At 43.5% G+C, this 207,497-nt stretch overlaps 8 protein-coding genes and 1 pseudogene across 19 annotated transcripts; 3 read left to right on the forward strand and 6 right to left on the reverse strand.

The window, feature by feature from the left end:
- The first annotated feature begins 3,588 nt into the window (after positions 1-3,588).
- On the forward strand, positions 3,589-7,981 carry GHRL (ghrelin and obestatin prepropeptide). Of its 3 annotated transcripts, XM_079122568.1 has the most exons (5): positions 3,589-3,832; positions 4,004-4,138; positions 4,298-4,465; positions 7,045-7,153; positions 7,850-7,981. In XM_079122568.1, exons 2-5 carry the CDS (start codon positions 4,031-4,033, stop codon positions 7,867-7,869), a joined length of 405 nt encoding a protein of 134 aa, XP_078978694.1. In that variant the 5' UTR covers positions 3,589-3,832; positions 4,004-4,030; the 3' UTR covers positions 7,870-7,981. The 3 variants fall into 3 exon arrangements, with proteins under 3 accessions (XP_078978694.1, XP_078978693.1, XP_078978695.1); XM_079122567.1 differs by having other exon boundaries at positions 3,589-4,138; XM_079122569.1 differs by having other exon boundaries at positions 3,589-4,138; positions 4,349-4,465.
- Positions 7,982-13,247: 5,266 nt separating this feature from the next.
- TATDN2 (TatD DNase domain containing 2) lies at positions 13,248-39,373 on the reverse strand. 2 transcript variants are annotated; one of them, XM_079122562.1, is made up of 8 exons: positions 38,898-39,369; positions 38,375-38,791; positions 30,771-31,259; positions 19,656-20,534; positions 16,054-16,181; positions 14,337-14,520; positions 13,744-13,919; positions 13,248-13,590 (listed from the first exon to the last, which is right to left on the reverse strand). In XM_079122562.1, exons 2-7 carry the CDS (start codon positions 38,783-38,785, stop codon positions 13,779-13,781), a joined length of 2,232 nt encoding a protein of 743 aa, XP_078978688.1. In that variant the 5' UTR covers positions 38,786-38,791; positions 38,898-39,369; the 3' UTR covers positions 13,248-13,590; positions 13,744-13,778. The 2 variants fall into 2 exon arrangements, 1 of the variants encoding a protein (XP_078978688.1); XR_013760953.1 differs by lacking the exon at positions 13,248-13,590 and adding an exon at positions 14,043-14,139 and having other exon boundaries at positions 13,784-13,919; positions 38,898-39,373.
- LOC306650537 (heterogeneous nuclear ribonucleoprotein A3-like) lies at positions 23,550-25,132 on the reverse strand (annotated as a pseudogene). Its single transcript has one exon. The product of its transcript is annotated as a heterogeneous nuclear ribonucleoprotein A3-like (transcript).
- Positions 39,374-40,870: 1,497 nt separating the features above from the next.
- Positions 40,871-95,610, reverse strand: IRAK2 (interleukin 1 receptor associated kinase 2). Of its 4 annotated transcripts, none has more exons than XM_079122564.1 (13): positions 95,431-95,610; positions 86,247-86,429; positions 70,591-70,698; positions 65,645-65,751; positions 63,238-63,432; positions 63,091-63,155; positions 59,801-59,915; positions 57,809-57,918; positions 56,146-56,341; positions 52,447-52,509; positions 44,890-45,090; positions 43,258-43,522; positions 40,871-42,038 (listed from the first exon to the last, which is right to left on the reverse strand). In XM_079122564.1, exons 1-13 carry the CDS (start codon positions 95,522-95,524, stop codon positions 41,926-41,928), a joined length of 1,815 nt encoding a protein of 604 aa, XP_078978690.1. In that variant the 5' UTR covers positions 95,525-95,610; the 3' UTR covers positions 40,871-41,925. The 4 variants fall into 4 exon arrangements, with proteins under 4 accessions (XP_078978690.1, XP_078978689.1, XP_078978692.1 ...); XM_079122563.1 differs by having other exon boundaries at positions 70,591-70,734; positions 95,431-95,609; XM_079122566.1 differs by lacking the exon at positions 70,591-70,698.
- Positions 95,611-101,207: 5,597 nt separating this feature from the next.
- Positions 101,208-107,979, reverse strand: VHL (von Hippel-Lindau tumor suppressor). 2 transcript variants are annotated; one of them, XM_079122607.1, is made up of 3 exons: positions 106,616-107,974; positions 104,465-104,587; positions 101,209-102,725 (listed from the first exon to the last, which is right to left on the reverse strand). In XM_079122607.1, the coding sequence occupies exons 1-3, from the start codon at positions 106,953-106,955 to the stop codon at positions 102,550-102,552; spliced, it is 639 nt and encodes a 212-aa protein (XP_078978733.1). In that variant the 5' UTR covers positions 106,956-107,974; the 3' UTR covers positions 101,209-102,549. The 2 variants fall into 2 exon arrangements, with proteins under 2 accessions (XP_078978734.1, XP_078978733.1); XM_079122608.1 differs by lacking the exon at positions 104,465-104,587 and having other exon boundaries at positions 101,208-102,725; positions 106,616-107,979.
- A 6,393-nt stretch (positions 107,980-114,372) lies between these two features.
- On the reverse strand, positions 114,373-123,091 carry BRK1 (BRICK1 subunit of SCAR/WAVE actin nucleating complex). The gene is made up of 3 exons (XM_079122609.1): positions 122,933-123,091; positions 115,811-115,893; positions 114,373-115,564 (listed from the first exon to the last, which is right to left on the reverse strand). The coding sequence occupies exons 1-3, from the start codon at positions 123,048-123,050 to the stop codon at positions 115,538-115,540; spliced, it is 228 nt and encodes a 75-aa protein (XP_078978735.1). The 5' UTR covers positions 123,051-123,091; the 3' UTR covers positions 114,373-115,537.
- Positions 123,092-126,235: 3,144 nt separating this feature from the next.
- Positions 126,236-128,860, forward strand: FANCD2OS (FANCD2 opposite strand; the record flags this gene model as incomplete). Its single annotated transcript, XM_079122519.1, has 2 exons — positions 126,236-126,335; positions 128,316-128,860. Exon 2 carries the CDS (start codon positions 128,324-128,326, stop codon positions 128,858-128,860), a length of 537 nt encoding a protein of 178 aa, XP_078978645.1. The 5' UTR covers positions 126,236-126,335; positions 128,316-128,323.
- A 1,078-nt stretch (positions 128,861-129,938) lies between these two features.
- On the reverse strand, positions 129,939-186,142 carry FANCD2 (FA complementation group D2). Of its 4 annotated transcripts, none has more exons than XM_079122329.1 (44): positions 186,007-186,142; positions 184,372-184,464; positions 182,382-182,522; positions 181,793-181,860; positions 181,525-181,628; positions 180,823-180,883; positions 179,925-179,977; positions 175,948-176,026; positions 174,951-175,075; positions 173,298-173,385; positions 172,480-172,584; positions 170,952-171,052; positions 170,465-170,573; positions 170,143-170,178; positions 167,689-167,832; positions 166,263-166,397; positions 164,901-165,032; positions 161,790-161,900; positions 159,793-159,902; positions 157,920-157,977; positions 156,537-156,656; positions 156,032-156,105; positions 155,594-155,740; positions 154,965-155,065; positions 154,263-154,378; positions 152,626-152,734; positions 151,169-151,279; positions 150,790-150,902; positions 149,645-149,788; positions 148,246-148,362; positions 146,934-147,062; positions 146,700-146,818; positions 142,981-143,091; positions 141,009-141,139; positions 139,600-139,693; positions 138,843-138,965; positions 137,830-137,923; positions 137,163-137,234; positions 136,370-136,408; positions 135,418-135,492; positions 134,689-134,763; positions 133,195-133,341; positions 132,179-132,274; positions 129,939-130,374 (listed from the first exon to the last, which is right to left on the reverse strand). In XM_079122329.1, exons 2-44 carry the CDS (start codon positions 184,433-184,435, stop codon positions 130,303-130,305), a joined length of 4,353 nt encoding a protein of 1,450 aa, XP_078978455.1. In that variant the 5' UTR covers positions 184,436-184,464; positions 186,007-186,142; the 3' UTR covers positions 129,939-130,302. The 4 variants fall into 4 exon arrangements, with proteins under 4 accessions (XP_078978455.1, XP_078978456.1, XP_078978457.1 ...); XM_079122330.1 differs by having other exon boundaries at positions 157,920-157,974; positions 185,859-186,039; XM_079122331.1 differs by having other exon boundaries at positions 150,790-150,899; positions 185,859-186,039.
- EMC3 (ER membrane protein complex subunit 3) lies at positions 186,106-205,787 on the forward strand. Its single transcript, XM_079122362.1, has 8 exons — positions 186,106-186,424; positions 193,608-193,665; positions 194,005-194,098; positions 196,264-196,368; positions 197,105-197,186; positions 198,696-198,775; positions 199,541-199,623; positions 204,613-205,787. The coding sequence occupies exons 1-8, from the start codon at positions 186,270-186,272 to the stop codon at positions 204,739-204,741; spliced, it is 786 nt and encodes a 261-aa protein (XP_078978488.1). The 5' UTR covers positions 186,106-186,269; the 3' UTR covers positions 204,742-205,787.
- Positions 205,788-207,497: the final 1,710 nt, after the last annotated feature.

The raw sequence follows: 207,497 nt of genomic DNA on the forward strand, positions 1-207,497 counted from the left end.
AGCGCTTTCCTTGCATGTGTGAGGCTCTGGGTTCAATTCTCAGCACCACATAAAATAAATTAAATAAAGGTATTGTGTCCATTTGCAATTTAAAAAATAATAATTACCTGGGATACTTCTTAAAATCAGTTCTGGGGCCCACTCCAGACCTACTGGATCCAAATCTAAGAATGAGATCTTACAAATCTGGCTTCTTACAAGCCCTCCCCTGAACCCAGTGTGTTCCAACACAGGTCTGCACCAGGTGAGAGGACATGGCCTCAGGGGGTCCCTGGCCTGGTGTGGATCACCAGCAACTCTGTGAGGACAACTTCAATACAGTGATGGGAAGAAGAGACAGGTGACAGGGCGAGGGGCCAGAAGTGGCCAGAGGGAAAGGAAAGGATGCTTGGAGTGGTGATGTGAGGAAGGTGGGGTGAAATTAGACTTCCAAGAGAGGGGACCTGACATATTTTAAGGCTGAGGGCACAGACTACTGGCAAGAAAGAGACTAAAGACAGGACAGAAGCAAATTATTAGGGCTACAATCCCAAGACAGCCTGAGCAGGGAAGTCCAGTGGGAGGCTCGGCTTGGACAGGAAGGACAAGCACTGCCCTGCACAAGAGCCAGGAGCTACGTGCAGCCACTGACCATGGGAAATGTGGCTACTCTGAAAGAAATGTGCCTGAAAAATAAAATGCCCACTGGACTTCAAAGAGTAGTATTTTAAAAGGTCAAACTACCTTAACAAATGTGTTTCATTGAGTCAGGCACAGCAGCGCATGCCTGTAATCCTAGTGGCTCAGGAGGCTAAGACAGGAGGATCACAAGTTCAAGGCCAGCCTCAGCAATTTAGTGAGGCCTTAAGCAACTCAGTGAGATCCTGCCTCAAAATAATTTTTAAAAAGGGCTGAGATGTGGCTCAGCAGTTAAGTGTCCTAGATTCAATCCCAAGTACCAAAAAATTAACTAAATGAATTTGTTGCTCTGATTATACCTTGAAGTGATAATATTTCGTATAGAGTGGTTAAATAAAATATAGTATTGAAATTCGTTTCACTTGTTTCTTTTTTGCATTTTTTAATGTGGCCCTATTTGAGGATAGCATTATGTTTCTATTAGAAAATGCCAATCTAGAAGTCATAGGAGACTTCTAGGAGAAAAGGAAAACTCCACCAAAAACACCTAACTCAAAGAATAAAAATCCTATAACCCCAAAAAATCAGCCTCAAGCAGACTGTACTTTGACCAAATTGGTTAAAAAACAAATGCTTGCTAAACCAAGTCCTCATCAGAGCAGAAGACACTGCCGTGAGGGGTGGGCACAGTAACTTGTTCTCAAAGGCAGCCACGCACAGCAGCTGGCTCCCAGAGGACAGGTTCCAGGGAGCACCCGCGAGGAGGACACCAGCAAACGCCAACCCTACGAAGTTCCAGAGGAAGAGCAGGTCGGGTTCCCACCCTCAGGGAGCTGTCCCGCCGCGCTTGGTTATTATCCAAACTTGAAAGAGCAGAAAAATAAGCCATGTGTCCCCCCCCCCCATCACACGGTCTTCCCCAGATCCTCTGGGTCAGATCTGCATTCCCCAGCCCACCTCCGTCCCCACACCTACAACTGCTTCCTGGGCCTCTCCCTCCATGTTCCCTCAACTCTTCCCTCCTCCTGAGTCTTCTCGGGACCCTGTGGTATGTGTGGATTTCAACCCCTGCCGCCCCGAGTGCCCCAAAGATAAGACAGCAGCAGGGGGTGTTTGCTCGGGGGTGGCCTTATCTAAGATCAACACAGTGAGGCGGCTCATGTCCCTGCGGGTGCCCAGGTCACCATAGTCAGGTGCTGCCTGTTCTGAAGGATTTGGGAGGTTGGGACTCGCTCTGGAAAACCTGCAGGCCCCCTCCGAGGGCTCCAGAGTTCTCTGCATCTCCACCTCAGGCCCCTCTGGGCTCAGGTCAAGGCTGTGAAGGCACAGGCATTGCTGGGACACATGGAGACACATGGAGACATAGGCCACCACTGGATCTCCCAGGAGGTCCTAGACCCCCACATTTCTCCTAAGGACACAGCCCAGCCTGTGACCCCTAGCTCAGTCTCTACAAGGGCCCAATCCCAGCAGAAAGTCATCTCTTAAGTCAGGGTGGACCTTGGCAATCATCTGTTCTTCTGTCCTCATCCTCCCAAAAGCATGGCCTGCCCCAGTCCTGCTCAGAGAAGTCCACCTTCCTGAACACCACGGTCACCATGGAAGGAGATGGCTATCAGAAAGAGCTGCATGGCGAGGAGGAGTCCTGTCTTTGTCCCAGACCTGCACGGCTTTGGGCAAACTGTGGCCTGTTCCCTTCCATTTTTTTTTTCCCCCAGTAAAATAAAGGGCTCAGGCTCCGGGGACTTTCCAGTCTTTTCAACTCTTTCACCCACGCTAGGGTTCAAGAGCCTTCAAGGCTGCCCTCCCACAAAGCTCAAACTTCTCCCACTGGCCGTTTTCAAGGCCGTCCACAACCCAGCCCCCAGCCACCGGCCAGCCCTTGATCACTAACCCCTGCTGCCACTGTCCTCCCAGCTGCACAGCCCTGTCCTTGCTGCCCCGCCCATTCTGCACCTTCTCACACAGCCTGCTGCAACGCCCTAACCCTCTCTCCCAGGCAGCCCCCGGCCACCAGGAAGGCTTCCCACAACCCCGCGACATCCCGGCCAACCCCAGGCTGAAGCGAGTCCTTCCTCTGATCAGCGAGGCTGCTGCACAGACAACTGGCCCAGCCCTTGGGAGCCACTGCAGCATCTGGATGAAGCACTGGGAGTGAGGAATTCCTGGAGCTGATGGTGCCCGAGGCAATGGCCTTGGCCCCTGCTTGAAGTCTTGTGGGCCTGGTTCAGAATAGTGGCCACTGCAGGAGGCTTTACGGGTTTTATGAGGCTTTCCCACCATGTCACCATCTGCCTGTGGCCAAAGAGCTCACGAGGAACCACACCAGAATTGGGTTGGGAACTTCCCTAGGTCCATTCTCCCTCCCTCCCAGAACAGGCGCCCATCGCCCCCAGGGAAAGGCGAGCTGCAGCTGGCCGTTTCTGGATGCTGGAGGCCCAGGGTCCATCCCAGAACCACCAATGAAACACAGAACAAAAGGAGCGCCAAGGCCAAGCCCAGGGCCGCTCGCACTACCAGCAAAACACCAAGTGCGGTGCCAATGAAGCCGCCCTACACCTGCTCCTCCCAGAGCTGCGAGCGCCTGAGGCCCAGCCCTTTCCTCATCTGTGCGATGGGACCCTTGCTCACTGGGGAGGATTCCGTGACCCTGGCTCCCACTGTGCTCCCGGGGTTGATGGAAGCTTTTGCTGAGAAAACAGAGCACCAGGACCAGTCCAAGCCCAGGCCACTTGGGGTGGCTGGAGCAGACCCACCTGGGCCAACCCTGCAATCTCGCAGGGCAGGTGACCACTGTTGATTCCACCCAGAGGACAGGAGCATTTCTAGTTCCCCAGGAATGTCCATCAGCCCACACAGAAGCCAGCTGCCTCTGAATCGAGGTCGCTGGATTAAAACAAACACCAGGCTTGCTATATAAGGACCAGAGGGGCCCGGGCACCCCTCACCAGGAATCCAGGTAGGCTCTGCGTCTCTGTGCGTTTTCAGGTCTGCCTTACCACGTGCCCGCTGGCCATTCACTTAACCTCTCTGGGTTCGGCAGACCCATCTCTACAAAGGGGAGGGTGGACAACCAAGGTCACTGTGCCAGCTAGGGGACACAGTTTGGTTTAACAGCTGGTCCAATCCCAGGAGACCCTGCTGGTTCAGCTTTATCATCAGGGCCTGGGACAACCAGCACTGGGGTGACACCCCAAGCCTCCACCCCATCAAGGTTCACAGCACCTTCAGTTCTCCCCACCCTGGGAGGGAAACCCTCCAGGCTCCAGTCACCTCTTAGGTCCTTGAGTGTCCTCACCTGTCCAGTGGGCTCCTTCCCAAGTGATTCTGAGGATCAGAATCAAGGGGATGAAGGCATATGGCCTGAGACCCTCTCCCCACCCAGGGCCACCTGTCCCAGCCAGCTGAGGCCATGCTCTCTGCGGGGACCATCTGCAGCCTGCTGCTCCTCAGTGTGCTCTGGGTGGACGTGGCCATGGCAGGCTCCAGCTTCCTGAGCCCTGAACATCAGAAAGCCCAGGTGAGCCCCTCTTCCACAAAGCCCCACAACCTGACTTGGAGGGAGGAGGGGTCTTGCCCCACTCAGGAACCAGCCACATGACCTGGGGCAGTGGCTGTGCCTCTTGAGAAGGCACAAGCTCAAAGGAGGACTCTGGATCTGGCCTTATTCTGTTTCTAGAAGTATACAGGGGCAGGGGCTTGGGACTCAACAGAACTCCCTCCTCTCCAGCAAAGAAAGGAGTCTAAGAAGCCACCAGCCAAACTGCAGCCCAGAGCTATCGAAGGCTGGCTCCACCCAGAGGACAGAGACCAGGCGGACGGGGCAGAGGAGGAGCTGGAGATCCGGGTTGGTATCTCTGCACTTTATGCATTTGTGGCCCTGAAGCAGGGGTAAGGGGTCTGGGCAGGGAGAGGGGCTTAAGAATTATAAACTATAATTAGAGATCAACACCAAAACACTTGAACTCTGCACTGGGCTCTACAAGGTGTTTTGGTCAAAGAGAAAATTGTCTCAAGGTAACTTTGCTACAAGAGCGTGGGAACCTGAGGAGCCCCTGGCAGAGGGAAGGTGCTGGCGGTTTGCAGGTGACTGCAGAGGCAACTGGTGGGCATGGAGCAGACACCAGGAGTAAGAGCTGTGGCCAGGGTGTGCTCTGGACAGAACCTTGGACCGGTGAGCTGCCTGCCTGCCTGCCTGCCTGCCTGCCTGCCTGCCTGCCGGCCCAGGATCTGGATGACCTCACCTGCAGAAGGGAGGAAGCAGGGCGGCGGCTGGTCTTTGCTCTCACAAGTCTTGCACAGGGCAAGGACGGTTCCAGACGAGGAGGGAGAAGGGGATTTTACAGGGTGGGTCTGTGCAACCTCTTCGCTGGCTAGGGGTCGGTGGGCACCTCTGGAGCTACCCCAGGATTCCCCTAGGGGTGCTACCTGTACAGCTTGCCTGGGAGCCCCAATTTCCTTCACAAATGGTTCTACCCTTGTTTTTTGTAGTGATAGGATCCAACCCAGGGCCCCAGGCGTGGTCTCCCTCATTCCATGCCATTTCATCTCCACACATCTGTGGAGTAAGCAAGGTGACACTAAAATCCACTGTGCAGACAGGAAGTTCAGACAGGTGAACTCACTTGTCCAAAGGGGCCAGGGCCACAGTGGCAGAGATGGGGCCACACAGTGAACACAGTGGCCTAGAAGTGGCCTCGGCTGCCCAAGAAACACAGACGCACATCCTCCCCTCAGCCTCCTTTCCCTGTTCCCACGCTTCTCTCTGGTCAAGGGCCAATGGCAACCTCGAGCTCCCAAAACCCGGCTCTGCTCCTCACCAGGACCCAGGCGTGTTCTCAGCCCCGTCCGCCACACACTGAGGCCCCCCAGCCCAGGAGGCTCCTACAGGAATGGCATGCATCCTCAGGCCAAGCCCAGGACCATTCCTGTGGGCCAGTCAACCCCAGCCGCAGGGCACCACCCAGCCAGCAGAGCATTCTGCCTTGGTGCAGATGGGGACGAGGTCTGGGATAATGGGAAGCTTCCAGTTCCTGTGAACACTGGTCTTGGAAGGAAGGACCCACATCGCCTCAACTGGAGCCCCAGCCTGGAACGCCCAGAAGAGGGCAGCACAGAGCAGCCACCAGCCCTGGGTGGACGACCAACCCTCCCTCAGGGCGCTCCTCCCTTAGACGAAGCCCCCCACCTCCACTGAACAGATGGGCAACCCAGACCAACCCCAGGGCTTTCTCAGGTCTCATGCAGCCAGTCCACCTCTCACCTGCCCCCACTGCACTGTCCTGATGTCCTAGCATCCTGGCAGTCCCCACAATCAGCGCCCCTTGCTTCCCAAGAGGACTGCCAGGTGACCTGACCACATGCTGTGGCCACAGGAGTAGGGGAAAAAACGGTGTTTATCAACCGGAGGGACGGCGGGTGGGGATGGGGGGCACTGAAGGCTCCAGTCCCTAAAGAAACCAACCCACTCCCCACTCGGTTTTGCAGCGAGACCGAGCCAGCAGTGGGAAGCGGTGGCCACTCCCCGCAGCCACCCCCAGAGCCTCTTTCCACATGGGACCTGACAGGGCCAGTCCTGCTTCCCAGGGCACTGAGGTCTGGGACACTGAGGTCTCAGCCCACCAGTGTGGACCTCAACGTCTGTCTGGGCCCCTGCTGTGAGGACAGGAAAGGACCAGACTAGCTTGGGCTCCCAGCACTAAGATTTCACCCCCCACCCATTAAGACACTGGGTGACCACCACGGTCAGGCACCAAGGTGACCACTGGCAGAAGAGGGAGAAAGGTATAGTGCCTGCTCTCCAGAAAGACCTACCATGCAGCCACTAAAGCAGGTCACTCCCGCTTACCAAGTGTAAGCCCCAGGAAGCCATCCCAGAGGACGCCTAAGAACAGGGAAGGGGGACACTCTCCCCAGAGCAGGAGAACCGGAGGCAAAGAAAAGACCTGGCTTGGAGTATCTTTCTGAAAAAAAGCTTCCGGTTTGCTTTCCTGTGTCTAGGAGAGGAGCAGCTGGGGAAGGAGCAGGAGGCAGCAGAAAGGAGAAAGGTGGGGCCAGAACCGCGGCCAGGCTAGTGTCCTGCACGCCTGGACTCACTGCCCCCAATAGCTCCCCACGGGCCTGAAATGCGACCACCATCAGTGAATCAATCCTTCCAAAACTGTGCAGGGGGTGGGAACCTAGTCTAGGAGACCCCACAGCTGTTATCAGCAACCCCAAGGATAAGGCCAGGTCACATGAAAGAGGCCAGTGACCATCCTCAAGATGGCAGCAGAGAGACAGGGGCCTGAGAAGGCAGAGTAAGAAAAGCCACCCTGAACCCCCAGGGGAGCGCGCAACCCCCCACAGCCTCCTCCAGTGAGAGGGCGTGGGGGGAGGGGCAGGGCTGAGACAGACCCTGAGGTCCGGCGCCCTGCTCCACCACAGCTCAACGCGCCCTTTGATGTGGGGCTCAAGCTGTCCGGGGCTCAGTACCAGCAGCACAGCCGGGCCCTGGGGAAGTTTCTTCAGGACATCCTTTGGGAAGAGACCAAAGGTGAGTCTTTTCCTGGGTCAGGTTTATCCCTTTGCCATTAAATCCCAAATGGGAGCTGAGCCCGCCTGACAAGTGACACAGGACATTTCCTTCCTCAACTATTCCCCTCAGAAAGACCTCCTGATTCCTCTTCCCCAAATCCCTGCAGGAAGCCGCCAGGCCGGTCCTGGCGAGCCACAAGGAGGGGGGTGAGCTCCAAGCCTCTGTCAAAGCACACCTCGTTCCAAGCACTGGCACCTTGGCTAGCTCTGGGCGCCAGGTGGGCCCCAGCTTCCTTAGTGGCGCCAGCCCCATCACGAGTACACACGGCTGCCTGGGGTGACAGCGCCCTGCCCATATGACTTCACATCAAAGGGAGTCGGTGCCACAGCTGCATTCAGAAGAGGTCCACAGCCAGACAAGCCAAGGATTTCCAGTTTGCTTCTTGTCCCTGACCGAGGTGGCAGAAGCACCACCCTTCAGAGGAGCACAGGACAACCCACCAAGCTCCTTCCTCACACACGACCCCCATGTGAGGCAGGCGGGGTGGCACTCACCCTGCTGCACAGACCAGATCACCAAGAGGGGACTTGCCCCAGGGCCACAGTCCACACTCCGATGCCACCTCCCAGCTTCAATGCCACCTCCCACATCACTACTGTGGAAGGCCAGCAGGATGGTGGACTTGGAGTGGTGACCCAACCTCTTGCTTTTCAGAGGCCCCGGCTGACCAGTGACCACTGCAGGATTGGCCTGCTCTTCCCTTTCCTCCCAATCTGGCGTTTGGATTGCTTCTGCAACGCCCCCGGTGCCCCCACGCTAGCTTGAGTGAATAAATGTCAAAACTTATGCCAAATGCTCAAAAGGGGGATTTATTTCACAAAAAAGGAAAAAAAAAAAAAAAAAAAAAGAAAATTTTTAATCCATGGTCAATGGGAAGAGAAAAGAACACCCGACTGCCCACAAAACCAAATGAAGCCTGCCCACTCAAGCAGGCAAACTGGGTGGAGCGTGTGACGGGGTCCTGGAGGTGGGAGGGGTGAAGGGAGGAGGGAGCCTGGCCCGGGCTCCACACCAGCACTTCCTCGGGGCTTCAGAGCTGCATGGGCGCTCGTCCACAACCAGCATCCACCCATGAACAAAGAAACCCGAGGTGACAGCAGGAGTCACTCCCATTCAAGGTCAGTCACGGGGGATTAAAACAGGACAATGAGAAAGTTCCAGAATAAACCTGAAGTCAGACACCAGGAAGCGCTTAACAACTGCTCTCAGCCATCCCAGACAGGGCTGGACTGACGATGCTCTTCCTCCTCACCCTCGGGCCAAGGCCTGGGCAGGGCTGGACATCACCTGGTTTATGTCACCGGCACCAGCTAGCTCTGCCAAACACTCCCCAGCTCCAGCTCGCAGCAGAGATAAGCCCTGACCTCAGTTCCACTCTGCATTCCAGTTAAGACCCTACTCTCCCGGGAGGAAAGTCACCATCAGTCACGTACACCTTAGTGTGAGTCCAAGGGCTGATTTCCCAGTGCTGGCGACAATACATGGGCCACATAAGGGGAGGGGGAGCCCAAAGACTGGCCCCTTCCAAACTCCCAACACAGACGAATAAGCATGAGGACACCCTGCCAGGACCAGGTCGGGTAGAAGCACAGCCTGGAGAACCCCGCCCGACTCCAGGAAGACCCGGCCACCCCCTCACACTACAGTCCAACCGCCACCCCCGTTGAGGAACTGTGTGGTCCATGCATCCTCATCCCCATCTGAGACCGCCTCAGAAACCAGACCCCGGGGCTCCACCACCTCCACCACCTCCCAGCCCATCCAAGAGCTTACCCAACACAGCCTAGAGGCAAGTGGGCCCTGTCCTCAAGCTCAGCACAGCACAGCGCCAGGCACCTACTCACACGGGGCAGCAGTGATCATGGACACACCCCTGGCCTGCAGGCCCATGACAATGCTGGGAACACACACAAGGTGTCCTGTTTCCACCTCCCCCATCTCTCCCGCCCTAGTCCCGGAGTCAGCCCCGTCTGTCCCCTCGGTAGACAACACACACACACTCTCCATCTCTAGGACAAATACCTAGTGACAGGTACATCCAGTGGCTTACTTCACTGTCCCTGCCTCCAAAAGCATCTGTCTCGGCCTCAGTAGCAACCACAGGGGAGAAGGTTTTGTCACGAGTAAAGCAGCTGAAGGGACTGGGGCATCGGTGAAGTGGCGAGAGGGCAGGTCGGGAGAGGGCCTTCCCCACCCCAGGACTCTTGAGCACCCACGCAGAGAGCCACACCTGTCCCTGCACTCTGCCACCGACCCTGCCCACAGCCCTCCACTCCAGGGCAGAGGAAGGATGTGGCCACAGTATGATCCAAGCAGCCCAGGAAACTAGGTGACCTGAAGAAAACAGTGCAGTGCCTGGGCTTGAAGGAGGTGGGACCTGGCCCTGGGGGCACTGCTGGTCACCTGATGCTCCCCGACAAAGACAAGAACTTGCCCCTGCCTCTCCCACTTGCTGGGTTCCTCATTCAAGCAGTGGCACCCGGACTCAACCCTCTTGGCGGGGCCAGAGGCCCTGTGTGGTGCAAAACTGGGGGCTTTGGACTCAGCCAGAACAGGAGCACTAGCCCCAAGATCCAGACCCAGACACTGAATGTCACAGGGCTGGCAAGGGTTTGGCACACAGCAGGTGACAGCAACAGCCACCGCTCACTCGTCCTGCCCTGCACCAGGCACCATTCTAAATATCTGCACAGATGAGCAAAATCTCAGTTCACCGTAACAGCAAGCCTTCTTAGGAGGGAGAAATCGACAGTTCAGAGAAGGCAGTAAGCTTCCCAGGGCCACACAGCACAGACAGCAGCCTCTCAGGTGCAAGTTTCTTCCATCTTATTCCTCCAACTCCCAATCAGCATTGCTTCCTGGCACTGCTGCTGGGGCCCGAGGAAATTTCATTTTCTGTCGTTTCCCAGGGTTGGGATTCTTAGGTAAGCCTGCCACCACTGAGCAACAGCCCCACTTCTGTTTTTATTTTTCATTTTCCCTCAATATGTAGGGTGAACTTGGTGGTAAGCTGAGGGTGATTTTAAGTTAAGTAGCAGAAATGAAATTTACCGAAGGAATGGTTAGGGGACACACTCGTAAAAACCTATCACTCTAAGCATGTTCCTATGTTAGTTTTCTTAAACATACCTTGTGCCCTTTTCTAAAATGCTGAGACAGGCTGGCCTTGAACTTCAGATCCTCCTACCCCAGTCTCCAGACTCACTGGGAATACAGGTGTGTGCCACCATGCCCAGATCTTCATGTATTATTTAATGATACCATCAACCTAAGGGTCTCTGAAGTGGGGTATAAGTACCCCTGGGGTGAGCAAGATTATGTGCTAAAGGAAAAAAAAACAGTCCTGGTGAAAAAATTTCTTGCCAGGTGTGGTGGCACATGCCTGTAATCCCAGAAACTGGGAGGTTGATGCAGGAGGATCACAAGTTCAAGGCCGGCCTCAGCAACTTAGCAAGACCCACTCTGTCTCAAAAGAAAAAATAAAAAAGGGCTGGAGATGAGGCTCAGTGGTTAAGTAACCCTGGGTTCAACCCTGGTACAAAAAAATAAAAAAAGATTTCTTGTTTTATGTTCAGTATAATAGTGCAGCATGTATGTAACTTTAACTGATCACACACTTAGAGGTATGTGCTCAGAAACTCTTAAAACTGTGCACCAACAGCAGAGGTCAGGCGCCCACACTAAGCTGAACCCATATATATAAACTCCACTGAGGAGCACTGATAGGGACCAGTGGGGCTGGCGACCACGGAGCACCGTCTGACAGAGTCTGGTGTCCCATCGCTGCACAACCCCATGGCCATTTGCCCTTATTTAATAAAAATGAATGATGGGGAAAGCAAAGTGCCAACTGTACATGATCAGCATCAACCCCAAACTCACCACAGAAAGAAAGATGGAGACACCAGGAGAGCCGCAGGCAGATCACCAGCTCTATGCAGACCAGCACTGACTGGACAGCGGCTGTGTCGGACAGGGAAGGAACAGGCTCAAAGTCACAGAACTTGCCGAGAACACATGACCACGTGTGAGGCGAGCTGCAGCACAGGCCCAGCCCATGTGGCGCTGCTGTGGAGCCTTTCTCTGCACATGCAGGCTTCCCCTCCAGCCACGAGCTGTGCCCGGGAGCACCGTAAAACAGGGCTGGGGTTGGTTCCAGGCCCTGGGCCAATCAAGCACCCAAACAATGAAGCCTACCAGCAATACCTTCATCCCAAATTAGACAACTGCCTGCAAACAGTGAGAGAGGACTTCCTCCAGCGTTCACCCAGAAGCATGGAGATCACAGCCAAACCCACAAGCAAACTAACTCATCACATCCAAGTCCTGGAGTCTCCCTCCCAGTGCTCTCCAGGTGGGGAAAGTCACTGATGTCCTCCTCACAGCTAGGAAGCAGCGGCACATCCGCGTTCCCAGGCCGCACTGAGCGATAATGCTCCCAGGCAGCACTTCTAGGAAGGCACAACCTGTTCTCGCATCCGGTTTGATTTGACAGCAAGGCGCACATGTACTTAGAGTCTCCCAACATCAGATGCCAGGTCACATAGCTGGCCAACACTGGGCTGACCTGCTGTGACACTCAGAGAACTCTGGACAGACATGGAGGCACAGGACTCAGCGAGAGAAACCACTTTATTCTCAGAGATGGCAGAAGTCGGGGAGAGGCACAGAGGCACCCTGGCAGCAAGTGAGAGCAATCAAGTCAGCTACCCAACAACAGAACGGAACCTGAGGCCAAGCCAACGTCAGCCCCACGTAGGCAAGGTCTCACTGTGTGACCAACATACATGACAATCCTAAGTCCTGAGGGAAAGTGGGTGGACAACACCCTGTGCTCTTTCTCAGCAGGGGACTGAGCTTGGAGATGTCACAGTCTGTCTCACAAGCAGGCAATGTGACTTACGGGGGTTGTCCCTCAAGAACAAGGCTATGCTACGGTTCACCTGGGTGACAGTAAAGCACTGATGGACTTGGCAGCCTGCCAAATCTTTCCATCAGATGATCAAGTCCCCCTGACTCCTCACACTGGCACCTTTGAGGCACAAAAGGCAACTGACCTGTGGGAGATGGATAGACACCAAGGCCGGCCTCCCAGGCCAGCAGGGGCATGGTGCAAATTCCACACAGAAATATAAAGTCCATCCCATTTTAGCTTACAGGTTCAGATGTGCTTCCAGAAACACCTAGAGGAATCCACAGTAAGGGGCGGATTGTACAATGTAAGCCTTCAATAAACAGGGGACTCCAGGTGACCTGTCTCATTGCAGATTAGGGTGAGGACCTTCTTGGACAAAGCTCAGGAGTCTGCTCACACTTGACCTTTGGCCATCATAAACTCTGGGGCCTGGGAGGCACACACCTTTCCAAGGCACAGCAGAGAGCAGAGCAGAGCTCTGAACTTGAGATGATTCAGCTGCTGTAAGTCCAAGGAGAGGCTCTCTTCTAAAACAGAGAGCAGAGAGGAGGCAAAGGCAAGGACGCCAGGAGAGGCAGAGGGGGATTTCGCACGTTAAGACACAGGCCTGCTCATGCTGCAACGCCCCGGGAGCCCCCAGAACTGTGTGGATTGAGCTGCCAACCTGGGTAGGGCACTCGAGGAGTGGCTACATGGCCAAGCAGTCCAGTAGGGGTACACACACGAAGCAGGGGCAGCTGGGCTCCTGGTCCCCAGCTGGCAGGGACCCTGTACTACAGACTTGACCCTAACCCTTTAACACACCAAGCAGCAGCCTTGGGGCTTCCATCAGTGAGGACACTTCTTCAGTGCCCCCGTCTGTCCTGCACCTCCACCAGCCAGGACTTCCTGAGGACGACAAGCACCCTCTGCAGCCCTCCACATGTGCAGTGGAACCAGAGCACGACTGCAGTCCTCCCACTTGTGCTGACACTAGAGTTGACAAGGGTACAGTGACAGGCAAACCCAGAGCTATCCAGGGAAGGGGGCAGCCTCGCTGGTTCCCAGAAACAAACCTCAGAGACAGAACTCCAGCGAGCTTCCAAGACATTTCCCATGAGAAGCAGGGACCCGGTTACACGCCCACATGTGCTTAGGTGGGTAGGAGGGTGACTTTATTCACAGACTGCTTAAAAATCACAGGCTGCAGAGAACAGGGACTTGGACTGGCACATTCTGGTACCCTCAGGTCACTCTCCTCTTGCTGACTGCCCTGGAGCACCCTGGCTGGCAGGCAGAGCCCGATGCTGTTCCCGCAGCACCTACCCTCCACGGCCACCCATCTGCCAGCCAGAAGCTGAAGCCTTGAGGCAGTCTCGGGCAACCAGCCTGTCCTGGCTGCCTCTGTCCCAGTGGGCTCCGCAAACATCCTTGACCCAGGACACAGGTGGGGCTGGAGCGCAGCCTACGTTCTGAGGGACTGCTGGTCGCCCTGCAGGATCTAGAAGAGAGAAGGAAGACAGTCCAAGCCGAGTTCATTAAGGGCAAGTCAGGCATCATGCTCACAGGTGTTCACATTCTCTGTTTTAAGAAAATGCAGCCAAAGATCTGCTGGTTCTGATTTTTACAGAGCACATCATGTGAATTCCATGACCTTTCCTGGGAGACTCCTGAGGGCTCCCTCCTTGCTCAGAGGTTGTAGAGGCGGCTGGTGTTCTCACGCAAGGCGGCCAGCGTGCGGGAGAGTGGCTCATCTTTGACCCTGGCAATCTCTCGGACCGTGTGCAGGGCCAGGCCCGGGTGGGCATACTGGCAAAGGCTCTTGGGAACCTGGAAGACACCAAACATTCAGAACATCGCTGTGCTTTCTGTGCACAGCAGGAATGCAGGACTCCCCCCCGTCCCTTCCCCAGCAAGGACCTCTTCGGGGCTGCCCTGCAGAGACCCCTTTACCTGCAGGTGCAGGGAGAGTCCTAGTCAGGGGGGCTCTGGGTGAGCAGGGTCCCACGCTTCCGTGGACTGCCCTCTACAGGGTAGGGCTTTGCACTGCCTGGAAGAGAGCGGTTACCCTTCAGCTTCTCAGCCCCCTTGACTTTCGGTTCTGCAGAGCAACAAGGAGACATCTACACAGCCCAGGGTAGGGCCTGGAAGTCACTGGGGCTCTGGCCCTGCCAACCTTCACGGGTGACCGCCGCCCTCCCCACCCTCTTTCCTCAGTGCCTCGACTCAGCCTGAAGACACCCCTACCTGGCGAGGCAGGAAGTAGGGGGCATCCGTTTCCACAATGATTCTCTCCAATGGGATCTGTTTCAGAGCATCCCGGGCCTCCCAGGCGGAGGAGTAGGTCAGGACTGCCGTGAAGCCCACGGACATGTTGGGAAAGTACTTCAACAAGGGCTCGATGACCGGGTAGCTGCCAGTGAAGCAATGCCTGTGGGGAGAGCTCCGGGTCAGGCTTGCCCCCAGTCCCCTCTGCAGAAGCCCCAAGGTTGGTATCCCCTTCAAGGAGTCCAGAATTGGAGAGGCCGCATCCAAAGGAAGGATGCCACAGTAAGAACACACACAAGACCCAAGATGCCACCAGGGGAGCCATGCTCACAGCCCCTCTCCCACAGCACCACACGGTACAGCCACTTAAAACCACCACCTAAAGAACACCCGGCAGAGCACAAATGAGTAGAGAATTAAAAACCAGTCCTCCCAAGAGTGGAACAATGACAACTCGTAGTAAGATACACTGGGAAAAAATAAAAACACTGGAGAATTTTCTTCCCTAAACGTGCAGCTGCTCTTGTTCCTACTGCAACACATGCTATCGACCCACATAGAAACTCAGGGCTTCCTCCAGCACCACCTCACTGGTCTGCCTGCCACCACTTGAGTTCTCTTAAAGTCAGCCCAAAAGGACGCAATGAAAATCCAACCCGCCCACAAGAGCTGAGGGCCTGTGTCCCTCTTCTGGGGTGCACCCCTGCTCTGTCTGCTTAGGCATCCAAAAGGCAGCAGCAGAGGCTTGAAATTCCCACCCCTCTTCTGCTCCAGCAAGGCCTGGTCTGGGCTCTGGACTTGATTAGTCTGGGCTCGGATTAGTTTTTGACTAACCCTTCTTGCACATCATTAGGAAGCCAGCCCAGAAGCAGGAGGATCCCAAGTTCAAAGCTAGCCTCAGGAACTTAGCAAGGCCCTAAGCAAACAGCAACACCATGCCTCAAAATAAAATATATAAAAGGGCTGGGGATGTGGCTCAGTGGTTAAGAACCCCTGGTTTCAATCCCCAGTACCAAAAAAAGCCAGCTCAGGCATCACCCGCAGCCACAGCAAAATAAAGGCCCAGCCATGGCTCCCTCAGCACCTCTGCCACACTCAACATACACAAAAGCCACCAACTGACCCAGGTGTGTCTGGGAAGCTCCTCCAGGACATCCCTGAACCAGGTCACCACAGTACACAGATGTAGTAGGAGTTCAAGGGAGTTTACCAAACTGAGCTAAAGAACTTAAGATGCCATTCAGACAAAACACATCCTGAACTTTAATGCTAACTGGGGGAAAAAAGGGCTTTCAAATTCAAAACAGGAAAGAAACATCCATTCTGATGCCCCAGAATGCTGTGCTGGACCCCACCACAGCCTCTCCTGGAGTCAATGGTCCTCATTGCTGAGAACCGAAAGTCCCTTCCTGCTCACTGGCAACTTACGGGTATTAGCCCAAACCATAGGCCAAAGTCATCATTTATAAGTAAGTTTCTCAAGCATCAAAAGCTTCACATGGTTCAACTCAGTACTTGACTCCCCAGAAAAGATGCTTCATAAAGACATATATGGGTTCAGATCCCAAAGGGGCCTCAAAAAAAGAGAAGAAAAGACACATGACTACTGTTTTCCTTATTAAGCTCTCCTCTTTTTCAACTAACGTCCCAGACAGGGAAGAGTCTCGTATGCCCGCTGAAGCAGCAACCTCCTGACCTATGGATCTTGTAGTCGGAGGGTACAAATTTTTTCATGATGTCCAACAGATCTTCATCAGCTTCTCGACAGTGGATGACCAAGGGCTTCTTAAGAGACACAGCCAGTTGCAGTTGTCTCTCAAATACCTGGGAGGAGACAAAGGGACAACGGCTGCTTAGTGGCACTTCAGAAGCCCAATGCCTCTGCAACCCCCGTGGTTCCCAATTCTTTATTTTCAAATGACATACAATGACAATCAGACACGTACTAGGTTTTTCTACAGAGCTGGAGAGTGCTCCAAGCACCTGTAGTGTGCACAAGCTACTACAGGAGGCGCTGCAGGGGCCCAGCAGGCGGGGAAGGCAAGTGACAGGCAGCTAGAAGCTGTAGGGCCAGGGGCCAACAGGGAGGCGGGCACCCAGTCACTGCTCACAAGGCTTACTTGGGGTGCAGTGGCAGGACAAGGATGGAGAATATAAAGGACAGTTAATGACCTCCACCTGGCTATGCCCACCTCCACTCTCAGGAAGGAACCAAATTCTGGACCTTTCCCTGCGCAACAGAGCCGTAAGCCCATGACCCTCCAGCACAATGCCTGGTTCTCAACAGGTGCTCAAATGTTTACTGAAAGAAACAAACACTGTATTTACAACAGCTTGCCTTCTCTGCTTGATCCACACTGGACACACCCTTCTAGGTCAGTACCTACACAGCACTCCACTCTTTTCAACTCCAGCCACTTTTTAAATCCTCGCTAGTAAAATACACAAGTTGCTAATAATGTAATGTTCTGTCCTATAACAAAGCCAGGTTTATTAAGAACACAAGTATTAATTATGAGCAAATTCTCATGTCTGGAATCTAATGCTTCCATGAGCAATTTTTTCAATTGTGGAATATAATTCATGTTTTAGAATTTTAGCAGCAAATAAGAAAAATTTTTGGTAATGTAGTCCAGTGATATCCACCTGAGAATGACATTTACAATGCCACTTCTTCCTACAATAGCAACACTAGCCAATACCAACTCTGATGTACCTTTAGTTTAACCTATGTTTTCAACTAAAGGAAAATAACCACTAACACCAAAATTATACAATGCTCACTTGGTGCTTTAAAGGGCAGGTAGAAACTACAGGTGGGGCTCGCATCCCTCCCAGATGCTTCTGCTACCTGCTCATCTGCCCCTCCCTGAACCATTTAGAGGCAGGTTTCAAGAGATTCCAATTCCACCTTCTAATTGTTTGTTGCCTCTAAAAACTTATTCCATAGAGTAGTTACACAAGCTATGATAGCCTTGTGGTGGAATATTACAGAGTTGTCAAAAAGTATATTTTTCAAAGCATAGTCAATGAAATGGGAAGACTTAAAACTTGAAAAAATTTAAAACTATTCTTTTTGTAATTTTTTTTTAAAAAAAGCTCATATATGTGCCAGGTGTGGTAGCACACACCTGTAATCCCAGCAGCTCAGGAGGCTCAGGCAGGAGGATCACGAGTTCAAAGCCAGCAACTTAGCAAGTCCTTGTCTTTAAATAAAATATAAAAAGGACCACCAATTGTCCACCAACTTTCCAAGGGACGATAACATTACATGTATAATGTTTCATAAAACATCCCAATTTTGCCCCGTAGAGTGGCACACACCTGTAATTCCAGCAACTCAAAAGGCAGAGGCAAGATAATCACAAATTTGAGACCAGCCTCAGCAACTTAGTGAGACTCTGTCTCAAAATAAAAAGGGCTGTGGGTGTAGATCAGTGGTAAAGCATCCCTAGGATCAACCCCTAGTACCAAAAAAGAAAAATCCAAATATGTTAAAGATGGAAGAAGATTTCTCTAGCATAGCAGGAACTTATTGGCTGGATTAGAGCTATTTTACAAGCATTTTCTTCACCAGTTGAAAAAAGGAGTTCATGAAGGGCAGGTGAGTTATTTACCCAGCCTGGACTCTGCTTCCAACTAAGCCACTATTTCCAGGGATCCAGAGTTAACCCATCTCTCCTAGGGGGAGCCCCAGGAGTGCACCGCATGCACACTTGCTACCTCCACAATTAATTTCAGTCAAGAGAAGTGGAGGCAGATGCATCCAGGCAGGGGAAGAAAGCTCTGGTCTGGCTTTTGAAACAAAGAATTCTTATGATCCTATTGGCTGATGTGTGCAACATACAAGCTAGACATCAACTGTCTGGGATCTAACCTTGAGGGTTAGATAGATAAATCTGAGAATACAGATACACAAGGGAAAAGTTACCAGTGGTTAGCTCTGGTTAGCAAAATAACTACCCATTTTAACTTCAATTCTTTTGCATTTGTCCCTCCCTCCCTCTCCCCACCCCCTCCTAATCCTTCCAGAAAATATTAGTATTTTGTTTTTGGTTTTTTGTGGGGGTACCCACAGGGCATTGAACCCAGGTGCTCTACCACTGAGCTTCACCCCCAGTCCTTTTTATTTTTTGAGACATGGTCTTGCTCAATTGCTGAGGCTGGCCTTGAACATGTGATCCTCCTCCCTCAGCCTCCTGAGTCACTGGGATCACAGGCATTCACCACCACACTCACTGATTCTCATAATTCAAGAAGAAGAATTACCATGAAATACTTAGCACATTTCCTGGCACCAAGTAAGCACCCCCTGGGCATGAGTTACACCATTAAGTACAATGTTCCTCTGAGTATTTGTTTGAACTGGTGCTCTTTCCATACCATTCCTACCCTGAACCATAAACACCAGTTGGGAAAGCAGAGTATCAAATATTTGTCTCACTTTCCTAAAAACCTATTTTCCCCTTGTGTTCACCTTTAACTGTTTTACTCTTCACTTCCGGCTAATAAATTACACTTCAAGTCAGATGTGAGACAGCATTGAAGGAAAAGCAGACGAGTGAAATTCTGCACAGGGGAACCCATGCACCTTCCACCCCAGGCCTGGAGCCTGCTGGCACCCGGACCAACCCCAGCAGGCCTCCGTACAGCTCTGGGACAGTGGCAATGTCCAGCTACAAACTCCACCTGGGGGCCCAGGTAGGACCAGGGGAGACAGTCTTTCTCCTCCTCAATCAGAAACTTCCACTGAAATGCTTCAAGGACTCTTACCCCCACAACACCATGCTCAAAAAGCACTGGGAGGAAAAGAACATCCCGATGGCAAGTCAAAATCTTAGGGTGAATGAGAATGATCTTCACACATTTTTTGGTGTTTTTTGTTTGTTTGTTTTTGCATTTTTCAAATATTCTGCAATGGGCCTATTTCACTTTAAAAAACAAAAACAAAACCCAAAATTGGTTGCCTCCCAAGAAGGAAAGAGTCATGCTGACGTTAGCATGAGAAGTCACAAGACACCTCTCCTCCCAGGCCCCCAAGCACGTTGGTGAGCGGGGGTGCAGCTCCATGCCTGGATCCATCCCTAGTACCGCAAAACAAAACAAACAAAAAAGGCTGAAAGTTAATAAATGGCTTGTGAAGCACTGGACCAATAACACCCACAGATCTGAGCAGGAGCTCGGAAACTTTCAGGAATTACAAATTCATTAGTTCTAGAAAAGAGAAACCTCAGTGTTAGGGCTCAACAACCAAAGGCAGAGAGACGCGACGAGCTGACCACAAGAGAGCCTGGTTACCTTGTGCTGCTCTGGGATGGGCGTGGTGCACTTGTAAGAGTAATCCAAGCCCATTTCCCCGAAGGCCACAGCCTTGGGGTGCCGCAAGGCCTGCAACAGATTTCTCTCTTGACTCTCACTATAGTAACGTGCAAAATGGGGGTGACAGCCAAAGGCCCCCCAGACCAGGTCCTCCTTCAGCAGCTCCTCCCACAGGCAGTCCGTCAGCGTCCGAGGGTCACAGAAGTCAGAGATGCAGCCCTGGAATTCCTTGGGGAAGGAGCTGCTGTAAATTTTTCTGAACTTTGTAAAGGTCCCCTTGAAAGACAACTTGGAGTACAGCATGTCCAAGTGGCAGTGGGTGTCAATGAAGCCCTCCTCCAGGCTGGGCTCCCGGTGGCTCCGTGGCAGGGAGCTGGATGCCTGTCCACCACAGGGACGAGGTGGCGTCTCCTCCCGGAATGTTCTTTTCTCCTTCACTTCCTCTCCAGAGCTTCTGGAGAAGCGCAGGGAACGGGAATTCTGGGATCTGCCTTCGTCTGCAGCCTCCACGTCTCTGGAGGTGCTCTGGGAGCTCACTGCGGAGCTGGGGGGATAATCACTTAGGAGGCTGTGGTTGCTTGTCCCAGCCGGCGCTGTGTCCTGGCTGCTGCCCACAGAGGGGTGGCCAGGAGTCTTGGGGCCACTGGCCCAGTAGCTGGCATAGTCGCACCAAGGACTACTGTACAAGTGGGGGGGGTACATGACGTAGTCAGTGGGGAAGGAAGAAGGCTCTGGAACTGCCGAGTACTGCAGTGAGACAGGCTCCTCCTGAGAGAATCTGACTGTGGAGACCTCGTCCACGTCAGACCAGTCGCTTCCTGAGGAGGGCTGCTCAATCACCACCTCCCTATCTTGATGCTACAGAAAAGAGAAGAAAAGCAACAGGTAAGCCTTCCCACAGGAACACAACTTCCGCCCTCAATGCTGGGGGTGCACGGGCAGCCACTGTTACTGTCGGGGTGCAGCCTTCGGCAGGTGGCTGGGATTAGGTGAGGTCTTCAGGGTGAGTCCCCACAATGGAGGAATGGTGGCTTCATCAGAGGGGAGAGATCAGAAGACATGGCTCCCCATCTCTTACCACCTGACTGTGATGTCCTGCCCCACCTCAGGACTCTGCCAGCAAGGCCAATGTCAGACATGGCCCCTTGATCCTGAACCAGAAGACTGAGCCAAAAGAAGCCTCGTTATAACTTACTCGGGCTGTGGCCCTGTGCTATTAGCAGCAGCGAACAGACTCATACATGCAGGCACCAGAACACCAACTCTGGCTCCTTCCTAGGACCACCGGAGGCCTTGCAATGGCTCAGCAGCTCACGACTCTCAGAAGTGGGCCAGGCTGCAGCTGCAACACACACATAAGGCTCGGGGAATAAACTGTGACCATGGTGTCATAATGCCATCCTGAAGGAGATGCTCCACCTGTGCTCCCTGTCCTAATGATTCCTTCTTGAGAAACACTGCTCTCCACAACACCCAACATGTTGGGGACCTGAGAGAAAAGTAGTGAAGCACCAAAAGACAGCTCCAATACTTTTAAGATACAAATCCACAACCACTGAAGCCGTCTAAAATGGACCCCCAATTATCTGACACTACCCCTCATTGGGAGGCAGGGTCTGTGACCCTTCCCCTTGGGTTATTAGTGACTCGCTTGAAACCACTAGAATGAATGCAAAAAGAGAAGTTGTATACCTCCATGGGGCTCCCACCTGGTGCTTTCCACTTGCTCCTCAGAGAAGCCAGCACCATGAAGAAGTAACACCATCCTACGAGCTACGAGGACCCTGCCAGAAAGCCTGCACACAGTGTTGGAGGGCAGCCTACAACCGGGCTGAGCCTGAATGAGTACTCTGGACATTCAGCATGAGTAAGCCAGAGGCTGCAGCCCCTGAAACACAAGAAAGACACCACCCCCCGCCATGAGATCTGCCCAGTCCAGACTGTCCTTAATTCCTTACCCACAAAACTGAAAGTAAAATAAAACTGTCACTTAAAGCCACTAACCAGGAAGTTACCCAACCAACAATAGCTTGCATTAAATCAATTTAGCCCTAATAGAACACAGACTCCACAAGGTCAGAAATTTTAATTTTCTTTACTGATGCCTCCCAAGCACCTGGAACAGGGCAGGGCAAGCAGGAAATGCCCATAAATATCCACAGAACTAATCTGTCAAATAAATGTTGCAGTGGTTCCAGAGCTAAGCTTCACACCCCCACCAACAGCAGAGAATCATTTTTTTCCTTTTTGGCATTGCTTGGGATGGAACCCAGCGCCTCCTGCATGCTAGGCAAGTGCTCTGCCACTAAGCTACACTGCCAGCCCAACAGAGACATCTTAAAAATAGATCAACACCCACTCCTCCCTGAGACTCTGTGATTCAAAAGGTCTAGAGGAGGCAAAGGAGTCTGTGTTTAATTCTCCAATAATTTTGATGCAGACAAGGCTTTAAGAAATATACTAAGCAAACATATCAACTCATGCAAAAAGTACTTTACTTCAGTGCCAAAGTTTCTTCTTAACAAAGCCATACACAACCCCAGTGCCATATAACTTGAGCAAGAGCCTTTCCTTTAATATTTCTATAAGTAAATATAACACATAAAATAAATTTAGCTGGGCACAATGACACACACCTGTAACCCAAGCTACTCAGGAGGCTGAGGCAGGAGGATCACAAGTTCAAGGCAACTCAGCAAGACAGTATCAAAATAAAAAATAAATAAAAAGGGCCAAGGACTGTAGCTCAGTGTTAACGCACCCCTGGGTTCAATACCCAGCACTCCACCAAAAAAAAAAAAAAAAAAAATCACTACTAAAGGAGCATTTGAGATAAATTGACTTAAAACAGAAAAGCAAGTTTCTATGGTCTAAACTAATTCTCAGTATCTTTATACTCAAAAAAGAAATCCATATTGGCAACAAAAATTAATGAATTATAAATTTCCCATTCTATACTTTTCAGCTCTCTTCCTGCTATTGCCTTCTTGAATAACAGAAATGTCAAAACTAGAATCTTTTCTAAAATGGAAGAAGGGCTGAGGGTTTAGCTCAGTGGCAGAGCACATGTTTATCAGCATTCGAGAAGCCTTGGATTCAATCCTCAGGGGAAAAAAAAAAAAAAAAAAACGAGATACCTTGAATTGCAGCATGTTTAAACTTTAAACTGATTTCCTGAAGGTGGGTGATAGATACCTGGGGATTCAATACACTATTCTATTTACTTTGAATATGTTTGACATTTTCCATAACGAGTTTTAAAAATTAAACTCCTGCCTGTAATCCCATTTATTTGAGAGGCTGAGACAGGAAGCTCACAAATCCCAGGCTACCTGGGCAGCTTAGCAAGACCCTGACTCAAAATAAAATAAAATAAAATGGGCTGGTGGTGTAGCTTTAGTGGTACAGCACTTGCCTGACAAGCACAAGGCCCTGGTTCCAACCCCAGCTCTGCCAAATGAAAAAACAAACAAAATTTTTTTTTTTAAATTAATCTACATATGAAAAAAATCCTTCAAAGTCTAGGTTGCTATAATGAAAAATTTCCATCAACCTAGATAATGAAATGCTGCAATCTTGCCTAAGCTTAACAAATTTTGGAGTATTGCTTTGCTTTTCCTAAATGTTCCGTAAAGAGACACTGGCATCATGGGAATCGTCACTCTGCTTTAGCACATGTGAACCTAGAAGGTGCGTCTCATATGGGCTCCCACAGTTAGTATCACTGCAATCCAGCTCCTTATTGATGTATAGATACAGGCAAATCATATAATATACATTTTATCACTTATAAACTAATCTTAACATCTTAGAAATCTTATATATTAAGACAGTTTACCTTTTTTTTTTAAGTTAAAAATTCCTTAATTTTTTATTCCTGGTACCACTATCACAATTTACAGGGCAATATACCTGATGTAATGAAAAGAAAAAGACAAAGCTACAACAGATAAAAGATCTCAGGAATGTACATCTAATTGACACTTCATTGCATTAATCAATAGCTGCACTTTTTGCAAACTGTGGCTACAACAGTCCTAAACAAGAAGGGTTTCCTGTTTAAGCTACAGTAACTTTTCTGACTATGGATCATAGTTTCTTCTGTGGCAGATTATTACAGTTCCTCTAATGCATTTGGGACTACTGTCTCAAAGTAACCTGCAGCTTTCCTGACAACTCCTTGCTCTCTCTCCTGCTAAGAACTGTAGCACTTTTCTGCTGTTTTTAAAACCTTCTGCTACCGTATCCACCACTTCCACCACCAGATCCATAACCACCACCATAGGGACTGCCAGAGCTTCTTCCACCAAAACTGCCCCCCTTCATGGGTCCATAATTTGATTGCCGTTGTCCACTGTAATTTCCAAAATCATTATAGTTCCACCACCACCATAGTTACCACCAGCAAAATTTCCTCCTCCATTGTAACCATCATATCCTCCTCCTCCACCACCATATCCACCACCTTGGTTTCCAAATCCTGGTCCATCACCACCATAGCCTCCTCTACTACTATAACCAGGACCACCGCCATAGTTGCCACCATCACCTCCTCCATAACTACCTCTGCTGCCACCACCTCCACCACCACAGCCTCCTCTTCCACCAAAGTTTCCACCACAGCCAAAGTTACCTCCACCACCTCCAAAGTTTCCTCCACGACCCATAAAGTTGCCAGATCCACCACCACGACCTCTTTGTGATCCAGCAGACTGCATCACTTGTTTAGAAAGGGCCTTTTTCACTTCACAATTATGCCCATTAATAGTGTGGTATTTCTGAACAACGATTTTGTCAACTGTATCATGATCATAACTTCTATGGTTTCAATCTTGCCATACTTTTCAAAGTAACCTCTCAAATTATATTCTTCTGTATCTTCTTTAATACCACCAACAAAAATTTTCTTCACTGTTAGATGGGCACCAGGCTTTACAGAATCCTCTCTAGAAAAAGCTCTCTTTGGTTCCACCATACGCCCATCAACCTTGTGTGGCCGAGCACACACTGCTGCATCCTCCGCTTCAACACAAGAGTACGTCACAAAACCAAAGCCCCTGGAACGTTTTGTCTGGGGGTCTCTCATTACCACATAATCTGTGAGTGTACCCCATTTCTCAAAATGTTCTCTTAAACTATCATCTGTAGTTTCAAAGCTCAGACCACCAACAAACAGCTTCCTCAATTGCTCTGGTTCCTTTGGATCATGGCACTCCATTTTGAGACCAGACTCGCCTCTTCCAACTCAAGTTCCGACATTTTACATTTTTTTTTTTTTTTTTTCAACAAAATGTGATTAGAATGACCAAAAATACAAAAGTTTTGTCAGATTTTACCCCAAAACTTATAACTCTAGAGAGTAAGGCATGGGCTGGGGTTGCAGCTCAGTGGTAGAGCATTTGCCTCACCTCACACATGAGACACCAGGTTCAATCCTCAGCACCACATAAAAATAAAATAAAAAATAAAATAAAGGTATTATGTCCATCTACAACTAAAAATATGAAAGAGAGAGCAAGAGAGAGAGAATAAGGCATGACTTTAATTTCAGATCCTTCTGAAGTCTCTGGTACACCAACATGTCCTCTTTTATTCAAGAAAGACAAAGACCCTAAACAGACCTTAATCAAATCTATTTGATTAAGAGATTTAATCTATTTGATTAAATCTATTTGACAGAGATTCCCTATACTGGTTTTCTTTTTTTTTAGTTTAATTTTTTTTTGGTACCAGAGATAGAAACTAGGGTTATTGAGCTACATCCCCTGCCCTTTTTTAATTTTTTGAGACAGTCTAAGGTGCTGAGGGCCTCCCTAAGTTGCAGAGGCTGGTCTCAAACTTGTGATCCTCCTATCTCAGCCTCCCGAGTTGATGGGATTAGAAGCATGCACCAGAGTGCCCAGCAAGCATCACTTTTCAAAGCACAAAGATACACTAGCAAAATCCTCGAACTTTTAACAGTGGTTACCCAGGAAGAGGAAAACAAAACAAAGTTAGAAACCTCCTTTTCACTAAATTCTTTCTACTTTTGAACCACAGGAATATATTCACTCAAAACAATGTGGGCTAGGGGTATAGCTCAGTGGTAGAGCACTTGCTCAGCATGCACAAGGCTCTGGGTTTTACCCCAACACCAAAAGAAAGGCAGGGGGTGGGGGGAAAGTAACCTGAAAACCAACTGGAGGTGCTGTTGTGAAAATCCCAAAAATACCTCCAGGAAGAAGGAAAATCAGTCTGCCTGCAACGTGATGGGAACAGCTATCAGCAACAGGGAGTAAAATTTCCAGGAACAGCACCATATGCAGATTCTAAAAATGCTACATCTCATCAGCAAAAATCTCAGCTACAGGAAACTCTGCATGACAAATGACCCTGCTGTTTACAACAAACAAATCAGAATATGTTGGGACAGGGAGAAGGGAGAATCTAGAGATACTAAATTCTTGCCATATTTAGAAATTGCTACATATGGCTCTTATTTGGATCCTGTTTCAAACAAACTGAAACAAAATGGGATATTTAATCACTGACTGGGTGATTGATCGTTCAAGGACTGTGTATCTGTATGATAAGCCTGTGAGTGTGCTTTGGGTTTTTCTTTTTTAAAAAGATCCTTTAGCCCAGAGCGATGGTGGATGCTTATAATCCCAGCAGCACAGAAGACTGAGGCAGGAGGATCAAGAGTTCAAAGCCAGTCTCAGCAACTTAGTGAGGCACTTAGCAACTCAGCAAGACCCTGTCTCTAGTAAAATATTAAAAAAGGACTGGGGATGTGGCTTAGTGGTTAAGCACCCCTGGGTTTAATCCCCAGTACCCAAAAAAAAAAAAAAAACTTTATCTTTTAGAAATACATACCGAAATATTTATAGATGAAAGGACATGAGAAATAGGATCGCTTTAAAATATTTGTGAAAAGGGATATGGTATTGCAAAACTAGAAGGAGTTCCACTGCAGATGAGCAATGGGTGTGTAGCTATACTTCATAAATATTTTAAATTTTCCAGGAAAAGGTTTAAAAATGTAAAAGTTAAAGATCAAATTCTAGGCTGGGGATATAGCTCAGTTGGTGGAGTGCTTGCCTTGCAAGTATAAGACCTTGGGTTCAATCCCCAGCACCTCAAAAAAAAAAAAAAAAAAAAAATCAAATCAAATTCCAAGGAAGACGGTGGGGAGGGAACAGGGAAGTACTGGGAAATGATACTGGTCAAATTACACTACTAAGCTGTCAGCATGTAAGAAAGTAACAGCGAATCCCACTGTTATGTACATAATATACCAATTTAAAAAATGGAAAAAAAAATTGCAGCTGGGCATGGTGACACATGCCTGTGGTCCCAGATATTTAGGAAGCAAAGGGAGGATTGCTTGAGCCCAGGAATTTGAGGCCAGCCTGGACAACACAGCGAGACCCTCTGTCAAAAAACATAAATAAAGAGGGCTGGGGTTGTGGTTCAGTCATGGAGCGTCCGCCCAGCATGTGTGGGGCACTGGGTTCAATCCTCAGCACCACATAAAAATAAAGATACTGTGTCCATCCACAACTAAAAAATATTTTAAAAAAATAAAGAGACTGAGGGTTTGCCTAGCATGCAGGAGGCTCTAGGTTCTATCCCACAAAAACAAATGAAAAATAAATTTGCAACTCAAATTGAAGGGAAGATGGTATCTTCTGACTGTATCCCAAATTTCTCTATCATTCAGGGGTATCCATTTAAAAGAAACATTTCCAGATCCCATCCAAGACCGTCTGAGTCAGAATCTCTCCTTCTCTCAAGGAAGTTCAGGAAATCACATTAAATAATTCAAAAAGTAACTCTAGTGACTACAAAGACACGTCAAAGACATGTGAAAAGGTTTGATGAAGTTTTTAAGGAAATGTAAAAATGGGGAAAATGACACAGTGGGGGGAAAAGTGATTTTAAAACCACAATCTGACTAAAAGCATATATCGCAAACTTATCACGTCATCTAAACCGCTGAAAGACTGATATAGTCAAGTACACCAAGAAAAAGTATTTGGATTTGGGGAGGAGAAAAATAAGAGACTGCCTGTATTTAAGATGGCCTTAGGATCAAGCCCATATGGCAATATTTATTAGGACAGTCAGACCATTCACTTACACATTATCTTTGACTGTTTTCATGCCGAGCTGAAGAGCTACCACAGCTCACAGAACCTAAAATATTTACTATATGACCCTTCAGAGAAAAAACATGCTGACCCCTTTTTATTTTTAACTGTGATCACATCTGAAGAACTATCCTTTTTGACAAAGGAAGAAACCAGGGCTCAAAAAGGGTGAGTGATTTTCTCATTATCACAATTCAAGCAGCAGGGCCAAGATCTGATTCCAAATGCTTTGATCCCTATCCTGACACTCATGCATGTGCTAACCCACCCTATACCCAAGGAAGACCACCCAAATACCCACTGGACAAATAGAGAAGTGTGGTTATAACTTTGGAAATTCTCATCCATATGACGAGACCATAGGCAACCAAAGACAAAGATCTACAGGACAGAAAATACAGCCACCATGTACATGTAGTGGGAAAATTGGCTTACAGAACCTTCAATGTGAGGATTTCCAATTATATACAGCACATGTGGTTTTTGTCTTTCCCACCCAAAAACTTTTAAAATCACAGGAAATGCATTTGAAAAGGCTTGATAAAGCTATATGGAGAAAGCAGAAAGAGTAGCAGCAAACTAAACAAAAACTGGATGCTAGAAAGCAGGTACATTAATGGTTCCTGGCTTAGCAGATCACAGATGGCCGAAATCTAAGAATAGAGTGAGAAAATCCAGAAAGGGTACAGGACTCCAGGAAGACTAAGAAGGTACCAGACCTGAAAAATAAGGTAAAGATGGAAAATTGGTCGGTGGAGTTAGACCCCCAATTACCTGATCCTCCCCAAGCAGATGTGTCTGCCCTTTCTCCACACAAGTAAGATTAGAGTAAGGTTCACACTTGGGAAAGATGACCAAGGGGACCATGCAACAGTCAGAGAAAAGACACACCTGCTGGACAGTGAAACTCATGCACAGCCCTCAGCCTGACTCCCAGAACACCAGCAGCCACGCTGGGTCTCCAGGACTTCCTGGCAGACAGGCAGACCTCACCACAAACGACAGAAACCGCAAGTCACAGTGGTGCTCGCCTGTAACCCTAGCCAGTCAGGAGGCTGAGGCAGGAGAATTGAAAATTAGGGGACAGCCTGCACAACCCAGTAAGACCCTGTCTCAAAATAAAACATAAAAAAGGTCTAGTGATGTAGCTCAATGGTAGAGCACCACTGGGTACAATCCCCCAATACTGCAAAAAACACACACACAGAAACAATGCCATGGAGATGCTGCAGTGTGGGTGCTGAAGGAGGCAGAAAACTAAATTCCCATGGCCCTGAGGGGGACATCCAGATTTCTAAAACTGAAAAAATCAGTAAACAGAGAATATTATTTAGAAATATGAGGCAACTCTAAAACAGAGCTGGAAGAGCTGATAAGGGCTGTTATGGTTCAGTCATGAGGAGTCCCCAAAAGGTCATGCATGAGACAATGCAAGAAAATTCAGGTGAAATGATTGGGTTAGGAGAGCCTTAACCTAATCAGTGCATTAATCCTCATGGGGATTAACTGTGTGGTGACTGCAGGCAGGTAGGGTGTGGCTGGAGGTGGTGGCTCACAGGGGTATCTCTGGGGTTCACTTTGTCCCTGGTGAGTGGGGGCTATCTCTGTTTCCTGGCTGCCACGTTCTGGGCTCCCTTCCGCCACACACTTCCCCCATGATGGAGTCAGTCATCCAAGGACTGAGACCTCCAAAACCATGAGTCAAATAAACTTTTTCTTCTCTAACTGTTCTCATCAGGCCTTTTGGTCATAGCGGTGAGAAAGCTAACTGAAACAGGCTGCCACCAAGAAGCAGCAGTGAAGAATGGGCAGAAATGGGGACAACAGAGGAATGCTCCGTCCCCCCACATAAGCTATGTTAGAAATCACTAGCTTCCCTCCAGTATCATTCTTCCCTTCTTTTATAGCCACAGAAGCTGATCTGGGTGTGACTCTGCCCTGAGGAAGATCATTTTTTAGCCTTTCTTGCAGTTAGGTGTTAGCCAAGTTTCCAGCTCTTCTCAATAGGTCTGAGCAGATGTGACACAAAACATCTTTGCTTCCCGCCCCCCCGCCGCCGTATCAGGGATTATGCCCAGAGGTACTTGAGCACTGAGCCATATTCCCAACACTTTTTATTTTTATTTTGAGACAGGGTCTAAGTTACTTAGGGCCTTGCTAAATTGCTGAGGCTGGCCTCAAACTTTCTGTCCTCACCTCCGGAGCCATGCTCTTAAAAGGGAGGAAGGGCTGGGTGCAGTGGCGAACACCTGTAATCCCAGTGGCTCGGGAGGCTTAGGTAGGAAATCATGAGTTCAAAGTCACCCTCAGAAATTTAGACCCTGTTTCTAAATAAAATATAAAAAGTATTAGGGATGTGGCTCAGAGGTTAAGTACCCCTGGATTCAATCCCTGGTACCAAAAAAAAAAAAAAAGAGGGATGAAGTACTCTTCTCTTCCTACTGGCTGAGTGTTCATGTCTTACACTCTGAGCCCTATCAGAGAAGCCATCTCACACCAAAAGATGGGACAATGTGGCAGGATGGCAGCAGAAGCTACAATGCTGGGGAACCATCACTCTTAAGTCAAACCTCTACAATTAAAGCCACTTCTATTTTGGGCTTTGCTGTAGCAGAAAAACTCATATTCTAACAAACACATAAATGGGGGCAGGGGGAGCAGTGAATTGAGGTTTATTATTAACTCTGAAAGGAATGTTGCAAGACAACCACCACCTTGCTTCCTGGCATCCTGGTTAAGTCAAGTTCTGCTTTTAATTAATAACATTTAAGGGGCTGGGGACATAGTTCAGAGTACAGTGCTTGCCTAGCATGCCGGAAGTCCTAGAATTGATCCCCAGCACCACAAAAAATAAATAAATAAAAATTTTAAAATATCATGCAGGATCAAACTAGAAAAAACAAATTCATTTATTCCAGATCTTCAAACCCAGATGCTTGGTGCACACTTTACCTATACTTACCTTTTGGATTTCTAAATGAGTGTCGGAGTCATCCAAAAATTCTAGCGGGGGAGAGGGCTTGTCAATGACTGTCCTTCGATCACCAAGTGGCTCCTCAGCAGGCTTCTCCTGAGGGTCCACAATCACTCTCCTGTCACAGAAGCTGCTCCTGTCAAGCTGATCCTCCTCCACTCTGACCTCCGGGGGCGACTCTTTCTCTTTCTGAGGAGGAGTGACCGAGACACTCCTGGCTGGTCCTTCAGCACAGCTGGGACGCACTCCTGGGCTCGGTTTCACCCTAGGGGTGGCAGCTTCTTTCCTCCTGGGCATGGATTTCCCCAGGATGCCCTGTAGTGCCTTCAGGTAGATCACCGTGGAGCCCTGGTCCCCAAGCCTATTCCTCTTCCTTTTCTGGACCTTGTTTGGTTCTTCCATCCCATCATTCTGACCCTCAGCTTCAGCTGCAAATTCAGAGTTCATGGAGTTACGAGAATTATCTTTGGAATCAACCTGGGGGGAGAAAGCGACACACAAAGACTTAGAAAAGGTGATCCCAAGAGCATTTCATACACAAAGCAGTTGGCAAATGGCACATCAGTAGTGGTTCTACCGGTCAAAGAGAAAGTAAGCATCACTAAGACAGGACACTCTCAGGAGGGTGGTTTTGTCCCACCCTGTGAGAAGTGCCACTGTAAAAGGAACTGAACTGCAGGATGACTATTCTATCCACCTCTTCAACTCATCAGATGATCCCCTCTTACTGCTGCGGGAAGGAACAAGCTGAGATGAATAGTCAAATTGTACAGGACTGCAGCTCCTGGAAGCCCAAGACCAGCACACACTTCACAACAGACAGACTGCAGATCATAGGATCCCCACTGAAAGAGTTCTAGAAACCAGTCTGCCCAGTCCACATGCAAGATCCAAGGAAACCTGAGAACCCAGAGAGCTTCCAGAAGAGCTGCTCCAAGAAACTCCACCTTCTCACAGACTCCAGGCTCTGGAGTCCTCACTGAGTCTTCCCACCATACCCCAAGCCTCCTTAAAGCCCTGCATCACCTTCCCCCAAACCAAAACCTTGGTGCTGGAAGGAGGACCACTCTCTCAAGACCCTCCCGGCCCACGTCCTTAGAGACTTAAGTGAAACCTCAGCCTCAGGCCTCACTCGTTCCAGAAGCCATAAGGAAAGCTGGCCTGGCGTGGTGGTGCAGGCCTGTAATCCCCAAAACTCAGGAGGCTAAGGCAGGAGGATGGCAAGATCTAGGCCAGCCTTAGCAACTTCATGAGATCCTGCCTCAAAATAAAAAATAACAAAAGCTGGGGATGTAGCTCGGTGGTAAAGCACCCCTGGGATCCATCCCTAGTACCAAGAAACAAACAAAAAAACTACACTATCTGTAATATTAATCTGCTGTGAAACCCAGATCCAGTCTAATCCCAGCTTGACATTAGAACTCCATAGGCAGACCTGATGGTGCACACCTTTAATACCAGCAGCTCAGGAGGCTGACACAGGAGCATCGTGAGTTCAAAGACAGCCTTAGCAACTTAGCAAGGGCCTAAGTAATTTAGCTAGTAATTTAGCTGTCTCTAAATAAAATATAAAAGGGCCAAGGATGTGGTTTAGTATTTAAGTGCCCCTGGGTTCAATCCCCAGTACAAAAAATTTTAAAAAACACTCTATAAAAATCTCCCCCAAAGAACCATTCCAACAGGGTAGAACTCCAAATCTTCCTAGTTATGACCTGGACTTAACCATTATTCCAATGCATTTTACAGCCCCTATGATCTGCAGTTCTAACTCTCATTAAATTCCTCTCAATTTTTTTCTAAAGAGCAAACACTCTTTAAAAAAAAAGGAACCCTATACTTTAATTACTAATCTTTCCCCTCTAACTACGGAAAAGGGGAATCTATTCCAAGGGATGTCCATCAATACAGAATTGGCTAAATAAGTAGACATTACAAAATACCAGGTTTTTTTTTGTTTTGTTTTGTTGTTTTTTTAAATGAGGTTGCAAGCTGAGGTGTGTGGCTCACCCCTGGCATGCACAAGGCCCTAGGCTCGTCACAGCACTGCCAAAAAAAAAAAAGAAAAAGAAAAATCATGAGACTGCTCTGATGCCAATGCTATAATAAATGCAAAAGCAGCAGCCCTGGGCTGGGGCTACAGCTCAAAGGTAGAAGTGTGGCATGCACGAGGCCCTGGGTTCCATTCAGGGCATTGTTAAAAAAAAAAAAAAAAAAAAAAAAAGATGAAATGAAAATCTAATACTAAAAATAAACTTGATGACCTCTGGGCCTGCTGTACAGCCAACTTCCACGTCTGCTTCTGCAGTACCTGCATCTCTCACCATCACCAGCTCCCTGCCACCCTTGGCTCATCACAGCCTCTTAGACACTGTCACTGGGATGCCTATTCCACTGAGGTCAACATCCTTGCTCCAGTCCCATTTTATGTTTGATAAACTCCTACTCATCCTTTAAAGCCCCCGTCCTGTCACTGGCTGCTTCTTCTGCCTTCTTCCTCCCCACAGGACAGTGCAAGGCAATATAGAAGGTGAGGTCTTTGGCAGGCTGGAGGGGACCCGTCAAGGGGCAGCTGCTCTTCACCTCAAGTCAACTGTGGCCATTTGGGAGAACTCATGCAGAGTTATGGATTTGGGTTTTTCCAATCAAAACCAGTGATGCCTAATGTACTTCTCAGTCATTCAGCAAACACTCAGCACTAACTGTCACCAGCAGGCACTGTTCCAGAGCTAAGGGGGTTAGCATTCAATAACAGACACAAAATTGCCAGCTTCCTGGAGCTTATTGCAGTTGGTGAGGGAAGGAAAAACCAGAGTACTGGCAAGACAAACAAGTGAAACCTGTAGTGCTCAGTGGGCTGCCCGGCGGGCAGATATGGCGCCGCAGGTCCAAAGCGGCTGACGTAGCTCTCTGCCCATGTGAACCAGCAGGTGTCGGCTTGCTACCACAGGCAGCAGTCTGGCTCCCACTTTGGGCCGCCCAAGACCAGCAAACCCTACGACCTTGTGGCGCTTCTTCCTAGGTGGCCGGGTGCAAGACACGCCTGAGAGGAAAGACAAGGAGGCATGACAGCAACCCAGCTGTCTGCCATCCTAGTCAGCCATTGGTCCACCTGTCAGCCTGTGCTCAGCAGCCATCGGCTAACCCGCAGCCCGCGAATTCTAACTGTTCAGTGATTGGCCAGATCATACTGAGCCCAGGAAATTCAACTATTTAAGTGAAGCTCCCCCACCATGTTCTCTCCCGCGTGCTAGCTCTCTCTTCAGGGCAGACACTGTTCGTCTGCTGAATAAAATCTCTTATGTGAGTTCCGGTCCGGAATGGTTTGTCTGGGCGCCTTTTCACTTTTCAAAACCTATGTCAGAGGGTGACAAGTGCTAAGAAGAAAAATTAAAAAGGTGCAGCTAGGCGGTAGAGCGCCTGCCTAGCACATGCAAGGCTCTGGGCTCCATTTCCCTGACTCCAGCAAAAACAAAACATATACTATGTGCACATATATACATGTATACATACTAGAGGGGGAGCATTATCCAAGTTTTAAGTTCCAGGTCTGGTGGTTCTCTGTGGTGCTGGGGACTGAACCCAGGGCCTCCACATGCTAAGCACACTTTCTACTACTGAGCCACACCCCTATTCCAGAATAATAAATGTGTGTTTTGCGTTGCAGGGGATGGAACACAGGGCCTCCTGCATGCCAGGCAAGCTCTCTACCACTGAGCTACACCTCAGCCCAGATTTAAATTTTTAAAGTAAGTCTTCCAAAATTTTAAATACAGAGAGGACATAGTAGGCTACCTTCAATCTATGCACCAGCTGTTGGCCAACTCTAGGTATAAAGATCAAGACTATAGTTGGGGGAAAAAGAAAAAGTAGGAATATGCTAATTCCTAGTTAGCATATGGATTTATAATGAACAGAGCTGCCACGGCTGCCACCCCTCTTTTATAGAGAGGGAAATTGCCACATGGCTTGTAGGTGGCAGAAACGGGATTCAAACTCAAGTTCTCCTAACACTCTGGAAGTCAAGGAGAAAAACAGTCAGAGTGAGATACCCTAACAAAGGCTGCAGAGGCAAGAGGTAAGGAGAACCAAATGAGGGTCACTGGGCAAGTTCAACAGGTGACAGAAACCCATGAAGGTTAGGATAAGGCAGACCCTGGGCAGGAAGTGCAAAAAAGGAGATTACCTGGCATCAAAAAGGAGCAATTCCTGTTTTTCCTGGCAGCATGCATGGTGAATTGAGAGTCTCCAAAGACAGGAAGCAAGATGACTGGAGACATGGCTACCACGCTCCTGACCTAGAACAATCTCCATGCTTCCTAACCAGCTCCCTTCTTGCTCCCTCCAGCATGGCAGAAGCTCTGCACAGCAGATCCCACAATGTCTTGCCTCTGCTCACAACCCTTCGATGGCACTGCATTTGTTTATAGGAATAAATCCCAAACTTCTCAGCATCATCTTCCACATTTCTTCCAATTCCCCAGCATCCAGGGCATAAAGAGAGGTACTGACTAACAACTGTGTATTTCCAAGTGGCTAGCAAAGAGGATTTTTACTACCCAGGACCTTGCACATGCTGAGTATGTGTTCTATCACTCAGTAACACCTATTTACTTTACATTCTATGACTGATAAACTTAAATTCAATATGTAAGGTCTACAATTCTTTTTTTCCTTTTTTTTTTTTTTTTTTTTTTTGCCAATGCTAGGCATTGAACACAGGTAAAGCAAGCACTCAACCACTGAGCCACATCTCCAGTCCAGAAAGAGGAAATGATAAATGTTTGCAGCAATGGATGTCATTTGCCCAGATCTGATCATTTTATATTATATACATGCACTGAAATATTACAATTGTCCCATAAATATGCCAATTTTTTTTTTTTTTTTAAAGAACTAAGATTATGAACATTAGAATTTGAGAAAACTTCTCAATTGTCCTAGAGCCAACAAAGGAACAAAGTGAGGCTTGGGCATCAGGAATCTCTAGTGATTCTGAAATGCCCAGGAGCTGAGTTTTGGCTCAGTGCCAGTAGAGCACCTATCAGTTATGATGCCATGTGTTCAATGCCCAGCACCGCTAAAAATATTCAAACTTTGTCCCTTCTGAATGTTCCATGTCCTGGCACTCAAAGCCAAATATGTACCCCTTGAAGTTTACAGAACAGACACAGGAGAACAGGTGGGCAGGTAGAGACAGGACAGTGGCAAGGTGATCTTGGAAGGGCATGTGTTTTTTCCATCAGTGCCTCTCAGGTGTGCTTGCTCAGAAACCTTAGACTTAATAGACAAACGAGTTCCCACAGGACCTCAGTGCAAGACAAAATGTGTGGACAGAGGAGACAGGTACCAGAGGAATAAACACAACTCTACAGAGACCTCAGCAGTGCGAGAAATGGACAATTAGATTGATAATATGTTCCCTCAACATGACAATCTTTCTACAATGTCAATTTGCCTTTCCTCTGTACAGAACCCTACAGGAACTCTTTAATGGCTTAGAATACAATCCAAATTTGCTTAGAATAAGATCCAAATTCCCTTGGCTACTAAAATCTTGCAGCAATCTGCCCTGCCTAGCTCTCCAGCATCCATCCTGGGCTCTCTGCCCCATCACACCACACTGTGGGATAGTCACATGACCTCATCTCCAATCCTTCCACCACAGTGTGATCAGAGTTCAGGGATCCAATGGCACCTGACAAACAATTACCCTCGGGTGCTTACTGAAACTATTGAACTGGGTTCTGCCATCAAGAGTCTTTTAACTTTTCTTTCTTTTTTTTTGTTTTTTAACAGCAATAGGGTTTGAACCCACAAGCACTCTACCACTGAGCTACAATCCCAGTCCTTTTTATTTTGAAATAGGATCTAAGTTGCCCAGGCTGCAGGTCTCGTATTTGCAATCCTCCTGCCTCACTGTTCAGTCTCCAGGATTAGAGGTGTGCCCTACATGGCTAAAACTCCTTTGACTTTAATAAGAAAAAGGTGGATTCACCCTAGGATCAGACCCATCCAGATCAAAGGCCACACCCTCAACTTTTTTTACCCCTGTATTATGAATCGAACCCGGGGCACTCAACCACGGAGTTAAACCCCCAGCCCTTTCTAGTTTTTATTTTGAGACAGGGTAAATTGCTCGCCTTAAACTTGAAATCCTCCTACCTCTGCCTCCAGAGTAGCTGGGATTACAGGTGTGCACTTCCAACCCTGGCCACACTCTCCAGTCTTAAATACCAATCAGGACAGCCTCAGCCCAGGATACAGCACACCTGAAACTAAGTAAGATAAATTCCTGCCCCACACCAGTTTCCTGTCAGCACACCTGACAAGACTTAAATTTCTCCACCTGACATGAGGCTTGTCAGTAATCAACTATTTGAAAATATGCCCCCAAGTCCACTTGGAGGAATTAATGGCAAGTGGTATGAGCAAAGCCCCATATTTACCTGATTTACATTTAAATCATATTTCACATTCTTATGCCAAAGACAGCTTTTCAACTCATTAACTGGTGAATTAAAAAAAAAATCCACATGCTGAGTTCAGATAAAACTTGGTACTTGGGCAAAGGGCCCCCCAAGATTAACAGCCAAATACGGTCTCATTTCTCAGCCCCTCATAACAAACTCCCCTATAAGTCTTCTGCGGGGTGGGAGGGGGACCCTAATTTCCTTAGGGGCTATTATTGTTTCTGTATAACAACTTTCTCCAGGGGAAATCCATTTCACCCCAGAAAGACTTTTTCTGCTCTGCCACATGCAAAGTCCTCCCTCTTTCAAGCCTGAAGATCCAAAACTTAAAATGCAAACTGGAGACTGGTCTTTGTTACAGGAGACTCCCACACACCTAAGACACTGCACCACACAAACTAGGCCCTCCATAAATACCTGTTCAAAGTCTGTTTCAAGCACTCATTGGGCCTCAAGCACATGTGAAACCCTCTTGTGTATTTCCCCTGGGGAACTAGACTCCAGTTCCTCCCCCAAAAGAGGGAAGGAAAAAAAAAAAAAAATAGCACATGTGAGGCCCTGGGTTCAACCCTGGGCACCACACATAAATAAACAAATGAAGTAATAGTATTGAGTCTATCTATAACATTAAAAAAAAATTTAAATTTAAAAAAATTTAAAAATTAAAAAAAAAAAAAACCACCTTCAAGCAAAACCCCCAAATGCTGGAAACCACGACTCTGTTGCAGATTCATCTGCCTCTTGAGCATGCAATTCACTTCCTACTGCAGTGATTCTTCAGCCACATTTACAATTATCTAAGGAGCAGGTAAAAAATGTGGAAGCCCAGAACCATCTCGGTCTAGTGAAATCTCTTTCTTTGGGGTGGGAAGCAAGCACAAGTATTTTAAAGCTTTCCAAGTAGTTCCACGAGGCTACCAAGTTTGAAAAGTACCTCTTTGCGGAACTTCAGGCCACCCCTGGCAGACTCTTTGGTATTCCGCATTCGGGTGGAGTAAGGAAGACCCAAAGACCTTGAAGGGCAAGAGCCTTCTCAGTCTCCTCCCACCGAAGTTCCCATTCCCAACCTCTCGAGCCACGTGGAAGCAGCTTTGCCGACTGCACAGCGTGGCAGCCACCTACCTTAAGGCTGCAGGCTTCCTCCTCTAGAGAAGCCATTTCTTCTAGAGAGGGGTTGGTAGGGCGCATAGAGGATCCCCTCGACGAAAGGAACGCCCGAGCGCTCCGAATCAGGCAGCCTTTGGAGGCGGCCCCGCCCACACCTGGGCCAGAGGAATGGGAGGAGGAGGAGGAGGAGGAATGTCTGCGGCGGGATGAGCTCCTGGATAACCTAGGCGAGCAGGCCACATCGTCCTCCTTGCAAGCTTTCAGGCGCTTGGAGCTGCTGCCCCCTCGTGAACGCGACGCAGAGCTGTGGGCTGGCCGGCTGGAGGGGGCCACATCACTGGGCTCCCGGAGGCAGCTGCGCTTGCTGGGACACCCTTCCGAAGTGCTGCTCCAGTGGTACTTGACCTTGCGCCGCTCCGACGCCATGGGCACCTGCAAGGCAAAGGGGACCTGGATTCCAACACCAGCCCTCCCGCCACCCCCGACTCTCTGGGTAAGGCAAGCCAGAAGGTCAAGGCCAGGGGCTGGCCTCACTGACCTTTCCCTCTTCTTTCCACTGCCCATCACAGTTCTCAAGGTTTCAGAGATGCCAAAGCGCTTCGGAGAAGTCCCAACGATTCGAGATTGACTAAAGGCTTCGGTTTGGCTCCCAAAACCACAACGTGCTTCCGTGATCACCAAGCGCTTCTGTTTGCACCGCGCTACTTCGGAGACCTCAAAGCGCTTCCGGGACTGCTAAGCGCTTCAATTTAGTTTGCAATACAAAGCCCTTCACAGATGTCAAAGCGCTTCCAAAGACGCTTTAAGGTCCACACATGGCGGCCGGAACCGCAGCCCGCGAGCCGGGCGCGCGGCCCGGAGGCCCTGGCGGCCGAGGGCGGGCCGGAGGGCAGGGCCCGACCCCGCGCGACAGCCCGCCCTGCTCCAGCGGCCCCGACGACCCGCCCCGAGCCGAAAGGGGCCCCTGCCGCCGCCGCTCGGCAGCCGGCGGCGCCCCCGTCCGCCGCCTCAGGTCAGACCCCTACCCCACCCGGCCGCCTAGCCGTCCCTGCCGCCGCGGCTCAGACGCCAGCCCGGCCGCGCCGCCCGGGCGCCCACTCGCCCCCCACCCTGGTCCTGCGGCCAGGCCCGGCCTCCGCCCGCGCTGCGACCACTCCGGCCGCCGCGGCGCCCGCCCCCCGGAACGAGCCCTGCGGCCCGCGGCCCGGCAAGCGGCGGGGGAGGGGCCTGCGCCGAACGGAGAGAGCCCATTGCTCGAATCGGCCAGGGGCGGGACTCCGAGCAAGACCGAGCGCTCCTCTTGGCCAAGCGGCGCGGAGGCGGGACCTTACGCCTTACGAAGCTCGCGCACTGGTCCTAAGCCAGACGGGGCGGGGCCGCTCACGTGGGCCCGGAAAGCGCGAAGCTGAGGCCGGGCCGCAGTTCCTCAGGCCAGCCCTCTGCGGATAGGGGGCGTCCGCGAACCCGCGTCCCCGCGTCTCAGCGCTGGCCCCCTTGGCTGGCTGCTTTCACATCCGGATTCGCACATCGAACCCACATCAAGCCCTAAGCATCATCTCCCACTTTACAGAAGCAGGAAGCTGGCTCAGAGAGATCAAGTGACACACACAGAAGGTGACAGAATTGGGATTAGAAGTAAGAAATCTCAAACAAAGAGAGAGGGGGGCTACACAAAAATGTGGAATATCCGCCTGGCACAAAAATCTCAAAAGGAGGGGCAAATTTAGAAACAGATTTGCATCATATTACCAAAGGCTGATATTCACACTAGATAGAAATACTCCCCATAAGATAACCAATGATTAAATTAGGAGCAGCTTTTTAAACATGAGAAGATGGCTCAACTTCAGTCATTTAAAAACTACAAATAAGCCCGGCATAGTGGTGCACACCTATCCAACGATTCGGGGCTTAGTCAGGAAGATGGCAAATTTGAGGCCAGCCTGGGCAAGACCCTGTCTCAAAATAAAACATTTAAAAGTGAGGGCTGGGGTTGTGGCTCAGTGGTAGAAGACTTGCCTAGCATGTGTGAAGCACACTGGGTTTGACTCTCAGCACTGCATATAAATAAGTAAGTAAAATAAAAGTCCAAAAACTTTTTTAAAAATATTTGAATAAATAAATAAAAGGAATTGGGGGCACTGTAGCTCAGTGATAGGGTACTCAGGGTTCAATCCCCAGTACCATAATAAATATTATGGATAAAATTACAATTTTCCACCCATTAGACTGGCAGGGATCAAAGCATGATATGCTTTAGAGCTGAGATGTGGGGGAATGCACTCCCTCCCTTACAGAGCTGATAGATGTGTATATTAGTACAAGATCCTTGGAAGGTAACACAAGCAGCAAGATTAAAACAACCTTAATATCCACTGAGGAATTGGTTATATAAATATTCCTTGACTTATGGTGAGGTTTACATCCGATTAAACCCAAGGTAAATTGAAAATATTAAGGCAAGCACCTTAAATTCATCCAGACACAAAAACAACTATAAGATATATGTTGTTTTTACAAATATTTTTTATTTTACAAAAAAAAATAGAACTATTTTAAATATGACATTTTTCCTAGTGCATTAAAAATAGCATTTGTTTCCTGGACAGATTTGCAACATGATTTTTCAAAAATATACCCAATGCATAAACATTGGAGACATGGCAGAAATATACACTTAATACTTTATTTATTTTATAAAATAGGACAAGTGCATTTTCAAAGTGCTTCTATAGCCATTGCATCTGTTCCTCCCTACAACTGAGGCAGGGAGAATGAACACGTGGTATCTTACTTACAAAGAAACTGAGGTCCCAGAAACTGACTTCCATAGCAGCAGAATCAAATATGAGGTTACTTCTCCTGATTCTTCATCCAGCCATAAATAACACAAAGACTCAGAATAAAAGCTCCATTAAAAACACAAACATTAGGAAGATGGGGAGAGTACAGGTGCTGAGCTGGCACTTAATAAATATCTGCGAGTTGCAACATTACTGGGAGGAAGTAGAAAGCCCAGAGAGTCCTTTGCCAAGTGCCTGGCATTTGTAACATCTGAGACCTTGAGAGTGAGTCAAGAACTTCATTGGGACACAAGCTGAATACCTTTCAGGGTATGGAAGTTTGCAGGTGATTGTTGGCAAATTTGACACACAGGTCTGGAAATCAATATCAGCATTGCAGAATTGCTCTGGCAGTTGCCAAGCACTAAGACCTGCTGGGGTGACAGCTTTTACTGGTGTGGATATCGTCATGGGCTCCCCAGAACCACAAAATCACCCACATCCTGGGCCCATGTACCAGGCCTCAGCTTCCATCTCTTTTGATACCCAGCTCTGACTAACAAATCCCAGACAGGAAGAACACTTTGTGGATTTTTGTGTCTGTAAAAGCTGAGGTCCCTGGTCTTCTCACTCACTCTAGTGAAATGGAAGTTTCCTTCCCTTCCATAATGGAAAGTTAACGTTTGCCTCTTGGCAGAACTTGGAGTCTGCCTCAGACCTTTTCCTTGATTGGTCACTTCTCTTTCCAATTGAGGACAAGGGTCCTCCGCTGTGTTCCAGTCATCAAGGTCCAAAAAGTTCAGTGCTGTCCAGTTTTTCCTCATTGTAAAGCAGGATGTTCTCCATCAATTTCCTTTTGGCCTCATTGATCTCAACTTTCCAAGAAGTCTCTGTAGCTACAGATCAATGGAAAGTTAAAAAAGAGCAACCTGAACAAAAGTTGTTATAATTCTTTGAAAGTGAGATTTAATCACAATCTGCCTTAAATCAGGTTTTTCAGTCAGGTCTCAGATAACGAGCATGCTCATGGCTTCTTCCTTAGCCGGGAAGCCCACCTTTCCAGACAGGAGGGGACTCCTGTGCTCCTCTCCACAGTGGAAGGTTTGGAGTCCACAACACTACAGCTTCTCTCTCCCCACTGTGGGAAGAGCAGCAGGAGGAGTGGTCCACACCTAGGTATTCAAGGGGACCAGGCCACTTCATAGAAAAGGTCTTCTCAATTTTTATTTCAGAAGGAAGCCTGGGGTATTTGGACTCAAGTGGCAGGGATGGAAGCTCTTTTTAGAGGTGGCTGGTAAGGATGAAGAGATAGGCACGGAGAGGCCACACAGGACCCTGATGGTCCTGGGGAAGAGTTCTGACTGGGTCTCTGAGATAGGGACTTTAAACAAGGGTGTGTCGTGAGCACTTTGTTTTTAAAAACCACTCTAAGGGCCAGCGCTGTAATTCTAGTGTCTCTGGAGGCTGAGACAGGAGGATCACAAGTTTAAGGCTAGCTTCAGCAACGTAGCAAGGCCTTGAGAAACTTATGAGACCTTGTCTCCCAATGAAAAATAAAAAGAGCTAGGAATATAGCTCACTGGTCAAGCACCCCTGGGTTCAATTCCCTCGTACCAAACAAACAAACAAAATAAAAAACCATTCTAGGGCTGGGGGTGTAGCTCAGTGGAGCACTTGCCTAGCATATGTGAGGCCCTGGATTCCATTCCCAACCCCACAGAAATAAATGCATGGATAAATAAACATAGAAACCACCGTAGTTGGCTTCTAGAGAAAGAACTGGTAAAGGCGGGACCAGACTGGATAAAGGAAGATGAGGGTAGGCTGTGCAGTCCCAGAAAAAGGACAGAAGTTTAGACTGTGGAGGGGGAATGGGGAGATGGAGATGAGAGAGGTTCAGGAAGCAAGTGGACAGGACTGGGTGACTGGCTGGAGGAGGGCACAGGGAAGAGAGGGAAGCATCAGGATAACTCCTGGGTTTCTCTTCGTGCACCTGGCTGGTTGGTGAATGGGTAGATAACTAAATGAAGGAGTGAAAGAGGGCAACAGAGGAAGAAATGCTGGGTGGAAGTCAGAGACACACCAGTGACGGTGCGCAAGACCTTCCCTGCTTACCGTCCTCAGGAGCCCAGGGGCCAGCGCAGGCCTCAGGGGAGTCCGCCTCCACTCCCCCGGTGTCCTGCAGCCTTCCTTCTCCATTCTCTGCAGGGACAGGGGAGGCCCTCACAGAGGAGGGGGCATCAAGGCTGCCATCATCCACGTCATCTGTTTCCTCAGGGGTGTTGGAGGAAGCACCTGTGCCCTCAGAGAACCCACTCCAAGGGATGGAGGCCTCCTGACCTCGGAACCACTCTTCCACTGCAGCCACAGAGTCACGTGCCTTGGGGAGGAGGGAGAAGAGCACTTGTCAAGAGCCCTTTCTAAAATCGAAAGCCAAAAACCTTGTCTCCCAGGCCTCGGGAGGGAGACAGTCAGCCATCAAATGGCTGTTGTTTTATTGGAAGAACAGCATCCTGCCTTTGAAAAAATCTGAACTTGACTCCCACACCCCACAGCCATGAATGAAAGATAGCACATGGGCCCAGATGGGCCAGTCATGGAACCCCATTCCTCTGGCCATCTGACTGTCCAGCTTTGGGCACATGACCCAAACCGACTGACTGGACCCCTCCCTTGGGATTTTCCACCTAGAGCTGGAAAAACTGCCCTTTGCTTTCTAGTGGCACAACCAGAGTCCCCACCAAACACAGGAAATCCATTTACAGAAAGACAACACGAAGCCACAACAGAGAGCAGAGCAGAGGCAAGAGATGGAGACAGGGCCAGAGACACAGCCTTGACAGTGACACACCAGAGGTCTAACTGCCCTGAAAGCAGAGCAAGACTGGTCGTCTCTGCTGTTTGGTAAAGTGAACCACTAAATTCATTAATTGCAATCTTTTGCACACATGCATGCTCATGTGTGTACATGCACACACCCACAAAGGGTGTGAAGATCTTTTTTTTTTTTTTTTTTGAGAGGGGTACACTCAGCCATGCAGACTGCTAATGATAGTAACAAATCACATTTCCTCAGTGCCTTGTAAAAGTTGAATGTGTGGTCAGGGTGCAGTGGCACACACCTGTAACCCCAGTAACTCAGGAAGCTGAGGCAGGAGAATCAAAGATCCAGGACAGCTTCAGTAACTGAGGAAGGCCTTCAGCAACTTAGCAAGACCCTGTCTCAAAATAATATATGTATATATATGTGTGTGTATGTATATATATATATATATAGACAGAGAGAGAGAGATAGAGATATAGATATATAGATATACTCATTGTGTGTTGTATTGAAATCTATAAATTCATATAAATATAAAAAATATAAATATATATATATGTTCAGGTATGAATTTACAGATTTCACATACAACACACAGGAGTTTTCATGTAGGCCTCCAGATCCAGCTACATGCCACCCTCACAAAGAGGACGGACGGAAAGAGAAAGGGGGACCCAGAGAGGGAGAGGGGATGAAGCACCTTTGGAGAAAGCAGAGTTTGGTAAGCATCAGGGAGTCTGGTCCAGCAACACACCTGCTCTCAGGCTCCCCAACTGTCGGTGCGCTGCCCCTTTTTGCCTGTGAGGGCTCCAGTAGTTTCTATGGTTTATAAGCTCATGCCCTGGTGAGCCCCGGCAAGGCCGACCCAGGCAGCAGACTCAGGCAGCCCCGGGAAGTGGGGCCCAGCTGAGGGCAAGGCTCACCTCTGCTAGGCTGGCGTTGCGCCTCCGCAGGCAGAGGCAGACGGCTGCGCCCAGGGCCTCCGCACAGTGCTGCGGCAGCACCCCCGCCCTTTTCTCCAGGTACTTCTGGCAGATCTCCTTTGCCACTGCCTTCTCCACACCCATCTTCCTGGAGCAGAGTGAGGAGGTGCTGCTGGGAATCTCGCTGAGGAGTAAATCCTTCTGTGGGAAGAAGGGTGGAAAGGTCCCTGTGAGCTGCAGGCTGTGGCAGCCACCCACGTGCCCCGCCCACCTGCAGGACTGCCCTTGAGCCCCAAAGCCCTCTCAGACCCCCACAGGACATTTAAAAATAAGTGCCCAAGCCTGGCACAGTGGCACATGCCCATAATCCCAGGAACTCGGAAGCTGAGACAGGAGGTTCCCAAGTTTGAGGCCAGCCTCAGCAACTTAGTAAGACCCTTTATCAACATAAAAAACAAAAAGGGTTGGGGAAGTAGCTCAAGGATAAAGTGCCCCTGGGTTCAATCTCCAGTACAAAAAAAATAAATAAATAAAATACAATGCCCGGATTGTGGAACCAACCTAGATGTCCTTCAACTGATGAATGGATAAAGAAACTATGGTATATATATATATATACAATGGAATATTACTCAGCCATAAAGAATAATAAAATTACGGCATTTGCAGGCAAATGGATGAAACTGGAGCATATAATGCTAAGTGAGATAAGCCAATCTCAAAAAACCAAAGGACGAATGATCTCACTGATAAGTGGATGATGACACATAATAGGGGGTGGGAGGGGGGCAAGAATGGAGGAAGGAGGGACTGTATAGAGGGAAAAGAGTGGGGGAAGGGTGGGTAGGAGGAAAAAATAACAGAATGAATCAAACACCATTACCCTATGTAAATGTATGATTACACAAATGGTATGCCTCTACTTCATGTACAAACAGAAACAACATGTATCCCATTTGTCTATAATAAAAATAAATTTAAAAAAAGAAAGAAAAGAAAAAAAAAAAAATACAATGCCCGGCTCCCAGACACCAGAGAAACACCCAGGAACTGGAGAATCTAAATTCCCTACACACCTACGGCATCCCATAGTGCACTCATCCTGCAGCCACTAGGGCCTGACCTTTCTAGGCCTCAGTTGCTTCGGCAGGAAATTAGAGTAACAAAAATACCTTACTCCTAGTATACAAACAGTAACAAGATAATGTACCTATAGCACAGAGGGAACCTGATGCAGAATCAATATTCAATAGCCCATTGGTGGTAAACTCCAGTGACAACTATCATTTGCACACCACTTACTGTCGGCTGAGCGCTTGATTCACATTCTTGACTTAAGCCTTGTTAACAATGACCTGGGCTCTTTCTGCCTCCATGGCCACCAAGGTCTCCATGAAAAATCTTGTGATCAAAGTCAGGGGTAGGAAGCAGCAGGCTCGGAAGTTTACCCTTGCCTGTGCTTACCCTGCGGAAGACGGAATCCTGGGCACTGCCATCACCACCAGGTTCTCCAAGAGAGAATCGAAATGAATGGAAAAGCTGGGAATTTCAGTACAGAGGCTGTAACCATCAAAGGAAACAAGAGTGCTGGTGGGGAGTGTCAGGGCACTGTGCTGCACAACTGTGATCCCAGTGACATAGGAAGCTGAGGCAGGAGGATTGCAAGTTCAAAGCCAGCCCCAGCAACTTAGCAAGACCCTAAGCAATTAGCAAGACCCTGTCTCTAAATAAAATATAAAAAGGGTCAGGGATGTGGCCCAGTGGTTAAGCACCCCTAGGTTCAATCCCTGGTATAAAAACAAACAAACTAAAGAAACCACAACAAATACATTTACAATTCAGAAAAAATAACTCTGAAAGATTATCTGCCATGGGTTGTGATGCTTACTTCAAAATAAACAAAGTAAACACCACTCGGCTACAGTCTCCCCATCCAGGCAATGGGTGTGTGAGGATCTAAGGAACAGCCATAGGATCAATACCTGGGGAGAAATCTATAGTGGGCAAGGGGTGCGTTTGCACAATTCCCTTGTGTGAGCTCTGCTTTTTAAATGTTTATCTTTTTAAAAAGTGGGCCTGGGGGTGTTGTTCAGTGGTAGAGCACTTGCCTAGCACGGGCAAAGTCCTGAGTTCCATCCCCAGCACCACAAAATTAAATAAATAACTGAATACAGGATGGTGTCCATAGGCGACACATGAATAAGCAATAGTCAAACTTATGATTGACAGGCACGTAGGTTACAACCATCTGGAAAGGAACCAGAAACTGCATGTAGGTTACAACCAACTGGAAAGGAACCAGTGGTTGCACTGAAAGATTGATAGGCGTAGCAGCCCTGGTGGAAAGACAGATCTTATCTAGTCACCCTCCGCAGGAGGTGCTGAGAACAGGTTGTGACAGGATGATGGAACTTCACAACTGAGGAGTCAGCACTAATATCAGCGCTCAGTAGGACCCAGGGCAAGCCCAGGGCACCTGGAGGAAGTGCACTGACATGAACCTCCACCAACTCTGAAGCACCAGCCGCCAGGGCAAAGGAAATGTGGGGAACAGAGGAACAAGTGAAAGAGACCCCAAGGACACAGTGAGCAAGACCAGAGCAGCAGCAGTCTACTGCTGACTCACTTTATGCAAAAATGCAATGATGGTACAAAAGGCACAGGCAGGAGGGGCCCTGAGAGAACATAATAGCACTGAGGACTTTCTTCAGGTCTGTGGGGCTGCAGGTGCAGCTCAGTGGCAGAGTGCTGGCCTAGCCTGTGTGAGGCCCTGGATCCATCCCCAGCAGTGCAGAAAAATAAAGCTTTTGAGACAATTTGGGAAATCTTAATAAGGATGGCTATTAAATCATATCAAGGAATTAAGAAAATAACTATTTTATGGGTGTAGTCACATAAGATCTGGGATTTGCTTTCAAACTGTCCGTGATCACAAGGGGCTTGGAAAAGTGACCATCCCTGCAGCAGGAAGGGATGATGGGGAAGAAGACTGGAGTCCCTGTGCTGCTGGGTTCTCTAAGCCAAGTGTGGAATGACTGAAATAAAAAAAAACTGCTGCTTAAGTAGAAATCATTACTACCAGAAGCAGTATCATTGTTACAAGAAGTTTTTGTTAAAAATTAAAATACGACAGGGGTTAAGGTATAGCTCAGTGGTAAAGTACATGGTCAGTACTTAAGAGGCCCTGGGTTCAATCCCCAGCACCAAAAAGAAAAAAAGTGGTTAAATTTTGGGGTTGAAAGTTAACTTGTCCCCTCATTTCCCCTTTCCAAATACAATCTCTATGAATATTTTGCATTAAATTACTTTCTGCTATGCAGCTTCTATCATTTTATCATATTTTTATTTATAACAAGGGCGAGCAATAGCCTAAGAGCCATCAAAACAATAGCTAACATAAATTTGTGCTTATCACATTGTAGTCATTCTTTTATACGTTTCACACAAAAAATATAACTATAATATACCTATATATAATATATCTATCAGGTAGGTTCTTCTTTTTTTTTTTTTTTTTTTTTTTTTTGTGGTGCTGGGGATTGAACCCAGGGCCTTGTGCTTGCGACAAGCAACTGAGCTATATCCCTAGCACCAGGTAGGTCCTATTTTTATCCCAAATTTGCAATTAAGAAAATACATGACAAGCCAGGCACAGTGGTGCACACCTGTAATCCCAGGAGCTTGGGAGGCTGAGGCAGGAGGAGTGTGAGTTCAAAGTCAGCCTTAGCAACAGTGAGGCGCTAAGCAACTCAGTGAGATCCTGTCTCTAAATAAAATACAAAATAGGGCTGGGGATGTGGCTCAGTGGTGAGAGACTGTGAGTTCAATTCCCGGTATCCCCCCAAAAAAGAAAATATATGACACAATGTTATCATTATTTTTTACCAAAAATGGGATTATAATACTGTTCTGAACTTGCTTTTTTGCATGTGGGGATAGCTCTCTGTCCAAACATACATCTTGCTCATGTTTATTATTTGTGTTTTAGTTTTTATTTATTCATTTCTGTCTTTCTTGTGTGTGTTTGTGTGTGTGTGTATGTGTGTGTGTGTGTGCATATGTGCACACTAGGAAAGGAACCCAAGCTTCATGCACACTAGGCAAATATGCTACCAAAGCATTACAGCCCCAGCCCTATTTATTTATTTATTTATTGGTACAAGGACTGAACCCAGAGATGCCTTACCACTGAGCCACATCCCCGGCCCTTATTATATTTTGAGACAGGGTCCCACTAAGTTGCTTAAGGCCTCACTAAGTTGCTGAGGCTGGCCTTGAACTTGTGATCCTTCTGCCTCAGCCTCCTGCATCGCTGGGATTATAAGTGTGGGTCACCCTGTCCTGTTTCTTCTTATTCTTCCTTTTTTTTTTTTTTAAAGGTCAAACCCTGGACCTCTCATATGCCAAGCTTCCACTAGTTACATCCCTAGACCTTCATGTTCTCTTTTGGTTTTTAATGACAATGCTTTTATCAGCTTTATTCAAAATCACCACAACCTGGAAACAACTCAGATGTCCAACTATTGTTAAATGGATGGGGGAAAAAAAAAAAACAAAAAACTCCCACATCCATACACTCCTCACCAATCAAAAGGGATGAACCCCTGACACATGCACCATGAAGATGAATCTCAAAGGCATTGTGCCAAGCCAAAGATGCCAGACATGAGTTGGAACCTGGCTATGGTTCCATCTGTATGATACCCTGAAACAAGACAGACCTGTATGAACAGAAGTTAGACTGGTATTCGCCAGGGCTGTAAGAGGGGTGAGGAATCAGCTACAAAGAGGCCTGAGGTAATTTTCTGGAGCAATGGACACATTCCCTATCTTGATCATGTGGTGGTCACATGTTTGTATATATTCATCAAAACTCATACAATTTTGTCCACCTTGGAAGTATGAATTGACCCTCGAAAGAAATACCTACACAGAGACCTACACACAAACAGATCTGGCACCTTTATTTGCAGGGGTAAAAAACTGGAAACACTCCAAATGCCCATCAATAAATGAATGGACAAACTGACATGTCCGTCTAGTAACACTGCTCAGTCACAAACTCAGTGCACAACAGGCACACAGAGCACAGGTGAGGCTCAAACAACTCTGCCAAGCAAGGAAAAGATGACAAACTAGGAGCACAAGCATGTGATTTATTTATACAGAACTGCAAAATTCCAAACCTCTGTGTGTTGACACAAAGCGGGTCTCTGGCTGCCAAGGATGGCAGCAGGACAGAAAGGAGGACAGAAATGGATATGTCCATCATCTTGATTTGGTGTTGCCCTTTCAGGTATTCATTTGTATATCAAAATGTATCATATCAGGACTGGGTGTGGTGGCACACACCTGTAATCCCAGTAACTCAGGAGGCTGAGGCAGGAGGATGGTGAGTTCAAGGGTAGCCTCAACAATTGAGCAAGACCCTGTTTCAAAATAAAAAATAAAAAGGGCTGGGGACATAGCTCAGTGCTAGAGTACCCCTGGGTTCAATCCCCAGTACCACCACCAAAAAAAAAAATCATATTTGGGCTACGGGTCTAGTGCAGCTCAGTAGTAGAGTGCATGTTAAGCATACATGAGGCTGGGTTCCATCCCCAGCACAGAAAAATAAAATCGTATTCTTTATTCTCATTATAAATATTTATAAATTTATTGTTTAAAGTTATATATAAATAACTTCATAGTACTCCGTGGTATATATGACTGCATCATAATTTCTTTAAACAATTCCCCATTATTATTTCACTAGCCTGCAGTGCCTTACTATATAAAACACAGCTACAACAAATGTCCCTGTCGTATGTCTTTCCTCAAACGTGTGCATGTCCCTCTTGAGTACAAATTCAATTGTTACATCAAAGGATACACACTTTTATTTTTCCTTCTGGTGGTCCCGAAGGTGGAACCTGGGGCCTCCACAAGCAAGGCAAGCGCTCCATCAACCACAGAGCTATTACCCCAGCCCAAAACGTACATTTTAAATTGTTATGGAAACCAACCCCAAATACCCTCTGGATACTAAGGTGTCTAACGCCCCATTGAGCCACTGAGCAACTGAGCAAGGCCCGTGAGAGGCCGTCTCCTCCCACCATAGATAGTGTCAGGGAGTCTCACTCTGACTGAATCTCAGTTACCCATTGGCTTCCATGTACCATCCCTGGGACATGAGTGGAGCCCATACTTGGTCTACAGAGGAGAAAGAAATTATGTTTTTGAAACTACTTTTATTTTTTCAGTACCAGAAACTGAACCCAGGGGCACGTGACCACTGAGCCACATCCCCAGTCCTTTTTTGTATTTTATGTAAAGACAGAGTCTCACTGAGTTGCTTAGGGCCTTGCTAAGTTGCTGAGGCTGACTCTGAACTTGCAATTCTCCTGCTTCAGTCTCCTGAGTCACTGGGATTATAGGTGTGTGCCACCATGCCTGGCTGAAACTATATTTTTTAAAAGATGATATCCTCCATAATAGCTCCCTCCTCATATGAAATTCTCCAGGGAGTCCCAGAGGACTGCTAGGGACTATGTCTTTAGAAAAGTCAGGAAAGAACGAATCACCCCTAAAGGGCCCCAAACCACAATCCATGTCAAAGCTGTGCCCTCTTTGTAGCATCCGGGATCCAGAGCCCAAAGGGGCGGAGCCCACAGAGTTCAGCAAAGGGACAAGGAGTGATTTTCTGTATAGAAAGGGAGGTCTGCAGGCTACCCACCCCAGATCTCAGCGGGTGTTTTGGGGTCTCACACACACACACAGTTGGTTTTCTAATCATCTCAATGTCTGGGCAGGGAAGGAGCCCCAGGTTGGTGCAGCACCTGAACAATGCCGTGGAAGGCAGGACTCAAATCTCAGCCCTGCCATGACCTCTGTGGGGCACCACACCTTGGCCTCAGCTTTCTCAGCAGTAAGATGGGGATGGTAATGGCAAGTTTGGGTGGGTGGACTGTCACCAGAATTAAACAATCGGCCAAGGGTCACGGTCAAGAGCTTAAGATCTGGAGCACAGAGGACCCAACTCAGGACTGTGGCGTTGACATGTAGGACTCCGAGGTCCCAGGTAGATCTCAGTGCCCACATTCCTCATCCATAGACCAACATCATGACCCCATCGTGGGGATTTTGAGATGATTCTGAAAGCTTACGCATGTAAAGTGCCTAGCAGAGAGCAGAGTCACACTGTGCCGGCACTTTTTTGGAATGACAGTGTGTTTGTGTGTCTCTGTGTGATCTTCAACGTATAAAAAGTATTGCTTTTATTATAGGAACCTGCTTAAAGGGGCAGAAATTAACTTTGACCAAGTTGAGGATAAACCCTATCTAACCGCCTGGTAGGTGGAGAAGAAATGGGCCTTTCCTAACCATTCTAAATGCAACCGTGAGAAAGCAATTGTTTGGCTGGTGGGGGTGGGCACTGAAAGCTATTTTGCACAAATGCAAATCAAACCCTGGATTGAGGCCTCATCAGTGGGTATAAAAAGGACCCAGACCTCTGTACACACAGCAGTGAGGCCCATAGGTACCAGCCTGCTAGCCAGAAGTGACTGTGTCCCTTACCAGGTAAACTGGGCTACGGTCCTTATCCACCGCAGGGATGCCAGTGAGGATCTCAGCCAGCACCTGCAAAGAGCAGAACAGGGAGTTACCACGGTTCAGCTCTGACACTCATGCACGAGGTCAGCAGGAGAATCTGGCCATAACAGAAGCTTCTCTGTAGTGGAGTCTGAGCCAGCAGCATCTTACTCAGAGTCTGGGACGTGGGAATATCACTGAATACTCCTCCAACTAAAGACGTCACCCAGCTGCTAGCAGTCTCACTTACAGCAAAACAGGGAGGATGAAATTCAAAGTCAAGTGTGTGTGTGTGTGTGTGTGTGTGTGTTATTATTTGGCAGATAGCATCTTGCTATCTTGCCCAGGCTACCTCCAACTCTCGATCCTCCTGCCTCAGCCTCCCAACGAGCTGAGATTACAGGTGTATGATGCTGTGCCCATCTCAAATACACCTTTTTTTTTTTTTTTTTTTTTTTGTACTGGGATTGAACTCAGGGGCACTTTGCCACTGAGCTAAATCCCAACCCTTTTTAACTTTGAGAGAGGGTCTCACTAAGTTGCTGAGGTTGGCCTCAAACGTGAGATCCTCCTGCCTCAGCCTCACGAGTCGCTCATTACAGGCATGCGCCACTTTGCCTGGCTTCCAGCTTGCTATTGTTAAAGATCACTTCATTCTGTGGTATACATACACGATGGAGTTTTATTCAGCCATAACAAAAAACGAAATTATGTCATCTGCAGGAAAATGGATGGAACTTGAGACCATTACGTTAAGCAAAATAAGCCAAATTTAGAACGTCAAGAATCTATACGTTTTCTCTCATATGTAGAAGTTAGAGAAGAAAAAGGAAAAGAAAGGGAGTTGTCTCATGAAAACTGAAGGGAGATCAGTAGAGCAGAGGAAAGGGACCAGGGGAAGGAGGAAGGGAGAGAAAGGGAAAATATTGGGGAATGGTATTGCCCAAATTATTATACTGTGTGCATGTATGACATGTAATTACAAATCCCACCATTATGTACAGTTATAAATGCACCAATAAAAAAACAGTACCATAAAAAAATATGCCATCAGCACCAAAGCACAATGGCACACACCCATAATCCCCATGACTCGGGAGGCTGAGGCATGTGGATTACAATTTTGAGGCCAGCCTGGGCAAGTTAGTGATGACCCTGTCCTTAAAATATAAAAAATAAAAAGGGCTTGGAGGTAACTCAGTGGTAGTGCATCCTTGGGTTCAATCCCCAGAACCCTCAAAAAAGCAAAAAACAAAAAACCTCACCAGAAATGGCCAGTCGACATTGCTGTGTCAATCTCAGGGAGAGAAGGAATCCAGGTACAGGTGTCTGCTCTACACAGAAAGTCTTAGGGACATATCTCTTCCATGGAACTTACTACCATTATTTATTCACTAATGCATCTACTTGCAAACAAGCTCAGCCCTGTGCCAGTATGAGCTACCACAAAACTGATAAACTGTGGCAAGTGTCTTAATAAACAGGAAACCTCTGAACAAGAATTTGCAGCAGAGATAAGTGTGGTGGTAAAGGGCTCTAAGGTCAGACAGGCCTGAGTTCAAACTCTGTGACAGTTCCTCACATGCTCAGGTGATCTTTGGACAATTAAAATCTGAGCCTCGGTGTCCTCATTGTGAAAAGGGGATCAAGCATATGTGAATGTTACAGGAATGAACATTCGACCCTCGGGGTCAAATCTTTCTCCCAAAACCCTTCTCCAGTCAAGGTGGAATGGGGTCCCATTTACTGGCAGAATGACCCAGGGCCAGAGGGTTAAAAGCAGACTGGAAGTGGCCAGGGGCGGGGGTGCAGAAGAGGCCACCACCACAGCAAGTGGGACTGGAGTCAATTGAAAGTCCAGGTCCTTCCAGGAAGAGAGAATAAGGGGAAATTAATAAGCAAACATTTCCTCTGCCTCTTTCACAGATGTAATGGATGAGCCCTTTCCAGCAGTCATTTGGTGCTCAACAAAAAATGCTGAGAGCAGGCCCCAGTGGCACAGCTACTTGGGAGACTGAGGCAGAAGGATTGCAAGATGGAGGCCAGCCTGGACCTTGAGAGGACTGGGGATGTAGCTCAGTGTGTCCCTGGGTTCTGGGTTCAATCCCCAGTACCACATTAAAAAAAAAAAAAAAAAAAAAGGAAAGAAACAACAATGAAGAGGGCTTGAAGTGCAGCTCAATGGTACAGCACTTACCTATCATGCACAAGGTCCCTAGTTCCATCCCCAGCATAAATAAATAAATGAATGAATAAATAAACAAATACCTTGATGAATGCAGAGTACTGTGCTAACCAGTTTATGTATATAATTCCATGACTTTCCATATGTACCATTACCCCCATTTTACAGAAGACAAAACTGAGGCCCAGAAATAAGGGTGATGTAATCTAGGCCACAGGACTGAAAGTAACAGCTAGTCTAGGTACTTGGCAGTTAGGAGTCCGGTCTTACAGGTTCTTTTTTTACTTTTTTTTTGTAATTTTTAAATTTTTTTTTACAGGAACAAGGATTTAATGCAGGGGTGCTCTACCACTGAGCTCTATCCCCCACACCCACCCCACTCTTCATTTTTTGACACAGGGTCTCACTAAGTTGCCCAGGCTGGCCTTGGATTTGCAGTCCTCCCACCTCAGCCTCCTGAGTAGCTGGGATTACAGGTATGCGTCACCATGCCAGGCCCACTGGTTCTTAAAGGAGCAGGAAAACTCCAAATGGGCCAAGGGAGGGAAGGAAGTCAGCAGAGCTGGACAAGCTGAAGGCAGAAGGAAGCTGCACCTGGCACACAGAGGCTCGGATGAGGGCTCTTGTGGTAGATGCGACTGGGTAAGACACCATGATCAGAGACAGGAAATGCAGACTTCAAGACTGGAGTAGAAGAGAGGGCAAGGCCCAAGGTCTGTGTTTGGCTGAGGTCAAATGGGCTGCCGCTTTTCTAGTCGGTGTTTACCAGACTGGGTTCCATGGAATACTGATGCTGACAGATAACTCTGAGAAAACAAGGTCCAGTGAACTCGGGAAATCCCGTACCCCTTTCTCTGATGAATTCACAATGATAAAGAAACTTGCTTGACTTTGTTTAACCCAGTATATTCCAAACATGATTGGCTACAAAACCCTGTTCACACATGGATTCTATAGAGATCTCAAGGAACTCAGGTGTGTTCTACAGAGATATACCTTGGGGATTGCTGTATTTCCTGGGGGAGGAAATGTGTTGTAGTTATATTATACTTCACAGGCCTGCCACACAGTCAGGAAGAGGAAGGCTGGAGGTGATGGCAGGGAGGGATGCTAGGTGGGTAAATGGACACTGAATGACTGCTGAACAAATGGCTGCTGGACACAGGATAGAAGATTGCACAGTGGACAAGCAAATGAGGGAAAACCCACAGACAATTGGATGAATAACGTAGAATTAGGGAAGTCAGGAGATAATGTCTGTAGCCTCCTAGAACCCCGACAATCAGGAATGCCTTTACTTCAAGGGTTGGCAAATATTTTTCTAACAGGCCACAGAGGGAATATTTGAGCCTTTTAGGACCACATACAGTCTGTCACATAGGTTCCCGCCCCCCCGCCCCATGCCAGGGGTAGATCCCACTATGTCCTGGGCTTACAAAGGAGCTGTGGGAAGACAAATGAGTACAGGCCCAAGTCTGAGCAGAGAGGCAAGTTCTTACTATTCCACAGCTGAAGATGTCAACTCTCTTCGTCAGCTGCCCCACCCTGATGAAATCCTCTGGCAGATAAGCCACGGAGGCCTGGAAAAGGTGGGTCTTCATCATGGTGTATTTTGACCTTTGATTGACAGGACACAGGTGAGCCACTGGATGAGCCAACTTGGGGGTGAAATTTTGGTCCAGCAAAACATTGGAGCTGTGAAAAAGCAGAGAGACTCTTCTCATTCTGACCTGGAGGGGTTGCCATGGAAGATGACTTAGTGGTAGGCAATGTCAGCCCCTGCAAGTGGGGGGTCACTGAAGACCCTCAACACAGAGCTCCTGAGCCAGATCAGTCAGGCAAAGGCGGGGTGCTGGGAACCCACTTCCTCTAGCAAATGGGGATGGAGCTAAGAATTAGTCTTGTTGCCCCAGGAAAGTGGCCACAAAGGTGGAGCCTGTCAACTCTGATCAGTTCAGCTTGCCAAGCCCGCAGTATACCAATTTGGTCCCTTCCAAACCTCTTCTGACCCCAGTTCTGCCTGGCTGATGCAAGTCAAAATATCAGCATCCCTTGGGACTGAACACACCCAGATCCTAAGGGAATAAAAAGGGCATTGGTGGGAAATAACTCAAAGAATTTGAAAGAGGGGAGATAAGTTAGGCTATGTATATATTTTCAAATCTTCCCTTCAACAGAAGATTAAGTAGTCACTAAAACCAGGACGATACTCAATGTAGGGAAATATTCACCATGTTTAAATAAAGAGGGGGAACAGCAGATGAACTGGCAACCAGGCAACTGTAACCCTACAGCTAAGGATCTATGCAGGAAGGGATTAAACTAAAAAATGGCTGGGCTGGGCATGCAGCTTAGTGGTAGAACATTTGCCCAGCATGTGCTAGGGTCTGGGCTCCATTCCCAGCACTGCAAAAAGAAAGAAAAGAAACAAAGACCACAGGCCCACTAATGAGTCAGGGTAGTACGCCAGTGATGACCTCTAGCCTTTCCGGTTCCTTCCTTAATAATACAATTGTTAATGCAATGCCATAAAAATCAGGGGAGAGAAAAGAGGAAAGGGCTTCCACATTTGCATGTCTCAAATGGAAAGAAACCTTTGAGGAACTGTGAGGTCTGTGGTTCCAGAGCTGGTACTGTCAGATTTTCTGAAATCACACCCATGATGAAACTCGTACTGTGATCTCTTATTCTTGGACACATGATCCTGAAATGCTGGGGTGCAGGAAGTTCTCCTGACAAGATGTCATCAATCACCATGATACACAAGCAGCAGGGCATGGGTCTCCAAGAAGAGACTGATCAGGGAACTCAAAATTCCAGAGGGGTTGGCAGACATGGCCCAAAGCTCAAGGATGGGGTCCACACTGGCTGCTGAGTGGAGAGAGAAATGAACCGAGGTGCAGAGGGCTTTCTGGGAAAAGAGCAGCTCAGAAAGACAAACATGGAGACAGGCAGGCATGCGTGCAGAGGGCAACCAGCGGGCACAGCCCAGAAGCAATGGTCTTTGAGGGTATAACAAGGAGAAAGAAGACACCCGGGGGAGAAAAGGTGGGGAGAGAAAAGCAAAGAGAAGAGAGGCAGAGAGAGGAAGGGGAACCCGAGAACAGGAGCTAGGCCCAGCCTTGCGGCCCAGGCCCTTGGCAGGTCCAGCCTGACTCTCACCTCTTGATGTTGCTGTGGATGATCTCCAGGCCATGCAGGTGCTCAACAGCACGGAGCAGCCCCAAGCAGACGCTGATGCGCTGGGGCCAGGGGAGGGGCTCCGAGCCACCCTAAAAGGAAGAAGAGAAGTAGAAACAGTCATGCCTGCCCCTTCCTAAGATCCTGATGGCCTGATCCTGGTCTCCTCTCTCCCCTAGTCCTTCACGTCTATCCTCACGACAGGGCTCAGCCATGTGATCCACTGACATGAAATTATGACACCTGACATCAGACAGACCTGTGTGTAATCCCACTGCAGACACACACTAGCTGTGCAACTTTGGAAAAGACATTTAATGCTTCCGAGGCTGTTTCCTTGGGTAAAAATAGAAATGTCAGGCTGGGGGTATAGCTTAGTGATAGGGTGCTCACCTAGTATGTGTGTAAAGTCCTGGGTTCAAATGGAAGGAAGGAAGGAAGGAGGGAAGGGAGGGAGGGAAGGAAGGAGGGAAGGAAGCAGGGAAGGAAGGAGGGAGGGAAGGAAGGAAGGAAGGAAGGAAGGAAGGAAGGAAGGAAGGAAGGAAGGAAGGAAGGAAGGAACGAAGTGAGTGAAGGAAGGAGGGAAGGAGGGAGGGAGGGAGGGAAGGAGGGAGGGAGGGAGGGAGGGAGGGAGGGAAGGAAGGAAGGAAGGAGGGAAGGAGGGGGGAAAAGGAGGGAGAGAGAAAGACAGAGAGAAGGGAGGGAAAGAGGAAGAAAGGAAGGGAAAGGAAAAGCAAAGAAAAAGAAAAATATGGAAAGGTTTACCCGCTTTAGGACCATTTTAAGGATTCAAAGGACTGCAAGGCCTGCCTTACAATAGGTGCTCAATCAAGAGCAGTCATTTTTATGATGACAGGGATAGCACTCAGATTTCCCTCTTGCAAGAGAAGCTAGGGTGTTTGCAAGCCACGCACATGGGCCTTACGCCCATCTCGTGTGTACTTCACAAGCACCGAGAGGAGTGGAGAGTGGGCTGAAGCCTCCCACTTGCTCCCAGATGCTGCCACTGCCACTCTGAGACTGAGTCTCCCAGGTGAAATCACCACGTGTTTTTCAATCACTGTTTTGGCTTCCACGTCCCCTAATAACTGGCCTAGCATCCCCTGCTAGGAGATTTCTTTTCAAAAACACTGAAGCCAGATGAACCCAATCGAAAACCCCGGTTCTGATACCTAGTAGATGTGCCTCTTCAGGCAAGTCACTTTGTACCTGTGCCAGAGACCCCTCTTTTGGAAAATGGGGGCAAGGGGGGACCTCTTTGGTTGTAGCAAGGCCAAAAAGAAATGACACGTCTGGCAAACAGTGAGAGCTCAGAACAGTTGGCGACCCTTTGTACACCATGATTAATGGTTTCATCTGGTTCCTGCTAAGGGAAGCAACAACTGGGTTGTGGAGGAACTCCCTAACCTGTCTGAGGATTTTATAAGCAAGGGATTAAAAAACTATAAATTTTAGCTGGTGTTACATTCACATGACGTAATAGGTATTAAAAGGAAGATGGTGTAAGTTTTCCTTCCATTCTGTGTCCCAGCTACTTAGTTATCCTACCCAGAGTCAGACCAGTTTCTTACATCTTTTCAGGGACAATCCATTAAAACATAAGCAAAAAGGTATATAGTGGATGAACATTTGTAATAAAAATTCACCTCCACTTTTCCATACTCTTTCTTCTTAATTATTTTTCTTATCCTGCTGCATTGGCTAATACCTCCAGAACAATGATGAACATAATTAGTACCATGGGATACCTCTGGCTTGCTCTTGACTTGCCTCTTGTCAGATAATTTTTACACAGGTTTTTCCTGAAGATATTTACTCAGATCTTCTCTCCCTTGACCCATCTTCTCCTCTTGAAGTCCTCCCTGGTCTTCCATGAGTGACCTTTTCCCCTCTGGCCTTCTGTAAGTCTTTAAACTTGATTCCCTAACTGGGTGCTACCTGTTCCTGATCTCTTTTTGTGACCCAGTCCCTTACCCGATCCTGGAGTCTGTCCTGTAGAGAACCATTTGCCATGTAGGGGTAGATCAGGCTGTGAAACTGTCTTCCAGAGCAGTAGCCCAGTAGAAGTAAGATGTTGGGGTGGCAACTTCTAAAATCAGGCATCAGCACAGGGTGACGAGTCAGACAGCAAGAAGAGTCAAAGACGGATCCCCACCGCCAGCCCTCTCTGCCCTCTTCACCCACAAGGACACCAGCAAACGCCCAGGGGCCTTACACTCACCCCTAAGGGCCTCGCCTTGCTGCACTGCTCTGCAGTGTGACACCTTCACCACCCACTCTCCAGGAACAGGGGCCTCGAGGTTAGGGAACGTGTCAAGGCCACAGCCAGCAAGCCATGAAGCCAGGCCCCAGGTCCATGTCAGTTTGACTTTGGAACTGGGGTTCTTCCCCATAAACCTTTCCCCCTGGGTCTCAGTCACCATTCCCTCCTGAATCTCCTCCTTCCTCTCTGGCTACTCTTTCTTGGCCTTTTTTACTAAGACCTTCCTCTTTTGCCTTTCTCTGAAATAAGGATCTATTGCAGTTGAGCGCCTCCATTTGCTGCTATTAGGAACAATCCCAAACCCCTTAACTCATGGCCCCATCTTCAGCTCCACACCTGAATGTCTAACTGTATCCTGATGCTCAAGTCAATGTCATCATAGTCTCAGTAGGTCCCAAACCTGTTTCTCCACCTTTATTTATTATGTCTGCAGTGGGCATACCACCCATCCAACTTCCTGGATGCTCCCTTACATCCTGCATCTAATGCGTCACCATTCGCCACCAGCAGTTTTCAGAATGCCCCCTTCATTCCCCTCTCCTCTGCCTTGGGTCACACCCCTTCCTATCCCATCGCCTCCCAGCTTCCCCGCAGCCTGATCTCTCCACCCTCCTCTATTTCCTGTCCACAATTGTCATGACCTTTAGTTATTTACAGGTCAGTCCCCCACTGGACCATTAACTTCTCCAAGGCAGGGACTGACAGCTTCAAGTCTGCACGCCCTGGAGCCCAGGAAAGGGCTGGACAGCTCCCATTATCTCAATCAGTGAATGAGGAGTGACTGCCAACTCCACTGAGGCACTCTGCCAAAGTGGAAGCAGAATTATATTTACAGTTTTGATGAAGTGTGTGTGTACAGATGTGTATGTGCATGTGTGCACTCACATCCATAAATGAAAAGAGAAAGAATGAAAGATATATTAAAATAATCCAGGGCATAGCAGTACCTGCCTATAATTCCAGTGACCTGGGAGACTGAGGCAGGAGGATCACAAGTTTGAGGTCAATCTAGGCAACTGAGCAAGACCCTCTCTCAAAATAAAAATTTTTAGAAAGCTTGGGGGTGCAGGTCAGTGATGCAGTACCTGCCTAGTATGTGCAAGGCCCTGGGTTCTATCCCCAGCACTGCAAACAAAAAAAGATGTTGAGCACAGTGGTGTACACCTATAATCCTACTAAGAAGGCTGAGGCAGGAGGATCATGAGTTCCAAGGTCAGTCTGGGTAATGTAGCAAGACCCTAACTTGAAAATGAAATAAAAGGACTGGAGATGTGGCTCAGTAGTACAGTGACCCTGGGTTCAATCCGCACTATCACAAACAAAAAAAATAAAATGTTAATGCATGTACTTTATATTTTCTTATTTATAAATTTTCTTCTAGTACTAAGGATAGAACCTATGGAAAGACTCATGCATGCTAGGCAAGTGCTCTACCATGGAGCTACACACCCAGTACTCAAAATTATATTTCTTAAACTATGCCATTGTAATCATGCATTGCGTGGCCAGCATGTGATAGGGGGTCAATATGCATTTAAATTCATCGATTCATGAAGGGAGAGCCAGGACAAAGTTCCCAGGACTGTGAACAAGCTTTCCCAGTCCCCAACCAGCTCTGGAATTGGAAGGCCCATTTCACGTCTCTGGCCAAGTTTACCCATTGGCAAAATGAGCAGATTTGAAAATAACTTTTGTTTTTGTAGTACTGGGGATTGAATCCAGGGTGCTCTACCACCGAGCTACATCTCCAGCCCTTTTTGTTTTTTATGTTGAGACAGAATCTCACTAAGTTGCTAAGGCTGGCCTCAAACCTGCAATTCTCCTGCCTCAATCTCCCAAGTAGCTGGGGTTACATGCATGAACTATTGCACCCAGCTGAAAATAACTATTTTGTTGTTGTTGTTGTTGTTGTTGTTGTTGTTTTTTCTTTTTTTGGGTGCTGGGGATCGAACCCAGGGCCTTGTGCTTGCAAGGCAAGCACTCTACCGACTAAGCTATCTCCCCAGCCCCTGAAAATAACTTTTGAAGACCTTTATTACTTTTCACTGGGGTTCAGTAAATCTGTTTTTTTTTTTTTTTTTCTTCAGTCTCACACATGCACTACCACTGTACTACCCAGTCCCTCAGAAGACTTTTCCAGCAAAGGACTGGTTAGTAAATAGGTTAGACTTTGTAGGTCATACGGTCTCTGTTCCAACTACTCAGCTGTACCCTGTAGTACAAAAATAGGTACAGATAATCTAGGCATAAGTAAGCATGGATATGTTCCCAATAAAACTTTATTATAGGCACGACAATTTGAATTTTATATAATACTCCTGTGTCATAGAATATTTTTTCCCAACCATTTAAAATTGTAAAGTCCATTCTTAGCTCTTCTGGGCTACAACTTTAAGATGGATTTATCAGAGTTGTAATTCATAACTCTCTGCCTATCTCAAAGGATGGGATAGAAACATATTTCTTCCCATATGAAAAGAAGGGTATGGAGTGAGCCAGGTTTCCTCTATAATTCTAACCTATGCTCATACTTGCTACATAGGAAAAGCATGGACTCTGGACACAGACCATGTAGGTTCAAATCCTGGTTCTACCACTTATTAGCTTTGTGATTGTGGACCAGACACCTAACCTCTCTGGGCCTCCACTGACCTATCTATAAAACAAAATGATAACAGTAGCTATGTTATAGTGTTCTTGCAAAGACTGAATGAGTTTATATGCTGATTTAAATGTGTCCCCCAAAGTTCATGTGTTTGAAACTTAATCCCCAAATTCCACATGGTAATGGTATTTGAAGGTAGGCCCTTTGAGAGGTAATTAGGACTAGATGAGGTCGGGAGGGTGCCCACCCCCACCCCCATGATGGCATTAGTGGCTTTATAAGAGGAAGAGAGAAAACAGAGTGCTTCCCACCACACCTGCCTGGCACATAGGAAGCACTATATAGGGACTGCCAGTTATTATAACTGAACAAAGTATTTTCCAAAGGGGAACTTACCTAAGACAAAGTTGCACCTCTGCCTGGAAGAACCTCTCCACTGACCCTGGACTTGAGCAGGTTGTCTGTGGAGAAAGATGCGGGAACATGAAGACCTAGCCTCCCCTGTGCAGCCTCCACCCCTCTCTAGAAACTCATCAGGCTCACCTCTCTGAGCTTCTTGAAGGCTAAGGGCATCCCATGCCTTTGCCCTCTGTAGACATCAGCAAAGGTGCCTTCACTGATTCTGTGGCTTTGGTCAAAGTCATCGGTTGCCTGGACTACATCTTCCTCACTCCAGAAAAGGCTTTCTTCAGTCATGCTCGAACATTTTTCCTGCTGTGGAACGGAGGTGCTGAAGTCCTAAGAATTCAGAGAGAAGAGAATGAGATTACCATGGAAGCTGGCTTTCCCTGCTACCTTCAGGGACCCTGGAAACCAGAGCTGAGGGGGTGGAATGGTTATCTTATTCAGGAGGAAGTGGTAAAAAGGACACAGATGGGCCTGAGCTCATACCCCAACTGCACCTTGAACTTGCTCTGTGAACTTGAAAGAATTACTCAACCCCTCTGAGCCTCAATTTCCTCACTGGCAAAAAGGAAGCTAATAATAGTACCCCAGAGGGTCATTTTGAAGATTCACTATAAGATATCAGTGTCAGAGAGTCAAAGAACTAAAGTGAGGTCACACATCCAGTCAACAGCCACACGTGGTGCTCTCAGTCCTAAACATAATATGATGCTGGGCCTCCAGACCTCTGGAAGTGGGAAATGAATTCATAAAGCCAAGCACAATTCTTTAATTAGAGTCTCAGAGTCTTGGTGCACATGGAAGCCTATAAAAAGATGCTCTGCTTTAGTACCTCCACTTTTTAAAATAAGGTACATATAAATTGAAATTTGATAAAGTTACACATGCTCTTATTAACAGTTTTAGAAAATTAGGGGCACAATATTCTCCATAAACCCATTATCTATTTAATTGCTATTAAAGTTTAGTGTATTTCCTGCCAGATAAATACACAGGATTTATTTAGCAAAAACGGGACTTGGCTGCACACAAATATAGCTTGGATTTCTGGTGGGGGGGTTGTTGTTTTTTTATTAAAATCTTTTATTTTTACAGACTGAATTTTAATTCATGATATACAAATGGAGTACAACTTTTCGTGTCTATGGTTGTGCACGATGTAGATTCACACCATTCATGTAATCATACATATACATAGGGTAATACTGTCTGTTTCATTCTACTCTTTCTGTCCCCCATCCTCTCCCACCCCATTTTCCTCTACACTATTCAAAGTTCCTATTTCTGGTTTTTTTCTCTTGATATTATATCATGATCATTCTCCTGAGGGATTAGATCATCTTGGAAAACTTTTTTTTGTGGGGGGTGTGCCGGGACACTGAACCATTAAGCCACACCCCCAGTCTCTTTTTATTTTTTATTTTGAGACAGGGTCTTGCTAAGTTGAGGCTGGCCTCTAACTTGTGATGCTTCTGCCTCAGTCTCCCGAGTCATTAGGATTACAGGCATCACCACTGCACCAGGCTTAAAAACAGTTTTAAAAATGAAAAACCTGCTTAGAAGAGTTCATTATGGAAGAGATTCATTAGCCAGATCCACACAGCTGTCTCCTACCCAAGACACTGGGCCTGTAATACTTTCAAGGACCATGAAAACATTTTAATTTCTTTTATTTATTTATTTATTTATTTTTTTGCGGTACTGGGGGATCGAACTCAGGACCTTGTGCTTGCAAGGCAAGCACTCTACAAGCTGAGCTATCTCCCCAGCCCTAATTTCTTTTAAATTAGAAGAAAATAAATTTATAGTCAGAATTTTTAAAAATTGTTTCATTTTGTTTTGTTTGCAGAGCTGGGATGGAACTCAAAGCCTCAGGCGTAAGAATGCACTCTACCACTGAGCCATATGCCCAGCCCAATGTTTTCACTAATCCAATGTGGATTAATATTTATCTGAATATAAATGTTGTTAGAAAAAGCAATTTGGGTTCTTTGTTTTTGTTTTAACAAAGGAAGGGGCTCAAAAAGGTAAAAGTCCTTGAGACCCACCCAAGTCAGTGCATCCTAAAATCCAAATCATTCAAAATACAGGCTAGTTCAGACTGAGTTACTCAACCCAGGACAACTGAGTTGAAAAAGGCAGGGGCAAGGGTTTATAAGCAAATGACTGCAGTGTCCACACATCTGGAGGGGGAAGGATGCCAATGAGCAACTCAGCTCACTCAGACACAAATGATGGGAAAATCCATTAAAAACATGTATTGGGGCTGGGGTAGCTCAGTGTGCAGCGCTTGTCCAGCATGTGTGAGGGGCTGAGATCCATCCCAGCAATTCACAAAGAGAAAAGAAAAGAAAAACACACTCCGCAAAGAGCACTCATCTTCACCCTACAGGTTCTGTCGCCCACCTATGACAGTAGTCTTGGAGGCCACAAGTAATTTGATGGGTTGATGGGACTCCCTTCTCCTCCCCACTCCCAAACTGGTCTCTGGATAAAGAAATGAACTGGGCGATGCAGGCCGAGGTAGAAGCAGAAGGGGATTTACCTTTGAATCCAGGGAGGTGGGGAGGTGAGGTCGTAAGGAATGAGGGACAGCCTCTTTAGAAGAAAGCGGGACAGAGGCCTGCTGCTGGTCTCTGGCTGGATCGGACCCTGGAAAGGAAGGACTTAGGGTCAGGACTGGCCTGGAGCAGGAGGAGCTGAAGGGTAGGCTCCCATCTAGTCCCCAGACCAAGCCCAGAGCTCTCTCAGTGCTGTCACTTCCTGCCACTCACCACATGACAGCCAACATACCTCATTTAAGCCATGTGACAACTTGTGACACAGGTGCTATTTACCCTTCCACTTGACAGGTGGAGACACGGAAGCACTAGAGGTGGGGACACACCTAGGACCACACGGTTGGTGTGTGGTGGAGCTGGAAATCCCCCTGCCCTGTGCCAGCGCCCACTCAGGCTAACGAGCTGCCAAGCATGCCTTCCAGAAACCTCCATAGCAGCTCACAAGGCAGTGAGCAACCTCTGAGGACAAAGCCCATGGGAGAGTGCTGTCAGAGGCTGAAGAGACCACAGAGGGCTGGGAGAAAGGAGGGCTTCAGGGGGGAAGAAGCATTCGACCTGACCTTAAAAGATGGGAAACTTTATATTATGGGGTGGCAGAGATTGCTGGGGATGAACCCAGGGGTGCTCTACCACTGAGTTATGGCCCTAGCCCCAAGAACAACAATCTTCAGGGTCTCACAAGTTGCCCAGGCTGGGATTCTCCTGCCTCGGCCTCCCAAGTTGCTCCGAATACCCCATGGGGAAATGTTTTTGGTAAGTGGATGTGGGGTGGGAGGGACTGAGGCGGTGGATCCACCGAGCAGAGGTGGGGCAGCAGGCGGGCTCAGCACAGTGGATCCACCAGGCCCTGTTCTAAATGCTTCACATGTGCAATTCATCTCCTGACTTGGGTGGATCACTGAGGTCTGTCCCCACGCCAAGAGGGCTACTAGCTGGGGGAGAGGCTGCCTCTATCTGGGTGATTCTGGGAAAAGGCAATGGGGTTCGGGTCAACACCACAACAGGTGAGTTAGACAAGGAGCGCTAGCTCTCAGCCCGCATCTATCCTTGCTCTCCCCTCACCTCCTCTGGGATTTAGTCTTAGCTCCTCACAGGGGTGACTGTGGTAGAAGAAATGGAACAAGGGATGGAACCTAGGACCTGGCATGTGCTAAGCACACATTCAACCACTGAGCTACACTCCCAGCCCCCAGAATGGTCATCTACAAAGACCCCCCCCCCCCCTCTATGTCTACAGAGCAGGGAGAAGAGGAGGAGAAGGGATTCTCCTGTCAATAGGGTCGGGTTGGAAGCGCAGAGGGACCTCCATGCCTGTGGGTTCTGCACCAATGTAGTCAATCAAGCTCAGATGGAAAATAGTGTAACACCTATATAATATAGCACTTACATTGTATTAGGTATTACAAGTAATCTGGAGATGACTGAAAGGAGGAGGACCTGCACAAGTTATCTGCAAACACTACTGTAATTGTCCACAATTTTGGCAGCCATGGAGGTCCTAGAACCAAGCCCATGATAATTAAGGGACAACTGTAATCAGAAGTTTCATCATCCGTTAATCACCACTGAGTGAGCTGATGGGGACAGGAAGGGTCATTAAACTCTGCTTTTTCAGTGTTTGGAATTTCCCATATGAAAATGCTTTAAGCCAGGTAGAGTGGCACACACCCATAATTCCAGTGACTCAAAAGGCTGAGGCATGTGGATGGCAAGGTGGAGGCCAGCCTGGGAAACTTTGCAAGACCTTGTCTCAAAATCAAAATCAAAAGGGCTGGGGATGTGGTTCAGTGGTAAAGCATCCCTGGGTTCAATTCCCAATACTTGGAGAAAAAAAAGACTTTGCAAATAATTATCTAAGGAAAAGTAGAAAAAGAGGTCAAAATAGCAGACATGCCAGATGGGCCATGGGTGACCTGTGGGTAGGTGATAGGTATGGGATTTGGGGGGTGGGAGGTTTTGTTGTGCTGCTTTAATGGAATTTGTAAATGTTGAAGATCTTCTGCAAGAAAAGCAACGTATGTGCCTGTGTATGTGCACACACGCTATGGCTGTGGGCTGGGGAGCAGGGCTGGTATGTGTATGTGCACACACGCTGTGGCTGTGGGTTGGGGAGCAGGGCTGGTGTGTGCCATAGCTAGTAAGCAACTGGCATCTGCTGTGAGCTTCACAGAGGACCTGGAAGGCCTGAGGACCAGAATGTATTTCTGTGCCTCATTTATCCAGCAAGGTCAGGGGAGGCACCATCTACGTGAAGTGAAGTGTCTCCAAAACACTGAGAGTTCACCCTCTGAGAACTGTTCACAAAAAAAAAAAAAAAAAAAAAAAAACCAGCAGACACTTCTTTCAGAACTCTTTCTAGAATACCTGCTTTTGAGGGTGGAATGCAGGTTCCCCTGCTGTCGGTGTAAGCAGGGTGGCGCAAGTTCTGTGCTAGGTCCTGACGTGGCTGTTCTGATGTGAAACCTTGGGGTTTTTCCCAAGGCAGGCTTTGATCTGATGCCATGAGTGATTACTCACCCATTTTCAGTTTGGGCAAACAGACCATCAACTTCCTGTCTCACAATGCAGTGATCACCTGGTCCTGCCCAGGCACATCTGCTCCCCGGGCCATGCAAGAAAGTAAACATTGCAAAGGCTGGTAGTGAAGGTGACCAGGTGACGTTTGCTTTTATAGTAACTCAGATAATGATTCCTGAAAGGAACTGCTGTATCTATTTACCTGCTCCATCCTGATGGGTGCTCCCCTAGAATTCCCCTATCTTATTGCTATTTTTCCCTTTGGCCACTGGACTGGTTCCCTTATGTTTAATTGCTGGTCAAAGGTCTGCACTTTTTTCCTCTTTCTTTTCTTTTGTGTGTGTATATGTGGGGCGGCACAGATACTGGGGATCAAACCCAGGGCTGTGCCCATACTAGGCAAATGCTCTACCACTGAACTGAAGCCCCAGTCCTTTTTATTTTATTTTGAGACAGAGTCTTGCCAAGTTGCTGAGGGTCTTGCACAGTTACTAAGGCTGGCCTCGAATTTGTGATCCTCCTGCCTCAACCTCCTAAATTGCTAGGAACACAGGTGCCACCACACCTAGATGTACTTTAAAAATATATGTGTTTAGCTACAGGAAATTATCCAGACTCAGTGGTCTGGAATTAACTTCCCATATTCAACCTAGCTAGAATGTCTGGAATGTTTCTAGTATCTGCTAACATTTAGTGAGCACTACTGATTTAGGTGACAACACTGAAATGTATGATCCTTTGACAGTATGGAATAGGTTCTGTTATTTTTACAGAAGAAACTTTGGTATAAGGAGGCTGAGTCATTCTCCTGCTAGAAAGTGATACAAGAGGATTCAAATACTAGTCTGCCTCATGCCCCAAACCTGCTCCTCTTGGCCAGTGCGTTCTTTGGCCTCAGTAAACTGAGATTTTATGGATTTGGGATCTCTGGAGTGCCACTCAGAAGGTCACATGAGAGAGAGGAGGTGAGCTTCAGCTCCAGGGGTGAGAGGGAGACCAAGAGGCCAAGTATGGGTTTCCCTTTCCTTTTCCTCATTTGGCAAACTGTCCCCCAGCCCCTGTCTGGACACGAAGGGATGGAGACGAATCTGAAGTGGTCTGCCAGGCTCTGGGACAGCAGTATGTGCAGGAGTTAGGGACATGTGTGACCAGATCCCATGACTCCATCACCTCTTCCTACTCACGTGCCCTTGAGGGAGTCACTCTTCTTCAGTCTCAGGGACTTCAAGACAAAGCAGCAGAACTGTGACTAACAGAGGGGAGGGGTTGGGGAGTGGCACCCCACCTCTTCCCACAGCTGGGCTGTGAAAGCTGGGCTCTGGACGAAAACAGGATCAGGTACCCTGCCCACGGCCCGCATGCAGAGGCAACCCGTGCCAATGACTGGGAAGGCCACCAGTAAAACACGGCAGCAACTGACCTTGGCTAGGCGGTGCTTCAAAGCCTCATCCGTGGAGGTAAGAACAATACCTAACTCACACCACTGGCCGAGGAGTAAATAAGTCATAATCTTACAACAACAGGGCCTGGCACACAGAAGATCCTCAATTACTGAGCTGTTATTTTTTTGACAAAGATGATAACAAACAAGAGCTGGGATGTAGCTCAGCGGTAGAGTGCCTGCCTCACCTGTTTGAGGCCCTGGCGCATCCCCAGCACCACGTAATAATAAGGGAGCGAATTCTATATGCCCTTTTGGATTATTTATTTATTCAGGTGCTAGGGATGGAACCCAGGGCCTCACACATGCTAAGCACATGCTTTACCACTGACTTACACCACCAGTCCATCTATACATGTGTATATTTTTGTTGTTGTCGTGTTGTTACCGATTTATTGCACTTTTTGTTTCTTATTTGTTCGTTTGGGGTTTGGTTTTTGTTAAGATAGAGTCTCCCTGTGTTGCCCAGGCTAGTTTGGAACTCCCAGGGCTCAAGCAATCCTTCGGTCTCGCCTCCCCAAGTGCTGAGACTACAGCTTTTTTTTTTCAATTTTTTTTTAATTTTATTTTTTATTTTTTGGTACCAGGGATTGAACCCAAAGGGACTTACTGAACCACATCCCCAGCCCTTTTTATTTTGAGACAGGGTCTCGTTAAGTTGCTTAGGGCCCTGCTAAGCTGCTGAGGCTGGCTTTGAACTCGAGTTCCTCTCGTCTCAGCCTCCGAGTGGCTGGGATGACAGGCGTGGCTTTTTTCCCACTTTTAACTCGTCACATGTGACCGCGGCTCCTTGTGTATACACCTGTCTACGTCATCGTGAACCGTACTTTATCACTGTGACAGTCTGTCAGTTTTCTATCCCCCACTGCTAAAGTTCTGGTCTGACAGGCTGAGTTGAATATCCTTCTAGATACACCTTCATTTCCTTAAACAAATTTGCTTTGTTAAAAATTCAAATTAAATTGAGGATACCTGGGCCTGGGAAGGTGGCAGGCCTCATGGGTTGCCCCCTTTCCTGCTCATCCTGGGTGTTTCTCACAGAAGCTGCCACAGGTCCTGGCTTCACCACCTCTGGGGAGGCTGGGAGAGAAGGTCTGATTTCAGGAACTGGTTTCCCTGAAAACAAGGTGGAAAGAAGGTCATTTTCGTTTCCTGACGTAGGATAGCCATGTAGACGCTGGTTCTGCCCTACAGTCACAGAGGGCCTGGGGAGAAGGGTCTTCCTCTCTCTGGACCACGTCTATGCACGAAGTTACCTGGTGATGCGCTGCTTTGACATTCTGTGTTTCACACACCTGGTTTCTGACCATGCCAGATGTATGACCTCAGACAAGTCACTTTCCATCCCTGAGGCCCTGCTTCCTTACCTATAAAAGGGAAATCATGATGATGATGATATCCACTTGCCTCCCTTGCAGGGCTTTTGTAAGCAAGAAAAGGAGAACACAGGCTTTGAAGACTAGCCACTTCCCCTGAACACATGAGCAACTTAAAGATACCCATTCCCAGGCTGTGGATGTAGCTCAGTGGTAGAGCACTTGCCTTGCATGCACAGGGCGCTGAGTTCCATGCCAGCACTTAAAAAAAAAAAAAAAAAACTGTCCCTGTAAGTTGCTCCTTACACCCAGAGGCATAAAAGTTCTTGCTGTCCTACAGCTTCCCTTCCACAGTTCATGCAACACATGTATCCTTCCCCAGTTCGCAGATGGGAGTCTATACTACTATACTACTCAGCAGCATGTCTACAGAGCACCAACCATGCCAGGTCCAGGCCCAGCATCAGAGACATTAAATCCTCATGTCTTTGCATTTCATCCCTGTTAAATATGGTGGGCCTGGGCAGGTAAGTGTTTGCCCATGATCACACAGCCAGAGGCGGGCAGGGCTGGCTGCAGAAGCCTCCTGCCTTCTCACGAGCAATCACTTCCCATTGGCATGGATTTGGGAAACCCCAAAGGTGCTGTGAGGGGGTGCTGACGCAGTCACAGAAGTAAGAATGAAACCCACCAAATCAGTTACAAGGAATAGGGCAAGGGCTGACAAGCACCAGGCAGAAAATACTAGAAGCTTCGTGGGCCTCTAATGGTTTCTCCTGCAACTACTTTCCTCTGCCATCAAAGCAACAAGAGCAACCATGGCACTATGTAAATTAATCAGTGTTCCAATAAAACTTTATTTATAAAAACAAGAGGCAGGCCAGATTTGGAATATGGGTGATTGTTCACTGAACTCTGGATAATAATAAGTTAAAAGACGTATGACTGTATCCGTTGACATGAAAGGTGCCAAGAACATACTGTTGAATAAAAAGAGTAAAAGCAACAGAAAAGCATATGTCATATGTTAGTAGTTTGGGGTAAAATATGTGTAAAAGTATAGAAGAAATCTATATATGAAGAGAAAAGGAGCAGGCATGGTGGCCACACCTGTAATCCCTGCCACTCTAGAGGCTAGGCAGGAGGATTATGAGTTAGAGGCTAGCCTTAGCAATTCAGCAAAACCCTGCCTAAAAATAAAAATAAATAAAAAGGGCTGCGGATGTGATTTAGTGGTGGAGCACTTGCCTAGCATATATGCAAGGCCCTCGATTCAAACCCCAGTACCTCAAAAAATAAAAATAAATAAATAAAATAAAGAGAAAAGAAGAAGAGGAGCCTGAAGAATACACACCAAAATATTGTACCAGTGATTATTTCTGGGTGGAGAGAGTAGCAGAGATTTCATATTGTATGTTTTCTTTTCCTTTTAGTTTTATTCATATCACAGAATTTTTCAACAATGATCATGCATTATTAGCATAGTAAAGAATATTTGTTAAGAAAAAACTAGTGAGCAAGTGAGTTCACATAATGACTAGGATGGATCTTCCACACTGCAGTGAGCAGCCTGCCCTGGGGACGCTGCTGGCCCAGTTCCTAAGCCAGAGAGCTCGTGAGTCAGCCCTCAGTGACTCCAATCTGACTAACTTGTACCTTCACCTCTCCAAGTATGTTCTATTTTTCGCTCCAAGTACCCCCCCACACACTAAGCTGACGTCTGATGTAAGGAAACAATCGGGGAAGTCACGAGAGCAGACCAGGGACACAGCAAGGAAGAGGCCCTGAGTCAGGAAAGTGGGCCCCCCAGAATAGGGTGGGCAGCAGCACGTCATCCTTCCCCTGGGGTCCTCACACACTGCAGAGGGGACTCTAGCAGCAGCTCCTTCCCGGCAGGCACCTGGCCCCGCGTTCTCTGCCCTGGGGAACATTCTGCCTTCCGCAGGCCTGGACGGGGAACAACGGGTCCCCAAACAGGGAAACAAAGAATAGGACTCCAGAGCGGGTCTGCAACAGAGCTGCCCGCCCCCGCCTCATGCTGCTCCAAGGCCTCTTCTTTCCCAGCCTCGGCTCTCTCTCCAGGGACACTGCCTCTCTCCTGTCAACTGCCATCCACAGACCATGCCAGCTGGGAATGTCATGTTCCTCCAACGGCCACATTGGTGGCATCCTTGGGACCTTGTGTGTGAAGCCCAAGGGCAGAGGTGGCTCCCGGATGCTGGCTGAGGAAGGGTCCCAACAATGACCTGCAGAGGCCAGGCCCACAGTATGCGATGCTCCCAAAGGGTCATATCTGCACTGGGCACAGCCCTGGCCGCCACAGACGAGGTACCTGGCCCTGTCTGTATGAGCCTTGATTTCCACTGGGGGAAGGAGACCATCCAGCCTCACTTATCTTCGGTGTCCCACCCCCTGATGACGGCTTTGCTCAGTACAAACCTTTGCCTCTATCAAGTCATAATCGGCAGGAACATCAAAGCCACCAGACCCTTTGGTGACCTCTGAGGGCTCCACCCGTGTGGAACACAGGAAGCTCCCTTCTCTATGTTTTCATCCTAGGGAGAGTCCAGCTCTTCTTTTTTTCTTCTTCTTTCCTCAGTGACACACAGCAGCCTACACCTGGCACTCTGGGTCACACCGAAGGGCACAGAGGTAGGGACACACGTGGGGAGGAGTTGCATTGGCAGGGCCTCAGCCTTCAAGGGAACCTGGTGGCTCGCTTGGGATGACAGCCATCCTCCCACACAGGAGGCACCTAGTCACACTTGGAGGACCACACCCAGCCACAGACATCAGCTGACAGCCAACGTCAGGCCCCATGAGAAGTTTCAGTTTCTCAAAACCCCTGCCTCAGTGTGCTCTGGGATTAGATGTCTTTTTTTTTTTTTTCTGCAATACTGGGGACTGATCCCATGGCCTCATACATGCTAGTAAGGTACAACACTACCACTGAGCTCCATCCCCAGCCCTTCTTATTTTATTTTGAGACAGAACTTGCTAACCTGTCCAGGCTGGCCTTGAACCTGCAATTCTCCTGCCTCCGCCTCTGGAGAAACTGGGATTACAAGCATGAATTATGAGGCCTGGCTAAATGTCTTTTAAATGCAAACAATAAATAATATGAATAAACATCAAACAACTTGGGCTGGGGTGTGGCTCAGCAAGCAACAAGGCCCTGGATTTCATCCCCAGCACCACAAAAAAAGAAAACAAAGCAAAATTTATTAAACACCTTCATTTCTGCCCTGGAGTTGCTGATATATGTCTGAATTGGAAGAGGCAGGATCAAAGCTGCAGGACAGCCGGGCGTGGTGGCACACGCCTATAATCCCAATGGCTTGGGGGGGGGGGGGGCGGGACTGAGGAAGGAGGATCACAAGTAAGAGGCCAGTCTCAGCAATGTGGTGAGGCCATGTCTCAAAAGAAATAAAAAGGGCTGGGAATGTAGCTCAGTGGTTTAGCACCCCTGGGTTCAATCCCTGGTACCAAAAAAAAAAAAAAAAAAAAAAAAAAAAAAAAACCACAAGACAGAGAAAATGTGGCCTCTCTGTCCTTGTTCTCTGGAAACTTGCTCTCTGATTGCTAAGCAGATACAACACCCACTCTTACAAGCTGCCACCCCAGGATGCTGGTAATATAAAAATAGAACAGCAACGGCAGAATGAGGCAAAGGAAGCAGGCTGGTGAGAGTTTTCATCCCTAACACATAGGACAGCCTCACACTTCTAGAAGTACACTTTTTTTCCTCTCAAGGAGTAAGTGAGGGGCTGGGGCTGGGGCTCAGTGGTAGAGAGCTTGCCTGGCACGTGTGAGGCACTGGGTTCGAGCCTCAGCACCACATAAAAATAAATAAATAAATAGAGGTATTGTGTCCATTTACAACTAAAAACAAAGGAGCAAGTGGTGAAGCTTTTGTTGCAGACTGAGCCACCTTAGCCTCTATGGCTGCAGCTGAATGTCTGCAGCCAAGTTTCCTAACCCCCCCGAGCTTCCTGCCAGCTTCAGAGGAGCTGGAATAAATGATAACCCACTTCCTCCAGGGCCCATCCTGGGGCTCAGTGTGATAAGAAATGTAAAGACAGCAGCCATGGATTGTCCCTTCTCACTACCTGAAACAGACCTCTGGCTCCCAGCTAGGGTCTCTAAGGCAGGCATGGAAGAGAGAAGAGTTTTCCACATTTTAAATCCTCTCCTAGAAACTGAATCCAGGTGGGCAGCAACTCGGTGGGTGGCCCCAGAGGTAGTGGCCATGGGGACAAAGTGACATAGGAGTCAGGCAGGGACCTGCTCCCCCCTGCCTGTGCCCTTGTAGTCAGTCTTGTGGCACTCAGGTCGTCAGGCCATTTGGGGACCCCTAAGTAAGGGGGATGCTGGTGGCAGTGAGCAGGAAGGGGTTGACAACTTGGTTCTTAGACAATCAGATTAGATCCGGGTGCTTTGGACAGCTGAGGCTGAGCAGCAGACCTAACCCAGAGCAGCAGTGGAGTCACGGGCAGCAGGAAAACAGAGGGTGGAGGGAGCAACGCTTCTTGGTGTCCCAGTCACAGCTCACAATGGCTGGTTGATGGGTGTTAATCCTCTCTCCTTAGTATTTTGGGAATGTCCCACATTCTCTCTCTCTCTAATGAGCATAAATCAATTACTGAGTTACTGGCCTCCCAGCCTTCTGGCATGTAGTCTGCAGCTGGGCTTGCTCAAGGTGGCCTCTCCCAGTCTCGGCTCCCTCCTCTGACAATCAGACAAGGAACTGGACCCTCCTCCAAGTGAGATCTGCCATGAGATGAATAAATGCTCAAGAGATACAAGCTAAGTTGGACGCGGTGACACACGAGTTTTATCCCAGCGGCTCAGGAGGCTGAGGCAGGAGGATCTCGAGTTCAAAGGCAGCCTCAGCAAAAGCAAGGCGCTAAGCAGCTCAGTGAGACCCTGTCTCTAAATAAAATACAAACTAGGGCTAGGGATGTGGCTCAGTGGTCATGTGCCCCTGAGTTAAAAAAAAAAAAAAAAAAAAAAAATAGAGACACTGTAACAGACGTTCACTTGATGCTTTGACCATATCCCTTATTGCTTTGAAACTTACATTTTTTTTCTTTTTCCCAACATTTTCCCTGATCTTCTCCCTGATCTTTTTTCCCTAAACTTCTCCCTGATCTTTTTTTCCCTAAACTTCTCCCTGATATTCTTTTCCCTGATCTTCTTCCTGATCTCTCCTCCCTAATCTCATTTTCTCTGAATCACTTTTAAAAATCGCTGTTCCCCATGATGGGCAGAATCACAGCGTTTGGGACTGCAGTCCCCTGTGTGTCTCCTTTGCAAGCAAAGCGTCTTCTTCCTTTTTCTCAACACTATGTCCTCATTATTGGATTGGCATGGGGACAGGACAGTTTTTAGCAACCATAGGAGCTATTATTATTTACTGCAGTTAAAATTATCATAGGCCCTCCCCAACTAGGTGGGCCTTCTTTTCTTATGCACGTTCCCCTAAGTGTGGCCTTCTTAATTCAGATGGTAGCTCTGGGGCAAAGGTCTGTCTTTTACTCCATGAAAGCGGAAGCTAGAATGGTATATATTCCCACTTCCCTCAGTAGAAAGGAATGAAGGAGGTTTATGCATGTTGAGGCCTTAGCTGACCCCAGGGCCCCCACTTGCTGCTGGGGACACTTAGGACAATGGCAAATCCAGGCCCCCTCACTGAGGCAGAGGGGGCTCAGTAGGTTACAAGGTCCTTCTCTGGTGAGCACACTCGGGGGAAATCCCCCACCCTTCACCCTCGAGCTAGATAGTGATGCAATACCTCTGTATTTGTTTTTAATCCTGAAGTTGATGCCTGGCTGGAATGGATCCCTCCAAGCACACAGCTTAACCTGGGGGAGGAGGGGGGGGGCAGCTGCCCATGTCAGGCAGCTTTCTGGGTCCTTGCTTTTCCCTCCCTTCTGCATCTCCAGTCTCCATCCTCCTGGGTATCCACAGTCTATTGCACACGGCACACAACCCCCAACTCCCAGCTCAAGCCAGACACAAAATCAGGCAAATATGAGGGCAGGATCTGTCTTCCTGGATTGCTCTCGCCCTAATTCTCCAGAGACTCTCATTCACGGCCAAGGTGACCAAGGTGCCTCGCTCATTCGCTGTTAGGGACTGGGGATGCCACCCTTTATCAAAATGGACAGAGTCTACATTAAGCTTGCTAAATAAAAGCTCTCTAGGGGCTCGGGCATAGTTCAGTGGTAGAAGACTTCAGGGAGGGTGGTGTGGTAGGCCTACTTCTATAGGGTGGCCAGGGAAAACTTTAGTGAGGAGGTACCATTTAAGCAGAGACCCAGATGAAGAAAACCAGTCACAGGTAGAATGCAGAAGAGGTGGGGAGAGACCAGGGTTCAAAGGAGCAGGAGCAGCATGTGCAAAGGTCCTATTTTCTGAGACAGAAAACAGTCTGGCACATCTCCTTGAATACAGACCTTAGAGCTGAAGAAGTTGAGGGGAAGAAGGGCAAGAGTTAGACCCAGGGGACCTTGTCCCAGGCAGGACTTTCTCATAAACCCCCTTGCAGTGAGATAACCTGCGGCTGAGACAATGCTTACCAAACACCCACTCATTTCCCTCTCACATCATTCAAGCCTCCCCTTGCAATTAGACTGGAGCCACATAATTGGTCTGGCCAGTGGGCCTTAAGTGAAGATGCTGTCACTTACACAACAAAGCAGGGGGTGGCCTGACCCATACCAGACCACAGGAGTAAGAGGTCATTCTTTATTGTGTTGAACAACTGAGATTTCTAGGGTTGTGTTATTGCAGCATAACCTAGCCTGCCCTGATTAATGCATAATCTGTGTCCAAAACTTGCAACACAGAGGAGCCCAGTCAGGCAGCTTAGTGTACAGCAGTTCAATAAGTGACAGCTGGGCTGGGCATTTGGCTCAGTGGCAGAGTGCCAGCTTAGCATGCGGGAGGTCCTGGGTTCAATTTCCAGGGCTGCAAAAAACATAAAATAAATAAATGGCTGCTCACCTTACCCTCCCTGTGAAAACTTGGGAACCAGTTTGAATGCAATGCACATGTCCCTCTGTTCATTATCACACCACTCCCAAGAAACCAATAATGATTAAAACTTTTTTTTTTTTTTTTTTTTTTTTTTTTTTTTTTTGCAGTACTGGGGATTTAAACCCAGGGCCTTGTGCTTTCGAGGCAAGCACTCAACCAACTGAGCTATATCCCCAGCCCTATTATTAAAACTTTCCCCCCCCCATGGAAGAACTAATACAAGGAAGAAAAGTCAGGTGATCTGTCCTGAGTGTCAAGACAATAACTAAAAAAAAATCTTACTATCTTTTTTAAAAATATTTTTAGTTGTAGATGGACACAATGCTTTTACTTTATTTATTATTTTTATGTGGTGCTGAGGATTGAACCCAGTGCCTCACATGTGCTTAGGCCAGCAGTCTGCCACTGAGCCACAATCTTGGCCCCAGACCTTACTATCTTTTGCCAGTGTGAAGCTTTCTGGTTTACAAGCAAAGTAAACCGGGAAATGTCTGTACCCATTTTTCAGAAGGGAAAAGTGAATCATGTCATCTAGTAACATACTCAAATATGGGTTAAGGTCAAGCAGACTTCATTTCCCATCACAGGCCCATTTCTTATAAGATATGTGGTTTGGGGCAAGGTCCTTGTCTCTCAGTCTCAGTTTCCAAAACTTTAAATAAAGCTAACAAGAAAAGATGCTTGCTGGCATACATTAGGTGCTAAATACAAGTTACTTCTAGAATCTAGAGACCCTGGAGTCCTTGCCTGCTGAGTCTTGGCCCAACTCAGTTCCAGCTCTAGTAGCAAGGACCTGGTAGCCCAGGGTCAGAATCTGTTCCCCATTTTGTTGTTCCCTAGAGGCTGGAAAGAGGTGGATGTGCAGACCTTATAGGAGACCAAACCCAGGAACCCCGTCTGGACCTTGCAACAGCCCAGCCTCTTTGGAAAACAGAGGCACCATTTTCCTGTTTCATTTCAGCAGCCGCCCAAAATTCCCCTCTCAAAAAAGAGCCCGGAGCCAGGAAGGAAATGACATTGGCAGAGACACCAAACCCAAGTCTAAAACCGTCAGGATTGCACAACCAACAACAGACTGTGTGAAAATTGCAAAACTCTCAGGAAGATGGTAACCACAGATGGAAGATAAAAAGCTGATCACCTCCCAAGTCCCTTTAGCAACCCGAGCATCAGAAACCTAACAGTCACACAGTGGTATTGAATTTTCATATCATAGTTTTGCATGTGTATATACACAGTGCTAAGGAGGAAACCCAGGGTCTTGCACATTCTAGGCAAGTGCTCGACCACTGAGTTACACCCCAGCCCTTTCTGAGACAGGGTCCTCCTAAATTGTTGAGGCTGCCTCAAACTTGCAATCCTCCTGCAGTGGTCTCCTGAGTCACTGGGAACAGGTGTGCACCACTGTGCCCAGCCTTAAACAATCTCAAATGGCTTCATTTCGGGTTCTAGAATTAGACAATACTCTATTTTATAAAAAAAGAATAGGGCTAGGGAGATAGCTCAGTTGGTAGAGTGCTTGGCTTGCAAGCACAGGGCCCTGGGTTTGATCCCCGGTACCATAAATAAATAAATAAATAAATAAGTGTTGGGGCTGGGGTTGTGGCTCAGTGGTAATGAACTCACCGAGCACATGTGAGGCAGTGGGTTTGATCCTAGGCACCACACAAAAATAAATGAGCACTGATTCCATCTACAACTAAAAAATATTAAAAAAAAAAAAAAAAAAAGAAGAAGTGTTCTGAGGGTCCAAGTAAAGGAGTTTGGTTTTATAGCCAGAGAAGGCATTGAAGAAAGCAGAAAAAAAAACAAAAAGCAGGTTAGCTATTTCAAAGTTAGAAAGCAAATTCTTGACTGAGGCCTGCTTGGAGGACCTTCTACGAGAGCAAACCCAGGAACCCTCTGGACCTTGCAACAGCCCAGCCTCTTTGGAAAATGGAGGGATCATTCTGTTTCATTTCATCAGCAGCCCAGAATTCCCCTCTCAAAGGCAGCCCTGCACCAGGAAGGAAATGACCTTGGTGGAGATGCCGAACTTACACTGGCCCTGCCCTCTGCCCAGCCTCGGCATCACACTCCCTACTGTCCTCTGCCAGAGGCATCCAGTCTCCCTTGGTTCTCAAACATGCCTCCTGCCACCACCAGGCCTGTGCACATCCTGTGCCGCTGCCTAAACATAAATGTCTGTGGTGCCCCTGTTCAGCAGGCCCACTCAGCCTTCAGCTGGAGGCTCGAGTCCCACTTTCTTGGGGAAGTGTCCCCTGACAGATCAAGTCCTCCAGTCTCCCTCTGTTCTGCCTACCCAAACCACTCTCTGTACACTTCTTTGAGTCCTTACACTGTGGCTGCTTGAGTGCATCTTTGTGATTATTGTATCTGTCTCTCTTACCAGACAAAAGCTGCCTGAGGCCTGGGACCCTGTCTCTGGTTTCATGGCTGTGTCCCCAGTAAGCACTGGTAAGTATTTTGCTACTTCAGCATTAACTCTCCATTTAGGCTTCCAAGATTTAACTCCCTGCAGGAGACATGATGGAGAAGGTCACCTCGCGATAGGTATAGCTGGTTCTCAGCATTCACCTTCACAACCAGAACCACTGTCCACTTCCATCCACAGGCTCAGCTTCTAGGCCGGTGGTACCACCTCCTTTGGTGGCAGTCAATCACCTGGAGCTCTGCATTGATCATTGTGAATTCTCCTTTCACTGGAAGCCACTGTGGGATACCATGGCCTCTGCCCCAATTCTTGCTCTTAAGCTTCCAAGATATTGTTCATAGGCTTAGAGCCACCTCATAGTCATCATCTAGGCCTGGGAACCTGATAAAGTCCTGTCAGGAGCAGGACCATCTTTTTTTTTTTTTTTTTTTGTACCAAGGATTAAACCCAGGGGTGCTTAACCACTGAGCCACATCCTCAGCCCTTTCTGTTTTTTATTTTGAGACAGGGTCTCACGAAGTTGCTTAGGGCCTCACTAAGTTGCCGAGTCTGGCTTTGAACTCTCGATCCTCCTGCTTCAGCCTCCCAAGCTGCTGGGATTACAGTCATGTGCTATCACACATGGCAGGACCATCATCTTTTGAATCCCAGGTTAACACCCAAGGCTGCCTGTCCCCTAGGCTCTCCCATCATAGGGCTCCCCTGAGACACCCAATCATTTCGCCATGGTCTCCATTTCCCCACCGTCAGAATTTCCAAAATATATTGTTAGTTTCATGAATATATTAATAAGAATCAAATGAAAAGGGGTTCTGTGGTTTACCATAAGTGGAAAACAATGGCCTAAACAGTTTTCGTTGCTGCAGAACTTATCAGAGCTTTGATGTGCTGGTATGCACAGTGAATCTCCAAAGGCAGGGTGCAGTGACAAAGCAGGCTGAGTTTCCCACATTTTCTTACACATGAACCTTTTGTTTGCAGGTGGGGACACCTCTCCTTTAGAGAGCATGGTCTGAGAAATTCTACCCTACCCTGAACATGATGGCGCACGCCTGTAATCCCAGCAACTTGGGAAGCTGAAGCAGGAGGACTCCAAGTCTGAGGCCAGCCTTGGTAACTTAGTGAGACCATGTCTCAAAACAAAAATAAAAAAGAGCTGAGGATGTAACTCTGGTGGAATGCTTGTCTAGCACACACAAGGCCCTGGGTTCCATCCCCAGTACTAGGGGGAAAAAAAATTCTTGTTCTGCCCAGAGTTCATGCCTGCAGAGAACATGCTCCACTGCTGAGCCACACCCCCAGCTCCCTGTTTCTTTTGCTCAGCTTTGTCTGTCTTCAAGTCCAACCTCCTCCGCTATCCTCATTGGTATATTTATGCTATTACAGAGAGTAAATGGTGTCCAACTCTAGAATCAAAAATTAAGTCAGGTAAATCTTTAAATTACGCTTTTTGTCCTCTGACACTTTCCATCCAACTGTTTTGGGTGGCAACAAGGGAGGCTCCTGGTAAGTGCTTTAAATTAGGACAGCAGACAAGCTGAGCCCAGAAGCCAGTGCGGGAAAGACAAAGGGTGTCAGGGTTTAGTACTAAGATATGTCTAAACTGGATCTTTGGCTGCGATAACCGCAGTATAAGTGATTAGAAACCAAGAGACTGGAAGCTTCTAGTTTCCGTGAGAACTGTATTACCAAAGAAACCACAGGCTTGTTCTGATAAAGGCTTGTGATTAACAACCAGGCTCAGTGGCACACGCCTGTTTTCCGGGTCTCTTGGGAGATGAGGTAAGAGGATCCAAGTTCAAGGTCAGCCTCAGCAACTTAGCAAGACCCTGTCTCAAAAAATAAAAATATAAAAAGGGCTGAGGATATATATCTCAGTGATAAAGGACCCTGGGTTCAATCCCCAGTACCTCAAAAAAAAGAAAAAAACCTTGTGATTATTTGGCCCCTGCAGCCCCTTTGAGCCCCTCAAAGTCACACCTGCAGGAAATGGAAGTGAAAGTCAAGGAGTCCTCAGTAACAACATATGCTCTCTGGCTCCACTTCAGACAGCTATAGGAAGTAAAGAATAAGGAAGTTTCACTCTTGCTGCCCACTGAGGTGAAGTCAGAAACCACAAAACCAGGTATCTGAGATGTCCTTAAACTATAAGGAGCAACAGAATCCCGGGAGGTCCAGTGGGGATAGATGGCTACTCCTGTCATCCCAGCTGCTTGGGAGGCTGAGGCAAGAAGATGGCAAGTTCCAAGCCAGCCTCAACAACTTAGCTTAACCCTGCCTCATAACAAAAAAGACAAAGCGCTGGTGATGTAGCTGAGTGGTAGGGTGCTTGCCTAGCATATGTGAGTTCCTGGATTCAATCTCCAATACCACAAAAAAAAAAAAAAAAAACTCTGAGCCATGCAGGGCCTTCTTGGTTCCTGGGGCAGAGAAGGGATCCTGAGACCCTCCAGGGTACTGGAGGGAGCCAAGTACCCCAAAGAGGACCAGGCACCTCGAGAATGCTCTTGAGTGTGAGCTTTTTGCTGGTGGGGGGATGTGCCAGGGACTAAACTCAGGGGCACTTGACCACTTATAGCCACATCCCCAGTCTTATTTTGTATTTTATTTAGAGACAGGCCTCACTTTGCTGAGGCTGGCTTTGAACTCAATCCTCCTGCTTCAGCTCCTGAGCCACTGGGATTAAAGGGTGTTTCCCCCACTGGGACTGGCTCTGAGTGTTAGCTTAAGTGTCCTGGTGACATAAGTGTGCTTTCCCTAAATCTTGTGCTGTGCTGTTGTTTGACCTCAAATGGTTAAGAATCTGTTCAGATTAGTCAGTAGCCAGGCTCTGACATCCATGAGGGGGTGTCCAGTAGGGACGTGCATCTCAGTTCACAGAGAACTGCCTTCACACAAAGGACACCCTGGGACACCTCAGCCCACTCCTGGAGGCAACAGAGGGGTCTGCGCAGGCCTCACCTCACTGGCCCCCTCCCCAAAGTCCAATGCCTGGCCTCCAGCCCCGCGCGCCTGACCACACGTGAGCCCGCAGCTCTTCCTGTCGTCTCCCATGGCCCTCTCCTTGCCTCCTTCAGATTTCCTCAGAGTTTGTCATTCATTCTCTCCAAATGTGGAAAGCACTTCAGGGCTCATCCAGTCCATGATCACTTCTCAGTATCTGCCACATGCCAGGTCTGGGAACACAGAGAAGCTAGTGCTGGGGGCGGGTCCCCAGTGCTGGTCACGCTGAAATGCCATTTTGGCACCAGTGGTAATGGGGGCCAGGCCACCAGGAGCCATGCGGGGGTTCTGCACGTCATCCAGCCCAGCCGCCTCACTGGAAAAAGGTGTGGGGCCGAGGCTCTGGGGAAGGAAGCACGGCCAGCCCAGTGTCACCAGAGAGCAAACGGCTGCCTCGGCACTGGTCACAAAGCACCTGAGCCTCTCTGGTTGAGCCGGCACATGGTCGAAGCCCCAGAACAGGGCAGGGAGGGGCTTCAGGTGGGTTCCAGACGGTGGGCAGGCTGTGTGCTGATCAGCTCACTTCCCAAGCTGAGGAACGACGCTTGGCAAGGTGGCCAGGCAGAAGCCTGGGGAAGAGCACTAGCCTGATTTACAGATGGCAGGCCTGTGCAGAAACAAGCCTGGCTGGAGTCTCTCAGGCTGGGGTGCCACACCCACTGGAAGCAGGATTGTCCCCATTTCTGACAGGAAGTCTTGGTGTGTGAAAGCTCTGGGTCCCCCCCAGCACGCTACATCCTGGGAAGTCCCCTGGCAGCTGAAGGGTAGTGACAATCCTGCAGCCCTGCCAGGCCTCCCCACCCAGCATGGTCAGCTCGTGGTAGCCCTGAAAGTCCCAAGTGGGCTGCAGCCCTAGATGCCCCCAGTTTACCTGAAGTTGGTGCTCTAAGCCCCCAGCCCTTGGTCCCCTGCTCTAAGTCCCTCCTTCTGGAAGCCCTCCCTGATTCCAGAAGGGTCTCAGAGACATTCAGACAAGTGCTGAACCTGGGTGTATTGGTCCAGCCAGGTTATCCCCAGCTCAGGAACCCCATGTGAGACGGCTCCATCTCCTTCCACAGCCCAGGCTTCTGGGGCCTTTGTACAAACTGGTCCCTCTCCCTGGGCTCTCTTACCCCCAACTCCACGTGACTGTCCTCCTTCCACTCCTGCAGTTTCATCTCAGCAGTAGGCCCTCCTTGACCACTTGTCCTAGGAGGCTCCCCTACCTAGTCACTCTGTCCTCTTGGCCTCTTTCTTCATGGTATATCTACTTTTACTTCTTTTCTTATTAACTGCCTCCTCAGAAGACAATGCTCTCAGAGGGCAGAGGACCAACTGCGTCACCTATGCAGTATTTCCAGAAACTAAAGACAGCACTAGATACCAGGCAGGGGGCTCATACTGGCTCCCTGGCCCACATGGAAGGGGTGTCCCTGGGTACAAAGAGGGGTGCAAGTAACCAGGCCCCCCATCCCTACTGCCTTCTGCTCAACACCAGACACCTGTCACATTATACCCTTCGATTCCATAGCTACCCTTCAAAACAGGGAGGTATCATTACTGCTAAATATGTCCCACCATGATTATAGCCTCTTGCAGGAGAACAATTTAGTAATACTGATATCAATAGCAAATTAAATATGCAAAGCTCCAACCCAGCTACCCTGATGCTAGAAAGTCATTCTAAAGCTACACTCAAAACGTGTGCAAAACACAGTTATTTACATCCAGGGATGTGCATCACAATGCTGGATAGAAAAGGAAAAGGCTAGAAGCAAACCAAACACTTAACTGTTAAAAAGAATAAGTCACGGGGCTGGGAAGATAGCTCAGTCGGTAGAGTGCTTACCTTGTAAGCACAAGGCCCTGGGTTCCATCCCTAGCACCCAGCAACCAAAAAAAAGAATAAGTCAAGGCCGGGGATGTGGCTCAGTGAGAGAAGGCTTGCTTAACATGTGCAAGGCCCTGGGTTCCATCCCTAGCACCACAAAAGATAAATAAATTAAAAATCAAATAAAAGAATAATATGTCAGGGGCTGGGGATATAGCTCAGCAAGCACAAGGTCCTGGGCTTAATCCTCAGCACTAAAAAAAAAAAAAAAAAAGAAGAATATACAAAAGACTCTTCAGCATGGAACATTCTCCAAAATCCAGCACTAAGTTGAAATATCGGTGCACAACCGTGTTAAAAGGGACGGTCCAGACAGACAGTCAGTTTATACCATCATAGACGAGAAGCTTTAACAGTGATTACCACTTAGGATGTAAAACAGGGAAACAGGACAATGTGAATCACTTTTACTCTATGCCTTTTTTTCAAATTTTTGTGTAACAGCTATTGAACCTTTTTCTACCTACCTACCTACCTACCTACCTACCTTCCGGGAATTGAACTCGGGCACTCAGCCACGGAGCCACATCCCTAGCCCTACTTTGTATTTTATTTAGAGACAGGGTCTCACTGAGTCGCTTAGCACCTCACTTTCGATGAGACTAGCTTTGAACTCGCAATCATCCTGCCTCCACATCCTGAGCCCCTGGGATTACAGGCATGTGTCACCGTGCCCAGTATTTGTTTTTAAAATAGATAACCCATCTTTCTCTCTTTCTCTCGTTGCAGTACTGATGCTAGAACCCAGGATCTCATGTATGCTAGACAAGCACTCTACTGCTAAGCTCTCAATTTTTTTAATCACGAAAGGTTTAAAGGCTGAGCTAATGGTGAAGTGCTTACCTAGCATGCACAAGGCTTGGGGTTCTATTCCCAGGACCAAGGGTTGCAGGGGAGCTTATAAAGGGTCTAAGGCCAGAGTGCAGCCATGCCGAAACTCCACAGAAGCCACCTGGTTACTCACAGCTCAGGACGATCTGGGCAGCGCGGTAGAGCTCCAGACGACACAGGAGGTCCACCAGCTGCTGGACGGTGGCCTGACGCATGCCCCACCACCATAGCAGCTCACGGGTGATGCTCACGCCCTGCACCCGCTCCATGGACTTGATCTTCCGCAGCTGGGTCAGGTCTGGGATCACTTTGGAAGCTGGAGGGCAAGAGAGGATTCTGCTTAAAGTCTGAGCAGCAATTCCTCCCAAGGGGTCCCCACGATAGCGTAGCCACTCCCACCATGCAGAGTACTGCCCCACCTGCCACTCTCCACGCTGATCCTGCTGAATACCCAAGGGCACTGGCACATGGGCACTTGCACATAAATATCAGTGTGGCTGCTGCCCAAGGCAGGAGAAAGATCGCAGGACGAGAGGCAGGTAGACAGGAGTCTTGAATGCTTGCTGCTTCTTTGCTAGGGACTGTCACTTCACCCTCTGGAACCTCAGTGGGGAACACAACTCCTTCCACGTTCCCTTCTAGAATGGACGCCCCATTCATCCTATTTACTGTACAGAGGACACTGCCTGGCAGAGTTGGGCAGAGTCAGCATGAGGTGGGGCAAGGGAGGTCCCTGAGGTGGCCCTGGCTCTCAGGACTCATCCTGCACTTGCAGGACCCTGAGAGTAAGTGCCTCCTTAAATTCCAAAGTACCATACAAAATCTGTAGGAAGCCACCATTAGCTAGTAACGGTAAATTTTTCATATAATTCACAGTTGAAAACTAAAGAAAATATGGAAAATGCAGGGGGATGGGCAAGACACACAGCATCCTACCACCCTCCCCAAGGGCCACTCGGGTACTCTCTTCCTTTCCAAAAATCACCCCGGGCTACTTAGGCATAGCGCTAAGCATAGTTTTTGTCAGACTGTAGGCAAGATTTTGAATCCTGCTTTTTTTCTTTTTCTTAGCTTTTTCCAGTATTTTTTTTTTTTTTTAGTTGTCAATGGACATTTACTTATTTTTCTGTGGTGCTGAGACTCAAACCCAATGCCCCACACGTGCTAGACAAACACTCTACCACTGAGCCAGGACCCCGGACCTGAATCCTGCTCTTATTAACCAGCATGGCATAAACTTTTGGCAAGTTGTTACTACTGCTCTTCATAAATGGCATTTTTAATTGTAAAACCCACTATTCCATTAAACTTACTGACATGAAAGAGGCACTTTTTAAAACAAGAATAAAATGGCCTGGGGGGTGGCTAACTGGTAGAGTGCTGACCTAGTATGTACAAGGCCAACATGTGATCCCTAACACAAGCCGAACAAACAAAAAACTGAGGGATAGAAACACTAAAGCTTCAGTTTCAGGATTTCAGAAATCATTGGAGCAAAAATCTATGTGAACATCGAGTCGTTCACTCATTCAATAAAATATCATTGAGCCTGTGCCGTATACTAGGTCTGTGACAAACCTAGAATATTGTAGTGAGTAAACTGAAACCCCATGGAGCTTTTCTGCTTGGAAATATAAAATCAGTCCCTGCACATTGGCTCACACCTGTAATCCCAGAGACTCGGGAGGCTGAGGCAGGAGGATTGCAAGTTTTGAGGCCAGCCTCTGCAATTTAGAAAAAACCTCAGTAACTTAGCAAGACCCTGTCTCAAAATAAAAAATAAAAAGGGCTGAGGATGTAGCTCAGTGGTTAAGTTGCCCCGGACTCAATCCCAGTACCAAAAAAGAAAATAGAGCCTTGGGTGATCATGGAAAATCTCAAAGTCAGGAAGTAAACACGATTAGATTATAATTCTCTCCTCTCTGGAAGATGAGGAAGAACTCTGAGACAGCCTCCCACAGGAAGAAAGCCACCCAGAAGAAGTGCCCTGCTAGACAACGGAAAGTTTTGGAGTTACGACTTTAGTCACTGGAAACCCAGGCCAGAATCCTGTTGTGAGAAAGTGAGGTCAGCGGGGACAGAGGCTGCTTCCAGCCTACAGAGAAAAGAGTAGAGGGAAGAGGAAGGGACCGCGCTCTAGCACCCTGTCCTCACACAAAGCTACCTGATCACCTCCCACCCTGGGGGGGTGCCCCAAGTCATGGGAAGACAAACCCACACTGCGCCTGCCAGCTGCCAGCTGTGGGAACTCGTGCTCCCCCCAACACACACCACACACACTCACATGTGCTAATCAGGAGAAATAGGAATTAAAACTCTGGGGTTCTTCCAACTTGAACTTTTTTTTTTCTTTTTCTTTCCTTTTGTTCTTTTGCAGTGTTGGGGATGGAAACCAGGGCCTTGCATGTGCTGAGTGAGGGCTGCACTGTCCCAGTCCTCAGCTTGGACATTTAAGTTTCCAAGAACGTGACACATCTTAAGGTACTGGCCCATTAGCCTCTATCAACACCCTTGAAACGGGGTCAGGTCAGGGCAGAAATCTAGAGGGGATGAGTCACTGAGGCCTCTGCTAAATCACAGGTTTTTTCTCAGCATGAGCAAGTAACACCTGGTCACTGGGACATTAGGAAAACAGAAGAAATCAAAGTACCCACAATCAAACCACCTGGAAGACCCCCAAGAAAACCCACTGGTTACATTTTAGCATCGCATCTTCTAGACTTCTAGACCTTTATAGGTAAAAAGGATAGTGCTATAGTCTGTAAGTGTGTCTCAAGACCTGGTCACAGGCTAAGCATCAAGATGTGCTGCCTGGGACTCAAAGAAATGAGGCCAACCGACCGTGGACTGCAATCTCTTAAAACATGAGTTAAAATAAGTTTTTCTACTTCTAAGTGAATGATTGCAGGCATTGCCACAGGAATTGAAGCTGTCTGACACTGAGGGTCAGCAGGACAGTACCGAGACAGTGCAGAGGCCAAACCCTGGTTCCAAGGCCAGGTGTGAACCCCAGCTGTGCATCTGGGGAAGGCCCTTCACCTCCCCCTGGCCTCGGCTTCCTCATCTGCTGAACAAGCACTGGATGAGCTCTAAGAACAGAAGCGCCTGGTGCTCGCTCCGGCAGCGCATATACTAAAATTGAAACGATACAGAGAAGATTAGCATGGCCCCTGCGCAAGGATGACATGCAAATTCGTGAAGCGTTCCATATTTTTCAAGAATGGAGGAAGGAGGGACTTTATAGAGGGAAAAGAGGGGTGAGAGGGATGGGGGGAAAGAAAAATAACAGAATGAATCAAACACCATTACCCTATGTAAATGTATGATTAAACAAATGATATGCCTCCATGTACAACCAGAGAAACAAGTTGTATCCCATTCGTTTACAATAATAATAATAATAATAAAAAGAACAGAAGCACCTGAAATAAAGATGACACCTACATCAGCTCTCAGTGTTTAAACCACCCAGGCTCTGGGAAGGCCTGTCATCGAGCCAATGAGGAATTCCTCGTGGACCATTACACTGTCCTTTCATGTCCGAGGTCCTGAATCTGATGGAAACCCTGCCCTTCCTCAAAGGCCTCAACAGGGATGTCACAGCCTCCTGAAATGGCCTGTCCTAGAGTCAAATGCCCCCTGCTCCAGACCAACCAGACCTCCCTGGGGAGCGGGAGGGGAAGCCCCAAGGGCCTCTGCAACCATGGCGACCCTCCACCTCTCCAGGACTCTGTGAGGGCGGCATTACAGAGGAGGAAGTAAGGGCTCAGAGAGGCCTGAAGTCACCCAGCTGGGTGAGGCAGAGCAGGCTGTGCAAAGGCTGTCACAGCAAACAGGGCAGAGGGCGGTCCAATAAATGGCCCCCTGCACACACCCTCGGGGGTGAAGCTGCAAGATGCCCACTTTACACGGGCTCACGCTCCAGCATTTATTTCTCCAAGAGCAAAAAGGGCCACAGCTGCAATCACAGAAAAATGACCAAGAGGCAACGAGTGTTGAATCCAGAAGAGCAAGCATATTTATGGCTGTGGGATTTTTGGCTTCACTCTAGCGTTCTTCCCACGCCCCCACACCCTCCTTCCAGGACCACAGTCATCTCAGAGGGACTGTCTCTTTCTAAAATGACTCACAGCAGCAAAGACTTTTTAGGACTAGAGGGACTTCTTGTTTTGCTAATGAGGAAAACAGAGTCTGGAGACCCAGAGAGAGCACAACTGACTGGGCTGCTCAGCCCGTGCCCAACCAGTGACTTCTGACCCAAGACAAACAGCCAGCCATGGGCTCAAAGCAGTCTCTGCAGAGTGAGAAGCAGACATGCCCTGTGTCCTGATCAATACCTATGTTCTTCAGGTCACCATTTACTCAAGCAGTCACTGGGTACCTGCTCACTTGCCAGATGTTGTCCTGGGCTCTGGGGATATGGGAGTGAAATAAACAGGCAAGGTCCCTGCCCTGGTGGCACTTTTACCTCACAGGGACAGACAGATGTAAACATATCAGGAGCAAGGTAATGCACAGCTCACTGAGAGGAATGGAGGAAATGAAACCACAATGGGATAAAGAGCTTATGTGGGGGGTGGGGGCAGGAAAGGCTTCTCTAAGTGAGCTAACCCACAGGGCACCGGCTGGCAGAAAAATGCCCACTCCAAAGACATCAATGTCCTAAACCCCCAGACCTGTGTGAATGTGGTACCCAGTGTGGCAAAAGGAAACTCTGTAGATGAAGTGAGGATTTAGAGATGTGAAGGTCATCCTGGATGACCCAGATCAGCCCAGTGTAATTCCCAGTATAAGAGGTGGGAAAAAGCATGTAAGATTCAGAGAAGTGATGACAAAAGCAGAAGTTGGAAAGAGATCTAAAGATACTGCATTGCTGGCTTTGAAGATTGAAGGGAGGGGCTGTGAAAAACATGACTCCAGAATTATCAGATAATAAATTTGTGCAGTTTTGAGTTACCATTCAATTGTGGTGACTTGTTATAGCAGCAAGAGGAAACTCATACAGACTAGAATGCCAGGTATAGAGAAGGCAGGGAGGGAGAAGTTCCAAGCAGAGAGACAGCAAGTGCAAGGCCCTGAGTAGTCTAGACAGAGGAAGCCAGTGAGGCTGAGGCAGGGAAGAAAGAGCAGGGAGTGGTCAGAGGGGCCAGAGCTGGCAGGTCAAGTGAGGAAGGTGAACTATATCCTTAATTCCTGTGGAAATTCTGGTATCTCCAGGGACTGCAAACCCAGAGGTATTCTCCAAAGAAGATAAATGAATGGCTGATAAGCAGGGATTTGCATTTGATTTGAAATGCAAATCAAAATCACAAGTGAGATGCCACCTCATACCTGCTCAGATGGTGAGAACAAGAGGGGACCATAACAGGTTGACAAAGGACATGGAGAAATCCAACCCTCTTCCACTGCTGGTGGGAATGTGAAACAGCTTAGCCACTTTGGAGACAATCTGGCAGTTCCTCAAATGGTTCAAAAGAGTCAACATGTGACTCAACAATTCCACTTCTAGGTACATTACTGCACAGACACAGGAAATGAAAAAGTGCGTCCACACTGATACTTACGTGAACGTTCACAGCACATTTTTCATGATTGCCAAAAAGTGGAAAGAACCCCAAATGTCCATCATCTGGTAAAGGGATAAATTAAATGTGGAACTTTCATAAATGGACTACCACTCGGTTGGTACTATTATTACCATCATTATTATTAGGTGCTAGGGATTGAACCCAGAGGCACTTAACCACTGAGCTTCAGTCATTTTTTTCTTTTTTTATTTTGAGACAGGGTGTCACTAAGTTGCCGAGGCTGGCCTCAAACCTGCCATTCTCCTGCCTTATCCTCCTGAGTTGCTGGGATTATAGACATGCACCCCTGTATCCCCACATCATTTAGTGATCGTTTTTGTGGGTGTTTGTTTGTTGTTTGTTTGTTTTTGATACCAGGAATTGAACCTAAGGGCACACTAAGCCACATCCTAGTCATGGTTTTTCTTTTTTTTTTTTTAATATTTTTTAGATGTCAGTAGACCTTATTTTATTCATTTATTTATACATGGCGCTGAGAATCGAACCCCAGTGCCTCACGTATGCCAGGCGAGGTGCTCTACCACTGAGCCACAACCCCAACCCTCTTTTTTTTTTAATTTATTTTTATTGTAAACAAATGGGATACATCTTGTTTCTCTGTTTGTACATGAAGTAGAGGCATACCAATTTGTGTAATCATACATTTACATAGGGTACTGGTGTTTGGTTCATTCTGTCATTTTTTTTCCTTTCCCCCACCACTCCCTTTTTTGTTTTGAGACAGGGTCTCACTAAGTTGCTTAAGGCCTTGCTAAATTGCTGAGGCTGGCTTTTAACTTGTGATCCTCCTGCTTCAGCCTTCCAAGTCCACTGGGATTACAGATATGTGCCTTGCCTGGCAACATTATTTGGTTTTAAAAAGAAATTGAGGGTGTAGCTCTGGGGCACAGTGCTTGCTTAGCATATGCAAGACCCTGGATTCTATCCCCAGCATTGCAATAAAAAAAAAAAGGTAAAAAGTAAAGGAATTCTGCACTAATGCATGCTACAACATGGATAAACCTTTAAAACACACTAAATGAAAGAAGTCAATCACAAAGGACAATAAATATTATATGATTCCATTTATATGAAATATCCAGAATAGGCATACTGGGAAAAAACGAGGGAGGGGTTTGGAGTGACATTTAAGGGGTACAGGGTTTCTTCTGCAGTAATAAAAACGTTCTAAGACTGTAGAGATAGTCACTGACCTGTACCCCTATACTCTTTAAATGGGTGAATTATACGGAATGTAATTATGCCTTCTTATTTATTTATTTTTGCTTTTGGTACTGGGACTTGAATCCAGGAACCTCACATAGGCAAAGTACATGCTCTATTTAAGTTGTGCTTTCAGCTCTGTGAATTGTATGGTGGTTTTTTTGGTTTTGTTTTGTTTTTGTTTTTTGTTTTTGGTACTGGAGATTGAACCTAGGGGTTGCTGTACGCTAAGCTACAGGGTCTTGCTAAGTTGCTTAATGCCTCACTAAGTTGCTAAGGCTGGCCTCAAACTTGTGATCCTCCTGCCTCACCCTTCCAATTGCTGGGTTACAGGTGTGAACCACTGCTCCTGGCTTGTGAATTTTATCATAATAAAGCTTTTCTTTCTTTTTTTTTCTTAAGTCATACAGGTGCCTTCTAAATTAACTTCCTAGGAAGAAAAGTTGTTCTAATGCTTGCAATTAAGAGTTGGACTAACAAGGAAGAAATAAGAAGTCCGACCTATAGCTGGTCACTGACCAGTAAACATTCAAATAAAGTCACCCAAGAAATGGGACACTGAGTCACCTAGAAAATTAGGTGCAAGATATTCTCACAGGTGCCCTCAGCCTTAGGCAGAGCCTTCAAGGGAGGGAAGCAGGAGAAACGGAGGCGAAAGACACCTCCCCATCCTACGTGTGGTACCCTCATCATTTAACCTTATGCATTTTCTGCTTTTCAACTAATAATAGCTAAATAAAAATACATGCTGCAAATAAAAACCTACATCCACATTGCTCTAGATTATTGCCTGGCAAGGAGAAATGAGTGTGGTACATTTTAAGTGGGGGAGGAAAAAAAGTCTAGCACATGTAATGAATGCACAAAGTGGAGATTTTAAAAAATACAAACATATATATAAATATGTTTACAAAATGACCAGGTTTAACATCCCTAGCAGTCTGCTGGCACACAGTAAGAAGCCAAGAAAACTTAGCTGCTATTTGTGACTACCTGCACCAAATACTTTGGGTGGTTATCCCTGAGTCTGAGCTAATATTTTTGTCGCTTGTTTCCCACAGTATTTTGCAAGGGGTGCGTATTGGTTTTTACTGAGTTAGAACAGGGTTCCTGAACCTCAGCACCATGGATGCTTTGGGCTGGAATGTTGGGAGACACCAACATTCCCAGTGTCTACCCACTGCACTCACCAAGTTGTGACAAACCCAAGTGTCTCCAGACATCAGCAATGTCCCCTAGGGTGCAAAAGTGATTCTAATTGAGAACCACTAGGTTCTAATACAAGTTATTTCTTTTGGTTGTTGTTTTTATGTTTTACTGAGGATGGAACCCAGGGCCTTGCATTTCTAGGCAAGTGCTCTACCACTGACCTGCATGCCCCAGCCCTAAAATATACAATTTGTTCAATCTGAATGGATAACACATTTATTTATTCATTTTATTATTATTTTGATGTGTGTGTGTGTGTGTGTGTGTGTGTAGTACATATGCACTATATACTTTTTTGGATAAATGGTGTATTTTATTAAATAAAAATTTTAATTAAAAATACATAACTATATTTTAAGCAAAGGGAGATCAGTAGATGAAAGGGACCAAGGGGTAGAAGTAGGGGAAGGTGGGGGGGAACGGATGGGGAGGGATATTAACCAAACTACATTGTTATATTGTGCGCATATACAAATATGTAACACCAAATCCCATCATTATGTACAACTATAATGCACCAATAAAAATTTTGGAAAGAAAAAAATGACTATTTTAAAAATTAGGTGCCACTGTACACTGGTTTAAATCATACAGCCAAGAATAACAACTGCTCTTTTCACTTCCTTATAAGAATACCACTAAGGTGCTGGGTGCTTTCTACACAGTATTTCAGTATTTTCTTCCCTTATAACAACTTTACAAAGAAGCCGTAATTATCATCTCCGTTTACAGATTAAGAAGCCGAGACTCTGAGAGGTTCAACAACTAGCTCGAGGTCACCCAGCTGACAAGTGATGGAGCCTGGAAGCTGAGATGACCACACAGGTATCCTCTTCCTAGCTGCCAGGACCCTCTCAGCCAATCAAAAGCCGCAAACAACAAGCAAAACACAACAAGGATTTACAAGGTAGTGAGCCCTGGCTCCCAATCCCACGCACTCTGCCACTCAGCCACGGCACCCCTAGGCAAGTTGCTCCACCTCATCTGTAACTCCGGGTAAGAAGGACGCACTTCATCGGCGGTGTGGGGATTAAATGAGATAATAGCGCCTGTCCCAAAGTAAGCACTCGGGAACTGTTTTACTGTAAACTGTAGGCGATGACTACCTAACGACAAGTCTTCAAAGGCCACACCACCTTCCAGAAGCCTAAAAGGAGGTCCGGGGCGGGGGCGGGGGACCTGCCTGGGGCCACCCGGCGAGGCCCGGGTGCAGGAATCTCAGCCCTCGGGCCGGAGCCCGGGAGTGCGCTAGGCGGAGGCTCACAGCGGGCAGGCTAGAGGGGCCGGTGGCCGCGGCCCTCCTGGAGCCTCACTCACCGAACTGCATCCAGTCCCAGTCGCTGAGCGTGTCCATGTTGCGGCACAGGTCGTCCAGCACCCAGGCGGGCAGCTGGTAGATGTAGCAGGCCATGTCCGGCCGGCGGGCGGGCACGGGACGGACTGTGCCCGGAGCAGCGGACGCCGCGTCTCTAGAGCTGCGCGGGCAGGCGGCGCGGGAAGTGGGCGGGGCGCGCCGGCCGCCAGCACCCCCCAGCGGCCGCCAGCGGCACAGCGCGTCCTTGCTCAGGCCGACGCAGGTGCTGACACCGGGGAAACTGAGGCCAGCCGCGAGAAGGAACACGTTTAAGGCCACGTGGGCATTCCGTGCCAGTCGCGGGAAGCCTTGTGACTCCACTTCCAGGGCTTTGGGCACTACACCACCTCATGCATTCATCCAGTACTCATATGGCACACACCTGTCACTCCAGATGCTCAGGAGGCTGAGATAGGAGAATCGCAAGTCGGAGGCCAGTGTCAGCAATTTAGCAAGACCCTGTCTCAAAGTGAAAATTTAAAAAAAAGATGTAGCTCAGTGTAGAGTGTCCCCAGTTCAATCCCCATACTAAAAATTTATTAAAATGAACAGAGTAGGAGGAATGGAATTTATACTAATAATTGTTAGTACTCATTGAGCACTTACTAATACAGACTGCACCCAGATTATTTTACTTACTCCTTACAATGCCTCTATGCAGGTATGATGATTAACCCCCATCCTACAAATAAGGGAACTGAGACACAGTTTAAATAAGGTGCCTAAAATCACACATACACAAGTGACCAAGCTGGGATTTAATAATATGCCTAAAATCATGTAAGTACAAAGTGACTGAAATGGGATGTGAATTCAAGCAGTCTAGTCCCAGAATCTTCATCCCCACTAGCTACAAACTGCCTGTTACCATAACTTCTGTTTCTTTATTTCTACAATGAGATTTCCCTGAATGATCTTAGGTAATTCTCACAAGCCTACATTATATTCTTTCTGATTGCTGAGCTAGGGACTCACTCTATTGCCCAGGCTGGTCTTGTACTCCTGGACTTAAGTAATCCTCCTGCTTCAGCCTCCCTAGTAGCTGGAACTACAGGTATGCACCACCACACCCAACTTATTATTCCCATTTTATACCAAGTAAAATAGGTTCCAAGAGGTTAGGCAACTGCAGAGGATAACCTGTAGCTGTAAACACCAGCTTGGGAGAATGGCTGCCATCAATGGAAACTAAAGTCAAAGTGAGAAGACCTGGGACCAAATCCCAGTTCTATCACCAACAGGCTTTGTGACCTTGAACAGCTTACTTTGACATGGTCAGGGATTCCTTAGAATGAATACCTTTCAGGGGAAATAGAGCCAAACTAGCAGTCTTATGGGATTGACGCTCATTCCAGAAAATGAGTAGTTAAAAGGTGGACAAGTCTTTAAGGTTATGGAAATGAGGTGACAGCCCAGAAGATGGGAGGCTGAGAAAGTGGGCTCAGGCTTCTGAGACCACGTGGTCAGCAGTTATGCCACTCCAAGACAGGCAAAGCAGGGTCTACACTAGGCTGAAAATAAGAGAATTCCTCAGAGGATGAGAGACAAATGCACCGGTAGAATAGTTATCATCAAAGTAAACCGTTACCTTTATCTTATTAGCATAATAAACCACCCCCACCCCCATGGAGACTGAAGAGGGGAATGAAACGTGCAAAGATATAACTGCAGTGCCACCTATATGCACAATGACATCAAGTGGCCCAGCTCTGCGTGCCCCACAGATGCCGGAAAAGCTCTTTTCTCCAGGGATCTCTGTCCCCCAAAAGCTATCTCCCTTCTGGCGAGAAGTCCTTAAACCCCTGCCTGTTTAAATTCTTTCAGGGTCCTTTGTTTATTTCTACAACTCTGGGTCCAAGAGGACTAGGTCAGTAACAGTTTCATTGATCAAGCCTTGTTTTTCAAAGTGGATTAATCCTTCCCCTACTGCTTTGAGTTGTGAGTGAAAGAAGCCCATGAGTTGTGAGTGAAAGAAGCCCTACAGAGACCAACTAAAATAAGCTGGGCACAATGATGCATGTGCATAACTCCAGTGATTCAGGAGGCTGAGGAAGGAGGTTTGAAAGTTCAAGACCAGTCTGGACAACTTAGCAAGACCTTGTCTTGAAAATAAATTAAAAAACAGGCATAGTGGCAAACACCTGTAATCCTGGCCTCTCAGGAGGCTGAGGCAGGAGGATGGCAAATTCAAGGCCAGCCTCAGCAATTTAGCAAGGCCTTAAGCAACTTACCAAGAACCTATCTCAAAATTTAAAAAAAAATTTTTAAATGGCTGGGGATGTGACTCAGAGGTTGAGCATCTGTGGGTTCAATCCCCAATAACATCAAAAAGCAAACAAAAAAACAAATGGGGGACTGGGGAGATAGTTCAGTTGGCAGAGTGCTCACCTCGCAAGGACAAGGCCCTGGGTTCGATCCCCAGCACCGCAAAAAAAATAAATAAATAGGAAAACCTAAGACTTTCTTGTATAGTGAATGTGCTAAATAAATGGTAATTGCCATTGATGTTCTTCTTGTTTGTCTCATTTATCTTTTTTTTTTTAATGCTGTGCATTGTTTTCTTATTTGTTTGTTTTGTGGTACTGGGGACCCAAGCGCTCTACCAGCTGAGCTATCTCCCCAGCCCTTCTTGTTTGTTTTTGTACTGAGGATTGAACCAGGAACAATTAACCCTGAGCTGAAACTGAGCATGTCGTTGATATTCTTGAAGAGGGAGCCCACTGGCCTTGGACTCCTACTAAGATTTCAGTGATAGTGCACACCTGTAATCCTAGACACTCTGGGAGGTTGAGGCAGGAGAATCTCAAATTCAAAGACAATCTGGGCAACTTAGTGAGACTCTGTCTCAAAATAAAAAAATTAAAAAGGGGAAAAGAAAACAAAGGGAGATCCATAGAGGAATGGAACAGGGGAGGGAAGAAGGGAGGGGGGAAATGCTAGGGAGTGATACTGGGCAAATTGTATTGTTATATTGTGTGCACAGATGAATATGTAACAACAAATCCCACCATTATGTACCGATTAAAAATGTGGAAAGAGCCAGGTGCAGCGACACATCTGAAATCCCAGCAGCAGGAGGATCAGGAGTTCAAAGTCAGCCTCTGCAACTTAGCGAGACACGTTTCTAATAAAATATAAAAAAGGGCTGGGGATGTATCTCAGTGGTTAAGCACCCTTGGGTTCAATCCCCTGTAGCAAAAGAAAAAAAAAATTGTGGAAATACATAAATTAAAAAGGGCCAGGGGTATAGAGACATGTTTCTAATAAAATATAAAAAAGGGCTGGGGATGTATCTCAGTGGTTAAGCACCCTTGGGTTCAATCCCCTGTAGCAAAAGAAAAAAAAAATTGTGGAGATACATAAATTAAAAAGGGCCAGGGGTATAGCTTAGTGGTAGCACCCCTGGTTTCAATCCCTAAAACCAGGACATTTCAATCCTAGCTGTCCCTCGTGGGCTCTAGTCCTTGAGCAAACTCTTGGCTTTTTTTTCTTTTATAAATCTGGTATCCTACCCCACCACTCGGAAGGATTGGTGTGAGGCTTCAGTGGACCCCAAAATGGTGGAGATGACTGGAAGGTCCCAGACCAGGAAAGGATCACTCAGGAGTTCATTCCTTGAGGCAAAAAGTGGGGTATGTCTCAGTGTGCTGAGATGCCCTTCTAGGGTGTTCAGCAGGGTGAACTCCAAGGGGGCAGATGAGGATGTTCTGACAGGATGAACGGGAAAGCACCTACAACCCAGCACAAGGGGACAAAGGAGAACCAAGGCCCTCATCTTTCTCCTTTTCTCTATGTGCAGCGTCTCCCTGTTTATCCCTCTTTTTCCTACTTATTTACTTATTTATTCAGTGATACTAGGCATTCAACCAGGGGCTCTACCACTGAGCTATACTCCCAGTCCTTTATTTTTTTAATTTTGAAACAGGGTTCCACTAAGTTGCCAAGGCTGGCTTCAAACTTGCAAACCTCTTGCCTCCGCCACCTGAGCCGCTGGGATTACAGGTGTGCCACCTCACCTTGCTTATCCCAGCCTTTTATTATTTCTTTGGTGGTACCGGGAATTGAATCTGGGGCACCTCTGGCCCTCTTAATTTATTTTTTTATTTTGAGACAGCATCCAAGTTGCCCAGGCTGGCCTCGAACTTGGAATACGCCTGCCTCAGCCTCCCAAGTATCTGGAATTACAAGCATGAGCTACCATATCCAACTATTTTATTTATTTATTTATTTGTTTGTTTGTTTATTTATGCTTGGGATGGAAGCCAGAGTCTCCTGCACATTAAGAAAGCACTCTTACCACTGAGCTACACCTCCAGCCCAAGATTTAGAAATATAATGTCAAAAAATCTAAAAGGTGCAGATTGGTGTTCATGAATGAAGACCGCAAGGCATTGATTTCTATTTTCTATCTTTTGTGTATTGCTGGGCATGGATTCCAGGGCCCCTCCTGTGCTAGGCAAGTGCTTCCCCACTCAGCTATTTGTACAGCCCCGGTCCTACTTCCTTTCTTATCAGTGCACTAATTTCTAGCCCAGCTCCCTCTCCTTTGATTCTCAATGTAGCTGCTGGTGAAAATATTAACTACTTAGCTTTCTGGGTCCTGTTTTCATGGGGGGAAAGAACAACTGTTTCCAGTGTCCCTTTTAAAAATTTTCTGCAATGCTTAATTTTGTTTTTTACAGTGGTATCTCATTCTAATAAGAAAAATAAGGCTAGAAGAAGCAATGTTAAATAAATACATATGTAATCTAGGGTAGGAATAGGAGACTTGAATGAGGTTAGTTGCTTGTTTGCTTCCCCCTCCACCCTAAGCCATTAAGCAAACAGCTTTCAAAACTCACAGAGAAGAATCAGGTTAAAATAATACGCCCTACCTGTTTCCTCCATTTAAAAAAAAAAAAAAAAAAAGTCAAAATAGAAAACATCACAGTCTCTTAAGAACAATACGTTTAATACATTCACAGGATTCCAAGTGAAAAACATACATGACTCATGCTACACATTTTCAATCTTGGACAACACAAAAACACAGTACTCAATCTGTGTGTTCTCATGAGAGGAATGTGAAAGCCATTTTGACCAAAGTCAGGTTTAAAAAAATAAAACCAACGTTGAACTACTGTGGCACTGGCCAACTTCCTTCAATCTCCACTCAGTCCAACTCCACACCACCCACAGCTGCACAGGGAACTCTCCCCCTCCACATGTGTTTCCTTACCCCCACATTTCAACAAAAAATTAAATATTTAGAGGTGTGCCACTGAATGAAAACAACATGCTAAAAAGTCAATTTATTTGTTGAAAGTTGAAAGAGGGGACTAAGATTAGGTGACACTTAAAGGACACAGGGAAACTATTCCCATTTGTTTCACTCTGGTTTTAGAACATAGGATTGTGCCCAAAGGGACTAATGATGCTAAGAAATACCCCTAACATTAATTATAAAGAAAGACTATACTAATGTGTATGAAAAGCTTATAATGTGGAAAAATATTTATTATGAAGTTAAATGAAAAAGTAGGATAAAAAACTGTATATACCATACGATCTCAACTATGTCAAAAGCAACCAACCCAAATACGCCCTGTAAGAGGCTGAAGAAAAATAGGTGAAAAGGTCAATGGTGGTTGTATTTAAGTAGTGTTTCTACAGTGATCTTTCTTTTTCTTTTTGTTTTGTTTGTTTGTTTCACTTTTCTGTCTTTTCTAAATTTTCTCTCCTGGGAGGATTTTTTTTAAAAAACTATTACAAAGACATAAGTCTGAATTAAGTTTTGAATTGGAGTTCTGAGTTGAAATCCAGTCTATAAAGTAGGATGTGAACATTCATAAAACTATAAAACATTCCAGGCTACTCCAATGATCCCACTGTCGGGAGTAACTGGCCTGAGAATGGAGGGCTTTGGCCTCTCCACAGTCCAGGGAAAAGTGTGACCAGGTCCTGCTGATGCGAATGCTGAACCAAACAGAAATGTCATGGATTTACAGAAAGGAACAGATGTCCATGCCTGGCAACAACTTATTTATAGTATAGGAGCTCTTCCATACTAGAATTAAACATGAGGAGGGCTCTTTTCTGCTATTTTCTAGATACATGACAAGTTACAAAAACACTATTATCAGCCAGACATAGTGGCATATGCCTGTAATCCCAGCAATTTGAGAGGCTGAGGCAGGATTCTAAGTTCGAGGGTAGCCTTGGCAATTTAGCAAAACCTTCAGCAACTTAAGAAGATCCTGTCTCAAAATAAAAAACAAAATGGGCTGGGGATGTGGCTCAGTGGTAGAGTGCCCCTGGGTTAAATTCCCAGTACCAAAAACAAAACAAACAAAACCAAAAAGCACAAACACTATTATCACAGTGGCTGTGGAAAGTCAATCCTGGTTTAGAAACATTAATAAAACAGTATTACAACAAGAGTGGACAAAGAAAAGTGCAACACTTAGAAAATTAGAAAAAGTGCTTTCTATAGAAATGATTCCCTTTAAGATGTTTGTTTACTGCACACACTTTAAGGCCTCTCTCCCTTCCCCCCAACAAGAGAAGAGGCCGACCGTCCAAAAGCTTTCTTCCAAAGCATCCACCAGTTTGTTCAAGCAACAAACACGGTCAGGCGCACAGTGTGCGAGGCACTGGGGTCTCAAAGAGAAGAAAACCTGTCCCTGTCTCAAGGACATCAGTCTTGCGAAGTGGGAGGTGGTCACATCCCCAATCACATGTCCCTTAAAAGCAGACACTGCCATTTTCTTACAATTAAAGGACATGCTGCAATTCCCACTGGATTACTTATACAAACATCCTTACACTGAAACTTTCCTGACTTACTAGGAGGCAAAAATGCAAGTATTTTCTCCTGGTAAGTATTTCTCAAAAGAGCAGGTATTAAGTGACACTTCCAACATTTGTACCCAAGCATCACAATGCCTAGTGAAGTCAGTTAACGTGCTTTTAGGCAATGGGAGCTTATTTTACTCCAAAAACTGAGGGTAATGACCAGTCCTATATCTAGATCAAGCCTCATCAGTATGATCAAAAGCTGAGATGCAGGAATGCTAACTTCAATTAAATTCTTCAGTCTCCTACTATTCCAATCGCTGATTTTCAATGTGCTCCTGTGTTAGCCGTTCCAGGTCTTTCTGCACATTTGGGTGGTCTTCCAGATCTTCATAGAGGGACCTGACGATGTCCAGTCTCCTGTAGTTCTCAGGCTTGACTAGGCTTCGGACAACCTGCAGGCATCGCTCTTTCAGGGTATACACTGTAAGGCAGGAAACCAAATCCTCAGTGGCAGGTTTAGGCCTCAGAAAAAGGGATGGGCAAGAAGCTCTGCCAACTCTAACAAGTACATTTACTAAAGGTGGACCTCACATTAGGTTATAAAAAAAAGAAGAGGGTGAACACATGTACTGTGGTAGTGTGACATTAATGGATGCTTCACAGGTTTCATACCCTCATATAGTAACTTCCCCTTGAAAGTGGGACTGTGATTTGCTTAAACAAAGGCAGATGAAGCAATGCTGGCATCTCTGAGCCTAAGCCTTAAGAAGGCCTAGTGACTTCTGCTTTTACACTCTTGGGAGCCCTGAGCTTTACTACTGAAGAGAGCACACCGGAGGGACAATCCCTGATACCACCCGGAAGAGAGGCCCAGCAGAAGACATGGATACTACCAGTCAGCAAAATAAACACCAAGCTGAACTCAGTATAGACTGCAGAACTGTACAAATGTTCTTTTTTTTTATAAAAGTTTTGGGGGTGGTTGCCACATGGCAATAGATATCAAAACCAGTGTGTAACAGATTTGGGGGTAAGTCAATTTCTATATTAATCTTACTGGAGAACTAACTCTTTAAAGGTATCATATGAGGTGAAGTTCAACTTAACTGCTCATTTTATACACCCCCCCCCCCCCCCATTTTTTTTAGCACCAGGGACACTTAACCACTCAGCTACATTCCCCAGTCTTTATTTTTTGAGGGGAAGGGTGTGAAGACCAGGGATTGAACTTGAGCACTCGACCACTGAGCCACATCCCCAGCCCTATTTTGTATTTTATTTAGAGACAGGGTCTCACTGAGTTGCTTAGGGCCTCGCTAAGTTGCCAAGGCTGATTGTGAACTTTCAATCTTCCTGCCTCAACCTCCTGAGCCGCTGGGATTATAGGCATGCACCACTGAGCCTGGCCCCACTTCTTTGAAACAGTATATATACATACATTTTAGTTTTAACCCAGTGAACCCATAGGTATTTGGGTTTTTTTTCCTGAAGAACTTGTTTCATAGGGTTCAACCTAATAAAATATTTTGAGCTTTAAACAAATAGTGAACTATGATGTTAATCTTCAATTCATTGATTTATCAATCCCTGGTTGATACTGTGAGTTTAACTGGATTAAATTAAAAATATAACACCAGAAGTCAACAAATAAGCCATGATATCTTATTCTTGTATTCTTCTGGGACTGTAGGGGACAAGCGTGCTCCAAAAGGCATCCATAATTCTACAATCAGATATTCAGTTTAGCCCATCTTTTAAGAGCCCAAAGTACTTTTAAGATACCACAGCATCTTTGTTCAATATAGATGCTATTGAACAGGCACAGTGGTGCATACCTGTAATCCTGGCAATTAAGGATGCTGAGGCAGAAGGATCACAAATTGGTGGCCAACCTCAGCAACTTTGTCAGATCCTGTCTCAAAATAAAAAATATAAAGGACTGGGGATGTGGCCCTGGATTTAATACCCGGTACCAACATATATATATATATATACACACACACACACACACACATATATATATGTATATAGATATATACACGCACATATATCATATGGAAAAAATTACATTTACGGTAGAGAACAAAGCATAAAAAGACTGAATGAAAAGGCTCGCCTACCTCTAGCAAAAAACAGAAAGAAATGGTACTTCAAGTAACCTATCCTCTACTTGTTCCAATGAACAAACGAATCTTTCTTTAAAGGATTGAGCATCAGTACCTGGCAGAGTGATGTTGGCAAAAATAGGCTGTCCATCAACATTGAGAGATGGCACAAATAGTTCAGTTTGGTTAACCAGAAGCCCATCGTATGTGCCTGCATCTCTGAAGAGCCAAAGGTGACCTGTTAACACAAGGAGAGGCTGTTAAGGAGCCACACTGGTCTGAGCTGACGTACCTGTTCTATCTCTCCCCTGATATACATGAAGTGCTTGCCTCTTGCTCTACCTACAAGTCACAAAATCTTTCCACCAGCATTACAACAGCAATCCTTACAAAGGATCTACTTACAGATAAGAAATCTGGTTAAAGAAGGCAATAACTTGCTCTAGGCAACAGAGACAGAAAGCAGAACATGTACCTGGAGCTCCAAGTCTACAATTTGGTCAGAAAAGCAAAACCAAGGAAGTAATAAACTGCAAGTCACACCAAACATTGGAAATAGTAAAATAATAGGCCACTGGCTCTTCACATTGTTTCTCAACAAGGAGGTACAAAAAGAGCATGTTGTGAGATATGAGACAGAAAAGGGTGCATTCTGTATGAACAGGCAAAATTAATGTATGGAATTAATGTATGGAAAATGGAAAAAAAAAGTTGGGGGGGGCACACAGGGAAGGAGGCAAACCTTGACAACTAAGATTCCGTTTAAGGAAGGAACCTCAGAATAAATATCACACTCCTTCCTTGGGCATAAGCCTACTTGATAATTTGGGTTGGAAATTTTAAGAACTCTAAACTGGTAATTTTTTTTTACTGCGGCAAAATATACACACCATAAAATTTAACACTATTTTAAGTGTACAATTCAGTGGCATTAAGTACATCCACGTTTTTTTAAAAAATTTTGTATTAAGTCCAGCAAATCTGGAAGAATACAAAATTCACACAATTTCTTATATAAAATAAGTTGTACAGAAATGTTGATCCCTGGAAGCACTGTGTTCTTCCTCTTCACACATTAGTTTGGTGTAAAACGCCAAGACACAACTAATAATGGTAATACAGCAAGAAGGCTGTCACCAGATACAAAGCAGATGTGGCCCCTTGACTGAGGATTTCTCAGCCTGTAACTATAAGAAATACGTTTCTTTTCTATATAAATTTAGAAAAGGAGAAAGATGGCTGGGAATGTAGCTCAGTGGTACAGTGCTTGCCTAGCATGCATGAGGCCCTGGATTCAAACCCAAGTACCACAAAAAATATAAAAATAAATGAGAAACATTATCTTATTAACTATGCCACCCTAAAAGAAGAAAAGATTCATCAGGATGAGCACAGGAAAGTTAGGAAAATTAATCCAGACAAGGACTACTCTCTGCCTGAGGCGAGGGGAAGATTATTGACTCCACCTTAGGTAAAGACTGGCTCACCAGAGTTTCTACAACAGCTTCCTAACTGGTACACCAGTAGTTTTCCCTCTCTAGCCCCTCTGCAACCTGAGTGAGCTTCTCAGTATGTGAATCTGACTATGTCAAATGGCCCTATTTCACCAGGGGTACTTCTGAGCTTCTTTTCCCACCATTCCATACCTGCCGTCCCTTCTGGCAAGGCCCCAGTCTTGGCACAAGTGGTTCCCTCTGTCTACAACTCATATATCTTGGGTTGGCTGACTTCTATTCACCCTGCTCTCTTAGGGATGTGCTTCTTAACTGAAACCGCAATCCCTTCCCACGCTCCCACAACTCCCTGAGCTCCGTTCCTATCACAGCAATTATGACACTGGCTTATTCTTGCCTATTCATGAATCTCTCCTTGACGGGACTATGGTCTCCACGATGGCTGGGACCCTATTCAAAACTGGACCACTGAAACTGAAGCACTGGGATATCAGGGCTGAACGGACAGGCCTTAGAGATCAAGTACATTTTTAGGAATAAATGCACTTGAAAGGGGGAAAAGCCACCTTCGAATGTAAATCATCCAGTGTAACAAAGAAGAAGGTTCTTCCACCTGCAGCATCAGCTTGGATCTGTCACTACCTCTCTGGGGCTTCTGCTCCTCAACCTTGGAATAGGAAAAACAGTAATTTCGCCTGTTTTCCAGGATGGGGGAGGGACTGAGTAGCACAGCGTTACCGCTCAGCATCAGCACCCGCGAGGGCTCGCCTCGCACCCCGGGACGGAGCGGGCGGCGCTGCCCGGCCAGGTACCTCGGTAGCTGTGGATGCGGCGGCCCGTGCCCGGCGGCAGCGTCGGATAGGGCTGCGGCTCGCCGTCGAAGTTGAGCCACACAGGCAGCACGACGCGCGGGCTGCGGTTGCAGAAGATGACCTGGGAGGGCTCGCGCGAGTTCACCGAGCGCAGCACCGGCCGCGGCCGCCCAGCCTCCATCTCCTCCTCAGCTCCCGACTCCTCCCGGTCCGACTCCTCCGGACCGGATTCCTCGGCGCCCGACTCCTCCCGGCCGTACTCCTCAGGGCCGTACTCTTCGGCGCCCGCCTCTTCGGCGGCCTCCTCGGCCTCTTCCCGGTTCCCCGCCTTCCGGGGCATTACCTCCGCCGCCTAGACAACCCGAGCCCAGTCGCCTCGGGATTCGCGGGCCGGACGCGGGGCGGGGCGTGCGTGCGCGCCCCCGGGCAGGCCTGCGCACTCTGAGCGCGCTCTGGGTCAGGGATAGAACACGCAGCCGCAGAAATGGCCCAGTTGAGACTATGCGCGTGCGCAGGTGGATCTTGGAGCCGGGGGCGGTGTTCCTTCATCGCGTTTCCACCGCGAATCCCTCTCTTAATCTTCTTTCGCTCTTAAAATTTTCGAGGTATTTGCCCTGTTTTCCTTACAATCTGCGATATAATTTAAAGTGTGTGTTTTTTTTTTTTTTTAAACTCATCGTTTGTTTGTTTTGTCTCTGCTTTGGGTTACAGAATTTAACATGTGCAACAGCGTACCAAAGGGAAAAAATTTCCCTCCCAGATTTGTACCCCCAGTCACCTGAAAGAGTTCCTGGAAACAAGAGGTATTACCGGTTTCTGTTGCTTTTGGCACCAAGGATTGAACCCAGGAGTGTTTAACCAACAAGCCACTCCCCAACCCATTTTTATGTTTTATTTTGAGATCACTAAATGGCTTAGGGCCTTGCTAAATTGCTAAAGCTGGCTTTGAACTTGTGATTCTCCTGCCTCAGCCTCCTGAGCCACTTGGGATTACAGGCATGCTTTCCTTTCAAAGATACTTAAGCATATGAAAGCAATTAAACTAAACAAGTTTAATAAGTTTTTTTTTTTTTTTTTTGCGCGTAAGTAAATAGGATCATAGGTGTGCACCAGCACACCCAGAGCATATCTTGGTTATTGTAATACTACTGCAAATGTATAACAGTGGTCCACTTCACCTTTTGAATATAACTGAGGCTTATTTTTAAAAGGGACGGTTTCTCTTTTCTTTTTTCCCTCTCCTCCTCCCTAATCTGGGGGTGGGAACAAGATTACCTTGAGTTGTCTGTGCTCCACAGGAAGGAGATACCTGCCAGAGAATCTAGGAAGTGAATATCTTCCTTATTAACAAGTGAATGTTTAACACACCATCAGGGCGCCCTAGTCAGGTTAAAAGTTCCCTGTTCCGGGTTGGGGTTGTGGCTCAGTGGTAGAGTACTTGCCTAGCATGTGTGAGGCACTCAGTAGGTCTGATTCTCAGCACCACATATAAATAAACGAATAAAATAAAGGTCTATCAATGTGAAAAAAAAAGAAGCCCCCTGTTCCTCCTGATGGGCAGAATCAGTCTCTAGGACAGAAGTCCCCCATAAAACTTCTTTATCCTGTTCTCAAAACCATGTCCTCGTTAATAATTGGCACTGACAAGGAGTACAGATATCTCTTCCACATACTGATTTCATTTCCTTTGTATATCAAATACTCCTTCACTTGTGCCCAGGATTATACCTTGATAAACTTTTCAAAGTTGAAAATATTTCAATTGAAATTTAATTATTTAATCATATTTATCCTATCAAATATCACAGCTGGCAGGCATGGTAGCACACCCCTGTAATCCCAGCAATTTGGGAGACTGAGGCAGGATGATTGCGGCCCACAATCTTCACTACAGCTAGTGAACTACTAGCAGCCTGCAAGTACATTAGTGAGATCCTGTCTCAAATAATAAAAAGGGCTAGGGATGTAGCTAAGTGGTAGAGTGTCCCTGGGTTCATTCCCCACTACAGGAAACACACACACAAAGTTTAGCAATACAGTGCACTGCAAAGGTTGTTTATCCTCCTGACTGCATGGTTGACTGGAAGCTGCAGCTCAGTGCTGCCACCCAGCACCATGAGAGCATATTACTGCATATAACTAGCCCAGAAATCATCAAAATTCAAACCTTGAAATGTAATTTCCACTGAAAAGTCTATTGTTCTTGCAACATTGTAAAGTTGAAAAATAGTACGTAAAACTGAAGCCAGAATTGGGGACAGGCAGTTAGTGTAGAAATAGGGGATCGGGTCAAGTGGAGGAAATGAAGGCCATGAAAGCCATCTGCCTCTGGAAGTTGGAGACTGCCCCTGGGAGAATGGAATGTCAAAGATCTCCGGTGCCAATTGATTTCCAAATTTATCTGCCTTTATCAAGGAGCTACTAATTAATGCTCCTTGGGCCCTTGCCTGTCTGAATGACTTTGGCCCTCCCCTGCCCCATCCACTTCTCCCTTTAACATCTCACTTCTCCCTTTATACATCTCACCTGCAAAACCAGGCCTAGTCACTAGATAGGAAGGAGAGATAATGGGGGAGACAACTGGAGAACAAAAGAGACCTTAAGGTATAAAAGATGTAGGGTGCCCTCACTTCTGAGGACTTTAGAACATCAGCCATGGCCCCCTTCTCCCTCCTGGGAGAAGTCTGTATTATTTACCCTTAAATAAAACCTGCTTAATATGCTTGCCTTGGTGTGCTTCTCTAGTGTTCAAACCTAAACATTAGAGGGAGCAGAATTCACCAGTAAACGTTGGTATCAAAACCATACTAAGTCATGGACCATCTACATAACAAGTGAGACTTCTGGATCGCATGGTAGTTCTATTTTTAAATTTTTGAGGAACCTCCATGCTATTTTACATATTGACCATACTAATTTACATTCCCAATAATGTACAAAATGTCCCTTTTCCTCACATCCTTGCCTACACTTATCTTTTGGTCTTGCCAAGTTGCGTAGGGCCTAGCTAAAAAACTGCTGAGGCTGGCTTCAAATTTGTGATTCTCCTGCCTCAACCTCCTGACTCGCTAGGATTACACATGTATACCACCATGCCTGGCCCATGTTCACTGTGAATAGAAACACATTGAATGAGTTCAGATTGAGGATAATCTCAATTCAAAACTGTTTTGTGATGAATACAGATATTCTTTGTGCTGTTCTTGCAACTTTTCTTTAAGTCTGAAAAATGTTTCACAATAAAATTACTTTTTAAAATAGATTATGGTTGGGAGATGCAGAGTGAGACACAATACCAACCTCCCCTTAATCTCTATAAGCCCAAAGGTGCCAAAGGTAAACTTGTTCTAGATACCTTCAAATGCAAATGCCTATGCCAATGGATACCACTTGGCTAAATGCCATGGATAACTGCCCTTTTTCTCTCAAGTGGTCAGTGAGATCCAGGGAGAGGCTCATAGATGACCAGCATGGTACAGAAAACTCACTTGTGACATGAGTGACTCAGCGCTGACCTTGGGAATAAGGACAGTGTTCTAGTTTTGGCTTTGCCATTGCAGTGGGTTTGTTACTTGGCCTATCTGGGTTTGCTTTTTTCATAGAAACAAAAATTATCTTGAAGTTACTCTTTCCTGCCATAATGTTCTAATTGTAGCTAACACTAAACTTTGACAACTTAGTCTGCAAGCAGCTGTTATGGTTTAGATATTAGGTGTCCCCCAAAAGCTCATATAATGGAAGAAAGTTCAAAGTGAAATGATTGTGTTCTGAAAGTATTGACCTAATCAGTGTTTAGTAACTGCGGGCAGATGGGGTGTTGCTGGAGGAGGTAAGTCACTGGGGGTCTCCTTTTGGGTTTTGTATTTTGTCCTTGATGAGAGGAGCTCTCCCTGTGTTGCTCTTTTTTTCTTTGTTTGTATTTAGTTGTAGATGGACACGATATGTTTATTCATTTATTTTCATGTGGTGCCTCACATGAAACGCTACAGCCCCAGTCCGTGTTGCTTTTGGTGACTGTCCTAAGCCACTTTCTTCTACCACAATGCTCCTGTGATGTCCTGCCTTATCTTGGGTGAAGAGCAATGGAGCCAGGCATCCCTGGACTGCTGAAACTGAGCACCAAATAAAACTTTTCCTGCTCTAAAATTGTTCGTCAGGTCTTTTGGTCACACTGATGGAAAGGCTGACTGTAACAGTAGCTCTTCTATTGTTTCTTACGTGGTGTTGGGGATGGAACCCAAAACCTTAAGCATTCTAGGCAAGTGCTCTACCATTGAACTACACCTTCAGACCAGCCATTTTTATAGTTACTAATGGCAGCAACCGTATACAAACTGCCAGAACAAGTTTCCTCTATCATTCTCCAGAGACAAGTGGGGGCAAACTTTTTTTTTTTGCAGGCAACTGCTTGAAATGGAATACAAATGTGTGGAAGGAGCTTAGAGATAAACAGACTTTCTACCCCATTTAGTATGACTTACAGTATACCATACATAGGATAAAAATTACATGTGTATGTATATATATATATTTTGGGTGGAGGGGCTTTACTAGGGATTGAACCCAGTAGCACTCTACCATTGCGCTACATCCCTAGTCCTTTTTCTTTTTTAAAACAGTCTCGCTAAGTTGCTGAGGCTGGCCTTGAACTTGTGATCCTCCTGGCCTGAACCTCCCAAGTCACTGGGATGACAGGTGTGTGCTATGGCAGCTGGCTCCTATATATACTTCTTTGATGCAAGGTATAAAGGCTTGAGTAACAAGAGAGAGCAGAGAAGTAGATACTTCCTCTAATGCCAAATGATCAGTTCCTCTTTTCCTGCTTTCTAAAATCTAGTTCAAACTTTTTTTTTTTTTTTTTTTGGTACTGGGGATTGATCCTAGAGGTGCTCCACTCCTGAGCTATATCCCATCTCCTGTTTTAAGACAGAGTTTTGCTAAGTTGCTGAAACTCTCACTAAATTGCTGAGATTGAACTCAGACTGGCAATCCTTTTGCCTCAGCCTTCTGAATTGCTAAGATTACAGGCATGGGCCGCCAAGTCCAGCTTTTCATCTGTTACTGGAGATTGAACCCAGAGGTCCTTTACCACTGAGTTATATCCCCAGCTCTTTCTATTTTTTATTTTGAGATAGGGTCTTGCCAAGTTGCTTAGGGCCTCGGTAAATTGTTGAAGCTGGCCTTGAACTTGCAATCCTCCTGCTGTAGCCTCCCGAGTCGCTGGCATTACAGGCATGTGCTACTGCACCCAACCAGATGGCTGATTTTATATATTTAGCTCATTTCTCATTTAATAGCAGAAAGCAGTAGTCTTTTAGCATCTTTTTCTTCAGAGAGCACTAAGGTTTTGTGATGAAAGAGGCATAATGTGGGTCACTTCTCTATATTGTCTGACCTAGAAAAATGAAACTCAATCCAATTTTCCATTATGATGAAGCTACGGAGAATAACAGAATTCAGAATCTCTCTAGACACTTTAACCCCTGAAACTCAGTCTCCTTTAGTTTAAAATAACCATCTTATCAACATCTTAGCTTTGCTATAAGGATTAGATATAATAATGTTTAAAAAGAGAGAAAAAGGAACAGTTCAACAAACCTAGATTAAAATGTAAAAAGCAATTTTATTGTCCTCAGTGAGGGTGAGATGTTAGTATTCTAGAACCATGCCTGCAGAAACTGATTAGTGACATACTGGGGACAAAAATAAATGGTGGTTTAGCATAACACTATTTATGAACTGCAACAAGCTGGGAACAAAGATGTGACTTGTGAGTAAAATCCCAGTTCCTGGAGCCCAACCAAATATTGCTGCTGCTTTTTGCTCCAGAAGCATCTGTAACTCAGAGATAGCTACAGAAGTGCTGGAATGGATTAAATTCCCTAGGCAAGAATTTCAGAAAACACAACACAGTGAGATGGGGCTATAGCTCAGAGGTAGAGCACTTTCCTGGCATGGGCGAGGCCCTGGGTTCTATCCCTAACACCAAAAAGAAAAAGACAGCATACGGTTACACCTCTAGAAAAAGAAAGCTGGCAGAAGTGAAACTAGACCACCAGTGCAAGCAGTATTACAGATTCTGCAAGGAAAATTCATGAAACCTTCTTCACAAAATGAATGAGGGTAGGCAGGGGTGGCTCAGGTTGAGCACATGCTTAGCATGCTGAGGCCTGAGTTTCATCCCAAACCAAATAAAAGAATGACAGTGTGGAGGTTAATAATACTTGCATGGATGTGTGACTGCTTTAAGTATCTGAGTATAGTGAAAAAGCACTGGACTAGGAATGAGAAAATCAGTTTCAGATCTGGTTAGAGAAGTTTACTTATTTTTTGTGATACCAGGAATTGAACTCAGGAGCACTTAACCACTGAGCCATATCCCCAGCCCTTTTTAACATTTTGTTCAGAGACAAGGTCTCACTGAGTTGCCTAGGGCCTTGCTAAGTTGCTGAGGCTGGCTTTGAACTCTCGATCTTCCTGCCTCAGCCTCTCAAGCTGCTGGGATTACAGGCATTCATCACCATTCCAGGACACTCATTACTGTAATACCAGTAAATTAACTGATTAGCATCCATAAGGCCATAAAACATGAGCATTTTCATATATAATCCTATGAAAAGAGCCTTTCTGCATACATGGGTCACCCCTACTTTTCCTCTATTACCATCTTTTTTGTTTGGGTATTGGGGATTGAACTCAGGGACACTAGGCCATTGAGTCACATCCCCAGCCCTATTTTGTATTTTATTTAAAGACAGGGTCTCACTGAGTTGCTTAGCACCTTTGCTTTTGCTGAGGCTGGCTTTGAACTTGAGCCTCCTGAGCTGCTGAGATTACAGGTATGCACCACTGCACCCAGCTCCCCTATTACCATCTCATGTTATAGTCCCTAGCAGGAGCCAATGTCTGTTGGACTACAGAGCAAAGATAACCTAATATTTGGCTTTTAGATGTGCTTTTTTATCCTGGAAAGGTGAACTATTATGAATAACAAACTCAAGTGATTCTTTAAAAATACATATGAACTCAATAATGTTGAAAAGAGAGACCTCACAGTAAAGGATGTCAGGTGTCTCCATTATAAGATGCTATTTTTAAATTGAAGTACAGGTTAAATATGTACTTATGTAAAATGCCTTATGTAAAATGTCCAGGATCAGAAAAGTCTTTCAACTTTTAGATTTTTTTGGATTTTAAAATATTTGCACATACATAAGATAATCTGGGGATGGAACCCAGGTCTAAATATATTATGTTTATGTTTCATATACATCTTATACACATAGAACAGCATGAAGTTAATCTTATACGTGTAGGTCGCCTGTGTTGACTGCAGCCCACATGAAGTCAGGTATGGAACTTTGCACGTGTGGTGTCATGTTGGTGCTCAGAAAGTATTGGATTTTGGAGAATTTCACATTTTGAGATGAGGGCTGCTCAGCCAGTACTGTGAAAAATGGTCTTCCAGGGGTTCTAAAAAGACATGAGTGCAACACAGCTTGAATTCTTCAAGTCAGTTTAATTGGTGTTTACTGACTACACACCTTCCTCGAGGCATCCAGCTGGGCAGTACAGGGAAAAGGGCATGGGATGCATACACTGAATCAGAGAATGACTCACAACAAGATCAAATCCAGAGCTGAAGTGTAGTGTTAGCACAAGAGACAGGAGGAACAAAGAAAAAGAATAGGGAGAGTACTGAATGGAAAAGTAAAGTCTGTGGGAACTTTCTGGAGGAAGTTTGATTTGAGCTAGACTTTGTATGGCAAATATGATTTGTGTAGGGGGAAATTAGTTGTGAAGAGTACAGTGAATTCCATGTGATGAAAATGGAGACCTGATTTTAGAGAAATCAACCTTCAGAAGCAGGTTGGCCCAAATTTATAGAAAGTTCTACAAACCAGGATGAACCATTTTTGGCTCTTCTGTTTGAACTCCAGTGTTTGCTTTTCAAAGGAAGTAGACATTTAGCTTGAATCCTGTAAAACTGATAGTCTGCCTTGGATTGTGTTTAAATTTTGTGGATGCTCGTATTTTGACAGAATGAAATCATCATGTCTGATTCAATGCTTTCTTTTATTGGTATATAATGTGCCTACATAATAATACTTGGTAACCTGCTGAATGACCAAACAATACCCAGGATGAATTAGCCAGCTGAAGTCCAAAAACCAGGGCTCAGGCTGGTAAGCTACCTAGGCTTTGAATCAAACAGCTACATCTGAAAGTTTTAAGTTAGAATAATAATCCTACATATCATGCTCTGTGAACTAGATAAAACCATCTCTAGTTCCTCTCCCCACCATAATCAACGCAGCCAGATAAAGTTGAGGAGTTTATTAAGGAAATATGAGAGGCACAGACATCCCAAGTGACAGAAAGAAAACTCTGAAGATGTCCCTTCAAGCCAAGTGGGGGCCTGGCCTTGATCTCCCCCAAAAAGGAAATCATGGGTTAGCAACAACATTCTCTGGCAGCCACTGCCAGGGCACAAGTATCTCAATCAGGACTGCCCCCACCTCCCATCCGAGGTGGGGAGGAGACAAAGACTGTCCACAAAATCAGTGCAGAGGCAAAGAGGAAAGTCTGAGAGAAAAACAGTGAGAGGTGGAAGTACCTTAAAGAATCTCAGACTTTTGGCTTTGAACACCTCAAATACATCAACAAGTAGTTCCATAAAATGTTATGAAAAGGTAAAATGTCTAATGTTGTTTCCAAGAGTTCCCATGGACTTCTCCCCCATGCCACATCACACTCTCAAGATGTACATGGCAGAGCCCAAAGGCCACACTTTTGAAAAAAAGGAAAACAAGAAAAAGCCCTGTTGTTCTTTAAGGAGATAAGGAGCTGAAGGCTGCTGGGGCCTTTCCCACGTGGCCTGTGTTCTGTAAAGCAACTTCCCAGCAGCAGGATGGCATAGTTCTAGGTGAGTGTCTCACCTTTTGTCACCTGTCAAAGGAAAATTGACATTCAGATAAATTCAAAAGGACTAAGGGAGCCAAAAAAAAAAAAAAAAAAAAATCTTAATTTTACATCATAGGCAGTGAAAAATGGCAGAAAAGATAAAAAGTCAGAGATACCTAAATCCAGGCAAGGTACTTCACTCCTCTAAGTCTGTTTTTGCTTTCAGTTTTATCTCCATGGTAAGTGGAAACGTGCATTCTCTCTGGGATAGCCCTTGCCCATCATACTCACCCGTGCTTCAATGTACTCTATTCTCCGTTCAAGGGCTGTCAATTTCTCATTTAGTGTTGCGAGTCTTGAACGACAAGACATATCTGGTAAAAAGAGACCAATGTTAAGGATTAATGTCACTCCAAACACCACAAGCACATGCACCCATACACAGCACAGAGAAACACATACACCCTGTGCTGAAGAAAAGGAATAATACATCATGCAGAGAATACATGGGAACTGAGTGGACAAGGTGAGAAGGGTCTTAGAAGCACAGTTGTTCAGGTGCTGCTGAACATCCTATGAAGGGTAGAAGGGATAGGAGAGTGACCCCCAAAGCATGTTTATGCCCTAATACCTGGAACCTGTAAATATGTATCATACAAGTCCATAAATATAGATAACAAAGGTAGAGGAGTCAGAGATGAGATGGAAGAGATGGGATTTAAAACGTGAAAAAGACTCAACCTGTCACTGCTGCTTTTGAAATGGCAAGGAGGCCATCAGCCAAAGGATGCAAGAGATCTTTGGAAAATGGGGATAGCCTCCATTGACAGCCAACAAGGAAATAGAAATCTCAGTCCCACAACCACAAGAAAGTAAACTCTGACAACAATCCAACAAGAAAAGAAATGGATCCTCTCAGAATCTCCAGGAGGGACACTTTGATTTCAGCCCAGTGATCAGTGTTGGATTTCTGACCTACACAATGGTAAAATAAATCTATCTAGTTTTAGGTTCCTAATCTGTGGAAATTTATTATGGCAGCAATAGAAAACACAACACACCGAGGATGTACAGAAGGCCACTGTTAACCAAGAGAGGAGACATATACTGTGTGCATGTGCAAACACATAACAAATCCTTTCATTATGTACAACTATAATGCACCAATAAAAAATGTGGGAGAAAAAAGAAGTGACAAGCAAAGAAAATAGACACTTAAGATGGGTTATGGCCAATAAACCTGCAAGAATTTGACAGGCTAGGAATGGCTCCGTGTTGCTGTGTTGGTGTTGGGGATTGAACCCAAGGTTGCTTTACCACTGAGCTACATCCCCAGCCCTTTGTAATTTTTTATTTTGAGACAGGGTCTCACTAAAGTTGCTTAGAGCCTTGCTAAGCTGCCCAGGATGTGCTCAAACTGGTGATTCTCCTACCTCAGCCTTTTGAGTCACTGGGAATACAGGTGTGTCCCACCATGACCAGCTTTTTGTTTGGTTTTGTTTTGATGGAACTGGGAATTGAACCCAAGGCCTCAAGCATGCTAGGCAACCACTCTACCACTGGGCTATATCTCAGCCCTTATCTTTGGTTGAGCACTTGCCTAGCGTGTGCAAGGCCCTGAGCTGGATCCTCAGCATGGGGGGAAATGAAGTATGGTTTTTACTGCATGTATATTTCTTTCACACCATGGTGAAATTGAAACTCTAAAGTCGAACCATCAAAAGTGAGGGATGTAATGTCTGTAATGTCAAGAAAGAAAAGCAGAGGCCAAGAAACCAGGAGATACTAAGGAGAGGAAACAAGATGTCAGTTTTTGAGCTTTTGGAAACCATACCATTACCACAATCCTAGAAGGGTTCTTAATCTTTCATCTCTCTCTGCACAGACCTATCAGAACTAGAGAAAACTTAAGGAGAATATCAAGATCCCTGTGGAAACCACACTCCATCTGTGAAAAACAACCCAAATCCCTTCTCTTCTTCTACCTCTTCCAACCTCCTTTCACTGCACCCAAAGTGAAACCTAGATTTCCCCTAAAATACCTTTTCCACTGCAAACTCCTCTCACCAAAACAGCTTGACCTCTCTTCTTCAAATTGCTCTTGACATACAACAGAAAGGCATAAAAGCATGGTGATTATTTCCCACTAGCCCCTCCAATACCATTGCTCAGACATCTCTCAAAAACCTTTACTTTTTATATCTAAAATATCTACTCCCTGAGAGTCTCCCACACAATGATTCAACACCAAGCTAACACTTTCCTTTTCATCTCTTCCTTGGCTGTTTTGCAAAAGCGCTTCAGCACATTTTGACAAATCTGCCTACACTCTGATCTTGCCTCAACTTTCATTTCATCCTGTCCAAATCTTACTCATCCTGCCTGCCTAAGCATCTTTCATCAAGACCCAGTTCAAATCCCATCTGGGAGGTCTTACTAGAACATAATCAACTTTTTCTTAATCTATCTAAACACTTGTGGTTGAACTTCTAATCTGTTAAGTTATTAGTGTATTTGGTCTTTGGTTATTACTTTCCTTTTACATGAAGATTTAACAAACAAGAATGTTCTCATCGTTGTTACTTATGATGATGAAAAAACAAAAACATGCCCAGCATTAGAGGAAAGGTCTGATAAAATATAACAATCTGTGAAGGACTATTAAAACAACCAATAGGGGCTGGGAATGTAGCTCAGTGGTAGAGCACCCGCCTAGCAAGAATGAGGCTTGGGTTCAATCCTTGGTACAAAAAAACAGTCACTGGCTGGGGAGATAGCTCAGTTGGTAAAGTGCTTGCCTTACAAGCACAGGGCCCTGGGTTCGATCCCCAATACCGGCAAAAAAAAAAAAAAAAAATAGTCATTAAAAGTTACAGAACCTATGGAGCTATAATTTATTCCCCACACCTGCAAACCTCTTAAAATTTGCTTACAGCCCAGCTCTTCCACTTTCTATTCATATTTCTTACCGTTTTTATGCTATTCTTTCTCACAACTCACCAATTTTCATTGCTATTCTTATTTTTAAAAACAGCTTTGATATGTAATTTACATATCAAAAAATTCACTTGCATAAAGTATCCAATTCAATGGTTTCTAGTATTATTTGCAAAGATGTCCAGTCATTACCAGAGTTTAATTTTAGAACATTTTCATCATCCCTTTTGAAAACTATTAGTACTTTCAGTCTTCATGGTACCTCCCCCTCATCCTCTAGAAACCACTAATCTTTGTTTCTACAGATGTGCCTTTTCTGAACATTCTTCATTTTTCTTTTTAATCTTTTTTTCTTCTTTTTCAGTGTTGGGATTGGAAACCTTTCCCATTGAGCTATATCCCTGACCCCCTTTTTTTGTAGTGGAGGTGCTTTACTGGGCATTGAACTGAGGGGTGCTCTACCACCAAGCTATACCACCAGCCCCTTTTATTTTGAGACAGGGCCTTGCTAAGTTGTGGAGGCTGCCTTCACAATAGTGGTCCTCCTGCCTCAGCCTCCCAAGTTGCTAGGGTTACAGGCGTGTGCCACTATAGCTGTCATCTTTTCAATCTTGTTTTCTATCTGCTAGAGCTGCTTCCAATTCCCAGATCCAACTTGCAGAGGAGCACCTCACACCCCACTATTCCTAGATACTCTCCCATTTTCAACAGGACCAAATTTCTTTCCAGTCTGTTTTTTAGAAGCCCCAAAGCACATATTATGTATGCCATTTAGTAAAAATATGAATATTATCTCTGACAACTTGTTCATTTCCCAAGAAAAGAGACATGCCAAAATTATGGGCAGGGTGGGGAAGATAAGAGGAAGAGTTCCTTCCTGGATGGCTGTTCTGCTCTAGTGGTCAATCTGGTAATGAACCAGAATCTAGTAACAATACTATGCTACTAGTCTACAAGGATAAACACCATTGAATAATATAAAATGTTCAACTGTAGAAACTCCAGTCATATTTCAGAACCCATTAAATATGTATTGATTCAAATAAAAAACGAGAAAGCATTCAGAAGCTGGACAAATCTAAAACCAGAGTGTGTTAATGTGTATGTTATCACCAGATTTTCACTGCAAATGTTGCCTTAGTAGGATATGTAATAGTGTACACATACCACCATTGTCAAACGCCCACTGTCAGCTACTTCTCTGAAATCTTATTTCATATAATCTTAGAACTACAAAAATCAACACTTTTTTTCTCTTAAATTTTTCTTTTCCAGGGAGAGGTGTGGGCGGGCAGGGTACTGGGACTGAACTCAGGAAATTTCTATCTCTGAGTTACATCCCCAGCCCTTTTTAAAATTTTATTTGAGGCAGAGTCTTGCTAGGTTGCCCAGGATGGCTTCAAACTTGAGATCTTCTTGCCTCAGCCTGCTGAGTCACTGGATTACATCCTGAATTGTTTTTGTGGGTATATTTTACTCCTGGGATGAGTCCTGGGACTGAATGAAAAACAGATTAGGATTTGCAGTGAAGGTCATTGTGGGGGCATGGACCTGTAGCCACAGCACTCAGGAACATAAGAGAAGATCACTTGAATCCCAGGGTTCAAGACCAGCCCGGGCAATATAGCAAGACCTCATTTAAAAAAAAAAATCTCTGAGGGAACCCAGACTATAAGACTAGTATGATAAACAGGCCTGTATTTTTGCAATATCTTCAGTTCATTAAAATCAGTCAGTCATCTTTTTGGATCTCCTAACTCCAAATCCATTCTTTCCCCTAAACCATATTCTTTCATTCTTTCTTTTTTTTTTTTTCCGGTTCTGGGGATTGAACCCAAGGCCTTGTGCTTTCAAGGCAAGCACTATACAAACTGAGCTATATCCCCAGCCCCTACTTATATTTCTTAAAAGAAAAAATATAAGTTCTTTTAGGATACACATGCTCTATAATATCCTGATTACCATTCTCTACCAAAACCTCTACAGCATTATGTGTAAATATGTACTGATATACATTTACACTACTAATTTTTTTTCCCCTTTTTGGTACCAGCGATTGAACTCAGAGGTGTTTAACCACTGAGCCACTAGCCCTTTTTAAAAATATTTTATTTAGAGACAGGGTCTCACTGGGTTGCTTAGGGCCTTCCTAAGTTGCTGAAGCTAGCTTTGAACTCCAATCCTCCTGCCTTAGCCTCCCAAACTGCTGGGATTACAGGCATGCCGCACTGTGCCTGGCTCTACTCTCTCTCTCTCTCTCTCTCTCTCTTTTTTTGTTTTTTTTTTTTTTTTTTGCAGTACTGGGGATTGAACTCAGGGCCGTGTGTTTGCAAGGCAAGCACTCTACCAGCTGAGCTATCTCCCCAGCCCCTCTACTCTCTTATTAATGGTATGTGCATCCGTACTTCCATTCCCTGATAAGGAAATCCATATCACAGCACATTAAGATTATTGTCCTACACACTGTCTATGTAAATATACAATACAAAACAATGTTCTTTGTTTTGAATTGTCATTATTTCATCTTTAATATTAGTAAAATGTGGGACTGGGGTTGTAGCTCAGTGTTAGTGTTTGCCTAGCACATGTGAGGCATGGGTTCAATCCTCAGCACCACATAAAAATAAATATATTGTGTCCATCTACAACTAAAAATATTTTTTTGTAAAAAAAAGTAAAATGGTTCTTTTTTTAAAAGAAGAGAAAGCCTTTTATGAGATCTAGTTTCTCCTACTGATGCTTTCTAGTTAAGACTTTGGTACAGGGGATCGAACGCAGGGATGTTTTACCAGTGAGTCCTGTCCCAGCCCTTGTCTGGCCTTAAACTTGTGATTCTCCTGCCTCAGCCTCCAGAGTGGCTGCAATTACAAGTCTGGGGTGCACCACTGTGCTTAGCCTAAATATTCTTTTCCTTTCTGACAAAACGTTTTTGCTTTTTGTCAGTGCTGGGATGGAACCAACAGCCTTAGTCTATGGTAAGTAGATGCTCTATCTCTGAGTTACACTTTCAGCCCACTGACAAAACCCTTACTCTCTCTCTTTTTTTTTTTTTTTTTGTTTAATATTTTTGTTTTAGTTGTAGGTGGACACAATACCTTTATTTTATTTTTATGTGGTGCTGAGGATAGAACCCAGGGCCTCATGCATACTAGGCAAGTGCTCTACCAGAGCCACAACCCCAGCCCCCAAAACCCTAACTCTTGATAGAGGGATCAGTCCTCTAGCTACCAAACAGTTAATTCATTCTCAATTCTTCTTTTAAATAATCAGCTTTTCTTTTTTTTTTTTTTTTTTTTTTTTTTTTCTCCCTCTTTTCAGTACTGGGGATTGAACACAGGGCACTCTACCACTGAGCTATATCTCCAGCTCTATTTTTTAAGATAGGTCTCACCAAGTTGCCCAGTTGATCCCCCTGCCTCAGCCTTCCTAGGAGCTGGGATTACAAGCATGCATCCCCTTGCCCAGGCTCCAATTTAATCTTAATTGCTTGATGTTGCTGAATTAGTGGAACCAAAGTACACAAATTGACAAAGATTATTAGATATCATCCCTATTTCTTGTAATTACCTGAGAAACACTGTCCAGGGCTGGGGAAGTAGCTCGGTGGTAGAATGCTTGCCTAACAAGCATAAAGTCCTGGATTCAATCCCCAGCACGATAAATACATAAGTAAATAAATAAGAAAAGAGATCTGAGAAAGTCTATCTAGCACCAAGGCATCTGAAAGAAACACTTGGAGAATACAGGGTAGAAGTTTCTGGTACAGACTACGTCCAGAGGAATATGAACACTGCATGAAGAATTTAAGACTGTCTCCAGCAGTACATGCCTAGGAAAGATTTTGGTACAGCTGTCTCTCTGCTGAGGAAACCTGCTGTGAAGAATGGGCTAGAAGCAGACAGAATATCTGGTATTAATTAGATACCACCCATACAGAGGGCACTTCCAAGGCCCTAAAGGGCCCGGACCTTACTCTGATCTCACTGCCTACCACTCTGGGCACAGAACACACTGAAGACAAAAAGGAATGGACAGTGAGCGGCTGAAGGGGGCGATTAAAGGAAGAGGTTTCGTCTTGATCCTGAAGAAGATGAGGAACTGTTTCATAAGTCTTTAAACTGGATAGTAACACAGTCACGGCTGCACGGTCAGGTGGAATGCGGAGCCCAAAGGACGAGGGATACCACTAAAGAGAAGAAATCCCACGGAGGGATGGCGCTGCCTGATATCTGGGGAGAGGGCCTGTTAATGGGTCCAGAGGGATGGCAACGAAGCCATCAGCTTAAGGTAGGGCAACCCCACAGGTACCACCCAGTAGAGCCAAAGAGTCAGGGGGAAGGTAGGGCCTAAAGGAGGAAGCGAAACCGGCAAGAGCAGAAGGCTCCCGGGGGTCCCCCAAAAGCTCTTCCTCGGGGCCCCTGCAGAACAGCCTCCGAGGCCTCCCTGCTCCCCGCCTCCCCCTGCTCGCCCGCTGACCAAACGAGTTGAGAAAGTCCGCGATTTTCTTGATGCTGCTGGTGATGACTTCAATGTACTCCCGGTTCGCCCAGTCCTGGTGAATCTCCCGTTGCACCGGATCCTCCTGTCCCGCCATGGCGGCCGTCTGAGGAAGAGTGACTTGCGCAGGCGCCCCGACCCCATAGGCCGCTAGTGCGCCTGCGCCGCCAGCCCACGCCCAATCCCGGCACCCACCAAAGCCCGGCATTGTGGTGCGCCTGCGCAGTGTCGCGCCCTCGCCTGCGTTCTCGCTCCGCTCCCACGCCCGGGAAAACAGATGCCAAGAACTCCCTCTGAGAGCAGCACACCCACTCCTGTCACTGGCAGTTCTGGTCATTAAGGGGCGCGTGGGCTCCCGTCGCCTCCTCCCTTAGCGGCTCCAAGATCGTTTGTGCAATCTGTCTCAGCAATAAGACGGGCATGGTCGATTAAGCTTAAAAACAAGTCACTTAGAAAATACCTTTCATATGATGCACTATGCAATATGACGTCCCAGTTTGCATTTGCCAAATGAGCAAAACAGAGCTACAGTCGGGCCCGGTGGTGCACGCTTGTAATCCTATAGACTTGGGAGACAGAGACAGGAGGATCACAAGTTCAAGACCAGTCTGGACAAATTAGAGAGCCGCTGTATCAAAGTAAAAAATAAAAAGGGCCGGGGGTGTTAGCTCAGTGCTATAGTGCCCCTGGATTCAACCACCAGTATGGCAAATAAACGTTTACGATAATACCCAGTGATGGACAGCCTGAACCAAAAGTGGTAGTGTTAGAAGTAGTTGGTCACAATTCGAACTAGTACCATACTTTCAGAAAGAAACTTGTAAACTGACAGCTATTGCCAAGTAAAACATTTCAAACCTTTTGATCCCTAATCATTCATTAATAAAATTATTGGGGGAAAACCCCCACAAAGATGCTCTGTGTAGTAGTAGTATAACAGTTGAGGGATGGCTAATATTGTAAATATTATGCAGTCATGTAAATGTTAATTATGATCACTTTGGCAATATGAAAAGTCACATGATAAACTGAAGGGGAAAACAAAATACATATTTTTCTTTAATGGCAACTATGTGTGAGATGATTAGGGTTGCCCTGGAAAGGGAATACTGGCCTCCCAGAGCAAGTTCTCCAGTTAGGGGATTGTTATAAAAGCCTGAACCTGGCCCCTGACACCTCCCTGCTTCCTGCCTCTCTTTGTATTTCTGCCCCACACATGCTGCCACCATGTGCCATGGGGCCCTCTCCTGGATTTCAGCCTCTACAACTGCGAGGTAAATAAACTTTTTTTTTTCCTTCATAAATGGTCTGCCTCAACTATTTCATTACAGGAATAAAAAACTAATAGAAGGAGATTCTGGTTTCCTGTGTGGCGCTATATATTAGACTTGAAGGGATGGCAAATGGCATTGCCAGGAACACGTGCCTTTGAACAGGGCAGACTGTACAGAGGACTATGTACAGATTGTCTTACCAGCATTAAGTCCTCTTTATCCAATTTTAATCAAACTTTTGCTTTGAGGACTTTTTGGGGGGTGGGGGGAGTGCTGGGTAGTGAGGATTGAACTCAGGTGCTCTTGACTACTGAGCTACCTGTCCACTCCTTTTTTTAATTTTTTTTTTTTTTTTTTTTTTTTTTTGCGGTGCTGGGGATTGAACCGAGGGCCTTGTGCTTATGAGGCAAGCACTCTATCAACTGAGCTATATCCCCAGCCCCACTTTTTTTTAATTTTGAGACACTAATTTTAAATCACTAAGGATCTAAGTTACTGAGGTTGCCCTCAAATTTGTGATCCTTCTGCCTCAGCCTAAAATCCCTCAAGTCTCTGGGATTATAGACATGTACCACCACACCTGGTTCAGTTGTGGGACTTTTTTAAAAAAACTATGTAATAAAAACTACTGTTTTGTTTGCTTTTTAAATAACAGGTGTCTCTTCTATTCAAAAGGAAAATAAAAATAAACTAGGGGGTAGTTTTGTAATCCAAAATCATTTCCATCTCTTCTAAGTCTCAATTCTCTGCTCTTCTCTTCCTTTGAGTCCAAACTCTTTTCCTCTTCTGTGGACCCCACTATGCACACATAGTGGGCACTGTACGAGTTCCTCTAGATGGTGATTTTCCAGGATCTCAGCCTGATCCCACACTTAGGTCCAGTCCCTCTCCATCAGTTTCACTCAAAGAATCAGACAAAAGGTGACCCTTCTTATTGGTGCTGTGCAAGGGCAATTCTGGGTGTACAAGGAAAAGGCAGGTGGGTCATTAATTTCTCCCACAAATACTGCCAGACAATGCAGTAGCCAGGCACTGGGGATACAGGAGTTAGCTGGTGGACTCCTTCCTTCTCTCAGTCATCTAGGGCAATTGAAGCAATGCTTACAAACTTGTCAAGTCACTTATTCAGTATGCTAAAAACATCAGTTTTCCAGCATTACAAAATGAGATGGAATCATCCTCCTCACCCCCCAGTACTATGGGATGAACCAGGTGTGCTCTACCACAGAACTACAGCCTATCCCTTTCCATTTTTTTTGAGACAGGGTCTCACTAGGGTATCCAGGTTGATCTAGTACTTGTGATTCTCTTGCCTCAACCTCCCCAATAGCTGCCATACAGAGCATATGCCACCATTCCCCCCTGCCCCAGAATAACCCTTTTTGAAGTTTAACAGAAGCAGACAGGTTTTCAATCAGGAAGTCAAGGAAAGGTTTGTTGTTGTTGTTGTTGTTTGTTTTTCTGTTGGCAGGCAAGCATTTGCAATAAATTCTGTCTTTTTGCACTGGATCATTCCAATACAGCAGCAAAAGCCTTCAAGACCCTGAGTCCCTAATCCTGAATATGGGCAGAAGGTAATGAATACACACTTTATTATTATTATTATTTTTCAGTACTGGGGATCCCAGGGGTGCTTAATTAGTGAGTCACATCCCCAGCCCTTTGTTGGATTTTTAGAGACAAGGTCTCGCTGAGTTGCTCAGGGCCTCGCTAAATTGCCTCAGCCTCCTGAGCCGCTGGGATCACAGGTGTGCGCCAAATGAGCACGATTGAATACAGACTAATTTTTAACACTAACTACAGGTTCCAGGATCTTTATACCTGACCACAGCGTTTGTGATGGGGGTGTCTGCCCTCTGTGACCTGATCAAAGGCTCGCAGGTATGGTGGAATGGGGATGCAAAGGGATTCGAACCAGCCCTCCTGAAAACCTGAGTCCTGAACTAGGCATTCCAAGGAGTGGGTGGGAGATCAGCCCTGACACCTCCCAGTGGGGCGGGGCTCGGATTCTTTCCCCGGGGTCCTGGGTCACAAAGGCGGTTGCCAAGCGCCGGTGAAGAAAAGATGCTGCCACCACTCTGGAGTGTGCGGCCCGCGGAGTTCAGCAGGTGAGCCCCCGGCCCAGATGGTGGGACTGGGCCCGGGCTCCCACCGCCTCTTCCGCCTCGGCCAGCACTGTCTGGCCCCTGCGCCCGGGGAGGGACCCCAGGGGGACAAGCACCTCCTTCAAGCACTCCAGCCCCTCGGGATCCGTTCACAGTTCACGAGGACCTCCGCTGCATTTGGGCGCTGTGTTCCCCTTTCCAAGGTGGGGAAATTGAGGGACTAGGTTCCTTGAAAGGGAGTAACGGTATGAAGGGGAAGACTTTGGGGCCAGAAAAATCAGGTATTTCCTATTTAGGAGCTATTACAGTAGCTTGACCAGACCTCGATTCAATCCCTCCTGGAATGGATGACGATGACTTCCTGCTTGGGATGGGGGCTGAACCATTTTAAACTTTGTGTGAAGGGGTTGGAAAGATCCGGGATGCCAAACCCTGTCTTCTATGTTGATTCTGCTGAATATTCAGGCTGGACATTTGACAAAGCCTTTTAATTTTGGCTCTATTTCCTTAGGACAGTCAAGAAAAGGAACTGATGATTGTTTTTTTTTTTTTTTTTTTGGGGGGGGGGCGGTGTTTGGAGGAATTAATACTCCTTCCCACTTAGTGGCATACCAGAGTGGCCCCAATCTTGAAACACATCATCTAGAATAAACAAACCCATATCCTTCATACTAACCATTGCTGGGGCAGTGCTGGTTTGAAATGTCACCAATTCTTTTTAAAGGATGAATTTCATTGCTTCACACACCATGTGAAAGTGTCAACTTCTCAATGGTGGCAATTACTGGATGGGATGGGATCAGATCTCCCACTTCTTGGGAGAACCAAGAAGGGAGAGAAAAATACACTTGGCTGAAAGAAAAGGGATTTGCTATAAGTCTCTTAACAGGTAAATGCTCAAGAAATGTTAGCTTCTCCTGAAATCAGTAAGGCCCTTATATATTGTCAATTTTGAACTGGAATGATGGAAAACTTAAGTTCTACTTGGATGAAGTCTGAGTTTGCAATATCCTCCCAGCCCTTTATCTTCAAAGAAAAAAAAAAAAAAAAAAATCAAGGTCTTAACTAGTGGATCTGACATGGATTGGAAAAAAAAAAAAAAGAACAAAGCCCCATACCCAGAAAAACAAAAAAAAGCTTTAGAACATTTTAAGAGACTGGCCTGTGGGAATGTTCCCCCTCTCGGCCTGGTGTAACTCTTCTAAGAATGTCCTCAGTTGCCCAGGGCTCAGAAAGAGCTGTTCCCTTTGTATCAGAAAACACAGAAGCTTTTAGGGGCAAGAGGAGACTGACTCCATTATGAAGAATAGTGCAAGCTGGCTGGAAATGCTTAAAAGGAACAGTGTAAGTTCTCAAACTGAAAAGGTACAGCAGAGTCCCTGGAGGGTTTGTATAAGGCAGGTTTCTGGACCCTGACCCAGTTTGACTCTGCAGGTCTGAATTGGGGCCCAAGAATTTGCATTTCTACCCAAGTTCCCAAAGGATTTTGAAGCTGTTAGTCCAGAAATCATACTTGGAGAACCACTGTTGTTAAAATACATGGCATTAAGAGGGACCTATTTGTATGACATGGCCTGAGCTTCTTCTAATCTAAAATAATAAGGTCTCATCATTAAGTCCCAGTAGCCTCTGTCACCCCAGAGGCATAGATTCTGTCCTGAGCAGTTACCAACACGGCACAGGTCCCAAAAGTGGACTGGGACATTCCATGTCAGACAAATTCATTTCCTCATTTGTAGGATGGGTTAAAACCTCCCTTCAGAGGCCTGTAAAAATGTTTAGTAGAATTTTAGTATACATACAAGTTGACACATTCCATACTCATTATCACCCCCTACTGTCCTTTCTAGAATTACTAAAACTCTTATCACCTACTAGAATCTGTTCACGGGAACCACAAAGTAAATATAAGTCAGTAATGAGACAGATGTGAATTGTCACGGCCATGCTGTGAAAATTCCATGTTTGATTCCTCTCCTTTAGGACTGTCAATGGCAGGATACCAGCTCTGGTCACCATGGACCCCACTGGATGAGAGCTTCCAATGGCTGCGACACACAACACCTACTCCTTCCTCCAAGCACCCCTTTAGGGCCTCCCCCTGCTTTCCACACACCCCTTCCGACCTTGAAGTGCAGCTGTGCTTTCAAGAGGTCACTCTAGTCCTAGACAGCCCATTCCTGGAAACTGGAGTGAGTCCCAAGTTACCCTGCCACACGTCAGAGCTCCGAACCATGAGCAACAAGAAAGGACTGGTCCGGAAGCCCCAGCCCATCCGCCTCAGTGGAGTGGATTCTGTCTTTGGCAGGGTCATCACGGCTCAGCCACCCAAGTGGACTGGGACCTTCAGAGTTTCAGACAAGTCAGCATTCTGCAAAATTATCAGTAGGGAGCACCAGTGGCCTACTGGACTTAAGGAGCCTCAGATTCAGATGACAGTGACTATGTGCAAACAGATGCTGCGCTCCATCCTCCTGCTGTATGCAACGTACAAGAAGTGCACCTTTGCCTTGCAACACTCCAAGTAAAGGGTCCCCATCTGATCCCCCATTCTTCACATCATGCTCTTCGGTATGTACCTGAAGCTTACACAAATCTGTACACATAAATGAAACTGTGACACTGCCCCAGCTATTCTACTTCCTGTCAAGCAGTGACAAATCAGGAGGCCCTTTTCTCTCTCTCTCAAAAAAAAAAAAAAAAAGAAAAAAAAAAGGGGGTGGGTGGGAGCCAGTGACACAGTGCAAGGGAGAACACTTCCATTGTAAAGTTGAAACAACCATTTAAAAGAGAGTCAAACTAGCATTGACATGTACATGTGATAAAGAACCATTAAACCATATCAATCAATGAGCCTATTGTGAACTCACTTAACACCACAATGACTTGGGGGAAAATGGGATTTTGAAAAAGGAGATGTAAGCACTTCTTTGTACCAGAGGAGGATGATGGGGTCAAAAATGTTTATGTGACTCAAGGATTTGTTTAAAAAACTAATAGCCTTCCCCCATCAAAACAATGACCGCCCCCAAAAACAAAAACAGAAACAAAAAAACCCTAAAACCTAACCAGCAACACCTAATGGGTGTTGACAGTACTGAAGTAGGTAGAAATATTAACAAATATTAAACAATCTTTACAGCCTTGCAAGAAAGAACTTGGTAGCAGCACTGAAACTGGGCTTTTTGGCAGAAGAAAGGAGAGCCCTCCATTTTAGATGAAGTATACTCATAATGTTCTATTTCTAATAAACAATTTTGTAGTATTCTTGTAATTAGATTATAGGTGCAATTCAGAATAATGTGGAAATAAATATTATATATATACAAAGCCAGCATAAATTTGATGATGCTTCTTCTTCCTTTGTCTTATACTACTATAAGGATCAAAAAAATTAAAAAGGTAGCCAAAATATTCCTTTTGATTCTCTTTGAGTACTGAAAGTAGTTCAGGTCACTTTTTCAGAAAGATCACAAAGATGTTGCCATCATATGTGAGAACAGTCATTGTAGCAGAGGACATGATTTTGAGCACCAGTTCCTATTATTTCTCTGCACAAACTTCAATTCAATTCTATGTAGTCCTTGAATAATGAGGGAAATCTAAAAAATAAAAATGAGGTAGCTAAGACAAAACTTAGACTTTATTTGTTAAAGTGATGTAAGCCTAAATTCTAGAATAAATCCGTTTTGAAACTAGTTCACAAAAGCCAGAATCATGGCTCAGAGAGTTTACTGGGCAGCACAGCACAGTCACATTTACCCAAACCAGAAATAATGCTTCACTGGGATCCCAAGCCAGGGACTTTGACCATGCTAGACAATCTGTGAAATCCACAAACTAATTAAATAAACTCCCTCTTGGTGAACAAAACAGGATACTTCCAAATAGAAAGAGCAGATTTCAAACCATGAACACAAAATGGTATGGGGCCGACAGAGAAGGGAAAGATGCAGCAGCCTCTTGGGGTCTAATCGGAGTTGTCACTCTCATCACTATATTGCTCCTTTTCTTCATCACTTGCTTCATTTTCTTCACCATCCTAAGAGGCAAAGTACAAGTAAGTATTGTATGCCATTTATCTAGGTGACTCGAATTGCAAAAAAGCTATCACTAACTGTACTATATTACTTCATAGTTGAAACCAATGATAGATTTTAAACCACTGTTATGGTTTGGATATTAGGTATCCCCCAAATGCTCCTGTGTTAATGCAAGGATATTCAGAGGTGAGATGGTCATATTATGAGAGCTGCTACTTAATTATTCTAATTTTAATGGACAGGCTGGGTAGTAACTGTAGGCAGGTGGGGCAAGGAGAAGTGTCACTGGAGGTGTGCTTGAAAGGGTTCATCTTCCCTGTGGTCCCTTGCTTACCTGTCTGCGTCCTGGCTGCAATGAATGGAGCAATGCTCCTCTACCATACCTTTTTGCCATGATGCACTGCCTCATCTCAGGCCCAGAGAATCAGACGTGGCTATCTATGGACTCAGACCTCAAAAACTGTGAGCCCCAAATAAACTCTTCCTACTCTAAGTTGTTCTTGGATATGTTGCACAACGATGAAAAGTTGAATAACACCATTTGTAAAAGGAACCAGAAGCTCTCCTCATTCTTTTTAAAAGAGAATACTGCAGTATTGGGGATCAAACTTAGGGCCTCACACATGCTAGGGAAGTCCTCTACCACTGAGCTACATCCCCAACTCTTATTTTTGCAGGACATGGTGTCCCTAAGTTACCCAGCCTGGCCTGGAACTTGCAATCCTTCTGCCTCAGCCTCCTGAGTAGCTGGGATTATAGGCATGCACCACCATCCTAATGCTTCTTGAGCTCTAAGCCAAGACCATGGATGGGGAGATCATTTAGATACCAACTCATGCCATACTGCAAGTGAACCAAACTTGCATGATTTTTAAAATAAGCCATAGCCTTCCAGCTCTTCTACATGGATGTGACTCAGAAACAAGATCACAATATGCTTCGATAGTGAATGAAATAGTTATTAAAAGTACAGGTTATTTCAATAGGGAATACAGCATAAAATTACTTTGCAAATCTAGTATGGCAGGTTTGCTTAGAATAAAATACTGTCTGCTTCAGGTAGATGAAGAGTATTATACATTAAAAGGGAACCATGCAAATAAAAGAACTTTCCATACTGAACAATCTCAAATTGCATTATAGATAGGCTACACAGCAGGAATTCTCGAATCTGAACTTCTTGGTGTCCATGACCCACCTGAATTATAACAAAATTTTATAAAAATACACATTTTTATTTGGCTTTCTTTAAATTCACAAAAGCAGAACAAAATAAGGAGCTCTATTATTTTACTCCTATGAGGTAGCAGCCTCTGATGCTAGGCTTTGGCTTCCATCAAACACTTTCCCCTTTCTATTTTTGTCTATTCAAACATGTTTAAGTGGCTTAACTCCTCAGCACTCAGAGAATACACTGAACTCTTCCCCCTTCTAAAATAAGTTTCATACATGAGTTTGTAGAAAACAGGATACTACACAATGAAAGAGAATTTTATTTTCTTTGTTTTTGGTGCTGGGGATTGAATTCAGGGGCTTGTGCATGCTAAGTAGATGCTTTTACCAGTGAGCTACAGCCCCAATCACTTGGAAGGGAATTTTCAACTCCATAATATATGCCATAGTTTGAGATACTCAAATGATTCTAAAACTGTAGAACTGTTTTTTTCTGGGCCCCAAAGAATTCAAAAGCACAGAAACAGTATTATATCATCAAATACAAGCAGGGAAAGTTCTGCACTATCAATTCAGAACAGTAACAACATGAAAACATCAGTGCCAGACTCTGGTGCCCTTTAGAGGTACCTCTGTTGCTTTGCTCTTAGTCATCTGGGATGACGTGCCACCCTCACTCTCATCTGCTGTGCTCTCCTGGGAATTCTGGGATATAATCTCTTCACCCTAAATACAGAAGAACCAAGACAAATGGTAGGTTATAATGATTAGGGTTTTGAGGGAGAGAAAGGCTGAGCAATACAAAGAAAGATGTTCTCAGTCATTCAAAACACAGACACCAACCTATGACACAGCATCTAGGGAAGGAATGCTCAACCCCAGGTTTCCAGGATGTCTCTTGCTTTGATATATGTAGTTCTATAAAAAAAATCCATGTTTGTATTCTAACATCACACTAGATTTACAATGTAAGAATGTATTATTGACTTCTTGTTAATGCTGAATACAGATCTAGTTTCCCCAGTACCTTAAAGTAAATAAGTTCCTACACAGGAACCACAAATGGTCACGCAGAGGCTGAAGAACAGTGAAGTGGTCTAAGAACATCAACTCTGGATCAGGACTGTTTGGACTCAAGCTGTGGCTCCACTCCAGTGAGCTTCAATTTTCTCACACAATTGAATTAATCTCATATGGTTGAGGTGAAGAAAAAAAGCTAATTCTCTGTGGTCTATTTTCATATGTATTCAATTATAAAACTACAATATTGTAAACATCAAAGGGGGGACTTGGATCCTTTGTGAAAAATGCTGTAACTTCAAAGCAGTATTATAATCAACACAAGATTTCATCCAATTAGACAAATGAGAGGCCCTAGAAATGTTCATTTGTTAAAATTAGCCAAAATGATTTGGGGAAAAACATGGACTAGTGTAGGGCTTAAAACCGCCCTGGAGAGAATTGTACTGGGTTCCTCTATTTCTGAAGCCTTATTCACACCAGTGGCACCTTTGCTGTGACTACAGACAATAGCAGTGTACCGCAACTTTGGCAAAGCAGGGCTTAAGAAACCTTCCTTACATTCCTTCTGATGTTCTGACAAGGAATGGCAGTAAGGCATTAGTACTGGTGGTCCAAAGGCTTACCTGCAAGTCCCGGTTTTTGAGATTGCCCAGCCAGAAAGCCTCTCTGCAATTGTTGAGGACCAGCATGGCTTTGACTCTGCAAACTAAGAGCTCCAGGGTCTTTTTGAGTAAAGGCACATGTTTGGTGAGTCTCATGTCCTGGTGAATCTGAATGCAAATAAATACATACATCTCATCTGGGTTTACCATCATGTTCTCACAGAAATTTATATATTGAATAAGAGCCTAAGCCCTGCCAGTAGTTTTACAGAACACTCCAAAGAGAATGACAGCTAAAAGATTCCAACTCTAGAAGACATAATGTTAAAATCTCTAGGTTCTTCTATATAACCTCTTATTGACTAATAATCAATGAATTTACCTAATATATTCTTTTTTTGGTACTAGGGATTAAGCACAGGGGCACTTAACCACTAAGCCACATCCCCAGTCCTATTTATTTTATTTTTGGTACTCGGGATTGAATCCAGAAGCACTTAACCACTGAGTCATATCCCCAGCCCTTTTCTTTTTTCCAATTTTGACATAGGGTCTTACTAAGTTGCTAAAGCCAGTCTTGAACTTGTAATCCTGCTGCCTCTGTCTCCTGAGTTGCTGGGATTATAAGCATGCACTATCACACCCAGCACCAAATATATTCTTGAGCCAATATTACATGGATATTAAACAAAAGAAAAACACCTCTACTTAGTTTACGAGTCCTTAAAATTCCATCGCTCAGCACTTTTATTAAACTTAGAACCATGAGAGGAAGTAAGTAATAGGAACTGGTTCAAAGAACCATTTGGTTTCCAGTAACTATAGAACCAGAACCCAGGAATTCCATGTTCCTCCAGATAAAAGGTGACAAAGGTTTATCAATTCTCAAAGGGTTTCAAATAAAAAACCTTTTAATGCTAAAATTTTCTCACAATAGACAGATGTGCCCCTTGACAACTAAGTAGTACACTTGGAAAGCCGAGATGGCTGCTTTAGAAACACCTTGCTCAGCAGTGTCACCCCTGACCTAGTATTCCTCCCACCCAGAGCATTTTGTAAGGTTGTATTTTTTTTTTTAAACTAGGGATTGAACCCATGGATACTTCACTACTGAGCCATATCCTGAGTCGTTTGTATTTTTATTTTGAGACAAGGTCTCATCAAGTTGCCCAGGCTGGCCTCAAACTATGATCCTTCTGTCTCTGCCTCCCAAGTGGCTTAGATCACAGGTGTGCACCACCATGCCCAGCCATCCAGCAGCATTCTATATTCCTCACTCAAGAGGCATTTCTAGAGAAAATAGGGCAATGGGGTCTGAGCCAAAATGCAGAAGCAGAACAAATGCCCAATCTCAACCAGCAACGAAGTATGTGAATACTCATAAATGCCTTCAGATATAGTCCCAGATCTAAAGGCTCAAGAAGGGGTTACAAAGGAAGAAGTACCTGGAGCCAATGGAACTTAACAAGGGTACTGCAGATCCAGTTAGAAGTGCCTGACCTGCTCCCCTCTCACCTTGGAATGCCCACACAGATGGTGAAGCAGCCTTGTGTCCAGCTGGAAGGTTTCCAGTAAGCTTAGCACATCTTCCTAAAATCAACAAAATTCATAAATGCAGCATGAAATGTTTTCATTTCATTTTAAATGCAAAAATATGCTTGTAACCAAGGGATCCAAATAAACTCTGCAGGTTGCAACCTACGGTGATAATCATCTTCATTTGGCCCTCAGAAACAGAACTAGCTAATTCTCATTCTCTAATCGCCCATTTCTGCCCCTACTGTCAATCTGAAAGTCATAAGACCTTGAATATAGTGTAGGTTACCACATCTCAGTTTCCCCACCTCTGCTTTCTCTTTCAGGGTCATGAGGAATTAACCAAATATGGGCACTTTTTGCAAATTTCAACTTCCTAATATGTATAAGAAATCATTTGTTTCTTTCCTTACTTTTCTATTCTATCTCTGGGTACTACCTGGCTAAAAAAACTACCAACATTGTTCTTTAAAAGAGCAAAGAATTTTGTGATACAAATGAACTCCATCTTTATTATTCCTAAGAGTAGACCTAGGGAAGCACAAAGGAGCAAGCAACTGATACACAAAGTCCTAGGAGTGCAACAGCACAATGAAGTCAAGCTTAAGAGAACAAGCACCATCAGGGGAGGGGCACGAGGATAAAGGTGGGTTTGAAACAGAGAGGTCCCAAGAGTTCCCAGAACATGGGCAGGGGAACTGCTCTTACCCGGTGTTTTCTAAAACTGAAGTCCAGGAGCGGCATACACTGCTTCAGAAATGCTTCCACAAAGAGACGTCCATACTGAAGAAAAGAGACACTGGTGACTTCTTTCACTTGAAAGGCCTCTGCTGAGGCAGCATAGCACCACCAGCCCAAAGATATTATGTTCCTTTTTTATATGCAAAAAATAAATTGGGAGTGGTCCAAAGGTTCATTTGGAGAAGGTAGTTTCATATGAAAACTGTCTGTAACTAAGCCCCAGAATTAGGTGACTTACTTATTCCAGATATAGCCAATGGCCACAGGCCTAACTAAAGAGTGAGAGCAGAGAGGAGCAGGGGGAATTCCAACTCCCTGAGGATGAATGACTCCCCAGAGGAAGAAACTGTGTAGGGTTAAGGGAGCACACAGCAATTTCCAATACTTCCATATCAGAGAAATCACCCCCTGCCCCTGACTCACCCATCTCCCATTGGACAAGGGTAGAAAGAGGCCAAGAGATAGACTGGGGCACCATCCACTTGGAAGGAGACATCAGGAGTGGGAAAGAGTATTTTCTCTACAATATTGGGTTTACTTTCAAATCTACAGCTACTCTGGGAAATCCCCATAGAGAAGAGTCAGGAGGACATCAGAATATCACATCAGCTTCCACATTCACAAGGCCACCTCAAAGGCCTTTCCTCTTCCCTCTTTTTCTACTTCTTCTTCTTCTTCTTCTTTAAAAACAAAACAAAACAAAAAAAAACAAACAGTTCTGGGGATGGAACCCAGGGCCTTACACATGTTAGGCAAGCACTGAGTTAATATATCTATTGCCTTCCCTAAGTCACCACCTGTTAGCATAGATTCTACAGCCTCTGGCCTGTGCAAGTATTGGCAACTCATCTTAGCTGAGGCCTCTTTAGAACAACCACAGGATGAAGAAAAACTGAACAGGGCCCAGTGAAGCTCTCACCTTCAAACATACATGCAGAACAGGATGACTATCAAATACCTGGGGAGGTGAAAGACAAGAAATCAAAGCTGAGGATGGCTCCTTTGAGCATCCCAGCACAGCTCTGGGTGCTGTAGAGAAATCTAAAATGAAGAAAGCAAGTCAATACTTCAATTACAAATTAATTTACAGAACAGAGTAACTGTCACAATTGAAGTCAAAGAAAAGGAGGAGCAAAGAGGGACAAGAAATTGATTCCAATTGGAGATGTTGAGAATATGGTATTAGAGGGCCAAAACCTTTATCTAAATAAACCTTTCAGAAAAAAGTTTTTTATAAGTGAGGTGGAACAGAGAGACAATGACATTCTAGACTGAGGGATCAGCCTGAACAAAATCTGGGAGTGGGAGAAAGCACTAGTTTGAAGAATAATGAAGACACTGAGGGTTGTAAAAGGGAGTGAGATCAAAGAGGACTCAGGGCAAGGTGAGAGAAAATGACAAGGAGTAAGTATTGTGGTGTAGGTAGGAAGCAGGAAAAAAAGGAAAAAGACACTGCCTAAGGAGACAAAGAGGTTAGCAAGGATGGGCAGGGGAACAGGCAACACATTGGAAGAGAGAGAGAGAGAGAGAGAGAGAGAGAGAGAGAGAGAGAGAGAGAGAGAGAGAGAGAGAGTGTGTGTGTGTGTGTGTGTGTGTAGGAGACAGGTCTCAAGGAGGAGTGAGGACAGGAGCAAAGAGGGTCCATTTTGGAAGCCAGGGCCTCATTTTCTGCAGTTAGTTGGTGAGACAGGTCAGGGAGCCTCCACACTTACTTTCATCAGGTTGATGAGGATACTGAAGTCTCGAACAGCCATGTTCCAGTAGAGGAGCTTCTCTTCATGAATCTGGGGACAATCAAACAGGTGCCTCTGAATCAGCACACAGAATCACTCTTCTCCTGTACTCCCACTAACACACAGTTCTTCAATCACACAGCAATTCAGAGGTTAAAGCCAATTATCCTACCAAAGAAATTGGCAACCAGTGCACCCACAAGGTGGTTCTAGGGCCCGCACATTGTAATAATGTCAGAGCACCTGATAGAGGGTCTTTTCAGTAACTTCCAAGTAGGTACAGCTTCTGCAGCATACCTGCTGGCCACCAGATCTCTGTGGCTTCTGCCTGCCTGTGGTAGCCCTCGATCTCAATAGTCCAGTTCTGGTTAGCAGGCTGCCAAGGCCCACAGCATCTCAAACAGACTGGCTTACCTCATGCCAGCTGACAAGTGACAAATTGGGCAGTGGCCAGGGAAAATAGAGCCCAATTCTTACCTCCAACTAGAAGGAAAGGAAATTAAACCAAGAGCTTTTTGAAAAATATCCTGGATTTTGGTAACTCATAGGAAGTAGCTTAGGAGAAACCCTGGGCCCAAGAAATAGAAGAATCAGCAAATTTCAAGAATCCAGGGTCCATTTCTTGGTGGGGGAGCATCTGACCCACCTGCTGTGAGTCTGCTGCTGTGCCAGCCTGGAGACCTTTCACTGTCTTCTCAAGTTCAGCCATCATCACACGGAAGAAAATGACGAAGGTGTGCCTAAAAGAGGGAAAAGTGCATACACTCTCACAATGATGCACTGCTTAGAAAGAACTTCCTGAGAAGCCAGGAACCAACAACGATTTCCTCCCCAACGTCTCTGAGTGTTCTTTCACTAGGGTCCACTGAAAAGGATAGGAAAGTGGAAAGGATTCAGAAATGAGTCTGAGTAGATGGCCTACAAAATAATGGGACTGGGCTAGCTTTATGGAAGGAGGTGACAGAGCAGGACAGAAAGAGCAGTGAAGCAGCAGAGAGAAGATCCAAGTTCAATCCTATTTCCACATTCATTTTATGTCTTACATAAGTGGGAGAGGTTCCTTCTCTAATCCTCATTTTCCTCAACAGTAAAAAGGGGATAATGAAACCTACCTGATAGAATTATTGAAAGGATCAAATGAGATAAAGAATGTTAAAGTGCTTTATAAACTGGAAAGACTATACAAGTATAACAACTGATGATGAGACACAAACTCATTGAGACATGTATGATTAGATACGACAATCACTCTGACCTCAAAGTTGTTAAAATATTAGAACAATAATCTCAGGTTTGTATTTTATATATATATATATATATATGTATTTTTTTTTTTATGATGCTGGGCATCAAACCTGGGCCTCATGCATGGTAGGCATGCACTACCACTAAGCTATCTTCCCAAGCCCTAGTTTCAAGTTTAAAGGATGAAAGTCTAGTCAGAAATTCATTTCCTTTGAAACCGTAACTACTAACGGTTTATTCCTCAACAAGGTCCTCTCACATAGAATGGCTGAGACCCTGGAAGGAGTGCATAAACACTCAGCACTATGAAGGATGGTACCTACCAAATATATCAAAATTAGAGGAGTGGAAACTATATACATTAGACAATGTGAACATATCTGAGGAAGAGAGCTGGAGCAAGAACTCCTTTACCTTGTCAGCGTAGGGAATGTAGAAGAAGATGCATCTTTTGGAGAGTTGATCAGTTCTGGGACACCAATGCCAGCAATCTCCTCTATGGCCTTCAGAACATTGTCAGTGTGCTCCAGGTAGATGCTGCATAGAGAGTTGCAAGAGTATGAACACATGCCACTGAATTTCTAAGTAGTACAGATTTTCTTATTTGGGATGTTACCAAGCAGCAACCTCCCCCACACCCCAGCATTAATGGGGATTAAACCCAGGGCCTTGCTAGGCAAGAACTCTACCGTTAAGCCACATTCCCAGTCCTTTTCGTTTTTTGACTCAAGCCTCAGCCTCCTGAGTAGTTGGCTTACAGGCATACACCTAATAAGCTTTAAAACAACTTCAGGCTTTTATTTTTAATAACAAAGATTCCAGATACTTGTCTGAAGATAAAGGAAATGAGACTCAATCAGAAATAGTTAAGACACCTTGGAAGTGATGGATACATCTTGAATAAAGTGGACAACAGATGTATTTGGCTAATAAATAAGGTAGGATACAACTGCAGACTCCACCACTTCCTCTATGGTTTGATTTAACAATAAGGAATTAGTTAACAGAGGAAAGCAGAAGCAGAGGATTTTAAGATCCTCGAATTCCAAATTGTGTACAGTTTAAACTCTCAAGTTCCCCTTAACAGAGGTCTCTGACCAGATGAGGGATTCCATCAGAAGCAAAATGGAAAGGGGGTATTTGGCTTACTGAAAGAAACCAAACATCTCACCAAAGCATATCATGCAGATGCTCATTGAAGATGCTGCTCTTCTCTTTCTCCCCATGTGACCACACCCGACAGAGGCACTGTCTGGCCAGGGAAGCTGTTAGTAAACAAGACAGAGCTTCCCATTAGTGGGAAACTAACCTCACTCTTTTTAAAAAATATATATTTAAGCATTTTTCTTTGACACCTAATAACTGCACATATTCATGGAGTATAGAGTGACATTTCAATGTATGTATACAATGTATAATGATCAGATAAACTCACTCATCTTCCAGGCTTTTGGGATTATTGACCAAAAGAATTATTATTCTAAATTTACTAAGGAGTTCTTATCAAGAAATTTTAAAAACAATGCTATGAACATGAACTAACAAAGACCCACAAGAAGTACAGCTGGGCACTAGGAAAGTCAACTGTGCTCCTCATGGGCAGGTCAACAGCAGTTGCCTTCCCAACTTCAGACCACATTCTCCCGTCTTAATCAACAGGGAATAATAAAGCACTGCTTCACATTTTCATCTTGTCTTCTGTTTGTGCTGCCAACAAGGATGTATCATCAGTGAGGTGCACTCCAAGAATGATGATATAATACAGTTAAAGAAAGGTCAAGGAAGATTCTAATACTTCCTTCTACACCTGATTTCTTCTTTTCCTCCCACTTTATCAACCTCATGTTTTCTGTCTCTTTTTGTCAAATGTCTCAGTTGTTTTTTTTTTTTGCGGTGCTGGGGATTGAACCCAGGGCTTTGTGCTTGCAATGCAAGCACTCTACCAACTGAGCTATATCCCCAACCCTTCAGATGATTTTTAAAAATATATTTTTAGTTGTAAATGGACATAATACCTTTATTTATTTATTTATTTTTATTTTATTTTTTTGTGGTGCTAGGGATTGAACCTAGGGCCTTGTGCATGCAAGGCAAGCACTCTACCAACTGAGCTATCTCCCCAACCCCCTTTATTTATTTTTACACAGTGCTATGAACTGAAAACACTGCCTCACACATGGTAGGCAAGTCCTCCACCACTGAGCTACAATCTCAGCCCCTGATTTTTTTTTTTTTTAGGATATGATTATGATTAAAATTTAAGCCAAACAGAAAATTGTCCAAGGCTGGGAATGTAGCTCAGTGTTAAGAGTGTGCGTAGTCAGCATGCACAAAGGCCCTGGGTTCCAAACCTTGGTACCCAGCAATCCTAGGTAGCCAGCTGACCTAAACAAAGTCACACTAAGCAATATCAGAAGTCAGAGCTCCTTCCGGGAAAATGGCCTCCTTAGTGTAGCAAGAGGGCATAACCAAGATTATGTGAGGATTTACATGCAAAAATAAACAAAGTTCTGGGAAGCCTAAGTTTACAAGAGTGAGATATTAATCCTATTCATGAAAAAGAGGAACTGATCCCATCACCAATTTTTTCTTTCTTTGGAGCAGGAGCCGTAGATTTCTCTAAAAGAACCATCAAAAGTCTGATGAGATAAAGACCACACTGGAAACTGGGAATGCTGGGATGAAAATTCTGCAAGTAATTGAAGCTCTGACTGTAAGGAGACAAGAAACAAAACAACAAAACACACAGCATCACATGTATTAAAGACATTAAAATCCAGAAGAGTTGTCCAAGTTCCCTATAAGTGTTTGAGGGCCTAATCAGAATCCTCATTTTCAGGTGCTTTAGTACCAAGTTTCAAGCATCTTGACAAAAAATTCTATCTTTGTATGGAGAAAGTCAAGGCAAAAGAGAGCCCCGTGGATAGAATGCTGGCCTTAAAAGGGTCATGCATGTCAAGAAATGCAATTTGTGCAACCCTGGATAAAGCCGTGGGCAACAATGAAAATCATGTTTAAAATCCAAGTTCAGCTGGATGAACTTGGGGCACACCTGTAATCCCAGTGGCCAGGAAAATTGAGGCAGGAGGACAGCAAATTCAAAGCCAGCTTCGGCAACTTAGCAAGGCTCTGAGTAACTGTTTCAAAACAAAAAATATAAGGGGCTGACAATATGGCTTAGTGGTTAAGAATCCCTGGGTTAATCTCCAGTACCAAAAAATAAAATAAAATAAAATCCAACAGAGACAATATGGAAGGAAATTAAAATACTAGGCACAGAAAATATAGTTTAAAAAAATTTTTTTTTCAGTACTAGAGATCAAACACAGGGCCTCACACTTGCTAGGCAAATACTCAACCACTTATCTATATTCCCAGCCCACTCACTTTAAAAAAAAAAAAAAATGTTTTTAGTTGTCAAGGGACCTTTATTTAATTTATTTATATATGGTGCTGAGAATCGAACCCAAAGCCTCACACATGCCAGGCAAGCACTCCACCAAGATACAACCCCAGATCCCCAAGCCCTTTTTCAAATTTTATTTTGAGACAGAGTCTAAGTTGCCTAGCTGAAAGCACAGCTTTTAATGAATATATCACAGATGGTCTGGTTTCAATGCAATAAAATAATGGGAGATAGGGAATCAAAATCAGTTTAGAATTGTTAAATTGTTGTTAAAATGATACCCGAGTCGACTCCTGATTGGTTGGTGAGAAAGAGGTCAAATTAAAAGTTATCTCTTTCTTTCTCTCCCTTCTTCCCTCTGTTTGATTTTTCAGAGCTAGGGATGGAACCCAGGGCCTCAACCATGAGCAAACCCCATGAGCTCAAACCCAGGGCAAAACCACTGAGCTACACCCCTAAAAGTACTCTATCGAATAAGGTCCTGCTCTTCAGGGAAGACAAACACTGAGCGCTGACACAGTGATGGCCAAGGCTATCAAGGAGGGGAGGGAAAGAACAAGTCACTCCGGATGATGCTGGATAGGAGCTGAGAGCCTGTCCCTTAAATTACTTTCTCACTTCCGTCTTCCATAGCCTTGCCCTCAGTCACAGATGGTTTTCCTCTAAGGCTGAAGAAAGGAGGCTGGCCATCAGTGATAACTAGCTGCTACCTACATATAAAACCCTGGTAGGAAACACAGGAAGTCCTTGGACACTCAAGAGTTGAATGCAGATGGTTAATGTTTTCATCATCATTACCTGAAAAGGCAGACTCTAAGGGCTGATGTATGCCTGAAGATCTAGCATGGTATAATTAATTAATGCTGCACAATTTATTCAAACACTCAAGTGAGAGAGCTTATATGCTGAGGAAAAGTGCTGAAAATATCAATTTCCTTCCCAAATACTGAGACTCTCAAAATTTTTCAAGGAAATCTTTTTTTTTATTTTTATTTTTTATTTTTTATTTATTTTTTTTGGGGGGGGTGCTGGGGATCGAACCCAGGGCCTTGTGCTTACAAGGCAAGCACTCTACTGACTGTCAAGGAAATCTTGACAACTAGTTCCTAGGAATTGCTTGGGAAAACACTTTACATTCTGACCCACCTGACTAATTCCTCCAATGACTGTTCATGTTCTATTTGCTTCAGTCGGCTAGCGAGGATCTCAAGGGCTGAGTACAGTAAATTATGATTTCCAATGTGAAAAAATCCACTCCTAACGGAAAAGTAAAGAAAAAGGTAAAGCAAGGTAGTTTAGCTGGGTTTCAGGAAAATTACCTGGACAGCATTTCAGATCCTTAGCTCTAGTCTACATTATCAACCAGTCAACGGTGTTTAAAAAGAAGTAAAAGTACCCAATTGACAAATTCAATCTCAATTCTAAGAATTATATAATTCTTAAGAATTATATAACTTATATAAGATTATAAATTAAAGTACACCCAGAACAGTCCTACCTTAAGGATCTAAAAGTCCTCACAGGCTTTTCTTTCTTTCTATTAGGGATTGAACCCAGAGGTACTTTACCACGGAGCTACATCCCAGTCCGTTGTTTTTTTTTTTTTTTTTTTTTTTTTTTAAAGGCAGGGTCTAAGTTGGTTAGGACCTTGCTAAATTGCTGAGGCTGGCCTCAAACTTGGAATCCTCCTGCCTCAGCTTTCCAAGTCACTGGAATTATAGGCATGCACAACCAAGCCCAGCTCACAGGCTATTTTCAAGAGGGCAGGGAGCTTTCCTCATTCCTTACATTTTAGAGGTAAGCCTCAGTCTTCTAAAACATGAGTAATTTTGTCAAATTGCTAAATTAATGCCAAATCCACAGTAGATGCCAAATAAAGAATTTATCAATTTCTCTACATTAATAAATTGTCTTAACAATTTCATCTTGAATTCTCTCTCAGATTGTCTCCTTCTTCCCAAGTCCAGACTATCGTTCCAGGCCAGGTCCCTGGCACAGATCATGGCAACTCCTTCTGACTAGTCTTTCTGTACCCCTTTCTACTCTGTCTTGTACACTGCTGCCAAAAAGGTCTTCTTAAAATGCTTTCATTATATTAAGGCTGTGATCACAGAACTCCAAAACTGCTTGCCTGCATATTTGAATTCTTCTGCAAGACTTTCAAGGCCAGCACAATGTGACCCCCAGATTGTCTCCTCTAGAAACATTCTCCACATCACCAGTGTTATTTACCTTTCCTTCAACAAATATATTCTGAGGGCCATGATGTGTCAGGTTTGTCCCCCACTACTTTGAGGTATAATTAATGAACAATAAATTGCATATACTTAAAATGCTGAATTTGATCAGGTTTTATTTATAAACCTAGAAACCATCACCAAAGTGAAGATAATGAATATATCCATCACCCCCCTAAGTTTCCTTACACTCCATTGTAATTCATTCCTCTTTCCATCTTCATGCCCAATGCTATTATGCAACAACTGATATTTTCCTACAAAATATGCTTTTTCTAGAATTTTATACAAATGGAATCAAATACTGTGATCTCTTATAATCTTGCCTTTTATTTAGCACATATTTATTTATCATGTTGCATGTAGCAATGCCCCATAAGGATATGGATACATCACAATTTATATATTCACCAGTTGATGGACATTGGGTCATTTCTACTTTGGAACTATTATAAATAAAACTGCTATAAACATTCATGAATAAGACTGTGTGGACATACGTTTTCACTGGGGGAGGGCATAAACACACTAGGGATGGAACAGTTGGGTCATATGGTAAATATTCATTTAACTTTTCAAGAAACATTCAAATTGTTTTTCAAAGTGGTTATACCAATTATAGTCAGACCAGCAGCAAGTGAGCATATCAGCTGTTCCACATTTTCACCAATATTTGGCATAGGCTTTTTCACTTAGCTACACTAATGAGTATGTTGTACTATCTCACTGTGTTTTTCTGGTGCTGGGGATTGAACCCACTGCCTCACTAGTGCACACTAGACAAGTGCTCTACCTCTGAGCTACATCCCAAGCCTATTCACGTGCTTTTAATTTGCATTTGCAATAACTAAAAATAACAAACATCCTTTCATATGTTATCTGCCATAAATAAATCTCCTTGATGTATGGTCTATTCAAATAATTTGTTAGGCACTGCTTTTAAGTACAGAGAATACAAAAATGACTGATCTCTGCCTTCCTGGAGCTCGAAGTATCGCAGGGAAGACAGATAAGTAACTATTAAAAGTAGTGATATCGTAACAGAATACAGAAATAGTAGGAGGGCTGGACGCAGTCGCGTACACCTATAATCTCAGCGGCTCAGGAGGCTGAGGCAGGAGGATCTGAGTTCAAAGCCAGCCTCAGGAAAAGTGAAGCCTAAGCACCTCAGTGAGACCTGTCTCTAATAAAATACAAAATAGGGCTAGGGATGTGGCTTAGTGGATGAGTGCCCGAGTTCAATCCCTGGTACCAATAAAAAAAAAAAAAAAAAGTGGTAGGAGAAATGTGGGGTGGGATTGGGTGGGCATAAAAGAGTTTACCTAATCTAAGGGTTAGAGAAAATGCCTCTGAAGAAGTGAAGTTAGATCTCAGGAGATTAGATGTATCAGAAGTGTGGAAATCCAGGCAGAGGAGAGTATGTGTAAAGTCTTTCAGATGAAAGCTATGTAGGGTGCTACAATAGTTTAAACTCATTATGGCTGCAAGTAGAAGGCAAGACAACAGGTGGAGCAGGAGGCAGGCAGTAGGGAGCCTGAGAAGCTAGGCAAGAGAGTCTGAACTCAGAAAAATCTAACAGCAATCAGAGACCAAAACTGGGACAAGCTCAGATTGGATTTGTGTTGGGAAGATCATTGTGACTCCTGTGCAAGGAATGGACCCAAGCAGGACAATTGGTGGAAAAGAGACCAACTGTGAAACTAATCTAGTACAAGTTGGAGATGATGGCAGTCTAGCAGCAGTGGAGAGAGATGGACAGATGGTTATCTAGATATTATACAGAAGATGAAGAAAACAGAATTTGGAGATCACACGTGGGAGAAAGAAAGGGTGGAAGATAGAGGATGGGACAAAAAATAACTCCTGGTTTGGGGTTCAGACAACTGGTGGTACCATTTACAGAGCCAGAGAAAGCTTGGAGGAACAGTGATGACACACTCTGTTTGGGATGTGATGAGTTTGAGGTGTTACTGACACATCTTAAGCGGGTGTTGAGTAGGCAATTGGATATAAATGCCTCAAACTCAGAGGATAAAACCTGGCATAAATTTGAGCTTGCGTAAGGCTGCTCTTACACAGAAAACCTGTGTAAGAGTAGACAGGACAGGGCCTAGCCCTGAGGAATCAAAGTATTTATGGAACAGACAACCTTTTTTTCTACTTTTACCCATGCTAAACCTTTAAACTCTTTTCTTAACCTCCCTAAAGGCCGTCAACCCTTTAAAGGCCTGATCACCTGCTTCCATGGTGTTCCAAAATACCCTAGCTCACACGGTGTTCAGCTCTTTACCACAAAATCTGGGATTTATTTACAAATTTTTGAGAAACAATTTTTAAAGTAATAGTTTTCCGAGTTATTATAGAATACTTGCTACAGGAAACAGAAGGAATAAAATGGCCAGATTTGTTATCATTAGCTAATCAGGAAGTCTCACAATTTATCAAATGGGTTAATGATAGTGGCCACATAAGACCCAGAGGGCGCAAGGGCAAATGAAAAAGAATAAAGCACCATTGTTACCTAAGGCTTTGGGCCTTTCCTTCTTTTCTGTACCTTGGTGCCCAATCATTAAGTAAAATCAAGTACATATTCATTTCTGTCTATAATCATACTTCCCATACACTCACCAAGCAAAAAGTCCATGAAAAATTTGCAGTAGCCTCTGATAACAGGAAGCCATTATGTGGTACTCTTGAGCCTTCACTCCTGGTCCACCAACTTCACTATGATCCTCGGCATCTGAGCACTAAAAAGAAAAATGAATCATCCTAATTTTCCTTCAATTCTTCTCAGTTGAAAAGGAAATCTCATGTTCACTGGGTGATTTCTAAGTCTCTATAAGGATAAGATAGTCTTCTGACCTGGAAATAGTTGTGAATGTTCTCCAGATGGTTACACATCGGGGTCAGCAGTTGAACAACATAATGAACAATTTCTGGGGCAGATCTCTGATGGAGATGCGAGAAACCAATATTCCGGTTTCCTTTATTCTGTAATAAATTCAGAGTTATGAGGGAAGAAACTGCTGGACAGTTTCTCTGAATCTAAATATTCCTCATGGAGTTTAGTCAAATTTGTGTTTCGAAGTAGGAGTGGAAGGGAGAAATGAGTTACTTATCTAAGACTATATTCAGAAAAGGGGATAAAAACCTTACTAGGGGCATTTCCAAATGATCAAGAGATTAACCTTTTTTTTTTTTTTTTGGGTGCTGGGGATCGAACCCAGGGCTTTGTGCTTACAAGGCAAGCACTCTACCAACTGAGCTATCTCCCCAGCCCCGAGATTAACCTTTGAAGAATAAGAATGGTGTCTGACTAAGAAGTACAGACCCAACATAACTAAAGACACAAAAACAGAAATCACTCTGCTCACTTGGGCAGTACATATACTAAAACTGGAACAAGTCAGAGATTAGTATGGCCCCAGCACAAGGATAACACACAAATTTATGAAGTCTTTTCTCTCTATCTATATATATAAATCATTTAGGTAGATAATAATATAAAACAAACAGTACAAAGCATCAACTAACTGGCTGCATCAATGTTTAAGTGTCATATCCAAGACCTTCACATTGCACTGTCTGCGCCATTACCTGCATCCCCTAGCAGCTCCACATTTGTACCTTATATACACACCTGAGGTTCTGGCCTCTCTAGGCAGTCAATTACCATACCAAGGCTTGGGCACAGGCTTAGCTTAGGAGTTTAAAACCAAAACCTTAGGGCTGGGGGTGTAGTTCAGTGATAGAGTCCTTGCTTGGTCACTTGTGAGACCCCAGGTTCAACCAGCAGCAACACAAACCAAAATAAAACAACAACAAAAAAAAACAAAACCTGGGTAAAGATGAGAATTCAGGGAAGTTCAGGGTATTTAGAAATCAATTTCTTGTCTTGGGTATTTTTTGTTTTCTGTGTTTCAGAATTTCTTTTTTTTTTTCAGTGCTATCAGACCTGGTGCCTCATATATGCTAGGCCAAGACCACCATATATGGGACCACCACGCTAGTCCCAGAGTTCTTCAACACAAGGTGAACGTGATCTAGCAATAGGGCTGCCACCATGTTACCCAGTGAACCAAACAATACAAAAGAAAAGTGATAACTATTCACTACTACAAGGCTTGTTTCCAAATCCACTAAACCCAGGTTCTATGCTTCTGCTTACACTAACCTTGAGAAAGGGATTTCTCTTGGTAAAAGATGGTGTCAGCATATTATCTAACTTGTGGGAGAGATCTTCCAGCAAGAAAAGCAGCTCAGGTGGCCCAAGTTGCACAACTTCTGTAGCCTGTCACACACAAGAAAAATGGAATAATTTCAAGTATATCCTAGTCATTTTATTTTTGGTACATTTCATATTCACTCTTCCCAATGGATTAAGAATTGAATTTCTAATTTAAAAAAAGGAAAAAATTTCCCCATCTCAAAAAGAATGGCTGTTGTGTCCTGTCAACTTATCAAAAAGTCAAGCATTTCCAAAATAAAACAAATTCTCAAATTATTGAAGCACGAATTTTGAGACAATATAGATTAAAAGACATAATTTTTCTCTAGAAATATATTTCCCTGTATATCTTTCCACCTATGTAACCAAGATGTATCTCTTAAAATATTCTGTGATAAAAATATGACTAACTCAAGACAATTTCACCTATTACACCTCTTTTCCTAATATTTTACTACTATAACCTGCCGTGGGAAGTTTGTAAGTATATTACATTGCCACAGATGAAAAGGGTGAAATAGTCTCACTTCAAACACACAACACACATATGTGGAGAATCTCCATGGGGATCTCAATGTAGAAGGAATTGAAAAATATATATGAATTCTATTCTGAAGGTGGCTACATTCTTTTAAGTATCAGGTTAAAACACGGTATTTCCATTTTTTTAGTCTGAAGAAATTCTACTCTCTGGTGAAGTCACATATCAAAAGTTGCTTTTTCAGGGAAAATGTCCTCTATTCTCAATTTTATTATAAACACCATCCTCTCATCATAATTTTGTAGATATTTATTTTCGATCATTAATATATTATAGGGCATCAATATATTATAAGGCACCAGGTACTGCTAGTTATCTCTATTTTCTCTATTAGATTATGACCTATTTGAAGGCAAGCACCATGCTAAATGTACTAGTTCACTGCCAATGTCTACATTAGTAGACACTTAACAAATAAAAGAAGTAAACACAGCACTGACCTCTATAAACCAGAACAGTGCTCCTCTATAAAAATAAACTAAGAACAACAACAAAAAAGTAAACTAAGTAGTTTATTACCCTAAAGTCAAGAATCACATCATCAACACTGTTTTATAATCTGTAACACCATAAAAGACTTACGACATGAACATCAGGATGAAGAGCATGAGTACTCATTACTATTCTCACATATATAAAGGCCTTTGAAGTCGTCTTTATTTTTTTCAGTGCTGGGCATTGAATTCAGGGCCTTGCCCCTAGCCCTCTAATTTCTTCCAATGTCACAGTATTCTTTTTGAAATAAGAATAGAGTTAGGAATTTTATAAAGGAAGATTAATTCCTAAGATCCCAGTCTCACTTACTTCGGTGTGCATTTCAGTATCTAAGATGAATTTGGTCACAAGTCCACATTGCAGAACAGAGAAGACCTCAATGTCCATCTCTCGGAAAAATGCACTGTAATTCTGTAGTGACACTGATGTCTTTACTTTCTTCCCTATGAGTTCCTAGGGATAAAGTATTAGCAACCAAGAGAATAGTAAGTCTTCTATTCATCCCTAGCCCCATATCAATCTAATTTTTAAAGAAGATTCCAAAGTACAAATATGCACTCATTTTACACAAAAATTTACATTTCCATTACATCATCACCTTCCTTTTACCAAAGTCCCTAAATATTCCAAGGCAGAACACGTAATTTCATGTGGGGATTTAAGCCAACATCAAGATTCTTGGTTGGTTTCTGCTTAAGGATGAAATATTAAGCAGACCAATACATTATCATCATATGGTAAAGAAAACTATGAGATTAGAGCTAAGAAGATCTGACTTCAACTCCAAGCTCAAGCACTTACCCTCCTTGGGTCTTAGTTGCCTCATGTATTAAATACAGATATTAATACCAACCTTGGCTCTTTAGGAAGATTAGAGGAATCATGTATAATGAATTACATTAAAAAGCGATAGCTGAGGGGCTGGGGATATAGCTCAGTTGGTAAAGTGCTTGCCTTGCATGCACAAGGCCCTGGGTTCAATTCCCAGCACCACAAAGGGAAAAAAAAAAAAAAAAAAAAAAAAAAAAGGCAGTAGCTGAAAAACAAAAATAATTGGGATCCATAAGGCTCAAGCAATATTACAAATACATGAAACCTATTCCATGAATGGTACAAAGTTCTGGTACTAATCAATTACTAGAAACTGTACAAATTCTTTGAGAAACTGATGATCTGGGTTAGAACGAGGAAGAGTTTAAGAAGTATATTTAAACAAGAGTGACAACTTTGTAACTGCTATAAAAGAGAATTCAAAGTGCCACTGGGGTGCAAAACAGGGAAGTAAAACGTGCAAAAAAATAATTAGAAAAAACAATGAAGTGTGTGACAAGCATGAGAATTTAGGAATCTAATTTGAACTCTCCCAATCCTTGAGGTTGGGAGAATAAAGCTGGCCCTCTGAAGATCTCACTGGGCTGCCATTCACCTTTGTCATACACCCGCCATTCTAATACCTTGTCTAGCTGGCTTCTACCAGTGGGCATAGCATCACATTCCGAATTATCCTCTTTTGAAAGTGTGTCAGGGGAGGGTGCTTTGCTGCCATCTGCTTTTCGTTTCCTTCCTCCTTGTATTTCAAAGAGAAAAAGACGCTTCAGTAATCAAAAATCATGCTTTGCCAAATATCTCTGCACTAAGAAATAACTTTTGAACACTACCTAGAGGTAAAAGAGGTAATTTAATAAGCAAATTATAGTATATGTATAAGCCTCCTAAGGAAGGGGTTCAATTACATCATCTTTCCAATTACTGATGCCTTGATATATAACCGTTAGGTTAATTCAACACAACTCAGGTAGAGGTAAAAGATAAAAGACAAAAAAATATACTCACCTATCTTTCCTCTTTTTTTGTTTTTTGCTGAAGCAGCAGAACTGCTATGAGGTATTACATCTAAAGTTTCCAAGTCAAAGTTTGCAAGAGGAGGAACATAGTCTGGGGTGACTGAAACAGAGCAGGCAGAAACTCAATGTATACCAACCACACACCATCATCAGACATGGAATGCAACTACCCACTTGGCTAAAAAACTATTTTCTAAAATTACCAATTATAGCAGTAAATTTTTGTAAGACATTCAAGTCAACTGACATTGTTTTCATAAGCAAATGGCCAGAGAATGTACAGGAAAATCATATTGCCATAATTGATAATGATCAATTAACATAAAACCACTCTAAATAATGATATAAAATAACCATATAAGGACTAAAAATACTTTCATTTAAAACCTAACAATATTAATAACATTTGATCACACAGCAATTTGCTTCATATTCATTTATTTTTAGATGAAACTTGAGGGAGGCTTCATGTTTTCATCAAAGAATCAAGTTAGCACTTCAAAATGACCAGTTAATTTAATAGCCAAAAGGTATGAAGAGTTCTTCATATTTGTGTGTGTGTGTGGTGGGGTTCTGATGAGTACTGCACCAAGGAGTGCTTTGCCACTACACTCCTAGTCCTTTTTTATTTTTGAGACAGAGTCTCACTAAGTTGCCCAGGTAACCTCAGTCTCTGGAGTAGCTGAGATTTCGGGCATGCTATCACACCCAGTAAGGTCTTCATCCTTACTCCTGGTTCATGACTATGTTTAAGAAGGCAAAGGTCAATGGAAGTTTAACATCCAAAATAGCAAAGTAGCTGGGTGCAGTGGCAAATGCCTATAACCCCAGCTACTCGGGATGCTGATGCAGAAGGATCACATTTGATCCTAGGTTTGAGGCCAGCCTAGGCAGCTTAGTAAGACCCTATCGCAACATAAATAAAAAATTTAAAAAGAGCTGGAGGCATAACTCAATGGCAGAATGCCCCTGGGTTTAATCCCCAAGTACTGCAAAATTAAATAAATAAAAGTCTTCTCATTTTGAGAAAGCCCACACTCCCTCTCTCCCCCTTGGAGTGCGTACTCCTTACCTTCTCAAATAATACTCTGCTTATGCCACTAAATAAACAAATTATAAAATAGCAAAGTAACTTTAAAACAGCCCACCCAATGTTTTATATAAAAAAAAAAAAAATTTTTTTTTTTTTTTGGCAGTACTATAGATTGAACCCAGGGCCAGGCACGGGCTAGGCACATATTTTTTATATTTTATTTCCTCAAGCAATAGGATCCCTTGGAAGTAACAATAGGAACAAAACGGATGTACTCAAAAAAATTTTTTTTCAGCAATCAGTCTTCTTAACCCAGAGGTGTAGGGAACTGGTGTCACTGAGCCAGGCTTAAGATCATTCTTTATTGCCTTGCCACTGACCTTACTAGGGCTACCAATACAGGACTTCCTTACCTGCCAAGTACTTTTCCAGGATTTCCTGCAGTTCTACAATGTCCTTTAATCGAGAGAGCACCTTCCCCTTCATCTCAGGAGACGTTTGTCGGCAGAAGGCATTTACAACCTGCAAAGTGCAAACAAACTACACCCTGACCTGTTTTGATTTTAATCTTACTTACATCATTCACCCAGGTCTGAAAGAAAGATGTTACTAAGCAGCCTGTGAATTTAGTCTGTGCTGCAGTTTAGATCTTGAATAACCCCCAAGGGCTAATGTATTAGTCAGGCACAGTGGCTCATGACCGAAATTCCAGCTACTTGGGAGGCTGAGGCAGGAGGATCACTGGGCAACTTAGCAAGATCCTAAATAAAAAATGGGCCTGCAGATGTGACTCAGAGGTAAAGTGCTTGCCTAGCACATGCAAGGACCTAAGTTCAATCCTCAGCACTTCAAAAAAAGAGCAGGAAAAAAAATAAAAAGCTCAAGTTTCCAGTGTGGTGCTATTGGGAGGTGGTAGAGTCTCTTAGGGACTATGGGACCCTTCTTCTTTCACTTCCTAGCTATGACGGGGGTGGTCCTCACCATGGTGTGCTGTACTTCCACAGGCTCAAAGCAGTGGGGCAACTGATCATGGACTGAAATCTCCAAAACTGTGAATGAAAATAAACCTTTTCTCTGTTCTTTTTCTAAGTTAATCCTCTCAAGTATTTTGTTATAGTGATGGAAAGTTGATTAACAAGTCTATAAGTATTCACAACAGGGTGGTATAGAGGAAAAAATATCCCTAGGCCAAAATACAAGAAAGATGACTTTTTTTTTTCTTGTGGTGCAGGGGATCGAACCCAGGGCCTTGTGCTTGCGAGGCGAGCACTCTACCAACTGAGCTATCTTCCCAGCCCCAAGAAAGATGACTTTTAATCCTAGTTCTACTTTATACTACTTTCTAACAAGGTAGAACAGCTGGAGCACACACAGTTTAGTGATACAAGTCTTAATCTGCTACTTGGTGACCTTGGCTGAGTCTAACCTTTCTGAGTTTTTATTCCTTCAACTATAAAATGCAAATATAGTTGTATGAATTAAATAACATAAATCATCCCAGCAATTAATACATTTTAATGACTTTGAACTCTGTACATGAAATTCTAGGTGTAAAATGAGGTCAAACACCTGTCTTACCCATATCAAAATAAAACTGTGGCAATCAAATAAGCTCCTTCAAGCACACAAACATTCTCTAAAATAAAATGTAAAGAAAAAGACAGTGAGAGAGCAGTAAAGATATTGCCACCGCTGTCAAGCACAAACATGTGCTAAGGGAAAGGAAACTACCAGCACTCAGTTCACTTAGTCCAAACAAGTAGCACATGCCTGTGATAGAATGAGCATCATTTCCACAGTGGAGGAGTTCATTCTAGGAAGAGGAGGCTGGGAAGAGGCAAAGCATGGGCTACATGAGCAAAGTATTTTGATTTGGTGAGATGAGGAGGTGCACAGAGTTGGGGAGTGGTGGGATGTTAATAGCTACAGAGGCACACGGGCATAGTGCTTGGTGGAGACTTTTTAGGGAGTCTTGTGGGAGCCAGGAAAACAGTTTTGTTTTGAGAGAAACTATGGACATTAGGTGAAATATCTTAGCAACTCTGCTCACCTCTCGGAACCAGTTAAGGGTAAGAAATATGAGTGAACACATGAATGAACGCTCCTTAAGAGACATTGACTCCAGCTTCTCTCCAGGCTCCAAGTCAGTAAGGAATACAGGACAATCTGAGGGAGAAGAACACACATTTCCGATACCCTTTAGTTTAAACCAAAACTATCTGGTTGTGCTCCTGGAGCTACTTACTTTCCCCTTTATTTCATATTTGAGGGTCAAGCTTTGATTCATCTCAAAAAATACTTCTATACAAGTTTAAAAAAAAATACTTTGAAGGGCTGGGGATGTAACTCAGTTGGTAGAGTGCTTGCCTAGCATGCACAAGGCCCTGGGTTCAATACCCAGCACCTAAATAAATAAATAAATAAATAAATAAATAAATAAATAAAATTTAAAAATTAAAAATAATATAAAAACATTTGCTATTATATAGCAATCAACAAATATAATTAGGAAGTTTCTGCAATAACCAGGGACAGAACTACTAGAAAACTATGAAACTATAATAACAATTGATTTGTTAACATACAGGACTCCATGCATACTATTTTGTCTCTGGAATCCCATCCTTACTGCTATTCCACCCTATGAAGTTAGAAAATTCCTTCGCATATACACGACATACTGGACTACTCCTGGTCTATATATACCAAAAAGGTCACAAAGAAGAAAGGATTCGAGGGCTTTGTCCTATACCTAAGAGACCATCAATCTCCTCCAGGTTTCCATTATGTTGTCTTGCCACACAAAGTCTCAATAACCGGAAATTGGGAGCCAGGCACAACGGAGACACCAATCTGGGAAAGAAAAATCCATTTCTAGACCACATGCTACAGTCATGGTCATGTTAGTTCATGCCTACTAGGAGCCCAACTTTATAATTAAAGAGATTTACCCCCCAAAAATGTCTACTTTTAATAACAAATAGCAAGAAACTTCATGAATACTCAGCAAATAATCACCTAAATTGTAGGAAGGTGGGGGGTATATGGAATGAATGTGAAGCAGAACTGAAATCAAGGAAGGTGTGAGAGAGGCAGAAGTACCCAAGGATATTCTTGAAAGGGAAAGGAAAATGGAACATAAGAGAAAACAGCCTCACAGAGTTATCTGTTGGCTCTCATCAAAGTAACACAAATCTCAACTCTAGGATCCAAGAAAGAAACAAGAACTCCGCGTTCTATTCTCTCTATCCCCTCCAAATACCACGTCTTTTGGAATAAAATCTTTTGACTCAAGTTTTCCTCAGACTGAAAGAACTATAGCATTCCCTTTAAACATTCAAAATATCAACAGAGGTTATAGAAAAGAAAACTTGTACTGACTTTTGGCCTGGTTCCTGTGAAGTCATTTGGCCCCCCTCTTCTGCGAATTCCTGAGAGAACAAGAGTGGCAGGAGGTTGATGACGATACCATCACGAGTATCATATTCTTCCAGTCCATAGAGAGCTTTCACAGGAAATGGAAAGTCACTGTGAAGAGAACCCAGAGGCTCAGGGTTAAGTAAGGCTATGGAAGAAACCACTAGAACAAGTCTATTTCAAACAAAAGTATTATGAAGAGAAGTTAGAAAAAGGGAAAAGAACAAGTGGGAAACCTTTTAGCAATTCTGGAGCTGGGGAGTGCAGGAGTGTTGTGGTTAGGAGGAAAGAAACTATGGGAGTGGGCAGACTTGGCTGAGGTCAAGGACATTCTGAAGTTTGCAAAAGCTACTGATTGGACTGACACAACCTCCTCACCACTACAACCAAACCAGTACTTACCCTTCTGGGACAACACAGAAGTCCACCACAAAGGCTTCTTGGAAATCATTAAAGATAGTTGGTCCAATCCATTCCTTCAGGAAACAAACACACAAAAGAGTAATTCAGGATGTGCTTGCACTAGAGCCCTAGATAAATGATTGTTTATCTTTCTCTCAGCTTCAGTCCCTTATTTCTAAAAAGGAAATAATAAGAATATACACCTCCTTATCATGAAGTAGGAAAGAGATAATGTATATAAAGTGCTTAGCAGAGTACTTGGCATAGAATAGTCTATCAAGACCTTCATCAACTCTCCTCCTCCTCTACCTAACTATTATTATTATGAGAAGAAGGCCTCAGAGGAGAGCCCTGGAACAGGGCAGGATAGAATAGCCTTTCCAACTGAAATATGGGAGAACTCACAGGATAATCTATTTTCACACTGCAACAGAGAGAACTTGAGGAAATGTGTTATAAAGCACATAAATGTGTTACTGGTTTAAGAAGAGCTACTTAGCCTTACCAAGGTTTCTGGGGTCATCTTCCCTTCTTGGATTAGGTTGGCAAACTCATCATAATAAAGTGCAGAGGCCCGAGGAGACTGCTCACTACAGGAGTGAACCAACTGCAACAAGGAGGTCACCTGGAGCAGCAGAAGAGAATGAATGTTTCACCCCTCCCTAAGCTCCATTCACTCCATTCAATATCAAGCTCCTTCCAACATTAATGGCAAAGCTCTGCCTCTCACCTGAAGTTTTCCTGGGCCTCCTGACTAGTATGTCTCCTTTTCTTGGGGAGTTGGGGTTGCTGGGGATTGAACTCAGGGGCACTTAACCACTGAGCTGCACCCCCAGTCCTACATTGTATTTTATTTAGAGATAGGGTCTCACTGAGTTGCTTAGCACCTTGCTTTTGCTGAGGCTGGCTTTGAACTTGCGATTTTCCTGCCTCAACCTTCCAAGCCACTGGGATCATAGGCATGCGCCACCATGCCTGGCAAGTCTGTCTGTTTCTAGTCACATGTTTTCTCCAATAAGTAAGACATATTCAGTCACATTAATTTTTCTAAAGCAAAAGTTATAATTATTTCAATCGTATGCTAAGAATACCTTAAAGACTACCTCTGTTTAAAAAGTAAAATAAAAAATATCTTGCCCAATATTTCAAGGCCCCCTATGTTTTCTCTGAATTAGCTTTTTAAAAAATACTTTCATTTTATTTGTTTTTAATACCTTCATTTTTATTTATTTATTTTTATGGGTGTTGAGGATTAAACCCAGTGCCTCACATGGGCTAGGCAAGTGCTCTACCACAGAGCTACAACCCCAGCCCTCACTGAAATAGCTTTAAGTACAACTTTCTGGTTACATACTTATTATCCCATACACTCCAACCAACCTGTGATTATTTTTCATTTTTGGCTGTGCTGGGGATAGAACCCAGGGCCTTGCACACACCAGGGAAGTGACCTAACCCTGAACTACCACCCTGCTACTCTTTAAACATGGTTCATCATTCTTGGTTAAGATTTACAATTTAATTGGCTGGGGTTGTGGCTCACTGGTAGAGTGCTTGCCTAGCATGTGTGAGGCACTGGGTTTGATTCTCAGCACCACATATAAATAAATGAATAAAATAAAGGTCTATCAACATCTAGAAAGAAATTTTTAAAAAAACAGGTCGCTTAAAAAAAAGAATTTACAATTTAATTTGAGAGATTGAACAGATATAGAAACAGAGATCATACCAATAGATTCTAAGTGTCCCAATAATGGTAAACATCATAAAAGGTATGAGTTCAAGAAATCAAGTTATTAAAAACAAGTACTCTTTCTATTGAACGGATGATGATGAGAAGCAATTCCTATTACTCATAAACATATCTGACTATACTGCACAAACTCACCTGTTTACACTGCTCATTGCTCAGGTCAACTCTCCTTTGGGTCAAAGTAGATCTACTTCTAGAAACAAGGAATTTTAGTTTCATTTTTGTAAAATTTTATAACAACTGGCATTAAGTTTAAGAATCCTGCCTTCCTTGAGGCAGAAGTAAAGATAAAAGTTCATGAAGGCATGGAGGAATATTTATTTTGTCCGTAAAAATGTGGATTAGAGCAAAGGACAGTTATCTCATATATTTTTATGGTTTTTGTTTTGTTTTGGTGGGGACTGGGGAGAGCACTCTATGTTACCCACGCTGGTCTTAAACTTGTCGGCTTAAATGATCCTCCTGCCTCCATTCCCCAAGTGCTGAGACCATGGTGGGTACCACCACATCCAGCTCATATATATTTTTAAGGGCACACAAGATTAGTAAAAATAATACAAATAAGGCCAAGTACTTTTTTTTTTCCTTTTCAGATTGGATCTACCTATGTTGGCTCAGGCTGCCCTTGAACCCCTGAAGTGATCCGCCTGCCTCAGCCTCCTGAGTAGCTGGAATTACAATGTCAGCCTCCATGCCTGGTTAGGGCAAACACTTTTTAAGTGTGCTGGACACTGTTGTAACCATTTAATACAACTATGAAGTTAATACTTCTATTGTTCTCATTTCACAGATATGAGGTAACCTGCCCAAGATCAATCAGTTTATAAATAAAAGAAACCAGGATTTGATTCCAGGCAAGCAGTGTGACTTCAGTGAATAAATTCTAATTTTTTTTTTTTTTGTTGGTGTGGGGGGGGGACCAGGGATTGAACTCAGGAGCACTCGACTACTGAGTCACATCTCATTTAGAGACAGGGTCTCACTGAATTGCTTAGCAGTTTGATTTTGCTGAGGCTGGCTTTGAACCTGCCATCTTCCTGCCTCAGCCTCCAGGTGTGCATCACCATGCCTTGTGCTCAGTGAATAAATTCCTAATCAATACACAATGCAGCCTCTTCAGATTATTAATGCTGATTCTACGGATATGTTCTGAGGTCTTGAGAAATTCTGACAAATAATTCCAAGAAGGATGAATTGAATTGTGATATCAGTTTGCAATGGCAACATTTTATCAAACCCCAAATCCAATGCTTCTTTAGATGCTACAATCTGGGAGCAAGAAGGGAAGAATCTACAAGGCGGACCTTATTTGTACCAAACATGAAGTGTTAAGACAGAATTAACATAGCAATGTAGACCTGCACTGTCCAGGGCCTATGTGAAGAGCAGATACAGGAAAATGCACTGCAGAAAGATCAAGTTTCTCTCTCTCTCTCTCTTTTTTTAATGAAAGACCTCTAGAACTGCATCTCTGGGCAATTGCTAGTTTTTGTTTGTTTTGTTTTGTTGTAGTTGGAGATGGACAGCATGCCTTTATTTTTCTATGCAGAGCTAAGAATCAAAGCCAGTGCCTCACATGTGCTAGGTAAGCCCTCTGCCCCTGAGCTACAATCCTAGCCCAATTCCTAGTTTTTGATCACAATTATATAAAAATTATATATGATTTACATAGTCAAGATTAGAAGGGAAGATGGAAAAGTAGCAAAAGACATTAGTTAACTTCTCTTATGTTTTCCCCCAGTACTAGGAAGTGAAGCCAGGGACACTCTACCACTGAGCTACATCTCCAGCCCTTTAATTTTTTGAGACAGGATCTCACTAAGTTGCCCAGGCTAGACTTGAATTTCTAATTGTCTTTCCTCAGCCTCTAGGTGTGCACCACTCACTGCACCTGGCTTCACTCACAGTTTTAATGTCTACTGTTGAAGCACAAAGTAATACTTTATTTGTAAGGCAGCAACTTAATTCATGGATCTTGAGACACAGAAGTCAGAATCTCTGTGCATACCTGTCTGTTGCCATGATACCAGCCATGGTGACAGCACCAATAATCCCAATAAGTTTGTACTTAAATATGGTGCTAGAGAGCTGCTTTCGTACCACCAGATGCATGTCATCCTGCAATGAGACAAAGATGGAGAAAGATGAAGATGCTGAAATGACACAGCAAAAGAATCTATGGATAGTGGGCCAGAAAAAAAAACAAAAAACTATAGACTAGGAAGAGTTCTGTCATTTACTTGTGATCTTCAGCAAATTGTTTCATCTGAGTCTCAAATTTTTCCTCTATAAGATGGAAAAGATTAGAGACAAATTATAAAAAAATTCTAGAATACTACCTGGCACACGATAGACATTTAATAATGACAAACTGTTGTTATCATCATGGTGGTTGCTCTATAAGGATATGCCCCTGTGCCTGGCTTTCTTCAAAACAGTAAACATAAATCACCAAAAGACCCAGCAATTCTATTCCTAAGTATACAGCCAAAATAACAAAAAAAAAAAAAAAAAAAAAAATAGAGACTAAAATAGTTATATACCAATGTTCATAATAGCATTATTCAAATAGAAGGTAGAAACAACCCAATGTCCATGAACGAATGAATAAACAAACTGTGGTATATATATAAAATTGATTATACAGCCATAATGAAGAGTGCGTTCTGATACATCCTACAACATAAACAAATCTTGAAAACATCATACCACGTGAATAAGCCAGACACATAAGGACAAATATTGTATGATTACACTTATATGAGGTATCTCAAATAAGTGAATTCATAGAAGATTAGAGATCAGTAGGTACTGAGAGCAGGGACATATAAATTATTGACTAAAGGGTAAAGATTTCTGTTTGGGATGATGAGAAAGTCCAAAGAACAGTGGAAATGGTTGCTCTTCTTTTTAGTGCATATTAATGAGTTACACTGTAGCCTATTCATACATGAATAAAAAATTTTAATCATTTCCACCCCCATTAGCTCCCTTCCTCTCCTTTCTCCCCTCCTCCTGATCTACCCTCCTACTTCTCTAATTAGACTCCCTTCTACTTTCATGTCCCCCCATCTCCACATCCCCCCGGCAGATTCCACAAGAGAGGAAAACATTCAGTACTTGTCTGAGTCTGGCTTATCTGTCCTATCATGATGATCTCGTGCCACTGAATTATACACCTAAAGACTATGAAAATGGTAAATTTTATGTTAAGTATATTTCACCAATTCAAAAGTAGCAAAGTAGCTTTACATCACTGATAATGAAACAATCTCTAAAATATTGTGCTAAATGCAAAAAGCAAGACATAGAATAACAGGTGGGAAGAGTAGAACGTAGGTAAACACAAATTTGTAAAAGCTCAGAACATCTCAGAAAGCTATAAATAGGGATACTGACTGCCTCTAGGAAGACAAGACACCTGGAGAACTGAGAGAGGAGTTATTTTTTACCATAAACCCTTCTACACATTTCGAATTTTGTATCACATGTATATATTACGTAGCCAAAACATTTTTTCAATTAAAAAAAGGTGCTGGTTTTTCAAAGCCACAAGGTGGCACTAAAGATACAAAATCACTATGAGTTGATTCCAACCTAATTGCTTTTATTTAACATGCTTTGATTGGCTTTTTTCATTAACTGATGTTTACAAATGAAAACAGGTAAAGTTCATATTATTTATAGATGTTTTTCAGGAAATGAGGGAATTCTGAATTTCTACAACACTCAGTACAGAACCTGAACAGCTCTTCTTACTCAGTTTCACCAACCCATCTTTTACCCCAATAGACCAAGTTTCTTGAAAACAAGATTCAATTTACCAAATATCTCAGTGCCTGGCAAAAAGAAGGCACTTAATGCTTGTGGTAAGAAAAGAATGAAGAAATGCTGGGACTATGGCTATATACTCTCTTTTACACCACTACTGCACAGGCTAGAGTGATTTGTCTAGCAAATTTTAGTAAAGAGGTAAAGATTCTTTCTTAGCACACAAACTCTTACCTGGATATGGGTGCTGGCTTCATGATGTTTGCTAAATGCCAGCATGCTGAGAATATAAAAGAGTTTTCGTATTTGCTGAGGGGATAGATTATCCAGATAATCTAAAATACCCTGTGATGGGAGAAAATGCCAACAATGAGGTTAGCAGCTAACATTTTTTCACTTTAAAAACCTAAAATCTGCTGGGGAGATACCTCAGTCGGTAAAGTGCTTGCCTTGCAAGCCCAAGGCCCTGGGTTCGATCCCCAGCACCACAAAAAAAAAAAAAAAAAAAAAAACCTGAAGTCTTTATAAGACACATACACATATAGCACAACAGCTATTCACCAAAAGCTTAACTTGTGAACACTAAGCTCAGAACCTAAAGGTTTGCTATTCTAAACCTAAAGCTGAGAGGGCTAGTGGCAGCTTTGTAAACCTATCTTATTTCAGAGACTAAGAAGCACCACTAGGAAAGCTAAAATCCCTGCTTGGCTTCTGAACTCTGAGTCCAGCTACTTTGCCCTTATTACCTTGGCCTCTGCACTCTGAACCAGGATATGGGGCTTTCATCAGTTCTGCTTTGTCCTCCTAGCACACTTCTGACTTCTCTGTATTCTTTATTTCCACTCTTCTTTTTTTTCTCAGTGAAAACTGTATTCCACCAAAAGTTGTTGCTGATCCCATTCCTTGTGGTATCATTCGTTTTCAGCTTCTACTCCGTGAATCATTTATTCTATCTCTACAGATCTGGAGGCAGTCACCAGGAAACTATGTACTTTTTGACCTCAGGCAACACCTCAGCTTTCTCTCCTCTTCATAAAGGGATAATAAAAGATACATTACCTTTCAAAGCTGGCCTGAGGATGAAGTAGTAAGAGTCTTGTAAACTTTCAAATAATTAATTAAAAAATATTTTCCATTTCTTCCTTTCCCTTTTTTTTTTTTTTTTTGTGGTGCTGGGGATCGAACCCAGGGCCTTGTGCTTGCAAGGCAAGCACTCTACCGAATGAGCTATATCCCCAGCCCCTCTTCCTTTTCTTTTTGAGTCCTCCTTTTGGTCTACAATCTCAAATCTCACCTAAGTATATCTCCCTTGCTTCTCTCTCAAGCTACCTTCTCTCTCTCCTCTTCTCAAATGTTGAATCCACAAGAAGTTATTGCTCTCTGGCATTCATTCTCCTTATTCAGTTAACACTCTTCTCTCAGAGGTCACCAGAGTTATTCTAACTGCAAAGGACAATGGCTTCTTGTCCAACTTCATTCTCTATACCATCCGACACTGTAGAAAATCTGACTTTTTTTTTTCTTTCTTTCTTTTTTCGCGGTGCTAGGGATTGAACCCAGGGCCTTGTGCTTCCAAGGCAAGCACTCTATCAACTGAGCTATATCCTCAGTTCAAAAAAAATCTGTGATTCTTGAAGTTCTCTTTTCCCTGAGCTTTTGCTACCTGACATTCTTCTAGTTTATATTATTTTCCTGTTTTCTCAATATCCTTGCATGGACATTTTCTCCAGTCTACTACTTTAACTTTAATGTTCTCAAAACTTCTGCACTCTCCTGGACTTCTGCCTCAAAAGCTGTTTCACTTGAGCTCACACCTATTTAGTTATGGATCTATGGATACTCAAACTAAACTTTCCTCCACACATGTCCCCTGGGCTCCAAACCAGAATTTCCAACTCTATTAATCAGGCACATATGGAGATCCCCAAACTGAACTCATCCTTTTTGCAGAAGATGCACTCCCTTCCTGCTCCCCGCAGCTCAGGAAATGGACATTCAGATAGTTTTCTGAGATGAAAAACCTGGACCTAATTCCCTGTTCCTCATTTGTTTTATATTCTTGATAATCATATGGCTTCTAACACTAACTTGTCTCAGAAGCAATCATTCCCTCTCTTTTACTATCACCCTAATTTTGGCTCTTACCCTCACTCCTTTGGACCATTTCAATGGTCTCCTATCCAAATGCAATGTGATTAGGTCAACTTCCTATAAAAATCTGTACTATCAAGCCAGGAGTGGTAACAGACAGCTATAATAAAAGCTACTCAGGAAGCTGAGGAGGAGGATCTCCAGTTCAAGGTCAGTCAGGTCAAGTTAGTGAGACACTGCCTCAAAAAAATAAAAAATAAAAAGTGCTGAGGAGGTAGCTTAGTGGAAAGTGCTTACCTACCATGTGTGAGACCCTGAGGAATTTCATTCCCAGTACTAAAAAAAAGAAAAGAAAAAGAAAAAAAGTCTGCACTGACTCCCTATTGTCTATAAAATCAAATTGAAACTCCTTAGCATGGTTTGTTTATTTCTTACAGGAGTGGGGATTGAACCCAGGGGTGTTCTACCACTGAGCTACATCCCCAGTCCTTTATTTTCAGACAGGGTCTCACTAAATTGCCCAGGTTGCCCCTGAACTTATAATCCTCCTGTCTCAGCCTCCAAAGCAACTGGGATTAGAGGCATACACCACCACACCCAGGGTGATACCCTCCATACCTGGCCCTGTCCTACATGCTACAAGTGTCATTTCCCAACACTTCCCACCATACACCCTACCCTCCATCCATGCTTTTCCACTTATCATCCCTCAGGCCCATATGGCCTCACTTTGCTTCTGCTCACACTGTTCTCTTCCAGAACTACTTCCTTCCTCTCGTCTTTCCTATCCTTCAAAAAAAAAAAAAAAAAAAAAATCACTCAAATGGTAGCTCCTCTTTGAAGACTTCTCCAGCTTCCCAGACCAAGTTTAATTATTCCTGCTGTTACACCTATAGCAATTTCTCCTTATTACAGAATTCATCATGTTCTATTTCAGTCACTTGCTTATGTGTCTTAATGTCTATTATCGAAGGCAAACACAGACCTTTATACTATACCACAGCACTCAGAACAGAGTGTGGCACGTAGGTAAGTATAAAGAAGTTTTGATGAATGAATACATAAGTGATGAATCATTATTTCATATTATTTGCCCATCATCAGACTTGCTACCTACTCCTCCCACCCATTAGAGTGCTCAGCATTTAAAGAACACAAAAATAAATGACTGTTTACTAACAGAAATCAGATTTCTCAGACACATGCAACAAAGAAAAATTATTCAATATATTCAACAAAAGAACCAATAGATACCTTCACAAAGACAGCATTCAGCCGCATAGCAGATGGGTTTAATCCTGTTAAGGCAAGGAGGACATCCAATGCAGTATCAACTTCTGTTTCATTCCCACTGCAGACATGGGTCACTAGGGCACCAACTGCTTCCTGTACAATGGAGACAGGGAGTCAATACAACAGTGTGAAAAAAAAGGTATGGCAATCACTTCAAAGGGGTTCATGCCTGAGGACTTTCTACCTTGTTAACTCACCTGATCTTATCATCTATTATCTAATTGTCATTGTTGACTTCAGAAGCCTAGGATTATACCAATGAAATGTCACTACCATCCTATCTTGTCCTATTCCCAAAACTTATCAGTGAACATTATCTTAGCCCTCCTGATTTTGCTCCTTAGTGTATCTTCCTTTCTCTTTCCCACATGAGTTAAATTTTACTCTGAGGTTGAACATCATCTGTTGAGGATTGCAAATTCAAGGCCAGCCTCAGCAACTTAGTAAGGCCCTCAGCAACTTAGTGAGATCCTGTCTCAAAATAAAAAATAAAAAAGGCTGGAGATATAGCTCAGTGCTAATTACCCCTGGGTTAAATCCCCAGTCTCAGTCTCCCCTACAAAAAAAGAAAAAGGAAAAGAAAACATAGGTCATGACAGCACCTGAAGACATTAAGAGGGTACAAAGAAGTCTTTGTAGGTGCCATTCTCCCTTTCCTTTATACTGCTGCTCTAAAACATACAGTTTTCTCAATTGCAATAGCTACCTCATGTCAGCTGCATCAATTACTTTACTTTAAATTTGAAATTTTTTTATAAGCCTTTATGTGCAAAAGTTGCATTCAAATGTGTTTAAACAGTATTAACACTAGCTATAGTATATGTAAAAATAGAGTAACAGTATTCTTTGATTCCTTTCATAATCACTTCCTACAAGTACAGCCCTCCCTCTGGAAATGCACTATTAAATTTTGTGTATCTAGTTCAACGGGACAGTGTTAGGCTTCAAGTATTTCTTATTCATTTATTTTTCACGATACTTATTTTTAAGGGACAACTCCAGGATCAAATGTAAGTTTATTATTTACAGCTAAGTTTGTTATCCCTATACTGGGAAAACCACATGACAACCCAACGCATTAAGCCATGTTTATCTGAAGTAGACTCGATTTGGATTTTAAAATTTAGACCCAGAGAATTCTGAAGCTCACAAGATATTCCAGATCAGACTCCTCATTTTAAGGCTGGGATTAGAACTGAGCTTTCCCCAATTCCAATTCTTGATGCTTTCCAATCAAAGAAATAAACATCAAATTACATGCAATTCACTCAGAATTCATTCATTCCCTATTACCTCCAAACCAAAATAAATATTTCAACATACCTGCTGGCAATAAGTGTCGAAAAAATTAAATGAGTATTTGTATAGGAGACTGCCAAACAAAATTATATTCTGATCTTGAGAGTGGAACAAACTCTGAGCCAGTAATAGAATGGATGGACAAATATCCTTCAGAACCTGGGAAGGGAAAGAAGAAACTGAAAACAAACTATGGGAAAAACTTAGTTATTACTAAGAGTCGCTATTTACCATTATATCTCTTAAGAAAATATCCCTTTTTGACCAGGCATGATGGCACACACACTAGGGATAACTTGTAATTCAGTGGTAGAGTGCTTGCCTTACATGTGTGAGGTCCTAGGTTTGATACATAACAGTAATGATATAAACACTAAACCCATTTATACATATATAAAATCTTAAGACCCAACTACATATTTTCATTACTTCCTAAGCCAAATTCCACACTACCTACCTTCTAAGAAGCACTACACTAACATCCTGAATATTTAGCTAGCAAAACACTATTCCCAGCTTCTGAAATTCTAGTGTGAATGGTTTACATTTTGAGAAGAATCATCACCTAAGGTTCTCAGTGTCAAATGTTCAAATAATGATGGTTCAGCAGATTCGTATACATATTCTTTTAGTTGTTGATGGAACTTTTTATTTTATTTATTTATTTATATGTGGTGCTGAGAATGTAAGGCACGTACTCTACCACTGAGCCCTAACTCCTGTCCCCAGAATCATACTTATATCTCTACTAGCATTGCTCTGGTCCAATTTTCTTCAAGGTTTTTACAAATGTCTTAGAAGAAGATTTATAAGGCCAGTTTGCCAAAGCTGCAAGCTGCAGAGAGCTAGACAAGTAAAATGACAAATGAGAAATGCAAAATTAAGATTCAATGGGCTGAAATAATGAGATGAAATTTTACAGGCAGCTGTAAGAAGCCTTTCATCTTAGATTAAAAATGAACTTACGGGGCTGGGGAGATAACTCAGTCAGGACAGTGCTTGCCTTGTAAGCACAAGGCCCTGGGTTCAATCCCGAGCACCCAAAAAAAAAAAAAAAACTTACATTGCAGAATCAGAAGATCTGAATTAAAGCAATTCCTATAAAAGGATTTGGAGTTTAAAATCAAATAAATTCTATACAAACTAATTTCATGAAAATCATGCCTAAAAAAATCAATCTTAGATTTGTTTACTAAGACCATAATGTGTCAATCAAGCTAATAATCTTATTTTGTTGGTCCCCCGCCCCCAGTACCTAGGGTCTTGTGAATGCTAGGCAAGCACTCAACCACTCAGCTATGCCCTCAAGCCCCTCCTGTGTTGTGAAATATGTTGGAGTTCCTTCTGAAAAATAAACATTCAGCAAAGATATTAGGAATTCCTTACTGGGTAAGAAAGGTTACCTCTCTATATCTTTCAAACTAATATTGCCTAACTCACTGACACTTACCATAAAATGAATATAGAAAGTACTCTGGAGCAACTGTTCTTGAATGCAGCCTGATCGAATCTTATTTTTTAGCACCCTCTCAATGTTCTTCTTTGCCTGAGTATTGGTGCTATAAATGATGAAAATCATCGCCAGGTCAAAACTCTATTGATAAGTATGCAACAGAGGAAAATAGTTAGTAAATCAGTACATTTACTGCAACAAGACAGTAGCTCTCAACTTTTCCCCGTAAAACTCAGAATGATTTTACTTTTTCAACATACTCCCATGGGAGTACCTAAATTTTCAAAAAATCCAGAAATATTTTTCAAAGAAATAAGCTGGGTGCAGTGGTGCACACCTGTAATCCCAGTGGCTTGGGAGGCCGAGACAGGAGGATCTCAAGTTCAAAGCCAGCCTCAGCAACAGCAAGGCGCTAAGCAACTCAGTGAGACTCTGTCTTTAAATAAAATTCAAAACAGGGCTGGGGATATGGCTCAGTGCTTAAGTGCCCCTGAGTTCAATCCTCAGTATGAGAGTTTAAAAAAAAAAAAAGTCCCATGACTATTAACCACTGGTGTGTCTTAAGAAAACATCAGAACATAAGTGAAAGTGATATTATCACAGAAGTAATTTTGAACATCTTCACATTTATTAAAAGAAAAAGATTAAACCACTTGTTAACTCCAGAATATACTTTCATCATTAAGAAAACCACTTTGTTAAAAACTGTAAAGACTGTAAGTGCTCATCAATATGGGAAAGATCAAGTTATGACAGAGTTATTCTTGGAAGGTTCAAAGTCAAGAAAAAGAAATGTGCCAGACTATATTTTTTGACAGAAAAACACATTCTTGGTATAGGGTAAATCATTAAGAGAAATCATAGTAGGATTCCACTTCTCTAAAAACAGTATACAAGTATACTTATGTGTAGGTATAAGAGTGTTCCTGTACTTGTACAAACATACAGCTTATAGGAATAAATATGTAGGGTGATTATTGCTAAGCAATGAAGCGAAATGAGGGAAAACTATTTTTTACATTGTAGATTCCTTTTGAGTTTTTTGTTTTTGGTTCTAGGGATTAAATCCAAGGGTGCTTAACCACTGAGCCACATCCCCAGCCTTTTTAATTTTTTCTTTTGAAAGAGGGCCTCACTAAGTTGCTGAGGTGCCTCAAACTTGCAATCCCTGCTGCCTCAGCTTCCCAAGCTGCTGGGATTATAGGCGTGTACCACCATGCTCAGCTCCTTGTGAGTCCCCCCCCACAACTGGCTTGTACTGCCAGGGTTAAAAAAAAATGTTAAAAAAAAAGTTAAAAAGTTAAAAGTCAAACAGGAGAAACAAAGAACTAACAAATTACTTGGACATCTCTTCACTGAAGGCTCCACTCCTTTAGATACCAAAATTGAGAATAATCAGAACAGAACAAAAATGAAATAGGCATTGTATATAGCTCAGTGATAGAGAGCCTGTCCAGCCTGCACAATACTGTGTTCAATCCCCAGCAAAACACACACACACAAAAATAATAAAGTAGCACAGAAACTGTTTATGACAGGAGAAAAAAATGTAACGAGAAGAGAAAATCAGAAATATGATTATAAATACTTAAAAACAGGTATGCAGGCAGCCAAGGTGGCCAACTAATATTTGCGTAAGAATGAAAACCGTTGTGTTGAGAATGATTATTTTTCCCTATGAAAAAATATTATTTTCAGTGTTTTTTTTTTAAATATACTTTTAGTTGTCAATGGACCTTTATTTTTATTTATTTATTTATATGTGGTGCTGAGAATCGAACGCAGTGCCTCACACTTGCTAGGCAAGCGCTCCACCACTCAGCAACAATCCCAGGCTTCGTATTTTCAGTATTTTATTCTGTGTCAGAAAAGTTTTTAAAATAGTCATTCAATAACTGGAAAGCCTAACAAAAATCTCACAAAAGAAAACAGAGTCCAACTAAAAAAAAATTTTTGGAGGGAACATATCAGTATAAAAGAAACTCAATCATCTGGCTTCTTGACAGAAGATATTTCTAGAAATAAAAGAAAGAGACCAGTACCTTAACAGTGGAAAGACTTTGATCTACTCCTTAGTACTACATGGGTAAAGTAAAGTAAAACACTAAATGCCATTATCTTGACAATTCCACCAGGTTGGAGAAAGGTTTATCAGACAAAGCAGGGACAGGATTGTGACACAGGTAGAGATGTCACTTTCTTTGACTACAATTTTTTATGCTTGGAATGTCCAAATTTCTCCTTCTGGATATCGTAGGTTTATTTTACTGCCAAACTTAACCAGTAGGAGCAGACCATCTGCAAGTCACCCAGGAGCTATTGTTTACTGGAGGAGCTGGAAAGGCATAGAAGGAATGACTGGAGGGAGAGAGACAGAGAAAACAGGAAAACAAGCTAGCTGATGTCATTCTTAGTTTGCAATACTTAAAATTTGTAGTACAAGAACATTACCTGGTGCTCAGACTCTGGGGCAATGTTTTCAATTGCCTGGGAAAAAAAAAGGGGGTCGAAAAACATTATTGACATATCAGTTGAACATTTCTTCATGCCTTATTCAGCATGCCCTGTTCTCTGATTTGATAGTCATAATCATCTATCATTTTATCACTTATCATTTTATTTGATAGTCAAATCATCTATCATTTGAGAGCCAATCATCATCTATCATTTTTACCTGAATGAGTTTCTATTTCTACCTATCATACTTACATATTTGTCATTGATAAACACCCCCTTCCTCCATGATGCTCAAAGTTCCAAAGATCTCACTCACCTTAATCCAGGCTTCTGAAATGACTTTCTCATATCTAAGAGTTGACTTTAAGATATCAAAGAGAAGCATAACACAGTTTGGACTGTTGTCTTCTTGATATCCTGAAGAACTACAGTAGAAAAGGGGGAAAATTATTTCTTCTATTGACCACAGAAGAACTTAAAACATCTCAGTTCCTGTTTAATAGCCAGGGAACAAGTCAAAAATCTCATACGTAAAATGGCTAAAAAACTTGCAGTCCATCTGGAAGTGATCTGAATGGCACACATGCATGCACATACACACACACACACACACACACACACACACACACACACACATGATGTGAAAAACTATATGGTACTGTATGTGAATGTATTCCACTACCATTATTTGGAAGTTTTAAGTATTAAGTTCCAACCGTCCTGACTTCAGGAAAAAAACAATGTCAAAAAAATTTTCTTCCCCATGCAAGAAAAAAGATGGCAACTGTCAAGAGTTTTATTACCTTGCTCGGCCTTTACTTTTCAACTTGATTTGGGAAGCCTGAAACCATGATGGCAAAATAAAATGCTGTATATCCAACTTCTCCCGAAGCTCAGAAATTACCTGCAGAAAGTAAATATTAGCCATGTGTTCTGCTCATTCTTAGTGGACAGGGACAGCCCAATCTCTCAATAGAACCATAACAACCCCTCAAAGACTGAAGAAAAAATTTTAATGTTGGACAAGGCATTTTGAAAAAGAGTTGATGAGAATGGTTAATGCAGGTATAGTATGTCACACCCAAATTCCAGAATTCTTTGAGGTACACAGAAATTCCTTTTGCTTCCCAGCAAAAAGAATCTAAATAGCTTTCTCTCAGCAAAGGAAACTATCAACAATGTGAAGAGAGAGCCTACAGAGTGAGAGAATATCTTTGAAACTCATACTTCAGATAGAGCATTAATTTCCAGAATATATGAAGAACTCAAAAAACTCTACACCAAGAATACAAATAACCCAATCAACAAATGGGCTAAGCATATGAACAGATGCTTCACAGAAGATCTATAAGCAATCAACAAACATATGAAAAAATGTTCACCATCTTTAGTAATAAGAGAAATGCAAATCAAAACTACACTAAGATTCCATCTCACCCCAATTAGAATGGCGATTATCAAAAATACAAGCAACAATAGGTGTTGGAGAGGATGTGGGGAAAAAGGTACACTTATACATTGCTGGTGGGGATGCAAATTAATGCAGCCACTCTGGAAAGCAGTGTGGAGATTCCTTAGAAAACTTGGAATGGACCTACCATTTGACCCAGCTATCCCACTCCTCGGCCTATACCCAAAGGACTTAAAATCAGCATACTACAGAGATACAGCCACATCAATGTTCATAGCTGCTCAATTCACAATAGTGAGACTGTGGAACCAACCTAGATGTCCTTCAATTGATGAATGGATAAAGAAACTATGGTATATATATACAATGGAATATTACTCAGCCATAAAGAATGATAAAATTATGGCATTTGCAGGTAAACGGATGAAATTGGAGAATATCATGCTAAATGAGATAAGCCAATCTTAAAAATCCAAAAGACGAATATCTCACTGATAAGCGGATGATGACACATAATGGGGGTGTTGGAGGGGGGCAAGAATGGAGGAAGGAGGGACTGTATAGAGGGAAAAGAGGGGTGGGAGGGGTGGGGGGGGAGGAAAAAATAACAGAATGAATCAAACATCATTACCCTATGTAAATGTACAATTATGCAAATGGTATGCTGTTACTCCATGTATGAACAGAAAAAACATGTATCCCATTTGTTTACAATAAAAAATAAAATAAAAAGAATCTATAGCATCTTATATACAATAATCAATCTAATTCATAGCACCATTCTTTTCCCTGAATGCTATGTGGATTAACCAGCATTTATCAACTAGTCTGGGGCCAGAAAAGAGCAATTTGGACATATTAATTAAAATCAGTTTATCCTGATGTATCTTTATCTAGTTTGGTGGGAAACAGTACTATACCTCAAGTGCATTGGTGGCTGTTATGGAATGAAGAATGAACTTGATTATCACAGGTAAGTCATCCAACATGACTGAGGACAGCTTATCCATCACCAACTGGCGGACCTAAAATTAAAAAGCACAAAAACCTTAAATATTTCCATGTCATTACCACAACCCCATACTGACTTCTTAGGTAAAATCAGAAACAACAACCTCTCTGTTTTCCCATCTATAACTTGAGGAGAAAACACCTCCTTTTATTTTCCCCCAAATTACAATTTTTCAATTGTTAATACCACAATTTCCTCATGGACGGGTGGCAAGCGTAGTGTCCTACATTTAGAGTCTGAATTCATAACTGGCTCTAAGAAAAAATAAGTAAGTGCTATTCCACCAGGTAGGGATGCACACCTGTCATCAGCAGCTCAGGAGGCTGAGGCAGGAAGTTTGAAGTTCAAAGCCAGCCTCAGCAACTTAGTGAGGCTTTAAGCAACTTAGATCCTGTCTCAAAATAAAAAATAAAAAGGGATGGGGATGTGACTCAGTGGTTAAGTGCTTCTGGGTTCAATTCCTGGTACCAAAAAATAAGGATTTTATTCCTATAGGCAAGAGTAAATATCAGGCAACAGAGAAAGTTCCAATAAAACTTATTGCTTAAAAACATCAATGAATCTATCATAGCAGAGCGTCTGAAACTCACTGAAGAGATCAAAAGTCATTCAGTACAGTTTCGCAGGGCAATTTTCATTACACATGATTTCTTCCAAGGTAATGACTAATAATGGTTCTAAGACATCAGAAAGCTGGCCGTGATTCTGGAGAGCAGTCTTTCCTACCTTAGCTAGGAAGCGTGTATCAAGTTGGAGGCTGGAAAGGACATCCAGGATTGGAACAGTGAGGGGAGTATTCTCCATTAATAGGTCACTGTGAATGTTGGAAAAAGAAAAGTTGTGTAAAGGTCTGAATAGAGCGGGGCAGATAAACACTTCAGAAAAATCACTCATCAGAGTATAGGAAGAGAGAAAACATAGTTGTTGCTTGGCATCTGGTCCTGGATTTCAGGACCCCACTGCTCATGGATACTAAACTGCACACATGCTCAAGTCCCTTATATAAAATGACATTGCATTTGAATATGACCTATACAAGTTCCCTGTATACAGTAAATCATCTCTGAATTATTTATTACACTTAATGCCAGGTAAATGCTATGTAACTAGTTCTTCTACTATAATGCTTAGGGAATAATGACAAGAAAAAAAGTCTACACATATTAATACAGATGCATCATTTTTTTGGAATATTTTTCATCTATAGTTGGTTGAATCAGAGGATGTGGATACAGAGGGACAGCTATACTTAGTTCCAGTTAAATTACTGATTTTGTTATATTTCATTAGAAACTGTTTTGATTACAAAAAAATAATACATGCTCATTGCTCACTATAAAAATTCAAGTAAATAAAATAGAAACAAGAAGCGCTCCTTCACCATTCCCACTACCTAGAGGTCACTATTGAGTTTGGTACACTACTTTTCTGAAAAAAGGAAAAAGAAAACCCAAAACAATTTTAATAAAGTATGATTAAGTATGACAGATATATGTGCAGTGTAGCGCAAAGTAGCGAAAAGTATAGGGATGAATTCTAAAACAAGACTGTACAAAAAAACAAGCTGGCAGGAGGCAGGCAAAGTGAGTGGTTACTGCTCAACCTAAAGGGAGCATCCTGCCCAAAAGCACAAAGGCAAGAAATCACTAGATGTATTTAGAAGCAGTTTTGCAGACAACTACAGAAATCCAATTTTTTTTAACTACTTCTAGGACAAGTAAAAAGTTGCATTAACATGGGAGCTATATTCTAGGGATGTATTTCTCTCTTTATTACTGCTCTACCAATTATAGTATTATTTTTTCAAATGAATGGCAGTAAGCAATGGGTATAAGCAATAGGACTAACACAGGGATTACAATGAATCACCTAGGAACTCAAAGAATGGAGATGCTCAAAAAGCTCCATAAATGACTGTGATATGCAGAGAATTCCTTGGAGGAAATGCTAATAAAACAAAGGGATCATGTTTGAGTTCTTATAAACCAAATTTGTATACCTAATCTTAAGCAAGACATCATTTTCATTAACAGGTATATCATTTTTTAAAAAGTAGATGGGTCTTGGGGCTTGGGTTGTAGCTCAGTGGTAGAGGGTTGCCTAGCACATGTGAAGCACTAGGTTCAATATTCAGAACCATGTAAAAATAAATAAAATAAAGGTATTGTGTCCATCTACAACTAAAAATATTGGGGGGAAAAAGCAGATGGGTCTATTCAAATACATACCTGCCATTAAAAATAAAAGTCAAATCCCATACCCTATTCTTGCAAGACAGATATATCACGCTCATTGGATACATTACTACCACTCTGCTCACTGCATGATAAAGCTCCCATGCTGATGCGTCTCTGAGACAGTAGTAGAGTGCTCATCCACCTGAGTTCTTTCCCTACGTCAGCATGCTGGGCATCCCCTAGGATCTCAGGTAGGCTGGTAACAAAGTCATGCTGCAGGTACACTGGAGCGATACTGATCAGCTGCATGATCTTGGCGGTGAGGTCCTGTAGTGAAGAACACTATTAGAATTGTAGCACATTATTCAGAATAGAGAAACACTACATACTCATGAAATGGAGAGCTCAAGGTATCTTTTGTACAATAACTCAACTATACATGCAAGCCCAAAACCTAAATTTAGACCCAAATGGACCAGATAATTTCACAGAAGACAAAACAGAAAAAAACAGGGTGGATAGTATATTATCTAATAAGTCTGTTACAAACATTATTCCATTTAATCTTCACAATAGAATCTTATGACAATTCTCAATTTTAAAATGTATAAATTAATTATCCAAGGATACACAGTTAAGTGGCAGACCCCAGATGAAACCCCAAAACTCATATTCCTCCAAATAGTAATTTAGCATTAGAATGTCTGCCAAAATTAGAAGAATGAATTTATAAAGTCTTGAAGAAAAATGATCCTGAAGCACTTGGCTCAAAATAGATTTTACTTTATCAATATATTTCAATAACAAATCACGTAACTGCAAAAACTTTTATAATGTTCCTCAATACATATTAAAACAAATCAAAACAACTGCAGTGAAGTAAGGTAGTTTGGGATCCCGCTTAAGAAATAAACTGTGATCTCTCCACTTTGAAAAACTAATTTATTTCTAAATATTTAATTTATATATTAAAAAACACCTAATTTTTATAATTGGATAAGCTTCTTTTCTGAAGAAATTTAAAGGGCAAAATAATCATAATTCTCAAATTATGATAGCTGGAAACAGTTAATCAATAAGAGGAAAAAGTGAATTTCCTGCATAGAAACAAGGAAAAGAAACCCTACAAATTCTAAAGGTTTGGCAAATGTAGAAAACATTCTTTAAATTCAAGTAACAGATAAAGCTCTAAAGTCTACCTTGCCATCCACAATTCTGTCAAGCCATTTTAGTTGACTGAAAATGAGTCGAGGCATGTTGATTCCATCACTGCTCACACTGAAATGTTAGAATGAGAATTAAAGGAAGTTAGTCTTTTTTTTTTTTTTTTTTTTTTTAATATCAAGGATTGAATTAAGAGGCACTTGACCCCTCTGCGTCACATCGCCAGTCCTATTTTGTATTCTTTTTAGAGACAGGGTCTCATTGAGTTGTTTAGCACCTCACTTTTGCTGAGGCTGGCTTTGAACCTGTGATTCTCTTGCCTAAGCCTCTCAAGCTGCTGGGATTACAGGCTTGCACTACCATGAGCAGCTGGAAGTTAGCTTTTTTTTATTCTTTTTTTAGATGAGGGAGATTGAACCCCAGGCCTCACACATGCTAAGGAAGTGCTGCTGAGCTACATTCCCTGCCCCACTAATACTGCACACAAAGTATTTCATTCGTTCAATTAACATTTACTGAAAAATTCCCATGCACTGGGCAATGTGCTATACCCAAAAAGCAGAAGACATAGTGTTATACACGTTAAGAAAGAGGTCTGGAAGAAGGCACATCGAACTGTTAGCAGCAGCTACAGCCAGAGAATTTAGAGAGATGGGAAAACAGGACTAGATAGTATTCAACAATGCAATTTTTTAAAAATAATGTTATTGTATTTTTTATACCTTTGTTTATATTTATGTGGTGCTGAGGATGGAACCAGTGTCTCATGCATGCTAAACAAGCACTCTACCACTGAGCTACAGCCCCAGTCCATAATTTTTTTTTTTTTTTTTTGGTGGTGCTGGGGAGTTGAACCCAGGGCCTTGTGCTTGTGAGGGAAGCACTCTACCAACTGCAGTCCATAATTTTTAAAAGATGAAAATCTAGAGCTGAAATTATAGCTCAGTGGTAGAGTACTTGCCTAGCATGTATGAGGCACTGGGTTCGAACCTCAGCAGCACATAAAAAAATAAATAAAAATATTGTATCCATCTACAACTGAAAATATTTTTAAAAAACATGAAAAGCGGGACTGGGTTGTGGCTCAGTGGTAGAGTGCTTGCCTAGCATGTGTGAGGCACCGGGTTCGATTCTCAGCACCACATATAAATAAATGAATAAAATGAAGGTCTATCAAACATCCAGAAAAACTTCTTAAAAAATGAAAAGCTAACAGATTTTTAGACACAAAACAAAAATATTTTTCAAAAGGTAAAAAATGTATTACATTAATGAATAAGAGCTAAAAAAAAAAAAAAAAAAAAAAAAAAAAGGCAAGCACAATACTGCTACAGAAGCACACAAGCTCAAATTAGGTTATGTTCATTCTGAAAATCACTTATGAAGAAATGCTGGCTCCGTTACTATTATTTCCCCAATAAGAATCTACACTTTCCTCCCAATGTCTTACGTCTAAACTTTTGGACCACCCCAGCTCCCTTTCTCAATAGTATTCTTAGTCCTTGTTTACTAAAACCGAATCTTTTTTTTTTTTTAATTTTTGAATTGGTACATTGTAATTATACACAATAGTGGGATTCACTATACCATATTCATACATGCACAATCTCATTCCCAGGTACTTTCCCTTTCCTTCCCCTCCTCTGGCTCCCATCTGACTGCTCTACTGATCTCCCTTCTATTACTGTTATTTTAGTGAATTATTATTATTCACCATGGTATATTAAGAGACACAGCATAATTTCATAGATTTCATTCCCCAGTACCTCCCCATGCCCTCACCTCCTTCCTCTGCAGCCCATCTTAAGCACTAAGAAAGACTTAGCCAGGATATAAGCATCTAGTATGAACCATTTATCTGAAACACCAAACTTTTAAAAATTAATCTTCAAAGTTTATTATATACAGGACATTATAATAAAAAAGAGAAAATAAATATGACCATAGTCCTGTCACACCAAAGATATCCACTATTAATAATGCACATGTATGGGCTGGGGTTGTGGCTCACTGGTACAGCGCTCACCTAGCACACGAGAGGCCCTAGGTTCAATCTTCAACATCACATAAAAATAAAGGTACTGTGTCTACCCACAACTAAAACAAAGTATTTTAAAAATAATATAAACTTATGTTTTTGTTTTTTATGATTTATAACATGGGGGTTTTTTCCCAGTTAATATGTGGCATCAAACAGTCTTCTTTATAATTTTAATGCCCGCATGATGTTCCTATTTTTTAACATGTCAGTTATTTACATTTTTTGTTATTTGCTGGTCTGGGTTTTTTTGTTGTTTTTTTTTTCCTTTTCTTTGTTTTGCCGTGCTGGGGACTGAACCAAGAGGCTCCTGCCTGCTGGACAAGAGCTCAACCACTGAGCAATACAAGTTCTAATTTTTTGTTATTGTAAACAGTAATCTTATATATGTGTTTTGTGTTTTCAGTTAGTTAAAATCTTGGGATAAAACAGTAGAAGAGCTGAGGATTAAAGGGTTTGCAAAATCTAAATTGTGTGTGTGAGTGTGTGTGTGTGTGTGTGAGAGAGAGAGAGAGAGAGAGAAAGAGAGAGATACTGGGGATGGAACCCAGGACCTTCACACACATCTCTACTACAGTGGTAGATCCATAGCCTAGATCCATAGCCTAAAACCTTAGGTTTTTCTTTTCCATTTTTTTTCCTTTTTTTTTTTTTTTTTCCTGGTACCAAGGAATAAACCCAGGGGTTCTTACAAACACTGAGCCACATCCCCAACCCTTTTTTGGTATTAAATTATTTAGCACCAAGGTCTCACTGAGTTGCTTAGAGCCTTGATAAGTTGCTGAGGTTGGCTTTAAACTTGCAATCCTCCTGCCTCAGCCTCCCAAGCCACTGGGATTACAGGAGTGTTCCACTGCACCTGGGGAGAAACCTTAGGGTTTATTTTGCTTGTTTTTTTGTGGAGCTGGGGATTGAACCCAGGGCCTTGTGCTTGACAGGCAAGCACTCTACAAACTGAATTATATCCCTAGCCCAAAACCTTAGGTTTTGATACATACAACCTCTTGCTTTTCAAAATGACTAAACAAATGAATATGCTCATTAGCAATGAATACCTAAGCCTGTTCATTACACTCAACACAGAAGACCCTTTGAGTGTGGAAAGAATGCACTTACTGTTTTAAATTTGTTTTTGCTAATGAAATTGAATTTTTGTTTTAATTTTTATACAGTTTTAGTTGTTGGTGGACCTTTATTTTATTCCTTTATTTATATGCAGTGCTGAGGATCAAACCCAGTGCCTCACCCATGCTAGGCAATCACTCAATAACTGAGCCACAACCCAGCCCTGAAACTGAATTTTTTAATTTGTTTTTTTTTGGTGGGATTGGGGATTGAACTCAGGGCTTTGTGCATGGGAGGCAAGCACTCTACCAACTGAGCTATATCCCCAGCCCAAACTTTTTAATGTTTGATAGTCTTGGATTTGTGAATTGTCTATTCATGACCTTTGTCTAATTTTCTATTATAAGCTGTTCATTTTTCTCTGACACAGTAATTTTTAAAAATAGGTAGTATAGCACAGTGGTGGAGCACTTGCTTATTAGCACATGTGAGGCACTGGGCTCAATGCTCAGCACCACATAAAAATGAATAATTGGTATTGTGTCCATCTACAACTAAAAAAAATTAAATAAAAATAATAAAATATAGAAAAAATTTTTCAATAGGTAGAAATAGGTAGTATACATGCAATATAAAAACAAAAAGGTAAAGAACAAAATTCACATAATACCTGCCCCCAGCCAATTGGCTCTAGGAATAATCCATGCATATGCATGCATGTATAATATTTACTTTTAACCACAATTCTGCTAATTTTTATGAAGCCAATAATAGATGAAATTACAAGGAAAGACACCCTGGCATCATAATAAAATACGGCCTTCTATGACCTTCAGAGAAACCAATGATGTTCCATAGAGAAACAACTATATCAGGGTGCTAAGAGTATTCCAGAATAACTCCACTCACCTTTTGAAAAGAAATTCTGGCAACTTTTCAAATAAGGTTTTGATAATGGCAGGCTAAAAAAGAAAACTTAGGGCATTAAAGATGGCCTCAAAATACACAACAGAAATATATAATTAACAGAATTCTCTCCCACTAGAGTTCTTGATGTCCTCTTATTGTAGAATGCTCACATAGATACTGATCATAAGCTGTTGAACTACAAAGATATGAATAATTTATTTTGAAACAGTAAAAATCAACTGCTAAGACAAAATGAAAATGATAATAAATAATAAAATACTAATAAAGATCACTGTTAATCCATGAACTGCAGTCTTTAAAAGATTATCAAATATTTTTTGAGAGGAGGACTTCTCTTCAGAGGAGAAAGGGAACTCTTAGACTTAAGGTAACTATTATGTTCAAGATATCCAATGAAAAGGAAGAGATAAGAGTATAGGAAGAAAGGATGAAAAAAAAAATGGTGGATAGGACAGGAGGGAGAATTTGAGATGTATAAAACATATCACTGCATAACACACTCAATACATTAAAGGAGGGGGAAGGAAAGGGAAAAATTAAATTATGTAAGCAACTAAAAAGCTAAATGGAAGACAATGCAGATGCAAATATGGCAAAGATTACAAGGTTCTTAGAGTGTACAGGATGCAGCGTTAAGAAAGAGGACTTAGATACTAAGGGAATAAAAGGGACTGCCAGATGAATGGGACTAATCAGCACAGTTCAGAGACACAGATAATACCCTACCAGACTCAGCTCACCGACAGGGCTGTGATGAGGCTGTTGCAAACTCAAACTCTCTAATTAACCATACTCTGCCCTGTTCTAGCCACTGATAATTGGACACACACCACAAATCATATCTATCAAATGTTCACAGAAAAAATGTTAGTATCACCTGTAAAATGTCAATCCCCAGAAGCAGTTTGATGAGGCTCTTAGAGTAAGATGCACCCATGCTATAAAAAAGAGAGTACAGCTGACAAAATAAAAAATACCACGGAGAAAATACATACTTTGAGATAAGAAGGATGTTTCCTCAGAGCTTCCTCTTTTTTTTCCCTTGTTTTATGGTTTTATTATCGATTCTCCATAAAACTGATTAGATACACAATCTCTAACAATTATGTCCACAATATAGTCTTTTTGGGGTACTGGGAATTGAACCCGGGGACACTTAACAACTGAGCCATATCCCCAGCCCTTTTTTATATTTTATTTAGAAACAGCATCTCGCTGAGTTGCTGAGGCTGGCTTTGAACTCATGATCCTCTTGCCTCAGCTTCCCAAGCTGCTGGGATTCAGGCCTATGCCTGGCCACAATATAATCGTTAGACAAGAAATACAGAACATAAGACAGCCCCTAGTAAGGGAGATGTAGAGATTTGAAATTCTATCAACATAGTAGGAAATATTCTAGAAAACACTCTAGTTCTTAGCCTTAGAGTCACAAATTTAACAATTTCAAGTTTAGGTTTAAACTCTAAAAAAAAAAGAGTTATAAATCAAAAGTGAAATTGTAAAAATTGCACCCCCACACCTCAAGCCAGTTACTGTAAGAGACCAAATTTAATGGAGTCTACATGCTTCCTCTCCAAACCTGGCTTCGTCATCGTGCAGACGTTCACAAGACAAAAGGCAATTCCTGAAACTGTCATGGTCCTCAATGTAAGATTCCAGTCCATCAACAAATTCTTCTATCACCTTAGTGAGATTTTAAATATAAAAAAAATGAGAGTAAGACTTTTTAAACATCTGTTGTCAACTAAAAATCATTTTAGCCCACTCAACTATTCACCAGTGTCTTTAAGTTCCTAATTCCAGAGTACAGCTGACAAAATAAAAAATACCACAGAGAAAATACATACTTTGGGATAAGAAGGATGTTTCCTCAGAGACTGAAATAGCTTCTTTTGGAAAACAATTTGATCCACAGCTATGAGGAAAGAAGGACAGCTGGTCATCATGGTCTACCACAGTTTTCTTCCCTAAAGACCTGAGTTTCTAATCTGATAAAATCATTTAAAATATCTCCAACCAAATTTTGTTTGAACCATCTCAACCCACAGTAATAGATGTAGTTTTGATAGAAGATAGTCACTAAGTCTCTTAAAAAGAGACCTGCCTTAGCATAACAGAATAACCTGTGCCCTAGAAACAGGGCCTTATGTGACTCTACATATTTTCTTCTGAAATTATTCTGACACAGATCTATTTACTTCCTGGGAATTAATATATTTTTCACAAGAAAGCATCGAAAAATACTAGCATAAAACATTTTTTTTCTGGAAAAAAAATCAGAAGTACTTAACATGCAATTAACCAGGACAATAGACTAGAACAATATTCTCTAAAAAGTAATTTCATTCTTATCTCCTGACTATTGATTCTCTCATTTTTAATATTCACAGCCTCTCTATCTAGAAAACCCCCAAAATAGAATGATTAAAATATTACCTAGTTGATTCTGATTATCTCCAGTTTTAAGAATAAGTCCTGATGTCTTAAGAAGTCTTACAAAGATAGTGTCATTTTCTTCAACTTCATTAGAAGCATAAGACTCCTTTGTCTTTTTGGAAAGTGGTTGCTTCCTGGCTTCTGTAAATAGACAAAATTTTAGGACTATAATCAAAAAAAAGAAAAGAAAAAGTAAAGCAAAGATTGAGAGGAACTCTGAGGTGTTCCTGAAGTAGTAAGACTAGAATTGATGCTGTAGTGAAATGAACTATCTCTAACAATGATCAGCAACAGTAACTTCCAAACCAACAGAAAAATAAAACAATCAGCACACAGAATTATATTTACCAATTGAATTTTCATTTGAAGAAATCAAATTATACCACTTGAAACAAGAATAAACATAGAAATGTTTCCACCCAAAACCTAAAGCAGTCAGTTCTCTCAAGTTACTGTCAAACACTGTATTGCAATCACTGAGCTTATTAAAATTCACATTCCCAGGCTAAATTCTAGAAATACTGAGTGAAATCTTGAGAATGATACTTAGGAGTCTAAATTTTTGACAAACTCTTCAGGTAGTAATCCTGATGTACATCAAATTTGAGAATCAATGATGTGTATGCAAAAATAGAGTGGAACAGGTTCTCCTACATCATAGCTTTAACTATAAAGCACCGACTGGTTTCACCCCAAGGCTTTTCAACCCATAAAAAATAACAAGCCAAGCACAGTGCACAAACTTATAATTCTAGCTATGGGGTCTGAGGCAGGAGAATCCCAAGTTTGAAGCCAGCCTTGGAAAATTAACAAGGGCCTAAGCAATTTACCAAGACCCTGACTTGAAATAAAAGAAAAAGGACTGGGGATAGCTCAGTAGTAAAGCACTTGTGTCACATATGTGACGCCCTGAGTTCAATCTCTTGTAACAAAGGAAAAAAAACAACAAAGCCTTACACCAAATGAAACAAAGACCACTCATACCTTCCTTAAAGAAATTTAGGCATAAACAGAATGAAAGATTCAGTTTGCTCACCACCCACCAAAAGAACCCAAGTCCCTTCCCATAAACTTAAAAGTCCCCTTTCGGAGAATAGTAGTTCCAAAGTACAAAATGTCCCTTTAGCAACTTCCTAAAATTATTCCTCTTCAGTTTCAGATTTTTCATCAATTTCTCCATATTCTACAATTACTTCACCAATAGATGGAGCCTAAATCAAGCCTTTATTAACAGGGTTTAAGCCTCAAATTTTTATTTATTAATTCTAAATATTGTTTGATAATGTTTTAACATTAGTTGTACTTGACCACAAGTCAGACCTAAATTCTACACTCTAATAAGAAACGACTTATTCAATCAGTTAGAACAACCTTCAATGGGTATAATAAATGAAAAAGACTTTCAATCTCTTCTTTTCCAAACTCTTAGGGTCTTTGTCAGTCATATTCTTATTTGGGCAAAGCTCTAAATGGTTTCTTTTCCTCTTCTTTCACATATCTTTTCTTTATATATCACTACCATAGCCCCCTTAAACTTTTTTTAAGATAGAAAAGATGAAAAGCTATTTCTATCTCTCTCTTTTTTTTTTTTTTTTTTTTGGCGGTACTGGGGATCGAACTCAGGGCCTTGTGCTTCTGAGGCAAGCACTCTACCAGCTGAGCTATCTCCCCAGCCCAAAAAGCTATTTCAAAAAGCTGGGGACTCTCTTCTCTTTGTGTCCCAACACAGAGATGATATATAGAAGTCTAGAGATAAAACAGATTACTCTTATGAATGTAGCCACTGAGGCACTGAGGCTGGGGGTATGCTCAAAGGTATACATGGAATCAGAGACAGAATTCAATTCCAGATCTCCTGATACTAGATTCTTTGTGTGGTATCTATTTTGCCTTGATGACATCTAGCCCTTAAAAAGTAATAGCTTTACATATCTCTAAATGTCTCATACATTTGCTACAGGAAATAAAGCAATAAATGGCAGATACTTACTGGAGGCATCTTCCATCAGGGTCTCTTTATTCTCAGATTTTGACAGTCTTCTTTTGGAAATCATTTTGAGTGAAGTCCTCTATACTTAAATTACTTCCAAGAGTAAAATGAGAGGAAAAAAGTTACCCTCTAGAAGCAAAATTCTGAGAAATTAGAGTTACAGTTTGTTTTTAAATGTTCTTTCTAAAACCAGAGGGATTTGAGTCTTCATACTAATTCTCTCTATATTCAGGTACTGAACACATTTCAACTCCCATATTTGGACAATTCTCCCTTCAAGACTTGTTTACCTAGTTGCTTCTTTCACCAGATCACTACCTAAAAAAAGAAAATTCAGTTCTTCATCTGAGATTCAAGACACCTGACCTTTAACTCATTAATTCAATACTACATATTAAGGACTGTGCTAGGTGCTGGGGTTACAACTGTGAACAAGATGGACATGAACCCTGCTCAAAGAGAGTTTACAGTATAAAAATAAATAGTCAGGGCTGGGGAGATAGCTCAGTTGATAGAGTGCTTGCCTCGAAAGCACAAGGCCCTGAGTTCGATTCCCAGTACCGCAAAAAAAAAATAAATAAATAAAATTTAAAAAAATAAAAATAGTCTTAACATTTTTAACTTCAGTTGTGTAAGTTCTATACAAGAAAAATACAGGTTACTCTGAGGAAATTTAATCTAGATGGAGATGGGGGTGGTGAAGAAAAGCAGGGACAATTTCCTAGATAAAGTCTTCCCTCAGCCGGAGGACAGAGGATGGAACCCAAGGCTTCATGCATGCTAGGCAAGAGCTCTACCCTTGACCTACACTCCCAGCTGAAGTAAGTCTTTTCCTTTCCTTTGCACCAGGGATTGATCCCAGGGGATTAAACCACATCCCTAGTCCTTATTTATTTATTTATTTAGAAACAGGGTCTTGCTAAGTTGCTCAGGGCTTCACTAAATTGGAGAGGCTGGGTTTGAACTTGGGATGCTCCCTCCTCAGTCTCCAGAGGCGCTTAAATCAGTTTTATTATCAGTATTTTAGCTGCCCTACCAGGCTTTTTTTTTTTTTTAAGTGGTTTATACTTAATAGTTCATTTATTACCTCACAAAAATCTGTGAGGTAGGTACAATTATTATTTCCATAGTCCAGGATTCTAACACCAGCAGTGTGGTTCCAGAAATTGCGTTAACTACCGCCAATACTTAACAATGGCTTCAAATAATGATTGACATTTACGATGCGCCAAGCTTCCATTTTATCCATTACCTTATTTAATACAACAAAACCACTGTCAGCCATTTTGCAGATGGAAAAACTAAGCTAAGTATGGACCTTCTGACATTACAGCACACACCCTTAACACGTGCCACACCACCTCGTTTCCAGGAAAGTCTAAAGGGAGAGGAGATGAGGCTGGTCACCAAGACTAGGTCATTCAGGTTTAGGGAGTGGGGAGGAGAGCGGCCCTCTCTTTTCGCCCTTGTAATGACGCCGGAGGTACCTGGGGGAATTATCCCACAATAGGGCGGATGAGGAAGCCAGGTTCGGGGCACGGAGCCCCGGAGGGAAAGGCTGGTCTCGGTCTGAGGCTAGAGATTAGGCCTGTGTGGCGCGGAGCCTCGAGCGACGCCAAACGCTGCTCCACTCACCATCCAGAAGCCGTCGCCGCACCTCGCTTTCGACTTTCCCGCCCAGCGCGACGTCGCTTTAACGTCACCGAGGCGCGCCGCGGAGTGACGTCAAACTTCCGCGCCGGAAGTCGGCGCCCGGCGGCCCAGCTGGAAGTGGTAAGCCGAACATCGAGGCAGTCGCCGAGTCCCGGGCCAGCCAGATTGAGAAGCGTGAGAAGGCCCAGAGGCGAAATCCAAGAGGGACTCGACTCCTGGCGGCTGGCAGTCGGCTTTCAGAGAAGATGGCGGGGCCAGAGCTATTGCTCGACTCCAACATCCGCCTCTGGGTGGTCCTACCCATCGTTATCATCACTTTCTTCGTGGGCATGATCCGCCACTATGTGTCCATCCTGTTGCAGAGCGACAAGAAGCTCACCCAGGAACAAGTCTCGGACAGGTCAGCACCCTCCCTTTACCGGCCGCCTTCACTCCTCGTGACCTTGGGCAAAAAAGTGCTGGAGTTCTGTCAGTACCTGAGTTCGCGTCGCGCCCCTGCTGGCAGGTGACCTTGGCCGTTACCTGTATTTCACTTTTGTCATCTCTAAAATGAGGACTAAAACAATGCCTAACTCATAGAACAGACGTGGGGAGTAAATTAGGTGATATCTTGAAAGCCTGGGACGTATCATAGGACCTGGGACGTATTAGTGTTTAAAAATAAAAAAAGTTCTTAACATTGTTAGGCTAGTAGCCAACCCCCCCCCGTGGGCTTATCTATGAACTATCCTGTCCCACCCTTTCCTTAGGCAGGGTGCCCACTGAGTGCCAGGTGCTCTTACTCTTTAATAATATTCTACTGAATTACTGTAATGATCAGCAGAGATGCTAAGAAACAGAATACTTTGCACACTGTAAAAGTGTCATTAGAGATGTGAGGATTTATAAAGATCATTTGCCCTCCTGAAGTGGAGGCAACTTCCTCCTCACATGCTTCCTTTTAGTGTTTATTTGCAGAAACAAATTCGAGATGGCTCGGGTGGTATCCAGACACATGCCCCTCCATGTTAAAATAAATATCATTTTTCAGTTAATTGTTACGATTATTTTCTGGAACCATCTCAATCAAGTGCTACTCTTAACTTTAACACCTCCCGATTGCTTAGGAATCTCTTTTTAATAAAGAGAGCAAGCATCAGATTCAGAAGTTTCCACAGATGACAGTATCTAGGGAAATTTTAATGTTGTTTTGATTTATTTTATTTATTTTAAAATTGCTTTGTTTTTTGGCATGTCATACTGGAATTCCATTTGCTGTAATTTAAAGGTTTCTTTAAATTAAAAACTAATATAGGCAGGAGAAAAGTTGACCTCTAAATATGTTAAGTATATATAGTGTAAGTGCTATGTGAATGAAAATGACTGAAGTTTGGGAAACTTCTTTATTATTTTCAGTTGACCTTCCCAATTATGCTGAGAATAATAATAATAAGCCAACATTTTTTAAATACTTATTCTGTACTGGGTACTATGCTAAAGCACTTATATTCCTTAACTTATTTAAAGCAACCATATGAGGTAGATACTGTTGTCCCATTTAGAAACTGAGGCTTAAGGAGGTTCCATGGTCACATAATATTCAGGACTTTAAGCCAGGTCTTGTGGTTCCCAAACCTAGGGCTCTTTCCACTCTACCATAAAATAGCCACTTTGATTATTTTTTTGTGCTGTCAGTTTCAAAACTGACAGAACCATCCCCTTGGAACTCATCTTAAGAAGTCAGTTGACAACCAGATGTGATAGCTCACACCTATAATCTCAGCCACTGTGAAGACTGATGCAGGAGGATGACAAGTTCAAGGACAGCCTGCACAACTTATTAAGACTGTCTCAAAATTAAAAATTTTTTTTTTTTTTTTTGTTTTAAGGAGTTACTGAGAAACTGTTGTTCAGCAGTAGAATGTTCCTGGTTCAATCCCCAATACTGAGAGAGGAAAAAAAATTAGTCTACCACAAAAAGGAATCCTATAGAAAAATAAAAGGTGGAGAGAGCTCAGATAATTAGCATTTAATGATGCCTATAAATTATTCTTATTTTACCCTTACAATAGTTCTGAGGTGGGTAATCCTAAACCCATTTTTACAGTTGAAGAAAAGGAAGCCTAGAGAAGTTAAGTAGACTTCGCAGAGTAACCAAAGTTGTAAATTATTGTGCATGTACTTGAACCTAGATTAGTTTTACTGAACCTGCTATCATGATTTTTTTTTTTTTTTTTTTCACCAGATGCTATCATGATTCTTAACCACAATTCCTGCTGTGATCTTCTGGCATAGCTTTCTATCCTGGTTTTTACTATGTGATTTTTTTTAGTATGAATGTATCAGACCCATAGTTGTTTTTTGCCATCTCCAAAATGAAATTCACAGTTGGTGTAATCTAAATATGAGTTTTTTTATTTTGGTTTTGGTTTTTGGTTTTGTTTTCATTCTTGTGCTGGGGATTGAACTCAGGGCCTTAACTCATGGTAGGCAAGCACTCTACCACTGAACTAATACTTCAGCCCACAAGGGAATTATTTTTTTAAAGCAACATTGTGATCTAGTTGTAATAATCAGGAGAAATAAAAGGAAAGTAATTTGTGTTCATTTATATTTCATAGGTACTGGGGTACAACTGTTGTTCAAGGCATAATGCAGAAGTCATATACATGATCTCATTAAAAAAATCACCTTAAGGTACTGGGGTCATAGCTCAGTGGTAGAGCATTTACCCGGGCAGGTGTGAGGCACTGGGTTTGATTCTCAGCACCACATGAAAATAAATAAGTAAAATAAAGGTATTGTGTTTATCTACAACTAAAAAATATTAAAAAAAAAAAAAAAAAAAGAAAGAAAGAAAGAAAGAAAATCACCTTAACTGGGACGGTGGCTAATATAGATGAATATCACAGAAGGTAGTACTACATTAGTTTCTTAGGTGGTATATTATTATTCATAAAGTTCTGAGTAAAACAAAGAACAGAGTACAATTTTCCCTATGCTTATTTAGTTCTTAGAAGTTTTGTAAATATAAAAACTGTGCCCCCATCATAAAGAAAATGGAATTAGATTCTCAAACCTAATTTAAAAATTAATTATAAAACTATTGAGTGAGATAAAGTAGAGCATAACATAGGGCAATATTTTGTATTGCACAATTGTCCCTAGCATTGAGGGATGCCTAGTGTCTCTTAACCCCAAATAAATGGCAAAATGACAGGGACATGCTTTTTTTCTCCTCCACCCTGCCATTTTGAAAACCAAGAAAATTCCATAGATCTCATAAGGCTCCCTAGAGGACAGTACCACCCACCCCCATGGAGAACCACTATTTTACAAAAACCCAGCCAACATCTCTGATCATAGTTGCTCCGTCTCTTAAGTGAGGAGATTGGATCATGCCTGTTCTAACATTAATGACTATGCCTCACCAAAGTCATCATTTGAACTTGGACAGACTACCATGCATTCTGAAGCAGTTTTTTTTTTTTTAGTTGTAGACAAACACAATACTGTTATTTTGTTTATTTATTTTTTATGTGTTGCCGGGGATCAAACCCAGTGCCTCATGCATGCTAGGCAAGTGCTGTATCACTGAGTCACAACCCCAGCCTCTGAAGCAGTTTGTCCCTATTAGTATATAGCAAAATGCAGAGCACGTGGTAGGTCATCCATAAAAACTTGTTCATTGTGATGATTCAGATCTCTTCTAGTGCAAGTCCAAGGCAAAAGATGACTTTTAATTGTAAAACATTTCTCTAAACACAGTATGAATTACTATTAGCCTGAGTAATAATAGAATGGTATGGTTGGTTTCTTCATTAATTAAGCTTTTACTACTTCAGAACTTAGTTTTTTTTCTAAAACATATTAAACCAAAAATGAAATTCACAAGAATAAAATATATTCAACTATATTTGGAAAGAGACTGTATGAAAAAAGTGGTTCTCAAACATAAAGAATATAATGACTCTTTGGACAGGGAAAAACAAATGGATTCTTAAGAATAGGGAACTTTACCTGTAATCCCAGCAGCTCCAGAGGCTGAGGCAGGAGGATCATGAGTTCAAAGCCAGACTCAGCAACTTAGCAAGACCCTGTCTCAAAATTTAAAAAAATTAAAAGGCAGGGTGAGGGGTGTGGGTTGTGGCTCAGTGGAAAGAGTGCTTGCCTAGCATGTGTGAGGCAGAATTAGATCCTCAGCACCACATATAAATAAACTACAGGTCCAACAACAACTGAAAAAGGGCTGGGGATATTTCTCAGTTGGTAGAGTGCTTGCCTCACAAGTACAAGGCCCTGGGTTCAATCCCCACCACAAAAAAGGAAGGAAGGAAGGGAGGGAGGGAGGGAGGGAGGGAGGGAAGATTTTTTTTTTTAATTTAAAAGGATTGGGGATGTGGCTCAGTGGTTAAGCACCCCTGGGTTCAATCCCCTGGTACCAGAAAACAAACAAACAAACAAAAAAAACACGAATAGGCAACTTCATTTTGAATTGACTTTAAAAACTAAAATTTCATTCTAAGAAAATATCTTTCAGTTGCAGATTACCAAAGCTTTATCTTTATAACCAGTGAATGACTTATTTTTAGATACTCATCAGAATAAAAACCCAAAATTAAAAATATCTTGTAGAATTTGTAAACTTTGAAGAATATAGCTACGAATCTCAGTTTTCAATGAGATAATATACAGAAAGGACTCAGTTTAAAACCCTGTACTACCTCTAGGCACAGTGGCGCACACCTGTAATCCCAGCAGATCAGGAGGCTAAGGCAGGAGGATCACAAGTTTAAAGCCAGCCTCAGCAAAAACAAGGTGCCAAGCATTTCAGATCCTGTCTCTAAAAAAAATACAAAATAGGGCTGGGGATGTGGCTCAGTGTCTGAGTGCCCCTGAGTTCAGTCCCTGGTACCAAAACAAACAAACAAAAAAACCCTCAACTATTTAACTTTTGCTCTTCATGATTTAATACAGTAAGATCCACATGGCCTTGCAAAGTCCAGCTCTTGCTTATCTCTCTAGCCTCCTCTTCACCACATTTTCTGTAGTCCTCTTTTCTCTCCATATGGCCTTTTTTCAGGTCCTCAGAGACATGGTATTTACTCCTGCAACAGGGTGTGTGTCCATGAAATTACCTCCAGCATTTTGCCAAGGTAATCCCCATTTATGTTTAAGATTCCAACCTAATCCTATATCCTCAGCAAGGTTTTCTGTCAGACCTTGACTTCCCAGAATGAAAGAATCCCCCATCCATGTCTCTTCCTAGAATATAATAGTCAAATTTCACATTTATTCCTGTGGTTATTTGATTAATTTCTTTCTCTTCCACCAGCCTTTTTTTTTTGGGGGGGGGGGGGTTGGGAGCAATACTAGGGATTGAACCCAGGGGTGCTCTTCTACTGAGTTACATCTCCACCCCTTTTTATTTTTATTTTGAGACAGGGTCTCACTAAGTTGCTGAGGTTGGCTTCAAACTTACAGTCCTCCTGTATCAGCCTCCAGAGCCTCTGGGATTACAGGTGTGTACCACCACACCTGGCATTTCCCACTAACTTTTACCATCATGAGATATTTGCATTTGATCACTACTGTTCATGCCACCTCACTCAGTACGTGAAAATTAGAAGTTTAAGAAATACTTGTTCATTGTGAGTATAAATTTGTTATTCTACAGAATGTGAATGGTGGCTTAAAAAATTTAAGTAACTTGGCCAAGATTATCAGCTAATAAATGGCAGAAACAGATTTTGAACCCAACACTAGAGCTTAAATTTGTATTCATTTTCTACATCCAGTGCTTCTTAAGCTGTTGGTGGTAAATGGCCAGTTTGGGAGCTTTTTTATTCTTAAATTTTATTTCTTTTTAATTGATTGATTGATAGATACCAGGGATTGATAGATACTGCCAGGGACACTTTACCACTGAGCCACATCCCCAATCCTGGTGTTTTGTTGTTGTTGTTTGTTTGCTTTGTTTTGTTTTTAGACAGGATGTCCCTAAGTTTGCTGAGGTTTGCCTTAAACTTGGAATCTTCCTGCCTCAGTCTCCCAGGTTGGTAGGATTTCAGGTGTATGCCACTGCATTCAGCTGTTTTTTAATTTTCAGTCTGTTTACTGACGGTAAAATATTTTTTGATCACAAGCTTGGATGTTGTGGCAAGATCAAATTATTGTAAGTCTCTAAACCCTTACTTTCAATGTCTTTATTCACCTTGTCACAGACTAGCATTGATACATAGGCCACACTTGAAGTGGTTTTAGCTCCCAGGGAACAGAACATATTGCAGGTCACTTCTGTAGCCTGTGTTTAGTCAACTGTATAACATAACAAGGCCAAGAGGAGGAAAACCAGGGAAAGTTCCACAAGAGCCACAAGAGTGCCAGGCATCACGAAGAGATCTGTGGGGAAGATGGGACTGAGGAAAGCATTAACACGAGGTGGGGTAGAACCAGCAAAGGAGTGAGCCATCAAGCACTCCCAACATATAGAGAAGCTGGGATGTGTTTAGGGTGGCAAAGAGACCCCACTGCTCACAGCAAGTGGTTTGCATGCAGAAGTAAAGAAGAAGAAATTAAGCTCAGTGTTCTTGTGTTCATTTCTTTCTCTCTCTGCTGTTTATACTTAGTTATACTGACTCTATTATCTTTAATGATCAACTGTGCTCTGATATCACCAAATAATTTCACTTATTCCTTATGTTTATTGAGAACTTAGAGTTGGAATCCTGAGTGGCATTTCTATTTGTTGTCCATCAGATAATCTTCTCAAAGCTTGTTCTTATTTCTTCTTGTCTGTCTCCCCCCCGCCCCCAACACTCTCTCCACCCTACCCCCACTGCCAGTGCTGGGAACTAAACCAGGACCTCATATATGCTAACCAAGTGCTCTACCACTGAGTCACACACCTAATCTTTTCACTTTTTAAAATTTAGACAGGGTCTTGCTAAGTTGCCCAAAATGACCTCAAATTTGCAGTTCTCCTATCTCAGTCTCCCAGGTAGCTGGGATTACAGGTGTGCACCATTGCACCTGGCTACCTGTCCTCATTGCTCTGTGCATATTAAGAAGTTCCTTCTTTTGTCCTCCTTCTTTCCCTTCCTCCTGCCCCCATGTCTTCTGAACAACATCCAGCTGCTACTCTTTTCACTCAGAGAAAATTCCTTCTTGGCTCATTACGAAGTTTAAAAAAAAAAAAAGAATGTGATGTCCCAAATGTGCCTGACTTAGACACTTAGAAATCTGTATACAGAACCACAGTTACTTCTGAAGACTGCTCTTTTGTGTGTGTGTGTGTGTGTGTGTGTGTGTGTGTGTGTGTGTGTGTGTTCTGGGGATTGAACCCAGGGTCTTGTGCTTGGCAGGCAAGCACTGTACCAACTGAGCTATATCCCCAGCCCTGAAGACTGCTCTTTTGAAAACCTGAATATTAGGTTAACTATGACATGCTGGTTTTTAGGATACTTGAACGTTGGAAAGTTTCCACACACAGCTGTTGCCAAATAGGTCCTCTCTTATGTTTAAATAGGTCTTCTACTTTATACTCTCATTTTCTTCTAGTGTATCACTTTTAAAAATCTCATTGTCTTGGTTGTGTTTTTCAGCCAAGTCCTAATTCGAAGCAGAGTCCTCAGGGAAAATGGAAAATACATTCCCAAACAGGTACTCAATTTATCTTTTATTGAAAAGCTCCACCACTCACTGTGGAGAGCTGTAGATATCTGAATGTTTTATAAGGGGGACTCTTTGGGGAGAGCTGGAGGTTGGCCACTCAGTAATTAAGCTGTGGCCTGGTGGTGTTTGCTGTCACTGTGACCTCACCCTTAGGAAATTGTTTTTAAATGTGACTCAGCTAAAGTGTCAGGTTGCCTGCCAAGTAGGCTGCCAGCTCTGAGGGTAACAGCATATTCCAAGGCTCTTCTGACCAAATCTCTGGGGAGTCATTGACGATTTGCCATGTCACAGTTCTTGAACTTAAAAAACTTTTTTTTTCCCTACTAGTCTTTCTTGACACGAAAATATTACTTCAACAACCCAGAGGATGGATTTTTCAAAAAAACTAAAAGAAAGGTAGTGCCACCTTCTCCTATGACTGGTATGTTTATTCCCTTCTCTCACCTTTAAAAAAAAAAAGAGTTAACATGGGGTACTGGGTCAGAGGGAGAGGGGAGGCAGGGCATGTGTAATTTTATTTAAATATTGTAGGAATTAATAATGTAAGTGACCTTAGAAATCATCTAATATATTGGCGTTCTCTTTTTTCAAATAAATCTCCTGACAACCCAGTATAAGCAAATTTGTAAAAAAAGTTGATGGAATGAGGAGGCCAGCTCCTGGGTCTCTCCTTTTGCTAGTCCTCAAGACCCATGGCTCTATGGAGCACAGTAGAAAAAGCTTTCCAGTTCCAGCTCCCACCCCGTGTCTGGATCCTGTAGCTGACAGATGGCTACCCAGCTTCTGCCTGGATGAGGAGGAGCTAACTACCTCCCAGCACCAACCCGTTCTTCATCAGACCTGATTGCTTCGTCTACCCTACAATGTCTGCTTCAACATATATCTGACTTCCACTTATCTCTGTCTTATGAAAAATACAACGTAAAGCAAGATAATTCATTTTTCTTTGTTGACTATTTTCTCACTTAAGTACTCTTCATTTCTTAAGATGAGATAACCAGTTCTTTTAGCCCTTAAAGAAGAGTTAAGACAGTTTAGGAGAAAATTTCTAAGACTCAAAAGTATATATGAAAATATACTTGATTTCACTAATAATCCACAGAAAACAAATAAAAATAAGATGTCACCAGGCACAGCAGTGCACACCTGTAATCCTAGCCACTTGGAGGGCTAAGGCAGCTGGATCACAAGTTGTAGGTCAGCCTGAGTAACTTAGGGAGACACTTATCTGGAAATTAAAAAAAAATAAAAAGAGTTTGGGGTATGGCTTAGTGATTGAGTGCTTGCCTAGCACCAGTGGGGCCCTGGGTTCAGTCCCAAGTACCACAAACAAAACAAAACATCTTTTTATAACCCATTAATTTGGTGAAGATTAGAAGATTGACTAAAGTCACTATGGTCAAGGTCAAGGGAAATTAGGCCCTCTCGTCACTGATGAGAATATTAAATGGCAGGGCCTCATTGAAGGATAGCCTAACAGTTTATGTCTTTTTGTTGTTGTTGTTCAAGTTTTGTTTTGTTTTGTTTTGTTTTGTTTTGTTTTTGGGGGGGGTGGCATTGCTGCACATGAAACCCAGGGTCTTGCACATGCTACACAAGCACTCTACCACTGAGCCCCATATATCATATCTTTTTTATTCTTTTATTTTTTTGGTACTAAGGATTGAACCCCAGGGGTGCTCTACCACTAATCTACATCCTAGCCCTTTTTATTTTTTGAGACAGGGTCTCACTAAGGTGCCCAGGCTGCCCTTAATCCTGGAATCCTCCTACCTCAGCCCACCAAGTCTCTAGGATTACAGATATGTGCACCCTGCACAAAGTCCTAACATCTATCAATTTTAAATGTATAAACCCCTTGACCCAGAAACTTCTAAGAATTTCTCTTAGAGAAATACTTACATAAACATACGCTTTATATACAAGGTAGTTGTTGGCAGCATCATTTAATCTCAAAAGAAAATTGGAAACACTTTTTAGGTCTACCAAAAAGTAGCTGGTGCAGCCAAACAGTGGAATCTGCCCAGACACTGAAAATATTGAGGAATAGATATCATCCCCATGGGAAATACCTTCCACAAAGTTAGATATTTTTAAAGGTTAAGAAGCACAAGTCAGGCATGGTGGCAGACACCTATAATCTTAGGAACTTAAGAGGCTGAGGCAGGAGGATCACAAATTCAAGGCCAACCTGGGCAACTTAGACCCTGTCTGAAAGATAAAAAGTAAAAGGGGGTGGGGATGTAGCTTAGTGGTGGAGCACGGCTGCGTTCAATCCCAAGTGCCAAAAAAAAAAAAAGATGTTAAGAAGCAGAACAGAAAGCATAGCATCCCTTTATATTGTGTGTGTATGTGTGTGAATTAAAAGATGAAGGATATGCTACAAATAGTTGAAAGTGTTTAGAGAGTGGACTGAGAGGAACCATCTCTATCTTACACTTCTGTGTTATTTGAATTTTTTTAACAATGAATATGTCTTACTTAAACTGTTAAATATCTTAAAAATTTACAAGAAAAAATTTACAGAAAATGAGATAGTCTGCCAATAGAGGTAAAACCTAGTGGTCTCTTGTGCTTTTGTCTTAGATCCCACTATGCTCACAGACATGATGAAAGGGAATGTCACAAATGTCCTCCCTATGATTCTTATTGGTGGATGGATCAACATGACCTTTTCAGGCTTTGTCACAAGTAAGTTATAGACCCAGCAGACTTCATGTTTACTTCATCTGTGTTCTTTTTCCTGTTCCTGTTCAGAGGAATTCAAGTGCTTCCAAGGCCCTAACATAATGGGTTTCATGCTTTCTTGTGGAAATCAAGAACATTCTTTGAACAATGAAAAAAATTATAAACTGTGATTTTATGGTCCCTGTTCCAAACCAATCCTAGGTTCATGATGTGGTTGCTTTTTCACTAATAGAGACTCAAAAGAGTGACCTGCTAGTTAACCTCCATAACTGATAGGTATTCTAGTTATTAGGATAGCGAGAAACCTACTTCTATTTTGACTTCATTTACTAGGTATTGGGGTGAATTTTCTGTTTGTTTATAAGTTGATTTGATTTGGTTTTAATCACTGTGGCTTCTTAGTAATGTAGTTCTTTGTGTGTACCTATTCCACTCAGGGTTTAATGGATCAATGCAAATTTTTCTCAATTTTAGGTCACAGCTCAGTTTGAGTTCCTGCTTCCTCAGCCACCTAGAATGTAGAATTATTCAAGGAAACTAGAGCAGAGAGACATCTTGACTGCTTCTTTTCTTCTGAAATTGCCACTGATTTCCTTGTGGAAATCATTTTCCAAAAGCCGTGTGGCACGGAGTTCTCACCTCCTTAGGGAAAGAATATGTGCTGTGCATTCACACTTCAACTGCTCTAAAAATAAAAACAGCTTGGAGTGCTTATGAACTTTCTCTTTCTCCTCTGCAGCCAAGGTTCCATTTCCACTGACCCTTCGTTTTAAGCCTATGCTACAGCAAGGAATTGAGCTACTCACATTAGATGCATCCTGGTAAGCACTTTCTTTTATCTAATAAAAACACAAACCAAAAATCTAAAACCAGTATCTCTTACAGATCAGGATTTCCAATTTGCATATTTTACTGGCAGTAGATTTTTTTGAGATTGTGGGTTTTCTGTCCCATCAAAACTCCACTCAAAATGTCCCTGCTGGATTATGGCCATTTTTACATAAGCCTTGTAGAAGGATAAAACATGTCAGTCTCTTTTCATGGAACTTAGGAATACACAGGTGGATGTGTTCACCTCCTTGAAAGTTGAAAGGTTAAGCAAAGAACTCTGGCCAGGCCAGTTTTTTAGTAGTGTCCTTGAACTTGTGTGGATGTTTGTATTAGTTTTCTGTTACTGTAACAAATACTCAAGATAATCAGCTTATTGTAAGGAAAGATTGATTTTGGCTCACAGTTTTGGAGGTTTCAGTCCATGAATAATTGTCCCCGTTGCTGTGCTCTTGTAGTGAGGCAAATCATGGAGCAAAGCACTCACCTTATGGTTAGATCCTAAAAGAGAGAAAGAAGAGGAACCCCCAGTCCTGTTGGAGAACACACCCCCAATGACTTAAGACTTCCCACTAGGCCCCAAAAGACTTTATCACTTTCCATTAACACCATGGGCTTCTGTAAGAACCAAGAAGAGAGGATGGACCATGGGGGTCACCAGCGGTGATTTGATTTACTGGGTTTGAGCAGAGGCATCTCTGGTTATGTGAGAGGGGTAGGGTCAGATACTTGTAGTGTCTTGGGTCTGCACAACTCTAATGGAGAGAAGAGCTATACTTCATATGAGCAGCATGATTCTACTAAACTCTTACCTATGGAGCTAAGCAAAATTTCCATAGGTTAAAGAAAAGCATATTTATCTTTTCTAAGCTTCTGGACAGATAATGTGACTGATATTGTCATGGACAGAGAGGAGACTGTAGCCTGAGTGAACAATTACTGTTGCAGGTACATCAACAATATTGCACACAGATAGGTCATTTACTTACCTGCAGCCTGAAGGAGTGATCAGAGTAGACTCCTGTGATCCAAGCATTGAAATGAAATACAGAACCTTTCCATTTACATATCATTTTTCATACTCCCTTTCTTTTTATCATATGCAAACATATTTTTTTTATGGGGGCAAGGTGGGAAACCTAAGATGAAGGAGGCCTTGGTGATAAAGTTCAAACTTGGAATACTTTCCCAATAGCCATCATCCTCAGCTTTGAAAGCCACCTCTAATCCTTCCTGAACGTGGAACACGCAAACACACCAACACTTGTGATTTTTTTCTTAAAAATGGAATGCCAAACAGGAGGCCTCTTTCACTTTTAATATACTTCTGTATTGGTCAGACTGTCTTAATACCTGTATTTCTTTTCTGGTTGTGCTTTGGCTGCATATAGCCTATCCTGGGTGATTTCCTTACATATGCTAAACAGCTTTGCCTAATATAAATGTGAACTTCATTAATTCCTGAAGTAACTACATGCATTGTTTCACCTTTGCTTTGCTAGGGTGAGTTCTGCATCCTGGTACTTTCTCAATGTATTTGGACTTCGGAGCATATACTCTCTGATTCTGGGCCAAGACAATGGTAAGAAGTACATCAGGTTTAATAAGCAAATGCTTCAATAGATGACTCATCCATGCTAGAGCAATAAAAATGTAGGTTATACTGTTCATTAGCACATTGAAATACACTGCTTCATTCCTTAAGTTTCTTCAGTATTCTGAAAGTATATTCAAAGTTCCTGGACCCAAACTGAAGATCTGAATTTTCCCTGGCAATCACTGGGATATTATTTGTTTTCCCCAGGTCTGACATCCTTGGGGAATCCAGCACCAGTGATGACGCTCTTTAATCTGAAACCTAGAGAAGGCCTGAACGGCTCGGTTAGCTCTCTGACTAGAGGCTTTGCCAGTACTAATCCTGGTTCTTGTATAATGGTGGGGACCTCTGACAAGTTATTTAATTCCTCTGATCTTGTCTTTTTGCCTTCCTGTAACTCAGGGATCTTAGAAGTTAACTACGGGGTGATTAGGAGTAGATGAAGAGAATGCACAAATCAGTTGGTAAAGATCCTGGCATATAGTAGATACTCATTAACTAGTAGCTGTTGTCATTGAAGTTTGAAATAAACTTGGAGCCTCCTTTAGTTCTCTCTGTTTCCTATCTCTTGTCATCCCCATTTTTCAGGAGAGGTAAAGTAACTTGCTCAGAGTCACATAGCTAGTGGGTGACAGGGCCAATTGTCCAGTTCTTAAACCCACCACTAGGCAGCTTAAATGCTGTGTGGTGCTCATTCCTCTACAAGGGTGTGAAACCTTGGCACTCACACTGGCATGTTTTACACTGCAGCTGCTGACCAGTCACGAATGATGCAGGAGCAGATGACCGGAGCAGCTATGGCCATGCCTGCAGACACCAACAAAGCTTTCAAGGTATGTGCCATTATTTTCCAGAGCTGTACTGAGGTCCTGAATAGTTCCCACAGAGTTATAGCAATGCTGTCTTACCCAGTTTGCAGTTTCAGTTATCCACGGTCAACTGCATCCAAAAATACATAGTGGAAAATTCCAAAAATAAAGAAGTCACAGTCTTCAAACTGCACTGTTCTGAGTAATGTCATGAAATGTTGCACTGTCCTCCTCCATTCTACCCAGGACTTGAATCATCCCTTTGTCCAGTGTATCCACATTATATGCTACCTACCTCATGTCAGTTGAGAGATCACATCCACATCTTTTGTTGCAGTATATTCTTGTGATTGTTCTATTTTTGTTACTAGGTATTCAGGTTAAATCTCTTGCTGTGCCTAGTTTGTAAATTAAACTTTATCATAGGTTATGCATGTATAGGGAGAATAGTACATACAGGTTTAGTACTGGTTTGCAGTGGTGGGAATCCACTCACTGGTGAACTTAGAACATAGATCATCTGAGGATAAGGGGGGATTATTATACTTTAAAAATGAATTCTCAAGAAACAAAAAATAAAAATGAATTCTCAAGCTAAGCACAGTTTCCCACACTTACAGTCCCAGCTACTCAGGAGGCTGAGGCAAGAGGAATACTTGAGCCCAAGAAGTCAAGGTCAGCCTGGGCAACATAGTGCGATGTCCCCCCACCCCCAACAAATCAAAAAACAAGAAAAACTCTGCAGTGAGTGTAGTGTGGTTACATTGTTTGAATTTAAGTGTAGGAAAAATAAAATTCATGTGTCTTTTGTTCCTGAGACAGAATTATCTATTAAGTAAATAGGAGATTCTTGGTACTTTCACTGGTATTAAATGGTCACCCAAATTTAATCCATTTAATCACATTTAATTTAATGTGAATGAGGCTATAAAACAATACTTTCAAAGGCCCCAGGTAACATATGGGACATTTTAAACCTTTTTGAACCTGGCAGACATGAAGTGTAAATTGCATTAAAAAAATAAATACTTAGGGACAAAGGATATAGCTCGGGGGTAGAACATATTTAGCATTCAAATGGCCCTGGTTTCCATCCCCAGCACCATAAATCAATCACTTACTGCATCAATAAAGTATCAGTACTTTAAAGGCCTGTTCTTGAAAGGATTCTGGAATTTGTAAAATCCCGTATAATTTTTGTACAGGAAAATCTCACTGATTTTCCATAATAAAAACTAATAATATCCTAGATTCAGACCCTAGCGCTGCCAAAAAACAAAAAGCTAAAAAAAAAAGGAAACCCTCTTATCCTGATGAAGGTCATCTATTAAAAAAAAAAAAAAAAAAAAAAAAACAACACACAGCTAATATCATACTTAATTGTTTTAATGGTAAAAGATAGAAGCTTTTCTCCCTAAGATCAAGAACAAGACAAGGATATCTGCCACTTCTATTACCACTTCTATTCAACTTTGTACTAGATATTCTAGCCAGGACAGCTAGGCAAGGAAGAAATAAGCCAGCCAGATTAGAAAGGAAGTAACACTATCTCTCTTTACAGATGAAATCCACACACACACAAATAACTATCAGAGCTGAAAAAGGAGTTCAGCAGTTTTAGGAAACAAGATCAGTATACAAAAATCTTGGGCTGGGATTGTGGCTTAGTGATAGAACACTTGCCTAGCATGTGCAAGGCACTGGGTTCGATTCTTTTTTTTTTTTTTTTTTTGGGTGCTGGGGATCGAACCCAGGGCCTTATGCTTATAAGGCAAGCACTCTTCTGACTGAGCTATCTCCCCAGCCCCTGGGTTCCATTCTTAGCACCGCATACTAATAAATAAGTAAAGGTTCAACAACTAATGAAAACAATTTTTATTAAAAGTTTAAAAATAAAATACAAAACCAAAAGTAACCAAGTGCATTGTAAAAAGGTAGCAGGGTCATAAGTTTGAAACCAGCTTAGGCAATTTAGTTAGACCCTTTCTCCAAAAGAAAGAAGAAAAAAATTAAAATTAACTGGTTGTCAACACATTGGTAACAAAGAATCTGAAAATGAAATTAAGAAAAAAATTCCACATATGAATAATAATGTCAAATAGATAGAGGAATAAATCCAACAAAAGGAATGCAAATTTTATATGCTGAAAAATCACAGAAACATTGCCAAGAGAAATTAAAGAAGACCTAAATTGATGAATAGTCACTTATATTCATAGATTAGAAGGGTGAGTATCATGTTAAGATGGCAGTAGTCCCCACATTGATCTACAGATTCAACATAATCCCTATCAAAATCTACCTCCCTTTTTTACATAAACTGACCAGCTGATCTTGAAGTTCACAGGGAAATGCAAGGCATCCAGAATTGCCTAACGTTGAAAAAAACAAGTTAAAGTACTTAAGCTTCCTGGTTTTAAAACCTCCAAAGACAATAATCAAAACTCTGCAGTGCTGGCAAAAGGATAGGCATGTAGAGTAATGCAGTAGAATGAAGAGTTCTGAAATTGGGCTGGGTGTATAGCTCAGTTGGCAGAGTGCTTGCCTTGCATGCACAAGGCCTGGGTTCCAATCCCCAGAACCACACACACAAAAAGAGAGTTCTGAAATAAATGAATAGCTATGGTTTAAATAAATTTATGATCATTTGATACTAATATATGATCAGTTGATTTTTAGCAACAACGCCAGACAGTTCTATGAAGGAAAGAATGTCTTTTGAATAAATGGTGCTAGAAAAATGATTTCTACACAAAAAAGAATGAAGCTGGAAACATACTTCACAGTATGCACAAAAAATTAAGTCAAAATGGGTCAAAGACCCAAATATTGTATGATTCTGCTCACATGAAATATGTGGAATAGGAAAATCCATAGAAACAGAAAGTGGGTTAGCAGTTACCAGAGACTGGGAAGAGGGGACAATGGGGGTTACTGCCTACTGGGAACAGAGTTTCTATTCAGGGAATAAAAAGTTTTTGGAAATAGATACTGGAGATGGTTATAAAACATTGTGAATGTGATTAATGGCTAAAAGTGGCAAACTTGATGTTATATGTACTAGTTATTCCAATAAAAATATTAAATGTTTAAAAAAGTATTTTTGATGGGTCAAAGACCTAAATATGAGATACAACTATAGTATTTTTAAAATTAAACATGGGGGCTGGGGTTGTGCTCAGTGGTAGAGCCCTTGCCTAGTATGTGTGAGGCACTGGGTTCGATCCTCAGCACCACATAAAAAGTAAATAAAAGAAATAATGGTCTTGGGTCCATCTACAACTAAAAAATTTTATAATTAAATAAAATTATTAAAAAAATTAAACGGGCTAGCCAGGCTTGGTGGTGCACACCTGTAATCCCAGCAACTCAGGGGGATGAAGCAGGAGAATTGCAAGTTCAAGGCCAGCTTAGCAACTTAATAGACCCTGTGTCAAAATTTTAAAAATTTAAAAAGGACTTAGGATGTAGTTCAGTGGTAGAGCACCCCTGAGTTCAATCCCTAGTACCATAAAAAATAAAAATAAAACATGGGCTTAAGTCTTTGTGACCTTGGACTAGCACTGATTTCTTAGATAATATACTCTTTCTAAAAATAAAAAGGGCTAGAGCATAGCTCATTGGTAGAATGCTTGCCTAGCATGTGAGAGGGTCTGCATTCCATCCCCAGTGCTGCAAAAATAATTACCAAGATTCAGCTTCACACCCACTCAGATGGTTGCTGTCAAAAAGACGGATAATAACAAATGTTGGTTAGGGTGTGGAGAATTGGAACCCTCCCACATTGATGGTGCAGCCACTTTAGAAAGTAAACAAATAATTCAAATGCTTGTCATCTGATGAGATATTTTGGAGTATATATACAGTGTCTATACGATGGAATACTGTTCAGCTATAAAAGGAATGAGGCACTGAAACTATAACAGGGATAAACCCTGAAATCATACTTAGTAAAAGAAAACAATAACAAGAGGCCACGTTATCTCCAGAATAAGTGATTGAAGATACAAAAAATAACATGGTTGTTGCTAGGGATTGGAGGAAGTAAGTAATGATATTGACCTGCATTTGGTGTGGGGTTTCTTTCTGTGGTGATGAAAGTGTTCTGAAATTAGTGGAAATGTTTGCACATATTTGAGAAGGTGAATTTTCTAGCATGTGATTTTTATCTCAAAAAAAAACCACATCGTATGTTATGTGCATGAATGAATATGTAACAACAAATCCCACCATTATGTACAACTACCGTGTACCAAGAGAAGATGAGGGACAAAAAAGAGAAAAAACCATGCCCATGAAACTACAAGTGTATTGCTAACATTGTATTAAAATTTCATGAAGCATTTTGTTAAAACTCACTAAGGCGAAAGTAGCTAAACAAGTAGAATACCAAGGAACAAATGTTGTTTTGCTTAACATTAATGGTTTACATGCAAGTAAATACAATATAATATAATTACATTCCAAAGCAGTTTTATAATTCAGAGTATCATTCTTTCTTCCAGTGTTGAAACTGGTAGCAAATTACTGGATTCCCACAAACTATATTGCAATGTCATTATATGTTTGTACATAAGGTGAGAGGAAATGTTCTTAGAACCCTTGATGATGTTCCCTGCTGGATGACAAGGCCTCAGAATCACAAAGCCTGACGAATCTATTGTGCATTCCTCAAGGATGGTGCAGGGCAAACAGTAGGTGCTTAGTGAGCATGAGCCAATAGGGTAATCACTGGGGCTTTGGAGTCAGACATACTGAGTTGAAATCTCAGCTACTTCAGTTACTAAAACTAGTGACTCTGAACAAATTGCGTGACCCCATCTTAGCCCGAGTCTCCTAGTCTGTACACAGAGTGGTGGGAGCGGGCAGCAGCACCTGCCTCACAGGTTCAAGTGAGCTTACACATGTGAACAGCTCAGCCAGCTTCTGGCAGAGGTGGCAATGCTCCAGGTCAGTCACAGCTGTCAGTAACAAGGCCTTCTTTCCCTGCCCTGCTCTGCTCTTCCTTTACAGACAGAATGGGAAGCTCTGGAGCTGACGGATCACCAGTGGGCACTAGATGATGTAGAAGAGGAGCTCATGGCCAAAGACCTCCACTTTGAAGGCATGTTCAAAAAGGAATTACAGACGTCTATTTTTTGAAGACCGAGCCAGGATTAGCTGTGTCAGGAACATGGAGTAGCACTTAACCTTGTAACTTTCGTTGGAGCTGGAGCCTCTGAGAATAAAAAGGAGGATGCAGGGGCTGGCGGGCGTGCAGCAAGGCTCGTTCTTGTCTGAGCTGGGTTCCCCTAACGTTGGAAACTAGAGGAAAGAGGAGGTGAATGCTGGCGATTCACTATTTAAAAAATGTTTAAAGTTTCCTTCTGGTGACTCTAGTAGTGACAGTCAGAGAAAGGGGAAAACTCAAGCTACTGATAAAAACTTAGCAAAAATTCCGTCTTTCAAAGAAGCATTGTCAGTTACAACTAGTTATTATGTTCAGTCAGTCTGACTTCTAACCACGGTAAACTCCTATTTTCTTGGGATCCAAGCACCTCCCCCTCTTCATTTTACCTTTAATTTTTTTGTTAGTATTTTTGACTTTCTTTACAAAAGTTAACACTTTTTCACGTCCAAAATTTTAGAAACTATGGATGAGCGAAATGAATCTCCCTGTGTTGTTCACTTTGAGCCTACAGAAGGACAAAGAAAATGTGTCCAAACCTTGTGCAGATAAACTCTGTTCAGAGTGAATACCCAGGACCAGCACGAACTCAGCAAACTTTTGATAAGTCTTAACACTGTCCAGTGAAAATCAGTGACCCTGAGGCACTGCCAGATTCTCAAGTGCCTTTGGGATTATCAAAGACAGGTTAAATAATACAAGTTCTTGATCTAGACTTCAGAATATATCAAACCCATTGATGAATCAATGGTGCTGTACTGTAAATGGCTACTCAGTTGAACAAAAGACCTCATTTCCCAGTTACTCTGGACAGGAGAGAATTCACATATCACTGTCAGAGGGGAGAGAGGGCAGCTGCTGATCAGGGTGCCCAGGAATCTTTCTGTCTAGATTAACGGTCCCAGGGAAATGACAGAGACCCGTTTCTGTACCAAGAGATGGATGTAATTTGCATGTTGAGCGCTGTAATCAAGAACAAATGACTCTTGACTCTACAAATTAAACCATCCTGTTTTCTCTTTGCCTGTGAAAGTGTTGCCTCTGTGGGTCACTGACAGCCTTATGCCAACAGTTATGAGTGTCTGTCTGGGACCTGTGCTGGAGAGTCTCACAATGAGAGCTGTGACCCATGCCCACAAGGAACCCAGGAGAGAGGGCTGCGGGTATAGCTCAGCCGTAGAGCCCGAGCTTAGCATGCATAGGCCCTGGATTCCATCTGCAGCCCAAAATGACACCAAGAAATCCTTATATAAGAAACCTTTTTTTGAGGTCACAGAACCTCTTTGAGAATCTGAGGCCAGAGGCAGATGAACTCATGAGTCGATCAGAACTTGACCCTGATGGTGGTAAAAGGGGGGAGCCTTCTGGAGGGACTGAGGGAAAGAGGTGGAGACTGTTGGAGTGAGAGTGAGATGCTCCAGAGGTCAGAATGGGGGTGGCCTTGTGTTCCCCTGGAGGATTAGTGCCCGCTCTTGCACTTGCTCATGCCTGGCTCTACATGAAGACACTTCCCCCTCTCTGGGCTTCAGCCTCCCCATCCGTCATAAGAGAATCACAGCTGGACACAGTGGCAGTGGCGCAGGCCTGTCATCCCAGCAGCTTAGGGGGCTGAGGTAGGAGGATCACTAGTTCAAAATCAGTCTCAGCAACGCCAAGGCGCTAAATAACTCAGTGAGACCCTGTCTCTAAATAAAATTCAAAAAAGAGCTGGGGTGCTCGCTTCGGCAGCACATATACTAAAATTGGAACAATACAGAGAAGATTAGCATGGCCCCTGCGCAAGGATGACAGGCAAATTCATGAAGCATTCCATTATTTTCTCATCATTGATCACCTGACCTATACTCAGTTCCCATAATCTTTACTCTCATTTTTCTTTTTGTCCTGTCCTGGAGAGATAATTTGTAAGATTTGCCTGTCTTTATAATAACATAAATGACAATATTATAATCTCAAAAAAAAAAAAAAAAAGCTGGGGATGTGGCTCAGTGGCCAAGTACCCCTGAGTTCAATCCCTGGTACCCAGAACAAAAGAGAGGTCACATAATGTGGCCCCTTGGGAAAAGTCTGGCAGTCCTCTAAAAGCTAACAAAGTTTCCAGGTGACCCAGCAGAGCTGCAGGCAGATAGACAAAATGGACAGGGTGTCCCCTGATCTTGAGCAGCAGGGTAAGTGCTTTAAGTGGCCAAGCCATGAGCCGGTTCATCTACTCACTTAGAAACACGTGGAGGCCCTCAAATTGGCTGATTTAAGAAAGAAAAAAAATTACCTCTGGGCAAATTTTAAATCAGAAATTAAGAGAGGGACTTGCTATTGCCTTCGATAGCTTGCCAACTAGAACACCTTGTGTACCAGTGCTGCCGACAGACACTAAGCAGTAGATGGGAGGCAGTTATTGCCATTTGCTAATGATCATGGAAACAATAAATACAGTAGAAGGGGAAAAGGCAACAATCTAAATGTCCTATCCATAGACAACTAGTAAAGACAAATGAAAACACATTCACACAAAACAAATATGCATAGCATTTTGGCAAGGTGGTGGTTGGTGGATAATTGGGGATTGAACCCAGAGGCACTTTGCCACGGAGCTATACCCCCAGACCCTTTTATTTTTTATTCTGAGACAGGGTCTTACTAAGTTGCCCAGCCTAGCCTTCAACTTGCCATCCTCCCACCTCCACCTCCTGAGTTGCTGGGATTACAGGCATATACCATGGCACCCGGCTAC

The sequence above is a fragment of the Sciurus vulgaris genome (assembly GCF_902686455.1).
Source record: "Sciurus vulgaris genome assembly, chromosome: 19".
In the NCBI taxonomy this organism is placed as follows: Eukaryota; Metazoa; Chordata; class Mammalia; order Rodentia; family Sciuridae; genus Sciurus; species Sciurus vulgaris.

What these genes read in the sequence shown, in the direction of transcription:
- GHRL (XM_079122567.1), top strand. Translation starts at nt 4,031, where the DNA reads ATGCTCTCTGCGGGGACCATCTGCAGCCTGCTGCTCCTCAGTGTGCTC. An exon ending in CTGAACATCAGAAAGCCCAG is followed by an intron (nt 4,139 to 4,297) that starts GTGAGCCCCTCT and finishes TTCTGTTTCTAG; the next exon opens with AAGTATACAGGGGCAGGGGC. An exon ending in AGGAGGAGCTGGAGATCCGG is followed by an intron (nt 4,466 to 7,044) that starts GTTGGTATCTCT and finishes GCTCCACCACAG; the next exon opens with CTCAACGCGCCCTTTGATGT.
- TATDN2 (XM_079122562.1), bottom strand. Translation starts at nt 38,785, where the DNA reads ATGGCGTCGGAGCGGCGCAAGGTCAAGTACCACTGGAGCAGCACTTCG. An exon ending in AGGAAGCCTGCAGCCTTAAG is followed by an intron (nt 31,260 to 38,374) that starts GTAGGTGGCTGC and finishes TTCTCCCCCCAG; the next exon opens with GTTGATTCCAAAGATAATTC. An exon ending in CTCATTTAGAAATCCAAAAG is followed by an intron (nt 20,535 to 30,770) that starts GTAAGTATAGGT and finishes TCTTTTCTGTAG; the next exon opens with CATCAAGATAGGGAGGTGGT.
- IRAK2 (XM_079122563.1), bottom strand. Translation starts at nt 95,524, where the DNA reads ATGGCCTGCTACATCTACCAGCTGCCCGCCTGGGTGCTGGACGACCTG. An exon ending in GAGGTGCAACTTTGTCTTAG is followed by an intron (nt 59,916 to 63,090) that starts GTAAGTTCCCCT and finishes GCCTGATTTTAG; the next exon opens with AAGTTGCCACCCCAACATCT. An exon ending in AGGACAGACTCCAGGATCGG is followed by an intron (nt 57,919 to 59,800) that starts GTAAGGGACTGG and finishes TCTTCCTTTTAG; the next exon opens with GGTGGCTCGGAGCCCCTCCC.
- VHL (XM_079122607.1), bottom strand. Translation starts at nt 106,955, where the DNA reads ATGCCCCGGAAGGCGGGGAACCGGGAAGAGGCCGAGGAGGCCGCCGAA. An exon ending in CCGCATCCACAGCTACCGAG is followed by an intron (nt 104,588 to 106,615) that starts GTACCTGGCCGG and finishes TTGTGTTAACAG; the next exon opens with GTCACCTTTGGCTCTTCAGA. An exon ending in TGCCAACATCACTCTGCCAG is followed by an intron (nt 102,726 to 104,464) that starts GTACTGATGCTC and finishes CCTGCCTTACAG; the next exon opens with TGTATACCCTGAAAGAGCGA.
- BRK1 (XM_079122609.1), bottom strand. Translation starts at nt 123,050, where the DNA reads ATGGCGGGACAGGAGGATCCGGTGCAACGGGAGATTCACCAGGACTGG. An exon ending in GGACTTTCTCAACTCGTTTG is followed by an intron (nt 115,894 to 122,932) that starts GTCAGCGGGCGA and finishes TCTTTTTACCAG; the next exon opens with ATATGTCTTGTCGTTCAAGA. An exon ending in TAGAGTACATTGAAGCACGG is followed by an intron (nt 115,565 to 115,810) that starts GTGAGTATGATG and finishes TTCCTTTGACAG; the next exon opens with GTGACAAAAGGTGAGACACT.
- FANCD2 (XM_079122329.1), bottom strand. Translation starts at nt 184,435, where the DNA reads ATGATTTCCAAAAGAAGACTGTCAAAATCTGAGAATAAAGAGACCCTG. An exon ending in CTTTCTATATTCATTTTATG is followed by an intron (nt 166,398 to 167,688) that starts GTAAGTGTCAGT and finishes TTCCCTTCCCAG; the next exon opens with GTTCTGAAGGATATTTGTCC. An exon ending in AAGCCAGCACCCATATCCAG is followed by an intron (nt 159,903 to 161,789) that starts GTAAGAGTTTGT and finishes GTCTCATTGCAG; the next exon opens with GATGACATGCATCTGGTGGT.
- EMC3 (XM_079122362.1), top strand. Translation starts at nt 186,270, where the DNA reads ATGGCGGGGCCAGAGCTATTGCTCGACTCCAACATCCGCCTCTGGGTG. An exon ending in CAGGAACAAGTCTCGGACAG is followed by an intron (nt 186,425 to 193,607) that starts GTCAGCACCCTC and finishes TGTGTTTTTCAG; the next exon opens with CCAAGTCCTAATTCGAAGCA. An exon ending in GATTCTGGGCCAAGACAATG is followed by an intron (nt 198,776 to 199,540) that starts GTAAGAAGTACA and finishes TTTACACTGCAG; the next exon opens with CTGCTGACCAGTCACGAATG.